The 263,738-nt window shown below is 45.9% G+C and overlaps 9 protein-coding genes across 16 annotated transcripts; 5 read left to right on the forward strand and 4 right to left on the reverse strand.

Moving 5' to 3' along the window:
* Positions 1 to 5,488: 5,488 nt before the first annotated feature.
* On the forward strand, positions 5,489 to 22,739 carry LOC134557334 (myosin-1B). The gene is made up of 38 exons (XM_063410262.1): positions 5,489 to 5,902; positions 5,990 to 6,133; positions 6,225 to 6,381; positions 6,703 to 6,730; positions 6,829 to 6,943; positions 7,023 to 7,115; positions 7,214 to 7,277; positions 7,361 to 7,459; positions 7,560 to 7,663; positions 7,750 to 7,888; positions 8,822 to 8,940; positions 9,041 to 9,190; positions 9,809 to 9,979; positions 10,389 to 10,698; positions 11,323 to 11,399; positions 11,691 to 11,778; positions 11,865 to 11,982; positions 12,799 to 12,922; positions 13,002 to 13,138; positions 13,880 to 14,135; positions 14,958 to 15,200; positions 15,302 to 15,478; positions 15,564 to 15,709; positions 15,796 to 15,886; positions 15,970 to 16,359; positions 17,073 to 17,199; positions 17,750 to 17,868; positions 18,189 to 18,385; positions 18,785 to 18,968; positions 19,055 to 19,220; positions 19,392 to 19,516; positions 19,688 to 19,996; positions 20,098 to 20,301; positions 21,165 to 21,290; positions 21,385 to 21,555; positions 21,645 to 21,749; positions 22,016 to 22,111; positions 22,321 to 22,739. The coding sequence occupies exons 1-38, from the start codon at positions 5,699 to 5,701 to the stop codon at positions 22,471 to 22,473; spliced, it is 5,826 nt and encodes a 1,941-aa protein (XP_063266332.1). The 5' UTR covers positions 5,489 to 5,698; the 3' UTR covers positions 22,474 to 22,739.
* Positions 22,740 to 30,701: 7,962 nt separating this feature from the next.
* On the forward strand, positions 30,702 to 57,057 carry LOC134557332 (myosin-13). 7 transcript variants are annotated; one of them, XM_063410258.1, is made up of 39 exons: positions 30,702 to 30,905; positions 31,001 to 31,144; positions 31,236 to 31,392; positions 31,927 to 31,954; positions 32,038 to 32,138; positions 32,778 to 32,785; positions 35,007 to 35,099; positions 35,196 to 35,259; positions 35,350 to 35,448; positions 35,545 to 35,648; positions 35,916 to 36,054; positions 36,450 to 36,568; positions 36,669 to 36,818; positions 36,897 to 37,067; positions 37,400 to 37,709; positions 38,701 to 38,786; positions 39,323 to 39,410; positions 40,088 to 40,205; positions 41,538 to 41,661; positions 42,507 to 42,643; positions 42,960 to 43,215; positions 43,797 to 44,039; positions 44,703 to 44,879; positions 45,488 to 45,633; positions 45,720 to 45,810; positions 46,543 to 46,932; positions 47,022 to 47,148; positions 47,560 to 47,678; positions 48,242 to 48,438; positions 49,288 to 49,471; positions 50,313 to 50,478; positions 51,258 to 51,382; positions 53,223 to 53,531; positions 53,622 to 53,825; positions 54,060 to 54,185; positions 55,303 to 55,473; positions 56,007 to 56,111; positions 56,191 to 56,286; positions 56,675 to 57,057. In XM_063410258.1, the coding sequence occupies exons 1-39, from the start codon at positions 30,702 to 30,704 to the stop codon at positions 56,921 to 56,923; spliced, it is 5,925 nt and encodes a 1,974-aa protein (XP_063266328.1). In that variant the 3' UTR covers positions 56,924 to 57,057. The 7 variants fall into 7 exon arrangements, with proteins under 7 accessions (XP_063266328.1, XP_063266330.1, XP_063266323.1 ...); XM_063410260.1 differs by lacking the exon at positions 32,778 to 32,785 and adding an exon at positions 34,395 to 34,429 and having other exon boundaries at positions 32,038 to 32,111; positions 37,400 to 37,697; XM_063410253.1 differs by lacking the exon at positions 32,778 to 32,785 and having other exon boundaries at positions 30,702 to 30,923; positions 32,038 to 32,149; positions 37,400 to 37,697.
* Positions 57,058 to 68,696: 11,639 nt separating this feature from the next.
* GAS7 (growth arrest specific 7) lies at positions 68,697 to 145,564 on the forward strand. 2 transcript variants are annotated; one of them, XM_063410147.1, is made up of 14 exons: positions 68,697 to 69,009; positions 95,726 to 95,849; positions 106,787 to 106,858; positions 108,409 to 108,494; positions 111,829 to 111,882; positions 120,301 to 120,390; positions 121,679 to 121,794; positions 127,409 to 127,483; positions 130,067 to 130,145; positions 131,254 to 131,382; positions 133,361 to 133,484; positions 135,201 to 135,280; positions 136,563 to 136,661; positions 137,345 to 145,564. In XM_063410147.1, exons 1-14 carry the CDS (start codon positions 68,827 to 68,829, stop codon positions 137,456 to 137,458), a joined length of 1,425 nt encoding a protein of 474 aa, XP_063266217.1. In that variant the 5' UTR covers positions 68,697 to 68,826; the 3' UTR covers positions 137,459 to 145,564. The 2 variants fall into 2 exon arrangements, with proteins under 2 accessions (XP_063266217.1, XP_063266218.1); XM_063410148.1 differs by having other exon boundaries at positions 95,729 to 95,849.
* Positions 140,067 to 174,397, reverse strand: GLP2R (glucagon like peptide 2 receptor). The gene is made up of 13 exons (XM_063410146.1): positions 173,833 to 174,397; positions 167,792 to 167,900; positions 166,254 to 166,358; positions 164,366 to 164,487; positions 162,299 to 162,405; positions 161,546 to 161,702; positions 160,893 to 161,052; positions 160,385 to 160,445; positions 159,162 to 159,231; positions 158,621 to 158,709; positions 157,839 to 157,977; positions 153,887 to 153,928; positions 140,067 to 153,038 (listed from the first exon to the last, which is right to left on the reverse strand). Exons 1-13 carry the CDS (start codon positions 173,935 to 173,937, stop codon positions 152,721 to 152,723), a joined length of 1,584 nt encoding a protein of 527 aa, XP_063266216.1. The 5' UTR covers positions 173,938 to 174,397; the 3' UTR covers positions 140,067 to 152,720.
* A 1,570-nt stretch (positions 174,398 to 175,967) lies between these two features.
* LOC134556745 (germ cell-specific gene 1-like protein) lies at positions 175,968 to 184,086 on the forward strand. Its single transcript, XM_063409025.1, has 5 exons — positions 175,968 to 176,668; positions 178,257 to 178,304; positions 180,807 to 180,959; positions 182,791 to 182,902; positions 183,696 to 184,086. Exons 1-5 carry the CDS (start codon positions 176,359 to 176,361, stop codon positions 183,949 to 183,951), a joined length of 879 nt encoding a protein of 292 aa, XP_063265095.1. The 5' UTR covers positions 175,968 to 176,358; the 3' UTR covers positions 183,952 to 184,086.
* Positions 184,087 to 184,223: 137 nt separating this feature from the next.
* On the reverse strand, positions 184,224 to 198,601 carry DHRS7C (dehydrogenase/reductase 7C). Its single transcript, XM_063409023.1, has 7 exons — positions 194,849 to 198,601; positions 194,125 to 194,280; positions 191,357 to 191,469; positions 189,731 to 189,941; positions 189,354 to 189,446; positions 188,321 to 188,476; positions 184,224 to 187,837 (listed from the first exon to the last, which is right to left on the reverse strand). Exons 2-7 carry the CDS (start codon positions 194,276 to 194,278, stop codon positions 187,629 to 187,631), a joined length of 936 nt encoding a protein of 311 aa, XP_063265093.1. The 5' UTR covers positions 194,279 to 194,280; positions 194,849 to 198,601; the 3' UTR covers positions 184,224 to 187,628.
* Positions 198,602 to 198,745: 144 nt separating this feature from the next.
* Positions 198,746 to 200,756, forward strand: BLOC1S3 (biogenesis of lysosomal organelles complex 1 subunit 3). The gene is made up of 2 exons (XM_063409024.1): positions 198,746 to 198,844; positions 199,458 to 200,756. Exons 1-2 carry the CDS (start codon positions 198,773 to 198,775, stop codon positions 199,923 to 199,925), a joined length of 540 nt encoding a protein of 179 aa, XP_063265094.1. The 5' UTR covers positions 198,746 to 198,772; the 3' UTR covers positions 199,926 to 200,756.
* Positions 200,757 to 201,020: 264 nt separating this feature from the next.
* On the reverse strand, positions 201,021 to 204,186 carry CCDC61 (coiled-coil domain containing 61). Its single transcript, XM_063409022.1, has 14 exons — positions 204,109 to 204,186; positions 203,256 to 203,416; positions 203,092 to 203,174; positions 202,840 to 202,997; positions 202,639 to 202,767; positions 202,474 to 202,549; positions 202,310 to 202,392; positions 202,110 to 202,222; positions 201,936 to 202,014; positions 201,764 to 201,828; positions 201,594 to 201,672; positions 201,460 to 201,523; positions 201,302 to 201,368; positions 201,021 to 201,214 (listed from the first exon to the last, which is right to left on the reverse strand). Exons 1-14 carry the CDS (start codon positions 204,126 to 204,128, stop codon positions 201,117 to 201,119), a joined length of 1,275 nt encoding a protein of 424 aa, XP_063265092.1. The 5' UTR covers positions 204,129 to 204,186; the 3' UTR covers positions 201,021 to 201,116.
* Positions 204,187 to 205,490: 1,304 nt separating this feature from the next.
* LOC134556890 (ADP-ribosylhydrolase ARH1-like) lies at positions 205,491 to 208,463 on the reverse strand. The gene is made up of 6 exons (XM_063409327.1): positions 208,246 to 208,463; positions 207,437 to 207,535; positions 207,260 to 207,365; positions 206,637 to 206,716; positions 206,383 to 206,566; positions 205,491 to 205,870 (listed from the first exon to the last, which is right to left on the reverse strand). Exons 1-6 carry the CDS (start codon positions 208,436 to 208,438, stop codon positions 205,498 to 205,500), a joined length of 1,035 nt encoding a protein of 344 aa, XP_063265397.1. The 5' UTR covers positions 208,439 to 208,463; the 3' UTR covers positions 205,491 to 205,497.
* Between the last annotated feature and the right edge of the window lie 55,275 nt (positions 208,464 to 263,738).

Raw genomic sequence — 263,738 nt, forward strand, 5'->3', positions numbered from 1 at the left:
CACCCATAAACGCCAGCCATGAGCTAGTTTAAAGCTCTTCCAATGGTTTATCCATCTTTTCTAGGAATTTCAACAGTTTCCTTTCTCCTTTCAATAGTTTTTCAACCTCTGTCACCCCATGCTTTGCCCTGACATCTCCCAGCCAGCACCTTCTGAGACTGGCTGCAACCTCTTCATCCAGGCACAAGGATGAGAAAGGGAGCAGGGGGTGAGCCTGTTAGAGACAGGCAGTGAAGAAAAATATTGTGGCATGATTTTTATTTAGTCCTTTTGTCTACTGATAAAGCACTGATGATGGCAGATTTTCCCTGAAAGTATCAGGGAATTGACAGAGACCCAGACAACTTCTAGAACATAGCTAAAATGGGAAATAATTTATTTTATTCTCTATATATTTTTTTTATTTTTCAGGAATGTATCCTAAGTTAGTCTTTATGCCCCTTCAGGTTGCAATAATTTGTTTAGTGAGCATCCACCACAATCAGTTGTAATTGCTTTCCAGCCGGTGTTTATCAGGGATTACAGTTTATCACTGTTAGCTGCTTGGAAAGCTGTGTCGTTAGCCCAAAGTGAACACACTGTAAAGGTGAAGTATGAACAGGATATATTAAAAAGGAGAAATTTTTATTTGGATAGTTTCTGCCATTATGCTCAATAAGCAAAGTTTGCCCTTTTTAAGTGCCTTAAGGATTTTGTTTTTGAAGAAGCCTTTTAACAGGTCTGAGAGCTGGCTGAAGAGGCTGCTCAGGGCTCTCACTTCCCTGCAGGCTCGCTAGAAGGATTTATAGATTCCTCTGCTCAAACAACTGCTGTCTCCCCTTCTCAAGCAGCAATACAGCAATTCTGGCTTCAATAACTGTTGCCAGTGTAAATGCACTCAGAATGACCAAAGAGGCAAAATCAGCACAAGCTGCGCACGAAGAGAGAGAAATTTCAGTGAAGGATAGAGGTTCAATACTAGATTTGTTACATGTGTGGGTGAGATTCAATTCCAAACTCAAATACCTATTTTTAGTCATCTTCATGCCCAAATGAATCTGTAGGTGAGTGAGCTGAATGTCTGAGCTGCCGTTGTAGGCAACACTATTAGAGTCAAGAAGATGTTTCAGCTCAGCATAAGGTAGACAACTACATCAGGACAACAGATTCATTTTCCAGTCCCTATGAGCTCAAGCTCCCACACTGGTAGGGCGTTGACTGGGAATAGAAAGGCAAATAAAGAAAAGGAAAAATAGAAGCAAAAATAAATCAAGCAATATGTTACAGGTTGTGGAAGTTTTCAATTTCATGTGATTTTGAAAAATCCTTTCAAAGCCTGCCTCCTTTTGAGTCTTCAAAGACCTTTATGGATTATTCTTTATCTAGCTGAAAAAAATCTTGCAAATCAAGGCTTTTAGGCAACTATTAGCTTTATGTCAGTATTACATATGATTGTGGGAAAATCATGAGTTATTTTGTTTTGGTTTTTTTCCTTCTTTTTTTTTTTTTCTTTGTAGCCAGTTTTAGTCCAGGTCAAAAAATGCATGCACCAGAAAAATAAGACAACCTAGAGAGTCCTTGAAATACCTGAAACTAACCCTGAATTCCAGTTCCCACACAATATAGTTGCATTAAAGACATGAAAGAAGTGCGGCTTTATGTTGAGATGAAGGTTTAGCTGTTAGGGCTAAAGCAAAGGCCTCAGTCTTATCTTTAGCGGGAATTTATTCCAAACATGAAACTGATGTCTGTCAATCTCCTTCCCACACCGAGGATTACAGTGCCATCACAGAGATGCAGACAGCTGAGAGAAGAGGAGGAAGGAATTACCTCACTTTCTTATCCAGACCTCTGAGTAGGAGATTCTAAGAGAGACAAGAGCACAACTGGTACTGTAATTGGGGAGGCAAAATGCTGTGGGACCAGGTGAAGCTGCTCAGATGTGACTCACTTCAGATTTCCTTGTTTGTGGTGAGAACTGTGGTTTGGAAAGCAAAGACCAATACATGAAACAAACAAACAAACAAAAAAAGATCCCATAAAACCACAAAACCCAAAAACACAAACAAAAAATCCCATCAAACCAACCAACCAAAAATAAACCCACCATACTAAAATTAAAAAAAAAAACAAAACAAAACATCAAGCACCCCCAAACCCTGAACAAATCCAGAGCTATTGCATGGGGAGGAAATTGCTTCTCAGTAAAGTGAATGGTTCCACTGCTCTTTTTACCACTCTGATCCTTGTGAACATAGAACTTGTCCCCTCCTTAATCTGGGTGAGGAATATCCCAGAGATCAGAACAGTAGATTGGCATTTTACACAAACTATCATGAGGTTCAGATCCCTCTAAAAATAGTTGCCTATCTTCCAGAGCAGCATAGGGTATGATTGACTCTATTTTACAGGATGTAAATTTATTAAATCTTTCCTAGCACACTTATCTTGCAAAAGTAATGCTGAATGACTACCCCATGTTGAGACAGCTGCTGTCCCTCCTGATTCCAATGGAATATATGTCTTAAGTTCAGTACAACGTTTCCATAGTGCTGTTCATATGATCTTTGAAAACCTTCAGCTCCAAAAACAAGAATTTGATTCCTGTGCCTTATGTCTGGGACTTGACTCGATGACTTCAGGCTTTGAAGCTTTTAAGATTAAATCGTTCTGCTCTTTTATTGCTTCTTTTGTCCATGGTGACTTGTTATCCCACTGGAATCACATCCCTATTTACTTCACAGATTCATAGAATCAACTAGATTGGGAAAGACCTTTGAGATCAAGTCCAATTTGTCCTAACACCACCTTTTCAACTAAACCATGTCACTGAGTGCCACATCCAGTCTTTTCTTAAACACCTCCAGGGCCCTCCTTTATTGACATATCCTTCCTTATCACTACATTCAGACTCATTCCTCCCCCCTTCACTTACTTTGGCTTTGGACCATTCTAGTCCTTGGTCATTCTTATCCTCTCCTGATTCTTACTTCTGCAACTTCTGTTCCTTTTCAGATGCTTCCTCCTGCATTGGGATTTTTTTCCTCTAGCAATAACCCTGCCTCTCAGTAGGACCCCTCCTGCTTTTCCACACTGAGGACTCTGGGTGCTTGCAGCAGGCAGGAGCCTGTGCCTTCTCTCCATCCCTACATGTTTCCTATGAGACACACTGGCTCTTACTCTTCACTTTTTCTGTGTGAGTCAGCATCCGATGGATTACAGAACCAATGTTGCCCCTTTCATCCTTTAGCACACCCTCCCACTTCCCCCCCCTTCTCATGCTTTCTTGTCAAATTATTTATAGGACATTGATTCACAGACCTGTTATGTCTAATTATATCCATTCACTTCTAATATGAATCGCAATTCTGTTAGGAGTTAAGATTGCCAAAAATGTTTTGACCTAAGAAAGAGGAGGTGGTGGCTTCATATGCAGATCAGATCCTATAAAAGTACCCTGGGATCTGTGTGTCTTGTCCTTTCTCAGAAATCTCTAAGGTAAGAGTTTCAGGGCTTGGGACTAGGGAGGTCGGGAATGAAGGGAAACTGGCCCTGCATTCCACAAGTTCCAGTGCATTCCTACGGATGCTCACGTTCATTCAATGGGGATCTGCCAGTGTCAGCTGGGATTTTCAGTCTGCTTTCCAACCATCCATATGTTTTCAGTCTATAAATGTTGCCTGGGATGCAGGAGTAAGAAGTAAGCTACTAATTCTGGTTTTTAATACTGTCTGTCTTCCAATCTGCAACCCTTTGTCTCACAAAAGGTAAGATGATTTATTCACTTTTTCAGGACAGGTAGAGTTGCTATAAGGCAGGGCTTCTATGCAGGTATGCTGGAAATCCTGGAAGTCATTATATTTGTGTCCATTGTATGAATACAGTGTGAGAATTGGGCTGGATTGTTGATATTTTTCCTACAAGATTCTTAAAGAGCAGGATCTTTAAAGTACTGATAATTGTAGCATTGCCTATACTCTCCCCAGGAATCTCCAACAGACACCAGTTCTGGAGAAACTGTCCTGAGGGGAAATAAACCCACCAGAAAATATTTTCCAATTATTTGGGGTGGGTTTTTTGCATTTATGTCAAACATCAAGGGTCACCAGCACTTACTGTGAAGCAACAGGTAAAGAAATATGTATTTAAATAATGTTATGTTATTTTTTCACAGGGAAGCTTGAGGAATGTGGTTAGAATTTTGTGTATCAAAACATAAAAGTGCTAGAAACAAACACTTCAGTCTGAGCTTATAGGCTTGTTTCTGCCTCTGAAATTATTGCATAATTGTGACAAAATTATATAAGCAAATATTTGTAATCACAAGGAACTGAATAAAGGATGATACCTACTAAGATAACTGGAAGAAGAGAGACGGAACTGCAACTAAATTCAGTTTTAAATATTCACACAGGAAAATAAACTCTTCACATTTACTTTCTACAGTAAATTATATTAATTTTGTCAAATATTGTCACTAGAATATATCCCTCAAAATTAAAAAATGTCAGCAAACAATCCTGTAAGGAATATAACCAGCATGCTTTGAATCAGTGAAGGAGAGTTAAAATAGCATTGATTTCAGGAAATGTCAAACAAAAAAATCAGAAGAAAATAGTTTAATACTTTAAGAAGTCAATCTATTGACTCATTACATGCATATATTAATGTAGAATAATGTACTATATATATGACAGTTTTTGATAGTATCATAAAGATATATTGTGAGAAAAGCATCCAGTGTCTATAAAATAACACAATATACAATATAGGTATAAAGTACAAATATAAACTAATATACTATAATATATAATAACATAATAGATCTCCTGACATAGTATATGCTAAGATATATAAAATAGGAATCTTTTCCCTCTTAGGAATATTTAGTACTATTCTTGTTAGGAATCTTATAAGAAAATGTGAGACAATATAAGAAGTGTTAAAATTGCTGGTGAAAAACTGGGACCATTTTTCAACTTTATGTGATTATTTTGTGGGGTCTCATTTGAGTTATAACATATTAATCAAGTGGAAAAACATGTCGTTAGAGACAAAACCAGTCAGGAAATTGCATGCATTCATTTGAATTGATAATGCCAATTTGTGTAATGAAATTTGTCTTTGGCTAAGAAGGAAAAATTTTGTTGTTGTTGTTGTAAAGAATATTCTTCTTAGTATCTCATCTAAACTCCTCCTATTCCAGTTATGAGCCATTCTCCTTTGTTCTGTTGCTCCAGGCCCTTGTCTAAAGCTCCTCTTAAAGTCTCTTGGAACTCCTTTGGGTAAAGAAAGGTTGCTAGAAGGTTTCCTTGGAGTCTTCTCCAGACTGAACCACCCCAGCTCTCCCAACCTATTTCCAGAGTAGAGGGGCTTTATCCCTTGGAGCATCTCCATGGCCTCCTCTGGATTCACTTCAACAGCTCCATGTTCTTCCTCTGCGGGGAGCCCAAATACAAAAAGACAGAAAGGGATCTTCTGTAAATGCAGCTGTCCAGTAGGACTAAAGATCTGACCACACAAAAAAAATAATAATAGAAAAAGATTACAGAAGAGAACACTGAATCAGCAGAAAAAGAAAAGGCAATTCAGTTGATACCTAAAGAAGAGCAATCAAATAGGAGTGCTATGGGAGTGTTTCTTCCATAACACACTATTTTAGTGTATTCTCTATCCTCACAGATACTTGCTGCATTACGTGTGGTAAGCAGCAGCAGTCATGTCTACGGACGCCGAGATGGCCATCTTTGGGGAGGCAGCTCCTTGCCTCCGAAAGTCAGAGAAGGAGAGAATCGAGGCCCAGAACAAACCTTTTGATGCCAAGTCATCTGTCTTCGTGGTACATGCAAAGGAGTCCTATGTGAAGAGCACAATCCAGAGCAGGGAACCAGGAAAAATCACTGTCAAGACTGAAGGGGGAGAGGTGGGTAAAATACAAAGTTTACAAAGAGCAGTTCATTCCCACTCTGGCTCTTAACTGACACGCATGTACCTTCCTGCCCTCTGACAGACCCTGACCGTGAAGGAAGATCAAATCTTCTCCATGAACCCTCCCAAGTATGACAAAATCGAGGACATGGCCATGATGACCCACCTGCACGAACCCGCTGTGCTGTACAACCTCAAAGAGCGTTACGCAGCCTGGATGATCTACGTAAGTGGCAGCAGCAGCTTCCTCTGGGCAGCCTCAGGAGCTGCTGGGCCAGGCCCAGGGGAAGCCAACGTGCTGTGTCCCTTGCCCATAGACCTACTCGGGTCTCTTCTGCGTCACTGTCAACCCCTACAAGTGGCTGCCGGTGTACAACCCCGAGGTGGTGTTGGCCTACCGAGGCAAGAAGCGCCAGGAGGCCCCTCCACACATCTTCTCCATCTCTGACAACGCCTATCAGTTCATGCTGACTGGTGAGTGGCTCTCTCTGTCTCAGAGGCACTGGAGCATTCATTTCTCTCCAGGGATACTCTGTCTCAGCAATGGGAAGAGGCTTTTTCAAAGCTTTCTTGGTTCTGACACACACAGCTGTTGTGGTGTTTACTACCTTCATAGCATTGTTTCTACTGTTTTAAATGAAAGACCCCTCTGCACTCAGTGCTGAGCTTTGGAGGCTTGCTTGTTTAAGTCAAGCTGACATCAGGCCAAAGATTAAACTTAGTTAAATTAATGTGTTTCATTTTTTCTCTGTTGTTGACTGAGTTTTGAGTGCTGTGTTTCTGCCTTGTTCCCAGATCGGGAGAACCAGTCCATCCTGATCACGTACGTACACCCCCTGCGCGGGTCCCTGCGGGGCTGCCCGGTGCCAGGGGCCCTCCGGCCTGACCACGCTCCCTCTGCTCCTCCCTTGGCTTTGGCAGCGGAGAATCCGGGGCCGGGAAGACTGTGAACACCAAGCGTGTCATCCAGTACTTTGCAACAATTGCAGCCAGTGGGGACAAGAAGAAGGAGGAGCAAACCTCCGGCAAAATGCAGGTGAGGTCCCAGGGCCAGGAACCTGCAACTATTCTGTTTCTGGATGAGCTACATCATGACAGGAAGACTTCTCTTTTAGGGGACACTTGAGGATCAAATCATCAGTGCCAACCCACTGCTGGAGGCCTTTGGAAATGCCAAGACCGTGAGGAATGACAACTCCTCACGCTTTGTGAGTTGTTACTTGGGACAACTGTCAACACCAATTGGAATATTCTTGCTGTCCAGATGGGTAAAACAGGTCTTGATTGACTTTCGTGCTGCTTTCAGGGTAAATTCATCAGAATCCACTTTGGTGCCACAGGCAAACTGGCTTCTGCAGATATTGAAACATGTAAGACACCCTTCTGGCCTGATCCCCTTCCCTTCAGCCTTCCCCCCTTCTTGTACTTGACTCTGTCCTGCCATCCTTGCCAGATCTGCTGGAGAAGTCCAGAGTCACTTTCCAGCTCAAGGCGGAAAGGAGCTACCACATCTTTTATCAGATCATGTCCAACAGGAAGCCGGAGCTAATTGGTAGGGAAGATCACGAACTCCTCCAGGCAAAGGTCATGGAACAACATTGAATTCCTTTCCATGTGGATTGCATTTGGGTGGGTTTTGTCTTTCTCTCCAGAGATGCTGCTGATCACCACCAACCCCTATGACTACCTGTACGTGAGTCAAGGTGAGATCACAGTTCCCAGCATTAACGACCAGGAGGAGCTGATGGCCACTGATGTAAGTAGCAGAAGTTTTCTTGGGTGAAGTTTCATTTCTGTGACCTTTAACAGCTGGGGCACTCACCTTATCAACTCTTGTGTTAGAGTGCCATTGACATCCTGGGCTTCAGTGCTGATGAGAAAACAGCCATCTACAAGCTGACAGGGGCTGTCATGCACTATGGGAACCTGAAGTTCAAGCAGAAGCAACGAGAGGAGCAGGCAGAGCCTGATGGCACCGAAGGTACCAGCACAGCTCATCCCAGAGCACGGAAGAGAGTGAACACTCTCTTAGTTAAAGGCAGCATGTCAGGGTCAGAATGATTGACCCAGCCTGTGCATTTACCCTGTGCCAGTATTGTAAAATAGAAGGGGGTCCTAGCAAGAGTACTTCTCTGGAGGAACACAACTGAGTGGAAAACTGAAATTTTCTTCTTTTTTCATTTTTCTAGTTATGTGCCTTAAATGTCTTAAATTTCTTGTTGGAAATAACACATAAAATGAAAGCAGCTCAAAATTAGCATCTGTGTATAAATCTTATATAAAGAGGTTTGGCCTTCTCACATTGAAGAACTCTGTAAATAGTACTGGTGCTTGCTCTCAGCTTCACTGTGAGACAAGACAGGCAGAAAATTGGAAAGTGATGACAGAGTATATGCCGTGCTGTAGTGCTTTTATTTGTTAACCCAGCTGCAGATAAAATGAGAGCTGGGAAAGAATGTGTTTGATATTTATCCTTAGGGACAATATAGTCCAACTATGAAAGTTGCACAAGATATCCTATTCATACTTTTGACATTATACCTCACTAATCTACCTCTCTCTCTCCAATGACAGGAGAGTTTCACTGACTACAATTTTCAGTGCAGTGTACTTGAATACCAACCACTTTCCTATTCTGTTTATTCAGAAATTGTGACTGTTTGATCTTCCATTTTCATGGCCTTTGGTCCTTTTGTCTGTCTAGTCTCTTGCATACTTACTAAAAAGTATTGGAATAATATTTACCTTTATTAATCATATGGATTAAATCAGAAAATATTAGCAAGTCAAGAAAAGCCACAATATTTTAAAGGACATCGTATTGTATATGTGGCTTCTGTAGAAATCTGAAATACTCCAAGATCCTTTCACTGGAGAGCTAATATCTGATCCTGCTCTATGCTTGTTTCCTTAGTTGCTGACAAGGCTGCCTACCTGATGGGTCTGAACTCAGCAGACCTGCTCAAGGCCCTCTGCTACCCCCGAGTCAAGGTGGGGAATGAATACGTGACCAAGGGCCAAACTGTGCAGCAGGTAAGAGAAAAGTGATAATAGAAAACAAAATGTCTAGAATTGAAAATTTTGAATTTCCTCTACTGCTGCAGATGGGAACTTTCCTTTAACCTTTTCTTAGGTGTACAATTCAGTGGGTGCCCTGGCTAAGTCTGTGTTTGAGAAGATGTTCCTGTGGATGGTTGTTCGCATCAACCAACAGCTGGACACAAAGCAGCCCAGGCAGTACTTCATTGGTGTCCTGGACATTGCTGGCTTCGAGATCTTTGATGTGAGAGGAGAATCTTCATAAAGCTTTCGAGGAAATTGGAATAATGTGGGGTTGGAGTCTGCTTTATTTCAGTTATGGGTTATTTCTATTTATTGGATAATCCATGCCTTTCCTCTAGGAATGGTACCCTTCTGGTTCTCATTGCGTGTAATATCCCACAGGGTTGTTTTTATTTTTAGATGTTTTTTGTTACATGTAGACGTGAAAATTGAATTGAAAACTGTTGAACTGAAAACTGATAAATAATAGCAGAGAGGGCCTTTGAAGAATTTAAAATATTCATTTTTAAAGTAAGATTTTATTAATCAGGCTGAAGCCAGATTTTCTCTGAATGCTTGGGCATAGACAGGTAATGTACAAAAGCCAAACAAATGAAAAGCTGGACTTGGACTATGCTCTGAAGATCTATTCAGAGCTCAGAAATATGTTGTGACAGTGCCAGGGCCTAAAAGGTTAGCTATATTAGAGGATGGAATAAGCCAGTCACCTGTCCAGTTCCAGGACTAGAAATCCAAGATTCCAATCATGCAGAGCTTAGTGGGGTAAGAATAAAGCCTATTAGAAGATAGAAGGTGGTCCTGGGACTGAAATTCGCAAGTAAATCTTTGCCTTCGGCAGTTCAACAGCCTGGAGCAGCTGTGCATCAACTTCACCAATGAGAAACTGCAACAGTTCTTCAACCACCACATGTTCGTGCTGGAGCAGGAGGAGTACAAGAAGGAGGGCATTGAATGGGAGTTCATTGACTTTGGCATGGACCTGGCTGCCTGCATTGAGCTCATTGAGAAGGTTATTGGCCCCCACATACTTAAAAGTTTTTCATTTACTGATTTCACATTTCTTAAGAAAATTTCTGTCTCATTTTAAGGAAAAAGCATATGGGAAGTTTAAACTCTTCCTTATATCTGAATGCTACTACTTTTATTCACTTTGCTTTTCACTTTCACCAAACATGTAGAAAATTAATTTCTACATGGTAGATCTTTATTACATCACAACCCTGAATCTTATGGGGGAGCTTGTATTTGTATAACTGATGACATATCCACTAACAAAATGCCCTTTCTGGAAAAACTTAAGATTACACATACTGAGGAGGAAGTTTTGGTATAACTTTTATCTTCCATTCCTCTTTCTTACATACATTGCCTCTCTTTCTTCCTTCCACACTTTCTTCACATGTTGCTATTTCTCCCAGCCCATGGGCATCTTCTCCATCCTGGAAGAGGAGTGCATGTTCCCCAAGGCAACTGACACCTCTTTCAAGAACAAGCTCTATGACCAGCACCTGGGCAAGTCCAACAACTTCCAGAAGCCCAAGCCTGGCAAGGGCAAGGCTGAAGCTCACTTCTCCCTGGTGCACTACGCTGGAACAGTGGACTACAACATCACTGGCTGGCTGGAGAAGAACAAGGACCCTCTGAATGAAACTGTTGTGGGGTTGTACCAGAAATCATCCTTGAAGACCTTGGCCTTGCTCTTTGCATCTGCTGGTGGGGCAGAAGCAGGTGATTTCTTTGAAATCAGTTCCACTATAATTTACAGAAAAAGAAATTAAATTATTTTAATAATATTTTGCAATGATATTTACATCCCTAAAACTGAAAACCCAAAACCTCATCTACTTTCTGGATCTCAGTCTAATAAATGATATTACAACTCCCTAGAGACCTTAATGGAGCTGTAGGTCTTAGAACGAGACAGCTGCACCAGAGCATTAACCCAGTCTAGCTAAGAAACCAGATTTCTGCAATATGCGCCATTCTCAAATACTTCAGGGAATGCATTCAAATGCATCAACATGCTGTTAAATTTGTGCGTACCCTTAGATGTAAGGATACATAAACACTGCTTTTGGTATATTTACTAGCTAATTGTTTAGTTCCTCAAATATCTTTCTATGCAAAATACTATGTTTTATTTCCCAACTGCAATTTCTAAATTTCAGCTTGAAGTCATTAGATTTCCTTCTATTGCCATCTGAAAAATTCAAGTCTCTTTTTGTAACTTCAACCTCTGTCTAGACCATATTATTATTTTTGCTAGATTTTAGGAAGATGAACATACAAGGTTTTTCAGATTACATGTGCTTTTGTTGTTCACTTCTTTACATAAAATTCATTACATTTTAGAGAGCAGTGGTGGCGGTGGCAAGAAGGGTGCCAAGAAGAAGGGGTCTTCTTTCCAGACTGTCTCGGCTCTCTTCCGGGTATGTAGAATAATCATTCTAAACTTATCATATTAGGAAAAGGAAAACAGAAAATTCAGTTCAGAAAAGCCTTAGATTTATCTAAAATATTTTTGTGTTCAGAAAGAATAACATAATGTGCTTCTAGTAAAGAGGAATTCTTACTGACTCTTGGGAAGTATTCTTTCAGAACTGCCCAAAAGTTCTATAAAAAAAATTACTGATCATGGTTTTATTGTAGTGTTTTTATCTCCACTTAGTATTGAGATTTAGTGACACTTTTAAACCCAAGGCTTTGTTCTTGCTCCTAAGGAAAATTTAAACAAGCTGATGAGCAATTTGAGAAGCACACATCCCCATTTTGTGCGGTGCCTTATTCCTAATGAAACAAAAACACCTGGTAAGTTGTTGAAGTTCAGAGGTGTGATATAGCTGATCTTCTGTGTGCAGTAAAATGATATACAATTTCATTCTGTGATTTATTAGGTGCCATGGAGCACGAGCTGGTGCTGCACCAGCTGCGCTGTAACGGCGTGCTGGAAGGGATCAGGATTTGCAGGAAGGGGTTCCCCAGCAGAATCCTCTATGCTGACTTCAAACAGAGGTCAGATTACGTCATCACCCTCTACCATATCCACAAATGATCAATAATTTACATTTCCCAATTGTTTTAAGTACTGTGGAAGTTATGGGAGAGGTTCATTACACCTACCTTCAGGTATACAAAAGTCAATTGTCCAAGTGAGTCATCGAGGTTTTTTCTATAGCTATTGAGGAAAAAAAAGACATTTTCAAAGGGCTATTATTTATTCCTATTCTTGATTCATATTCTGGTATGAGATAAAGTATATTTTAACTAAATATCCAGAAGTGAAGTTGACTACCCTAGACTTAGGCACTTGGAGAACAAAGCAAGATGACTTTCACCTGCCAGCACAGGTATGTGAATAAGAACACAAAAAGATATTCTAGACTAACTTGTTCAAAAACCAAATACAATGAAACTATCTTGCTTCTTGTTCTACATCAGCTGGAAAATACTCAGATAGTATGTATTGCCACTGTTTAGGACTGAGATATGCTTCTCCCTGCCACATATTTTGTTCTTGCACATAAAGTTCTCATTTAGAAATTAGGCATTTAGATAACATGTTGTATGAATATACATCAGCGATTACCCACAGAAATCAATACCCATTCTGTGTCAAAAATCTTTGGACTAAGGGAAATGCAGAGTTTTCCCTAAAAATTTATTTACCCATGAGAGGGAAATTTCTATACAATGGAAGAGTTCAGATTTATTTACCCACCTTCCACTCTCGATCCCCCTTCAGAAAATCTTAACAATGACATTGATTGGTACAGGTTTGGTTGAGCTTTCAAGAATCTGACCTTCTCCATATGCTATTTCCTGCCACAGATACAAGGTGCTTAATGCCAGTGCCATCCCTGAGGGACAGTTCATCGATAGCAAGAAGGCTTCTGAGAAGCTCCTTGGGTCAATCGATGTGGATCACACCCAGTACAAATTTGGACACACCAAGGTATAAACCCCTCCATTCACTGCCTGCCTGGGCTTTGCTCTGCCTGGCAGTGATGTGCTGCAACATTCCTTCTCTCCAGGTGTTCTTCAAAGCTGGGCTGCTGGGACTCCTGGAGGAGATGAGGGATGAGAAGCTGGCACAGCTCATCACCCGCACCCAGGCCATGTGTAGGGGTTACCTGATGAGGGTGGAGTTCAAGAAAATGATGGAGAGGAGGTAGATATTTACTTGGCTTGCTGGGCTGATCCTTGTCAGATACTAATGAACAAATCTGAAAATGAGCTGATTCACAAAAAAATCTCATTTATTTCTCATTAATTCAATTTGTCGACATGGAAATATATCTTGAAAATAGATGAAGTACTATAAAATCCCAGCTTAGGGAAACAAATAATTTTTTTAATACTTTGTACTAACAATTGCTGAATTAATTAAATGGCTATATTATATGTATGTCCAGAAACTCGATATCTAGTCTAAGCTAATTATTTTAGGTCACTGCTAAATAAAATGAGAGAAAGAAATATTTCTGTCACAAGAGAAGTATCCTCTTTTCTTTGATAATTTTCATAAAAGTGACCAAGTCAGCTTACAGAAGTGTTCCTTTTCATTGGACATGAAAATGAACCAAACACCTGGATTCCAAAACTGTCCACATTGGTTGATACTCTACATAACACTAGAAAGTTTTCTGTGGAAATATGTATGTATGATATATAAAACATGATCTAAATATTATTAAGAAATATATATTGAATAATACATGATAAATATTTTTCACATAGAGATATACAGAACTATATATGTATACATATATAGTTCTGTATATGGATAACATATATATACAACTAAAAGTATCGTGTCAAACTTCATGTTATGTATATTAATATATTCTGTTAAATATGTTTTATACATTTTAGAATACGTACCAAAATATATTTTGTTATTACCTTTCAGGGAGTCCATCTTCTGCATCCAGTACAACGTTCGTTCATTCATGAATGTCAAACACTGGCCATGGATGAAGCTGTTCTTCAAGATCAAGCCCTTGCTGAAGAGTGCAGAGTCTGAGAAGGAGATGGCCAACATGAAAGAAGAGTTTGAGAAAACCAAGGAAGAGCTTGCAAAGTCTGAGGCAAAGCGGAAGGAACTGGAGGAGAAAATGGTGGCCTTAGTGCAGGAGAAAAATGACCTGCAGCTCCAAGTGCAGGCAGTGAGTATTGATAAAGATTTTGGCTTGTAGCATCCTATATAAAATTATCCCAAATGTCTCAGTAAAGACATTATCCCAAAATAGCAATTATTTTAAAAACATACATATTTTTTATAAAAAAGGAAGAAAAACCACATTGAATAACTAAGTTGAAATTTGCAAACAATAATACATATGCAATTAACTATTGAAGATGGTTCATTATAATTTTAAATCATGAGAGAAATAATCAATTTCCAGTCAGCAAAGAGTACGGTTTACAATATGTCATTTTAATCCTACACAGTAACTCACAGAAGAAATTAGAATCACAGAATAGTCTGAGTTGGAAGGGTCTCAGAAGGATCATGATGTCCAGCTCTTAAGTAAATGGCCCATACCAGGACTGAATCCCCAACCTTGGTGTTATTAGCAACATGCTCTTAGAAATGAAGCTGATTTCAGAGTCACTATCACATCTTTATAGAACGTCACATACTTTACAATTTTGATATGTTATGAACTGACCAAGTAAGGTTGTCTGGAGACCACATTAACACATTTTGTTTGGAGAATCCCAAGTGAATTCAGGTGGAGTAGGAAGGGCTGAGAGTGTCCGGTATTTCTGCAACATTTACTGCCTCTTCAAGAAAAACAGTGATGAAAGTTCATCACTTCCTTTTTCCCTGGAAAAAAGAATGTAGCAGCAATAATTTCCCTAAAACTGTATTTACAAGCAAGAATTTGGATTAATCTGATGGAATTTAGATGTCTACAGCCTAAAAGTACATCTCAACAAGCAGTCTCAGGTTAAAAACTGTTTTATTTAAATGAATCATGTAGGAAGCTGATGGTTTGGCTGATGCTGAGGAAAGGTGTGACCAGCTCATCAAAACCAAAATCCAGCTGGAAGCCAAAATCAAGGAGCTGACAGAGAGAGCAGAAGAAGAGGAAGAGATGAATGCTGAGCTGACAGCCAAGAAGAGGAAACTGGAGGATGAATGTTCAGAGCTGAAGAAAGATATTGATGACCTTGAGCTAACACTGGCCAAGGTGGAGAAGGAAAAACATGCCACCGAAAACAAGGTATGAGGCAGAACCTGTCAAAACCTCTCTGGAGAAGACTTGTCTTGTTATAAAGTTTTAAACACCATTTACTCTCTGTGCATGCTCATTTCTTCCTTAAGGTGAAAAACCTGACTGAGGAGATGGCAGCCCTGGACGAGACCATTGCCAAGCTGACTAAAGAGAAGAAGGCCCTCCAAGAGGCCCATCAGCAGACCCTGGATGACCTGCAGGCAGAGGAGGACAAAGTCAATACTCTGACCAAAGCCAAGACCAAGCTGGAACAGCAAGTGGATGATGTGAGCACACAGACATTGGGCAGGAAGGGGACAGGTATGGAGCCTGACGTGGCTGGTAGAGGCCTGATGGTGTTGTTGTGTTTAGCTGGAAGGGTCCCTGGAGCAAGAGAAGAAACTGCGCATGGACCTGGAGAGAGCCAAGAGGAAACTGGAAGGAGACCTGAAGCTGGCCCAGGACAGCATCATGGATTTGGAGAATGATAAGCAGCAGCTGGATGAGAAACTGAAGAAGTAAGTGTGGCCTGGGGCAGCTGAGTGCTGGGCTGCAGCACTTGTCTTTTTTCTTTGAGCTCTAACACGGTTCACTTGGCCCAAAGGAAAGACTTTGAGATCAGCCAGATCCAGAGCAAAACGGAGGATGAACAAGCCCTGGGCATGCAGCTTCAGAAGAAGATCAAGGAGCTGCAGGCAAGTCTCTGTTGCTTCCCCTGCCTTGCTCAGGCTCAGGCCTGAGGAGGGCACGGGTGTGAGGGGTCCCTGGTGTTGTGCAGGCCCGCATTGAGGAGCTGGAGGAGGAAATTGAGGCCGAGCGAACGTCTCGCGCCAAAGCAGAGAAGCATCGGGCTGACCTGTCCAGGGAGCTGGAGGAGATCAGCGAGCGCCTGGAAGAAGCAGGAGGGGCCACAGCAGCTCAGGTTGAGATGAACAAGAAGCGCGAGGCAGAGTTCCAGAAGATGCGGCGTGACCTGGAAGAGGCCACGCTGCAGCACGAAGCCACGGCTGCCGCCCTGCGCAAGAAGCACGCGGACAGCACGGCTGAGCTGGGCGAGCAGATCGACAACCTGCAACGCGTCAAGCAGAAGCTGGAGAAGGAGAAGAGTGAGCTCAAGATGGAGATTGATGACCTGGCCAGCAACATGGAGTCTGTCTCCAAAGCCAAGGTACATAAATATATTTTTAATTAATTCAAACATAATCAGGTATTTATATTTTAACAGAGAAATACTGGTTAGACATATTCAGAATAGATTATTGCACTTTGCAACTTGAATGTGTGTTTAAACATTTCAGTATTATTTAAATCATTTTTGTGGTTTTTTGGGTGAGAGATAAAAAACTTCACCTGTAACACCTAACCTACAGAACTCTCGGGTCCAATTGCTTGGTTCACTATATTACAAAATGAGAGGGAGTGACTCTATTGCTTTTTAGTTTCTTCTAAAATAGAAATGGCTCCTAGAATGTAAACTGCCCTTTCCTTTTGATTTCTATTTTTCTTTTCTTTATTACTTCAATAATATAATCTCTGAGAGACAACAGAATTTTAAATTAACTCTTCATTTTACAGGGTCCCATCATTCTTTTTGTCTATTGAAAAATAGATTCGTGAAAATTAATAAATTATAGAATAATAGAATGGTTTGGGCTTCAAGGAAGTTTAGAGATCAACTCATTTAATCTGCCCTGCAATGGGCAGGGAATATACAGCTGTTGTAACTGGGGACACAACTTCATACAAATATGTATCAGATATATAGATAGATAGATGAGAAATTTTGGCTTCTGAATCATTCTTCCTTCATAAGACTTCATATTCTCACAAATTATGAGTTGAACCACTAAACATCTTTCCTTCTGTTCCTCATGCAAACAGGCAAATCTGGAGAAGATGTGTCGCTCCCTAGAAGATCAGCTCAGTGAGATTAAGACAAAGGAGGAGGAACAGCAGCGCATAATTAATGACATAAGTGCTCAAAGAGCTCGGCTACAAACAGAATCTGGTAAGATGTTTGTGGTTTTAAGAGAATATTATATACTAGCTGGGTCCTTTTAAAAAAAATTAAAAGTCACCTGGAGTCTTGGAGGATTAAACATGAACTAAGTTAAACCTGAGCCAAAAATGTGGTTTTGTGATGAATGTGGCCAACAGAACCCCGTGATTATGCCGAGTTACATTAGGAGAAGCATTGCCAATGGGTTAGCAGAGAATGATCATTCCCCCTGCTGAGCACACATGAGGGCTCACCTGGATTGCTTGGCCTTGTTAAACCTCCTGAGATTCCCATGGGCCATAATCCCTCTGGACAGCACTGTAGTACTCATTCTGTAAACTCCAGGGTTAATGCAAACATAGATTAAGGCTGATTGGATTTTACAGACAGGTCACTTCTAGACTCTAAGAAATGTCGGTAGGTATCAGTGATCAGGAATCCATGAGAGAAGTAAAATTTTGTTTAACTCAAAATATTAATATATGGGCATTTATTATCAAGATTAATACTTTTACATAAGTCATAACAAGTTTTTTTTTACTCATCTGAACACTCCCAGGTGAATATTCACGCCAGGTAGATGAGAAAGATGCTCTGATTTCTCAGCTGTCAAGAGGCAAACAGGCTTTCACCCAACAGATTGAGGAACTCAAAAGGCATCTAGAGGAAGAGATAAAGGTAAGAAGGCACTCCAAATTGTGAGTTGTCCATGGGATTCTTTTTGTCTAGGAGGAGCTTTAGATACATATGAAATTACAGAATCAACAATATGAAAGGAGGGAAAAAAATACTTAGGTAATAGAGTGCAAGCCTTCCATAATAGTTTTATTACTCCTTCCCCACAGTCAGTATGTTAATGGTTTTACAGATACCCAGACCTTCCACTTTCATTCTGTAGCTTGCCATTAGTCATAGCAGAACCAGTGCCCATCAGCATTTCGGACAGGACATTTGCCAGGATATTTCCACTCATTGTCACATTGCTATTCTTCCCCAAGGCCAAGAATGCCCTGGCCCATGCCCTGCAGTCTGCTCGCCACGACTGTGACCTGCTAAGGGAACAATATGAGGAGGAGCAGGAGGCCAAGGGGGAGCTGCAGCGAGCCCTGTCCAAGGCCAACAGTGAAGTGGCCCAGTGGAGAACCAAATACGAGACGGACGCGATCCAGCGCACGGAGGAGCTCGAGGAGGCCAAGTACGTGGGGAAGCAGGGTGGCAAATGATGGGAGCAGACTGAAACTGGTCAAGGGAAACTGGAATCTCTGAGAGTGGGTTAAGACAAGAATGGGATGAAGGCAAGGACATACTTTATTAAAAAAGGGAAGAGAGGAAGTGAGAGAGAAAGAGTGGATTGGAAGGGAAAATATAAGCATTAGGGCCAGAAGTGCTAAGACAGGCCTAATAGGTGATAGAACATAGCAAATTCCATATTTGTGAAAAATGCCCTGCTAAGACAGGCCTAATAGGTGATAGAACATAGCAAATTCCATATTTGTGAAAAATGCCCTGTTCAAAACGCTTAAAGTGATCACCTGTCCTCTCATGGCAGTATAGAACTGATGCCCTTGCAAGCACTGTGCTTCTCTCCTCCCAGGAAGAAGCTGGCCCAGCGCCTGCAGGATGCAGAGGAACATGTTGAGGCTGTCAATGCCAAATGTGCCTCCCTGGAGAAGACAAAGCAGAGGCTGCAGAATGAAGTGGAGGACCTGATGATTGATGTGGAGAGATCCAATGCTGCCTGTGCTGCTCTGGATAAGAAGCAGAAGAACTTTGACAAGGTCCTTTGGCCTCCAGCACCAGCACTCCTGGCCAGAACAGGCCCCCATGATGGCCAAAGCCCAACTCACACCCCTTTTCTCTTCAGATCCTGGCAGAATGGAAGCAGAAGTACGAAGAAACACAGGCTGAGCTGGAGGCCTCCCAGAAGGAGTCACGCTCTCTCAGCACAGAGCTGTTCAAGATGAAGAATGCCTATGAGGAGTCCTTGGACCACCTGGAAACAATGAAGCGGGAGAACAAGAACTTGCAGCGTAAGTCCCTGGCCCTCTGCTCCTCATGGGCCTTTCTCACTATCAGCCATCATCACCATTCTTCATAGGTCTGTGCCTGCAGATCTGCAGAGATTCCTGTCACCTTGGTGGGACAGGACCCTTCCCATTCTGCTCTGTGCCTGACCATGCCATTGGTCTTTGTTCCCACAGAGGAGATTTCTGACCTCACAGAGCAGATTGCAGAGGGAGGAAAGGCAATTCATGAGCTGGAGAAAGTCAAGAAGCAGATTGAGCAGGAGAAATCTGAAATCCAGGCTGCTCTGGAGGAAGCTGAGGTACACAGTATTATTAATTGCTCTCTTACGTGTCTCGGATCTCTATCTTGTTTATCTCATTCCCAGAGAAAAGAGGAGAAAGGGTCTTATAAAAGTGGAGATATTATCTAAATATAGCACTCTGGTTCAACATCTGTCACATGAAAAGTATTCTTAATTTTTCTTGTCCAGGCCTCCCTGGAACATGAGGAAGGGAAGATCCTGCGCCTGCAGCTTGAGCTCAACCAAGTGAAGTCTGAGATTGACAGGAAGATAGCAGAGAAAGATGAGGAGATTGATCAGATGAAGAGAAACCACCAGCGAGTGGTAGACTCCATGCAGAGCACCCTGGATGCTGAGATCAGGAGCAGGAATGAAGCCCTGAGGCTGAAGAAGAAGATGGAGGGAGACCTGAATGAAATAGAAATCCAGCTGAGCCATGCCAACCGCCAGGCTGCAGAGGCACAGAAGAACCTGAGAAACACCCAGGGAGTGCTCAAGGTCTGTTAAACAGAAATTGCCTACAGAGAAATATCTTGTTTAGTTCTTTCAGCCCACAGGAGCTCTTCATCTGCTCATAATTTCCTTCAATGGTTCTACAGGACACCCAGATCCATTTGGATGATGCTGTCAGAGCACAGGAGGACCTGAAGGAGCAGGTGGCCATGGTGGAGCGCAGGGCAAACCTGCTGCAGGCTGAAGTTGAGGAGCTCCGGGCAGCCCTGGAGCAGACAGAGAGATCAAGGAAAGTGGCTGAGCAGGAATTAATGGATGCCAGTGAGAGAGTTCAGCTCCTGCACAGCCAGGTGAGGCCCTTTGGTGAGGAATGTTACTCTCGGTAACTGGGAGAACACTTTTATGCTTTATTCCAGGCACTGTTAGATGCTCAGCTTGGAGGAAGACAGTCCTCTTTTCTGGAGTAATAATCATGTTACTAAAAGAGATCTTTACTGAAAAAAATGTATGCACAGGTGGTTTTCACAGGCTGCATACAATGACACCCGTGCTTCCACCTCATTTGCATTCCCAGACACTTAATTCACAGGAAAGTGCTAAGTTATCTGAGCAGTCAGGGAATGGAACTATGAGACCACAGCAACATTCACTCCTTGTTGGCTGAAATGTAGCACTGAGGAATCCTCATGTAGTTTTTTAGTAGCAAGAAACTGGGGATGAACTAGCTCTGATTTAGTATTTATCAAGGAGAGTTTGACATGAGCTATGTGTCATAACAGCCATCAAGCAGTCAAGTGCTGAAATCTATGGAAAGTGACTAATTTGAAGTTACAAAACAATTCTGGAAGGGATTCATCCCATCAACATTCAAAATTTTCCTCCTTTTCGTTGTTGAGAGTGGATTACTCTTCCTTAATGCTGAGGAGGAGGCATTTCATTGAGTTTTCCCTTACTCTATTTTTATTACTTTCCTGTGCCAGCCTTGGTGGATGAGATGTGGCCCAGATTATGTTTCTGGGCACTTTTTCAAATTAATAAAATTAATTGTTGGAGGAAATAAAAGAAGAATTCCCCAGTGTCAAGAAATGTTACTAGAAAAAACCTCTGGTATTGATTATTCCCATAATGATGTCTTAAATTTTTGAAAATGCTGTAATGTTCTTGATTTCAAATAATGAACTTACAAAAATAAACCTCTGATGCTGCTCAACAGAACACCAGCCTGATCAACACCAAGAAGAAGCTGGAAACAGACATTGCCCAGATCCAGGGTGAAATGGAGGACACCATCCAGGAAGCCCGCAATGCTGAGGAGAAGGCCAAGAAGGCCATCACAGATGTGAGTTGGACACTCCTGCTGTTGCTGATGGTGAATGCACTCTCCCCAAAATATCTCCAGCCCCCAAATGCCTTTGCCCCTTTGCTCTGCTCAGGCGGCCATGATGGCAGAAGAGCTGAAGAAGGAGCAGGACACCAGTGCCCACCTGGAGAGGATGAAGAAGAACCTGGACCAGACGGTCAAGGACCTGCAGCACCGTCTGGATGAGGCCGAGCAGCTGGCACTGAAGGGAGGGAAGAAGCAGATCCAGAAGCTGGAGGCCAGGGTGTGTAGGGCTGGGGCTCTGTGTGAGTTGTGTCTGTGTCCCTGCAGAGACATTGTCAGGAGGCTGCAGGGATGGGCTTGTCCTTGCAGGTGCGGGAGCTGGAAGGGGAGGTGGATGCTGAGCAGAAGCGCAGCGCTGAAGCCGTGAAGGGAGTGCGCAAGTACGAGCGCAGGGTGAAGGAACTGACCTACCAGGTAAGGCAGGAATCTTCTTCATGTTGATAGACTCCTATTCCTGCAACACAAAATGTAGCCCTGAGGGATTTCTCCCTGTCCTGAGTCACACATACAAAAAAAAAAAAATGAAAGCACCAGAAGATTACTGTCTTTCTAGTCATGTTAACGATATCCACCTTATCACTTCTGTCTTACTAGGCAGTGATGTCAAATAGAAATGTTACTCTCTGTTTCATGTAGAGGAGGGTAAAAGAGATGCTTCTCTGTCTTGTCATTCTCTTTAGTCTGAAGAAGACAGGAAAAATGTTCTCAGGCTGCAGGATCTAGTGGACAAACTGCAAACTAAGGTGAAAGCTTACAAGAGACAAGCTGAGGAGGCTGTGAGTATCACTGTGCCCAGTCAGTCTTTATCCAGGTGGGAGTGGGATTCTGTGTTGATGTCTTCCCCTGTGAATCTCTGTTTGAACCCAGGCCAGCATTGTGGCAGTAGGTCTCTGCTTCGTTTGCCTTTCTTTATTTCATATTTCCACCTAACATTGTTACACTGGAATAGTTTTAAAACCTGTTTTATGTTCCTTTCTCTCTCCAGGAGGAGCTGTCCAATGTCAACCTGTCCAAGTTCCGCAAGATCCAGCACGAGCTGGAGGAGGCCGAGGAGCGGGCTGACATTGCAGAGTCACAGGTCAACAAGCTCCGAGCCAAGAGCAGGGAGATCGGCAAGAAGGCAGAGGGTGAAGAGTAAATGCCTCCAGTGCTGTAAAGTGACAGAATTGCTCAAAATGTGACATTCTGTCACTTGTATTTCATAGTCACTGCTTTGTCCTTCATTAATCTGTAGATGAGTAATGCCTACATAATAAAAATTGTAGAGCTTGTGCCATGTAAATAATGAGAACTTGAGTGTTGCGTTTTAATCATTACCCTGAGTTCTTCGGAGGTTTACATTTTTCCTTGCTTATTTTAAACTTATTTATTCAATTAAAAATCTTGCTTCAGGTATTTTTAAAGTGTTTCAGCCACTTTTAAGGTGATGTAATCAGACATCCAGCCCTTGGAGCATCTCCATGGCCTCCTCTGGGCTCTCTCCAGCAGCTCCAGGTCCCTCCTGTGCTGGGCCCCAGGGCTGGGGCAGCTCTGCAGGTGGGGTCTCACCTGAGCACAGGGGGAGAGAGGGAGAATCCCCCCCTTACCAGCTGCCCATGCTGGGGGCTCAGCCCAGAGCACAGGGGGTTTCTGGGTTCCAGTGCACATGGCCAGAGAACGTTGGACTTCTTGTCAACCAACACTCCCAAGTCCTTCTCCTCAGGGCTGCTGTTGATTCATTCCTCACCCAGCCTGTAGATGTGCCTGGGAAGGCAGTTTATGCATACATATAGATATATGTATGTATACATACACAAACATAATACATATTTATATATCATACACACACAGACATGTATGCATCCAAATCTCTATCTCTATCTCTATCTCTATCTCTATCTCTATCTCTATCTCTATCTCTATCTCTATCTCTATCTCTATCTCTATCTCTATCTCTATCTCTATATCTATATCTATATCTATATCTATCTACATCTATACATACTCTCATTCATATAATTTCCAAAGCTATGTTTTTGGAGCAGAGATCCAGTTACATGAAAATTTGTGTTATTCTTTCATCACTGATACATAATCAAGGTCAAAAGTGGTGGCTCTTTAGCATTCAATTTCGAGGCTTTGATAAATACTTTGCAGCTTTACAGGACAGCTTGTCCTGATTGGATTCCTAGCTGAGTGTCATGACATCTCCAAAAATGCTCCCACAGTCACATGTCAGACACCTGAGAAAAGATGTCTGTGGGATTGATTGAACATCTGTGAAAAGGATTGCGACTGAGTTCCTTTTGGAGAAAGAAAAAAGTTGACAAATCAGCGTGCAACTTTAGTACCACACAGATTGTCCTGTTTTTATGTATGCTGACTTGCTCAGACACCCTCTCATCTGCCAAGGAAATATTTAGGTTTTTGGTGTCCCACTTCCTACTTTTTATGATGTTTTTTTCCTACCTCTGAGTCAAGCAGATAATCTTTCTCTTTCTGGGAGTGTGTGGACTCCTAACCAGAGTACAGCCGTGCAATTCCCCCACAGGATGTACACACATGATCTGGGTAAATGTCTGGCTGGGAACACATCTGCAGTCTTGGCTGGACCTGAGGGTGTGGAGCTGTAGCAGTCATGTCACTCTCAGGTTAACTGAGCCAGCATGTTATATTGCCCCCCAAAATCCTGACCTTGCTGAATTGCTGTTACAAAATTATCCAGGAGTTCCTTCAAAATGCTTTAGTTGGGAAGGCAGGGGAGGTCGCTAAAAAGAGCAGGTGCAGAGTCTTGCCTGTTAAATGTGGAAGAAAAGGACAGTAGGGACTTTTCTGCTTATTTTGAAAACTAGAGAAGTATAGCATGTTTCACAAACATCACTCTTCCCTGTACTCATCCTGCCAGATATTTTCATAGCAAGGAAAGTATCAGTCCTTGCAGCAGCTGGCTTTAGCTGGGCTCTGCAGAGCTGCCTTGGAGAGCAGCTCTGGACTGGGTGACTCTTCAGGCAGGGTAAGGGGCCGTGACAAGAGCAGAGCCCTGGCACAAGCCCAGTGGACCCAGCTCTGCACCTGGCTGCTGGCAGGGCTGCAGGTGGAAGGTGAGGGTGACCTGGGCACTCAGAAGGCTGGAGAAGCAACCTTGCTGTGACAGAAGTTCACTCCTCCACACTGCATTTACTGCTGCTTTGAAACAGCTCCAGCAAAGCACAGTGTTGATGTCCCAGATACAGAATATATATTTTACAAAAAGCAGAGGAGTCCTTAGCAGCAGGCAAGGTCCTCCTGATGCCCTGGTAATCCCTACTGAGTACACGAGGGCTGTTTTATAACCTGCTGGCAGGCTCCTTGCAGAAGGACAGCAAGGGTATAGGGGACATTACTGAGTAGGGCTGGGAGGTTCATCAAGGACAAAGAGGATCCCAGGAGGGCCCTAATGCAGCACACACATAAATAGAGCTGCTGGACAGAGCTTCCCCCCAAGCTGCTCCTGGGATTTGCTTCAGATCCAGCCACTTTGGACACTCAGACTCCATCCCCAGGGACACTTTTGTGTCTTCAGCAGGATTATCAGCCTGTCCTTGTCCAGGATCACTTCTCAAACTATCTTAAATAACATCTCAGACACAGCTTCTTTAAGAAAGGTGATATACCTTCTCACATGGCTTATAGATATTCATTAAGACAGTACCATCTGCTTCTCCCACCTATCCACGTATCTTTGATTTTCCACTAGGTTTGTGCAATACTACTTCCCTTTACAAAGGCTCTTTTGCTCAATATGTTTATACTGTGTCCTCAAATTCTGATCATTATTAGCTTCTACTTTTTTCCTAGTATTGGCACTAGGTCTGGTGGGCCACCATTCCCTGAAATACTTTTCAAAAATTAGCAATTTACTAGACAACTTCCAGATCTCCAAAGGCAAGGCAGCTTTAGTAAGAGCTCACACATTACAGCCAATAGACCAGATGTTACATCTCCCTGCTTTTAGGGAAAACTTGGGTAAGCACCCTCTGGTCTTGGCCACTTGTAACTATTTGTGTTGCCTATTTGGCAACTGGCAGGATGTACAATCCTCATCATTTAATTAGATGAAAAATTCTGGCGTGGGAGTCAAGCCATTTTTATCTCAACACAGGTTTTTTCTGCTATTACTGGCTAAAATCCCAAATATGCAGCATAATTTGCTCTTGTGCAAGGAGACAGTACAGATATGAGGTTAGCTATAAGTGGGAGCAAACAACATTATATTTATTATTGCAATTGCTTCTGCCTCTACTTCTGTTTTTGCTACCAGAATGGCTTTAATAATAATAATAATAATAATAATAATAATAATAATAATAATAAAGTGGTTTGTTGGCCTCTTAATGGCAAGGTACAAATAATAGCCTGGTAATGACTTGTTTTCAGTTTGGTTGCCTCCAAGAGGGCATAAGGAAAATGAAGATCTGTCATTTAAGGTGAAATAGTTGTGCAGTTCACAGGGTAATAAATAGTTCTTGTCACTAATTTGCACAGAATATGGATTGCTGCCAACTTTGCAACTGCTGAAACAACCTGAAGATGTGATCATGCCCCTGGTTTATGCTGGGGGAAAAAAAAGGATAAATTTAGGATAGATCTCCCCTTTCCCCTAAAATATACAGTATATATCATTGACTATTTTGCAGTGTTCGGTAATTAGCTGAAAGATATCTTCAGTGCCCATGTTCCAGTATTATAACAGAAGCTTTTCTAGGCTGGGGGTAAGTGACAGCTGTGAAAAATAAAAGCTTGCAAATATATTTTTAGAAAGGAATCCCTCAAAGATTGTCATTAATTCTCTTTGGCCTTGGTGCAGTGTCAAACTCATGTTCAGTGATGCAGGAATGAGCATGAAATATCGTACATTTTTGAAAATTTAGGCTATCTTTCTCTTCCCTTTACATAAATTAATCTTTTTACTTTCATTAGAAAAGAGTATCATTTAAAGACAGGCTCAAAAGATCAAAGTGCATATTTTCAAACCTCAAAACATTTGTTTATTACATGCAGGAATATTTGCTGAGAACAAAAGTTTGTTTGAATGCATACATCTCTCTCTGTATATGTATTTTTTCTGTCAACACTGATCATTTGAGCCTGAAAGTCATCATGCCTAACCTGAGAAGAGCTACAGAAAAATTCTTGCTCTTTGTCCATGGAGTAGGAGACTGGACAAAAAAGCTTTCAATAAAACAGGACACCACCAAATTAAACTGTGGGGTTACCACAGCCATAAATCTCAGTGTCACATAGAAATGTGAGTTATGCACCTTGGGAATGGTGTCTCTTCCTTTCCTCCAAAACCAGTCCCCTAGAACTTTCCCCTAGAACCAGCCCCCTAAAACATAATTTAAATCACAGGGAACAGGCTTTATCCTCTGAATGAGCACTAATAATGTTTATCATGGAGTATCTTTGTGGTTTTCAGAGACCTGCATGAACAGTGAGGGATAAAATCCAAACTTAGAGAATTGCTAATGCAGATTAATGATCTTAAAGGCCAGGCAACTTTGCATCTGATGCAATGGAAGGCTCCTACATGGAGGCTAAATGCACAAAAAAATTACATTTTCAGAAGCTTTTTGAATTAATGGGGGACAATAAGTATTTGCCCCTCTTCTCCTTTCAGTCTTCCTGTTGTGCTGCAACAAGAGCAACACAATAACCTGTTAAGATGGAGTGATAAAAGCTCTGAAAGGTGATGGCATCAGGAACAAATATGTGCTGGAAGGCCCAGGGAAAGGAGGCTGGGTATGAAATATGAGAATAGCTATACTAGTTTAGACCAAAATGTCCCCAAAGTGTCAGATAGTTGCAGATACAGCAGCTTATCTGTCAGTGGCACCTAGTATGGAAACCTTGCTCCCCTGAACAGTTGTACTGGGCAAATTATCTCTTCATGAGCATCCACTGGAAAAACTGCTGAGTAACTGTCACAGGATCAAAGGTATTTAGTGCTAGAACAGGTGTGGTGTGTACCCTGAGTCTTGCCAGAAGCACAGGATAGAGGAAACAAACGCTCTGCCATCACAAAGAGCAAAGAATTCATTAGATAAACAAGTGAACAAATCTGTCAGGTTGTGCTTGGCATGCTATCTAACCTTTCAGCTCCCAAGACAGGCTGACATTTATGTATCACATAGTTTGACAAATCCAGAATTATGAGAAATCCTGAAGACATTTGTGATTGGCCAACTTTAGCAAATACAAGAATTCATAGAATTCCAGGAATAACAATTTACAGAAACATTTAAATTCACACCTACATATATATATATGCACTAAGTATTATGAGCAACAAAACAATAATCAAGATGGACAATAGACCAATCACATCAATATCTTATCTGTATCTGCATATACATTAATTATTATTATATACATGCAAAACTTACCTGGCACCTACCTAGTGTGTTTACCTGAATTGAATTAAAATGTGCTTTCCACAAATCTTCCCGTGACGTTTTCTGAGTCTTTACATGCAACACGTTTGGTTAATTGTTGTTTCATCTTAAATAAACTTCACAGGTTCAGTTTGCCTAACTAGAAGAGAAAATTTTTTCTTGGCTACAAGAGAAGTTTTTTTTTATTTGCCCAAAGGAGTCATTATTCCCCCATTCATACAACATGAAGTAAAGCAGATAGTGAGACCCCTGAGCTTTCTAGCTCCTCAGTGCCTTACTGGGATGCTCAAGGATATACCAACAGCCTTTCCCTGTCTTTGGACTTGTTCTTACAAGATAAGAGCCAATTGGATGATTACCAAGAAGGGACTTTTTTTTTTGGGAGCAGCACTGATGTCCACTTACCCAGGAACTTGGGAACCACCTAAGAAGATGCATAGATGCTCTAGAAGACTAAGAGAAGCAGCAAATACAGATCTGTCATCTAGAAAACGTCCCCCCCTCAGATTGCTCCTGAATTTATCCATTGCTCCATAATATCCTGTGTAAGGAGGGTACCCCAAAGCAAGATTTCCCACATCCTCTCAGCATCACCAGATTACAGTTTCTGCAGGACCTGAATTACTGTGACCCTCACAAGAGATGCTGAGAAATGCTGGAATTCTTCTTATATAGCAGCATGTGTAGACAAACAGGGAGGATAGGAGGGCATCCATTAATATTATATCCTTCAAGAAGTAGTTGTGCACAATTAGAAAAATCTCATCCTGCTGACTGAGGCAAACCCTTGCAGTGCACAGCCAAGTGTTGCCTTATTTGGCTTTATCAGAGCTGTCTTTGGGTTCCTCCATCCTCCATCCTGGCACAGATCAATGTGAAAAGGACAGGTCAGTGCAGCTGACTCCATACAGCCTTAAACCAATCCTGTCTCTGAGTAATTAGCAGAGAGATCAGAGCTACAACACGTTTACAACTAAAGAGTAAATTATTATTGACCAAAAATAGAGCGCTCGAGTGCTGTGTGGGCAGAAGGTAACGTATAAAGAGCTGCAGCTGAAGGCAACTCTGTGGTTTGCTACCTCAGCATCTCACGGTAAGTGCCACCCTCCTGCTTTGTGCTCTGACCATGGCATCTCCACAGCTCCCCAAAAAGGTGGAATATGAAGGGGCTTTTTCTTCCCATTCCCCACTTCTAACATTCCAGGTCATGCTTTACATGCAAAGTCAAGGTTGTACCACCCAAACCACTCCAATGTGGTGCACAAGCAGGAGAGTCATAGCATGCCAGCCCTGGGAAGGGCCTTCCACCAGCTTTGCTGCCTCCAAGTCCTGTGAAAGGCACAGCAAGATAACTCTGAAGGCAGCTGAGATTGACTGGGATTGTAGATGTAAATCAGCTATGTTTTTTTTCCTGGACTTTAGATTTGTTTCAAGCAGCTCACAGTAATGTGGGAAGGAACACAAGGCTCTCTGTGGAATTTTGCTCTAGGTCAGGAGCCTTAAGGCACTGTGTGCAGTTCAGCCATCTGCAGAGGATACACAGGGTGTAGGAATGTTTGATATGCTGGGGACAATGGACTGGCTTTGATGTAACTCTGTCCTTTCTTTAACCATTCCACACAGGTTCTGAAAACAGATTTCCTCGTGGGCTCTCTGAAGGTAGGGGTTTAACGAATAACACAAACCTTTGCTAATTGATCCTGAGCAATAAATAAAGCTCACCCAGACAATGGAAAGGGCAGGTGCAAAAAGACAGTAGAACCAGGATGACTGGAAAGGATATATGGTATTTTAATCAACATGAACAATAGTCACAATTCTTGGCAGGAATACTCCATGTATCAGGAAAGAAAAGTTACAGATACTCAGACTTAGTCAAGAGGGCATGATAGACAGAGACAATAATGGCTTTTTGTGGTGTAATCTTGAATTCTGGGATTTATAGATTGTTAAAATTCATCCCCTGACATCTGCATAGCTGCTGGAAGCCTGAGGTTGTGTTTAGAGAGGAGGTTCAAAGCAATATTCAAGTGTTAATTTCCTCTGAGGTAAAGTCTAGAAAATTATTTACTGACTTTGGGGTATCACACAGGCACTGAAACCCAAACAAAATTCTGAATGATCTTGTCTCCTGCCTGATAGGCAGATCTGTTCATGTCCAAAGAGCAACACTTACAGAGAACTTGTGTGCACCACTCCCTTCAAGGTTTCATATTCAAGCTATAATGGAGATCCTTTGAAATGTTATATCACATACATATTTACCTAAATACTATGTTATTTCACTAATACTATGTTCCTAATTATTATCTGTAATGTACAAGATATTCCTTTATCGGCCAATTTTGCAACATAACTGGAAAAGATGTTTTATATTTGGTTCATACAATAAGCAGGTTTGGCTTAAGACAGGTGATGACTGACATTCACAATTTGTTCCAGTGTATGGTATAGACAGAAATTAGTTGAATTCCCCTGCTTGGTATTAAAACATCAAAACCAGAGGGTGTTAAATATATCCCCACCTGGAAATCACATGTGAGAGCCTCTCTACATGACTCACAGAGCTTACTTCTGTCTAAATTTTTAGATGTCCAATGACATAATCTCAGTGGCTTTGTTCATGTGGCTTTGAGAAGGATGTGGCTGTGCAGCTCTGTGAATAGCAGGAGAAGATGGAGCAGGACCAGCTTTTGAAGACTTCTAGCTTGATATTCTCTCTGCCCTCACTTGGGCACATAGGCCTATTTAAAGGAGATGTCTTCAAATTCATCTACAAAAGGAACTTTCTTTCTTAGCACTTATTCAGTAGATAATTAAAACTGAGGCAGAAGTTAAGTGCCTGATTATTCCTCCTCTTCCCATTGAATATGACTACTGTCTGGATAAGTGTAAATTACAAATGCACAGACTTTCTGCAACTTTTCTGCATTCCTCCAGAGCAACTGCAGACATGAGCTCAGATGCAGAGATGGCAATCTTTGGAGAAGCTGCTCCCTATTTACGGAAGCCAGAGAAGGAGAGAATTGAAGCCCAGAATCGCCCATTTGATGCTAAGTCAGCCTGCTTTGTAGTAGATGACAAGCAAATGTATGTGAAAGGTACCATACAGAGCAAAGAAGGTGGCAAAGTCACCGTTAAAAAATATGATGACACAGTAAGTGATACCAGTGTTGCTCCTATGTGATCATCCAATTCAGGCAGTTCCCTGCTTTAGATTTCTCCTGTTTTACCCTTCTCTTTTTTTGCCAGACTGTGACTGTAAAGGATGACGAAGTCTTTCCCATGAACCCTCCCAAATTTGACAAAATCGAGGACATGGCCATGATGACCCACCTGCACGAACCCGCTGTGCTGTACAACCTCAAAGAGCGTTACGCAGCCTGGATGATCTACGTAAGTGGCAGCAGCAGCCTCCTCTGGGCAGCTTCAGGAGCTGCTGGGCCAGGCCCAGGGGAAGCCAACGTGCTGTGTCCCTTCTCCACAGACCTACTCGGGTCTCTTCTGCGTCACTGTCAACCCCTACAAGTGGCTGCCGGTGTACAACCCCGAGGTGGTGACTGGCTACCGAGGCAAGAAGCGCCAGGAGGCCCCTCCACACATCTTCTCCATCTCTGACAACGCCTATCAGTTCATGCTGACTGGTGAGCTACTTGGCAGGAGTGGAAAACCCTGATATATGTAGGGCTGGCTATTTGGTCAAGGAATTTTAGGTTCTGCTCAGTGGCCCCACAGTCCTACAGCACAACGCAAGGTCAGACCGTGAAAATCTTGATGGACTCTGGGCTATTGGATAATGAAGGAAAAGCAGTGGCTGGCTGTATGGCTTTGTGCTCTCTCTCCTTACCAAAGAAATGGTAAAGGAGAAACACAGCAAATAATCTGATTATAATTAAACAGTATTTAAGACAAGGTCTATATATAAAAGAAAAAAAATAATAAGTGGGAAGCCTTGTGAAGAATCACTGCTTGAAGTTAAATTTTGGGCTGCTTCATTCCTGTCTGTACAAAAAAAGTCCAGATTCATGCTAAAGTGTATTAGTGCATCATTCATCTTATCTTGTAAGAAAGTGATAAATACTGATAGAATGTTTCCCTTGAGGTCAGTTAGCTGTGTCTGAGCAACTGATGCCCTCCACATCTCATTTGAACAGCTCTTTCTGTAATTTTGTTTGCAGATCGTCACAACCAGTCAATCCTTATCACGTGAGTATGTTTTGGGATGAGTGACAAAGCTGACAGAAAAGTGATGATGTTTCCTGTAATAATTAATACTTTTGTTTCGACAGCGGAGAATCCGGTGCAGGGAAGACTGTGAACACAAAGCGTGTCATCCAGTACTTTGCAACAATTGCAGTCACTGGTGAGAAGAAGAAAGATCCACAGCCCGGCAAAATGCAGGTATGACATCAGCTCCCCCTTCTTGCTCACACTGTACCTGCTGAGGAGGAAGGACCAATGTGTATTTTGGGGCTGCAGGACTATCTAAAGGCAGAAAGTACTGTGCAGCTGAGAAGACAGGATGCACAACCCTAGCACATCTATGCTCACCTAGCCTGATGCCCAGCCTCAGATCTGCTGAACTCTCACTTATAAAACCATTTTGTCAGTGTAGGAAAGTCTCCATTTACACAGGGGAGTCTTTACCAGGGAGGGGAAGATAATGTTAGCAGCTTTCTTTGTGCTGGCTGTCCATTGATGTGCCTATTCATCAGTGCCCTGTGAGATCCACAGCACCTGAGTGCCTGCACATGAAAAGAGAGCAGTCAGTTCCCACTGGGGCTGTGCCATTCCCAGTCCTTGGCTCATTCCTGTTTTCAGGGGGAGTGCAGGAACTCTGGACTCCAGAATGGCTGTGCTGAAGTTAAGCATCGTTTCAATTGCATCAGGCAGTAGTTTCCACTGGCTGGTTTTTGTCTGTGGTCAACAGAAGAGCCCAGAGGGAGAGCATCAGAAAACGGCTCGAATTGGGACAGCTGGGACCACTTGCCTGACAATAAGAAAGTAACCTCAGAAAGGATCCTTGCAGAAAAGAAAGTGCATGCCTCGATGTCCCTTTGCTGAGCAGCACAGCTGTTGCAATCTGAGCCCACTGGTGCATTTGCAAGGCACAGGCTTCATTCCCCATCACAGAGCAAGCAACAAACACCCTGGTGGCACAAGTGTGTGCCACCACAGCCTGTGAGATGCTCATAAAAGCGTGTGACATGTGTCAGCATGTTATTTGAGTACCCAAGGGCATAGTGGAGCTTAAGGAGATTCCAAGGCTGAATATTCTTTCACTCAGAGGCAGGTGTCTGTGATTGATGGGTTGTTATGGCCAAGTTCATCACAGGCACTCTTTCCATCAGCACCATGTTAGAATCTCCTGGACTCAGCTTTCATCAGCTGCTCACCATGCCAGGACTGATCTCAGAAAAGCTTCAAGACAGCTGAGACATGTAAAGACCATGTGTAATAGAAGGAAAATCACCTGGCTCTCAGACTAACAATAATCTGTTCTGCCCTCTCCTGAGTATTCACAGAATACTGTATTTTTTTAACATTCCCATCTCCATGACAATAGTATGTTCCTCTTTATAAAAACGTTAAATAAAACAGGTTATGGTTCTGTATAGCCCAGCATTCACTGGCAGATACAAACTGAAATCAGATGCCAGGCAATGGTCCAGGAATAAGGGAAGTGTGTAACAGGATTTCCCCAAAACCTGGTCTCAGCCTCCAGCACTTTGTCACCCAGCCCGTAGACAGGACTCCAGAATGAACTTGTGTAAAGAATTGTCATTTTTCCCACACTGTTATCTAGGTAGAGTGCTCCTGTTTCAGTTCCCTGGTTACAGCTGTGCAATCAAAAGAGGCTTGGTGTTGGTGTAGTCAGCTGCACTGGCACATCTCCTCTCCTCTCCTCTCCTCTCCTCTCCTCTCCTCTCCTCTCCTCTCCTCTCCTCTCCTCTCCTCTCCTCTCCTCTCCTCTCCTCTCCTCTCCTCTCCTCTCCTCTCCTCTCCTCTCCTCTCCTCTCCTCTCCTCTCCTCTCCTCTCCTCTCCTCTCCTCTCCTCTCCTCTCCTCTCCTCTCCTCTCCTCTCCTCTCCTCTCCTCTCCTCTCCTCTCCTCTCCTCTCCTCTCCTCTCCTCTCCTCTCCTCTCCTCTCCTCTCCTCATACATGTGAAAAGCCATTATTCTAGGGATTTAGGCTATTTTATTTTTAAAAAAGATAAAGAGCTTTCTATGCTACTGCCTTGCTTTAATTTTAGAGGTCCTTCTTCACGGCGGGCTGACAAAAGCTGATTTAAACCTGCTGTGCCACCTGCAGACAGCGCTGGGAACAGCAGTGCCTCTCCCCTGCACTGAGCCTTGGTGCACTGACATGCAGAAACCAAAACAGTGCCTCTCACCTCTCATCTGAGATAAACCAATTTATCTTTTTTTTTTTTTTTTTTTTTTTCCTTATTCTTGGTTTTCCATCTGTCTTGGAAACTATCCCTGGCAACATTTTTATGCCCTGATTATATTGACTTTGCTAGAAGTCACAGTTGTGCCTCTGTTTCCTGGATCTCACTGAAACAGAGAGACATACTGCCACAGAAGCTTTTTTTACTTTTACAAAACTTTACATGTTGATTATTCCTTCTACAGTGATGCAGCAGGAAAGAAAAAAAAAAAAAAAAAGGGAAATCGAAGAGTCTCTGTTCTGTGCTTATCTAAGTTTTTAGTGTGGTATTTGAGTGTCAGGCTTTGTCCATGTGCCAGTCTTCAAAGCATGTCAAGAGCTGTATTCCTGCATCCTGACAGGCTGCTGTTGTTTGATTGCAACTGCAAAATTTTACATTCTCCCTTGGTGTGTGTTTCCTACCAAAGTCTGTATTTGTCATGGGCTCAAGCAACCTTCAAAAATTTTTCCAGAATTCTCAAATTTTCTTTAGCTGTCCAGACTTTTGTGAACAGGAATGCAGAAACACCTCTCATCAGGTTTCAAATGCAGTGAACTGAACTCCACTGCAGTGACTTTGTATGTGATATCCAACATGTGGTATCAGACACAAGGGGCAAGCAAAACACAGATCTGTCTTTCAGCACTCTTCCCTTTGAAACCAATGGCAATATCCACGAGTGTTGGCTGATAAGTGATTAAGAAGTCTATTAATTTTCAGGTTTAAATCACGTGTGATATGTAAAAATTATCTGTAATATCCCTTTTGCAATGTTTTTTATTTACTAAGTAGCAAAGTGATACAGAAACTTTTTTTTTTTGTGACTAGGGAACTCTGGAGGATCAGATCATCCAGGCCAACCCACTGCTGGAGGCTTTTGGCAATGCTAAGACTGTGAGGAATGACAACTCCTCACGCTTTGTGAGTTCACTTCAGATTTGTTGGAATGAAGACATTTAATGCAAGCCTCATTCACTGATTGTCATAACCCATGGTTTGATCTGCACTGCTCGATAGGGGAAATTCATCCGGATTCACTTTGGACCCACTGGCAAGCTGGCCTCTGCAGATATCGAAACCTGTGAGTTGGAGCAAGTCAGAGCAAGCAGAATTTATATGTTTGCATCCTCAAATTTATCAGGAAACAAACAGCAGCTCTCTTTTATGTTAGATCTCCTGGAGAAGTCCAGAGTCACTTTTCAGCTGTCTAGCGAAAGGAGCTATCATATTTTTTACCAGATAATGTCCAATAAGAAGCCGGAGCTCATTGGTGAGTGCCAGCAGTGCTGGGTTTGGCTCAGTGAGTGCTTTCTCTTCCCGCTGTGACCTGCCCCAGTGCCACTAAAGGTGACCCACACACCTGCAGATCTCCTCCTTATCTCCACCAACCCCTATGACTTCCTCTACGTGAGCCAAGGAGAAGTCACGGTTGCCAGCATTGATGACAGCGAGGAGCTGCTGGCGACAGATGTGAGTAGAGCAGAGCAGAGCAGCCCTGCAGCCAGTCCAGCTGCAGCCAGGGGGGTCTGGCCAGCCAGGCCCAGCACTGGGCTCTGCTGCCTGGTGCCATGGGACTGGGATGGTGCTGGACACACTGGGATGGTGCTGGACATACTGGAATGGTGCTGGACACACCGGGATGGTGCTGGACACACTCAGCACAGGCAGGGCAGGAACCCCACCTGCCCCCTGTGCTTCAGCCTTGGTGCTTTCCCCACCTGCCTGTTGCCTCTGCAGAATGCCGTGGACATCCTGGGCTTCAGCCCTGATGAGAAGGTGGGGATATACAAGCTGACAGGGGCTGTCATGCACTATGGGAACATGAAATTCAAGCAGAAGCAGCGGGAGGAGCAGGCGGAGCCCGACGGCACGGAAGGTAGGGCTGATTGCAGAGCTTGCTTGACCTAGCAACCCCACCCCACAGAGTGCCCAACTCTTGGAAACCATTTTCCTTTCCAGAAACTAATTTTTATTAAAGATTGTTTCAAGTTTCACAAAGTCAGTGATTTAATTTATTCTCTACAAGGAAACAGAAAGACATAAACTTAAGCATTGCTGCAGCCCTTCAGGCACTGACACAGGATTGTGTTGCAGCTGAGACATTGCCTTTGCAGCAAGGGGAATATTCTCCATAAGACTGGAAAGCAGCTTCTCTTGATAATAGATGCATTTGAGTTGTGTAAAAGTAGGCTCCTTGTAACAGAAACATCCCAGAGGACCAGGAAACTTTCCTTTGTCTGTACTGAACTTGTTTGCTGTTTCTGATCCTAGTGGCTGACAAGGCTGGCTACCTGATGGGTCTGAATTCTGCTGATTTGCTCAAGGCTTTATGCTATCCCAGGGTGAAAGTTGGGAATGAATATGTCACTAAAGGACAAAATGTCCAACAGGTACATAAGCAGTTCATCAGCTTTTCAAGTTCTTCAGAGTGTTCTTTCAACTTCAAAACTAACTCAACATTTTTTACTGCCATGGCTGTGCTTCTTACAGGTGTACAATTCCGTGGGTGCCTTGGCTAAATCAGTCTATGAGAAGATGTTCCTGTGGATGGTTGTTCGCATCAACCAACAGCTGGATACAAAACAGCCCAGACAGCACTTCATTGGTGTCCTGGACATTGCTGGCTTTGAGATCTTTGATGTGAGTTACTGTAGGTATGCCTGACCACTGAGAGCTGCTTGAAACTAACTGGCATTTTTTGGTGTTTTGAATTTGTAGTTCAACAGCCTGGAGCAGCTGTGCATCAATTTCACCAATGAGAAACTGCAACAGTTCTTCAACCACCACATGTTCGTGCTGGAGCAGGAGGAGTACAAGAAGGAGGGCATTGAATGGGAGTTCATTGACTTTGGCATGGACCTGGCTGCCTGCATTGAGCTCATTGAGAAGGTGGAAAAAATGTTTTCATTGTAGGAGGGCACATTTCTTTTATGATCTTTTTTTTTTAGTTCAGTCCTTCTTGATAAATGATGCATTACTGTTGAATTACACTCTCACATCAAAATAGACAGCTTGTAAAACCAAAGCTTTTCTAACAACAGGCTGTTACTGCACAACAGTGGTTTCCTGAACAAAGTGGCTGGGGTGGAAGGGAGAATGCCTATACAATGTTAAATTGATGACTTCAACAACTGCCTTTAAACAATGAGGTGAACAGTGAGGTGCAGTAATGGATCCCCTCCCCACCACTTACTTTCTTTATGTATTCATATTCCTCCCAGCCCATGGGCATCTTCTCCATCCTGGAAGAGGAGTGCATGTTCCCCAAGGCAACTGACACCTCTTTCAAGAACAAGCTCTATGACCAGCACCTGGGCAAGTGCAGCAGCTTCCAGAAGCCCAAGCCTGGCAAGGGCAAGGCTGAAGCTCACTTCTCCCTGGTGCACTATGCTGGAACAGTGGATTACAACATCTCTGGCTGGCTTGACAAGAACAAGGACCCTCTGAATGAAACAGTTGTGGGGTTGTACCAGAAATCATCCCTGAAGCTGCTGTCCTTCCTTTTCTCTAACTATGCTGGTGCAGAAGCAGGTAAGTGCTTTCTTAGTGATGATCAATAAGGCAAAAATCAACTAAAGCCTCCTTCTGCCTCTCCTCTCAGTGCTATGCTCAAGGCTACCAGCCTCTAAGGTGACCTTGTTCTTGTGTGCATCCAGATGTGCCAAAACTAAGACAACAACAAGCAAAACTGTTGGAAACACCAGATTTATGTGCTGCAGAGAAGTAAAGCACAGCAAGTCCAAACCCAGGTGTCAGGAGGTGTATGTTTCCTGACTGTGTGTGAATCACCTGCATGTTACTCAGCCACTAGACAGGGGCCAAATAAATGTGCAAAGTGCAAGCATTTTAGTCTTTGTAGACAGAGTTTTGTTTCTTGAGGGGAATTGGAAGAACTAAAAGGAGACCATGGAGAGATCTCATATCCAGCTGAGCAGTCCTGGTGTTGTGACAGAAAGAGAGACAGAGAATAAATTTAGGAGTCATCTATGTCTCAATTTAATTGGCTTCACAGTATAGCAACTATAGAAAGACACTGAGCTGCTTGGACTTGTAATCCTGAGACTAAAATTTGCTTCCTGCCATAATTCGGAATAGAACTGTATACTTCACCTGGAATATTAGATTAGTAGATTTTTCTATAGAAGACTTCCCTGCACTGATAAATGGATGCCTGGTGCTGAGTCACATTTTTGAGGTCTTTCACCTAATTAAAAAAAAAAAAAATATTAAGTGGGGGTTTGTGTAATACTGAAAGCAGTGTGTGACCAGTAGCACAGAGTACACTCTTAGGAAACTTGGGTCAGACCACACTGTTCCATACCAGCAACCTAAATCTTACATTTGAGATCAAATATCCCACACGCTGATCAACAACTACCTAGCAGCAGTTCACTAAATTCTCAGGGAGCAGTGTGTCAGTATTTAAAATGAAGTATTTTATTGGTCCATAGCCAAAGGAAGATGAGGTCTACAAAATGTACTGCATATTCTAACTGTTCACCCCCCACCTACTTCTTCCAAGGTGACAGTGCTGGTGGTGGTGGTGGTGGCAAGAAGGGTGCTAAGAAGAAGGGGGGCTCTTTCCAGACAGTGTCTGCTGTGTTCAGGGTATGTGAATTTCTTTTTACATGAGCCATGCTTCCATGAAATGGTCTGAGGGCTGGGAACATCTATCCTATAAAATACCCAAGAGAATTGGGGTTGCTCAGCCAGGGGAAGAGAAGATTCCAGGCACACCTTATTCTGTTCTTTCAGTATATAAAAGGGGGCTTATCAGAAAGACAAAAAAAACCTTTTTACCAGGGCCTGTAGTGACAGGACAAAAGGCAATGATTTTAAGCTGGAAGAGGGTAGATTTAATCAGATATAAGAAAAAATACTTTTCAAACTGAGGGTGGGGAGGCCCTGGCACAGAGTACCCAGAGAAGCTGTGGTTGCCCCATCCCTGGAAGTGTTCATGGCCAGGTTGGATGGGACATGGAGCAACCTTGGCAGTGGAAGTGGGGCAGGGATGCTGGGCTTGATGACCTTTGAATGCCTCTTCCAAACCAAACCATTCTGTGATTCTATAACTCCCTGAATTTAAATAAGAATGCAAAAGCTTTGTAGCTTGAAGCTGAAACCTTTGTTTCATTCCATCACAGGAAAACCTGAACAAGCTGATGACTAACCTGAGAAGCACCCACCCTCACTTTGTGCGTTGCCTGATTCCTAACGAGACCAAGACACCTGGTAAGTCCACCCTGACAGTCTGAGGACGTGGGACTGACAGGAATTGGCCTGTTAAGCTTCCACACCAACTTCCCAAACAGCTCCTTCTGCCTGTGGAGTCCTTTTGGGGGTTGGCCTGCAAGACAGTGACAAGGGAAACTTTTGTGTTGCCTACTGTGACTGAAACAATTTGAGCATTACATGGTCCACAACAGTTACCCATCTTTGCTCAGTGTGTGTAGAGAACTGAGCATGTTAAAGATGGGTTTGATTACAGCTGAATAAAATTGTCTGTTGTGGGTAACAGCTTTAGAAAATCCCTTGTCTGGATGGTACTACACTGCACTGTGCCACCTTTGCCTACATCCAGTGAGGAGGCTGATGCTGTTGAAGATTTTTCAGCTGGTCTCCTAAAGCACCATCCAGCCAATTTTTTTAAGAAATATAGCCAGATGCCTTTTCATAAGCACTGCTAGCCCTTGCATTCTTAGTAAAGCTCACTGATGCAACTCTCCACAACTTATATGAGTTGAAGGATTGTTCTGTCTGCACTTTCTGCATCTTAAATCAAGAGCTGCTTGAACTAAAAAAAAAAAAAAAAAAAAAAAAAAAAAAAAAGGAGGTAATTCTGAAATGCTAATAGATATGAAGATTCCTTGGAATAAAAACTAACTCATGATGGATGTACTTTGTTTAAGGTGCAATGGACCATTACCTGGTGATGCATCAGCTGCGGTGCAATGGGGTTCTAGAAGGCATCAGGATTTGTAGGAAGGGGTTTCCAAGCAGGATCCTTTATGCAGATTTTAAGCAAAGGTAGGTGCTCAGTTATTACCCACTGGCTGATAGGGAAAGGCCTCAGGTGACACCACAGGGAGACACCTTCCCAGTCAGACCAGATTAGTGGCACTGGAGGGAACCAAGTCATCCATACTGTTTTGGGGTCACTCCAGTGATTCCCTCCTGACCAGAGCAGAGATTTCTCAATACATCAGAACCAGCACAAGTTCTAAACTGAGGCCAATGCCCGATGATTCAAGGAGATGTAAAATGCAGTGTAATGTGTAAGGTGCCATTATAGACTACTCTCTGAAGTTTTCCAGAGTATAAAGTCAACCCACATGAGCCTCCTCACAGTGCTCTGCCTCTGCACCTTGTGCCTTGTTTTCTTCATCTTTGAAATGGAACAACTAAGCTGGTTCATGTGGGCTCTGTTGCCATAGAGTGCTAAATCAGAACTGTCTGTTGTTACAGTTAAGTGTAGCATCTTCCATGCTGCACTGGTGTGAAAAGGACCCAAGATCTCTCTGACAATGTCCTGCAACCTGATGTTCAGTAAGGGATTAGCTAGTCTCAATTGTCAAATTTTAATCTGAAGTGACAGATGAAGGAATCCATCCATAATGGCCATGGTCCATAACCACAAAGTGGTTTATGAATGATAATGGAAGCCAAAAATAGAGAATACACTCACTGCACTATTATCACTGTTGTGATTTTACATATTCTTTTTCAAGGTAGACTTGAGAATAGGAGGTGGTCCAGTGTACAGTCACATATCCACACTGATGTACCTGAAGGAACCTCCTTGGAAGGATTAGAGGGTCCTGTACAATGACATAGGATTACCTTAATCATTTAGCTACCTTGAAAGATGCTAAGACTGCTGTTAGCACTTCCACATTAATACCATGTTATTTTCAGTCCACTTAGGCATTCAGTGGGACAACTTGTAGAGACAGAGCTGTGCAAGGTCTGAATTCCCTTTGGAATATAGCTGATCTTTGTCAGTAGTTTTAATTAATCATCAACTCTAATTTGAGTGACATTCCTCTGCTAAATGAAACAAGCTGAGAAGAGGTTGAAATGTTCTATGTTCTTCCTAATTCCTGCAGAGACTCTCGAGTATGTGCCATAGTTTTGTATGTAACAGCACACTGTGTTGTTACACAACCAACAGATTCCTCTAAGGAGTAGATGTGCCTCCTTTTCATCACGTTTTGTTCAACCAGACAACATTGTCTAGATGTCAGATGACATATTCAGCTGCTTTCAGACAGCTCAGTGTTCCTATATTTCGTGATATACAATGGATCCTATTTTCCTCATCCTCTTTGCAACCAGTTCTTGCAACCTGTCTCACCACAGGTACAAGATCCTTAATGCCTCAGCCATCCCAGAAGGACAATTCATTGACAGCAAAAAGGCTTCAGAAAAGCTTCTGTCCTCCATTGATGTTGACCACAACCAATATAAATTTGGCCACACCAAGGTAAAGTCCTTGTGGAAGAGTAGGTATAATTAAGCAAAATATTTTGTTTGTTGAAAGTATTTCTTGCCTACTAAATCAGCCCTCATGATGATTATAAACAGAGTACACCACTAGCAAGAAGGAGTGCAGACAATTTGTGTGGTTCTCGTGTGAGGGGCAGCAGCACTGCCAGCCCTGGGAACACCATACTGCCTGAACAACCCAGCATAGCTGCAACTAGATTTTCTGCTTCTTCTTTCTCATGGCCAGTCAAACATATTTATATCAGTGTAGGTTAGATGGGCTCAGACAAGTTTGGGCAGTTCAACTCTTCAGGGGATTTAAGTACACAAAGTCTGTCTTCCATACCCAAAGTAGTGTTAGGTGAGACACTGTTCTTTGTTCAGCACAACCCAGTCAGTGCTATCACTGGACACAAACCCATTGCCTACATTACTGAACAGAATCATAGAATCACTGCATGGTTTGGGTTGGAAGGGACCTTAAAGATAATCTGGTTCCAACCACTCTGTCCTGGGCAGGGACACTTTCTATTATCCCAGGTTGCTCCAAGCCCTATCCTGCCTGGCCTGGGACACTTCCAGAGATGAGCTGAATTTTGCATAAACTACACTGGAGCAGACATCAAATAACACTGCAACAACATGATTAGATCATAAAAGAGTGACTTCTCATGAATCACAGGAATACTGAGGATTTGAATACTGACAGAAAATTTCTCTAGATCCCAAACCTTTCCCCTGCAAGGCATTTTCCTTAAACTACCTTGTACTACTCCACATCTGCTGTCAAAGGCCATGTATCTGCCTAAGCCTCAGGCTGTTTGACCCTTTTTTGTGTTCCAGGTGTTCTTCAAGGCAGGTCTCCTGGGACTTCTAGAAGAGATGAGAGATGAGAAGCTTGTGAGCCTCATCACTCGTACACAAGCCATGTGCAGAGGGTACCTCATGAGAACTGAATTTAAAAAGATGAATGAAAGAAGGTAATGTGAGAAAATACCAGCAACTGTACTGTGTCAGACCAAAGGTGCAGCAATGCAATATATTGTCTCAGGCAAAAAGCTGTCCTTGGGAAAGAACCTTAGAAATTATTGGGGAACAAATCAATTCAAGCTACTGAACCAGCCATGCTGCAGTAAGGGCCTCAAAATGACTCTTTAATAAAAGCAAGGGAGATGAGGGAAGCAAGTCTCATGCAAAAATTCTTGGGGTAAATGCTGATGCTGTGTGGCAAATAATCAGAATATGTTTCTAGCTCAAGTCTCACCACCCTCACAAACTGGTTTCATGTGTTTTCAGAGAATCTATTTATATCATCCAGTACAACATTCGTGCATTCATGAATGTCAAACACTGGCCATGGATGAAGCTGTACTTCAAGATCAAGCCCTTGCTGAAGAGTGCAGAGTCTGAGAAGGAGATGGCCAACATGAAGGAAGAGTTTGAGAAAACCAAGGAAGAGCTTGCAAAGTCTGAGGCAAAGAGGAAGGAACTGGAGGAGAAAATGGTGACCCTGTTGCAAGAGAAAAATGACCTGCAGCTCCAGGTTCAGTCTGTGAGTAACTCCATGTTCAAATTCACCCCACTTCCTCTTACTCTGCTGCCCTTTTTCTCCTCTTTTCCATTGTCCTCTATAAAGAGGCATGTAATGGGGGCAAAGCCTCTATTGCCTTGAGTCTGGTCTTGCAAGACCTAGCAAGGTGCAAAGCACCAAACATTGACACCAGTACGAATACAGGAAGCTCCAAGGCTATCACCACTGGAAGAATCAGACATTCCACAGTGTATATACAACGTGCTCCTCACAGTGGTCTGATTCTGGATGAAATATATTCCACATAATATGGAGCCAGGGCAGGGGTGTTTTCTGTCAGAGGCAGAACTGAAACTGTGGAAAGTGCTTTTCTCTGGAATACTGCTGAAAAGAGACTGAAATTGTACCTGTCAGGTTCTAAAAGGTAATAGAATATTACATAGCCAAGAGCAGTGTGGTGCAAGTGGACTTGTCACTTGTTGTCATGTGCAGTCAAATCACTTAGTTTCAAAGAAACTTGTATTGTTTCACTCACCAAGGGTATTAACTGTCCTTTGTCATTTTTATGATAAATATAATGCACCTTCAATGTGTTCTGATAGGAGAGTGAAAATCTAGCTGATGCTGAAGAGAGATGTGAAGGACTCATTAAAAGTAAAATCCAGCTAGAAGCTAAAATTAAAGAACTAAATGAAAGACTGGAGGATGAGGAGGAGACAAATGCTGAACTGACAGCCAAGAAGAGGAAACTTGAAGATGAGTGCTCGGAGCTGAAGAAAGATATTGATGATCTTGAAATGACTCTGGCCAAAGTGGAAAAGGAGAAGCATGCAACAGAGAATAAGGTGACAGAGGAATCAGGGAATTATTTTTCCCCAGACAGTGCTCCCATACAGCCTCTCAGTTTTGTAAAAATATGGAACCACTTATAAATTCTATGAATAGAAGTGAGATGTGTCCAATGCATAGGAGAGAGGTATTTTCACTTAATCAATCAGCTGACAGAATTTTTTCTATTAAGGTTCTTTGTCATGTTATCATGGGTTTTTTGTCACTTTTAGGGAAAACAACATATTTTTGGTGATGCTTAACACTTGATCCTCTCTTTATAAAGAACCTGATTTGCTGAGAAATTACAGCTGTTTTCATAGCAAATATAGGCAGGAGAGACATTCCTTGAGCAAGAGCAACTCAGAGGGCTTTTGTAAATCCCAATGGGAAAAACTTTCAGAGGCAAGTGAAGATCTAGCACATTTCACTATCAAATTTAGCAGGATAGGGGTGGGGATCAAAAACAACTAAAGCAAGAATTCCTACCATTGCAGAACCAGAGAGAGGAGACTCTCAGGCATGATCTATGCTGCTGCCCTCATTGCAATCCATATAAACATTCTGCAGAGAGCACTTGGAATGCATCCATGCAAGGTTTTGAGAGGATGCAGTCACTGTGTTCTCAGTCTGCCATTTCCAAGGTGTCCCCTCATGGAGTGGATGCTGCTGTCTGACAGGTAAAGAACCTCACTGAAGAGATGGCAGCTCTGGATGAAAATATTTCTAAGCTCACCAAGGAGAAGAAGGCCCTCCAGGAAGCCCACCAGCAGACCCTGGATGACTTGCAAGTTGAGGAAGACAAAGTCAGCACCCTCACCAAAGCCAAGACCAAACTGGAGCAGCAAGTGGATGATGTAAGTAGAAATTTTTGTGTGTGTATAACATAGACACTGTGACAGATCACAGTAGACTAGAAATCTGTAGTTTGGAGTATAAGCAACACCTAAAGCAGACAAGCCAGCTCTAATAATTTCAGCCAATAAACCACTGGTAATTGATAGGAAATTGTGGGATTTAGCACATCTTTCATGTTTGTCACAGGATATTTCAGCACTATAAACTTTTGTGATCTGATTTAACCCATCAGCTGAAGCAGGAGACCTGTGACTGTTTGAATGTGGCTGCAGAGTTATTTGTGTGTTCATATACTCCAGGAAGTTATAAATACTGGGAATTTCTGTATATTTAGCAGTCTATATGCTAGGAACTGCAGCTATTGGAAAAAATTTAATTTCCATTTTTTCAAAAACTGGTATTTCAACTGTGCCAAGCTGTAGACAGCTCAATGTCTGAAAATAAATCACCATGCAGCTCTGGTCTCTCAGTGAGAATGCAGCTCAGTGGAGATCCCCTGATTATTTTCTCTAGCCAACAATTTCCAACTTAGTTAGGTTTTAAAATCAAGAATAGTTACTTTCAAAGTATAATTTATGTATTTCAAAGTATGTTTTATGTGTTTTAGCTTGAAGGATCTCTGGAACAAGAGAAGAAGCTGCGAATGGACCTTGAGAGAGCAAAGAGAAAACTGGAGGGTGATCTGAAAATGTCTCAGGATTCCATCATGGATCTGGAAAATGATAAGCAACAAATGGATGAAAGACTAAAAAAGTATTACACTGACTTCTTATGCTCTGAATTATGAAATCCATGTTTTATCTTAACCATATTGAATTTGCCTTCTTGTTCTTTAACAGAAAGGATTTTGAAATTAGCACGTTGCAAACTAAAATTGAAGATGAGCAGGCTCAAAGTTCTCAGCTGCAAAAGAAAATTAAGGAGATTCAGGTAAAGTCTATCAGTTATTAATAATTCTAGTGGCAAGCACAAATTTCTTAGAATTAATAGGTGTTTCTTCTTAGTCCATTCTACAAAAATATTTTCTCTCACATGAAGAAAACCTTTAATATGGGACTCTGGGTACTACTCCCATCTCAAGGCACTTTTACAGAAACTCTGGCCTCTAATCTTACATGACTATGTAGGAAATTTCTTACGTGAACATTGTGGCAGACTTTGAAAATGCCACAGATGTGCAGCCACTGAGAATCACTTTTCTAGGAAAACAATAGAATGTGACTTAATATGTCATGATCAGGACAAAGTTCACTTTCTAAATGCAGAACCAGGAAGACAGCTCTCTTCATTGCTATTGTCCCATGATTGTTCAAGCTGAAATTTCTTCCATCCTATTTGCCGATGGAGAAAGGACACTGCTTTGTTCTGGCCTGACTTCTAGGAAATTTCTAAGAAATTCACATTCCTCTACATTTTCCCTCTTTTTATTCAGGAAAGTGAAATTCTAAAGCCTTCACAAAATAATAAATCCTTTCTGAGCAGATTTTACATTCACTGTTGTTCCAAAACTGAATATTACTTGCCCTAGGACATAATACAGTGAAACTTCTAGTGATGCTTCTCTTCCTATGCTTGCATTAATGGACGTGAATGTTTGCTCTTTATTTCTCAGTGATGATTTTAAATCTGTCCATTTGTCTTTCAACCAATTAACTCTTATAGGCTCGGATAGAGGAACTGGAGGAAGAAATCGAGGCCGAACGTGCAATCCGTGCCAAGTCTGAGAAACAGAGAGTCGACCTGTCCAGGGAGCTGGAGGAGATCAGCGAGCGCCTGGAAGAAGCAGGAGGGGCCACAGCAGCTCAGGTTGAGATGAACAAGAAGCGCGAGGCAGAGTTCCAGAAGATGCGGCGTGACCTGGAAGAGGCCACGCTGCAGCACGAAGCCACGGCTGCCGCCCTGCGCAAGAAGCACGCGGACAGCACGGCTGAGCTGGGCGAGCAGATCGACAACCTGCAACGCGTCAAGCAGAAGCTGGAGAAGGAGAAGAGTGAGCTCAAGATGGAGATTGATGACCTGGCCAGCAACATGGAGTCTGTCTCCAAAGCCAAGGTTGCTGCACGGGGAGAAATATTTCTCATTGGCACTGTTCTTCTGAACAGCTAGATGAACTGAGGGGTTTGTTTGCTGTCTCTTCACAGAGCAATCTGGAAAAAATGTGTCGGGCTCTTGAGGACCAGTTCAGTGAAGTCAGAGCCAAAGATGATGAACATGTGCGGCTAATTAATGATCTGAACACTCAGAAAACACGCCTGCAGACTGAGAATGGTACGTCTCATGATGAAATGTAATACTCCAGTGTCAGGACCTTAAATACACTGCTCAATGTCTGTGTGTTTTGTAACACATTCATCACTTGGGGATCTGAACAAAACTCAGAATGTAGAATCTCCTCCTGGTGGCAGTCATGGAAAGCTGCCCAAGGAAACACAAAACCAAACCAGAAGGAGTACTGTCAGTCAAAATGAACGTGTGAGTTTGTGGTCAGTTCATCTTTCCTTGATGCCAGCACAGCATTTCTCTTCAACGGCTTTTCCTATCAGTGGGAATACACTTACTACTCTCGCTTCAATTTACCACCTTATATCTTGTAATCCCTTTCCATGGGGCTAGCTGCTCTCATTCATTTGTTTTATGTCTTGTATATCTGTCTAAAAAAAATCAACTTTTTCTTGTTAGGTGAGCTTACTCGGCAACTGGAGGAGAAGGAGTCCTTGATTTCTCAGTTAACTCGAGGCAAACATACTTTCACTCAGCAGACTGAGGAGCTGAAGAGACAACTAGAGGAAGAAAATAAGGTGACTCACTTTCATTTGGAACAACAAATTTTAAAATAAATCAATGCGCTAAAAAAAAAAAAAAGAGATTTCTCCTCAGAGAAGAGACATCAGAATAGCAAAAATTTTGTAATTTTCCTTGGAATACAACACAGAGAGGAGACATTAAAAGTTAAATACACAAGACAGTTTAAGCCCTTCTCATCATGCATTCTGAAGACCAAAAACACGAGAGAAGTGAAGGAAAGCAATGCTGTGCCCATAGGCAAAGCAAGAGAAGGAAATAGAGCAGGAGTGCTTGCACCTTGTCTGTTGGTGGATTTATTTTGCCTCTGCCTGAAACACCTGGTGCCGATGTGTTTGGGAGGTGTTATCCCAGACAAGATGGGCAAGCACCTGACCCTGTTTAACAACATCAAGCCTGAAACACAGAATCCCTAACATTACTCATTTTGCTCCTTACGTTTCTCTAGCAACTGCAGCACACGGACAGGGAGAGATGAATATTTTTATCAGGCCACAGGGAAAATATCCAGGCACAAATTACTCGTGTTCTGACAACTTGTTTAATTTTAACTACCAAGGCCAAGAATGCCCTGGCCCATGCCCTGCAGTCTGCTCGCCACGACTGTGACCTGCTGAGGGAACAATATGAGGAGGAGCAGGAGGCCAAGGGGGAGCTGCAGCGAGCCCTGTCCAAGGCCAACAGTGAAGTGGCCCAGTGGAGAACCAAATACGAGACGGACGCGATTCAGCGCACGGAGGAGCTCGAGGAGGCCAAGTATGTGGGGAAAGTGAGGAAGGCTAGCAGAGATTAAGACCAGAAGTTCTTGGAGAGCACTGTGACATTGTCAGGAAGAAGTCAGTGTTCTGCCTGGGGTTGGGGCAAAAGGAGAATAGCAACTGAATTCTGTAATGCATGTGGTGTGGGAGAAAAAATCATCAAATGTGTAGAGGACAGGGACTGGCAGAGGGACATAATATAATGTGTAGAGAAATGGAAGAGGAACATGGACCACAGGCTGTGAAATGGCCAAACATGCTCTTGAGAAAAGCATCACAGAACTGAATTATTTGCTGTGAGCTGCACTTACCCATGAACTTGTAAGACATCCTGTTTTGGAAAGCCCATCAATCACAGGCCACAAGTGGAAGGATGGCTTGGAGCAAGTAGAAGGATATTTAAGCATACTGAGTGAAGAACTGAAGGAAACCAGAATATGTCTGTAGTGGTAATATGCAAAGCAGTGTGCTTTTTAATGTATTAGAAGCGAAAAGGGGAGTGAGTAAATGTTTGAAGGAGAAGAAGGGGTAGAGGCTTAGGGGTGTCTACGTAACGATTTCCAGTGCATTATAGTTAATTATAGTAGTTGAAAGAGCACATTCTTTACAGTGTCACTATTGAAACCATATTTTGGGCCCCTCTCCACACTGGTACAGTTCATATTTGGGTGCATACTCTCCCAGCCTATGCACCACTTCAGAGGGCTGTGCCACTCCAGGCTCCTGGCACCACAGCATTACATATTGCTCTCTCTGCCCATCTTCCCCATTCCAAGCTCCTTCCACGTCCATTTTCTGAGACAGTCAGAATATTCTTTTTCTCAGTGCTGAATGTCCCATCCTGCAGGAAGAAGCTGGCCCAGCGCCTGCAGGAGTCAGAGGAGCAGATTGAGGCTGTCAATGCAAAGTGTGCTTCCCTGGAGAAGACCAAGCAGAAGCTGCAGGGGGAAGTGGATGACCTCATGATTGACGTGGAGAGGTCACACGCAGTCTGTGCAGCATTTGATAAAAAGCAGAGGAATTTTGACAAGGTTTGTTCAAAAGACCATGCCAGATCTAATCATTAGATATTTGATAGGACCAGACAAATTCTGAAATTATCAAAGTTCTGCACTCACAGTAAAATAATTGCATTTTACCCAAAGCAAAGTTATGGTAAGGACCCCACAATGGGACCTATGGTAAAGTCACTGTGTAAGGTGACCACACCAAATAATAAAGCAGTTTTCTGATAATTTTTAAAGGCATAAAGTCTTCACAAGGGAGACTGGTCCAGCAGACTTAGTAGTCACATGCAAGCTAATAAGCCCTGGTGCTGGTCTGCCAGCCTAACCTTGGGGTTATGCAGAGTGTCAGACTCATGTAAAGTTCCAGCCTTCACTGCCCTTACTAAGATTTAAAAGAACCTGCACTGTTGGACCAAGTGCTGCTGCACAGTCTTGGCCTACCCTTGTGTGAGTGAAGAGACTGTGCTAAAAAGGGATCTTACAGGTGCATGGTATCAAACTGAGGAGAGAATTCATAGAGAATGGCCTTCCCTGGTGGGCTTAGTTCAGGATCACTGGCTCCTGCAACACTCTCAAGACTCACACATCCTTATTCAGACCAACCACATTATGTTTGGGCTGGTGTACTGGAAGCAAACTCCTTCCTGACAGCTTGGGGCATGCACTAGTGTTGGTTGAAGAGACACATTTAGGTAGATCCCACCAAAACAACCAGAGTATGCATCACAGGGAGTTGATTGTCACAGGAAGAGAACAGCCCAAAGGAAAAGAGAGTTAAGATAAGCCAGGCCTCTTGGGTTTTTGTCACATAAAGGTGCAGAGGTGGAGTGGTTCAGAATGGGTCATTCTTATCCTGTCCCTCCAGATCCTGGCTGAATGGAAGCAGAAGTACCAGGAGAGCCAGACTGAGCTGGAGGCTGCCCAGAAGGAGTCTCGCTCCCTCAGCACCGAGATCTTCCGGATGAAGAACGCCTACGAGGAAATGCTCGACCAGGCTGAGACTGTCAGAAGGGAGAACAAGAACCTCCAGCGTAAGTTCACGTGTCTGCCAGCTTAGATTCACTCTGAGCCCTCAGATGCTTCCACATTTTTGGACTACCAGAGCTCTACCTCTTCCCAGGGTTCTGTTCTTTATGATTTTCTAACAAAGGTGGTGACTTTCTGCCCTGTTCAGCTGATTATAAAGTCACCTGCAAGCACACACTTTCATCTCTACAGCATCCTGCTTCCTCAGGATGTTCCCCCTTCTTCACATCATCATCATCCTATGCATGGATAAGGACCAAGTTAACTGAATAGACAGAAATTATGATGATACTCAGTTTTTCCAGATTGCTTCAGTCATTGCCACTAGAAAAAATTGGAGGGCTGTTTTCTTTCTCCTTATGATTGGAGGATCATGCAGCTGTAGCACAATGGATTGGCATTTAATAAGCAAATTAATAATAGAAAGGAAATACAACTCAGATCCTTTTTGTGAACTGAATGATCATTGGGGATTATCTAAGCATAAAGAAATCACTTAAACATGACTGTCTCTGGAGATGTCATTTCACTACCCAGAGGAAGTTGACATAATTTTCTGAGCTCACTCCAGTTGGTCCCTCTCATTTTCAAATTGCACACTGAACTGGGATGTGCAGGTTATCAGAAATGAAGATTGCATACAAGACAAGATGTATTATTTCTTCTCACTGTTACCTCCCATTACACCAGAGTCTCTTTTGTCACTCCCATTGCCAAGGAGCACTTGCAGGTGCCACTGATCACACTGCCTGAGAGGAGCTGAGTATGTGTTTTCTGGTTGCAGAGGAAATTTCTGATCTGACTGAACAGATTGCTGAGTCTGGAAAAGCAAATCATGGGCTGGAGAAAGCAAAGAAGCAAATCGAACAAGAAAAGTGTGACCTACAAGCAGCATTAGAAGAGGCAGAGGCAAGTGTCCTCAATCAGGGGCTTGTTTTTAGTGAAATCAAGAATAGAGAAAATTTGGGTATATATTCTATATTCCTGCTTATTCTGAAACTGTCCAAAAAGTGCAGTAAGACTGCACAGACAGACCAAAAAGTGCAAGGACTGCTCCCCTGCCATACCCATGTGGCATTCCTTGCACAAAACCCCCCCAGTCCCAGTCTAAAATTGAGCTCAATTTACACCATCTGTTTCAATTTGCTCCCATGGAAGGCTGAAGAAAAGTCACTAGCACTTCAAAACTCTGACAGTTCTGTTTTCTAGTCAAATTAAGAAAGGATGTTTCCAGAGAAGGTCAAATCCATTCTCAAAAGTTTTCCCAATGTCACCTCCTGCTCAGAGCAAGCTGAATGCTGAAGAGAATTGAGGCAATATTTCTTCAGTTCCACCACTTTGAGTGAACAGGAGTCAGTAACATGTTCAAAGAGGAGCTGGTTCACAGGACACAGGTTCTGATGAACATGAAGAGGTTGCTGGGGATCTGCTGAATCTTACAATTCCATGATTTCTGTCTTCCTTACACTGTTTGGCTACCCCTCAGGTCTCCATTACTTTAAATCTTACATTTTTTGCCATGCCAGTTTGTAGCTCCTTTAGTTCCCTCTTTTCTGGGTTCTGCCTTCTGTTCTGTATCTTCCCTGACTGCCTCTTGGAAAAAATTTTATTACTTCTGTATAACCACATCTGATTGTCCACAAAGCATCTTTGTGAGCACTTCATGAGCTGCCCATGATATACCTAGAGCATACCTCAAACACAGAGACAAAGAATTAACTTAGCTTGTACAGGATCCCTACAAGTCTTTAGTCAACTTCCTCGTCAAAGAAAGGACAATTTTGAACTTACATTAGGTTGCTCAAAGCCTGGTTGGTTTTTATAATTTTCAAGGATGGAGGTTTCAGAGAATTGCTGGACAGTCTTTTCCAGTGCAACATCATTCTCAGGGTAAAACATTTTTATCCCTGTATGCAGTCAGGGTTTCCCTTGTGTTGACTTTTGATAGACCTTTTGTCTTTTTGTTGTCCACCACCAAGAAGAGCCTCACTTTATTTTCTCTTTAACTCCTCTTAGGTAGAAAAAGAAGTGTTAAACAATTGGTACATCTCTAGATCTCACTACATGGGTGGGCAGTAGGAGCAAGAGTTGCTGTGGTCATGCAATCAACTTACTCTAATTTATGCATCTAAATGTCATCAGTCTAATCCTGAATTAGTCACCGCAGGCTCATTCTAGAATCCAAAAGGAGAATCAGGGATCTCTGGAAAATACATTCTTAAAAGGGATGAACTGTTTTATGCTCTGCATGTGCTTATTTCTGTCCACTGGATGTAAAGACCCAGCTTCAGGCTTTTCATTGCTACTACAGCTGAAGGTGGATGACAGCAGAGGGAACAAAATGAGTACCAGAGGGAAAGGTGGTGTGAAAGGGCAACTGCCCATGCAGTCACTGGGGTGGGACAAAGCAGAAATCAGCGTGGAGATGCAAGAGAAGGCAAGCTGCTTCTGAGCAGGAGGCTTGGCTGTCCTATTTTGTATTTCCACATGGTCTGTTGTCCCTCCAGTGTCACCACAGCCTTCAGTGCCCAGACCTTGTGGTATCTGAGGCATTTTCCTAAGGAATATTATTCCTAAATTACCATTTAATAGCAGTCAGCTTTTTCAGTGCTTGGTCTTCTCCAAAGGTGCACAGTAAGGCAAATACACCTGCCCTCCCAGCTGCAAAGGGTCGCATTTCTGCAGGGTGTCCATTGTTTCCCAGCAATGGACACTACAGACACAAATCATAATATTTCAACCCTGACAGGGCTCTTTAGAGCACGAAGAGGGGAAAATCTTACGTGTTCAGCTGGAGCTGAACCAGGTGAAGTCAGACGTTGACAGAAGGACTGCAGAGAAAGATGAGGAAATTCAGCAACTGAAGAGGAATCACCAGAGGGTTTTAGAGTCTATGCAAACCATGCTGGATGCCGAGGTCAGAAGCAGAAATGATGCTTTGAGGCTGAAGAAGAAGATGGAAGGAGACCTGAATGACATGGAAATCCAGCTGAGCCATGCCAACTGCCAGGTAGCAGAGACACAGAAGCACCTCAAGGCTGTGCAAGGGCAGCTCAAGGTAGGGACCACAAGGCTACTGCCCCGTGGGTCTTTGCCATTCCCTCTGCTTGCTTCTGGGCCTCACAAAAGGTGCTTTCACCCTTTTAAGGATTCCCAGCTCCATTTAGATGATGCCCTGAGAGAGAATGATGACCTGAAGGAGCAGCTGGCTATAGTGGAGCGCAGGAACAGCCTGATGACAACAGAAATGGAGGAGATGAGAGCTGCCATGGAGCAGACGGAGAGAGCCCGCAGGGTTTCTGAGCAGGAGCTGACGGATGCCAGCGAGAGAGTGCAGCTGCTCCACTCACAGGTATTTGGCATCCTCTGGCACAGGAGGTCACTACAGGCATGGGGGAGTGGCACAAACAGGGTGGGAATGGCACAAACAGGGTGGGAATGGCACAAACAGGGTGGGAATGGCACAAACAGGGTGGGAGTGGCACAAACAGGGTGGGAATGGCACAAACGGGGTGGGAGTGGCACAAACAGGGTGGGAATGGCACAAACGGGGTGGGAATGACCCATCTGCTGGCTGCCCCAACAGAACACAAGCCTCATCAACACCAAGAAGAGACTGGAAGTGGACATAACTCATTTGCAGACTGAAGTTGAGGACAGCATTCAGGAAGCCAGGAATGCAGAGGAGAAAGCAAAGAAAGCAATCACAGACGTGAGTCCTCCTGCTCGCCTCCCTCCCCTTCTGTACTACCACAGTCACTTTCACACTTTAGAAAGGCAGCAATCAGATGGAGGAGAAGTAATTCTTCAGCAGAAAATATCTGTGACACACAATCCCTCCCACGTGGGCCTCAAGCAGCCATTGCCCTGCTTCTTGTCGCAGAAGACCCTTCAGAAAGGGTCCCCATGTCCTGCTAGCTGTCTGTATTGAACAGGTATTTTCTCTCCCCTTCTCCACACCCCTTCACTTCTGCTTCCATAGTAAATGTAATAGGCAGGATAGAACAGATGGTGGCAAAATTGTAATAGAAAAAGAGTAATTGGAAACAACAGCCTGTCTAGACACAGCACAGAAAAGCAGAAATTAAGACTAATATCACACATAATTCTATACAAATGCTAGACATGCAAAAAGAAAAGGAGAGAATATAAATGTTCATTTAAATGAGGCTACAGATTCCATATTATCACAAGTAACAATACCTGGGACCATCTAGGAAAGGTATAGGAAAATTAGACAGAAAATGGTGACATTATTGCATTGAGTCCTGGTGCACCAGTGTTTGGTCCTGACTGCCCAGCAGCAGCAGTGCTGCAGGATCCCTGAGCTCTCTGCTCTGCCACCTTGGTGACAGCTGTCTATCTATCCCAGCTTCTGGGGACCTCAGCAGGCACAAGATTTTCAGTGCACTTTGAGGCACTCAGGGTCATCTCATTGGCAAAACTGCTTAGAAGTCTGACTCTTTGGCAAATTTCAGCATCAAATAGTCAAAATCACCAGCGAGCGCAGAGATACCGGGTGCTAGCTGGTAATACTTCAAGATACTTCAATTTTGACTGACTTAAAAATCAGAACTTTGGTACCAAGCCATTTTCACGCCTTGATTATTTTTTTCTTTGTATCTACCCTGTCTGTTCTCTGAGGTGAAGCAGTTTTAGAAATAAGGATTTTGAGAACAGTGATCCTGTTTATATGACAGAGCCTTAGCACAACCACAGGCACTGAGAGTGTGCAGAGTCACTCCCCAGTGTGAAGCTGGGCATTGCTCCCAGGCCCCCAGAACTGCTGGGATGGGGATATTTGTAACATAAATGTGCACCACAACCAGGCAGCCATGATGGCAGAAGAGCTGAAGAAGGAGCAGGACACCAGTGCCCACCTGGAGAGGATGAAGAAGAACCTGGAACAGACAGTGAAGGACCTGCAGCTTCGTTTGGATGAGGCTGAGCAGCTGGCACTGAAGGGAGGGAAGAAGCAACTGCAGAAGCTGGAGGCCAGGGTATGGTGAAGACTTGGGTAGTTTAAGGTGAAGTTTTTGACTGGGCCCTTGGTTGCTGGAACCTCTTGGGAGGGTGAATACAGGGAGAGCCCCAGGTATTCCCAACAGGTTTTATGATGCCTGTGGAAGCTGGACAAGTGGAAAGGGAATAATAGACAGCAACCAGGTTTCCATGCTGTCCCTAAACAGTATTTGCCACTGCCACTCTCAAAGATAAGAAATGAAAGACAAAAAATGAAACAGATTTTTCCCATTTACCAGGTGAACATTCATAGAACCCTCCCTCCCCTGTTTCATTTTCCTCTTCTCTGACAGATTTAAGCCTAATTTTGACTACAAATGCTCTAGGTAAGCACAGCTAAGTTCCTTTTATAAACAGCTACGGATTCATACACTATGTCATCACCACCATAGCATGGTGAGCATATTTTAGACCCAAGAAGCAGCTGCAGGACACTGCCCTGCTCTGCCACTTTCCCTGCAGCAGGACCAGCAGCCATTCTTGCCATCTCCACCCTGATTCTGTGTTTCAGATTAATGAGCTAGAAAATGAGCTTCACTCTGAGCAGAAACGAGGCATAGAATCCCTGAAAGGGGCTCGCAAGTACGAACGGAGGCTGAAGGAGCTCACTTACCAGGTATTGCAAGTCCTCTGCCCTCCTACATGGATCACCTCAGTTTATCTGCTGAGGCTGACTCGATTTTCACTTCCTACAGTCTGAAGAAGATAAGAAGAATATTCTTCGGCTCCAGGACCTGGTGGACAAGCTGCAGTTAAAAGTGAAAGCGTACAAGAAACAGGCTGAGGAAGCTGTGAGTGGAGGGCTCTCCCCAGTGGGGCCTGGGTGGAGATTTCTGAAAAGTGGGCTCCCTAGACCACTACAATAATTGAATACTGAGTTTGACAGGGCAGCTAAGGCCACTCCCTTTGGAGATTCCTTATTATGGCTCACAACAGAGCAGACATAGCTGTAGTTATCCTGGATCTGGTGCACTTTTGGAGCCACACAAGCCAATTTTCCCACCTGGAACTGAGTGGGGTAACTGTTCAGCCCCCCAGAGTGCTCATGCTGTGGAAGGTACTAGATACAAACACACGGAGCACAGGGCTGTACTGTGAGGCAGCAGAGGTGATGTCACCGTGGCAGATGCCCGTGGTGACAGGGCAATGCCACTTGTGCCACTGCTGTCTGGCTTTCAGGAGGAGCAGGCAAACATCAACCTGTCGCGGTGCCGCAAGGCGCAGCACGAGCTGGAGGAGGCCAAGGAGAGGGCTGACATCGCCGAGGGGCAGGTGAACAAGCTGAGAGCCAAGAGCCGCGACATGGAGGGCCAGGTGAGCTGGGGGCTGCACAGAGAGACCCCTCCTGGGCAGGTGGTGTCACAAAGGTCACTGCCCAAACAGCCACAGATGCATTCCTCCAACTCTTTCACTGGGGTGTCCTCATAAAGAAAGGCCAGAGATTGTCATTTACTCCAAACCAGTCCTTTTGGTGCCTCACAGCAGTCAGACTAAATACAATCAACCCTAAGAATCCAGGTCTTTCAGCACAATTGGGAGATATTACTTCTTCATTATAAAATGGCAGAACAAATGCAATAGCCACAGACCTGAAACCAGACCACAAATAACTCAGTTGCTCCAATGCCCTCTACATTATCTTCCTTTTTCTGTAGAAATCAGAGAAATGAGGTTCCTGACCCCAGCTGCAGCAGGCTCCCTCCTGATAAAGACTTCTGTGTATCCAGCAGATATCCATTATTTTCTTCAAGTAACCCGGTGTGCTGTGTGTAACTGATATATTTAGCCAACCTTGAGGTGAAGCTGTGAGAAATTTTATTTATATATATATTTATATATATATATAAAATAAACCTGGGTGATGTTTTAGTGACTACATGGACTGTGTTGCTTCACTATGAGATTGACAAGTGTCTGTCTGTGTCTGTCTGTGTGTCTGTGTATCTGTGTGTGTCCGTGTGGCCCTGTGTGTCTGTGTGTCCGTGTCTGTCTGTCCATGTCTGCCTGTGTCTCTGTGTCCGTGCCAGTATCTGTCTGTTCCTGTCTGTGTGTCCGTGCCTGTCTCTCAGTCTCTGTCTGTCCGTGTCTGTCCATCTGTCTGTGCCTGTCTCTGTCTCTCTCTGTGTCTGTGTCCGTGTGTCCGTGCCTCTCAATCTTTGTCCATGTCCGTCTGTCTGTGTCAGTCTGTTCGTGTCTGTGTCCCTGTGTCCGCCTGTCCATGTCTGTCTCTCAGTCTTTCTGTCCATTTGTCTGTCTGCGTCTCTCAGTCTCTCTGTTTGTGTCTCTGTCTGTATGTGTGTGTGTCCTTCTGTCCGTGTGTCCATGAGTCCCTGTGTCCGTGAGTCCGTGTGTCCCTGTGTCCCTGTGTCCCTGTGTCCGTGTGTCCGTGTGTCCCTGTGTCCGTGTGTCCCTGTGTGTCCGTGTGTCCGTGTGTCCCTCTGTCTGTGTGTCCCTGTGTCCGTGTGTCCGTGTGTCCGTGTGTCCCTCTGTCCCTGTGTCCCTGTGTCCGTGTGTCCCTGTGTCCCTGTGTCCGTGTGTCCGTGTGTCCCTGTGTCCGTGTGTCCGTGTGTCCCTGTGTCCGTGTGTCCGTGTGTCCCTGTGTCCCTGTGTCCCTCTGTCCGTGTGTCCGTGTGTCCCTGTGTCCGTGTGTCCCTGTGTCCCTCTGTCCGTGTGTCCGTGTGTCCCTGTGTCCGTGTGTCCGTGTCCCGCTGTCGCTCCGGGCTGTCGGGGGCGCTGCCAGGCGCAGCTGCGCCGCGAGGGGGCGCTGTGGCAGCGCCGGCCCGCGGGGGATGCGGGGTCCGGGGGGTGCGGAGGGCGGGGAGGCGGGGAAAAGGGGTACAGGGGTACAGGGGTACAGGGGAACAGGGGGTACAGGGGGTACAGGGGAAAAGGGGGTACAGGGGTACGGGGGAACAGGGGTACAGGGGTACAGGGGAACAGGGGGTACAGGGGAACAGGGGTTACAGGGGAAAAGGGGGTACAGGGGTACAGGGGGTACAGGGGGTACAGGGGGTACAGGGGGTACACGGGGTACAGGGGTACAGGGGGTACAGGGGTACAGGAAGTACAGGGAGTACAGGGGGTACAGGGGGTACAGGGGGTACAGGGGTACAGGGGTTACAGGGAGTACAGGGAGTACAGGGGGTACAGGGGTACAGGGGGAACAGGGGGTACAGGGGGTACAGGAGGTACACAGGGTACAGGGGGGTACAGGGGTACAGGGGGTACAGGGGTACAGGGGAACAGAGGGTACAGGGGAACAGAGGGTACAGGGGGTACAGGGGGTACAGGGGGTACAGGGGAACAGGGGGTACAGGGGGTACAGGGGGTACAGGGGAACAGGGGGTACAGGGGGTACAGGGGGTACAGGGGGTACAGGGTTTTTGCGGAGGATGCGGGGAATACAGGGGGTACAGGGGGTACAGGAAGTACAGGGAGTACAGGGGGTACAGGGGTACAGGGGGTACAGGGGGTTCAGGGGTGCAGGGGGTACAGGGGGTACAGGAGGTACAGGGGTACAGGGGATACAGGGGGTACAGGGGGTACAGGGGGTACAGGGGTACAGGGGGTACAGGGTGTTCAGGGGTACAGGGGGTTCAGGGGTACAGGGGGTACAGGGGGAACAGGGATACAGGGGGTACAGGGGTACAGGGGGTACAGGGGTTTCAGGGATACAGGTGTACAGGGGTGCGGGTGTGTGCGGGGTGAGGGGGAGGCAAGGTGTGCTTTGTGCAGGGTGTGGGATGTGTGGGATGTGCGGGGGCCGTGTGTCCCCCACACGCCGTTGCTGAGCTGCTCCTGGCTGTCCCAGAGAGGACACTGTTGGGAGCACGCTGTCAGCTCCAGGGGCTCACTGCGGTGTCTCTGGAAACTCCTGCGCTGGGACAGGGGATTCCACGCTGGATCCTCCCCGCTGCAGGCTGGTGTGCCAAGGCACAGGCACAGGGAGTGCTGGATCCTGTGCTCATGCTGGGCTGTGCTGTATGGCTGTGCTCAGCCGGGTGGCCCCAGTGACAGCCAGTGGCTCTGGCTGCTCTCCTCACCCCCAGTTTTGTCTCGAGGCACCAGTGCCATCACACCACACCTGCTGGTCACCCCAGCCAAGGCTTCTGCCTCCTCCCAAGCACATCCAGCACTCTGTGTCCCTTCCTCCTATGTCATTCCTTTCTCCTCTTCTGTGTACTTACCTGCTTAAATTGCTCCCATCCGTTGTGTTCCATTTAGGTTTCTGTCATCTTCATCCTGTGATTTATACCCTGTCATCACAGCTGGCTGTTACCCATCCTCCTGACTGGCCATTCATCCTCCTGTTCACATTTGGGCTTCTTTCTGCCAGTCAAAACTCCCTGGCATGTTGTCTGCTGACAGTGCTCTGCCATCAAGCAACGCTCTGTCTGTCCAGCTGACAAAAACCATCTCCTTGTTTCATTGCCCAGCCCCGTGGCTACCTGCCATCCCTGGCTCTGGCCCGGGCAGTGGTCAGGGATGGGTGTGGGCAGCCTGGCCACAAACCCTGCAGCCTGTGCCTGCAGCAGGGGCAGGTCCTGCCCACACCCCTGCATGACTCGGTGCAGTTCTCAGTGCACAGCTGTGCACACCAGCACTGCGTCTGCCCCGGCCAACAAACAGTGCTGTGATAAGCACAGGGCTGGCTGACAAATCAGTACATCAGCAGGGTTTATCCTTTTGTTAAACACAAACCTATTTGTTCAGAAAGGAAGAGAAAACTGAACGAGTGAGAAACAGCTCCTGCAGGGGAGTTTAGTTCTGCAGGAGTGTTCTTGGGGCTATTTTTTGCTCTGTTATGATGATGACTGAAAACATATTTATAAAGCTGAAAGAATAGCCTTTGCCTGAATAATGCTTTGCATTCCCAGAAGCTTCCTGATGTGCTTTGTAGTTGTCATGAGACCTACAGAGCCCTCTGATAATAACATTTTTGAGGCACACTTTTTGAGGCTTGTCCCTCAAAATGTGTGGAAAGCTGGAGGGAAGTTGAAATGAGATAACTGCTAGGTTTATAAAATAAACTTTATTTCTTTAAGAACAAGTAATGTACTATTTTCCATTTAGTCAAACCAGAAGTAACATGAAATATAAATATCTCCTCTACTAGGAAATAAAAAAGGACAAGACTCTTTATTTTAGAACAGTAACAAAGTAGCTGATTAAGAGAGACGGAGCTGTGTCCTATCTCAGTGTATCTGGAGGATAATTCTTGCTAGTTTTCCTATCTGCAAAGGAGGATTTTTAATCAAAAGGAGGATTAAAATGCTGATTTAAAACCACACCATGCACACACAGAGCTCATCCCCTCTAGGCATGGTGCCTGCTCCTCCTTTGAGGTCCTGGGGGAATGGATAGAAGTGGGATTCATTCCAGTGGCCTACAAGATTCTCTTTCAAGCCTGTAGGAAAAGGGTAATTTGTGCTGAGAGTTTACAGCCCCTTTGCTTAAGTCTGTGACTGACATCAGAACTTTCTGCAGAAACTCAGATTTCTCAGGTTGAAATGTTGCTGCTATGTGCCACTGTTGATCTGTACTTCTATCAGCATCACACTCAGCACAAGAGGACTCAGGGTCTGACCCTTTTCAATCCCGTGATAAATTTGGTCTACTTCACCTCATATATTTGTTCTGTGAAAAATACAACCTCTTCATTTTTTCAGCCTGGGACACCACATATAAAAGCAGACTGGGGACTGACTACAGTGCAGCTCTGCAGTAAAGGCCTTGGGATTCTCGTGGAAAACAAGCTGGACCTGTGTCAGCAGTACCCCCCTGCAGCAGCAACACCCACCAGTCATGGGATTGCATTAGCAAGTGGTCAGCAAGTGCAGGGATGTGGTCATCCCCTTCTGACTGGCTCTGGTGAGGCTGCATCTGCAATACCCTGTGCAGCTTTTAAACACACTCACCCCATTGTTTGGGAGATGCTGACACGCTGGAGAGGCTCCAGCACAGCCCCAGGATCAGCAGGAGCGTGTGCTGTGGGAGGAGATGAGGTGGGAATTTGGTTGGTTTGGCCTGCAGAAGGGAAGGCTGGGGGATCTCATTGCAGAGGTGCTGCTGCAAAGGGGGGATAAGAATTCCAATGCATCCAAGCTTTTCCTGCAAGGGCACAGTGAAAGGACAAGAGGCAATGGTCTCATGTTGCCAGCCTGCAAAATCCTTCCTCAACAAAGGGAGCAACTCACCATGAGAGTCCTGCAGCCTTGGGACAGGCTGCCCAGGGAGGCTGGAGAATCTCCATCCTTGGAGTTTCCAGGATAAATGTGGACAAGACCCTGGAGTGACTTTATCCAGCTTTGAAGTTAGCCCTGCTTGGAGCAGGAGATGGGATTTCAATGCACATTTTTCACTGGCTCAGCTGAACTCACTATTCCAGCAGGAAGGAAGTTGCATTCTGTGGTTTGAGAACTGATCAATTCACTGGAAAGGTCAAGAAGCACAGACCTGCTACCTAGAGAAATTTCAAAATCTGAGAATAAAATTTCTAATTAAATTCTGGTCTAATTGAAAAATAGTGTTTGTTGTATATTTTTGTATGTATGGCTTACATATCTGGAATTTTCTTATGATTACATTATGAGGATATGTCACCATTTGTTTTAAACTTTCTTGATCATCTTAATCTTTGTTCCTCAGACAGTTTCCTTTCTGGGTCACTGTAATATAAGAACCCTGCAACCTTTTCTTTCTACAGTGTTGGACAAGGTGCCACAAACTAGAACCTTCCCCACTGGTCAGAGAAGCACTTGATCTTCAGAAACTCTTCCTTCTGCATTCATTCTGGCTACAGGAGACTGCCTGATAAAATCCTCTGGGTATTTTCCTCCTTTCAGCTGAGTACCCCAACCTCACTAGATATTTGAAGTGAACATTGTTGTGATTTTTTGATACCAATATAGATCCCTGCCCCAGACAGTCCCCACAGCCTTCACTGAGTTTTGGGCAGCTCCAGGTCCAGGTGAAGCTTGCAGGAGGTCAGGAATAGTGACAGAGAGAGTTTGCTGCCAACCTGCTGTTTGTAAATACCAGCAACAGCAAATTTTAAAGATTAAACCTGTCAAGGGAAAACTATTGCTGAGTTTTTCCAAGAATTCACGGGATTGGATTCTCATCTTCAATACTCCTCAGGATGAACATAGTTCTTGCCTAATTCTTCGAGACTTTCCTGTATGAGTCATTGTTCATGGCAGAATAGCAGCTTTATACACAGATGGTTGTAGAACAGAGGCACCATTGAGAGGCAAACACTGAGACATCTATGTCCTGCAGATACAGGCACACACACACACAGATCAACAGCTTCATCCACAGAAAGCACTCACTCCTGCTCAGTGTGTTCAGGCAGAATCTCCACTCCTTCATGACACAAGAAATCCCCGATGGAATTCAAGTAATGGGCAATTCATGGTGAAGAGGAAAGCTTAGTGTCAGGGAAATATCAATGTCCAAGCTAGCACACCCAGAGGGAGTTTGGCCAGAGGGCTGCCTAGCTGGATTGTTCTCCTTAGCTGGCCAGAAGCCTAGTTCTCCATGGGCTCAAAAGAGAAGATCAGATGCTCTGGGATCCAGCAAGCTGTTGCAGATTATCTAGCAAGCCCAAATCCTACCAAAAGACTGATACTAAGCCAGAGAGAAGGACATTTGAAGGAAAGTTTTGGTGCTTTCATCAGAGTCCTCTTGGGATGTTTTTCTGTTTTTCCAGTGCCTCTCCACGTAATCTTGGACAAGTCCCTTAAGACCCTTAAGTAGGTTCATGCCCACATCTCCATGTGCAGGGAAATTTCAGAGTCATGGTTCAGGTTTGGACTCCAGTGCAGCTCTTAGGGGATAAAGGTCACTGTGGGTGGGTTGAGCCTATGATTGTGGGCCAGCACAATCCTCAGACGAAACAGGCAAGGGACAGATTCCAAAACACCATGCCTGCACTGGAAACCCTTCCTACAGAATGTTATGCATGCCAAGAGTTTGCATGGGCTCAAAAAAACAACTAGCCTCAATAATGGAAATGAATGTGGAATGATGTGATACCACCTCTAACTGGGGAAGACATGAGCTATCATCTGTTGGAAATGAGGAGGATGGACATGAGCTGTCGTCTGTTGGAAATGAGGAGGGTGTTTTCAGAAATGTCTCTCTCTACCTGTCCTTTTCCCTAGACTTCTGCTGTAAGACATTGCTGGTGACAAGATAATAAGCCAGTCAGATCCAGAGCTATTTGTCTTATGCTGTTGTCTACCACTTAGAAGCTGAGATCCAGGTAGTCACAGTTTATTGTTATTAATACTGCAATTACATGATTTATAGATAACGCCTTTCTTCCTTTCAGTGACTTTTCCCTTTAGCATGAAATAGCTAAACATTCAATAAACCCAAAAACATTAAACATTTAATGACCTAGTATTTATAGAGCTGGAGGAAGAGAGGATAAGGCTACAACAATATCTGCTTCAACAAATATAAATGCTTAGGAATCACTGAGGTGGTCTAAAATGAAGCCTATCCTCTCCTGGTGAGCACACTGACCACCATGAAATGCCCTGGATGCCCTGAATATTTAGTTTGCAGCAAGAGAAATAGCAGCAACACAAAAAGAGGGAAACATTTGAAATTCTGCATCCATCTAATTGGAGCACACGGCTGAGACTGAGGCTTTTCGGGGCCCCAAGAAGTGAGAGGTGAACACTGAACTGCTGGAGAGAAGGTTTGGCATCACTCTTTCAAACAGGGGTTTGTGACAACTGGCTGCTGCTGACACCTAACTCTGAGGCAAAGTGTCAGAGTTATTAGTCACATTTCTAGGACCAATTACTGCCTGTCATGCAACAGGGTGGGGCCTGGCCTGCCTCTCAGTAGGAAATAATGTTGACTGGAAATAGGCTGATGTTATCGGAACAGTTTGTTATTCTCAGCCTGCTTCCAAGAAAGGAAGTGAATGGAAGCAGTCATCTCTCCAGGTGAATTATCCTGGCAGAAAAATCCAGTTTATTCTCATGTGAATCACCACAAGCTGTTTGTTCATGTAATATCACTGTCCATTTATAGACAGAGAATACGTTTGTTTATGTCTGACTCTAAAATAGTAGATACAGCTCTGGGCACTGCTAAGACAAGGATGACTAAACCTGCCCTGGAACATTAAAAAGTTTTACTACAACCACAGCCAGGCAGAGCACTGCATATCTGAATTCATTTTCAGGGTTGATCTTGTACAAGGGGACTTCTAAGGTCAGCAGTGCCATCTGAAAAACTTCTAAAAGCAGAAATCAAAGGTAAAGCCAAGCTGCATCCTTTGGTGCTTTTTTAGAAATTCGTGTTTGAATCACATATTTGATCAGATGAACATGACTCACAAATCTGAGTCCTCTGCTTGGAATGTTTGAAGTCCTGGATGCCTCAATTTCCAAGCGTGATGCTCAAGAATATCTGGTCTAGGAAATTCATTCTCTGTGAGTTGCTGACCAAAAAGAGACTGTAGACCAGATGAAGTTTTGTTCTGAGCTCCTGGATCTGTTCTGGTATTTTGGCTGTTTAAAGCACTGAGAATGGCCCCTTCCACTAAAAACTTTTAAGCATTTTAACAACTGAAAGTTTCTTCTGTGTACACGCTCACAACATTTACTCTCCAAAACGGAATTAATTTCTGCTAGTCACTCAGATATCAAATGTCATTTAAAGATCTACTGCTATATGTGGTTTCTTTTTAGCCTCTTTCCTTCCTGGTTCCTGGCCTCAGGAGATGTGGTGCTGCTGTCTCTTGAAAGCAGGTATGGCCAGTCAATTATTCATGTGAATCTCCAAACCATCACAGTTATAAAGCTCTCCCCCACACCTGTGCTAACCCATTCCCATTGTGAACTCTGCAGAATCTGTTCAGAGAAGGCAGCTGGAGTCATTTAGATCTTCCTCACAGGCTAGACAGATTGTCAAATACTGCCTTGAACAAAAAAATTATTGACCACGTTGTTCCTGCAGCTGTCAGGTGTGAACCTTCTTCTGGTACTCCCAAGATGTTCTTAGGTCCCTCTTCAGGAAATCTGCACATCTGTACAGGACTTGTTGTAGTGGTGTAATTTTAAGGCCCCAAAACAAGCTGTGAAATCATGGAATGAGTTCTCTCTCTGACTGGATGACCACAGTGGAGGCTTTCAGCAGCATTATATGAAGTTGGCTCTTTCTCATTCACAGACAGCATTTTTTAACATTAAGATTTGTTAAAAAGTTATTTGGCCAGGTGTTAGGTCTTCACCCTAGGCTCTTTGGTGGCAGACAGGAAGAAAAAGGTCCTTTCAAGATCCCTAACACTAACACAGAATATGTGCATGTGATACTGATTTAGAACTGGTTTCTCATTGCTAAGTGGAATACCCTGCTAGAACAGATGGCAGAGTGAGCACGACAGTTGTGATGGCTCAGGAAATAAATTCAGGCAGATCTTACAGCCAGAGGGACGGGTTTGAACGTTCAGTCAGACCTGCTGTGCACTGCCCAGGGAACACCTGCATGCAGCTGGGATGCTTCAGCTGGGCTGGAACAGATGGTAGGAACAGAGGCTGAGACTGAAAGCTGACCAGTTCATCCCAGTGCCTGGTACCCCTGAAGTGGCAAATCTGCATGTTTCTGGATGGCTTCTGTACCTCATCAAAACTCTGGCTCTGATATGCTAGATAAAAAACGATGCTCAGAAATAATTTTCTATGTTCAGAAATCCTTTTCCTCACACACCAAGCTTGTCCCTCTTTAACATCCCTCACAATACAGACATTACATGATACAGAAGCGAGCACAGGTCCAACCAAACCTTTGGAAAGAGCTGCTCTCTGTTCAGGAAGCAAAGCCATCCTGCAAGCTGAGGAGGAGGACTGAACATAGCTCAAAAGAAACCAACCTGGTCATTATCTGCAAAATGAAATGAGGACTATTTATGGAACTGTTCAAGAGATATTTACCTCCAGTGATTAAAAGGCATCCTCTGACAGGAATAGAGCCCTTCTGCTTACAGACTGGATATTTGTACACAAGCCAAAGGCAAGCCATAGTAACAGGTTTAGAAAGAAAATTTAAAATAGAAATTAGGCAAGTGTTTACATTTGGGCTTGCCTGCTAAAAAGCTGAAGTTTGTAGTTGCTTCAGGAAGGAGACAACCCTAGGACTGAAACCCTGCTATAGGCTTTGCCATCAAGAGAGGTCATGAAAACAAAAACAGGAGCCTGCAAAAATATTAGAAAGGGAGATAGTGAGAAAAAACTAGTTGGAAGTAGAGGAAAAAAAAATCAGACAATAAACCAAAGAAAATATTGAAGCATTCTGTCAACATCAAACATTAAAAAAGCAATACTTAAAACAAAATTAATTATTTTACGTGAATGCTCAAAACTATGTGGATCTAAGTTGCAACATAGCAAAGTTGGGTTTGTATATTCTGAAGAAAAATTTAGGATTTTGTTTTGATTTCAGTTCTTGCCATCTATAAATGGCATTGTTAGAGAACACTGCTGATAGATGTACCTGGATGTGTGCCATGATATCAGGGCTGTGGGGTTTTGCCAAGCAAGGCACAGCTGGTGTGATAATACCACATAATGGATCATAGATCAGTAGTTATCAGCTTAAATACTTATCAAAAGGGGGTGATTTTAAGCAATTTATCACAATTCAGAGAATCAAAAAATAGAACTCTGGAAAAAGGCTGAAAATTGCTGAAAGAATCCTAATAAAAAATCCCGAAGAGCTCCAATCAGTGCTGTCTAAATGAAGGACAGCTGTATTGAAAGTCACCTTCTGAAAGGTCTAGGAGAAAGGCTACAAACTGGAGTGTCACACACGTGCAATCACACACGAGCTACAGTCAGACACACATGAAGCAAGGTGTGTACTGGGCAAGTGCTGCAGAGACACATCCACTTGAGGATGTGCCACTTCACACTTGCTTAAGTGTGTCACATAATGTTTTTCAGGCAAAATGGATCTCACTCCTTTGGTTGTGTGTAACAAATGCACACACACACACACAGAGTGAGTGTCCCAGAGATCAGAGATGTCTCACACTCAGGCAGACACAATTCTCCCCAAACACACACACAGTGTCTCAGACACTACACACAGGGTCATACATGCAGGGTGTTAGACATGGACAGTGCTTCATCCACCACCTCACAGACACACAGGTGACAAACACACAGTGCCACACACGCTTCAGGCACACTCGGTGTCTCACCTGGCCCTTTCACCGACACACACGGGTGTCCTGCTGTCACAAACATGGTGACTCTTGTACACACGGCTGCCTCTCACAGACCTACACGTGGGCATCACTAACACACCCACGGGGTGACAGCGTCTGTCCCTCACACACAGACAGACACACACACAGAGGGGTGTGGAGCACAGAGTCCCTCAGAACAGTGTCTGTCACACACAGACACACAAAAGGGTGTGGAGCACGCAGAGCACACAGAGTCCCTTGGAACACTGCCTGTCACATACAGACACACAGAGGGACGTGGAGCACAGTCCCTCGGAACGGTGCCTGTCACACTCACAGGAATGTGGAGGACAGAGTCTCTCGGAACGGTGCCTGTCACACTCACAGGGATGTGGAGGACAGTCTCTCGGAACGGTGCCGGTCACACACAAAGAGGAATGTGGAGCACAATCCCTCGGAACGGTGTCTGTCACACACAGAGGGTGTGGAGCACAGTCCCACCACACAGAACGGTGCCGGTCACACACAGACCACTGTGGAACACAGAGTCCCTCGGAACGGTGCCTGTCACACTCACAGAGGGTGTGGAGCACAGTCCCTCGGAGCGGTGCCGGTCACACACAGAGGGATGTGGAGCACAATCCCTCGGAACGGTGTCTGTCACACACATAGAGGAATGTGGAGCACAATCCCTCGGAACGGTGCCTGTCACAACACAGAGGGATGTGGAGCACACAGAGCACACAGAGTCCCTCGGAACGGTGCCTGTCACACACAGCCACACGCGGTGCTGCTCCCCGTGCCCTCGCCCCCACGCTGTCCCCCCGCCTCGCCCCGCAGGGTCACTCACACCGCTCCCTCTCGCTGTCCCGCCGCCACCAGCGCCTCCCGCACCGCCTCTCCTCCCGCCTCCCCCTCCGCCGCTCTCCCCCTCCTCCCAGCACTCCTCCTCCTCCTCCTCCCTCGCCCGTCCCGCCCTCCCGCCCCACCCCGAGCCGGCGGTGCCCGTGGGCGCCGGGCGCCGGGGCTGCTCGGCTGCCGCTGCCCGCGCTGCCCGCGCCTGGCGCCCGCCGGGCCTGGAGCGGGGCCCCGAGGCCGGGCGGGACATCCGGGAGGGATGTCGGGGACCCGCTGCCAGGCGCTGTACCCCTTCTCCGGGGAGCGGCACCGGCAGGGGCTGCGCTTCGCGGCGGGCGAGCTGATCACGGTGCTGCAGGTGCCAGACGGCGGCTGGTGGGAAGGGCAGAAGGAGGACGGGCTGCGAGGCTGGTTCCCGGCCAGCTACGTCCAGCTGCTGGAGGTAGGGCCGGGGCCGGGAGGGGGCCGGGAGGGGCCGGCCCGGGGATGTCCCGCGGGGCACCGGCGGTCCCGGGGGCACACGGGGTCATCGCGGTGCTGCTCTTGGATTCCCCCTCGGCACCGCTGTGCCTCTGCCCCGGGCAGGTGTCCCGGCACCCCGGGATGAGGCTGCGGGGCGCTGTAAGAATCCGCTTGGTCCGCCGCGCTCCGGCAGCCGGAGCGTTTTGTGCTTGTGGCTGTAGCCATGGAGAGGCAGCGCTCAGGTGGGTGACGAGCTGCGGGCTGCTGCGGGCGCTCGGGTTTTCACGGTCGCTGAAGAGCAGCAGAAGGCAGTGGCTGGGGTGATGCAGCCCCTGTCAGTCACTCACGAGGGTCAGATGCTGGGCAAGTTCCTCTCCATCCTCTCTCCCTCACCTGCTCCCACTCCTTCTCCGTTTCTTTCACTGAACATGTCGTGGCGTTATGTTGTGGAAGAGGTAATTCAGTATAGAATCATGGAATCACAGAATGGGTTGGGTTGGAAGGGACCTTAAAGATCATCCCATTACACACACTCTGCCATGGGCAGGGACACTTCCACTAGACCAGGTTGCTCCAAGTCCCATCCAGCCTGGCTTTGAACACTGGCAGGGTTGGAGAAGGCACAGGTTTCCTAGGCATCCTATGCCATGGCCTCACCACCTTCACAAAGGCAAATTTCTTCGTAACATCTAATCTAAACCTTCTTCAGCCTGAAGCCATTCCCCCTTCACTCCATGCCCCTGTCCAAAGTCACTCCCCAGTGCCTGTAGTTACTGATGAGTTCTCCCTGGAGCTGTTTCTTCTCTCCATCTGCTGCAGCAGTTCCCCAGCCAGCTGCAGACACCTCACTGCCATACCTGAGGCGTAGCTCAGGGAGCCCCAGCAGGGTTAACCCTGGTTGTGCAGACCCAATGGCCATGGACTTCCTGTCAGGATACTGAAAAGTTCTGTCAGCTTCAGTCATTTTCAGAGCCCTGACAGCTGGGGTAACAGTTGGATTCCCACCTCAGGACTGCTTGTGCCTGAACGTGTTTACGGCTTTCAGTCCACACAAACAAGACAGCATGTGAGGGTAAAAAATATGCCCACAAAGAGTGCCTTCACAATCTCTGCATGTGAATTCTGAAACATCTTGTGCACTAAAGCAAGGACTTGGTGTGACCCCATCAGTCCTCTCCTCGCTGGCCACGCTCTGTTGTCATTTGGAGCTCACACCGAGGCTGTGGGCATGGCAGTGGTGTCCAGGAGCATCTCCCTGTGCTGACTGGGCTGGAGCCATCTGCAGCCTTCCTCAGGTCAGCTTCTGCTTGTCCCCCAGGTTCCCAAGGGGAATCTGCAGCTTTGGCCAGCCTGCTTTACTTATTTGCAAGGCAGGCAGTGCCCATCCCATTGGTTTTCCATGTGCACATCCCAGGGAATCCAGAGAGGCAAGAAGCAGAGTCCTGAGCAAAACCTGCCCACCAGCTGCACGTAGAGCAATCTGTGCAAGAGATTCTGTTCAAAAGGATGTTTTGCCCACAGATCTGGCACTGCCTTTTTGTTTCTCTTGTCCAATTTTAAAAATCTATGATGTTTCCATTGACTTCCTGGTTCTTATTATTTTTCCTGGAAAGACAGGAAAGTAGAAGCAAGAGTTGCTCACACAGTGCTACAAGAGCGAGGCCACGGACTTTCCCGTGCAACTGATGCACTTGGGGTTTATTTTGTTAGTTTCAGAATGTGGGAGTCCTGTTGTTTGTCAGTTTTGCCACCTACAAGATCGTTTGTTGAGATACGTGAATGTTTGTGGTTTAGCAAATTGCTAAATGTTTACACATCTAGGAATTTAGGAATTGTTTGAGGAAAAATGTATCATGAGATGTGAAACATTCTGCTCAGCAAAGGCAGCGGGGAATTGTTTCAAAGTATCATAAGTTTGCTTTTCTGTCATCTCCTTCTCAGAAATTCCTCTTTCCCTGCTTGAGTCAGAGCAAGTTGCACCATGCTCAGCTCAGTGCCCACAGCCCCACAGATGTGCATTTTTGACCCTTGGCTCATGTACCACTGACAGCTTTGATGGAGACCACTTGTCCACATGGCCTGGCCCCCTTTCACTTGGGCAAACCTTCAGAAAGAAGGCAAGAAAAATGGCAAGGGCTGAGTGTGTTCACTCTGGCATGTTTTCCTTTTCTCCAGAGATGGTACCTAATAAAAATACATCAAATGAGAGCTAATTAACCAAATCCATGGGATCACAGGTGCTTGGCGCACATCACAGGAGATGTGTGAGAAGGAAGCTCAGTGTGTGTCTGTCTCTCATGGCTCTGTTCAGGTGGCTTTCCCACCTCTACAGGTAGCTTATCCCTTGTGTGCAGGTAACGAACTTGCTCAGGAACCTGATCTAACTGAAAGACACCACAACAGAAATACTCTCCTCTGTTGTCTGAGCGGAGTTCCTGCCCAGTCACATTGACATTGGAGCTGATGTCAGGGAGGTGCTCACAGTGCATGTCCAGATGGGGCCATGGACATAAATCTCCTTTCTGTACCATGGGCTTTGGGTGGCCCTGGCCCTGCAGCTCCCAGTAAGGTTCAGTGCTCTGTCCTCAGCTGGACCTGACCACACAGTGTTGTTTAAAGAGGAAGATTTTACTGTCTCCCTCTGTCCTGCCCTCATTTCCCTGTGCCCAGTTTACCCCAACAACTACTTGTGTTCTCTCTGGAGCCTGAAGGAGAGCTGGCTGCATTTTCTGCCACAGCAGTGGCTGAACGTGCCTCATGCATTGCCTGCTTCCAGAGCACACACCCTTTCTTCTCTCAGCAAGGGCCATCAGTGCCTGGGAGGTACCAGAAGGAGGTGGCCTTCTCCTGAAGCCTTTGTGACTGGAACCCTGCTCTGTGTTTAGACAGGAAGGCTGGATTTTCTCATTTACAGAGCTTCACATTCACCAACCCTGGGATCTCCTCTGACCAGTTCGAAAGTCTGTGCTGAGTTTGGTCCTGAGCTGAAAGAGGGAAGTGAGAAAGGTGTGAAGAACAGCAGAGAGGGGAAGCTCTCCCACCCCTGAGTGGTGGTTGAGCAGCCATTCTGTGGTGTGCTGGTTCCTGAGGGATAAAGGAGGAGGAAAAGTGACTGTTCCTGATAGTGTCCTTGACTTGGGAAGAACCTGCTGCACCTGGGTCTCCTCACAGGCAGCCAGGCTGTGGAGCTGCCTGCACTGCTCATCCAGATGGCTCCAGATGGCTTCTCCAGGAGTGAGGACAGGGCAGGGTCTCCCATTTTGTGTGCCCTCACACTGTGGTGGAGTTGGGCAGCTCCGAGAAAACCATGAACGTGGCTTCCTTCATGGAAGTGACAGAGATGGGTGTCCCTGAGGGATTGTTCCCTTTGCTACCTTCTATATTCTTTTGTTAGCAAAAATGTGTCTTCATTCATCACAGAAGTTCAAGGAAAGGATCAAAAATGTGGTAAATGTGGGGCAAGAGAGACACAGAGAGGTAAAGATATAAAGACATTTGACATCATTTTGTTTATTGTTCCTGTGGCTGCTGCAAGCCTGGAGTGGAAGGTTAGAGGAAAACGGTGATGGCTGGAGGTTGCTGCTCAAGGCAGTGATGGAAGCAGTGAGAGCTGGAGGAGGACTGGAGCAGCTCATGGTAGGGACAAACCAGAAATGGCATGTCTCTGTGAGCTCTGGGGAGGATCCTGCTGGCAGAGAGCAAAGGTGGTAGCATAAACCAAAAATCTATCAAAAACAGATAGCAAAGGGAGAAAGGGAGGGTATTGGCTTTGTGGTGGGGTTCCAGATGGATTTCCCGGGGCTGGGCTGGTTGGGAGCAGTTGAAGAGGCTGCTGTGGTTTTAATCACAGAATCACTGGGTTGGAAAGGACCTTTGGAGATCAGCTAGTCTGGCTTGCCTGGCTGTGTCTGCCAGGTTTTCAGTGTGTGCAGGGGTGGACAATGTTCACCCGACAACTGTTCTGGACAATGTATTCCAGTGTTTAGCCACCCTCACACTTTTTTGTTGTGTCCTTTAAAGGGATTTTCTGTGTTTTAATTTGTGCCCATTGTACCTCATCCTTTTGCTAGGTATCACTGAGAACAGTCTATATTTTTTTTCTGTCTCCCCTAGATTTTTATTCACATTTATAACATCCCTCACAAGCCTTCTTGTCTTGATGCTGAACAGTCCCACCTCTTTCATCCTTTCTTTGTATGTCAAATACTCCAGTCCCTTAATCATCCTCATGGCCCATTGCTGGGCTCTCTCTTGTGTGTCCTTGTCTTCCTTATGTTGGAAAACCAAGTACAGGTTCTTACATTGCTGTAGATATTAGGTTAATGGAAAAATGGTCCCTAAGCAGTATTTCCTGAGCATGAGAATCCATGGACACTGTAGGAATCCTGAAGACTGCTGTCAGATCCATTTGTTTTCTCTTTGGCTGAGCTTGGTCTGTGAGCAAGCAGCACCCTTCTGCAGGCTGAAGGGCTTGGGGAAGGAGGATGTTGTTGCTTGGTATCCATATCCTATTGCACAGATACCATCAGCTTCAACCCTCACCCCTCCTCTGGTGATTAATAGCTATGGCAGCTGTGAGACCTGAAAGTCAGGGATTTTCTGGCCCTTTCCTCCCTCCTGTGTGCTTTATATTTTTTGCCTGACCTTTTGACCCTTGAGCAGGGTCCTACAGGACCCCTTGGTACCAGATTGTCCCAGCCCCAGGTTAAGCAATGGGCTTTCCCAGGCTGGAGCAAGAGGGAATGTGTGCAGGTGCAGGTGAGGAGGTGGTGGAGTCTAGAGCCAGTGGAGGCTGGGGTGTGATACACTGAGGGATTTCTCAACTGCTCATGTTTCTTATCCCGAGGCTGGCTGCCTCCTCACCCCAGCTGCATCAGGATGCTTGGAATGATAATGTGTGTAGAAAGACCTTTACTGCTCCAGATGTAAGAGCAACCTGGCACAAGGCTCAGGTGCTCCAGTTTGTGACAGTCTTTATGGTGCAGGGCAGCATAGATGTGGAGAAAGTATGTGTGCGTATTCCATGCTTTGCATGAGACCCTCTGGAGAAACCTCTGTTGCGTCTGCTTTCTCTAGACAAGTGATTTTTGGAGTGTTGGAGAGATGTATCATTCAGTCACACTTGCAAGTGGTTTCTCTGAAAACCTATTTTTGGGCCTCGATTTTTGTATTTGTAGTTAACTAGAAATCACTTATATAAGCAGCAGCAGCAGCAACATATGCAAATTTGCTGGAAATTGTCAGCACTTTTTATAGCTTCAGTCATCCCACAGATGTAAGTCTCTGTACGAAGCACAGCGTGTGCTTCCAGAATGGATGGAGGTGGCTCTGGAATCTGACTGAGCGGGCTGGACTGAGTAGGACTTGGAGCTGCCACTGATCTTATCTGCACTCCACAGCTTGATTTACCAGAACTGTGAGGCACTTGGGAAGGAAGGAATGTGCTTCTCCCTGGTACAGGCTTCACCTGCAGCTGTCTGACAGAGCTGTGCAATACCCAGTGGGTAACTCACCTCACCTAAACCAACCTGGGGCAGGTGGAGATGTGCAAACAGCTGCAGGAGGCATGGCATGGCATGGCATGGCACAGACTGCTTCCTTTGTGGTGCCTGGGGAGTCATAGAGAAAAAGGATGAAAGGAATACAGAGAAATTAAAATGCCTGTTATTTATTTTCTAATGACAGAGAATGTAGAGGGTTTCTGTGCCAAATTACTCTCTGCCATCATGGGGGCTGTATGATGTGTGTGATATATATTAAAAGGGAGGATGTGGTAGTACCTGTGGCAACAGAGCTTTTCCTGATGCACGAAGGAAAATAAAGTTGTGTGTGCACCTGGTTGGCTGTGGGTACCTGAGCCCTGAGCTATTTGTACAGTCCTTATCTCCTGCATGCAACAATGGTGCTTTGCTTTCTCAGAAGATTCTTCTACATCCTTGCTGTTCGTTTTCTCTCTCTTGTTCCTCCACCTCCCCACTCAAAAACCAGCTTAACATAAAATTCGTGAAGAGCCACAAGAACTGAGGGGATGTGTGATGATCTCAGGCACAGATGTGACTGCTGCCACTGCTTTTTTCCAAGGATATTCTGTGGAGCAAGTAATGCTCCAATCTGTACTCTTGGGTGCTGGGGAATGAATCTGGTCTTTAATCTGGTGTGGTAAGGCTGTGGGTGCTGAACCCAGAGAGTGGCTGGCATCACTGCCAGGCTGGGACCAGTATTCCTATCTCCTGCCCAGGAGTGCTTGTGACACCATCCTGAGTGTTCTGGCCATTCTGCTGCCCCTGGGAGGTGGTGCTGGGGCAGCAACCACAGCTGAAGTGGGGATGGCATTTCCCCTGGTGTGGAGGGTTTGTTTTCATTCTCTTGGTGCAGAGATGGGTTCCTAATGAAGGCAGAGGGAGAGCTCTGCGTGGCTGTAGATGGAACCTGCTGTGGGTGTTGCCTCAGGGAAAAGGTGAAGTTTCCAAAGTTCAGTGCTCACGGGTGCTGAGGCTGGTCTGCTCTGCATGATTCAACAGCAAACTTGTCCAAAGTGAGATGTTCATGAGAGGAGTGACAATGAGAATCCTGTGGTATTGCCTTGTGGTTTAGTTTCACACTGTCTTTTTCCTCTCTCTGACTCTCTGTAACTGTATTTTTTAGAGTTGAAACTTGTGATCATCTGACCACTGATATTTCTGGCAAATGTGAATGAAATCAAATATAAAAGGGTGAGGAAATTATGTTTTGCTGCCAGAAAATTGCTCTTTAATCAAGGTTCTGAGGGAATTTGAAGCCCCAGGAGAATATGAAGGGGATGTGATTCTGCAGTTCACAATCCCTGTTATCCATCTAGTGATAATTGTCTCGCACAGTTGAAGTTACAGATAAAATGTAAAAACTGAATAGTATCTTAAATAGCTAAAAATGGTGAAGGGAAGGGTCTTGCAGACAGCTGTGGCACTTTTTGTGAGCTCTTCTGTCCCCTGCACAAGTTGGGGTGTTGCAGAACCTGGACTCAAAGCTGCTGCTTCTGTAGCAGGTGAAAACAGTCCCACTGTTGGCCTTACAAAAATTGCACAGGACAGAATTTTTAAAGATGTTTTCCCTTTATCTTTACCTAAAAGATAAAAAAGTGCCATGGAAGGCTTAAACTGGAGTATCTCTTATGGCCTGTGGATTACAAAAAGAGTCTAAAATCAGTCTCCCTGCAGATGTCTGCCTTCTAGATGTACAAGATTAAATGAGTTGCTGCGCACCTGCAATTTAAGGGTGGCTATAGAACAACCATGAAAAATGTGGATCACTTAAAAACTCACTTGAAGATTGCTTCATTCCCTAAACAATTTCCGGCTCATTCTGTGCTCTGAATGGGGCACGTGTCCTGTAGGAAAATACAAGAGTGATTTCTGCAGCAGTAAACATGGGGAACTCAAGTCTCACTTTCCAGCTTGGGTGCAAAAATGCACCTTCAGTGCCTTGAGTGTTGTGCCACAAACACCAATGCTGAATGTACCACACTTTATACTGAATGTAGTTTAAAAAGACACAGTAGGAATAATGAGAAGATGCCACATACTTATTTTCTAAAAACAAAACTTAGCTTTGGTGTCCAAAATGGAAAATTTGGCTCTGTAACCAAGACCAGAAAATTCTGGCAGCTTCGATGGAATTGGTTTTTTTACTTATTTGACTTTTACTTGTGGGATAATAAATGGCCAGGTAGAATTAGCTGGTCATTTAACTAAGCAGATTAAACCTGTGTTTTATTCTCCATGACTCATTATTTTCCATGGTTGCTTATGCTCTTGAAGCACATTATTATCAGTAATGTGCCCCAACGCTCATTATCAGAATCTGAAGTGTCTGAGTGTGTTCTCAGGACTTGCTTTTGTTATTTTGCTGACTGCTGACACCAATTGCTATCCCAAAGATAGGACATTGTCTGTTTTGGAGAAGGCCCACAATAACAGCAGCAGGTAGTATCTCACTATGGAAATGTTTGGGTCTGTTGTAGTTGTTTTCACTGTGGCCATGCCACAGCTCAGGGCAGCAGGAGTTTCTCATTTTGCATGTGTTCATCCTGTTTCCCCCGTCGGGAGCAAAGGGAGCCAGCCACTACTAACTTGTGTCTTGGAGTGTTTGACATAAGGCACTGATATTTCTGTCTCTGATTTCTGACAGGGAGCACTCACTCTGGGCAGCTTTCTCAGCATCCAGCACTTCTGGACTGTGCCTTGCTGAAGCCTCCCAAAATCTGGGGCTGGGGTGCAGTGGCTGCTCCCTGTGTGCTCATTTCCAGGAACCTTCACAGCTCTGCCTTTGCAGACAGGGACAGAGGACCTGGGCAAACCTGAAAGTAGCATCATGGAATTGATGGTCCCCATGCTGTGCTTTGCACACTGTCATCAGTTCACGTCACTTCAAAGTGTCATTTGCCATATTTATTTACCTGTCACACTCCCTTTTATTGGTATGAGCCCTTGAGTATGAAGAACAGTGTGAAAACGGGGCCAACAGTTTGCTCAGACACTGTTTTCCAAGTTTTGTGCTTCAGCTAGTGTTTGTCTTGAAAAATTTAAGTGTGCTTTAGCATATTTGGAATTTTTTATGTCACTCCACTGTGTGGAACATTACCTGTCGAGAGGAGCTGCTGTGCTGGATTGGTGTGTGGCAGGGCTGTTGACAGGTTTGCCCTGTACCTGCAGAGCAGGTGAACAGGCTGAGTCTCTGTAGCACACAGTTAGGCATGGGAGAGCCCCTTGCATACCTGCACAAGTGCACTTGTGACTGAGAGGGAGAGCAGGCTGCACATTTTCCTGGGATAAAGATGCCCCTCCCTGCCGTGGGGCCTTCTCTGTACCTGCTGTGGTGACTGCCCTGGGGGGCAATCCTTTTACAGGCATATGGAATAGCAGAGAAAGCTTTTTGCTTGTACTAGTAATCCAGTTTTCCACATCACGCTATCAAAATAGCTTTTGTACTAGCCTAGTACATCTGTGGTTTGCTTTTTTGCTGGCACATTCCAGAAAGGGGTGCCATGGGTTACTCAGGAGCTGCCACTCTGCATTTTGTAGAGGATATCTGGCAGCGGAACAGGCCAGTGTCTTTTAACATCCACTTTTGTCAGCATTTGTGAGCAGTCCCCTCTGTACTCAGTCATCAGCATGAGGCACTTTGGAATTAATTTAGGCTGACTGACAGATGACTCTGGTCACTAATCTTTGAGCTCCTCAACAGGTGCAGATGCAAAGGTTGAAAATCTTTCTTTGACATTGTTTGAGACCTGTCTGGCATTTTTCCTACATTCGTGGTTGGTAAGAGCAGACTGTGCAGACTGTTCTTGAGCCACAGATATTCCCACTGTGATGCTGGCAGCAAAAGCACCGTGGTCTTCCAGTGTTTGTTTGAGCACTGAGTTTGTTTACTGCACAGATCTCTCAGGGCTTTCCCAGCTCTGTGGCACTTGGAATAGCCTCTGCTGCTGCAGTCCCCAGGAACAAAACCTTTCCAACTTTAACTCCTTTGCTGGCTATCCATTCATGTGCCCATATCCATCAGTTCTTTGCCTCTCTTTGCACAGTGGGAAAACCCCTCAATAAAAGGTAATTAGAAGTAATAAGTCTTGGGAAGACCTGGGGTTTTGTATTGTAAAATGGATGAGACCAAGGCCCATAAGGAAGGTGTGTGATGTTGTACAGAGTGCTCCACTGAGATATTTTGTGATTTTCAGCAAAGCAGGGACACAGCAGATGTGAAAGCTGCAGAGGATTTGCCCTGCCCAGCCTTGCCAAAGCAGGGGCAAGCTGCAAGGCGCTAGCCCATCACAGAGAGAGAAAGCAGGAGGCCCTCTGGGCTGGAAATGAAGCCTGGAATAATCAAGCTGTCCCATAAGTACTGAATTTTCATCATTGAAATGCCTTCTCACTCTCAGCAAGTCTAGCAGTGAGTAAAAGGGAGAAAGGTGTGAGAGTGGGGAAGGGTCAGAGGCACAACATTAGAAGTCTCAAGCTGTTCATTTACCTTCCCAAACTTGCCCCAATGTTTTACTTGGAATCACAATAAAAACTTCCTTGAAATCTGCTAGCTCAGGGTTAAATGTCATTGTTTGCTGCTGCAGTGTCCTTCCTGGCAGTTCAGCACTGCTTGTGGCTCCTGTTCACCTCCTCACACCCTCCCACCAGGGACAGGCCAAGCAGCTCTGAGGCTGCCTGAGAAAAATGCAGCAGTGGAATGGGGAGCATGGAAGGGGTTAACGTGAAACAGCTCCCTGGGCTGCTAAAAGACCAGCTTTTGTGAGAGTCTGAGGGAGGGAGCAAGGATCTTTGAGCTTGACACTGTTTGGGACATGAAAAGTACAACAGGATTTCAGTTATTGCCTCCATATGTAATACTTTGCATTTATTCCTAGTGTGTTTTGTTTCCTGTGTTGTTGCCTGTTCCTTGAAGACTCACCAGAGCTCACGTAAACAATCGTGTATGACCTGAACATATTTACAACACAATTCTCACTTTCCTGAACTGTCTGAGGAGTGACTGGCATCATCACTCCTCAGACACATAACCAGACCTTTGATTTAAGGAAGACTTTTTGCTTCTGCTCTTTGCCTTCTGGCTTATCTATTTCTTATTTTATATAGTAGTTTTTTCACTCCTTGTCTTCTTCTTTTCTCCTGGACGTTCTCACAGAAAGGAGTTTATGCTTTCACCAGCATACCTATGATAGTTGGTCTAAGAGCGGGTATCAGCACTCCCAAGAGTACCACAATGGCTACAGCATTGCTATTGAGTTTATTCTGTCATTCTGCTTAGTTTTACTGTGGTCATCTATAAACACTTTCAGAACATTCTTTTAAATTGGCTGCCTGGACCTGCTTTGTCTTCCTGATCCTTTCTAGTTCACTTATTTAGCCCTTTGTTCATGTTTCCAAAATGAAACGCTGCAGTTGCCGTGTGCTGAAATGTTCCTCCTTGAGCCGTTGCCACAAAACCACAAAGCCAGACCTACAGTGACAAGCTAGGGCAGTCCAGGAGCAGTTCCAGTTGCTACAGAAGTGAAATTTGGTCATAGAAGAGGCAGAGCTGGCAAGCTTTTGGCAGCGGGGTAGATGGAATAATTGGTACAGAGGAGTTTGGAGGAGAAAAATGGAGATGAGGAGTGACAGAGTTTGCAAGGGGTGACAGAGAATGAAGAATTAACAGAGTTTGGATTTGATACAGAAATGGCAAAGTGCCATGTAGAAATTGCACAGAAGAGGAATTGTATTTCCAAGGGGTGAGCAAATGCTTAACTCAGAAAGGAACAGACAGAAACTGGTTTGATAGATGTAGTTTGTTTTGTAGTCCTGGAGAACCGTGTGCAGAATTCAGTTTAAAAATGCTGCTGAAGGCTGTGTGTGCAGCACACAGCTGAGCAGTTCCAGCCCTGCCCATGTAATGAGCTGCCTGAGCAGCAGATTAGCTTCTACTGTGCCAGCTGCTGTATAATAGGACTAATTCATTACCCAAGGCCAAGTAATCACTCTCAATAGCAAGATTTAGAAGAGAGCCTATGACCTGTCTCTTGCGCTGCAGACTGCTGATGATCAGTGATAACTGAGACCAAATGAAGACTGGGAATTACTTCAGTTTGTTAGGGAATGAAGAATAGGACTTCAGGTATTTCCAAAACCAAATAATGTTTAAATCATCTTTTGGAAAATAATTTTGCGACGAACCTGAGGCAGCAAACCCCTGTGCAGAGTTCCTCTGAGCTGCACTGACTCCCCACTCCAGCTCCCTCTTCTGCTCTTGACCAGCACCATTTACTAAGGCTGAATATGAATCTTTGGTGAGGGACAAAGCTTTCCCTCAGTGCTTGCCAGAAACATAATCGTGAGCCAGAAACATAATTCATCTCTGGGATGGGACTGTGGCAAATTCTGCTGTGCAATTGCTGGCAGTGCCGGGGAGGAGGTTTTGCTGGTGTAAATCCCTGTTGCCAGCACGTTGTGGTGGCTGTGGCCAGTGCTCTGTGCTGCCTGCTGTGCCCCAAGCAGGATGCTGCCTGCTCTGGGACAGGGCATCTTCCAGCGTGTCTCTGATTCCCTCCTTGGGAATCCTGTCAGTTTGGAGGTGGGACTGCCACACCTCAGAGGTGGGACCCTGCTGGGGTAGGAGAGGAGGTCTGCTGGCCACAGTGGAGCCCCACATTGGAGACAGGGAACCCACAGATGGAGACCACCAACCACAAGCAGCATGTGAAAAGGGAAAGGAGCTGAGAACTGCTGAATGCTTCAACTCTGGCTGCATTTTTTACTCAGTTAGGTCAGAGAGCTTGATCACAGGGCTCCACCCAGTGATGCTCAGCAAGGTTTTCATACCACAGTCTTATAAGCTTGCACACAGTGATTTTGGTGATGGAATGAAGCTGGCTGCACTGAACAAAGCAGCTTTTTGCTGGGCAAGATGTGAATCTCTGGACATGCCTCTTTTGTGATCCTAGAATCAGAAATACACGAGCAGGAATGGCTGTAGTCCCTGTGTTAGCACTGCTTAGTGCTCTGTGTATGTGTCCCTGATGTATGCTATGGTGTAAGAGCTGCAGGGCTGAACCCACTCCTCCCTTCTGCTGCCTCCTGCAGCAGGAGCTGCACTGCCCTGGGGTCAGAGCTGTGCCCTGGCAGCCTGTGAAGAGCCACTCAGAAGCTACAGCCCATTTCCAGCCCAGAGTCAGGCCCTGGAACAAACAAATCCCAAGCTGAGCAGCTCAGACTTCTGCTCTTCTCTTAGCTCTGAGGAGTCACACTTTAACCACTGTGCACCTTCATCCTCTCGGGCACACCCCACCTTTGTAAGAGTCAAAATCATCCTGAGCCATCAGTCCTTGAAAATAGCAATGATTGTGGCTGCTGGGCTTTGTTCTGTGTGAGGGAGGTCTTGGGGCTGCTCCTTGCAGTGTCTCTCAGTGGTACCTGCTTGGGGTGCACAGCTGTAACCCCCACAGAAATGCAGCATTAGCAGCATCAGACAGCTGCCACGAGGGGCTCTGCCTGCCAGGGATGGCACCACTCTGTTTTTAGGTCGTGGCTTGTCATTGTCTCTCTGTTTGGGTGACATGCAGCTCAAAGGGCAGACGCCCACCAGCTTTTTATGGCTTGAGATGCAGTGCAGCTAAAATCCTTCAACATACTTTTTCCTTCTATTTACTGATTTTAATAAATAAGGTTACAGCTTGGCTTTTGATAGCCTGTCCCCCTAAGATGTCTCATTCTGCTCTGTGGAGAGCAACAATTGTTCCTCTTTATTACATAATGTATAACTCCCTCAGTTACCTTATCAGAATATTCCTAAGGAGTACAATTGAATTACTGTTCATCAGAATATAGGACACAATTTTTTCCTCTCTTGTAAGATTTTTCTTTTATTTATGATGTTGCCTTCCTTGACAACTTCCACTTTTTTTTCTCAAGGTGAGAAATTTATTTATAACTAAATAAAATATATGCATTAATAAATTTATGAATTCTTCATTGTTGTTCATTTCCCCCTCTCTCTGCTAGGCTGCAGCTCCAGCAGTAGTAAGGCAATATCTTCAGCTAAAGATATGAAGATATACCACCCCAGAAAAGAGCAGGCCAGATCTGAAAGCTATTCCTGTAACACTAATTTTGATCTCAGCCCTGTTTCCTGTCCAAAGACTTTTCTCTTTCAGTGGAGATCATGAAATGTTACATTCACTACTTCTGTTCAGAGCATGCTGAGAAAATATCTTTCAGCTCCAGAGGTTCCCTCTCTCAGGAGCCCAGCCCGAGGAACAACAACCACAAGTTACTGTGTAGTTTCAGTTCTCTATATTTTTAAATAATATAATTCTGAAGAAAATAATAAACTGAAGTATGCTGCCAGTATGTAGCAGAGTGTGATTAGTTAGGCACAATATTCAATGTGTTTAAGCATGCAAGACAACTACTAGAGTGAGGCTAAACCCAAGATAACCTCTCAGATTTCCACCCAAATGAAGCAGGTTTTATTTTTCTTCCCATGGTGAGAACCCGCAGCTGTGCAAAATTCACCAAAAAAATTCCTTCTGTAATCCTACCATCTTTTTCCCCTTAATCCAATCAATTACAGAAACCTGGAATGAACTGCACAGAGCTGCTGCAGCAAGAGCAGCACTGCCCTGCTGACCCCTCTGAAGTGCCAGTGAGGGTGGGGAGGCAGACACTGCTCTGTGGGGGCTGCAAGGAGAGCAGTGTGTGTACAGATGCCACAGGCACAGCCACCCTGCACATCCTGGGCTGCTGGGAAGCTTTGACTGTTCCAGTTCAGCAGCAGGCACAGAAATATCTAGAGTTGTGTGAAGGATGATTGGGCTGCGACAGGTCTTTACCTGGCAGGTAAAGGTCTTTATGTGGCATCACTGGAGACTGAGCTGCTCTGGGCTCCCCTTAAACCCTCTTGTGCCTCCTTGACCCCATCTGCACTCAGCAGCAGCCCTGTGAAGCCCCTCTTGAACCTCCCTCCATGCACTGCTCCAGCTCTCAGCACTGGTGTTTTCCTGGGGTAGCTTCTGTGTGGTGTGAGCTCCCAAGGCCACCGAGCACCAGAACCTGTTCAGAGTGGATGCTGAGGGTGGGCAGAGGGGCCAGACCCTGCTGTCACCTCAGTGCCTGCCCTGTTCCCCTGTGGCTGCAGCAGGCTGTCTCCAGGAATGCTGAATGTGTCCCATGTTTCTCTGGATGGGGGCTGGAACAGTTTGAGCACATGGGGGAAAGGTGTTAGAGATGGCACCAGAGCCAGACCTCAGCCTGGTCACTGACATGTGGTGTGCTACTCTAGCAGGTCCTCTCCACCTCCTGACAGAGCTGTCCAGCCCTTGTGTACAGATGATGCAAGAGATGCTGATTTCTCCAGAGGAGATGAGTGCTGGTTTGTGGCTGGCAGGAGCTGCCCAGAGCTCACCAGTGGAAAACTCCTGGGATGGGCTGGGCGAGGGCTCCTCCTGGCAGCCTCGGTGCCTGATGGGGGCTGTGTGTGTTTTTGGTGTCCAGTGGCTCACTTACAGTCTGCAGGAGAGGATTCATCAGCCTCCTGTGCCAGGTGAGCAGCTCAAGGGCAGAAACGGATAGATGTGGCTGCAGGTTCTTCTTCTCTGCATGGAAGAAGCACCACATACTTCCTCAGGGAGCTGCTGTGCTGTGACCATCCTGCTGGCCCATTAGAAATGCCAGCACAGGGTGCCCAGGGGGATGGCAGGTTTCTCATAAACTTCAAGGATTGTTTGTGCTGTAGTGTTCCAGATTTAACGGGTGAGAAGCCTTGGGACAGGAACTTCTCAGTCCTGCAAACAGTGAAGAACAAGTTCATCCTCATTTCAAAAAGACAAAACACTCCAATTCTTTATAGCCAACTGAGGAAGAGAAACTCCTGCGGTCAGACTCTCCCAGTGCATTTTCAGATGTCCAGGCTGAAGGAGGTGGATTGTCTTTTTCTCCCTGCTGATCAGAGAGCTGTGAGCACCTGCTCAGCTGAGGTCTGCTCTCCTGAGTGGAGCCAAGAGGCTGGAGCAGCTCTGCCTGTGGATGTGCTCAAACAGGCTGTATGGCAATCCCCACGAGGAACTGCACTGAGATGTAGTTTTTGTGTCTTGCCAAGCTGTTCTCCTCTTGCTAAGTCAGAGAGCAGGAGCCTGAGGGTGTTGTTATCAATCTGCAGTTTGAATTCAGCATCTGTTCTGCATCGTCCTGCTTCTTTCCTGGGCATGAGGCCAAGGTTTGGTGTCCAGGAGGTGGGACCTGCCTGCAAAAGCAGGGCTGTGCTCAGCCTCCCCATTCCCTCCTCCACAAACAAGGCTGCTGCAGCAGAGCAGGGAGGTGCAAATATGATTTTTACAGCCCAGAAAGCAGCTCTTGGGTTTGAATTAAATTTTCCCAGAATTATTTTTCCCCACCTTGCATCTGTCTAAGCCCAGCCCAAGTGTTCAGGCAGCTGGGTGCAGACCACAGGTGTCACAGAGAGGTTCCCCAGGACTTCACTGGAAGTCTCAGAAGGGAAGTAGCACAAACAGTGAGGTGCCCTGAGCAGGGCAAGCTCCTGACAGAAGGCACCCTGTAGGAACTTGGTGCTCTGGGTAATATCAAGAGAGTGTTTCCATGACTCCTGGATTAGCTGTACCAAAAGCTGTGCCACAATACTTGTTTTTTCCTGCTCTTCACAGGGTAGCAACTTGTGATCTGGAAATTTATGACCATTTATTTTTATGTAAAGTCTAGATTAAAAATGGAATTCTACATTTTCATGGAGGTATATTACTTGATGGCATGTCCAAGACACTCCTCTTTCATTCATCATTAAATCACTTTTTTCTCTTTCTGTTCATTTTTTTTTCTAGATCTCTGGTTTTTACTCTTTTTTGGACTAGATTTTCCATGGATTCTCAAAGATTAGCAAATGCTCTGAGAATTATGAGCCAGTTCTTCAGAAGTCCATCAATCTCAGGGTTCTCCAACTTATTCTTTCCCTATTGCAGACTGAAGTCTTTGTTGTTGGTAGTAACTGTGACAGCCACTTGATGATTGAGGACTTAATTAATAAATGACATTTTGTTGAATATCCTGAACATGGTCATTCATGGGTAGCTCTCCTCTGCTGAGCTTCATCTGGTTCTTTTACTTGGTCTTCCTCTTAGCGTACATTTATAAAGTTTTTCCTGTTACTGTTAATGCTTTTCTGCTGATTTTATCTACTTTTGCGCCTACACTTCTGTACTTGTCATAGGAATAACTGGCAGCTTTTTTTAATTTAAGAGCCGTCTAAAAGGTTCATTCTCTTACATGCCTGGTGCCAAGCACAAAGGCTTCCCAGCCCCAATGCCTTCTGCTGTTTCCATATTACAATTATTCAAATTCAGTGATGCAGTAACAGGTAATTATATGCTGTAATGGACATAAAGGAGGAAGACGGATATCAAAATGCCCAATTCCATGAACAAGATTAACTTGCTAGGTGTAGAGCAATCAAACCAATATATTTTCTTGATCTGCTTTGAGAGTGGTTTGATGAATCTGGAGTATGCAGCGGGTCACAGTGTCTGGGCCATGTTGGAAAGGTTTCTTCTTGGCAGGATAGTCCCAGGGACTGAAGTGCCAGGCAGTTCTAAAATTGCCAGTTTATTCATCACCTTCTTTAAACCAGTGTTAGTGGGATAGGAGACTGACTGGGAAAACAGAGTGGTGGAGGGGACCCAGTGACATTCATTGTGTTCTTCTGAGGATTCTCAGTTACTGCACAAGGCAAATTAAAATTCATCAATAACTGTTCCCAGGGATTTCCCCTCTGCTGGCAGCCAGGCAGAGATACGTGTGTGGTCATGTCTGAGCAACCTCCAGAGTCACCCAGCCTGGTGGAGAAGGAGGATTTTCCTGAGTGACATCTCAGTCTTCTGTCAGGGTACAAAGGCAGCCCCACGTTGGCATACTTAGAGAAGGGATCCCTGGAAAAATGCAGTAATTGGTGTCAGTGAGCCTGGCAGGAGTCTGTGTCCCAGTGAGGGGCACCAAGCATCCTGCACTGCCCCCTTGTCCTTCCTGTGCCACCCTGTGCTGCCAGCAGGCATGGGCACATGGCCCTGCTCTCAGAGCAGCAGTGGCTGTCTGTCCATCTGCCTGTCTGTCTGCCTGGCTGCTGGTCTGCCTGTCTGTCTGTCTGGCCACAGCAGCAGGGTGAGCTGCAGCTCAGTGCAGGGGCTCCTACAGTGTTCCAAGTGCTCAGAATGGCTTTCCTTCCATGCCTCATTTTGTTGTTTGTTTGTTTGCTCGCTTATTAAGACTTGTAGCAGCAGCAAAAACAAAATTAAAAAAAAAAAACAGAGGTGGTGTGTGTGTGTGAGTGCATTGTGCTGCGGGGTTACAGGCACAACAGTCACATTCCCCACGCCTGAGAGAGATTACAAGGGAGGGCGCAGGAATGTGCATCTGGCAGCACTTTGTATCTTGGCCATTTCACTGCTTTCTCTGCATCTGAGGTTCCCAAAGTTTTGGTCATGGAGGGCCGTTTAATCCAGGGAACAGATCTCCTCTGCGGGGAAACGCCATTCAAGAAAAATTGAGGGTGTTTGTAAATAAAAGGTTGCTGCTTGAAAAAGTGGTAAGTGGGGATCTGCCCAGCCACAGCAACAGGAGGAAGCAGATTTCTTTTTGAAGCAGAGGAAAGTGTAGCTATAATATGCCAAAAGATTGCTTAAGGTCTGGAGCCAGGAACAGAATCTGAGCTAACTATTGCAATTTTGTTTTAATTTCATGGGTTTTGAGATAGTACTTACAATAAAATCATTCAGAAATGCAGATCATTAAACATAAGGTTCTCAGGCACCTTGTCCAACATTCTTCCTAAAGGAGAGAAGATTAGTTAAGCCTTTTAAAATTAGTTAAAGATAAATTTATGCCTTGTCCTTGGAAGTGTCCAGGGCCAAGTTGGACAGGGCTTGGAGCAGTCTGGTCTGGTGGAAGGTGTGCCTGCCCATGGCAGTGAGTTGGAATGGGATGAGCTTTAATGTCCCTTACAACTCAAAACATTCTGTGATTCTATGCTAAATACAGACAACTAACTGGGATTATTCATTGCACACTCTCAGAATGTCCTTTTATTAATGTCTCATGAGAAGGAAGATACGCTAGCTCTGAAGATCTGACAAGCTCTCCAGAAATTTAGAAAATTATCTACAATGCTTTTACTTGCTTTTCTAACTTATAGATACATCACTTGCTCCAAGATGTTTCTGTAAATACATGTTTTTGGCAGAGGACTGCAGCAAAGTTTGAGGTTGCTGTGCCTTAGCTCTGCTGTGCATGCTTGTGTGTGCATGTGGGAGGGAGTCTCTATATTTTAAGGGAGAGTTCCTTCCTTCTTGAAAGGACACTAATTATTAGTTGTTATCAAGTGATTTTATTGTGTCTGGGAAACTGCAGAACCCAGCAGTAGAATGGAGCTTGTTAAAACACTACTGATGTATGAGAAATGAGGCACATGAAGGAATGCCCTGGCACAGATGGGAAAAGGGATGCTGTAACTGCAATGTTTGGAATTGCATCCAACTGCTGGAGATGCAGAGGATGCTGCAGGAAAATAGCAGCACAGGTAAAAAGAGCATTCAGCTAGGCTGAGCTTCCTGCAGTGCACAGGCTGGAGGCCCCACATTAAAACATTTGGCATTATTCCCAGATGTTCCATTCCTCCAAACCCAGCTGCACTCACAGGCACAGGAATTCCAGAAGGCAGCCGTGCTGCCCAGCTCTTTGTTTGCCCTCAAGCCTGCCGAGGGTGACTTTTCCACCCCCTGTTTTCATGCCACAGCCCAGGGAGAGGGGTCAAACAACGAATTTTAGTCTTTGGGAAGTTTCTTTTGTTAACTGCTTCCAGTCACCCTTCCAGGGCAGAGCACCTGGAGCAAGCAGCATGCCCCCATCTCCCTGGCTGCCTCTGACAATCTCACTGGTGTGCCACACTCTGCAGGCACTCAGGGAGAGATTGGTCCCCACAGCAGGTCATTTCAAACTGGAGACAAGCAGCTGCCTTGCTCGGGGCTTGTGACTCTCTGTGCCTCTGAGGGTGACTCTGACAGTACAAGGTTTGCTCCACAATGGCCCTGTTGTCCCTGGGTGCCCAGAACAACACAGCCCTTCAGAGCACTTGGCCCTGGTGCTCTGCCTCCTACCAGATGCTGGTGTCAGAGACGGAGTGGCACATCCCTCCTGAGAGGAGTGAGGCTTGTAAAAAAACTTCTCTGCTCCAGCTTTCTCACAGCACAGTCTCAGGCATCCAATTTTGGGAAGAAAATTACTTAATAATTGAGTGGTACAGTGCTAGAAGCAGCTCTGGAGAGAGACCTCAAACAAAGGAATCCCTGGGCTTTTACAGCCCTACAATCCACCATTGCAGTGCTTATTTTGGGTCCAGGGTCTCTTGATGTTCTCTGGCTCCTACAGAGTCTCAGGGTGACCAAGCACCCTCTGCTCAGCCCTGCAGGGCCCTTGGTCAGGCAAAGGGTCAGTGTCCATTCCCAGCTGCTTGCCAGGGGCTCTGGCTGTCCCCCCACTCCTGACACAACCTGCAGGTCCCACCTGAGCTCCTCCTGGAGCACTGGGGGTTCCACAGGGAAGGGAGGAGGGCTCCTGCCTGCTCCTGGGCTGCCCTGGCACAGGACACATCCAGCCCAGGGCTCTTGGAGGGCTGGCATTTGCCTCATCCCCAGTCTTTCACCTTCTTCTTCCCATTCCTACCCTACCAAGCCATGGTATGCTAGCTCCTGCTTGGGGAAGCCTTAGTATCCAGGAGAGCCAGTGGCAGAGCTCTGGGTCTCCATTCCTAATGCCTGACCACCCTTTTGGTGAAGAATTTTTTCCTAATACCACGACAGTCTGTCTACATGACCCCTCTTTTGCCTTTCAAGGTGTGGAGGCTGCATACAGCAGTGCCAGCTCCTTGTGGCAGCCTGATGATGTGACAGCTCTTTTCCTGTCCAGTGTGGCCATCACCTGTCCATGCATGGCTCAGCTGGATACAGGAGAGGGGCTGCTCAAAGGGATTTGGACAGATTTGTCCATTAAGTGATTTGTTTGTTAGCACAGAAAGGAAGAACAACTGTGTGTTTTCCTGGGGGTTATCCCTGAGCTCCCTGTGGGTGCATTACGGTCACTGTGTTCTAGATGGGCTTTCTCAGAACAGACACGACTCCTGTCTGGCTGTCCGTGGTCCTTGGCACCTGGTGAGAGGGTGGTACTTCATTTCCCCCTTCTTGGTTGCTCCTTCAGTGCCAGATCTCTGATCCCCTGTCACAAAGTGCTGAATGCTGTCACCCCCGAGAGCACACAGAGAAGAGAGCACAGGAAAGGGAGCAGAGCTCAGGCAAGAGATGAGAAGGCTGACAGCTGGGCTGTCCTTTGCAGACTGCTCTCACCCTCCTGCTCACTTGCCACTGCCCAAATCCCTGCTGTCAAAGGCTTTTTATTGTCTATAACCAATCTCTTCAAATCAGGGCCCCCTCCCAATGCTCTTTCTCCACACTGAATCTCAACCCTGCCGTCTTTCCTATGCTTCCTACTTCTTAACACCTGCCTAGCTTCCCTCCTCAGCCAAACCCCACTGATTGCTATTGCCAAGCACTCCCTGAGCTGTTGCTTTTCCAGGGAGTGAGCATCGTCTGTGGCAGGATCTGGACCAGACCTGGTGCCAGAAGTCCCACACCACCCACCACAGGGGCCAGGCTCAGCTGCAGCTCAGTGCTGTGGCTTCTCCCAGTCTGGCACACGGCTCTGTGCACCAGGCACATGTTGGGAAGGAAGGGAGAGGGCTGAGCTGCACTGGAGTTACTCAGATTCTTCATTCTGATTTGACAGCCCCTGTTTTGAAGGGGTCAAGATAGGATTCACAGGTCAGAGCATTTCTCTTCCCACACATTTTGGTCTCTCACACAGCACCGAGGCAGAAAATATCACCCAGTCTGTCTCTCTGGGTCATGTATCCTTCAGAAACAGCTTGTTTTTTCCTCATTTATGGTACTGAAGGAGAAGAATATAGTAGTCCCAGAAGGCTCATTCTCTGCTAACACAGTGCTTTTCATGTATATTACATTAAAGCAAAGTCCTGGGCACATGCCTGTGCCACAGCCAGGGAGCTGGGTGGGTGAGAAGGGAAGCTTTTGGCAGCTGTGGATCTGGCTGGAGACCAGGCAGAGCTGGATGGGAAGCATGCACACTGTTCCAGAGCAAAATGAGACAGGAGAGGTGCAGAGGTATGGGAGAGCTGGCCACCCATTCCTCCTGGTCACAGCCACCAGCTGTGGGAAGGTGGCAGAGATGGCATCCAAGGAAACGACAGCTGCATGGAGATGCAGGAGTTATTTAGGAAGAAGAAAGTGTGAAGGAGAGTGGCGTGGCACAGAGAAATCTTATTAGCACAGGTAGATTTTTAAAACTGGGAAAAACGAGAGCTGCCAGGCTGAACTGGCATGTGGGTATGTGCTGGGCATCGATCAGCCCACAGCTTCAGCCTCAGCACTCTGGGATGCTCTAACTCAGCACAGGAAGGGGACTGTCCTCTTTGGGGACAAGGGCTGGTGGCACAGGAGGCTGGAGCCACAGCCAGGGCACAGGAATGGCACAGCAGGGCTGCAGGGCAGTGGCACGGGCAGGGCCACCCAGGGAGGGTGACTTGTCCCCAGCAGGATGTGCCATCCTATTCAGCCCGAGGGGAGCTGTGCTGGTTGCTGTGACAACCAGGACAGATCATATGACCCGTTCCACTTTCTATATATAAATCTGTTTCACACAGTGTATGTGACTCCATGGAAACCAAATGTTGAGCAAGAAAGATTGCATAAAAATGAACACAATACAGAATGATTCAAAGTACGAGGCAGAGAGAGGGCTGAGGGGTTGGTGGGTGCCCCAGGCCTTCTCCTGGGCATGGGCTGGTACAGGCATCAGCTGAAGCCAAACGCAGACCCTGCTGCTTTAACTGCACCACACAGCACCTTCCTGTACCTAAAGAGGCTCCAGGACAGCTAGAGAGGGACTTTGCACAAGGGCCTGCAGTGACAGAGAGCAGGTTTTGATAAGCTTTTAGGAAGACATTCTTCCCTGTGAGGGTGGAGAGACCCAGAGGTGCCCAGAGAAGCTGTGGTTACCTGGAAGTGTCCAAGGCCAGGCTGGATGGGGCTTGGAGCACCCTGGGATAGTGGGAGGTGTCCCTGCCCATGGCAGGGGGGTGGAATGAGATGAGCTTTGAGGTCCTTTCCAGCCCAAACCATTCTATGATTCTGTGGTTCTGCCTTTAGTGCACCATACCCTATGACACACACCTTTTCCAAGCTCAGTGGTCACACAAACTGCAGTTAGACAGAACAATAAGCTCAGTGCTGTCAGTGCAGAACAAGCCATTCCCCACAGGACACAGGCTGTTCTGGGGCAGATTCCTGCTGTGTCCTTGCATTGCTCCTTGCAGGGAATTTCCCCTCCATATTTTGCCCATTTTTCTGTCACCACTGATCCTCCAGTCCTGCAGGGCAGCTGCTTGTTTGGGCACTGTGGCCTTTCCTTGTGCTGCTGGCTCTGCAGGTGTGTCTGGACAGGTTGGCAGCAGCAGGTGAATGTGCTGATGCTGCCCCCCAGCCCTTTCCCACAGCCAGAGGCTCCTCTTCGTTTGCTCCAAGGCTGTGTGCTCTGCTGAAAAAGGATCATAAAATCATAAAAGAATTTAAATTGGAAGGGACTTCTCAAGGTCTCTGGTCAAACCCCTAGTTCAGAGTTAGATCAGGTTGCTAAAAGCCTGAACTTGTGGGTTGGGATTGTTTTGTTTTCCTGTCCCTGGGGTTTTGTGTTGTGAATTGCCCCTGGTCTGAGCTCTGCTGGAGCACTGTGCAAGCCCACACATCTTCAGGGAGCTCAGGCTTGTCGACACACAGATGTTTCCTCCCCAGGATCCCTCTTTGAAGGAGAATGGGGATTTCCTGCAGCTTGAAAATGGGAAGTCATTTTCCTCTATTGAGCAAGGCAGAACTTGCCTCAGAGTCATCATGGATTGAACTCATGTGTGTTACTCCCTGTTGCCTTACTTTGCTGCATAAAACCCTCTTTGGCTCTTTTTCCACTACTGGGACAGGATTGCAATGCCAAGGGCTTTTCCAAAGGAACAGAATGAGCTGGGCTGCTGCTAACTTGATCAAGAAGAGCAAGAAAGAAAAGAAAAAGAAAAAAGTCAGAAAGTGAGAGGAGGTGGAGTGGGAGAGGCACCCACCTGCCTCTCCCTGCTGGCTGTGCTGCCCTGTTCTGGCCCAGACAGACAGAAAACATCAGGGCTCCAACAGGCAGGCTCTGGCTGCTGCTCTTCTTCATGTGAAGCATCCAGGGTGTCTGACCCAGCTGTCCTTCTCTTCAGACATGCCTCTGGACCATCAGTGTATAGCAGCACACAGATGAAGCAGTATTTCCTGGTCAGGGTTGTGGTGCTGTGGGGTGGCTCTCTGGCCCACACAGGTTGTCCTCTTCATGACATGCCTGGTCCAGTGCCCATGGATGCAGGGGAATAAGCACAGAGAATGGTCAGGTTTGTGTGCTTTGACCTAAACAGCAAATCCCTCTGATTCTTGTCAGTGCTGGTGTCCTGGATTAGGTGAGTTAACCCCACAGATCTGTTCTTATTACACGTGCTTACCTTTGCCATCTCTCTGTCACGTGGTTTGGTGCTGAAGAGCTCCAGTGCCCTTGTGCATTTGCTGCTCATTTCTGTTTCCTCTCTGCTCTGCATTTATCAGGAGAATTCCATCCCTGTGTTTCTGCAGGCAGCAGAGAAAAACCATGGCTTGTCATGTAGAACAAGACCTGTTGAGTGGCTGGCTCTTGTGTGTTCCCCTGGAATTCTGATCCTAGGAAATCTCGTGGGAGAGAAGTGCTTGTGCTGCTGGATTTTAATGTTTTGTGAGACACTTTGATCCCTTTTCCAGGCATCAAATGCAGATGGAGGAGGATTGCACTGGGGTCACACGTTCACTCCTCACATTGTTCAGGCTTCCTGTTTCCTCCACCATGTGTTGCAGACATCCTTTCTGGGTCCAGATATGCCTGTCCACCACCACGGTGACAGCAGCTGGTGACACTTCCAGCAGGGACAGTGAGGGGAGTGGCCTGAACTTTTCTGAGCTCAAAAGTGCTGTGGGAGTTGGAAGGTTTAGAAAGCAGAAGGGACTGCAAGCCCAGCCTGAGCTGGGGCAGGGGTGTCAGGGTCCTGCCTTTTTCCCTTTATTGGAAAAGAGCAGAACTTCTAGAAAGAGGCACTTAATCTTCATGGAGGAACCACAAGAAGTGCACAGCTCCCTGGTAAGCCTTGATACTTATCCTCCTGATTGGCAGATTCATTTCAAGCTGAGCTTTTCTTCAGCTTCCAGTCCCTGCCTGCTGCTCTCTCCTTGCTGGTTTGCAATGCTCTCTACTAATAAGGAACCTCCTCTCCATGCAGACATTCTCTGTTGTGATTTACTGTTCTCAGAAACTATCCTAGCAATAATTCTCCTAAAACAGGAACAAGAAATCAAAGTAATAGTCCGATCTTGATGATCTAAGGAAAGGGTGCATCTACACATGGGTACCTCTAAACACTTTCTTTGTTCCATGTGGCTGGAACAGGGGGCCCTGGTGAGAGCTGGTGGGTTTGGGAGAGCTCTGAAGCCTTTCTGTGGGTGCTGTGCCAGATGTGGAGCTGATTCTCCTCCCTATCCCAGGGGTGGGAGGCAGGGAGTGGGTGGCTGTGTGGTGCTGAGTTGCTGGCTGGAGTTATACCACAATCCATGCATATAGAAGCAAACTGTTTCCTCGTTGTTTCCAAGACCTTCAGCATTTGGCAGTACTGAGATTTCCTCTTGATTGTCATTGATAGAGACCGCTGTGCTCACAGCACTTCTTGATTGGCAAAACCAGAAGCAAAGGTAGAAATATTAGTAACCAAAAAGTAGAATTAGCAACTGCAAAACATAATTTTTATACGCTTTTTGAAGCAATGCACATTTTGGCAGAACTACAGCTGAAACACTGGGTTAACTTTGCTTTTTATACTGTTTCCATCTAACATTTGCTGGTGTTTATTGTATACCCTCCACATCTGTCTCTTGGCATAGCCTTTAATGTGGAGCCGTTTCACTCACCTGTGAAAGACCTCTGCTTTTCCTGCTGTCCAGCAGAGAGACATGAAGCAACACTGAAAATGTGACTGGAAGGATGCTGGGGTGATTCAGGGCTTCCCTTAAGCAAACTGGGAATGTCTGTCCTTGCAGGGCACTGCTGCTGACTGTGCAGAGTGGAGGAATACCATGGGCCCTAAAGTGACCTGCTTGGCACATGGAATCACTGTAGGATCATAGTAAAAATAGGGGTAGTGGGAATCGAGGGACTTCAGTTCCAGAAGGGAAAGAAGGTGTTAGGTACAGAAATGGGGAGCGTACTGCAAAAATGTGTGAAATCTGGATCTTCTGAACCAGAACCCAAGGCTGGATTACCCTAGATTCCTCTTTATGAGGTTTTCATGCACAGTCTGGTGTACCTTTGTTATCCTCAAGGCCAGATATCCTTGAAGGGAATATGAGGGAACCAACCTGCTGCTGTATTCTTGTGGGTCTGGTACACTCCCACACTGCAGTTTACTTTTCTTCAGCGTGCTTTTGCAAACAGTAACAGAGAACCATTAATCCCGTGGTGGAGGAGCTGTCCCAGGATTTGTTCCTGTACCCCGTGCTATCCAGTGGAGCTTACTGGTTTTGTGGTTCAGGTGATGGTGCCCCTCTAAAACAAATTGTGACAGCACCTCCATGATCAGTGTTTTAACCCACTGCTATATCCATGGGAAGGTAAAGGAGGGCCAGATGCCTCTTTCTCAGACACTTGATCATTTCATGCTTGCATTTTACTGCTCAGCCAGAGTCATTTTCTTGGACAACTCCACGTGCTCCTGGGACATTAAACACAGAAGGGTTCACTTCTGTCCCAAAGGATGATTTCTTCAAGGCAGTGTTCCTTCATGTTCTGGATGAAGCTAGCACAGATGAAGGGAGAAATGGACTGAAATTCTTCGGGTTTATTGGAATCTCTAGAATGCCAAACCACATCATTTATTTCCAGCTGTGTGTGTGGTTAGACTTTACATTATCTAGATATTGACTTAATATGCTGTTTTTTCTTTTCTTTTCTCAGCAGAAACCCCGAAAGGCAACTCCTCAGCCAGGAGAAGACACCTTGAATGGCCACCTTCCCCCCGGCTGGCAGAGCTACATGTCACCCCAGGGCCGCAGGTACTACGTGAACACCTTCACAAATGGTAAGTGGGGGTGGCTTTCCAGTAAACATTTCACCATACCAGCACAGATCTGTGTCAGGAAATCATCTTGCTTGTTGATTTTGGTAACAAAAGTAGCTGCAGAGCCAAAGTAATTAATACGATCCTGACACCGTATGAAAGAAAATACAAGAAGACTTTGATCCTCTGTCATCTTAATTCTGACCATCAGAAGACATCTGAAACATTGAAAAAGACAGAGAATGTAAAGCAGAAATACCCCTGCCTTAAATGTTTTAGAATCTGAAAAGTTGTTAAAGATACAATTTGTCCACATTCACTATTTCCTTTACCTGGAGATATTTCTGTCTCTATATACACATACATGTAAAACAGTCTGATGGAACACCAGATATCACAAAAGCACCATTGGGGAAAACAGAAACAATGAATTGGTGAGACTCAGCTTGCCCATGGAGACAAGGAAAGGAAAACACATGTAATGGGACAACACAGACAAAGCTTTCAGTCTGCATTTGTGTGTTTTATTTGGTGTCATTTTGAGAACCAGACTTAACTCATGATCTTATCACCTGCTCAAGACCTGTCCAACTTGTACCACCTCTGCTTTACCTGAGCCTCTCTGTCGAGCTGCTCTTCTCATCGTGAGCTCACAGCAGCATTGCAAAACAGGGTCTTGTGACCAGCAAATCCACATTTCTTTAGCAAAAAGAATGCCAGAGTGAAGGGAGAGGACAGCGGGAGCCTTGTTCACAGGGAAGTTGCAGCCATCAGGAGTGACCTGTGGCATTCCTTTATCTCACTCAGAAAGGAGAGCCAGGGGCACCTCGTGGTCTGTTCAGGGGCTGATGTATTTTATTTCAGAACTTTTGGCCCAGAATTTTGCCAAGTCATTATTCACTGGAGTTTGATGCACTCGCATCTTATAGGACATTCCCTCCAGAAGGTGCATTTCCCTTTAACCCTGCCTCCATTTTCAAGCACAGTTTGCTTTGGCTGATGGGCAGCATCCCCTGCAGAGCTGGGGAGATCAGCAGGAGCTGGATACCCCATCCCCACTGCAGTTCAAATGTAGGGGAGGAGGAGATACTCAGTTCTGAGCCATCACTGTGATGGACCCACACTCACTGTCTGAGTAAAACCAGTAAGAAGCAGAGCATGTTTCTTTTGTGTTAAGAGCTCTTGTCACAGGGACCCTAATTCAGAAAGGTGAGGGACTGGGACTAAATATCTTCGTGTCAGGCAGATTTTTACTTCCCTCACAAAAGTTACAAGTAATATAACAAGGGCCAATTGCCATATCCTGCTTGGGAGCTCAGGCCAGAAATCAGGAGTTTTCTGATTCCTCTAGGAAGGGAGGATAACTTTGGCACAGGCTGACCAGGGAGGCAGGGGAATCTCTGTCCTTGGAAAATCTCAGAAACTGCCTGGACAGAGCTGTGGCTGATCTGTTGTTAGCAGTGATCCTGCTCAGAGTAGCTGGGCTGAAGGCTTCCAGAGGTCACTTCCAACCACTCTTTCTCAGGAGAATGCCCAAACCACCCATGGTTGTGCTCTCAACTATTGCAGTGTTGTGTGGTTCACAGAATAACAGCATGTAAGAGAGGGTAGAAGTGAGGTTTCTGTGTTCTGAGCCTTGCTTTAGGGATCACTTATTCAAGTTCTGTTTAGATGAGAATCTCTTCACCAGACTAATCCTAAGCCCAGCTGGCTTTGAAGTTAGGCTTGCTCTTTTTCCCATGCTGGATTCAAGAACCCTGCATTTCTGAGCCTCCCATTGTTCCATGGGGGCTGTAGCATTTTTTTGGATAACAGGAATCTCCTGCAGCATGTGCAGGGGCACCCTGACTACCCTCCAGCTTAGCTGGTGTTCCTGGCAAGCTCAGCTTATCTAACCTTATCTCAGTTACAATATGCTGCTGCCTCAAAGTCTCCTAGCTGCACTGAGACTGCAGCTGGGTGATATTGCTTGAGAGTGTTTTTGCTCTGGTTGGGCCATATTGCATGATCAGACTCAGATCTCAAAGGCCTGTGCTTCCTCCAAGTGGATTATGTGCCACAAAAGTGTCACCTGTGGTGCCATCTAGGCTCCAGACAATGCAGAATGCAACCTCCAGGCCTTTTGGCTGAAGTGTGTGGCGAAGCCTTACCCAGTCCTGGCATGAGCAGCTGTCTGGACACTACTTTGATTTAATCTGACTAATTAGCTTTGACCTCCGATCCCACAAAACCTGTAGTTCAGGACTATCCATAGGCTCATGATGGTCAAATTTCATGTTGCTACACTTTCTTCCTTGACTGTGCTGCAGAGCTGGACCTGCTGAGCTGTGCAGTCACCATGAAGTCACATTTGGCATGTGAGACTTGCTCCTAACGGTGGGACTGCATTTTGACACTCAGAATGTTTTCCCTGGGTTTGAGCCACAGGATAAGTCAAAGACAATCTGCTATAAGCCTTAAACCTGCAGTCCCCATCTTTCCTGTGGTGGAGCTGCATTGGCAGGGTGGTGTTTATTGCCAGTCCCACAGACTGGACAGCTCACTGCTGACTTGTCTGAACTGCTTATTTGTCCTGTCACTGCTGCAGCTGCTGCTGGGAGTGCCAAGATAAACACTGGCAATGTTTGTCACGAGGACACGGTGCTGGCACACATCTCTGTCACAGGGCTTCCTTGGCCTTCTGTCCTTGTTGGCGTCCTTAGCACCATTGTTCCAGCAGCAGGAGCCAGGTCTCTTCCCCATCAAGGTGTAGATGTGCTTCTAGGCTGCCCTCAGTTTACCATTTACCAGATGATGAAAGTACACTGAAGCATTTGGGAGAGGTGTCACTGTTTAATGCACGCACATGGGAACTCAGAGGTGAGGGGAAGACAGCTGGCCTTCAGTGGCTTTGACAGATCTCTCCAGCCTTCAGTGAACTATGTAATTAAAGGTCTCTTAATCATCGTTACCCACCCAGTTGATGCAAAACTCCTGGTGTGTAATGTCACAGCCATTTCTCAGACCTCCCAGGGACCAGGAATCTCCTTATGGAGAGGGGAGGGAGGGAGGGAGGGAGGGAGGAAGGAAGGAAGGAAGGAAGGAAGGAAGGAAGGAAGGAAGGAAGGAAGGAAGGAAGGAAGGAAGGAAGGAAGGAAGGAAGGAAGGAAGGAAGGAAGGAAGGAAGGAAGGAAGGAAGGAAGGAAGGAAGGAAGGAAGGAAGGAAGGAAGGAAGGAAGGAAGGAAGGAAGGAAGGAAGGAAGGAAGGAAGGAAGGAAGGAAGGAAGGAAGGACTTCACAGCATCCCACAGGATCCTTGGCTCTCCTCAGCTGGAGCCCTCCCAGCAGTTCCCTGGAGCTCTGCCTTGCCCATGTGCTGTGTGCACCAGGGGATCCTGTCCAGCTGCTTCCATCCAAGGCTGCTCCATCCCTGGATGCAGCTGCCGAATCCCTGATGACAGCATCCTGCTGCAGGGCCCCTCTGATCCCACTTTTGCAGGGTCCAGAGGGATACAGTCTTGACCTGCCACTAAATGCAGTTAATTGCTGGAGTGCTCCACTCTGGCTTCTCCTTCAGGGCTCTGGTGTTAGACAACAAATGCAGCACTACATTTCAGATTGAACAGCTCTCTGTGAGCTCTCTTGGAGCCTGGGGCACACAGATCCATGCTCCTTTCCTTTTGCACATGTCCCTGAGGCATTGCTATCCTGCAGCCTCCCTTTGGTTGCCTGTTCCATCTGAGATCTCTCATGCACGAGGTGGAATAGACTCACCCAGCAGCATGGTGAGCATGCTGTGGGAGCTCCAGGCACTGTGTTCACTGTCTGTTCATGTAAATGTTGTGTTTGGACATCCTCAGAGTGGCATGTCCTTCACTGCAGCACTCCAGCTGTCCTGGGTGCCCACCAGTTTCCTTGCCAGTCAGTGGGAGACATATCCCAGGGCAGAGAGAGGGGATTCATCCAGCTCAGGGCTGTGGCTGAGCCTTAGGTCGGGTACAGAGCATCCTCCTGCCCCACTCTGGAACCCTGCTGGCACCCACTGCCTTCTGAGGGGGAATGCTATCAAGAGCAGGCCTTCTTGGCAGGTCTGTGGCAGTTTTAGCAATTCCATCATTAAAAAGCTCTGGTGAGAGGAGGTATGGACTTTCTCATGGGGTGGGACTGTGGCTAAACATTTACCCAGCATCCAGGCAGGTCCAGGCAGGTGAGTAGGGGACCTGTGTGAAGGAAGGCAGCTCACTGATGGGAAAGCAGGTCTGAAAAGCAACAAAGGCATTCTGAAAGCTGACTAAAGGGAAAACAAAACAAAATTAAATCACAACCGGCTGCTGCAAAACTGTTTGCCAGCTCATCCTCAGAGCATGGTCATCAACAGCCCCTTGTCCAAGGGGAGTTTGTACTGAAGGGAATCCTGCAGTGATTTGCCCAGAATCCATTCTAGGCAGCATTTCCAGGGATGAATGGCATGTTGACATTGAGAGCACTTATTCAAACAATAACTTTTAAGTGGAGCTGGGAGAGAACACGGCGTTCTCTCCTGCCCAGAACAGGCTCAGAATTCACAATCACCCTGGAATAGGAGGATGCTGTTCAGTAAAGATGCATTTAAGATGAGAGATTTCATCAGAAATAATTAAGTGGCAACGACAGGCAATGGAACAGTTTACAGATGAAGACACTGGGGCTCTGGAGGATCTGAAGTTGAGTGAGAGCCAGCAGTGTTGTGCTAGTACAGACCAGCCAGCATTTTCCATTGTATAAATAGGAGTGTTGTCTGTGAGGCATGAAGTAAGCCTCCAACTTTACAAGGAAATTATAAAGCCTCAGCTGGAATATTTTATCTTGTTTGGACTCTTCACTTCAGGAAATATGTGAGTCAGTTGGATAAAGCCCAGAAGAGAGTAGCAAAATTGATGGAAGATGTGGAAAACATAGCCTGTGGGTAAATGCTGAGAGATTGAGGGTGTCTGCCCTTAGAAAGCAAAGATGTGGACAGGGTCATGTAAATAGGCTTAAAGTGCAGAAAATGCCATTAAGAAGAAGACTGTTTGCAATGCCTGTCATCACGAGATTTCAATTTCAATTTCAGTTTTCATCACTAGAACACATTTCAATTGCAACCAGGAAAACTAACCCTCCCAAGTTCTCTTGGAAGTGAAGCGTGGGAGTACAGGGTTGCCTGGGAGTCTGTGCCACTGGAGCAGGTTATGCAAAACCATGAAAATTCACATTGGCCTTGCTCTGGGATAGAGCAGGGACAGTATGACTTCCTGAAATCCCTGTCAGGCCTGGTTTTTATAGTCTGTAAAGCCTAAACTTTGAAGAAGGTCAGCAAGCTGAAGCTGTCCAAGCTTTGGTGTGGTGGAGCTCTGTGCTGCTCCCCAGATGAAATGTGTGTAGTCCTGTGCCCCCCTCCTAAAGGCAAGAGGTGTTTGGTGACCTGTCTGTTCAACACCTTGTCTTTCTGACCATGCCTGGTGATGCATTTTCTCTGCCTCAGAGCAGAAGCCTTTTTTTTGGGTTAATTGTTTTATTGCTCTTAGTGCTTGAGCTATTCAGAAGTGGTAACATCAGTATCCACTCACATTCCTGGGGAAGAGAAATGGGATTTTAGGGGCAAGTAACATCTTGATTCTTCTGAGCCTTCACAATACAGCAGATGCCTCCATTCTTGTGAGGCATTACTGTTATTGTCACCATTGTTTCCAGTGGTTAATGTCCTTCCACGCTGGGATTCTCTGCCTTTGTTGTACATCTTGACCCTGAGATGAGCTCAGAGCAGGGTGTTAATAATGCCAGGGTTGTGGGTTTGATCCCCATATGGGCCATTCACCTCAGAGTCTGACTCCATAATCCTTCTGGGGCCCTTCCAACTCAGACTATTTTATATTTCGTGATCTTATCTGACTGTAACAGTATTTCCACTGCGTGTTTTGTGTGGTCTAATTTTCATTATCTTTACAGGAAAAAAACACAAGGAATTTGTTCTTAACTTGAAATAAATAGACAGTGTTCTTATGTGAAAGAAAAATGTTAGGAAAATCAAGAATGAAGGAATTAGGGTGACCCTGGATAAAACAGATGTGCAGAGGTGACAACCAGCACATTCCTGTCTGTCTCCACTTGATATTCCACCAGATGAACACTCCACATTTATCATCCTTTGAAGCAGGTTCAATCCTGAAAGCACTGTAAGGGCCTCTGAGCTGTTACAACCTGCACAACAAAGCCCAAGACAGTTTCAGGGTACCCAAGGTTTTGTGAGCATGGCTTTGCTGCAGGAAGGGTGAGTCTGCACCAGTGACATTTCAGCTGGGTGCCTGGCATCTGCCTTGTGCAACATCTACACACATCCCTGCTTGCCATGTCCAAACACCAGAAAGAGTGCCCAGAATGCACAGCCACTACGTGGTTAACGAGTTACTCAGTGCCTGTAGGAGGGGTTTACAATTGTGTGTGGGTGGTAGATTCAGCAGGAAAATATTTCATTATGCTGAAGAAATTCTCTGATGGGCTGCAGCTGCAATACCTCTTGCATTAGTCAAACAATAGCACTCCAGCTACCTTGCCCATCATATCAAAGGTGACTTATGTACTTGTGACACCAGTGATTGTATGGCTTACTGCCACCTTGCTTTCACAGCTGAGGCCAACGTTATGAGGTGTGTTCTTATTTCCAGCCTTTTCTTATCTTTTATGCAAGGTCCTTCCCATTTACTAAACAGCATTTTATCTCCTGGAAAGCAGAACTTCTGCTTTTGCGTTATCTTGATCCTAATTAAGGTCCATATACTCTTATCATCACAGACATCATTAGTAAAGTGCCACCTGCAACAGGAAGTTCTGGGGCAGTCCTGAAATGTGTGGCTGAAAGTGGTCACATCCCTGAAAGGTCTCTGAGTTGAGGGGTTTTATTCATGCCTCACCAACTATGGTCACCTCCTACTCCAACTCATGAACTGCAGCTCAAAGAGTAAGTCATCTATGGAGACACCAAAGAGATGTCAAGCATTTTTATTACATGCTTTTTCTCATACAGTTAAAACGTTTCAGTGACAATTTCCCTCTCAGATTTCTGCAGAGTAAGCAGACCCAGAGGTCCATGGCTTGATCTGCCTCATTCTTGTAGTTTAGACAATGAAACTATGGAGCATTTAGCTCCAAAAATAGAACTACACATGACACCATGCTGAGGTACTAAATCCATTCCTGAATGGAACAGAAGCACATTCGGGAGGGATTGTGCTGGTACATAAAGCCCTGACGTTTGGCTGATGAGGTATGTTCGGACTGGAGAGCAGCTCCTTTGACCTCAGAGTGCTACTGGATTCATGGAAGAGGGACCAACAATTCATTCTTAGCTGCCACAGTGTGATCACAAAAATCATCAGGATATTCTCAGAAGCTGAGTTTCTTGACTAACACAACGTCCCAGAGTGTGTGGCTCTCTGACACATCATGTCATTTCTCATTCTGCCAAACAGAAGTGAACTTGCTTCCCCCAAACACCGCAGGTTTCCACTTTTCCTCTGGTAGGAAATGTTTCACCACTTCTGTGAAAACCCTCTCCGGTTCCGTTGGCCGGTAGAGCTTGGATCTTGTAACTGTTTTTTTCATTTTATTACGTCATTTCAGTTTTAACAAGTGGTTTTCTCCTGCCTTGCTGTTCACTAACTAAATTCCACAGAACCACGGAGTGGTTTGGATTGGAAGGGACCTTGTGCCAGCTCCCTGCAGGGGACACGTTCCACCAGACCAGATGGCTCCTAGCCCTGGCCTTGAGTGTCTCCCAGGGCTGTGAACAAAAAGAACTTCTTTTTCTTCACAGTCCTTCTTCACAGTCAGGAATTGTCTGCAATTGTCTGCTGGGTCATCTCTCTCCAAGAAACTACTGCTTATTCCTTCCCCACACTGCTTAAGTGGTCTAATTAACATGTGGCTGATAAGGGAGGACAGAACTTGTTAATGTTGGTCTGCCAGTGACAATTTGCACCCAGAGTACAAGGCTTTAGCTGGACTGGAACATCCTCTGCGGAAAACTGTGTGGGATATAAAATCTAGGCCAATATGGAATCTATTCCTAAAAGCCGTGATCACTGTTTTACCACAGGGTTACAATCAGACTTCTGATTTTCCAAGCACCCGGACTGAAGGCTCCGTGTGGCACTCCCAGGCAAGACTCTGCCTTTGCTGGGTCAGACAGTGCATCATCTCTCAACAAGCCTTCTCTGTGTCTCTGTAAAAAAAGTCATCCCCCCACTCACTTCTAATCCCCACTCTCACTTCTAATCATGACTAAGCTGCAGAGAAATTTATGTCACAGTCTTACCTTGGCAAACGTAGTTTCTTCCAGTAGATGGCATTCCAGCAGTGCAGTCCTGATCCAGATTAGTTCCTATCCCTACCTGAGCTGCCAGAATAATCCCTGCACAGAAGTGGACTTTTTTTGCCTCCTAATGCTCAAAATAAATGGAATTAAAACATTCTTGTTTATTTCCTACCCAATTAAAGATGTTTTTTCTATTTAATGGATTTTATGGCATTGATTTTTTTAAAAATTTTTCAGTGTGCTTAACTCCAAGGTCATTTTATTTTGGAAAATTTGTCAAGACACTGAATGTTTTGGATTAGATTCACAAATCTGCTAACCACTGGGCACTGCTCTTTGATGTGTGAATTTTCTGCCCTCAAGTTATGTGTCTGGGTCCTCTGTGCGACAGAGGGGAAGAATGAGGCACTGCACAGCATCTCCACAACAGCCAGCAGGCAGAGCACAGACCACTTACAAGGAGCAGCTGGTTATTTTCACAGAATCACAGAATATTCTGAGCTGGAAGGGGCCCACAAGGATCATCGAGTCCAACTCTTGAGTGAATGGCCCATACAGGGATCAAACCCACAGCCTGCATTTATTGGCACCATGCTCTGGTTAACTGAGTTACACCTCTTTAACCAATTAATTAAATTTTATATATATATTTTATATATATTATATAAATATATAAATTTTATATATATATATTTGGTAGGTTTTTAGGTGTATTCCTCTGTAGTGTGTCAAAAATGCAAAAATGCTTGAGACAGATATGCTTGTGTGAAACTCCCAAGCCAAATATGAAGGTAACTTGCTTTATTGCTAACATCAAAGTCAGTGCTGGCAAAGAAAACCTTGCTTCACTGACTGCACTGGGGCTCAGCATCAGTGGGCATCACATTCCCTTCTCACAGATCTCAACTCACATTATTAATTAATCAACAATCTAAAGTTTTTAAAAAAATCTGCAAGACATGTGGGTACTGTATTGTTTGCCTTTGCCTTACAGGAAATTTAAATTAATGTTATCTTTATTTAACCATGCACTTGTGAATTATAAACCAAGACAAGCTGACTCATAAAAGACAACTCTTTGCATTTGATTTTGCTTCTGTTTAGTTAAGACACTTCTCAGTGATTCTTTATTGACCTAACGTGCAATTTATTTACTTACTACCCAGTTCACAAAAACAGGCTAAAATTTAAATATTCCCCCGTGACTCAGCAAAGCTTCTAGTTCATCAGGTTTTGCACTTGGAGGGAAAGAAAAAGCTCAAAGTATTTTTCTTTGCAAGCAAAAGCATGCTGTGCCTTGGGGAGGGGGTGAGAGGGGAGGGATGGGGAGGGGCAGGATGTGCATCTCAGAGATATTACAGGTGTGGGGGTGGCATCTGATTCCAGATCTATAATCCTGAGTTCTTTCCTCAAAAAAGGAACCTAACACAACCCTTGAGGACATCTCTGTGCGTACATATACACATAGACATCTGTATGCATATAGATAAATATATGTGTATACATATGTGCACAAAGCTATATATAAAAATAGGCCTTTTATGGTTCTTGAAGCATGTTAACATCCTGCTTGGTGCCCAAATAAGCACTGACCCGGGAGAGGAGGCCTTATGTGCCCTGAGGGAGGTGCTCACTGCCAACCCTAAACTGTTGACCCTCATGGGCTCTTCTCCATTGCCACATGACCATGGTCATCCAGAATACTGACACAGATGCAGGATTTCAGGCTTTGGCAGAATTAGGTGGTTGTTGATTGGGATTTGGGAAACAGCAGTTTCAAATGAAGGAGCCAAAGTAGTCCTCAGACTTGCTTATTTTCTTATTTGATACCACCTGGCAATCAGTGTTGTTTGGTTGATTTGGAACTGACACCTGCATTCAAAAGGAATGGTTCCTTGGGCTTTCTAGCTGGACTGCTGTGGAAATTGCTGCTCTCACTCCACTGTCTTCTGTTCACAACTTCTAAAGAGTTTTGCACTTAAATCTTCTCTCTTCAGCATGTGGTCAAAAACAATTTTCCATTTGCTGAGAAAACGAGCAGCATGGTTAAACTACAGAGGCAACTGATGGGGGAAAGCAGCTGCAGGCTTTGGAGTGTCACACTTGGTGTGACAGACATTTGCATGTTCCAGCTGCTAAGTGACCTGATGGGAAAAAAAGGAAATTTTCCAGGGAAATTATTTTTTTTGGGGGAAAAGGGTGCTGTGGCTTGTATATATGTGAGTGAAGCCACATCTGTGAGTCACTCACAACTGCCTCTCATGGAGAGAGCAGGGGCAGAGGCACTGCCACTGCTTGGTGCCTGTCCCCAGGCTGAGGACTACGGCTGGCACACGGCAGTGCCCACGCTGGGCTGGACTGCAGAGCACCTGGAGAGGCAGTCCCAGAGCGTTCCCAGGCAGGGATCTGGAAGAACCAGTGATGCAGCTTCCAGCCTGCTCTGCCTCCACCCATCCCAGCTGGCAGCTGTAGCAGGAAGAGATGAGAGGAGAGAGGAAGTGCTGGGAGGTGCAGGCGTCTCCCTCACAGGGTGAGAACCTGTTCAGAGGACAGTGAGGGTCAGAGCCAGTGGTTTATGTGTAATAGTCATAGCTGTGGTATGTGCAGAAGCCTCCATCACCCTGACACTGGTGTTTCCCTTCCACAGAAACCACGTGGGAGCGGCCGAGCAGCGTGCCTGGCACTCCAAAGAGCCCTGTGTCACAGAAGAGCTCTGCAGGTACTGTTTGGTGCTGTTTGACTGCTGCACGGGGTGAATCTGCTTCTCTACTGTTCAGCAAAGCAAAGGAAAGTGCTGTGATATCGTGGGATAGAGACTTGATGTTCATATAGAACCATGGAATGGTTCAGGTTGGAGGGGACTTTAAAGATCATCTCACTCCACCTGCCATGGGCAGGAACCCTTCAACTATTCCAGGTTATGGAATATGCTCCAAGCCCTGTCCAGCCTGGCCTTGGACACTTCCAGGGATCCAGGGGCAGCCACAGCTTCTCTGGGCACCCTGTGCCAGGGCTTCCCCACCCTCACAGATTTTCTCTTAATCTCTGATCTCAGTCTATGCTCCCACAGCTTAAAGCCATTGTCCCTGCTCGTGTCACCCCAGACTCTTGCCCAATGTCCCTTTCTATCTCTGCTGTATCCCTGCTAGACACTGGAAGGGGCTCTAAGGCCTCCCCAGACCCTTCTCTTCTGCAGGCTACACAGTCATGAGAGTGTAGCACAGCAAACATGGTGGGGCTTTCCCTCCTGACACATCTTCTGGGCTATTATTTCCCTGCCAGCCCATCTGGGTGTCTGAAGTGTCCACCCAAGAGCTGGGGTGGCTCCTTCTGGGAGCACAGAGGCAAAAAGGGGCCCAACAAGCACCTCCTCAGTTCTGCTTTCTGACAGGGCAGGGAAATTAAAGAGCTGCAGATACACATGGGCTGGCTGATGCTCTTCCAAGCAGAGCATATGCACAGCAAAGAGTTTTAGCATGTGATGGCTACAGGGGTGACCATAGATATCATCTCTGTCTTGACTTGAGGTCACAGGGAAGCAAGTAACAGAGTTGGATGTTTAACTGTACTGAAAAGCTCTTGGGTTCTGCAGAATGACAAAGCAAAGAAAAAATTACTCTAGAATAAAGTGTTAAATGTAAAGGCCATTGCTGCCAGCTGACTGTAAATAAAGAAGGTTAGAGAGGATGTTTTCCTTAGGGATTTTTGAACTGATTTGCCTCCTTATTAGCAGGACTGAGTGGGTAATCTGTGTGAGGATTGTGCATTTCATTGTGACCAAAGGATGTATAATGTAGTTGAGTATCCTGTTTTAACACTACTTTGAGCATGATTCCTTGCTCAGTATATTAAAAAAAGGGCAATTTATAGTTCCATGCAGGAGCCATAAACATCTTGCAAGGCATGCTTGCCTTCTTGACATGAAAACTCAGCTCCCCTGGACCAGTACTTTTAATGGATGCCAGGTGCCCAGCAAGCCACTGTGTCACTCTCCTCCTCAGGTGAATGGGGCTGAAAACTACAACAAAAAGCCCATGGATTGGGATAGGGGCAGGGAGAGATCACTCATTATGGTCATGGGCAAAACAGACTCCACTCAGGAAATGTTGAATCTGTTGCCAATCAAATCACAGTAGGCTAATGAGAAGTACAACTAAGTCTTAAAACACTGTGATCTGTATATGCACATTCAGTTATGGGATTAGTTTTTGTGCAGTTTTTCATTTGCTATCAGCAGCAAGCCTGCTAACTCTCCCTCTGTTCTTACAGTGAATGGCTACTACATCTCTGGGTCCCCAGTACACCAGCTCGACTCGGGTCACATGAGCCTCCGAAAAACCAGTGGGGACCCCCAGGTAAGTTTTTGGGAAAAAGCCAAACGGCAGGATCCAAGAATAAATGGGTTTCTACTTAAGTAGTTTAGGAATTCACTCAGAACAAGAAGTCAAGAGGTCATTTTTTTTTTTAGAAACTCTCAGATCAGACAGATTTGTTGCATGTAGCATAGTCTTTGTGTCCAGCTAGTAAAACAGTAAAAAATGCCAAGATCCTTTGGATTCTTTTTTGTCCTATCACTCCTTTCTGAAAAATGCACCAGTCCACTTCAGTCACTATTAAGAACCCTATAAATGTTCCTGCCACTCCAGCCTGAACCCTGGGCTGTGTCCAGCACAGTCCTCTCTTTACACTTGCACATCCGCCCATGTCTGTATCTCATTGTATTTTCCTTCAGCTCCAGCTTTCCCTCCCAAAGACAGTATTCACAAAGAATTCATCCAGAGCTTTTTTCTCAATGACTTCATCCACTCTGGCCTGTCCTTTCACAGCCCCTCCTCAGAGCCTCACCCAGCACATCACCCTGAGTTAACCTTCAGGATGCTGACCCATGGACACTTGGCCTCCCTCGCCTTTGTCCAAATTTCCAATAAATATCTCTGCACTTCTGCTTGCAACACGTCATATCCCTGGGAAAGTCTTCCCCACAGGTCTGCAGATGCAGCACAGGGCCCTCTTCCAGCTCCTCCCAAGAAACTCTTTGCTCCCTGCCAAAACATCACCATAGGGCCATGTGACTGCCACAGCTGGTGGATCACACTCCAGTTGGGCTGTGCTTCCCCACCCAGTGGTCCCAGATCTGATTTTTCTGTTTCATTTCTGTATGGAAGTGGTGAATCCTTTTGCAGTGCTGAATACCCCTGGGGAAAAGCGTGTTTGATTGGTGTGCTGCTGCCACGTGGACCTGGCCTGTCTGGTGCTCTCAGTGGCTCTCTGACATTCTCTTTCTTGGTCTAAGTTTTGTGATGTCTGACAACTGTCCTGCTTTGCCTTGACCCTCTTCTCACATGCTGCCTCTTAAGTAGTTCCCTTCAGCCTTTCACTAGATCAGTATTCCTGGTTTACATTAGTGGCATTTCTCATGATACTGTCCAGCTCTTTGGATTCCCTGTTTCTTCCTCATCAAACATCTTGTACTAACTCCCTGTGCTGCTGTTTCTCTGAGCAATTTGCCTGGGGTGGAGACAGTGAGCACCTAAACTAGGTCAAAAGCATTTTAGAATCTTATGTAGTGCATTACCAGACACCCCTGTCCACACATTTACTGTGACTCCCTCAGAGAACCCAAATAAACTTGTAGGCTGTGACTTCCTTCAAAAAGGCCCTTGTGAATCCTTGTGCCAAAAAAAAATATACTAATTTCTCAAGGTATCTGACTCCCATGTTTTTGTAGTTGGCTTGGAACACAGATTAACTAACTGCAGAACTTCCTTTGTAGGAAGTCATTTGCCATCTTCTGTTTTTACAATGTTGAGTCTTACTTAAATTCACATCTGAGATACATGAGGAGTCATAGAGTTACAGAATGGTTTGGGTTGGGAGGGAAATTAAAGTCCATCTTGTTCCAACCCCTTGCCATGTGCAGGCACACCTTCCACTGTTCCAGGCTGCTCCAAACCCCATCCAACCTGGCCTTGGACACTTCCAGGGATCCAGGGGCAGCCACAGCTTCTGTGGGCAACTTGTGCCAGGGCCTGCCCACCCTCACAGGGAATGATTCCTTCCTACTATCCCATCTAACCCTGCCCTCTGTCAGTGGGAAGCCATTCCCCCTTTTTCTATCACTCCATCCCTTGTCCAAAATCTCTCTCCAGCTTTTTGTAGGCTGACTTCATGTACTGAAAGTTTCCACTAAGGTCTTCCTGGAGCCTTCTCTTCTCCAGGCTCTCTCAGCCTTTTAGTGCTATGCACTGCTTTGCTCAGCTGACTCAACCATCAGCCTGTCAGAAATCCCTTTCATGACTCTTCCTATTCCCTTCCTTGCCTCCATGATAATTTCTTTCTGCTGCTCCATTATTACAGGGTTTTTTCAAATTGAACTCCTGGCTTCATCCCTTTGAACCTGCTTTGAATTAGTTTTGAATCTCTAACTGACTGGTGATGGCATCAGTTCTCAGAACAGCTTGGGGAGCTGCTTTTCCTGGGAGCTGGGGCAGTTTTTGCAGAAGAGTCCTTAGTAAAGAAAGCATCTGACCATAAACTCGTGGTTGCAGGAAGCTGTTCTGCGTACCCTCAATGTGTCCTGGGCCATCCTAAGCTGCTCTGCTTTGACTGTCTCCTTGTCTGTCCCTGGCACGGGCTGTCTCCCACTGTGGAGCAGCTCCCAGGCTTTGGCCAGGATGCTTTCTTAGACCTGGGCAGCAGCCACCATGCAAACAAACGCTGGCAGGATCCCTCCAGCAAGCTCAGCCACATTTCTTGGAAACAGGTCAGGGGGTGGGGGGAAAAGCCACAACTGAAAACAACACGGAGCTATGCTGTGCTGGGCACGGGGCCAGACCTTGTTTATGGCTTCCTAGAGAGCAGCTGAATGCTGCCCGTTCAAGTTGTCACAAGTGCCACCAAGCGGACAGCAGAGCAGCCCTGGAATGCACGTGTGCGGTGCTAGGCACGATGCTGCTGCTGGCTGTCGAGTCCCAGGACGGGCAGCGGGTGCCCGGGCGGTGGGATTTGGGGCGGGAGTCCCTGGCACAGCCCAGTGATGATGCCAGGAGCGATTCACGTGCTGCAGATCAGCTGTCACAGCATCTGAGCCCCACCAGGGACCCTGCGACAGCGGCAGGGGCCACTGCCCGCCTGCGGGGACTGTGGAGCACATTTATGTCCCTGTCCCCAGGGGGATATGATGCCACCATTCCAGGCAGGTAGTGTTAGAGTCTAGGGCATCTCTTTGGTCGCTTTGGAGAGTCAAGGACCCAGTTGGGGGGGTCTGGCCCTGGACAGGGAACCCGAGAAGGTAGGACCTGTCTGACGGCAGGACACTGCCACCATCGCTGTCCTCAGCAGTGGATGTCACCATCCCCGTCCCCGTTCTCGTACCCAACAAAGTGCCACCCCGTGGGACACTCCTGTCCCCGTCCTCAGGGGGGTGTGACATCCCACGGCGTGGCACACTCTTCCCACCCCCGCCAGCGGGTGCCACCGTCCCGCGGCGCAACCAGCCCCGGCTCGGTGCGGCGGGGGCGAGAGAGGCGGAGCGGCGAGCCAGGGCCTCCCGCAGCTCCCCTCCCTCCATCCCTGCCTCCCGAGCCGAGCCGAGCCGAGCCGTGCCATGGGACCCGCCTCTCCCCGCCCCGCGCAGCCATGCTGGGCTCCGAGAGCGGCCGCGATGATGCGCTCCGCTTCCCTCCGCAGAGCCCGGGCTCCCCGGCGGCGCCGCGGCGGCAGAGCAAGGAGAGCAGCCTGACGGTGAGTGCGGGCAGCGGGCCGGGGACCGCGGGGGTTCCGTGCCGGATAATGGGGAACCGCGGGGGTTCCGTGCCGGGGAACCGCGGGGATCCTGTGCCGGAGAACCGCGGGGATTCCGCCCTGGGCACCGGGCAATGGGGAACCGCGGGGATTCCTCTCTGGGTACCGGGTAATGGGGCTGGAGAACCGCGGGGATTCCGCCCTGGGCACCGGGCAATGGGGCTGGGGAGCCGCGGGGATTCTGTGCTGGGCACCGGGCAATGGGGAACCGCGGGGGTCCTGTGCCGGAGAACCGCGGAGATTCTGCCCTGGGCACCGGGCAATGGGGAACCGCGGGGATTCCGTTCTGGGCACCGGGCAATGGGGAACCGCGGGAATTCCGTGCTGGACAATGGGGCAGGGGAACCGCGGGAATTCTGTGCTGGGCACCGGGCAATGGGGAACCGCGGGTATCCTGTGCCGGAGAACCGCGGAGATTCTGCCCTGGGCACCGGGCAATGGGGCTGGGGAGCCGCGGGGATTCCATGCCGGGCACCGGGCAATGGAGAACCGCGGGGATTCCGCGTTGGGTAATGGGGCTGGTGAACCGCGAGGATTCTGTGCTCGGAATTGGGTAGTAGGGCTGGGGAACCGCGGGGGTTCCGTGCCGGAGCATCCTGCCCGTGCCGGGGCGTCCTGCCCGTGCCAGAGCATCCTGCCCGTGCCGGGCCGTCCTGCCCGTGCCGGAGCATCCTGCCCGTGCCGGGCCGTCCTGCCCGTGCCGGAGCATCCTGCCCGTGCCGGGGCGTCCTGCCCGTGCCGGAGCATCCTGCCCGTGCCGGGCCGTCCTGCCCGTGCCGGGGCGTCCTGCCCGTGCCGGAGCGTCCTGCCCACGCGGTGTTTTGGTGTTTCCACGCCGGTAAAGCCACGGAGGGTTTGGGTTCTCTGCCCTGCGCTGGGTTTCCGTGGAATGGTGGTGGTTCCAGGATGAGCAGGAGGGAACGCGGTGCCTGATGAGGTGCCTCGCAGTGTGAACCAGGTGTCCTGAAAAAACTTCCTTATCTAATCATCTCCCCTGTATTGGGAGAAGTACTGAAGAGTTAGAGGAAGAAAGACAGAGCAGGATCTTTTTTTTTTTTTTTTTCCCAATCTATATTTGAGGTGTCAAGAAGGTTTCTTGTGCCTAAGTGTCCAAATAAAGATTTCTGGTGGAAAGTGTAGGCGAAGGATTTATATTTCAGTGTGAAATTAATCTTACATTTACTTTTAGTCTTTATAATTAAATATAACTGACTCCATGAGGACTTTATATAAGAACATGTAGTGACGGGACAGGGAATAGTGGTTTTAAATTGAAAGAAAGGAGATTTAAATTAGATAGTAGGAAGAAATTATTCCCCGTGAGAGTGCAGAGGCCCTGGTACAGGTACCCAGAGAAGCTGTGCCTTCCTCTGGATCCCTGGAAGTGTCCAAGGCCAGGCTGGACAGGTCTTGGAGCAACCTGGGATAGTGGAAAGTGTCCCTTCACATGGCAGGGGGGTGGAACAAGATGGGCTTTAATGTTCCTTCCAACCTAAACCATTCTGTGATTCTGTGTTATGAATGGAAATGTTCTCAGTTGTATGATGTATCTCAGTTTACAGACATTAATATGTTTTGTGTGCTTGGTGACCTCATCTGGAACACAATTAGCACTTATGGACTCTTCAGTGCAGGACAGATGATTAAAAACAGAAGGGAAATAAAAATAGATGAATGAAAGTGGCTAATAATAGGAAGTTTTATTTAAATGGAAATCAGAAGAAACAGACAGATAAATTAATTTTCAGCAATAAAGGACAGGCAATAGCCATGCTTGCAGCTGCAAGTATTGGCAGGGTACCAAGTCCCTGAGAACAAAAGGAATAATTTAATATTACAGATTCTTAATGTTACTATGAGGAGGAGATTGTTGTCTGCATTATCACATGCAGCCTGCAGATTTATTCATTAGTGGGCTGGGTTGCTGGTGGCAGAGACCAGGGTTCAAAGGAAGCACATAGAGGTGTCTCTGACTGAGATGTGGGTCAGCCACTGCCATACAGGGACAGTGTTCTGGGGCAGGAGGGGGAAATCTTCAACAATTTTTGAAAAAAAACCCACTTCAGTCAGTGATTTTAGTTATTAAAATTGGCGTTAGCAATGCTAGTACTGTTAGTTGGTGTATTGAGAGTGCAGTGTGCTTTGAAGCAAGTATAAATCTGTATGTTCAGACATTTTTGCAGATGTCTAGGTGAATCAGCTGTTCCAGGGCTGCAGTGGCTGGGGCAGCAGACAGGAGCAGCCCCTGCCTGCTCACTCTGCAGGGCTGAGGTAAATCATGGGCTGAACATCATGTCCAGAGGGACTAGACGTGGTCACACAGCAGGCTCGCACTGGGCTGCAGGAGCACAGGAGCAGGAGTGCTTGTTTTTCTGCAACCCCTGCTGCTTACAGGGTGAGGGCTCAGGCTGTTCTCTGAGGGTGGTTTTCCACATTTGCTGGCCCACGTGCCATCAGGTAACATCTGCAAAGCATGAAACTGTGTGTTATGTCAGGGTCACTGGGTGTGCATTTCTCCAGCAGAAGCCCAAAGCTTTCAAGTAGGATGAATCAGATAGACAAGAATAAGCTAATTTTAACAGCTGTTTGCTCCAAGCCATTGCCTCTATCAAGGCAGCATTGTGAAAAATAAATCTCATATGGAGTGTAAACTGTAAAACAGTGTAAGTGTTTTTGCTGTCTCCTAGGAGGTTCTGTTTGCTCAGTGCCACTCAAGCTGACGTGGGGATGTTCTGGTTAGCAGAGCTGCAGGGCATGTCCTTAGCTTGCTGTCAAATGCTTTTCCTTGGTCTGTAGCTGTGCTCAGGCAGAACCTCTTCTTGCAGAGGGGAATTCTCTAATTTCCTTCAAGGCTTTTGGTGCAGAAAACCTCCCTTCAAACTGAAATCCTGTGGCACAAAAGCTGCAGACATCAGGTGATGTCCAGCCAAGCTGGTGCTGCGTCATCGCCTTCAGCAGAGGAGTGGGAGCATCTTCTCAGGATGCATCTGCCTCCTCTGCATCCAAGTAGCATTAAGCAGCACAGCTTCTAGGAACCCTGAAGGCAGGTGGAGCTGGAGTATTTCCCATCTGTGTGCAACCAACAGGAATAATCTGGTGATTTCTTCTTGGTCAGTGAATGTTATCGACATGCTCGTCTGTCTTCTTTGGGAGAGAAGCTGGAATACTCCAGTTGGGTTTATCAGAGGCTGCTATGAAACTGCAGGTGTGCTCTGTGCTGGTTTTACAATGAGTTTCAAGGTGCTCTCACTGTTTTAAGGCTGGATGGTTTGCTGGCTGATTCCTGAAGCCTCTGGCCACAAGTTGTGTGTGAAAGCTGGAGATCATTTACAATAGGTGAAGGAGAGTTGAATGGAGAATGTACAGGGGAATATCACCTGAGGAACACAGCTGTGTCTTACTTGGAAGAGCAGGAAAGCTGCCTGATTAGAAGGTATATCTGAGTGTGGTTTTCTTTCTTAAAAATTCTCCAGTGCCTTGTTAGGATAGTGCAGGACTTGGAAAACGCTGGTGTTTGGATTGCATGTGCTGGACACGTCAATGAACACGTGCTGCAGATGGGAAGATGGGCAGCTTGTGCACAGGAACTTGGGATTTCCTGCTGCTGTGCTCTCCTGTGTCTGGCCCAGTGTGACACACACGGGGTTGTGCTGAGCACAGTGTGAGGCTGCACGTTCAGCACAGTTCCCCCTCTGCCCTGGGGCTGACTGTGTGGTACACACCATCAGAAAAGCCCTGATTTGGCAGGGCCTGAATAACCTCTGAACCTTTCTACAGATGGAGCAGGTGAAGAGGGCTCCTCCACACTTTTGGCAGAATCTTCCCTTTGAAATAGGAAGGAATCAATGGATTTGTTAACAGAGAGTACTTGAGTTGTCTGTTCTTCCCTTCTGTGGTACCATAGCTGCAGCATCACCCTACCAGAGCTAAAGCCAGGGCAAATTCATGGAGTTGAAGCTACTCAGACATAGCCTAGGCATTTCTGGGCTTCCCTGTTTGGAGGTCTTCTGAGGTCTTCTCCAGCCCTTGCATTTGGCTTTTTTACCTAAATAGTTCCCTTTGCCACATAAACTCACTTAGTGGAGTTGGATGTTGTACTTCTTGCATCTCAGCTGAAATTGTAAAGAAGATACTCCAGTGAAGCAATCTGGCACGTCTCTTCCGTATTTAAGGTGCTGTGAATGTGTAGAAATCAGAAAAATAATGTGCATTTTTAAGTTGAAGAAATAAGCAAAAATGTTGCCCTGCTTTAGTCGCTTTAGCACGGCACAGTGAGCTTGCCTGCTCTGTGCTCATTTATTTATGTTGTGTATGATGTAATAAACATGTAGTTGATTATCTAAGCTTTGATCAAATTATTCTTGTTTTATTCATGTTGCTTGGCAATGTCTCAGTTACTGGTGAGTGGTGGCAATGACTTCAAAGCCTGTAGAGTCTCTGAAATCCGGGAGGTTAATGTGCACATCCAACCCAACAAAGTTGATTGCTCCTGTGCAAATCCTGTGCATTCACCTGGCCCCTGGGTCTGTTCCTCTTCTGTCACCCTTTTGTGTCTCAGATGTAATTAAGAGTCACCTACAATGTAAACAGCTCATTTTGCCATGACTTCCAATGTACTCCTGGGAAATAGGAGCTGGAATATTCAGCTGTTAAGGGTATAATTGCATTTAGTACACAGGCAAAAGTATTTTAATCCACTGAATTTGGCACACAGCTTGTCAAGAGAAAAGCGTCAGTTTGTGATCCCTGTGTGTCCTCCACCAATCTTTGTTTGTCACGGTGTTTTTTTCCTTCTCTGACTCTGTACCTCCTGTCCTCTGTGATCCAGTGGCTCTCTGACAGGTTTTCTGGTGTCACTCGTGGCCAGTGGCAGCTGGAAAGACAAGCTGCTGTACTCTGGCAGGTTTGCTCAGCTCTTCCTTGGGGTTTTGCCCTGCTGGTGCCTTGTTATTAGTTTTGCTCTGTTGCAAGCTGACAACAACCATTATTTTGATGAAGAGGCTGCATAAGAACTTAATATCATGATGAGGCTGATTATCCCCTCAGCTGTCCCAGTGGAACTTGTGGGAATGCAATGCAGGTCATCACACCTTGTTTTCTCTTTGAGTTCCGTGATTCCATCATTATCTGAGAGACGTGTTTTAATTTGTTTTGTTTCTTACTGGCAATTACAGCTCTAATAGTCACCTTCTGCAAGCTTTCGTTAGGCCTTGCTGGCATTGTTAGGATATCCACACTGCCACAGGTTTGGATTTGGAGCTAGGCAGCTCTCAGGGATGTCAGCAGAGTGTGATCTCTCAAAATTAGTGAGAGCAGTGTGTTTGTGTCATTGTCCATGGGACTGATGAAGCTGATCAGTGCTGTCAAACACGGGGACATCAGCACAAGATACTTTGGCTGTCCTTAGCATCACTCAGCTTGTCAGGGTGACCAAGCTGGTGAAGCAGAGTGTTGTTTTGGGTTTTTTTTCAGCTTTCTTTGCTTTTAGAAGCAAGGAAAGGAGCATTTCAGAGGGAGAATTGGGAGGGGGGAATGCCATTCTGTCACATTGCTGCTGCTCAGTGCCAGCCTGGTGTTCCCCTCCTGCTGGGAGATCCTGAGAAGTTTTAGAAATACTAGGAAATACCAATCCAAGAGCTCTTGTTTAAGTGTGAGAAATCTGGGGTAATGAAAGGAAAGAAAGATCACAGGATTACCTATGTAGTCATATGTAATTTTTAGTACTATTGCTAGAGTTTTGAAAATTTTCATGTCCGCTGGTGGGACTTAGTGTAAAAAGCTGTGAGTTCTGTAAAATTCTGTTTACCATAATCCTTTTTTTATTATTATTTTTAAGATTGTAAAAGCTTCTGCGTTTTTGATTTTTTAATTCTGGCACCAATTCTCTTTTAAAAGTGACCCAGATGGCCTCATGACTCTTTCCAGACAATTCAGCATCATTTCCAGACAATTCGGTCTTCGGAGAAGTGAAGAATATTTTGATTTATTCCTAAAACTTTGAGAAACACGTGAATTAACCCTACTTTTATCACCTGCTGATGAGCATATTCACGGTTCACTTCCTGCTGCATTCCTGGAGTTCTGCCCACAGCAATGGAGCACAGTCTGCAGTCCAGCCCTGGCATTCCAGAGACTGTGGTTATTGCTTCAGGACATTGAGACTCACTGTCACATCCCTAATCAGCAGCTTCCAGCTGACACAGACTGAGTTTTTGTGAATCAGGCACTGCCTTTAGCAGGGAATGGGGATTTCCCATGCTGTTTCTCTTTGCAGATTTTTAGGCTGCAGGATACAACTCCTGTGTCCCCACTGCAGCCCCCCTCACTGTCCTGGTGCACAGTGCCACAATGGGATGATCCAGCTCAGGATATTCTATCTTTCTATGCTTCTGTGATGCCCAGACTTCTGCTAAAGGCTGCAGAATACACTTAGCAGCTGGTTAGAGCATGGCCATCCTGCTCTGAACCGAGCTGATGTCCTGTAACTCCTGGTGCATGACTCTTCTGATGGGGGACACAAGGGAACAGGGAAGGTGTCTGTGGTTGGGACCCTGTGGCCAGCCAAGGCTGGCACTGGTTGGAGGTGCCAGCTCTGGTTGGAGGTGCCAGCTCTGGTTGGAGGTGCTGGCTCTGCCTGGACATTCTGCCTGTGGCTGGAGGCTGGCACTGTCTGGAGGTGCTGGCTCTGGTTGGAGGTGCAGGGTGGAGGTGCTGGCTCTGGTTGGAGGTGCAGGGTGGAGATGCTGGCTCTGGTTGATGATGCAGAGTGGAGGTGCTGGCTCTGGTTGGAGGTGCAGGTTGGAGATGCTGGCTCTGGTTGGAGGTGCAGGGTGGAGATGCTGACTCTGGTTGGAGGTGCAGGGTGGAGGTTCTGGCTCTGGTTGGACGTGCAGGGTGGAGATGCTGACTCTGGTTGGAGGTGCAGGTTGGAGGTTCTGGCTCTGGTTGGAGGTGCAGGGTACCAGTGCATGGCCACTGCCTGCAGAGCCCAGATCTCTCACCTGCAGGTCAGTTTGAAGGGAGACGGAAATCAAGACGTGGTTTAGGATCTAGCTGAGGTGACAGCCAAAGACACCATGGTTACAGGCTCCTCAGCCTGCTGTGGGATGGACTGGCAAGCCCTGGGCAGAGTGATTTATGTGGAGCAAGCTCTTGCACTGTTACAGGAGAGCTGCTGAGCCCCCAGCCTGGGCAGAGGCAGCAGAACCAGCATGGGTTTGTAGGAGCAGCCTTGTGTCAGCTAAAGGTTTTGTCTGCTCTGCTCTGGCACGGTGTGTTTGGGCTGTGTCAGCACCCACATCCTTTCTGATCCTCTCTGAATAGCCCAAAGGCAGATTCACTGTGTGTCAGCCCTGCCTGTGGGTCTGCCTGTGCAGCTGTGCTAACCCTAGCCACAGATTTGTGTGTGGATTTCCTGTGAGCCCTAACTGATCCAAAACAAACCCCCACCCCCACACAGTTACATCTGTGTCTGCCATCCCCAATATCTGCTGATCCCTTGATTAATACTCACGTGCTCTTAGTGTTGCCATGGCCCTGAGAGGGACTGATTTTAGGGTGCCTGCCTGGCAGGGATTTGGGGTGAGCATTACAAACTGGCACTGAGCTCTGACTCTTGCTGGTGCTTCCTCTGAAAGGCTTGGCTGTGTCCAGGGTTGTTCTGCAGTAGCTGTGGTGCTCATTGCCCTCACTGTGCTGTTATCAGGCTGTATTGTTCCTCTGGGATAGTTTAATGAGCACTTGGATTTTTTATGCTGTTGTTTAATGACCGTGTGATGAGTCCTGTCTGACAGATCGCTGTGGCTTCTGCACACTGAAGGTTCACTGACTCCAGAGAGCCCCTGCTCCTTCTTACACAGAGCATCACTTCCACCTGAAAAGGTCTTAGAGATAGATTGAAGGGCTGTGCGCTGAAAAAATAATTCCTTTTTTTTGTCATCCTGTAGGAGACTGGCATAGCCAAGGGTGTTTTGCACCAGTAGTGCCTGCAGTGCTCTCTGTGCTCTCTGTGTTTCTGTGCTCAGGGTGTTCTCAGGGTGTTTCACATCAGGTTTTTTACCACAGTTTTTAGGGATCTGGGAGAACTCCCTGCGTGGTGCTTTCCAAATCCAGCAGGTTTTCCTCATGTGAAATGGATAGTTTATTTCCCCCTGAGCCTGCTTGCAGAGAGTACCATTCTGGGAATACTCAGCTGCTGTTTCCATGCAACAACCAATTTTTCTTCACTGGCATGCGTTCACTGCGGATTTTCTGATGGGAAGCACGTGGATATAACTTTTTATTTACATATTTCTCATTAACAGCTAAATTTCATTACTGTCTAACTCTCCATATTTTTTTGCCTTTTTTTTTTAACAGATCAACTGTGTGACTTTCCCCCACCCTGATGTAATGCCAGAGCAGCAGTTGCTGAAGCCTTCAGAGTGGAGCTACTGTGATTATTTCTGGGTAAGTAGGCAGCCAGCCACATGCCACGTGCAGCTCCAGAGCTTCCAAGAAAGTGGAATAAGCAGCTTGATTTGTGATAAAGGAGAATTTGGGCTGAGATACAATGTGTTCAGGGAGTACCAGGGGATGCCAGTGAAGATCTCCTGGAAACATCTGACCAGTCTGAGATGTGCCTGATCATCAGTGACATATTTGAAAATGGTCACATTATCACAAAATTTCTTCAGTTTCTTCCAGTCTTCTGATCCCAGTGAGCCCTAAATCATTAATGGTGTACAGACTGGGTTTTTTTGTGTGTGTCTTACAAAAGTTCCTGCCCTGTTTGGTCCTCCCTGTTCAAGCTCAGCCAGTGCTTGGCTCCGTGGGTTGGTCACATCTCGATTTCAATTAAATTCTACTTAAAGCTCTTTACTCTTGCAGACTTTTATCCTCCCTTAACTCTGCTCACAAGAATTTCCTCTTTGGCCTTGTCATGGTCTGCCCACAGCTCACTCTCCCTCTTCCATCACCTCCCCTTCTCCACTGTCTCAGCCTGCTGGTGCTGCAGGGCGTCCTGCCAGTCTCTTGCTTTGATTAATCTGGCATTTTCCTCTGGCTGGTTGTGTGGGGGATCTGCAGTGCTGAGGGAAATGTTCTCTGAGAATTCATTTGGTGGAAGAGGGTAAGAAATAAAATAGGGAGGCAGAGAGAAAAGAGGCAGCACAGAAACTGTGTTGGTTCTTGTAGCAACACTGAAGGCAGTGGAGGGAAGAGCTGTGTAAGAAACAGACAATGAGGAATGAGATGTGTAATCTGTGGGACAAGTTGCTGGTTTTACAGCAGATCTGTGCAGACTGGCTCTGTTTTCCTTAGCACAGATCAGAGCTGAATTTGGCAGTGTGTTAAAGGTCTTTCAGGGCTGTGTTCCCCCTGGAAGGAGCAGCACTGACCTGTCCTCTGCCCCAGCAGATTCCCGTGTGCTGCTCCAGGATTCCTGCCCCTTGGAGCTCACACTTACCCAGCTGTGAAGGGTCAGAAATGACTGCAAGGCTGCTGCTTTGGCCCCCACATCATCCTTTGCTGGCTAAAGATAATTATAAAGCTTCCCTTTTTAAATTAAAAAAAAAAAAAAAGGAGTAAGAGGAGCAGGAGAGTGTTGGGCTATTTCTTTGAGAGGAATTGAGGGGCTGTAGCCACCAGCTGCTCTCAAGGGAGGGTTCCTCAGGCCTGGGCAGCTGCTGCTGGGAGCCACATCTCTGTGGGTTTGACCTCCAAAGCTTTTTGTTGAACTTCCTTTTATTTCTTTCAGGCAGATAAGAAGGACTCACAAGGGAACAACACAGTGTCGGGATTTGAAATTCTTCTTCAAAAGCAACTTAAAGGGAAGCAAATGCAGAAAGAAATGGCAGAGTTTGTTCGAGAAAGGTAACTAGCACTTGGTTATCAAATATTTATTGCAAATATTTATTGATACTACTTAAATATGCTAAGGCTTAAACTGCATAAAAGGTATGCTACAAATTCTTAATGAACCTTCAATATTTCTTTAATGTCCATCCACACTTTCCAGACTTCTCCAGCTCTCACTTGTCTTTTGTTGTCACTCAGAGTTGTATTGCACAAAGTCTGTCTGTTTAGAGGGAAACAAGAGGGTTTTAAGCTCCAGATTCAAGAAAAAAGCATAAACAGGAGAGAAGCAGAGTGGATGTGATATTTAGAAGAGAAATATTTTGTCCGAAAAGTACAGAAGCAATTTGTTCACATGGAGCATGGGCACAGTTTTCTACAGGAAGATTTAAAAAGACATCACTTTGGACTTGAGCTTGGTGATAGGACCACAGGATGGTTTGGGGTGGAAGGGACATTAAAGATCATCTCATTCCAGCCTCTTGCCATCTGAATGTCTGTGGACACCTTCCACTGTCCCAGGCTGCTACAAGCCCCATCCAGCCTGGCCTTGGACACTTCCAGGGATGCATGAGCAGCCACAGCTTCTCTGGCACCCTGTACCACCCTCACAGGGAAGAATTTCTTCCCATTATCCCATCTAACTCTGCCAGGAGGAATCCAGTGTCCTGTCCTTCCATCCCTTGTCCCAAGTCCCACTGCAGCTCTCCTGGAGCCCCTTTAGGCACTGGCAGAGGCTTTGAGGTCTCCCCAGAGCCTTTTCTTCTCAGGGTGCCTTTCAGTCAGGCAGAACATGCAGACAGTTGCCTCATTTACAGTTTGTTTTGTTTCTCCCTCTCACCTTTTTTTTTTTTTCGTGCCAGGGATGTGGCAGCAGTGGGAAAATGCAAAGTGTCACAGACAATAATGGTGATCAGACACAGGGCCCAGCATTCACAGGAGGTTTCTGTAGCCTTTGACATGAGAAAGTCCAAGAGACAGTGGCAGTGTGACCAGAGGTAGAAGAAAGGACTACTTGGCACATTAAAAATACAATTGAGAAATAGGCTTGCTAAGGGAAAGGATGGGAAGGCAAGCAGAATGATGATAGGAAGGGAAAAGAGGGGGAAGCTGCTTCAAAGGAAGTAATACATAATGAAATTTGACAGAAATAAAAGCAGGATGCATTCAAGAGGAAGGGAAAGTTGGTGTGAAATTAGAGAGAGCAAGGAGAGCAGCTCTGACACTGTGGGGAGGCGAGTCTGTCCTCAGCAGAGGGAGAAGCAGGCATGCCAGAGAGGAAAGAAAAGATCCACTGTGTGCTAGAAACAAAAAAAAGGTTGGGAATTGAGTGTGAAGAGGGTCTGGATGGGAGTTACAGAAAGATTATTACATTTTCCATCTGTTTATAATAAAAGATCAGGGTTGTTGTGTGTGGAAAAGGAGGAGGATGGTGCTGAGCTGGAGGGGTCATTCATGGAAACAGAGCTCAGGCTGTCAGGGGAATCTCTGTGTTCCCAGCTAAGAGGGCTGAAGGTTTTCATGATGACCATTGGGCGCCTTGGGGAACACAAGACCACATTTAACTGAGAATTTTCATGTCCAGAAAAATTCTCTTTGTGTGATCAGCCTGCTGGAGGTGAGATTCAGGCAGCTATGAAAAACAGCCCTTCAATAAGAAGCTGGTATAAGACATGATAATCAGATTTCTTCATCAAATATCCAACAAGAGAGAAGCTAATTGAAATTTAGTTTACCAAGCAGATGCTTTTGCAGGAGCTTCTTGTATAAAGTGATCTCAGACTGAGCAATTACATGTTCATTCAGTTCTCGTTAACAGAGTTATAAAAGTCAAATAGACTTTGACTTTTAAGAAGACACCTCAAGAAAGGGAGTAAAGTAATTAATGAATATAATGAACTGAAAAATCCAGCAAGTTGATGTGAAAGAAGGCATTACTTTAAATCAAAAGTGAAAATAAGGTCCAGCATTTGCATTCAGGGAAGGACTCCAAAACAGCCAGAAAAATCAGCAGGCTGCCCTGGGAATCACCAGGTGTAAGTAGAAGTGTTTCCATTAGCAAAGGAACAGTGTGGTATTCACTTTTTGATTAGCCAGTGCTATGTTTAGGAAATGTAAGGTAAATAACAGATTATTTAGCTTCTGCCATTCTCAGCAGATCCATGTGGGCACCTTTCACTCTTTGTCTGCAGCAATTTGTGGAAGATTTCTGCAGTCTCTGCACTACAGGAAAAGTAATTATGCTTCTGCTGTCTGATAACTTCATTGTTCCCTCCTAATGTGGAGGACCAGTGAAAAAAGACTCACAGTCAGTCTTCCCACAGTGAGCTGTCTGTCAGATATCCTCTACCACCTTTTCTCCCTGTTCCCCCTGTTGTCTTAATCTATTTAGTTTCTTCTTGCATGGCAGTCACATCAAATCATCTTTGCCTCCCTTTGCAGCTCTCTAGTTTTTCTTCATCCACCATAATATGTCATGACTGAAATTATTTGAGTGTGGGCACACAAAGTACTTTTTCTTTCATAAGCAAAAAATGTAAAAGGGAACAGGAAAATAAACATCCAAAGATCAAGTAGGACTAGTAAAGTCAGAACAGTATGGGTCAAAATGCACTTCAAATCTGTAATGCTTCTGACTATATAGGGAGTGAAATCCTCAAAGTTTTCAAACAAATGAGTGGAAACAAGAACTTGAAACTTCTTTTTTTTTTTGTTGGGAGGGTGAAATTACAGCCAAACAGCCACGTGGATGTCTGAAAATGGACTCAGGAGTTCTGGCATGTTTGTGTTTCACAGTCACCACAATCCAGAGTTTGCAGTGTTTATATCAGGCAGGGTCACGAGGCAGATTTTTCCCCTCTTTGAGGTTTATCTTGGTTTTTAGCCCCATTTGGCTATGGATGTTAACAGGGGTAGAATAATTTATTTCTCATATTTGGGGTTCTTCACTATAACCATTTCACCTTTTTATTTTTATCTTTTATTGACATTCCTCCCTGCCAGGCAGTCTGCCCTTTTAGTAGTGCCATCCATTTACAGTACAGGTAATAGTTCAAATCCCTGAAAAAAATCTTGGAGCTTGGGCCAAAGTTGGAAGCAGTGAGGAGCTCTTCCATCAAAGCCAGAGGCTTTGCTTGCCTGCTGCTGCATTTAGGACAGGCACTGATGGCACCAGGCATAGGGTGTCTTGTGTGTGCTTGTGAAATCATGAGAATCACGGAATGGTTTGGGTTGGAAAGGACCTGAAAGCTCATCCAGTTTCACCCTTCCCAGTGCCAGGGACACCTTCCACTAGACCAAACTGATCCAAGCCCTGTCCAGCCTGGCCCTGGACACTGCCAGGGATCCAGGGGCAGCCACAGCTGCTCTGGGCACCCTGTGCCAGGGCCTCACCTCCCTCACAGGGAAGAATTTCTTCCTGATACCTAATCTAAACCTGCTATCTTCTCTTCTGAAGACTTGAGGCCTTGCTTCTGTCCTGCTACATTCAATAATTCCCCAGCTTCAGCAGTAGCAGGGAAGAACTTGACAGGATTTTAAATTCGCTGTTTTCACAGCAGACCTTTTTGGTGGAACATGGTCAGCTACTCCTCTGTCAATGACAAAGGATTGAGCTGCATGGGCAGCTCAGAGCAGTCAGCAGACTGTTGCACCTTTGAACATCCATCATCCACAGAAAATCACTCAAAGGCATCCTAGAGACAAAATTCAGTTCACAATGAAGGCTCTAGACTGGAACTGTGGCTGGGAACTGAGCCCAAAGCAATGAGCCTTAGCTCTGGGGAGAGACATTTGCACCTTTATTACTTTTGACCTGTTCTCTTTGCAGTCCACAGAAATTGTCACTTCTGAGACAAGGTTAGTCTCATCCTGAAGTGGGTCTTTAAAGTGCATTAGGTGAAATGTGCCTGGATAAATCCTGTTCATAGGGAGATCCCAGTGCAGTGTAGCCTTTGATGCCTGTGTTTGTTGGTCTTGTTGGAGCAGGCGTGGGGAGCTGGCTGGTTTTGTCCTCATGGGAGGGGGAAGAACAGGACCCCCATCTCCTGGGTAAGGTCTGCAGTTCTGTGTCACACCAGGCTGGGTGTCATCTCGGGCCTCAGCCAGCTGCATCCCAATCAACTGCTGAAAGGGACATCCCAATCAATGGCTTTGCTGTGGAGCTGTCAGCTGTGGCACCCAGACCTGCTCCCTCCCCTGAGCTGCTGTGAGCATAAGGACAGCGTGGCATTTCCCCTCCCACACCACCCACCAGGATATTTTCAGCAGCCCAGAGCATCAGATCCCTCTCTATCAGCTCTCTCAGGGAACCCCTTTAGCTCAAATGTGCCCTGCAAAAGTCCACCTGCTCAACAAGCTCCTGCAAAAGGGCATGCCAGAAATACCCCACCCTCTGAGTCTTTGTGGACAGACACTTCAGAGCAGGTTTTGGCCCAGAATCAGGAGTTTTTCTGTCTGGGGGCCACACAGCTCTCTCAGAAATGTTCTGTCGAGCGAGCTGGGTTGAAAACCAGCAAACAGACAGCTGCTTGCTGTGCCTGGGAGCTTGTGCACCTTGCAATTGTCTCCCTGGCAGCAGAACTCAGAGAAGATGGTTTCAGGCATGATGCCCATCACCTCTGCACCAGCAGCTGCTCATCCCTCCCTGCTGGGCTGTCAGCACTTGTCCCCTCACTCCACAGCTGCTCCTCCTCCCTGCAGCCATCCCCACAGCAGCTGGGTGCCAACACCTTCCCTCCTGTGCTCCCTGGCCTCTGGCAAGCTCAGCTCCTGGTCCTGGTGCTGTGAGAGGATGAGGACAAGGACAGAGCAGTGAGGGGGGTGAGTGAGAGGAAGGGGTGCACCCGCCACATGCTGGTGACAGAAGCTGCTGCCACATCTCTGCAGTGCTTTGGCACCCTTAACAGAGAGCAGGAATCATTACTGCTTCCTTATTGTCTGTCAGCAATTTTATTAACTTTTAAACCCTTATTTTACTAAAAATCATTGGTGAAAATGTGGCTGTTGAGGAACCACTTCCTGAACAAATAAACTTGTGGTCCCCTTTCATCATTATCAACTGTATATTTCCCTTTGAGCAATTCCTTTGTTTGGTTTACAAATGTCTACTTTCCCCAGCTTTCCCAGTAATGTGACAGTGTACCAAGGTCTTCATTGATGTCTAGGAATATTAGATTTGGTGTCCCTAAGAGAGGAGCACTTCAGCCCCCCAAATCTCATCCGGATTTTTCCTGGCTCGACGCATTCCTTCATTTTTGCCTCAAGGATGTGCAGCCTCACATTTCACAGCAGACTTAACCACGTGCTTCTGGTTTTGCAGACAGCCTGTGTTGCACAGCAGAAACACTCTGTCCTTGTTATTTGCTCTGCAGAACTGTAGCTTCTTCAGCTAATTTTGTCTCACATGCCGTCCTGCATGTAGCCCTGCTCTTGCCTCTGCATTTTTAGCATATGGGGGGAGAGGACTGCTCATCAAACTGGTGCTGCCAAGCCCTGGAGACTGAAAGGAAAATTCCTGTGGCAAAATCTGTTAAAATGCAGAGAATTTCTTCAAATTATGTGTGTGGGTTTCTGCCTTAAAGCTTACTTACTGCTGTCTTTTTATTTTCTCTCTGTGTGTATGTGAGTGTAGGATAAAGATTGAGGAGGAATATGCTAAGAACCTGTCCAAACTGTCTCAGAATTCCTTGGCTGCTCAGGAAGAAGGGTAAGTGTGTCTCTGTGACTTTCACAGAAGACGAATTTTAATATAAAAGGCATTTCTCCCACGCAGGTACATGCAATTTTCCCCAGCTCCCTCCCGTTGAGTAGAGGTTTATTTAGATTACCACCCTGGGCATACTGGGGAAGATGGAATTGCTTCAGGGTTGTTTGGGGTTTTTTTTTAGGTTGTTAATGAGAAGTTTTTTAGGAATATGTGTATAAAATGTTACCTCTCCAATCAGGTTTATGTGCTATCCTTGTTTAGCCAGGACTAGTTCCTTCCAGGATTAGCATGTATGTGTACTAAACTGCTTTGAAAATGGAAGAATATATAGAATATATATATATATATATATGTATACTACTGAGAGTAGACGTGTAAGGTCAATGCTGGTACAATCAGTGCAGCACAGACAAGGGGGAGGTTAAAGAAGTCTCTTCCCATCAGGGTTCTGGCCCTTGAAGAAAAGCAGCAGACTGCTTCTTATTTCCAACATTTTCACACTTGGGAAGTTATTAAGCAGACATAAGCTGTGCAATTCAGAGTGAGTTGCAGTTCTTCACCGTTGTTGAAGGATCAGAACTTGGTAGCTCTGTCTGCTTCACCACAAACCCTCTAGGCACTGAAAGGCAAAGTTGGAAATGTCTTCAGCTTAGCTTTGACACGGTGTTTCTGCCAGCACTGAAGCTGCATGAGGGGTTTTGCTCAGCTTCCAGGAGGCAAGGACAGAAATGGCAAGAGGGTAACTGGGCTGTGACTGCACTGAGCACCTGCAGTGACAGTGGTTTCTGTCCTCCTTTCTCCTGAGGGGTGGATGCTCACCTGATCCTAGCAAAGCTAAACCCACCATCTTCAACATTTTCCTTCCAGTTTCTCCTACTCCAAATAGGAGAAGGAGGGAATGGCTGAAAAAATGAAGGGAAAGGAAACTAGGGCAGAGTAGGTGAAAAGAGAGGGAATGAGCACTGAAGCCTAAGAAATGAAGTAGGGAACTGGAAAGGGCATGGTGCAGAGAGCATGGAGCTGAAAGCACTGTGCAGTGCTGCTCTTCCTGCATCAGATAACAGGGCTGGTGAGAACTGGACAGTGGGGGAGGGCCTCAGGGAAGGAGAAATATTGGGAGCACTTCTGTAGGTGTATCTGAGTTGTTCAGCTGATGAACACCATATTTGAGGACTCAAGTCCTTGCAGCAGCATCAGAGGTGACAGATCATTAGTTTGAGATTGCAGATGACAGGTGATTTTTTTTCAAGCTATCAGGAACAGTCAAATCTCATTATCCTTGAAAAGAGGATAGGGAAGAGATAGAAGGAGCCAGGAACTGTAGACCACTCAGCTTTATTTAACCTTTGCAAAGTGGTAGAATAAACCCTCAGACTTTCACTTAGGGGAAAGCTAAGGTGATGAGCAATTGTTGTATATGCATAGAGAACAATGCCAAGCCAACCTAAATTCCATCAGTGATGGAGTAAGAGAGTAGGTCAGGCATCACAGCTCTTAATTTAGTATTGCTTTTTTGTGATGGGAGATTCTCGTAGGCAGACAAGAGAAATGGTGGCCTAAATAAAGCCTAATGTGCCAAAAACTAGGTAGGAAAAACCCACTGCTTACAAAAACTCAACTGCAGAATGTAGCTGTGGAATGAGATCCCAAAGGGTTTGTCCTAAGTCCAGGGGGTTTTAAAATGTTTTTGTAATGAACAACCTGTGATAGAAGAAATGATGGATTTACTGTAATGTGACAGAGTTAGGAGGGTTGGTATGTGTAATTTGAAGAAAAGGTTGCAATTCAGAATTCTCATGTTAGAATGGAAAAAATTAACTGAAAAAAATTAAGATGCATTTTAATGAGGACAAAGCAGTGGGTTTTATACTTTCACAGGATGTGAAAGATACAGTTACATAACAGTTTGTGGGAGAGGGATCTGGCTATAGTGAATCACAAGCTTATTCATCAACAACTTCATGCTGTTGTCTAAAAAGGCAATCACATTGAAATATGTAGAAGAAAGAGTGTCTGATACAAAATAATCTGTTACCAGTTTAGCCCCTGGAGTTGTACTGTACTGAGGACAGTGTAGTTTGGTTATGATGCTTTAGGAGGAATCTAGGCTGTCGTGGAGGGTCTGGAGGAGTGTGCCTCAGCTGCCAAGCTGTCTTGGGAATTATCTGAAAGAAAAAGACAATTGAGAAATTTTCAAGTGCTGAAAAGCTTCTCCAAGGCTTTTCACCTGACGTGAAAGTCTGTTCTCTGAAGTAGGGTGTAAAGTAGAAGAGGCAGTGGAAGAACTGCATTGGTGGAAACTTTGTTATGGTAAAGATAAGATACTGAGGGATCTTGCTTATAGAGGAAGTGGAAATCTGTAAGTGAAGATTGTCATTAACTTTGTTTTCAAAGATCTCTGCAAACAATGCCAACACAATTCTGCCTTGGTCACAAAGGTTGGTTTTTTTCTCAGGTTTCTGTTACCCTTTTCCATGATTTTGCTGATCAGGATGTGGTGTGAAGTGTTGTGCCAGATCTGTCTGGCAGATCCCACGAGGAAGGGTGGGGAAAAAATTGATCATTGTCCCTCTCTCCTTTCAGCACACTGGGAGAAGCTTGGGCTCAGCTCAAGAAGAGTTTAGCTGATGAAGCAGAGGTTCATCTCAAATTTTCTTCAAAGGTAAATGGTTCTTTCTTTTCCAAAGATTTTTGCCCTGAATTGGTGGGCCTCTCCCTTCAGTGCATGTTAGTGGGGGAAATACACATGCAAGTAGTACAAATCTAGAAGAATTAATAAGTTGGTGAACACTGAAATTCTGTCCAATCTTCCTCCCAAAATCAGTTTATTTAGTCCACCTGATGAGTAAATTAAAATACATCTAGACTTAGTTTTTCATGAAAAAGAAGTAAAACTGATTCTAGATGTTGTTCACCTGACCTCTGTGTTCCAGCCAGGAAATTTAACTAGTGCTTATACACTTTACTTCTGCAAAGGAAGAAATGAAAAGTAGTATTTGGCTTCTCAACAAGAATCTACTTCACCTGTCTGGAAGGAAGAGAAACAGAATTTGGCTTTTTTTGTATTATTAGCCTCTCTCAAAAGTGTGGTGGGAACATCACGTTATTTTTGGGTTTTATCTCAAGTGATGCCCGAGGAGATTTCTCTTACAAATTATTTATCTGGGCTTTTTCCACCACATGTGACATGCTCTTGAGTCCTGTTACATTCTGTTAACCTCTGTGGGTGTTGAAGTTCAATACAGTGGCAGATATCTCAGCACAACAGCCATGTTCTGGAGGAAAATTACAGCCCTGCACCATTTGTAAGCAATTCAGCAGAGGTTACTCAGGCAACCAGCTGCTGCCTTGGTAACCCACTGCTCTGCCTTAAACTTCGACATCAGGGCTGTAATTAGTGAAATACTTTTTGCTCCCCATTGTCCTCCTGTATTGTTTTCCAAAAAGAAAAAAATGCACCCTGGAGTGATGTGTGTGTGTGTAGGCAGGCCAGGTAGAGAGGGGCTTTTCCATTATTTTACTTCTCCTTAAACTCTGCACAGAAATTCCTGTAGCATCCTTCAAATCCTTCCCACTGTTTGTGTGCAGAGAACATGAGGATGTGGCACTTTAGGGGCAGGGTTTAGTGGTGGACCTGTCAGCCCTGGGGTAACAATGGGACTTGATGATATTGGAGGGTTTTTTCCAGTGATTCTGTGGTTCTGTAAAGAGCCAGGAATTACTGCCTGGCTCCTCATTACTGCCATTTCTTCCTTTGTGTTTGCTGCCAGCTTCAGAGCGAGGTAGAGAAACCTCTGCTCAACTTCAGAGAGAACTTCAAGAAGGACATGAAGAAGTGTGACCACCACATCGCGGACCTGCGGAAGCACCTGGCCAGCCGCTACACAGCCGTGGAAAAGGTGGGAGCAGGGAGCAACCCGAGGCTTTCTGAGACACTGCTGGTTTGAGCACAGAAGCAGCTGCCCCATGAAGAGTTTCTGTTCTGTCACAAAGGACCACAGCTGTCCTGCTGAGGGTTTTCACTGTCAGCCAGCCCTGGGCGTAGTTTGGTGTTTAGCTGAGGTCTGGGAAGTGAGGGGCAAACATCTTAGTGCTGAAGTGGCTTTTTGGTTCATCCTCCCCCCTTTCCCAGCTTGGGGCAATAAATTTCTAATCCATTTGATGCAAATCAATCTTAATCGTGTGCATCTATTGTTCTCAAAATTTACAACACCCTGCCTTAGAATGGCAGCAGGGCCAGGGCAAGAGCTCACCTGGCTCAGTGGCCAAAAGCAGATGGCTCAGGAGGGCAGCTGGACCCTGGTCTGGCAAAATCCCAAACCCTTCACAAGAAACATCCTCACTGAAAAAATCCAACCAGCAGCAGCACCCAGTAATGGGCTGATGTAACACAAACCAGGAGGTAGCTGAGGTTGTGTTGCAGGGAGTCAGACCCACAAAATATCATCTCCCAGCAGCAGTGGCAGAAATGGGGATGCTCATGCCTCGGCTGCCAAGTTGTATCCTCATGAGGTTTGCTTTTGGGTGTAAATTGGAAGGAAAACACCATTCCCAGTCATCCGTGGAGCTGTTTGTGCTTTCATTAAAGCTCAGCAGGAGTTCCCCAAGAGACAGAGCTCTTGCAGGATACACAAGGTCGTTAGGCTGAGGAATGCATTTTTCTGCAAAACACAAAGTTCTTCACACTCCTATCTCTGAAGCAACTCAGTTATATCGGGAAGAATGAATTAGAAATAACCTTGGGAAGAAGGAAGGAGAGCAGGGAATAAAGGAAGAAGGAATAAGTGCTGTGACTGCAGTGGAGCAGTTGGCCCCTCATGGATTGCTCTCCTGCAGCTCCCTCTTGAGACCTGCAGGACCCAGAGCTGCACATGGAAAAAATTCCAGGAATGCAACAATAACTTTCAGGCTGGTGTGACTGTAGAAAACTGCAAGGTGCTAAGAAAATACAGTCATGCCAATTTAGTTTGAAACACTACTACGGTATAAAGAACAAATCCATGCAAAACAAGAGAAATGGTGGTCTAAATAAAGCCTAATGTGCCAAAAACTAGGTAGGAAAAACCCACTGCTTAGAAAAACTCAACTACAGAAAGTAACTGTTGAATGACATCCCCAAAGGGTTTGTCCTAAGTCCAGGAGGCTTTAAAATGTTTTTGTAATGATTTTAATATATTTATCAGCCTGCATAAAACAATGTTTATTTGTTAACGTACTTTACTATTTTACCTGTATAATATGTATTTGTACTGATAAATCAGGTTTTAACAGCTTGAAGAACTTCTAAGTAAAGTAGTTCAAGTCATCAGTTGTAACCAGACCTCAGGTTCATGATTTCTACTGTTGGCATGAACCTGAATAAGTTTTTCTGAATTAAGTTCCTGTTGTTAGTCTGTGATAGGTGTATGTTGAGTCCAGAACATACTTAGACTTAAATTTTATAAGATACTTGAAATTATTTCAATTATTCAAATCCTAAGAAAAGTGAATGGAAGAGGTATCTTGGTTATGATGCTGTTTTTGAAAGAGGCTCCAGCTCTCTTGTCTTCCAGAAATAATGGGAGAGCTGTTAAGAAACAGAAGAGCCTGATGATGCCATTAGTCCTTTGCCTTTCTAACAATCTGTGAAGAGTTCAGATGCGTTTGTGATTTGTTGGTGGTGACTCCTCTGTGGTCGTAGGACACTTCTATGAACTCCACTCCACTTTTCTGAACTCCACTCTTGTGTTGTAAGAACCTAAATCCTTGTTAGGACCTACTTTCATGCAAAATTGCTGACTTCTTGCTGGGAAGGACTTGTGTGGAGTCCTAGATGGCTGAAAGCAGCTGCCAGTTCTTTTTCTCTGTAACCACTGACTCCTCTTTACTTACTCCAAGGCCCGGAAAGCCTTGACAGAGAGGCAGAAGGATCTGGAGATGAAAACACAGCAGCTAGAGGTGAAACTCAGCAACAAGACAGAAGAGGAGATCAAGAAGGCCAGAAGGAAGTCCACCCAGGCAGGTGAGTGCCCATCAGCCCACGGTGAGAGCAAGGTGGGATGCACCTGCCCATCCATCCACGTGGTTCTTGCTTTTTAATATTTTAGCCACAAAGTGAACCATGCTACAAATCTGTGTGCTGTTAAATCCTCAGAAGAAACAAGCCTAGTTTTCCCAGCTTGTATGTCACAAATTATTGGTAACTGAGGTGAGAACAACAAAATCAGGGTGAATCATCTTTCTGTTTCATGAAGTGTCCTTAGATTACTGAATGTTTGTGGAACTTCCAAAGTCAGATTCAGACAAGCTTAGCTGAGGGTGTTTCTTCCATAAATCATAGTTCCTTCCTTGGTTCTTTCTTAAATCACACTCACCCACAACTTTGTGGGTGCCTATTACACTTACTATAACTGTCTTTTTTCTTTGAAAGTGATTTTTTTCATTTTTCTGCTGCTACTCAGTGACTAAAATAATTTCTTTTCTAGGAATACTGAGGATAGTAGTGTGTGCTGTACTGTGCTGAGGATACAGCCACTTGCTGTGACCTGGGCATATTTCACATATTTTACAGAGGCTCAAGCCACATCTTCAGGATCCATCAGGAACTTTTTTGAAATCTGCAAAGCTGATACCTGCAGCTCAGTTAATACCTTTGCTGAAAATAAAATTTTAGCTAGGGCTTCCATGTTTCATCCCTTCAACAAGGGCTATTCCTTGGCAGAGTGGTCCTTTAGAGTTCTGGGGGTTTTAAAACTTCAGGACAGGTGTCTGGATTTTAAGGAGACTGGGAAGAGCCACTGGCAGTGTGACCATGTGTACAGGCAATAATTTGAGGAGAAAGAAAAGTTGTGATTTAACAGCAGGAGGCTCCTTAAGAGATGTTCTTTATTCACCTGAAAATTCACAGTCTCTCTTTGTTCCTTGGGTCCTTAGAAGTTGTTTATAATTGATTTTTATTGAACAAGCAAGGAAGAGCTGAAGATCAGAGAGGGAAAGAGAATTTGAGCCTCATTTAAAGAACAAAGAGAATTTCCTGGCTGGAAAGCAGCAATTTCTGAGAATTGTTTTCCAGATTTTCCACCTGCCTTTCCCCCTGTGTCAGTGCAGAGTCCTGCAGCAAAGGCAAAAATGGAAAGAGCTGCAGCTTCCTGTGTTACTGTCCTGATGACAGAAGGAGCTGGAGCTCAGCTGGAATCTGACATGTCCAGAGGCTGGAGAGTGCATGAGGCTGCAGATCAGCATCCTTTCATCCCACAGCTGGGGCCTGATCCCTTCATCCCACAGCTGGGACCTGATGCATCTCTCCCCTTTGAGACAGAGACCTCTTAGACTGCAGTCTCACCTACAGAGAGCAGTTCCATAACTCACCATTGTTGATTCCCTATTTTAATCACTTTATTTTTCAAATATGACTTTAATCTATGGCGCTTTTTTTAACTTGAAGTAACTTGCCTTTTTATATTTCTGTGTATTTTGTAAAATACTGCTTTAAATGCTTATATTTTTCTTTCAGAATCTTGTCTTTCCCCCCATTCATTCTCACCCCAATCGCCTGCTTTTTTGCCATCCATCAAATGCATGCATTTAGCTGAAATGTTGGTCCATGTAACAAACACCGTGTAGCAGAACTCCTCTGAGCTCCATCCTCAAATCCTTGGGGTCTACAAACCCTGTCCTACACTTTCCTTCTGATCTCTGGCTAGAAAAGCCTGATGTGTTGCTGTCTTGACTCTTTCAGGGGATGACCTGATGCGCTGTGTGGATCTTTACAATCAAGCCCAGTCCAAGTGGTTTGAGGAGATGGTGACCACCACTCTGGTATGTAACATCTAAAATTGCCCTTGCAAAAGTGTCATGGCCTGCAGTATTCATCATTCACTGGTAGTTCAGTGCAAAGCAGTGGGGAAAATGGGGTGATAAATCTCACATTGTGTTTCCCATTCTCAGTCCTATAAAACCCTCACCTTTAGGGGAAAGAAGAAATAATTGTTTCTTTGCAGAAGGCATTAAACCAGTTCAGGGCTGCTTTGGGGCCATAACACTCAAATCGTCCTTAGCAAGGATGAAGTAACACACAAGAAAAACACAGAAAAACACACAATAAATCAGCAAATCCGTTTATACATTAATGACTTCTATTCCACGATTTCACAATTTTCTTTGAAGTCTCCCCAGAGCCATCTCCTCTGCAGACTTAACAGCCCCAGTTGCCTCAGCCTGGCTTGCTGCAAGCTGCCTTGGAGCAGCTCCATGGCTGCTCCAAGTCCTCTGGAGTTAATCCAGAAGCTGCACATCCTTCTGGTGCTGCCAGCCCCAGAGCTGCTGCAGTGCTCCAGGTGGGATCTCAGCAGAGCCTCCCCTAAGGCTTCCCCTCCAGACTCTTTACTATCTTTGTGGCCCTGCTTTGGACACTTAAAAGCTTCATGTATTTTTTTCTTAATATTGTGGTGCCCAAAACTGCACTGAATCCAGTGTATTCAGTCCAGAAGGACTAAATGCAGATTTTTGGGTATAATATCAGAATCCTGAAGAAGAAGGAGGCAGAAAATATCAGGAGGGAAGACCGAAATCACCTGCCTTTCCAACCAGAGTGTTGCTGGGTTCTGCTTACTGCCAGCTGAGCAAGGTGGGAGCTTGTCCTAGCTCATCACCTGGTGAGCTGTGCTCTGACAGGTGTCTGGTTGGAAAGAGGGGCGTGAGCCATCCACCCCAATGTGCTTTCTGCTGCCCCAGGGAATCACTGTCATTTCTGTAATTCCTTTAGCTAGCAATAAAGCACACACAGCTTCTTGCAGGAAACAGATTCCCTCTTGCTTTGCAGCATCTCTGAAGGCAGTGGCTCCACTCTCTGCCTCGGTTCTCTCAGTTTTGGAGCCTTTTGGAAAGGTTTGACCTCTTTTCTGTTGCTGGGCTCAGGCTGAGGTGACTACTGTTGCTTGCTATCTCTTATTCTTTGCAGAGCAGAGGAATGTGCAGCCACAGAGCCCAGCTCCAAAGCATGACCCTGGGGCAGTATCACACTTACTGGCAGCCTTTTGTGTTACCATCCCTTCTCTGGGCCTCTAAGTAAAAATATGGACTTGTTTTTCTCCATGTGCAGGAGCTTGAGAGGTTAGAAGTTGAAAGGGTGGAGATGATTCGGCAGCATCTGTGCCAGTACACGCAGCTGCGGCACGAGACAGACATGTTCAACCAAAGTGTAAGTGTGCTTTTTGTTTGCTCTCTGTGGTCTCCACTGCCCTCCAGCTGAGCAGAAGGGGCCTCCTGACCTGGTCTGACTGGCTTTTGTCAGAGGATATGGGAGCAGTGTCTGCAGGCAGCAGTGCTGTGGTGCATCCCTGCAGCCGTGCTCCTCCAGGACTCTCTGATCACATTTCTGTGATCACTGCTGGATCACAGCTCTTTCCTGGGGGAGACACAACCAGCTGGAGTACATTTGGCCAGCACAAGCCATTAGTAGCTCTCCCAGCATGATGCACTACTCCTTAAGGTCTTCTGTTTGTGCAAGGAAGATGCTGACTTGTTTCACAGTGGGAAAAGGGAGTATATATATATTTTTTCATTATCAAAAACTGGCCATTTATCAAATATTAAAATGGAGGGATGCATGCTGACCAAGTACAGTTGTGTTTGGTGTAAGGTGCAGATTGCAGGACATGAGTCTGCCTGGCTGCTGCTTTTTCCTGTTAAGTCTCCCTCTTCTCTGCTTACCACAAGCTGCATGTCCAGACCTGTCTTGTCCATCCAGCCCCGTGTACGTGCAGCTCTCACTTGTGTGCAGATGCAGTGTAGGCATGCCCACAGCTGCTCTGCATGTCAGAGCAATCACTCTCTGCTTGAAGTGTGCCCTTGACATTTGGATTCTTGTTTTCTTCCTTTCAGACAGTAGAACTTGTGGATCAGCTGCTTCGGAAAGTGGATCCTGCCAAAGACAGGGAACTGTGGGTAAAAGAACACAAAACTGGAGATATCCGACCTGTGGACATGGAAATATAGACTGATCTATAGTTGGATATGACGAATCCACTGAATTTAGCAGGCTAACGTTTGTTTTTAAGGGTCAAAAGAGCATAGGGAAAAGGTTGTTTCACTACCAGACAGACACCTTGTAATTTATGCCTGTATGGGCTATCTCTGTTCCATTTAGTCATTACAATGGTCCTCGTTGTGCTAAGCCTTAAGCACCAGACATTCCAGGGTGAAAAAAACAGATGTGTGCTTCCCACCAGAGGTTCCCAATTGCACGCAGCTTCCAGGAGAAATCTGCTTCCTGGCACAGAAAGTGCTCTGTTCTTCAGTGACTTTGTGCTCCACCCCTTGCATGACTTTCTCTATCCAGTATGTTAGAACAACCACGCAGAGAGCCTCTGGCCAGCAGGGAGATCACTGAATATGATGCAGGAGGCAAGGAAGTGCTGATCATGAATCCCAGGTCTATCACTGACTGCTCTCATGGCCATAGGCAAGTCAATTAACTTTCCTGGCTCCCCCATTTATAAAATCTGTGGATCTTGCAGCGGTGTTGTGTGAATACGATGCTTTCATATAACACTTCCAGCATGGCAGTGAAGTGATGGCCCTTCTCCCAAAATCTATGGAGAAGATTCCTGTTCTTCCTGTTTTATACTCCCTCTCTCAGGGATACATAAACCCATTTTCATGATTTCTGTTGTCGGCCAGTCGATAAGTTTGAAAGTGTTACCATCACAATTTTTTATCAGGAAAGACTTGGTTGTACTATACCTACCTCATTAGCTGTCAGAGTGCCCTCAACGACAGAAGGAGGTCATATTCCAAGGAATAAATGAGATGTTTAAAATCTTTCCTGCTCATGCAAGGTGTTTTTCCACAGAATCTCCTTAAAGATAGTCCTCTAATAGTCTACTTGGGATTCAGGGTTAAATTTCCTTTGTTTGTTTCTTCAGGTGAATATCACAGACTTTAGGTATTTTAATTACTGGGTTTGTCCCGCTAAATTTTGGCTTTTATCTTTTTGGAGCCTGATTTTCAAAGGTGCCATGAATATGTGATGCTAGATTGCATTCAGTGTAGCTGTAGGTGCCCAGTACTTCTGTACCATCAGAGTCTTAACCTGAGGTTTTTTTCTATGTTACCCTTATTGCAAACCACCAAAAATTCAACACTGCTCTAAGCAAATAGTGTTATGTAGTTTGGAGACTGGTTTTGAAAAGGTATTTATTTTCTTCTGCTGTTATTCTGATTAAGTATTCACTGTTGCTGTTACTATATTTTTTTCAGCATGTCATGCAATGCAAAGATTCTTCAGATTCTTGCTTTAGATCCAGGAAAAATCTTGATTCTCACCACTGTGGCCTTTACTGAGTGTTTACTGTGGTCTTAGCTACAATATCCCAAACCATACTAATTCATTTGATCCACAGTTTTGCTCCATTTTATCTCACTGTTGCTGTGTTTTTCTCCCCAGCCCCAGAACTGCATCCTTCTTTTGTTCTAGTGCTATTCTAGGCTTTTGTTCAGCATCCTCTGAATGCTGTGAATAGATCCTTGGGAATCAATATCCCTCTTTACAAATACAAACTGAGACACAGCAAAGTCTTACCTGAAGCATGTTTATAACATTGCTGCAGTGGTTATTTTTCTGGTTTATTATTTCCAATCAAATTCTCTTGTGTTTTTCTATTGCTCCTTTTTTTCAGCCATCTCTTTACTCATACAGCTTCATTCCTGTCTTGCAGATGCCTTCACAACCCACTCCTCTGCTGCTTCATTAACCTTTATAAACCTTTAGCATCCTTTGCATGTTGGCAGTTGCAGTGTCACGACTGCTGCAGGCTCAGGATTGCTCCTGGTGGGACATTCCCTGTGCTGCACTTCCCCTGCTCAGCTGGGAATTCGGAGCACAGTTTTATTCTTGGTGTTGGAAGGCTCCCTGTGACATGAGCCTCACCTGAGTTCCTGCACAGACCCTGCAACACCAGTTGAAGTGTTTGGTTTGCTTGAGTGTCCTTGAGCTTAGAGAGAGCCTCCCTGGAATTCTCTTCTCCTTCCCTTCTTCCCTCAGGCAGGGCAGTTGATGATCTCTCCTTTTCAGTCTTTCTACTGATTAACTCACTGTCTTACTCATTTTTGGCCATTTCAGTGTAGACTTCTCCTAACTCTTACCTTGCACTTCAGAGGACAGGCACTTTCTTATTTTTTAAGCCACAAATGCAGGTTGGACTTTCAAAACTTCAGTGGCCAAAATAACCTGAATAGGTGAAAGCTGCATTTCAGGCTGCCCCTGTTCTAGGCTGTATTGTAAATTGAAATGAGCAATCTTGACAATGCCTCAGCACATTCTTGTTTTGATTGCAAAACAAACCTAGTTGTGCACTTTATACCATATTCTCCTTAATAAATACCTGAAATACTCTGTTAGCAATTAGTCTTTATTTTTCCTCTTTCTTTAAAGAAGTTTATTACTTTATCTATTTTGGACTGGATATACTGTCCATTAGCACAGGTTTCTCTGGACACTGTAATGTGTTTTGGTTCCTCTGCTAAGGTCTATTTATGCTGCTCTAAATGCGTAGTTGGCGGGTTTTTTGTTGTTTTTATTTGTTTGGGGTGTTTTTTGTTGGGATTTTTTTTTTACTTTTGGTTTTATTTCCAGAGATATTTCCTGCTACTAGTTCTTGGTCCATTTGAAATGTTTCAGGGATGTGAGTTGCCCAGAGCAGTAATTCTCTTGGTGGAGTCTGTATCTCTTTTCCCCTTCAGTAACCAGAGGAGAGCACAGGTACCTGGCTGTTGATTTTTCCCAGCCCCAGGAGACTCTGGGTTCTGTCCCCACAGGAGAGATGCTTCATCCACAACACCTCCACCTGTATTCAGTGCAAGTTTTGCTGTTGCTTGTAAAGAGTTTTCAACTCATTTCTTTCAAAAGATAGATGGATTCCTCCTTGATATAGCACTGCAGATCAGGGTTACCTGGCTCATCCCCTTCTTTGACTGATGGATTTTGGATAGGGTGATGTCTTACAGGTCAGAGCATGCTGGAGTTCTCTTGCTTCTAACAGGCAGCATCTTCAAGGAGGGTAATGGCACTTTTAAAGGAGATCAAAGGTAACTTTGGGACTTGGAACATTGCTCTGTTTGTCTTCCACTGAGTTTCAAAAACGCAGTGGAACCCAGTCTGTCTTCATGCTCATCCCAAACAGCTGCTTCTCCAGAGCAGGATCAAACTTGGTGTTTTGTTAGAATACTGTCATGGGTGGATGCTGCATGATGCTGCTGCAGTGTGACTGATTAATGGAGTCCCAAAGTCTCTTACCTCCAGCACTGGGCTGAGGCATCATCTCATCTCATCTGGCAGCTCACACGCCTGCTGTGAGTTTGTGCTGGTTTAGTAACTCTGGGGATCAGATTGGCAGGGTTATCTCCCATCTCTGTATTATCTCCCATCTCTGTATGCTCTGAGCTCACAGAGCAGGTCAGTTCTCAATTAACACTTTTGCTTTCACTGGTAGAGGTAGAACAAGGGGGAATTTTCCTCTGGCTTAGCAGGGAGCTCTGCTTGCCCAGTTCTGTTAAGACACCCGTGTTTTGGGAGTGCTGCCACACCTGTGAGCTGCCTCCTGGTCTGGCAATGCTGTCACACACTTGTCCTGTGCTGGAGGGCTCTCTGGCCATCTCCATTTCAGCCAGAGCCTTTTGGCCCTTCTCTTAGCAAAAAGGCTCCCTGAATTCCATGGCTTCACATCTGCTGGGTGTCCTGACCCCCAACAGTGCCAGAGCTGGTGAGGTGCTTGCCATACAGAATGAGAACTTTTTATTCATCATCCAGACCTTCCTGCCTGTGTCTTCAAAGCACAGTTGAAAATCTTTCTCTCTAAGGTATTCTTTCAGCTTATTTCCTATCAGAACTCATTGTGGATCCAGTGCTGTTGGCTGATTCCTGTTGGAGTTGATGAGCTGAAAGCAGTCAGTCCTTTACCACATGGGCCAAGTTCACTTTTCTCCCATTAGCAGCAAGATTCCAGTTTCTTTCTTAGAGCAATATTCCAAAATGGCCTAATTCTGAGTTTGCCAACTCGCTCCAGATTCAGCCATCTCTGTAACTCACACTTGTTCGTCACTTCTATGTGTTGAACATCTTCTGAAAGACTTTGGTTGCTCCCTTACAGGGACCTTAGTTCATAATTGGACACTGGAATTGTAGAATATAGCTTTAATTTTATATTTTCTTTAATTTTAAAATACTGTAACAGCAGTGAAAATGATACAGAAATCCCTGTTATGTTTCTAGACCCCCTTTCCCCCTGTGCAGCCCCTTCTGAGCTGCTGGGGGGCAGCTGTGCTCCCCCATTATTGCACAGGTAAACACTGAAATCAAACTTCCTTGAGTGCCTGACAGGCAGCATGCAAACTTGTGCACTGCTTCTTTTTCCCTTTATGCAGATTTTTTTGTTTATTTGCTTGGTTTAGTTTGGATATTTTTCCCCTAATAGGAATTTTCTGTGAAGCAGTCACAGGAAATTTCTATATGCTTAGAAGTCTTAGTTTCTCAGGCTTTGTTAGAAATTTCTAGAATTCTCCCTGGTTTTAATGTCATTATTTAAATATTGGCTGCAAGTTAGGCTTGTTATAGAGAAATTGGCATGCCTCACTTGTTCCTTGGAAGTGCTCAGCACTCAGAGATTTCTTGGAATACAACAGGGAGCTGAGAGATAAGACTCTTTGAAAATCAGGCTAACAAACAGAAATGCACAAGCCTCTTTTTTCCTTCCTTGTACTCAAGTACATGGATAAAGCAAATATTAAGAAATGAGAAATAATTAAGGTGTAGTTGCTCTCTGTGCAGCTCCAGGAGTGTTCCTGTGTGAGGCTGCAGTCAGAACACACCTCTGGAGTATGGAGCCACAGGTGATGGAGCTGTAAAAACTCAAATCCATGGTTCAGTGACAAAGGGGCTCTGCCCATCTCATTCTTCAGTCACACACAGGGAGAGAAAGGGCACTGCTTAGCCAGGTGGGTCCTTCACTACCAAGCACCTTAAGAAATCCAGACAAGCACTTTGAAGGTCCCCCTGGAATGAGTAGATGTGACTTCTTGATGTGATTATTTGATGTTTCCTTCTGAGCTGAAAACAGATTTACTGTTTCACAGTATCTGGTGTGCTGTTGCCCACTGGTGCAGCCTGCTGTGTCTGTTCCCAGAGATGGCAGCAGACTCCCGTGTCCTGAGGGCAGGCCTGGCCACCCTGACATTCCTCTCATTTGGCAATTACGTCTTCAAAAGACAGTGTTAAAAAGGCAGTTTTCAAAATAATGAGCTTTTCAGTTCCCAGACCTCTCTGGAAAGCCTGCGGGCTTTTTGCTGCGCAGTGTGTGTTGAAAGAGGAGAGTGGCGTGGCAGAGGCTGCTGAGGCACTGGCTCTGCTGTGTGGACATTGCTCCCACCCTCTGCCAGGGATGGGAGCAGCCCTCAGGCATCCTGTGTGCACCAGAGGAGCCTGCTGGCCACCTCTGCCTTCTCCAGGTGGGCACGAGTCACAGGTAAATCCAGATAAGAGCACACACATCAGGCAGGAGGGTCCTTCCCTCATCTCTCAGACCCTGAGGGGTGCTGCTGATGATGAATAAGGCACCCATCACCCTCCAGTCCTGCTCAGCACTGAAAATCAGTGCTGGGAGGTGTCTGCTGCTCGATGAGAGCTCCCACCTCACACCTGGCTGCACCCACAGAGGACCAGCAGGTGCCAGTGCTGCCCTGGCACTGCAGAAGGGGCTCTGGCATTTGGCTGCCCAAATATTCCCCAGCTCCAGGGGCCTGGGGCACACAGCCCTGCTGTTGCACAGTGGGAATGAAGTCTTTCCTGGCAGCACATCCTGGTCTTTTCCTGAGAAGTGTTGTTGTAAGAATAACACCCGTTTGCTTTGTCTTACAGTAGATTTTATTCATATGAGTGGTGCATCTTTCAACTCTTTACTTTTCTCGCTCTGTTGTTAATGTAGTCAGCCCTTCATCAGTGAAATACAACACCTTTCAGGACCTTTAATTTTGAAATTTCATAGAACATATCTGTCACTTCAATGTGCTGACCAAACTTCATGCTTTTGGGTGTTTTCTGAGAGTTTGAAGAATTTCTTTGCAGATATTATTTTGGGTTTTATTTTGAAATTTTTTATCAGCCAGCAGGTTTGGAAGTGTAATAATTTCTTTTTGTGGTAGCCACAGTTTCTTTTTCCTTCCTGGATGTTTTTTCTGAAGGGACCAACACATAGCACAATTCAATTTAAATTTCTAATCCCATGCATTCCTCAAGGCAGAAACCTTTTGTGCCTAATGATGCATCTGAGTCTAAGAACTGTACATGGATAAAATCTTTCAGAGACCAATTAAAAAAAAAAAGTCTTAGATTAACCACAAAGTAATCACAGAATAAAAATCACATATAGATTTGAGACATTCAAATTTAATTCCCTCAACTTACATTAAGTTGAACTATTTCAGGTGTGTCGTAAGAGACAAACTCAGTGGATATTCAGAACAAAAGCTTTCCAGCTGCTCTATCCAGGTTCAGTGAGTGGACAGGACTATAATTTTGAATATATCAGGACTATAATTTTGAATATATGCAGTCTTTTAGGGCTACTGATTTAACAGGTTAACTGAGTAATGGCTTGTATCACAACCCTATTAAAATTCTGCTAGTAGATCCCCTTGAAGTGCCTCTTTAAACAGTATCTGCTACAAGCATGTGAAAAATACACAGATTCACCCCACAAATTGCCAAACCTCAGGAGCAGCCACTGTGCACTGATCTGTGCAGGATTCTCAGCCCCTTCCTTGCTCTGACTGTGCACACTTTTAGGACACCCCCATCTCCAGCAGACCTGCCTTTGGCTCTGCTAAATTGCTGTCCAGATCAGGAATCTTAAGTTCTCAATGCTGAAAATGAAATAGAAAAAAATAAACTTTAAAGCAACTGCACTGAAGCTAATCTTTGGACCCATCCTTGGTCTCAGTAGAATAGGCAAGAAATTCTGCATAAAAGTAGTATGCAGTGATAATTTTGCATAAAAGAGTTGTTACACTTTATTGCATAAAATTAATAATAATTAATAATAAGAATAAAAGCCCAAAACTTTTTTTTTTTACAGCAATTGGGGAGAGGAAATGTTCTGGTCCTGGAACTCAAAAGCTGAATATGATTTCAGGGAATCTCACATCTGCTAACATAATAATCAAAGTTGTGTTAATCCCAGAATTTGGGAATGGTTGACCTGAAATCCCTTGTTCCTCTGGAGTTTTTTGATGAAATGGCTGAGATTATCAGAACAGCCTAAGGAATTTGGATGTCCCTACTCTTTTAGGTCAAAAGCACTCTTTAGGGACAGCACCCTCTATCCATTATGAAAACAGCAGGTACTAGTGTTGGACAAAAATATTTTCTTCTCCCTGGATGATTTCCTTGTTTTCTGCAATACAAGACAGTGTGAGAATTCCACTGGGCAGTTCTGCAGACACTGTAGCAGCAGGGATTCACAGGTAGGCCAGATTACCAGTCACACACTAAACCAGACTTTTCTACCAAAATAAAGTTGCTTATTTGGTCCTTTTTTTTGTGTAAGGTTTCCTAAATACTTCTAAATTTCTAGGAAAGTTGTCTTTTGCCAGTACTAACGACTTGTTCTTAAAGATGCTTAACCAAAATTTTATAACTTCCCCTAAATTTTGGCTGACTAGACCCCTTAAATAGTTTATTGATCATACAGCCTCTGTCTGGGTTACTAGTAAATCTTGGATCATTGTGGAAATTATGGGATGGCTTTTGTTCCCTAAGGACAGATGAAGGAATCACTTACTGAACTTAAGTTGAATGAAGAAAAGATTTAAGGGGCAGATCTTCAGCTCGGGTAAACTGGCAGGGTTCAGTGGAAGCTACTTGATGTCAGCTGTGGATCTTGTCCTTCAGTGTTGAAGGCATTTCCTATATGTAATTTTTCTGTCTTACTGTAAAACAATTTCATATGGTTAAACTGTATTTTCCTATATTGTTCTGCAAGTTTATATACACCATAGTGCTCATCTCATCTCCTGTAAAATAAACTGTACAGAGACACATTGAGCATGGAATTGTCTTTACCCAGTTGCTTTTTCTTCTCCCACACTTTGCAAGGTGCAGTTTGATCCAAGACATTCTGTGGGGTGCCACATACACATGGACTTTGTTGATTTTAGCTTAAGGCAGCTTGAATTTGCAGCCACATCACTGTAATCTTTTTTTGTTTGGCCTTTTCAGATCTTCCCATGATATTCACATTTGTAGGGTCCCTACAGTTTTTATTTTCAATCTGTTGGGGTTTTTTTCTGGAAATCAATTTAAGAAACACGTGTGGTTAAGTGGTTCTTGAGCAAACAAGCTGACCATGAGCAGCCTGAGAGCAGCTGCCATGGAATGGGTGTGTTTTCATCTTTTAAGTGATCTGGATCTCTTCCCCACCCAGGCTCTCCTTTACTTTCAAGCTTCACTTGCAGCTTGAAGCTCAGGTGGAAGCACTGCTATAAAACCTTTTTAATGAATTTTCTCCGTCAATATTTGAGTTAACTGCATGCTGACAGGTTTTCTGACAGAGTCAACATCAGGCCTGCCAAAATCCTGCTCAACACCTGCCTGTGGAAGGGGGATCAGAGCAGGAGAAGGATTTGTTTTGTGTCCCTGCTGTGTGCAGAGCTGAGTGACCCTGAGTGTGAGCTCAGAGCTGCACCCCTGGGCAGCACAGAGTCTGAAATACATGAAAGATAAAACTTAAGGCATCACCTGGGAGTCAAAGTTCTGCAGAACACGAGCCCCCCTTCCAGCAGGGTGTGACTCTTGGAGACAGCACATCCATGCATCTCATAAACCTCTGTGGAGATTATTTCTAAGAAGTTTTCCAGTTTTGAACTCACGTAAGAATTGTTTTCTGCATCCCCCTGCACTCTGTGCTTGTGCAGGGAGGTGGGAAGTGGTGGCAGAGCTGTGCACAGTCTTCTTGGAAAGGAGCAGACCCTGAAGGTAAAACACTGAAAAAGTTCCAGGTGAAAGCTCAGTTTTCACAGCAATGTCTTTGCACCTTGTCCAAAATTACCTAAATCTGTTAAAAAAAATCTCAGAGCTCTGATCCAGATTCTGATGCATGGTGCAGAGCAGCTGGTGAATACCCTCCACATGCTGTGGCACATTTAGCTGCAACCTGACAGCAGAAAGCACCTCCTGTTGTAGAGCACTTTGAGCTGACCTTGGAACCCAGGTTGGGGAGATACTGAATGAGCCATTTGCTGTGCTGCTGTCATGCCAGTGCCCAGAAAAACATCACAGTGAGAGGACCAGGCATTGGCAGTGGCAGGGTGGCATCTTTGCAGTCTGCAATATTTAGATGCAGAGCTCACGAGGTCTAACACCATTCTGCACAGGAATATCTGTGCTAGACTTCTGCCGCCCTAATAATTTAAAAATGAGCTTGGATTCTGCAATGTAATTAAGCCTTTGGCTTCTGAGGTCCATCCAAGAAGAAAAGCAGGACATAACTGCACCTACAACGTACCTGAGACACCCACAAATGTCTCAGGCCAGAACTTAAAGCAGTGCTCCTGGACCCATGGGCCAGCCCTAAGGCAGGTAAGTCCTGTTGGGGCTCTTGGGGGCCCTGAAAATGATCTGTTGGATCTCTTTTCATCTGTGTTGGCCACTGGACACACAAAGAGACAACTCTGCCTTGCAGGGCTTAGGATGGACAGACAGCCTGCAGAAGGTGACAGATGTTCATGATGATTTGCAGTGTTCATGGAAGGATGCACATGAGGCCATTGAAATAGGAGTAGACGTGGCTACTGCTGTGAGTCAATTGAAAAAGTTAAACTTACTCTATGTGGTGGGTGGGCTGAAAGTGTTTTTAAGCCTTCAGAAGTCAATGACCTGTGTTCTGCATGAGGCCCTTAGAAGTAAAGCTGTGTGTAAAGTAAAAGTGCAAAGTCAAAGCAGTTGGTGTAACTCAGTTCTTGTAATCTTTCCTGGTTTTCTGCACTACCACCATTTCTGTCGTGTGGTTTCAGTGAGCACAGTGGCAATTTCTGAACTGATGGTCAGATGGCCCAGGGAATTCTATTTGCACAGCTTACTTTGACCTAACCTCACACACAAGGAAAGTTTCAGCAGTCATGATCCTCTAGCTTGACTTAAAACACAGAAATACTCATGTTCTGTTTCATCCTTGGGGAAGTTACTGTCTTGGTCCTTATACAAATGAAAACAAATTGCAAACATGCACTGGTGAAGTATTTATTGTAGGGACAAACAATCCAACCTCAGTGGTCTGTGCTGCAGGCTGTTTGCACTGTTGTTTTCAAAAGTCCCTGAAAACAGAGGATGAAAACCTTCGGCTCAGATTTGATTCTGACTTCCTGTTTTATCAAGTACAAAACCAAACACTCAAGTCTCTCAGAGCTACAGCAGGAGTTACAATCTTTATTTACAGAGCTATGATTTTTTTTTCCCTTTTAGACTTAGCAAATGCTTTAAGACTGTTTCATTTGTCTCTGGTTCTTTGCTCAAAGAGACTGGGACTGGTTTTTTGTAGCAGCTGCTCGGGTGTCTTTAAGCTGAGTTCAGCAGCCAGCTTTGCTCTCAGGCTCCTGGGGCTCTTCCCACTGCCCTTCCACTTTCTGAAATTCTGTGTAAAAGGGAGGAAGGCTGGATGGCACTGTGGTGGGATGTGGAAATGTGGGGGTTGAGTCCAGACACCCTCCCAGCACTGCTCAGGGTTCTTTCCTGTTGGCTCACACTCATGGGAGTGCCTGTAAACTGTGTGCAGCTGCGTGTTCAAGTGCACTGAACAGCCTGGTGCTTGCAGCCACCACAGGCAGATGTGTGCTCAGTGCCTTTCTGACCTTTGTTGCTTTTCCTCTGTTGCTGAAACCAATCCATTTCTTACCTCCCAGGTCTGTGAAAAGTAAAACTCTGGATTAGGCCAGATGTTCATATAGCCGAGTGTCCTGGCATGGCAGTGACTAGTGAGCACCAGTTTCATGGGGAAGGGTGGGAGGAGAAAGCTGGGACATGAATTATGTGGAATACATTGTGATTCAACCCTAAATTACACTTTGATCCCCTGCTCAGGGCCCTTCCCCAGCAGTCTCAGTGCTGGAGTTAAACAGCACGGGACAGATTTTTTGCCTCCCTACAGATAGACAGATGGACAGTTTAATCAGTGATTGATAATTGATCTCCTGTGATATATTTCTCAAATAAAGTCCAATATATCCACCCATTTCCTTTCCTGAAAGGCAAAGGAGAAAAGAAAAAGCTGAAGAATTCTGCCTAGTGCCTTTCTGCTGGTTTTGTTCCTTTCCTTAGTTCTTCCAGGTGGTGTTTTGCATCCTCTTTGCTCAGCCAATGTGATGAATGTGATGCCCAAGGAAACAGCCTTTGAGGCCTGGGTATGTGGCAGCTGAACTTTAATTTCCTGGAGCTAATTGCAATGATGAAGCTCAAAAGCAGCTGCTTCTCCCTGTAGTTGTGTGTGGCTCCAAGGAATGACTGCAGAGATATCTAAACACGAGATGACATTTAGCACAGCAGAGAGTTTGTGAGATTTGAAATGGCAGGTGGAAAAAAAATAGTTAAAAACCCAGAAGGGTGGTTGCTATGGAAGTTGGGGAAGATGATGTCAGCAAAATAACATCGTGAAGAATTTTACAGATCACAAAATTTTCCTTAATGGAACCTCAGGCTGATGGGAAAAGGGAAGAAAATGCCAGAATCAAATGAAAAGAAGTGAAAGGAAGGACCACTATTATCAATTCCAAGGCATAACTGACAGATCTTTCCAGAATGGAATGTTTGTGCTTTACTGTCTGAGCCTTTGAGGCACAGACCCTGGCATGTAGAAGCAATATATTTAACAAAGAATGTAAGTACACATAAATAATTAGCATACAGTTGACATCTCTGGCTGTAGGAGGAGCCACTGTGTCTGGAAGGTTGTGCTCTAGGTGTAGTAAAACATAAAAGATTAATAGCCTGTGTCACAACAGATTATTGAGATGGAATAAACCTTATTTGTACATATCAGATCAGTTCTCACACCACATCCCATGGCAAAGCTTTTCTGAACCCCACAGGCTATTCTGGGCTTGGAATACTTTTTTTTTCTTTCTTTCTTTCTTTTTCTATTTTTTCCTTTTTTTTTTTTTTTTTTTTTTTTTTTTTTTTTTTTTTTTAATTTCTTTTTTTCCCCCTCTTATGCAAGTTTGGACAGAAAGCAAAATCCTTGGCAAAGCTGTGCAGTCAGGTTTGGGTGTGGGTTGTCTCTGGTGTCCTGAGGCTTCACAGACCCCCTTGTTTTACTGCATGGATTGACTCAGCAGGGTCCAGACTCCCAGGACTGTGGGGAGCCTTTATCTCCCACCAGGCTTTCTCATAAGGCAGTGGAAATCTGGGGACTAAAGGTGAGATTTGATAAAGAGAAAAGACCTCTTTTCTCTTGTTACCAGCTCTGCACAAGCAGAAACCCCTGGGGGGAATGATAAACTTTCTGTTGCCTGATAATTAGTCAGTGTGCAGATTAGATAAATAATTGACATTAAATGCCACTTGCAAACAAACACCAGCTGAGGTCAGGCTGTCTCCTCCACTCTTTGGTCAGAACAAATCCTGTTTCTTGTCCTCCCCATGTTCCTGTGTGTCCAGGCTGTGCACTTGTGGCATCCCAGGTGGATTTATCAGCTCCCCAGGCTTCAGTGTCCCTCAGGGGCTCCACAGAGGGTGGAAAGAAAATCCCAGGAGGATTCCTGACCTTCAGGTCCCCAGAAGGATATTCAGCTATTCCTGACTCTGACTAACCTATGTGAATTGGGAAGTTCGCTGCCGCTTTCTAGAAATATTTGGAAATTAGGAGCTTGAAATAATTCTGTAAAATAAATAATGCTGTATTCTTGCTGTTGTCTACTTAGAAAGGCGCTTTCTGAAGGAATCCATGTGATGGTTGTTTTTGTCTGGATCAGACCTCAGGCCAACAGGGCCTGCTTATATAACAAGAGTTGATTTTTATAAACTGAAAAGAGGCAAAAAACCCAAACACAGAGAGGAGAAAATGCAGCTAGAGGGACTGCTGGTCAAAACACAGAAAACTGGTTTCTTGACCACATGAAAATCTTTAAAATGCAATAAAAAAGTAAACTATTTCACTGAGATGCCATAAAATCTTATGATTTCAATGTTTTTAACACTTAGGAAAAACACATTCTAAACCACTTCAATCTCTTTAATATCTTAAATAATGGCTCTAGAAGAAATCAATCTCTTTAAAGACACAATGTGGGCACGTTTGGTGTCTGGTGTTTCCAGTGGCTGCTGAAGAAATCCATTGCAGTAAAATTCTATAAAAGCAGAATTCACATTCTAGTAAAATAACCTTTAAAAGCTGCAGATATATTATTTTAAAATGGATCAAACATTTACAGTTTATTAATATATTACTGAAATATACAACTTTGTATTGATTAAATAGGTTAACACAGAGCTGTAAAAGAAATACTTTTTTAAAGTGCCAGAAATATGTTCTTGAGCTAGTGCTAATCAAGGAATTGATCTGTTCTTTGCAATAAAAGAGTATAAATGCCACAGGCTGCATGGCTAAACCTTTGTAGCCTGATAAATAATCATAAAAAATATTGATAAGTTATATAAGCTGGATCATAGAATATTAACAAACTTGATTGCATTTCATAGGTCTCTATGAATGAGTTTGGATGAGTTTGGATGTGAGAAATGAAACTTTACCATGGCTCTTGTTAAATGGAGGAAGAAGAATTTCACAATACTCTTGTGGTGCTGTCACAATCCCATGTCTTTATCCATTTTGGGTTCCCTGGGAGGAAGGTGGAGGCAGCACTTCCCACTGAGCTGTTTTGTCTTTAAGGACACGTAAGGAAAACCAGAAGTCACAGTGGCTTGTGTCACATAAAAATTAAAATAAATTAAAATAAGGTAACAAAAATTGTATCAGAACATTTCATTTGAGCACATTCCGTGGAAGTATTTTGGGTTTTCATCTCATAATGACATTTCCAGCACTAAACTTTAGGTGAAGATGCTCAAAAATGCAAGCAAAAGCTGCTTCTTCTTCTTGAATTATATATATATATATCTGTTTGGTCTGGTTTGTTTAAAATCAGGGTGGTTTTCTTGAGATGGGGTATGATTTCAGTCTGTGAAGAAAGGAGTTTTCCACACACATCTCTCTATTTGTGAACCACTCCTATGAAAAAGAAAAGCTAAGAACTTCTCATGACGTGACTCAAAGCCAGTCACGGATGAAGCTGACAAAATGTGTCTCCAGAGCCTCCCATTTCCAGAGTTCATCCAGCTTCCTTGTGCACCTCACAAAACCAGAAATGCCAGCTCAAAGCTCAAATGCTCCATCCAGAAGAGCTCTTCTACTCCTCCACATGGGTCTGCAACATCCAGAACAGCAACGTTTATCTCAGACCAGGAAAAGCAGAACACCTGGGCTGCCAACTGCTCCAGCACTGCCCATCCTGAGCTCTGGGCAGATGAGAGGTCTGTCCCAACACTGGCAGGTGCTGTCCCATGGGGACAGTGTCACCATGAGATTTTCCTGGTTTGCTGAGCGTTCATGTTAAAGTAGAAGTGTGAACCTTCTCACGCTCTTTCACGTAAACAGCAGATTGCGTTTTATAAACATCGATATTGTTTTCACTTTCCTTTCTGAAACAGACAGGGTTGTCTGTCAGTCCCTTTGACCAGCGTGGTTGAGAGGTGGGAATTACTCTGTACAACTTCCTGAAGGGTGTTTGTAGCCAGGTGGGGTTGGCCTCTTTCACCAGGCAGCACTGACAGAACGAGAGGACACGGCCTCAAGCTGCGTCAAGGGAAATACAGGTTGGACATTAGGAAAAGGTTTTCCACAGAATAAGTGATAAAGTACTGGAATGGTCTGCCTGGGGAGGTGGTGGAGTCACCATCCCTGGATGTGTTTAAACAAAGATTGGATGTGGCACTCAGTGCCATGGTTTAGGTGAGGTCAGGGAACAGGTTGGACTCGATGATCTTGAAGGTGTCCTCCAACCTTGTGATACTCTGATACTGTGACACCACCCTCCAATCCATGGTCACCTTTCAACAAATATATAATAGCAAGTAACAAACAAAGGGAGAGGTTTTTCTCCGCTGCTGCTGCTCTCCCAAATTCCAAGCCCGTGTGTTGAGCGAACAGCGACATGAGGCTCCCTAGATCTCGCTCTCCTCAAAGACCTCCTCGGTGGTCTCCCCGGTGGTCACCTCTCCCTCGCTGCTGTCGGACATGCTCATCTGGGGGGGCCCTGCCTGCGCCCCCGTCCTCTGCCTGCCCAGCACCCGCTGCAGCTGCAGCTCCCAGGGGCTGCTCACCCGCAGGCACAGGCGCTGCTGGCTGCTCGGGGGGTGCTTCTTCCGCTTCTGAGAACACTTCCTCAGGTATTTGATGTTCTCCCCGAGGAAGCAGAGCTTGCAGCCAAAGGGATCTGCCAGCAGGAAACGCGACCACTGCTTCTGCAGCTCTGCTTTCACCTGAGGGGAGAGAAGAGGCACTGGGATTGATGCCTTAAGTTTTATCTCTCATGTATTTCACACTCTGTGCTGCCCAGGGTGCAGCTCTGAGCTCACACTCAGGGTCACTCAGGTCTCTTCACAGAGCAGGGACACAAAACAAATCCTTTCCCTGCTGCACACCAAGGACAACTTTCAGCCCAAAAGCACAAACAAGGGTGGCTGGAGGGAGGAACAAGAAGGATGGGACCTCCCAGCCTGGAGCTGGAATTGGACAATTAAACCTCAATATGCAAATGGACCAAAACTTATAAAAATGTAGGACCTTGTGACCTGTTATCCCTTTTGTGACCATTTTGGGTCCACCTTGGGTGAGGCCCTGGCCAGGCTCTTGTCCTGCCCAAGGTGTACCCTAAAGGCCTTTCAATAAATCTCTAATTTATTCTCTAGCTCTGTCCAGTCTGTTCCAGGTCAGCCTTCCCAAGGCATCAGAGACCACTCTGCAGTTCACTGACACAAATACTAGTTGTAAAATGAGAGGAGCTGCCAAGTTTTGAGCTTCCTGCCCCTTTGGGGTTTACCTTCCACCTGCTGCTTGTAGGGTAGGAACAGATTTGTTTGCTAAATCGATCTGAAGAGTCCAACCTCTTCACCCCAACTTAGGAAAGTTTTTCCTCTGCAAATCTGTGTGTGCGTGTGTTAATTTATTTCTCTAGGACTAAATCCTGGCAATTGACATGGAAAGTTCTTCAACTGAATTGATTGAAGAAATAAATAGCAGAAAAAATATGGAGAAATAAGACATTTCAGCTGACTCCCCTGTTCACAGCCTGAAAACTGAAAATTTCTCTCCCAGCATTGTGTCTTACCTCTCCATTAGCAAAGCAATAGAGAACTGCTACCAAGAAACCCTGTAAGAGAAAGGGAGTGAGAGGAAAAACGTCAGTGTGCAGGAAATACCTGAAGCTATAATTTAAAAGTGACATTAGCGTTAAAGCCATAAATATAAACAGTGTTGCTTAATGTTCAAAAAGGAAACTAGTTGCCTGCATTTATTTATGAAGTAAATAATTAATTATGAATATATTAAATAATTATGAATTATGAATAATTAATTAAATACCCAGTCAGTTGTTTTTGTGCAGTTTCTTGGCAAGTGCAGGGCACATTTTGTGCACATGCTGAAGAACAGATTATAAAACCCAGTTTTATCTTCATTTTGCTACCATGTTTCTTTTCCAAACTATTGCTGTTGTACTGTGACTGCTGCTATTTCCAAATGTGGTAACATTTTAAAAATGCAACTTGGTTTCTCATGTTATCTATATGCTTGTTTGTGAATGATTCTACTAAGATCTCATTTGGATTATTTTTACAAATTATTTCTATATTAAATGATTAGTGTTAGTTCAAAGCTCAGCTATATTGAGTGTTATGGCCATTTGGAATTGCTGTTTTCCATTTGAAACTGATTTAGATAAACACCTTAAAAAATCCTACAGAAACAATTTGTTTTAAACCAACTCCAAAATTATTATTTCCATTTGCCTCTCTCTGTCTGCGTTTGATCTCAGGCTAAAGCAGCTTACAGGCTGCATCTCAGCCTCACAGATATGCAGATTTATTCCCACTGCCTCAGGAAATGCCCTTTTTTGGAGTGTCTAAAGGCATCTGTGACACAAGTTCTGATTAGGAGAATAAATACTCTGAGTCCCAAGTCAATATTTCTATCACAGCTACAAAGGTGCAATTCAGTTGACAGCATTTAATTGTTCTCACTCATATTTTTCCAGAAATGCTTCTGCTTTGCCTAGACAAAAATTTAAATAAGAAATTCACATACACATAAGCTTCAACATTTTTCATTGTACCTAGAATTAACCAATAGCATTCTGAGCCTGCTGTTAATTTTCGTGCAGTCCTGAATTATTTAGAGTCATTAATTCCTTAAGCATATGTGCAGTTTATCTACCACACCAGTGGGAATGGGGACAGGAGAAACAGAAAACAGAATTGCTTTCTCCAAGTATTTTATTTCTCTCATTTTCCATGCTTCACCTGGATTATGGTAGGAAGATATAGTTAATCAGAGTTAATAACAGGTGAAATTAAGTAAAACTTGTAACTTAATAATTACATCACATAAATATATAATGTAGTATTATCTAATATTTAAATTTTTTATATATATTTGATTAAATACAAATTTACTAGCTTAAAAGGCAACTTTTTATGCAGAACTTCTCCCTGCTCCTGGAGGCAGGTCTCTTTTTTTGGGGGGGTGGAAAGTTCATGACTCTGCTGGGTGATTTGGGGGTTGTTTTGTTATGGGTGTGAACACTAAATTTGGCCTCACAGGCACCACAAACAGGAACAAGATTTAAACTGCACTCCTGAGCCTGCCAAGCCTGGTGATCGCCACTGAGGGAAAGGCAGAGACTGCCCAGGCCAGGAGCTGCCTCTGTGAACCTCCCTGGGCCAATTTCAGCTTGCAAACACCTCTGGGAATCTCATTTGCTGCTGCAGGACCAGAGCATGCAGTGCCAGAAGGGTAAAATCACACCAGAAGATGGAAAACTTGGCTGATTATTTGTATTTGATGCTCACTTTATATCCTGGTTTCTTTAATGCTTGCTCCTTGTTCTCCCAGTAAAGTGATTTTCACACTTAGAAACCTTTCCAGTGTGTGGGGACTTCTCAAACACTCGTTTTCAGAATTGCCCCAGTGTGAGTGAAAAGGGAGAATCAGAAATTCAGGAGGAATGTTCATGAGCAGAAACATCAATAGGAAAGGACAGATGCACAGCTAATCCTCACAGTTGTTCTTCAGTTCTACTGACAATTGCAATGTGATAAATTACTCATCAAAAAGCTGGGTTCTCTCCACCAGAAACCAGTGGCTTTTCCTGAGGGTAACAATTTCCATGCACAATTTCCATGCCAAGATGTTTAGATTGCTCCATTTCCTCAAGCAAAGCAGCATCATACCTACAGCAGAACTCCTATTTAGAATTTAATTTTGTGCTCCTTGAAAATGTTTGAGTTAAACCTTCAGCTGAGATCCCAGGGATAATTGTTTTTCTTTAACAAAACAGTTTAACTGCCTTTTAAAACTACTGAGAAGATTTACAGACTAAACAAATGTAATTGTGTACAGTTTATGTGCTTTTTGGCTAATCCCTTCATAAATAATGCTGCAGCTAAAAAAGAGAATCTGCAATAAACACTGGCTAAGATCTCTGGGTATTTTTTAATGGAGCTTTGCTTCTAAAGCATGACATGCTGCCAAGCACATGCATGTTTCTCTAAAAGGAATGAAGTTTGTGTTCTTTAGCAAAGATGAGTAAGCTGGTTTATATATCAGATTACTTTGTACAAGCCAGTAAATAAAATCTTCACTTAAAATGATTCTGTGCTTTTAAAATAACATCCAGGCACTGCAGCCTCTCCAAGTAAGGAGATGTCTAACCAAGGAACTCGTACTCCAACATTAAGATGCCTTCCAACCCAAATAATTCTGTGATTTTGTGAACACCATGTCAGCGGGCTCCTTGTGCTTGTGACTCTCCAGGAATTCTCTGCTGTCACTCAGGATGTTTCTCCCCTCAAGCTGTGGTGGAAATTTTTAAGTATAGCCTCAATAACAGTGTCAAAACACTGGTGCAGGCAGTGCACAGCACGGGTGCATATATGCAAAGGTTAAAACCCAGAATCATCATGAATTTTAGGGAAAAGTGCAGCAGTGCTCAGATGCCTTCATGCCTCAGGCTGCAGAGCAGGGCAGCTCTGTCAGGGCAGTGAATCAATGAGGAGCAGCCACTTGGAGCCAGAGAGATTACTCTAAAAAAGAGGTTTTGCTGCAAATAAAAATCTGGAAATTGCTGCCCTGTTGCCCCGGGAGGATCAAGGCAGGAAGATGTGGGTAAAGCACAGCTTTCCTGAGCAGGATCATTGGTACCATCTCCAAAATTCATGACTCAGCAGGGCTGCAGCACTGAAGGCAGAGGCAGCAGCAGTGCTCTGTGCCAGTGTGCAGCTCCTGCCCTGGCAAACTGCAGAGCAAACACTTGCAGGGAGGCACAGCCTGTGCCTGAGTGTCACCACTGAGCCCCAGTGACAACCCACTGTGGAATCTGGAATCTAGAACTGTTTATTGGAGTGTGCCTCCTTCACTGCAGCTGTGAGGGCACAGAGCCACATCACACTCCCTGCCCCACCTCAGGATTTTGCCTACTCACACCAGGCTAAGTCAGGGGGCCTGAAGAGCAGCCAAGTGCCTGAAGATCTCTAAAACACTCCTGACTCTGTGGGTGAGAAATTCTTTTCCATCTCCAGATGCTGGTGCATTTTTCTGTTCCATCTGTGTCAGGGGTCTGACAAATTTTCTCCTAAAACTCACTAAAAATTGATGCACTTTTGTGAGAGTACACCTAGGAGTCCACAGGGTCATTCTGCAGATACGGTGAACAAACATCCTTTAGAAAAACGGAGCCTAAACTTTGGATGAGACAGAGATTCTCATGGTTATGATTTTGGCTGGGAGTGTTTTAAATGGACCAATTTAATCCTGTTTTCAAGGGTCTGTGGTGAGCTGTTACCTATTACCAGAGGACACCTTTGTCTCTGAAAATGTCAGACTCCTTTTTTTGGTATTTGGGACTATCATATTTGAATATGCAGTTTGTGAGTGTTTTATCTTGTTCCTGCAACAGTAACAGGTTGGGCAATAATATTAAATCAGAATTCACCGTAACTGTGGTGAGCAGGAAATGCACATGGATCTGTGAACCCTAAAAACAATTCTTACAAAACAGCACTTACATGAAATGAGCTCATTGTCAGCTGAATGAAAAGCCTGATATGTCTTGAAAGTCCTTCCACCTGTTCATCAGTGATGAAGGTAAACACAAATTCGTGGATCCCCAGCAATGGAATCAGCACAAGTGTAGATCTTGCCAATCTTAAAAAGAAAATATATGATTATTATATTTTTTAAAGTCCTTGTTGCCAAAAAATCAAAAACTCAGAGACAAAGAAATCATTCCAAAAACATCCCCTCAATATTCTGATTTTGAATGATAGTAGCAGTTTTGTGATTTTGAGAATAATATATGCATAAATCTGTGGAAAGTCTAGTTAAAAGTCATGTGTAAATGAAATGTTTTGCATGGCACATCCTGGCCAGAATAAAGTAATGCCTGATTCTTTATCAGGCTACAAGCACAGTGCTAGAGGGTTTTTCTTTTTCTTCCCAAATTTCAGTGAAAAATGTGTCACAGCAGCAGAGGTCACAGGTGTGAGAGGAGGTACCTGAGAGCAGAGATCTCACTGCACTGAACAGCCCCCAAAATTCAGCACACAGGTGCTGACCTGCCTTTGCCTCTCAGACAGGGAAATGCTCTTTTCCTATTCTGAATATCATTCCAAATATTCTAAATATCCCTCTAAATATTCTGAATATCCATTCTGAATATATCTATTTCCCATATTCTGGATATCTGTTACACCTGGAGGTGGTAGGGACATCTTTAGGGGCAACTGACAAGTTCTTGTGACAAATTTTTTAAAAATGGGCCAGGACTTCTGTGCCATTTGTTCCATACCTGTATTTGTAGTCATGAAAGGTCATTTGCTGAGCTTTTAGCTTGGAAATCAGCATTCTGAGAATTTTTAAGAAGATGACAAAATTAACCTTAAAGGAAAATATGATATGGTTTACTTACAGCAAATGTTATGACACTAAACAATTAACTACTAAATAAATGTATAATTGACATTAAACATGTACAAAACCTGCCACCAAGTAACTGGAATGCAGCTGGGATGAGGCTGGAATACAAGCAGGTTATTATCACATATTAATCATGCAAAGTTGAGTAACTTAGCATTGCCTTATTCAGCCTGACATAAAATTTGATACATGATCTTCCAGTACAAAATTACATTTCAATTTTTTAATACAGATCCCTACTTCCTCATTTTTTTAAAAAAAAACTTTATCCTTTCTGTCACTTTATGTGTCCCTTGATATTTCTGTGGCAGGAAACTGTATCTTATTTGTTCCAAAGTTTTCAAGGATAAAAATGGCACTAATTACAGAGACCAAGGAGGGGAATAAAAAAATACAGGTTATATAATTCTTACTGCAATGGAAAACAACATTGGTCCTCGGATGATCCACCAGATCCCCATGTGTTCATTTGTTCCCCAGCACCTGGAGAATAATTTAAAGTGTAATTATTTTCATAGGGAAAAAAGAAGAATATAGAAATAGTTAGAAAAACATAACTTGTATATGTATTTCTAAAGGAACTTGGTGAAGTTCAGCTTTTTTAGGTGTCCCCCAAAAGAAATGAAATAAAAATAGGAAGAGTTTCACCAACAACTCTGAAGATCTTTCCACATGAATGTTGCAAAAGGTTTCCTTAGACCATAAACTTCAGAATTATCTGGCAAACTCAGTCTTTGAATCCACAAAACATGGCACCAAACCCTCAGCATGGAATTGATCCTGCTTAAATTATCTGTCTGAAACTGGAGACTGGAAATGAGTAAACTGGGAGTTGTGACCATGATTCTTGAGCTGCTAAAAAATATGCATGCTGTTTCCTTGAAGCTGTCTCTTTTTCTCCTGCTTTAACCTTCTGATTTATCCTGTTTCTTTCTGCTAATTAGCCAGAGGTTCTGCAGGATCTTGGCTTGTCATTTACAATTTATATGACATCTGACTCCGTAAGACACCAATTATGGTTTGGATGTTGCTCATTATCCATGCTGGCATTGCAAATAAAATCCCCTGGAAACCACAAGAAGTAAGAGGAGAACAAAAGATTCCACACATAAACCACAAAGTTCATGTGATGCCACCAACAACTGAAGACCAGAAATTGGTGCTTGCTAGTGCCTGTCCCTGTCCCTGATGCCCTCACCGAATATCAGCTCTCAGTGTCAGCAGGTTTTGTCATGAGCCTCCATTACAATTTACTTTTTTTCCTTAAAAAGTGGCAGTGAATACGAATTAAACTCAAAGTGTCTCCAAGGAAAGCACTGGTCTCCTTACTGCCAGGATGCTCTCCATGAAGACAATTTGCTTCATGTAAATGGATGAACATTTTAGGAACAGTGAAAGTTCATTCTATCCCTTGCTAAATGCACAAGTAAATCCTAAAAACAAAAATTCCTAGAAGTTTTTTAATGTAAAAGTACTAAAGGGAACCTTGAAAATGTCACAAGTGTTACATTTTTTTAATAGATGCTGTATAATCTGATAATATTCTGGTCAGTTCTTGTGTCAAGTACTGCCAAGGGCTTTCAGACAAGCAAACAGAAAGTCAGGATCCCAAAGAACATTTTATTTAATAACCTACCCAGTGTTCTCCAGTTTGGATCTGCTTATTCCCCAAGGGCCCACAAACAGGATTGGAACAACTGAAAAGGAAAGAAGAGAAATAGAAATGAGTCTATTCCAGCCAAGCTTGTAGAAGTGTGTGGTGCAAAGATTTGTGCTTTTCAGTTTTCTGTTTAGAAAATTGCTATAGAGGTGACCTATTACAAAGGGAGGAAATGAAGTTGCTGCTAGTACCATAATATTCAGTGATGACAACATACAGCCCAATATAAAGAAATTTCTTCTTGTTCTTCCCACCAGGCATCTGTTTCCTTATGAAACATTTCCCTGATTTCCTGTATCTGCAGCTCGAGCTGAGCTGCAGCCAAGGTACCACTGCTGACACATCTCCATTTACAATTGCTGGCTTCAAAACTAATGAATAAAACAGAATTCAGGTTTTTTTCTTTTTTCTTCTTTACAAAATATCCTCCACTGACTTGGCAAAGGACCACACAATCAGTGCTTGGAACCAGCTCTGGACTTACCCCATCCTATCACAATGTATGTCTGCAGCAGTCTTCTTTCAGAGAGAACCACAGTTATCAGTAATGTGTGCAGATAAATTCCTTCCACCAATAGCCAGAAGTAATTTGCCCCAACAAAGTAATGCATGAAAAACTGGGCAGTCCTGCAAATGATTACAATCTGTAGGAATGAGAGACCAGGAGTCATTGTGAATAGAAATATCATGATCTGCAGGTGAGAGCTTTTTCTGATGAGCTGTTAAAATAAAAGTCATCATTAACCCCTTGCAGATAATTTTCCTTGTTTTCATGGGCAAACTCCATTCCTATAACAACATACAAGAATAATTTATTCACAGTGGCCACAAATGAGATGATGTAAGTAAGTGCCAAATAAATGCAGAGATTTCTTTCTAAAGGCTGCAAGGTGTGAGTTGTTTTGCTTGAGTGGCTGTTTCTAAATATCACAATTAATATGTTTTTTCTAGTAATTTGAAATAAATCTCTTACAATCAGGATTTTATCTTGATTACCCAACTTTTCTCAACAAAATTTCAGCATCCAAAGCTCAACTTACAAACATCTCAACGCCTGATGCTGCAGGGCAAACTTCCAAAACTTGTTGTAACCACTAGAAGCACACATTTACTATTAGCTATGAGCTAACACATTACCTCTGGACTGAGGTATAAGATCCATCCAGTTTCATCATTTGGTCTTTTTGAGTAAATATTGTAGTAGACAGAATCTTTTATAAGAACTGCTGCAGCACGCAAGATAAAGGATGCAAATAAATTCATATGGATGTAGTTTCTTGTGCAGTGAAGCTTTCTGTGGGAGAAAAAAATAATGAAATAATGTATGAAATCTTCTGGGATATATCTAATTCACAGAAAAAAATATTAAAACCCGACAAAGACCCAGCAAAATGACTGTTGTGTTCATATTGTTGCCATTGATGGATTCTGATTGGAAATTGCATTTGTATTGCTCCTTAGAAAAATACAAGTTATTTATATGGAATCAACATAATTGTTTGGGTTGGAAAGGATTTTAAGGCCCATCTCATTCTATCCCCCCTGCCATGGGCAGGGACACTTTCCACTGGATCAGGTTTTTCCATCCAACCTGGCCATAAAATCTTCCAGGAATGGGGCACTTTCTCTGGATGACCTGTGCCGGGGCCTCACAGTGAAGAATTTCTGCCTAATATCTAATCTAAATCTACCATCTTCATCTTAAATCCATTCCCCCTTTTCCTATCACTCCATGCCCTTGTCCAAAGCTCATCCCCAGCTTTTTTGAGCCCCTTCAAGAACTGAAAGGCTGAAAGGTACTGGAAATGAAAAAATAACTTCCATTTCATAAAAAGAAGAATATGAGTGTAGGGCTCTGTACATTTAAAATACATGTAAATTTATACTAACCTGAGTAAAGAAAGTATAAGCAGAGCTAATACCAGAGAGATGAGAGAAAAGTAATATCCTATAGTGTACAACAGCTGTAATGTGGTGAGTAGTTTATGTTCTTCTTCCTGGGAACAAAGAAGAAAAATATGTTATGTGGGCAGGGGGACAGAGCAGAAACACAGCTCAGAAACCTTGGGGATCCCCTTTTTTGAGTTTCCAGGAGCCAGGGCAGGATCCTGATCCCTGCTGTCTGCACTGCCTTTTGGAATCCGTGTTTGACAAAGACCCTCACACCCAGAGGTTCTTTTCAAATCCAAAGGCAGTCCCAGATTATCCCCAGGTTCCTCCTGCACAAACACCACTTCTAGTCCAAATCACAGCTGATCCTTGCCACGATTCTGTGCACCAAGTGGATCCTGGTGGGTTAAGAGCTGCAGAGACAACTCACTGGACCTGCACACACGAGAATGTGACACAATCTGCACAGTCTGGAGAGTCAGCCCTGTCCAGAGCTATTGAAACAGCCTGACTTCTGTCTTGAGCTCAAAGGAAAAAAAAATTGAATTAGAGCTGTCTTGAGTGTCTTTGGAGGACAAATAAAACCTCAGAGGAGGAAGGGAACTGCTCACACTTTCACAGATTATCACAGAACATCCTGAGTTGAAAGGCACCCACAAGGATTGTTGAACTCCAGCTCCTAGCCCTGAACAAATTTCCTTTCAATTTGCCTAATTTAACATTTATTTTTCGTAACTTTTTTCTATTTTACCTGCTCATATCTACCTCTCACCTATTCAACCTTCTAGCCCAAATAAAGCATCTCTGAAGAGGGAAAGACATCCAGGATATGTGGCTTTCATAATCCATATTTGGCCTACAGAGCTTTTCTTGGAACCTGTGTCTTTTCCTCTGTGAGTTTGCTGTTTTTCTTGTTCTGCTACTCAGCACCAGGGACTTCAGCACTGTCCTCCTGCCAGCAGTTTTCTCTAATACTCTCTTGAAGGGCATGGCTCTTCACCCTGCTCCATGGAAACCTCCCAGCAGGTAAAAACCTTGCAAAAATCTCAAATTATCATCTTGGCTTTGTCGATTTTGCAAGACCAAAGCACATGAAACCAAGCTGATTTCTCTGATGTGTGAAGATAGTGGCTCTGGGTTATTTCCAACAACTTGGGGAGGTTACAATTAAATAAAACAAGCAGGTACAAGCCCACATTTAGTGTTGTTAGGAAAGCTGGTTAAAGCTTTCAAAGAAATTGTCTGTTGTCACACAAGATGAAGTAACATGCCTTGCAGAAACAAATATGATATTCAGAATGGTCAACAAACCTTGGAAAACACTCAGAACTTATGAATATTTATTACAGTTGCATAAATAAACTGAAAGTTTGGAAATTCTTCTCCTTACTATATAAAGAGCTTAGTAAAAATGTAGTAATACACAGAGATACTAAACTAAAAATGTTTTGTAACTATTAAGTAAAGCAGTGTTACTTGATAAAGTAAGAAACAGCACTCTGTCACAATTAAAAAGTAAGAAATTGTGGTCATAGTTCTTACCTAAGAGACCTAATTCTGACATCTGAGCTGAAGTCCATGGCAAAATAAGTTTGGCTGACAAAGTTCAGCCCCTGGCCTGATGTGATAGGAGAAATACAGGAAGGATGGCATCGGATGAGGGTAACTCCTCCAGTCTCTGACCAGCTAACTTTGAAACAACCAATTAACAGCTCATTAAATGCTGAAAGGCTCAGGAGGAAAGTTGTCTGACTTTGACAGACTAACGTGATTTGGGGAGATGCTGGGATGCCTGACAGGTTGCAGTGCTTTTCTATTTTATTAGGAGAAAATCAGCATGTGAACACTGGACTCTGAAGAGAAAATAACTTGTGGCATCTAAAGCAGGAATCCCCTTCTTTAATATTTTCTCTTCTGCTTCTTATAAATAAAATAACAGCTTTCTCTTTGGTAATTTAAATGAAATCTGAAGATACTTTGCAGGTATTAAATGGAAATGTTTTGTCAGTTACTTCAGAAAGGATTAAGAAGATTAAAGTTTTCAACTGTAATATAAAATATACTTACATTTTTTTGGAAATGATTTTTCTCAGAACATTCTGAGCTATCTCGCCAAATGTCTGTGGAATTTTCCTTTGTTTGCCAAATCCCTTCATCCAAGCAGACTCTGTATACATGTCCTACACTTCCTGAAAGTAAACAGTTTTAGTTTGAAAGGTCAAAATAGAGATTTCATTTTTCATTCACGTTTGAAAGATTTCTGCCTTACACCTCCACAATACACTCTGCACCACCCATACTCAAAAAAGGAGTAAAACTCACTTTTCTTCTGTTTTTGTCAATATTTTTTTTATATTTACATAGGAAAAAGTAGGAATAGAATCCAGCAGAAATAAATTTCCCGAATGTACCTGTTTTTTACAAGAAAACCCACACAGTACATCCAGAAGAGAAGCCTACACCTCACTTCATTCATTATTCCTCATGAAGCTCGTGCATGGGTAATTCACTGGCCAGAAGTGCACAAGGATTTGATTAGGGAATGATCTCTCTCTGTGACACTGATTTTGCAGTCTGGTATTTCATTTCTGTGCTCTGGGGCTCCTTCAGCAGGGGTGGGGTGAACTGATGAAATTCTCTTGGTTTCCACTGAATTGTACCAATTTATATTAATTAGGAATTTGCCCATAGCATCAGAGGAATGCTGTGGGGACCCTGGTTGATGTTTGTTTGGTGTTGTCCTCAACAGCTGCCATCCATTTATTTCTAATCAGAACTGAGCTTTTCCAATCATTTTGGAGTTGAACATGTTCAAGGGTGGTAGCAACAACCAGAATATTTTGTTTTGCTCAGCTCAGAGCTGAGAGAATTGCTTTGGGAGCAGTTTGTGGTGATGGAGCAGGAGCTCTTTATGAATACTAGACTGGGAAAAACCTTGAAATGTGATCAGAAATCTTGCTTTTGTAGAAATTCAGACCAAAAAAAGCCTCCGTTTCATGGAGGCAAAATGCTTTTGTTTATTATGAAGAACTGGATTTGTTCTAAATGGATGGCAGAAGGCGTTGGGGAGTTTAGATGGAAACTTGGTGTCTTACTGCTTATTAGCATAAAAAAGGATAAATTATATTAAAGAACAAACCATGTGTGGTTTGTGCTGGAGAAATCTGTGATAAGCAGCTGGTAGCAGTCTCCCATAAATCAAAGAACTCGGGCAGAACTGGTCCCATCAAGTGGAATTAGAAAAGCAGCTCAGAAAGACATTTTAGCAGGATTCAGAAAGACATTTTAGCAGGATTCAGAAAGACATTTTAACAGGATTCAGAAAGGCATTTTAACAGGATTCAGAAAGGCATTTTAGCAGGATTCAGAAAGACATTTTAGCAGGATTCAGAAATGCTGCTCTGTGCTGATAGCAGTGCCCTTCCATTCCTTTATGGGAATCTTCTTTGGTCTCTGACACTTTTGCTCCTGAAGGTGTTTTTTCACCCTTTCCTGAGAGCTGCATTCCCTGCAGGAAAGGCTGCTTGGGAGGCTGCTTTGTTCCCCACACCACTGGCTGTGGTGGCTGTTCCCCACTGCAGGGCTGACTGCTGGAGCTCCACTGGCTCTTCCAGTGTCCTGGAATCCTCTCTGGGGTCAGTGGGGACCCACAAGTTGAGGCTCAGGAGCTGAACCCTGAATCTCTTATTACCAATAAAGCCCTGGCAGGGTGGCTACATGACCTGGCAAATGTTTTCAGCAGACAAGACAGAGCTGTGGCAAGCCCAGATGGAGAAAAAGAGAGATTAAACATCAAAAATGATTTTGTGCCTCAGTTCAGAAGTGGTAGAAAGGAGTGAGACTCTTTGTGCCTCATCCACTCCAGAGGACGCTGGGGCAGGAGGGACAAGCAGCAGCTTTCCTTCAGCTGAACTCCTGGCACAAACTCCAAGACAAGTTCCCACTTTCACATTACCATTTTCCAGCCATGGCAAGTATGAAGGACAAGGAACAGAGACATTTCCTGGGCGTGAGTAAGGCCAGCAAACAAACTGATCAAATGTCCCATTGCAATGTACTCCTGGGGAGAGAAACAAATAAAAGTTTTACAAAAAGTTGTCCAGACAATGGACAGTCATGAAAACCATTTTGTACTGTTCCAGGCAACCTGCAAGCTACTTCAGAGCAACAAGATATTGCAGATAAATGTTGTGTATTCCCCGTGCAATGCTCCATGCACTGCACAGAAACAAGAGGTGCCTTCTTCCCTGAGTCCATGCACCACCTGAAGGCTTCACTCTCTCCACAATGAGATCAATTCATTGCTTAAAATCACAAGGAAACTGAGGTCAGACCTCACCAGGGCTTGCAGATTCCTTTTGAGGGACAGCACAGGGACAGCTCCCATCTCTGCTCTGTGACAGTGACAGAAGCCACGGGGTGGCTGGAGCTGTGCCAGGGGAGGTTTGGGGTGGGTATCAGGGAAAGGTTCTTCCCCCAGAGGGTGCTGGCACTGCCCAGGCTCCCCAGGGAATGGGAATGAGAGCTCCAGGAGCGTTTGCACAGTGCCCCAGGGATGCCCAGAGTGGGATTGCTGTGTCTGTGCAGGGCCAGGAGCTGCACTGGGTGATCCTTGTGGATCCTTCCAGCTCAGGGTGTTCTCTGAGTCTGTGATTTTATGACTGTATGATCTTGGGGCCGCTGTGGTCCAAATGCAACAGCCAGATCCCAGACATGTTATCCCTACCTGGTTTTGGAAAAAGGCAGATATTCCACCTTTCCCAGCCCTGTGACACCAGTTCTCAGCTCACACCACCTCTGTCAGCTTCTCACAGTGACTCCTTCTAGTCTTTGGGCAATATCTCTTATTCCCAGAGATATTTCCAGAGGTTGTATCTCTGGTAATCTCTCAGAGTAACTCAGTTTTAATCTGCACAGTCATCACATCACTCTGCAGTGTCTGTCCTGTTCCATGGCCTTTCCAAGCCAGCACACCTTATCTCAGAGTTTGCACACAGATGCACAAGACTGTGTGAGCCTTCTGTCAGGATCTGAGAATCCCCTACAAACCCATTTCCCACACACAGATTCATTTTTCATCTTTCCTCGAACAGCAGCCACCTCTCTCCTAGCCACACCTTGGACTTCTCCAACTCCTCAAACCAAAACCATGCCATCCTTCCCAGCAGACAGACACCCAGCTGAGCAGAGTTCATACATTTGGGAGTGAAATAAGGATGGATTGTGAAGTCCCCCTTTTGCAAAGAGCAGAAAACTTTGAGCACCCAATCAAAGGAGGGAGGCAGGAATTCAGGAGGAGAAACTGTAGGTGTGCTGCTCTTCATCTAAGCACCCAAAAGCCACAGACAGGAGAATAAACAAGAGACTTTAGGCTAATATTTGTGTCAGGTGAATTGTTCTACATTTAGAACTTGGGAACAGACATACAGCAAGACAATATTTGCATATTCATCAGCATTACTCAATAAATTTCCTCACTGTTTAATTCCTTACCACTATCTACAGATGATTCCTGCAGCATTTTCAAGCATTCCTGTTTATATTTGTTCCATCCAGTAGTGGTTTTTTCCAGCAGAGAACCTTTGGCCTGGGAGTGAAAATACTGTACACAAGAAAAAAATCAGTTAGAGACTTTTTGTCCTCAGTGACAAGTTTCTTTCCATTTTAAGGAATTCTAGTCTGAGCACAGAATAGAGGAGAGGAGAATGGAGGAATGGTAGGGAAAAAAGGTCTAAAGGGCTTCTTGGTTTTAGAATATTTTTAAAGACAATCAAGCATATCTTATTGAGTAGTACAGGAAAAAAAAAAAGAATAAAACAGTACTGAATAAGCATTAATAAGCAATGCTATTTAGCTACTAACACCTTTCCTCTGGTGCATTCTGTACTGCCCAGCATTTCACAGACCACTTATTTTACCAGCAGCATCAACTGTGCCATAGACATCTTTCTATTCCTCTTTTTATTTTTTTTTAAGAAACACCTTTGTAAATTTTAGTTTTGCTTGCCCATTTACACCGTGTTGTCCTTTTTGCCTCAGTAGGGCACTGTTTGACTTTCTTCTTGTGTCCATAGGTGAGAAGAGTCTTTGCCACATAATTATATAAATATTTATATAGAGATATAATTTAATATATTATGATGTATGTTATATAATTATATTATAGTATATAATATAAAATCATTATATAAATAAAAGAGATTTCCCACATAATAAAATGACAAACTCTCCTTATCATGCAACATGCACTGCAGAGGTCTTTATGAGGGCCATAGCTGGTAATTGTTGTTTAGGGAAAAAAATTGGCTAAAACCAGAAGAATTAAATGCAAAACCACTTGGAGATTTGGGTGAAGAAATGCCTTGTTAGGAGCAAAGCAGTTCAGAAAGGATAATGTGAGATGCTGCTTCCAGCTCAGTGTTAGCATGATGGCTTTATCATTATTTATCCATAGAAAAGAACCATCCTAGGTACTGTCTGTGCAATAAATGCCCTGGCCTCCTGAATCCAGGGCTTTGAGAGGCCAGAGCAGTCAAAGATTGCTGTTACTAGAAGTCACCAAAAATTAAAAATTCATTACTGGTTGAAAATGTTACCGATTCTAACGAGCAAATTTTGGAGAGCAAACAGAATGTACGTTTTCTAAACAATCTTTTAACTAAAAGATGCCTTTCAGCTCTCCAGGAAAAGTAATTTTCTTTTTGTCTGGACCACACCCTTTCTTTGAAACTGCCTTTAACACTTGTGGTTGTCCTGACGTTGTTCTGAACATGGTAATGTGCCAAGAGCTGAGATATATAACGAGAGCAATAAATGGCTGTGAACTTCACCTTTATTCCTTTAAAACTACAGTTTGATTTTATTTTAATGAAGCAAATCGTATTTATTTACTTTTAAAACAGGAACAGTGTTACATCTATATAAATTTATATATATATAAAATATATATAAAGCTATATATAATATAACATATTATACAAGCTAGCTCTTATGCAGGGTCACTGTTTCATGCGTGTTTTTGCTGTGTAAAATGTTGCCTGCTCAATACTCTGCTTTCAGTCTCCCAGCTAACTTTCCAGACACTCTAAGCTTGAAAGGCTGCAATCATTCTCCCGTGGATGGGCTCGCAAGATAAGGGGAGAATATTTACAGCAGCCATGAGAAAGGAATGCATGTTTCCAAAATAAAAAAAAAAATTAAAAAAAAGAAAGGCATCTTGACATTTCCCTCCTGCAGGCCTCAGAACCCTGGGAGCCAGGGGAGGTTCTTGAGGCGCTGGCGGGTCAGTGAACCTCTCCTGAAGAGCAGAGACGCGGAGATGACGCACTCGCAGGCAGGACTGCTGGGCTGAAGGGAGAACACTCCAGTTTGTGGTAAACAAACACCTTAAACGGCCCAGGAAACAGAGAGGAAACCTCTGCAGCAGTGGCTACCTGGCAGCTCCTTTGGTGTCACTCCTGGATTTGGGGTTGATGCGCGGTCATGGAGGAGTTCACTCAATGAGAGTGAGGGGCAGGCTAGGCCTGAATGACAGTTCCACATCACTTCCCGGTGGAATTGTCCATTACTCAGATCTGCAGGCACGAGCACTGTCAGAAGAACCCAGCTCTACAGAGATGGGGCAGCTGAGAGGTGTTTTTAAAGGTTTTATTCCATTATCAATCTCGTAGAAAGATGAGACACAGGAGATGTAAAACTCAACATCATTCTATCAGAAGCCAAGCTATTTCCTTGTTACAATACTTCTAACACCAATCACATTTTACCCCACATGGTCTTGCTACAGTGCATCTTTCAGTTCTAATTCTCAAAAATATCTGGTCTGTTTGCAAGGCCATCATTTGAAAATTGTTTCCAGTTCAGTTTCCCTCTCTACAATGTCTGTCCTGTTCCATGGCCTTTTTAAGGCAGCACACCTTATCTAAGAGTTTGCACACAGATGTACAAGGCCATGTGAGCTTTCAGTCTTTGAGAATCCTCTACAAATCCATTTCTCACAGATCACATAGCCAATACCTGGTCACTATTGATGTAAACACTTCACAAGCCCCCAACAATCCCACCCTGTCCATCCCTGAGAGCTTTGTCCAAACACTCCTGGAGCTCCGGCAGCCTTGGGGCCATGCCCATTCCCTGGGCAGCCTGTGATACCTTAAGTTTTATCTTTCATGTATTTCAGACTCTGTGCTGCCCAGGGGTGCAGCTCTGAGCTCACACTCAGGGTCACTCAGCTCTGCACACAGCAGGGACACAAAACAAATCCTTCTCCTGCTGCACACCAAGGACAACTTTCAGCCCCAAAAGCACAAACAAGGGTGGGCTGGAGGGAGGAACAAGAAGGATGGGACCTCACAGCCTGGAGCTGGAATTGGACAATTCAACCCCAATATGCAAATGAACCAAAATTTATAGAAGTGTGAGACCTCGTGACCATTTGTCCATTTTGTGCCCATTTTGGGTCCACCTTGGGTGTAGCCCTGGCCAGGCTCTTGTCCTGCCCAAGGTGTACCTAAAGGCCTTTTAATAAATCTCTGCTTTATTCTCCAGCTCTGTCCAGTCTCTGTTCCAGCCCAGCCTTCCCAAGGCATCACCTGGGCAGTGCTCAAACACCCTCTGGGTGAAAAAAACCTTTTCCTGATATTCAACCTAAACCTCCCCCAACTCAGGGTCAAGCCATTCCCCTTGGGACCTGGGTCACAAGAATGAGAATTTTGCATGATACTCCTAAGCTGCCCCGAGAAGGCAAACCAAGTAGGCTGGGAGTAAGGCACCAGCCTTTAGAGGGAAGGGGAAATGAAGGAAGACGTGACAACCTGCCTGTGATCATGATTATTTTGTTGTTAAGTGCCAAGCTGCAGGTTATTTGTGGTCAGTCCTGGCCTGTTTGCTTTATCCATAAGATATGAGTGCCCATGTCTTCACGTTGAGGTGATGTCTGCTGACTCACTAGTGGCATGACTCGTTCTGTTTCAAAGGATGGTAAAGCAATGGCCTTGGCTATTGGAGTGTTTTCTGGAATAATCGATGGAGACCAAAACTCATGTTGATATTCCGTGTCAGTTTAAGTGAAAAGGAGTCAACAAAAGCCAGAGGCAGGCTTGCCTCTGTGTCCTGACATCCGTGTCCCCATGGTTCTTCAGAGAGGGGCACAGGGTCTCTCAGGAAGGGGGGGTCTCCAGCCTGGGTCAATATGAGCAGCACAGAAATCACTGCTGCAGTTGTGGAGGCTTTTTCTGCTTTTGTGGTGTCGGAGGAGGCCCAGTCACAGAACAACAGATTTACACAATGGTTTGGGTTGGAAGGGACCCAAAGACAAGAAAGATTTTGTTCCAAACCCCTGCAATGGGCAGGGACACCTTCCACTATCCCAGTTTGCTCCAAGCCCCATCCAACCCATCCTTGAGCACTTCCAGGGATGGGGTCTGGCTGTTTTCTAAGAAGACCCAACAAATACCCCTCTGCATCTGACACAGGTTGTGGTCACAAATCTCAAATTCTATAATAATTTAAATTTTGGTGCAAATTCCGTGGTAGGAATACAAACTTTCAGGGAAATTTCCCATGATCTCAGCCAGTGGAAACACTCAGCTTTCGATCTGTGGAGTATTTCAGTTGCCATTCAGCCACTGCTCTTAAATAGGACTTGTGACTCGGGGAAATTAAACCCCAGTGCCCCAGAAGCTCAGAAAGCTCAGAAAGCTCTTTTGCCCTACACTGGACATCATTTCAGGTTGTCTGAAGTTTTTTTGGTAAAAAAGAAAAGGAGTGGCCTCAGCCCGCCAGCCTGGCCCCTGCTTGCACTGAAGTTCACCCACGAGGAAATTTAATCAAAATTCCTTGGAAGTGTCCGGCCATTTATTTAGATTGCACCAAGAAGACACTTTAGAAATTTGTTGGATTCAGAAGAAAATATTGCCTGAAGCTTTCATTTAGGAAATGAATTAATTTGGTTGCAGATCAGTTTAATTTAAGTTTTTCGTAATTGACCATGGTACAGTCAGAATTTCCCCCTTTTAATTTTTTATACGAAGTTAGCAGTGAAATGAAATGTTGCTGTTTATTCAGACTATGCTCTTATGGACAGAAAAAAGCCCCTTCAATTTAGGCATAAACTAAAAATAAAAGCTGAAAAATATTTATTCATTCTTTCAGCCATGATCTGGATTTAGTTTGATGGATATTTTTTCCTATCTATAAAGGGTTTTGCTAGAAAATACAGATACAGTGATTTATGCCTGTTACTCCTTTAAAAGTTTCTTTCTTATGAAATAAAATATAATGAAATAAAGCACAGATTTCTTTAAGCAAGTTGCAAGAACCACTATGACAAATTAATTCACTGCGATTAGTCTAGGAAAGTTTTGATCTCACAGAAGTATTTGGGAGATTTTCTGTTAGAATTGATGGAATTAATCCTTTGGCTGAGGTGTCTCACAAATCTAAGAGTTGTTTCAGTTCTATAAACAGAAGTGCTTAGCAAAGAAGCTCTAGATTTGAATTATACGAAAATATTAGGAATATTTTCTAAAAAAAAATACATATATATTTGTCTCCTGGTAATATTTTCTTTATAAAAATGTTAGAAACACAGATATGGGCTTTACAGCGCATACAGCTGCAAACCCAGGTTCTTAGAAACCAAATAAAATGGAGATTATTTCATAGAAATACCTTTTTACTTCCAGTTTATTGAATTGATGCCCATATACTTCATAGAAATGTACCCTAAATATATGTGTGAACTTTACTCAGTTAAATTGAAATTTACCAAATATCAATAATTGTTTTAAAACTTTATTCATATCAAGACTGAAATTAATAAATAAATAAGAATTACTAAACACCTACATGAAAATTTCCTTGAAGGGAATTACACTGAGATATTTTCTTATTAAATACCTAAACCCCTTCAAATTATAAGGTGAGAAGTAAGAATTTTGTAAAGATTTAGGTAAAAAAAAAATATAAATAAAATGGTTTAGTGCATCTCTACAAGAAATAAAGGCAGAAAATCTCATACAGATTTATTTGCTTTCTGTATGAAGGTGAGGTGCAGAATGAAATCAGATTTCATAAACTGGAGAGTCAATGCTCACAAGTCAGAGGCTAAAAAGTGGCACCAGAAACAAATCAAAGTTGGATTTAGAACACAGAAAAAAACCAGTAGAAAATAAACCTGATTCATGACAGTATTTTCATCTGGTAGGGAAACTGAAAAACAAATGTAATTCAATACCGATCAATACTGGTATGAAAACTGATTGTGTAAATGGTTGTAAACATAATTTATTCACTGTATAAATGAAGATTAATAGAATAAAACTGTAATAAATGACCTAGCCAGAGAGAGTTCTAACACAAAACTCTACATCTTTGCAGCCATTCTTTCTCATGACTAATTAGTAACAAAATTAAATTGTTGTGTTGGCAGAATTTTCGGTACAAACATGCTGTTTAATGTTAAAATTAAAATTAAAGTTAAAATGCTACATGCTAGGAAATAGATTCTATTATTAATTATTGAATTGTCTTACCTGTTTCACAAGAAATAATATCATGATAGAGCTGGCAGAGGTTGGAGGTAGCCTGGACCAGAGTCCCATGCTGGAATAGAGGGCAAAAGGTGTCCCCATGTCCATTTGAATATATTTATCCCAAATATGCTGCTATTTCACTCTGTAGATCAATTATATATATGTATTAAAAAAAAAAAAAAGAATAGAAGTAAAAAATTCTTATTTTATGAATGCCACTGTTCCATGAATCTTCTTTCCAAATAAGTGAGGAAGTCTCCTGAAGTGTTTGGCTTTGCTCAACTCCAACTACGTTTTGATTTTTCTGATTAAAGGCAGAGAGAGCTTAGTCTAAACTTCACAGCAACTCTGCTTACTGGAGCTCGTCCATTAGCCAATAAGAAGTCAGAAAACTCTTCAAACATTAAAGGGCTGATCCTGTTCCTTGAAGCTCCACAGGAATTTTGCCAGCGATTTTTCCAGAATGCAATCCAGCCCCACAAAAACACATATATAGATATTTATACACACCTCATGAAAGCAATAAAGGACACCTCAGAACACAGGAAAACTTTGTGTAAGAAGCTTGCTGACTCCAGTTGTCAGAAAGCAGCTCAGTAAAAGTTTGTGCTTTTTGGGTTTGATTTTTTGGTCTTGTGCTTTTTCGATCGTATTTTGTCAAACGCGCACGGCCAGCGCAGGATCAGGGAGAATCTAAATGTGAAGAAAAAAATATGTTAGCAGCAGTTTAGTTTTACTACAATGCTTGTGATGTTCAGTGTTGTCTTCAAAGCTTCAGTTCCAGGGTGGGTTGTGGCTGTCTTGGTGTTACCTGCACATATTTGGTTTACACATCTCAACTTCCTCCCAGCAAAAATCACTGCATAAATCACTTTGCTTGAAGGAAGTTCCAGAAAACCAATTTGCTCCTCTCTTATTTTCTTCCCTTTTTCACAGTTTAGGCAGAATTAACTGATAAACACTCATGCAATCCATTTCTCCTATGAAACAGAGCATTGAAAAATTGGTTTGAAAGTTGTGGGACCAGCATTGCTGGGGCATGAGCAAAAAACTGTCTCTGTGAAACACCTCAGACTCAGACTGGGTGAAGCTGTCATCCAGAAGGTATCAATGGTTTCACAGGCCTCAAAATATATTTAATTACAGCCATATGCAGATTACTCACAGGAATAGAAACACAGATAAGGGTTTAATCCTCGGAAGGATTCCCCTCCCTTCCTCCCTCCTGTTCTCACAAGTGAAAATGCAGTGAGACAAAGGTGTAGAAAATATAACCCCTGGTTCGAGCTACAGCTCGAGGTTTTTGGGTTTTGGTTTTCGGGTTGTGAGATTTGCTCTGCCTTTGTAGACCAGACCTGCTTGCTCTTGCACTCTGCTGCTGGCCAGCTCTGCAAGCTGTCTTTCATAACAGCCCAGAGCAGGCTTTTATCCTGTTCTCCTGGAGTTTCACGCTGGAACTCATCTGCTTCTCCAGCTCTGGCATCTTCAGGTAGAGAGTTGTCTTGAAAATCCAAATTATTTTCATTAGAAGATACCATTTGACTTCAGTGTCTGTCCTGTGGAACCATTCTCCCCCAAGGCACATGGGTTTTTTTGACTTTACAGTTGTAAAATGAAGCAGTGAATTACTAACACCCCAGCTACTTTTGGTTCTTTGTATAACTTACTTGCATCACCAAACAGGCAGAAAAAACAATATATATATAACATGTCAAGGAGGGAAATATTTCTTAGGTGAAGGAAAAAGAAATGCTGTTTCACAGAGCGAGAAGATACACATATAAAATAAGGATAACTCAGCATTTTCTCCAATGTTTTACCTCAGTTGGGGAAAACTTGTGTTACATGTTCATGGAGGCAGACTGCACAGTGCCCAGGAAACCATCAAGAGCAAAGTCAGGTAATTTATGATTTTTATTTGTCACTGATAAAACTTTGAACAGAGGCAGTCACCTTTCTAGTGCTGCATGCTGTAAAATGCTGTAGCTGACCCACCAGTTTTAGCTCCTTTCAAGGGTTTCTTTTTACAGTGAGAGTCACAACTGTATTCAATTTAAACAGTGCTCAGTGTTACAGGAGCATTTGGAACTGTGAGATTTTGTTTATTCCTTAGCTGAGGAATAGAGAGATTCCATCAGTCTGACTCCACCTCTGATCAAGGTAAACAGGCTTTTTTTTTGTATAAATCAAACTTTAGCGATTGCACACTGGGGCACTCCCAATGCTTCTGTGTTCTGTGGTTGATTCATGGGGCAGATTATCATTTATTGTCACACTTTCTCATGTTTCTTGCACAATCCATTGCTGCCAAGCAACACTGTCCTTTATTCCTAATCTCCCCTGCCACATGACTGCTGGCCATGCCCAGATCCCCGCTCTCTGTCTTAAAACTCCTAAGCCAGCACAATTTCCTGAGAGGGATGAGGAATGGGATGGTGAGAGCAGGCAGGTGCTCTGCCAGGCAGACACAGACGATTAAATCCTCAAAAGGGAGCTTCTAGAACAATCTCTGGTGCACTCTGGAAGATGCCAGCCTCCATGCCAGAGGCAGACGGGCGGCACAGAGCCTCAGCAGCGTTTTCCCTGAGTTTCCTCTCTTTGGTCTTCTCCATCACGGCGTTCAGCAGCAGCTACTGGTGCGAGGGCACCAGGAAAGTGGCCAAACCCTTCTGCAAAGGGGACAGCAAAGGGGACCTGTGCATCCGCTTCAACAGCCCCGAGGGCAACAGCAGCCAGGCTGTGCAGTACATCTGGGAGACCGGGGATGACAAGTTCGTGGAGAAAAAGTTTCACGCTGGCATCTGGTACTCCTGTGAAGAAATGATAAATGAGGAAGGTGAGTGAACCCGTGGAAATTTGAATGATAAAATAATCACAGTTCTTCATATTTATTTGGTGTTCACATTCATCTCTGCTTCACTGTTATGGGGTTTGTGTCCTTAAGAAGTTGCTGCTCTCTGGTAAAGGGGACCTTGGAGGGTACTGTCCAATCAATTCCTATAAAATTCCTAATAAATTCTGCAAAGGACATTAGCGTGACAAGTTGTGCTTTTGATTCAGCTGACAGGTCGTGGTACAAATGAAGATTATTTAGTTTTTATTTTACTCGCCATAACAGCAAGTTAAATGACTTTAACAGGAAAGCATTTAGTTTTTCCAGTGTTTTTTATTCCATTAGTGAAAAATGAACACACTTGCTTTAAATGATTCCTTCTGATCCCCTATGGCAATATAAAGAAACTCAAACTGATTTTTTTTTTTTTTTAATTTAATCATTCACACTAATATATCTGTGGGATCTAAATTAGGTCCTGGATTTCCTCTTGAGCACAAGCATTTCTACTTTCTTACTGTGATCTCACCTTGCATAAATCAAAGCAGAAAAGGATTATTTTCATCCTGCTAAAACATGATATGGAGACCTACTAGCCATAAGTGGTGGCACTTGATTTGGTCTCACCCTGCACATGTAAATATTATTAGAATGAATTAGCTTGCCATTAGAGAAACTTTCTAGTTAATTTTTGGATTTTTGTGTAAGGGAATTGCTGCTTCAAGAATTCAAGCATTTCTTCTAAAACCAGATCAGTTTTTTCCCTGTATTGTCCTGCTCAGTTTACAAGCAACAGCTAGAACAGAACTTCAGAGAAATCAAAGCAGCTGTCACCTATGCTATAAAATGCAAATATTTTTGCAGTCACCCATCCTGAAGGTCCACTTCTACCAGAAGTTCTTGCAAGTTATGGAGTTTTAAGGGGTAAATGTCAAAGATCAGAGGAAACTACCTGTCCAAAAGACACATTTTATCCATGCCATGGGTACCAGGGCTGTGTGATTTGGGCATCTGCTGTGGAAGTTCGTGTGTGGAAGCTTGGTGCAGTCAGGAGCTGGAAAAAAAACACCCAGGATGTTCAGATCAGAGCAGAATTAATTCCGAGAGCTTTGTTCACAGCATCTGCGTGGGGGTCAGGAGGTCACATGGCTCTGAAAATCAAAGCTTACAGGAAGAAATTGGAATGAAGCTTAGAGGGAATTTGTGTGAGCAGCAGCCTTGCTGCTGTAAGGAGAGCAGCTCTGCCCTAACAGCAGGATTGCACCCAGGCTGCCAGTTCTGCAAGGGAATTTTAATATCCTGGCTTCCACAGCTAGCACCTCATGGAAATCGAGTCACAGCCTTTCTCAAAGTCTTCCAGGCTCTGGTTCTACATTGAAATAGTCTGTGAGGGCTCTCTAGTTAAGCCCAGGAGAAGGTTGATGTTCCAGGCTCTCTGTGTACATTAAAATCAGCTTTTCCTCATCATCTCACTTTCTTCTTAACTGATAGGTTTTGCATTTTCTTCTTTCTATTAATCTATTTCTTTAGATCATTACAGAATACAAAACCATCCTGATTTTGATTTAATCTTTTTTTTTTTTTTTTTTAGGTGAGAAATGTAGAAGCTTTATCAGTCTGACTCCGGCTTCTGATCGAGGTAGATATGCAAATTTTTTGTCTGTAGTAAAAACTTTCCTGATCACACTCACCAATCTAAGTATTCTGCATTAAATTAATTCTGCATTAAATTAATAAATTAAATTAATTAATTTAATGCAATAACCCCAAAGAGGTTTTTTTGTCCTTTATTTAGTTTTCAGACTTCAAAATGAAGGTCATATGACTTGTAATATCAATCTATTGATTGGTGTTTCAGAAGACACACCACTTGAATATGAATGGCTTTTGAAATTTGAATATGGGTACTGGAAGTAAAAAGTTGTATATTTTTACCTTCTCTCTCCTCATACCTCCACATTTGCAGCCAGGAATTCTGTGGCAGAGTGTGAACATCCACCCAGGAGGTTTGGACACTGAGGGGATTGAGGGAGATGTGCTGTGCACCAAACCAGCCTTGGTGGAATCTGAATCCCCTCCCTGTGCCTTGCTCAGAGCTGTGAGGAGACATTTCCACCCCCTTCTTTCAGAGAAGGACTCATGTTCCTATGAAAAATTCCTGCAGATGCTGCTGGGAGCCTTCCTCTTGCTGATCCCCTAGATGGAATTAGTAAAAACCTACATGAAAATTTAATTGAAGTAAATTACACTGAGATATTTTCTCACTAATGCCTAAACCCCTTCCAAATTATAAGGTAAGAAGTGAGTGTTTAGAATTTCATAAAGATTAAGGTAAAAAATTAAAATGATCCCCTTCTGACTGATGAAAACATCAGTACACCACTGATCTGATCAGACCAATCGCTTTATAAGTGGCTGATCCAGAAAAATACCCCAAAACCTGCTCTTTCCAACATGCTGGGACTGGAGTATTATCTTGGATGTGCAATTTCAGACCCTTGGAGAAGGAGAAATACTCAGTCTCTGAAGGCAAATCTTCCTTTTACCTGCTGCAGCTTGTCACAGTGCCTTAACAGCATAACAGAATTTTGTAGTATGAGAAAAAGGTATAAATGAGATGTGGGTGTAGCCACACAGAAATGAGGGGTGTTTTTGGGCCCTGCCTTGAGAGTTCCTCACGAGGACAGCTGCTGATGGACACAGAGCTGGAACTAGCTCTGAACAGCATCAGCAAATGTCACAGGCACTGCAGGCTGGGTGGAGACACCCAAGAAGCATCTAGGAGCCTAAAAGCCAGAAATTACTGCCTGGGCAGTGAAATCCTGAGTGGAGAGAGGCTCGTGCCCTGCACAGAAGGGGTTTGTGTTCTGCACAAACTTATTTTTTTATGCCTGTGGTTGTTGTGTGATCCAAAGCCAGGGTGCAGCAGGCTCAGCCTTCCCCAGTTCCTCACCCTGGGTCTCACACCCCTGTTCAGTGCACTTCTTCTCAAAGCTCACTGAGCAGAAATTCTGGGATGCAAACTCTCCCAGCTGGAGCAGCCAGAACTGTTGGGCAATGCAACATCTGGAGCTCCGAAGGAAAATCATGATTTTTTTACAGAGACAGATTTTCTGGAGAAGCAAACCACATCCAAGAACACCCACACATGGCCTGGCCCAAGAATTTAATGTCTAAATGGCCCATGAACCAGAGGAGTCTCACAGACATTGTCAGGGCCAGCATTTGGGGTTATACACCACACAAACGTTGTCTCCTGCCCTAGGTGGTGTCTGGTAAAAAAGGAAATGTCTCAGCAGTGTTTCAATTCTCAAGTTATGGTTGTTTGTGTAATTCTTCAGCTGAAGTCACTGCTTGAATCTACAACCAGGTGTCTCAGGACATTTGTTTTTTAAAAAGTTTGGGGATGATCATTTGCCACACCTTGCTACAGCAAATTTGGATACAAGGCCTCCTGGCCCTGGCTGTGGGACATGGGCATGCTAAAGGTCAAAGGGCAGACTGAGAGACTTCAATGGGAGGATTAACTTCTTGCATAACATGTAATTACCAGATCTCCAAAAAGAGAGGAATTAGCAGATAACTGGAGAAATGAATCTCAGTGAAACCTGGAGGCTGTCTGGGCTCATGAAGGCTTCTCTGTGAAAAAAAAAAACAAACCAAGATCCTGTTTGGTTGAAAGTTAAGCCTGTGGGGAAGATTTTGCTGTATGACTCGACCCACAGGCAGTGTAGGTGTGAGCGTGGCCTCCAGGGTGTCAGCTGGCTCTGCTGCTCCTCTCTGCACTCACAACCATGACATCAACTGTTCCTCTTTTTTATTAACTTTGCTTCTTTTTATATTAACTTTGCTTCATGGTGATTTTAGGGTAGGGTATTTATTGAGTGTAAAACCACCCTGTCCCACCTTGCACTGTAAACTTCTAAGTGTGTAGCAAAGGAACATGCAACTGCTTTTCCAATAATTATAATTTTGGGTGTCCATTGGCACTGAAGCCTTCCACAGATGTTCTCATCCTCACAGCATCCTCACGGCCTTTGTGCTGCTGTTTGATTTCCTATGAACAGTACAAACAAAGAAGGAAATGGTGAAAATACAAGATGATTACTGATAATATCAATGCTGTTGGTTTGTTTTCCAGGGGTTTTGTGGTTGTCTATTGTAGCTGAGCTTCTCTACGTGGTTTTGCTCCTGACTGGGAACATCCTCATGTCAGTAGAAATCTGCTACTACAGCTCTGTCATCGATGGGCTGAAGATCAATGCCTTCTCTGCAGTGGTCACCGTGCTGGCAGGTACAGTTAAAGCATCTCCTCTAACATCCTTCCATCTGAAAATTAATAACACCCTCCAAGTTTCAAAACTGTTGCAATGCCTACTGAGATTCTAGCAATACAAAGTGAAGCAAAATTTTCTGGGGGAAATATTATTTTCAATTAATTATTTCTTAATGTGGTCTATTTTGAATTTTATATTTGTGGCTTTTGCTGTCTTTGACTTAATTGTTTTAATTTGATCATTTTTCATTGAACTGTCAGGTTGGCTGCCAAAGACTGAAAAGTAACATCCTCCTCCCAGTAGCTTGATTTTTTATTTCCAACATGCCAAGTATAAAATTAGCACTAGCAAAACCCAAGTAGCACTTTTAAGAGGGAGTAGAATCTGCTTGGGTAATTGCTAATAGAGAATTGTCGTTAAAATTTTCTTCCATTTTCTGCACATTGTTGCATAATAATCCAGTGCTGCTTAATCTTAGGATTTCAGGCAAATTCAGTTTGGAAGAATTATCCCTAGTTCAGTCTGAGAATCTGGTCTGAATTGTCTATTTATAGTTTGTTGAGCAGGAGGAGGTTGAACCAGAGATTTTTGAAGGCACCTGAAAGATTCAATCTCTATCACAGAATTCTTTCTGAGGAATGTTGTACTAAAGCAATTACAGTTAATTTATTTACTCAAATTTCTTGTGGAGCACATGCCACTCTGCTTCATGTGTTCACGACTGTTCAGGGTTCTAAGTGATTTAAACTTGGTGATAGCATCTTTTATGACACTTAATTGCAAGTCAGACAGCTGGCAGATGGCAAAAAATTAATCTCAGGGTTGCATTTCTCTGTCAATTTTTTCAGCTTTTATCTTGATCCTAATGTTTCTGGATTTAGTGTTCATGCATTTGTACCTTCTCTTATGAATTAAAGGTATTTTGTTATACTTTTTCCTCTTAACATAATTATATATTTAGTTCATTCACCAGTCTCTGTTTTGGGGTAAATGAATGAAGTTCATTAAACATCTGATCATGATAATGGGGAAGAAACAGAGCAGAAATGATTCTTTTTTCTTTGCAGTTAACTTTAATCCATGTGAAGATGGCCCTTTCAGCTCCCTGTAGTCCAGGGTGCAATCCCCTGCCTTTCCTGCCTGTGGTTGGATTATCTCCTTTCTTTTTAAATTACTTCCCTGAAAGATGTCCCAGCAATTAAAAACCTCTACTATCACCAGTTCCATTAATTGCTCAAAAAAGGCCAAATTTCTCCTGTATCTGACCAATCCTCATGATCCACTGTCATGTCTGTTTTCAAAGAAAGAGATGTGATCTTTATTGAACTCCTTAGGCAGTTTTGGCAACTATTAGCAGCTTTCCCCTCTCCCAATAATCATGAATATTCATTTTTATTAATGTTCTTTTTTGGTTTGGGCCTGTACAGTATTAAGCAGACCTAGACAGGAAGCAGCAAGTTTATCCTGGACATTCTGTTTACTTCCACGAGTAAAATTTCTTGAAATACTAAAAAAGGGAAGAACATTTGTCCTAACTGTTAAATTTATGTACTAATTATTTGTAGGTATAAACCAAATCTAGTTGCCTTAGTCTGTAATGAAGTTTCTTGTACAAGTGTACTCTTGATTCTGACCAATGCAAATTAAATTATTCAATATCAGCCTCTTCCATAACCTAGATTTTCAGCACTTTCTAATAAGTGTTTGTCCATTCTTTCATTCACCCTCATAACTGATAAATCTGGCTGCATTTACAGCAGTGGGAGAGGGCTGTGAAAATCAACAACCATGAAGAATAATGCCCTCAATTTGCATTTTCTAATGTTATTATAACATTGTATTTTTTAGGTCTTCTGGGCATGGTTGCTCACATGATGTACACCACTGTATTTCAGATGACTGTAAATCTTGGTCCTGAAGACTGGAGACCTCACACATGGGATTATGGCTGGTCCTATGGGTACTAACTGGTTTATATTTGGTTCTTCCATTACATTTCAGTCACTTCACCCTGTGTTCAAGGAATAATATCTCATTTAGAAGCCATGGTTTTATCTTATTTCACTTCTGAGGATGCTGTTCAGTTACCAGGTGTCATTCTTGTAAATCAGTTGTCTTACATTATTGCCCAGAATGTACAGGTTTGCCAAGTTTGTATTTGCCATCCCTCATTTAGTGCTGCCTCCTTAGGGGGTCACTTTTAGCATTTCAGAATTGAGGCCCTTTTCCCTCTACTCATGCCATGCATTTTCTCAGGAATGCATTTCAATGCTCTGAAGCTGCTTTACCCAGCTATTTAATAGTGCCTTCTCTGTTCTTTTTAACACTTTTTAAAAGTGTTTAAATGTGAGGGAAACTCACATTTTTTTCAGTTTCCCCTGTGAGATTTATACTCTTAATAACTGCACCTTTTAACTTTTGATGCATTCCTTATCTTTTTATAAAACGCCTTTCTGATATTAAGCTCTAAGCTTAATAGAGAAGTAAAGCTTAAATAGAGCTTAAATAGAGAAATTGGAGGTAGGGTTTTGTTAAAAAGGTATGTAGATATTACAAATATGTAGAGGTGAACTCTACAAATCAGGTCTGTAAATGGTCATTAACCAAGAGTGTTTCTTCCTCACCCAGCTTGTTCATCTTTCCCTTATACACACCAACACAATCACACATAAGCAGTGTTTTCAAAAATAAAATTGAAGCACTTGAGTATGAAAATGTCCTGCTAATTTCTGACAATTTTTCTTCGTTTGTAGCCTTGCATGGACTTCCTTCGCTTGCTGTATGGCTGCAGCTGTCACCACCATCAACAAATACACAAAAACCATCTTGGAATTCAAGCACAAGAGGAGAAAACTGGAAAGGAGCTTCAGGATTCAATACAAGTTTCCTGAGCACACGGCTCCAGAGAAAGTTTGCAACGTGTACGTGAACTCCTTCCAGAACACGGCGGACGACCCCGCGCACGCGCTGAGGAGCCTGCGCCACCTGGCCACCATTTCAGTCCTGTGAAGCTGGTCCACGCCTCGAAGCATCCTGTAAATTGTGACACTAGATCCAAAAGAAACCAGTGTTCATGAATAAAATGTATCCGTGTGTAGTATTATTTATTTTTCTTAATAAAGAGATTATATTTCCGTGGATGCTTCGAGGAAGTCTTGGTGTTGGAGAAGAAGATTTGGGGGTCTCAGTTCAGATAACAACAGTGACACAGGTTCCCCACAGGTCTGGTTTTTAAGCAGTGTCTAATGGTGATAGAGAGTATGTGAGTTCATTAGAATTTTGGAGCATCGCTCCACCCTGATCCTTTATTAAAAGACTGCAAAAAATCCCATCCTAAAACCAAAACCCCAAAGAGGGGCAGCAAGTAAGGCACGTGGTGCATGGTTTGAATAAGTTTTTGTTATGAAAGATAAAGTCTTTCCAAGAATATCTGTGGACCTCAGTTCAAGAGTTTCACTATAAGCACAGTGGATTTGCTGTGAAAGGAAGGCTGGCAAAGGGAACAGGCTTTCAGTGTAGACACTTCCTTAAAATAAGAAGGCGAACTGAAATCTGGAAGATTCATGAGAAGGCAAACTGAAATCTGAAAACACGTGGTTGTGAAATCTGAAAAATACAGCACCTATGGAATTCTGCAGGAATCATTCTGGCAACAGAGTCGGAAAGAACCAAAATTTGATTTATACATTTATACATGAAGAATCTATATAATCACATTAAAGATGGGGAGGTGGAAATGATTGCAATCATCACAGATGAGAAACATGAGGATCCACTCTGAGGATCAACATGGAGCTTCCTCATGGAACTGAGCCATGTGCCTGCTCTGTTGGACACCAGCTTTTCTTCATTGTTGGGTGAATACTCCTGTTATTGAGCCCCTTGGGAAACACACTGGTGAACTCTGGGTGGCAGAGGTCTTGCCCAGTGTCCTGAGCAGCTCTGGGCTTTGGAAAAATCCCTGTGTATCTTTATTCAGGCAATAAATACAGTTTGAGCTCGTTTTGCCAGCAGGATCCGTAACAGGTCAGGTTATGGCCAGTGATAAGGTGGTGCTGATAACAGAGAAGCATCATTAAGCCAGAATAAAACCACTGAAGGAGAGTTTTTGTGTGTGTATTGAATATATTCAAGAAGTGAGGTTTCCTTTCCCCATTGGCAACCCGTCCCAATGTTCACTGCTGCAATTGTATAAAAACTGTTTCCTAATATCAAATCAGAATGTCTTATGTTCATGTCCATTACCTTTTTTCCTTCTGCTGTTCATATTTGAGAAGAATCTGGCTCCATATTCCCTACACCGTCCTACTAGGTGGCTGCAGATAGCAGTAAGATTTTCTCTTTAATCTTTAGAAAATTTTGTCTTTATCCTTGCCGGTGCTCTGAAACTGCCACCTTCAGTTCAGCAGGGGAACAAAGCAGTTGCTGGAGAGTTTGGTGCCCACTCTGTTAGGAGCAGTCTCAATCCCTTGACCAAAACACAAGATCTTGATTCCTTTCCCTTGTTTCACTCATTTCTTTGTGATGGATATATTTCTAACACCTTCACTGACAGAGGAATCATTCCTGATTCCATCTGACTTTCTGCTTTTGGTCAACCCTAGCTCTTTTTACAATAGATCTTTACCCATCTCATGTTGTTCCTGGGTGTCACAGAAGAATTTCCGCCTCATCCAGGACCATACTTGGTTGATGCCTACAAGTCCATTCAAGAAGCTGTATGTCTTCTGTTGGACAGCTGGTAAATAAACTCACCTGATAAAATGCAAGATTCCTTATCCCTACTTGTAAGCCACAATTTCATATTCCGGCCCTTATTTTAACTTTTGACACCCAGTAAGTCCTGAGACCACATTATTTGAAAGCAGAGGAAAAACACCAGCAGCATTCTTATTCTGATTCATTAGATCAAGTCAATTTTGATGAATATGGCATCTCAGTAAATCTCAGAGACCTGTGGCACAAGTACACAGATCTCCAGCAGTCCAGGTTAGCACTGGAAGGTAATGAGAGACATAGGCACCTCTGGCATGCAATTCCTGCTCTCCTGAACTCATCTTAATATTTCTTTTTCTTATCATAATATTTTTGTGTGCAACACATATCCACAGGTGAGTGAAGCAGAGATCAACAAATGAAATACAAAACTTCAGATTAAATAACAGATTTCCCCAGAGGGAAAAAATATTGCAGCTGAAATAGCAGTGAAGAAACCTCATCTTCAAGATGAGAAAAAGCCACTGAATTAGAGAAAAGTGTGACCCATTTAAAAGGTCATCTAATCCTTCCTTTATTCTAGGCAGGATAAACTAAAGCTACATTGCTTTTTTACAGATGTTTCATTAATCTCTTCTCTAAAGCTTCCGAAGACAGGCATTTGAAAATTTCTGTGGCAATTTATCCTTTGTGCTTAACTATTCTTAGTAGGAAGTGCTGTCCCTGTAAATCTCCCTTGCAGTAATTTTAGCACATTGTCCTGCTCCAGCAGAAATGGGGAACAGTTCAGTCCTACCTTCTCTGCCTTTTAGGAATTTGAAAATCATTAAGATACAACTTTCTTCTGCTTTCTAGATAGAAATCCATCTGTTTTTTAAAGCTTTCTTGATAGGACACAGGTGTTGTTTTACCTCTTTCACTCTCACTGCCTTCTGCTTTAGCTCCTTGGATGCTCACTGTTTTGAAGTGAAATTGTGTGAGGAATTTCTGCTGATCTCTAGAAAGCGCAAAATGAAGCAGAAGGAATTTTCAGCTTATTTTAACATATAACCCACTTGTTTTTACAGCAAAGAAGGACAATAATAGAAATCATAGAAGTCACAGAATAGTTTGGGTTGGAAGGGACCTTAAAGAGCATCTAAGTCATTCCAAGCCCCTGCCATGGGCAGGGACAATTTCCACTGTCCCAGGGTGCTCCAAGCCCTGTCCAGCCTGGCCTTGGACACTTCCAGGGATCCAGGGGCAGACACAAACAACATTAACTAATGTTTAGCTGGGATGTCCTGTTTGCCTGATCCTTTTCTGATTAAATTATGCTTATTCTACATCTTGCTCTTATGGAAATGTGGAGGGCTTGGCTGTTGCTGAGGTACAGAAACAAACACAGCTGAGATCACAGCAAGTGCTGTGATTTTTCTGAAGGAGTACAGCTCTGCTGAGGTTTGAAGGAACAGAATTCTGCTGAGGACAGAGAACATTTTGAACAAGTGATGGTTTGACTTCCCAGTTAAGGCACTTACACTACAACAAAACCCCAGTGCCACAACAGAAACCAGATGGAGCCCCAGAGGTGCTGCAGGAACTGACCCCCTCATCCCAGGGGTGAACACCTCCCTGAGTCAGATTTCTTGAAGCCAAAGCAACTCAGTGAGAGACACAGGAGAAGGTTCCTGTCCCTGCAAGATGACACACATGCCTTTGCCCTCAGAATTCATGTTTGGTGATTCTGCTGATGAGTGAGGTATGTAAGTGAGCTGGTGCTGGAAGTTAAATGAGCAATGGGATTTGTTTGGTTCCAATGGCACGTGGTCATAATCCCTAAAACAGAAGAGTAGAAGCTTTATAAATGAGTGTGTGTGTCAGTGATGTAGTGTTATTCTACACATAGCAAACAGCACCAGTCACTGATATTCAAAACAGAAACCTTTTTTTTTTCCCAGGTCAAAAGCAAGGAAAAAAAAAGAACAAAATCAATTTTCCTCTTCTGTCTTCAGCTTTTCCCTAATCCCTGAGGCAACAATGGCAAAAAACAGCTCGGGGAAGAATGTCCTGATGTACACTGCTGCTCTGGGGATGGGGTTGGCCATGAGCACCTCCTGCTTCTTCCTGCTCACTGTGGCCAGGACCTCCTCTGCCACCTCCACAGGGTGCACACCGTAGGACACCTTCCTGAAAAAGACTAAATGAGAGAGGAGTGAGAGATACAGACAGGTAGACAAGCAGGCAGATAGTCTGAGGGAATGCTGTTGAGAAGATACACAACTAGGGAATCAGGCAAAACAGTTTTATTTCTGTGCACTTCCAATCCCCTCCCCACTCCATTCTCCTCATCAGTATGTGGCCAAGATCTTTTTACAATTGAGGGAAAGTCCCTAAGAGAAGGAGCAACCTGAGTGCAGTGGGGAATTGTCCCTTAGGACCTTTCATGCTCTCCTCCCCCTCCATTCGTGATGCCCTGATGTATTTATTTTCTCACATAACATTGCCTCATTCCACGCTCCTTCTCTTTTCACCAGGCTAATATCACCTCTCCAACATCTCTTTTCTTTTGCTCCTCATGCCTGTTCATCCTTTCTACCATTTCCATCATTTTTCTTTTTTTTTCCCCTGGAAAAGCCTCCCTCCTGCTTTATGAGCCTCATCTTCATCCACCCAAACTTACATTTCCAAATAGATGCCTCCCAGTTGCCTGGTGCTGGCTGGCGATGGTATGAGCAGATGAAGGTTGGACTCACAGTGCTGACAGAAATATCAAATTCTTCCATTTCAGCTCTAAGACAATCAAAGAAGCCTACAGCAGCATGTTTGGAAGCAGCATCTGAAAGGAGAAAGCACATATGCATCTTGAGATAAAGGATTGCATGGGTAACGAAGCACCAATGTTTGGGAAAATTAGCATGGGATGATTAACCAAAACACAAAAGAGCTATTTCACCCAGTAAAATTATCATATGACATATTCAAAACAAGCAGAAAGAAATTATCTGCACTGGACAATTGTGCATGCAGTCTCTTGGACGTGTCAAACAGCACGTGTCTGCATTTCCCAGTCAGAAACAGCCCATCCTGGGTTAGCAAATAACAATTCTGTTATCTCCACAGTTCAGAAATGTCTTTGGTGGATGGAACTGTCCCTGAGAGGAGCCCTAACACCTTCTGCTCCTGCAGTTTGTAACACATCCATAAACCTCTCATCACAATTCAGAACAGCCTCTATTCTTTGGGAGTTCTGGATGAAAGACCTCAAAAATTTTCTGGAAAGCCAAGCAGAAAGCAATTCCTACATCTCCTTTTAAACACCCCCACCTAAATACATTATTGCTTCACAAAGGAGTAGCTCTTATCTACTCATATTTTATATTTACACACTATTTTTCATGAAGGTTTCTATCTATATGCACAAGTATAGATCAGATATAGACTTTAATTATACAATATATGTTTTGATATCTATATTTAAAATTTGCTGTCACATTTTTCTATCATCCTATTCTCAAGTCCCCTAGGCACCAGTTACATTCCAAATGTAGCATTTTAAGTATTTCTAATTGAATTCCAATTAAAAATAAATCAGCCTAATACTGTATAATACCAAATTTGGATGTTAATTAGCAGTTTTAAAAACCTATGATGATTGTCATGGACTCCTCACAACTTATGCATTAGAATTTATGTTTTTGCAATGTATAACTTACAAGCTGCACGAAATGGAATTCCTATTTTCCCTTGGATGCTATTAATGAGAACAATTTGGCCAGTTCTTCTTGAGATCATGTTAGGAAGAATGGCTGCAAAAAGAGAAATAGAAGAAAGAGACTCATAAGTAAAAGAGCTGAGTGTATTTAGTGAAAAAGGAGAGACAGCTGAAGTGTAAATGGCACAAACTCAATGAAGGTTGTCTCAATAATGCAAGTAAAAGTATCACAAAATCCAATAGCTGGAAATTGTCTCCTAGGCTTCACCTGAATTCTACATGCAGAGTTGGTTGCAGTATTAACCCATTTAATTGTCAATGTGCTTTAAGTTGTAACAGCAAAAAAAAAAAAAAAAAAGAAAGAAAAAATTAAAATACCTTTGGTTAATGTTATAGGTCCAAAATAGTTGGCATCCATTATCTTTTTATCAAGTTCCAGTGAAATGCTCTGCACTGCTCCCTTCACCTTCATACTGGCATTGTTGATCAGGATATCCACACAGCCATAGCAGTTCAGGATTTCCTTGGCTACATCTCGAATGCAGCTGATGTCTGTGATGTCCAGAAGTATCAGCTTTGGTGCATATGTCTGATGAGCAAGAGACTCATTTCAACGGCACTTCTTATGTACAAACTCTATTTCCATTTCCATTTCTATTTCTGTTTGGATTTTATTCCCCTTACTGGATTACCTAGACAACATGATGCAGAACCCTTAGTCATACTTAATACTTTTTCCTAGTTGAATCTGTGCGAGCTAACATGAAGACACCACTTTTGTGGTTATTTATGCAGACGAATGAGGCCCACTGCAAAAAAAATACACAAATATTTGTAGGTCTGATGAGCAATGACTGCAAAAATTTATGTGGTGGCTTTGGGAACACCTGTGCCCTGGAAGGAGCCAACTGTGTGTTGGTCACAGAAGGGAATCACTGCCATGAGCCTCAAGAAACACCTGCCAAAGAGCTGGAGCTCTTTGGGGCAGTCCTGCATGTCCATGCCAGTATTCTGTTTTTATTCCAAATCCCTTCCACCTGGGACTTTTTTCCCCAGATAGTGAAGCTCAAAATTAATTTGATCTTTAGACCTATCTCCCACTCCTTGAGCACACTAATCCTGTGAAAAGCTGATGGCATTTCCTGTCATTAAATGAAGCATATGGATCCCTCTCATCTAAATTATCAGGCAAATTCCTCTGCTGAGGATTTCTAGCTGGGTGCCTTGTTCAGAACACAGGAGCACTGAGATGTTTTACAGGATCAGCTCCAGAGAGCAGGATTTTGGCATCACGCTCTAAAGACCTTCAGAGGTGTTTTCTTTCTCTGTCTCTGTGTCTGCTGTCATTACCTGGGTGACCAAAGCCAGCACTGATGGCAAATCACGTTTATTGTACATTGATTTACTGGATCTAAAATTGCCTTCTGTCCCTCAGTGGAGCTGATGGGAGACATCTCTTGTCCCACGTGCAAGAACTGTGAACCTTGAGGGTTTTGTCAGTGTGAAAAGTGGGAATGGTTGGCATTGTAGAGCTCTATTGGCAGAAACGTGGCATGCCCTGTGTCATGATTTAGAATCCCAAACAAAGCACAGAGCCATTGAATTTGTAGTTGCAGTGGGGCAAGAAGAAAATAGTCCCCATCCTCCTATTCTTAGGGAGGAATGTAGAAGAGAATTTTTGAGAGAATCAAAAGAGATTCAAATTTGCAGAGCTGAACGCAAACAAAATAATTTAGTGCCTTGTATTTGGTTGATTCCAGAACAAAACTGGGAAAAAAACAAAAAATGCAATGCTATTTGAACTTTAAACTAGGCTTTAGGGCTTCTCTTACTAAACTTGCATTTCTACCTCATGTCTGTGTAGATTTATGTGTTTTAGTTTTTTTTGAAGGTTCCAATTCAATACTCCCATTTCTGGGCACTCCTGGGCCTGTGTGGATTTGGCCCAGGGGCATTCACACCCCAACACCTGAGCAAGGTTTATCCCAGGCTGGGAATACCTACCGTGCTGGGGTCTGTCACACTAATTAAGGCATCATACAAAGCTTCCAACTTTTCCCATGTCCTGCCACACAACACAAGCCTTGCTCCTCCTGCATGAAACACACGAGAACATTCTAGGAGAGAAATACATAAAAAAATAATAATTACAATAGTGGCAAATTGATTTTGTTTATTTTGCTGGAAATGGGGTGCTGGTTTTGCTAAGAGTGTTGAATCTATGCTTTACAATTCATTAATTTTGAAATAATATGAGCAAAAAAGAAAGCATTGACTTGTGATAGTACATAGGTGAGACATAAATTAAGTTTAATGTAATAGGATAATGCATAGTTAATGGTACAGCACAATGGCATTGTTCAGTAATGGGATTTAATAAAAAAGTAATTAAGGAAATAAATATGTCAGTTAATGGATGCCTGCTTTTATTTTTCTCAGAATAAATTCTTGCAGATAGACCTGAAGGTGCAGCTGATGATGTGCCCCAAACCTGAGGTCTGCTCTGGGTGCAGCCAGAGGGTCAATTGGCAGTGGGTTGGTTTTTTGTGCTCGTATGACTGAAAATCAAGAGTTATTCCTCCTGATTGGGTCATTCTTTGAAAAAGCTCTCAGCCTTGGAGCCCTCCTGTTTGGTTCCTAATTAAATCTCTGGGGCAGGCACATGCTTAATCAGCATGGGAACAAAAGGAGCGTGGTCTCCCAATGCCTTGCCAGCCTGTTTGGTTTGTCTCAGCTGCTGTGGCCTTTGCTGAACGGGTTGCTGTCCCCCAAGAAACAAATTTCCTTCATATTTCAATACCCACAGGAAATCCAGGCTAATCTACCCATTATAAATGTCTTAAATTACCATGTTAGACTCTTAATATCTGTATGGAAGTCTTAATGGACCCACCCTTGTAGTTTTGCAAACCTGTGCAGCTGGAAGCTTTTATTTAAGCAATCTTTTCCTTTATTTACACCAGTAATTTTATGAATGCCCTCTATTTTATTTTCTTTTTTTTCCCAGCATAGAAGGATTTTTAATTTAATGCCAGAACAATTATAGCAGTATTTTCCCTATAAACAACAGTCAAGGAAATCTTGTAAAAAAAAAAAGAGAAAAAATCTTCTATATGAACAGCAATAAAGGTGAAAAAGGAAAACCAATGATGTTCTCCTCTAGAACTTCCCTGCACTTTTCTGAGTTACAGCACTCAGAAGAAACAGGAACTAGGTTTCAATAACAACCACAAACCACTGAAAACATCTTCAATCATCATAGATTTGTTTCTCTTTTTTAACTTTGATGAATGTCGCCTTTAGTCCAGAAATTCTGGCATGTAGGAAAAGAATTTGGCTGTTTCCTTAGAGCCCACATCCACAGCAGCTGGCCACACAGCTGGTATTTTAAAGCTTTGAATGAATGGCCATCACATATGCTTGAGTGGAAAGTTGATTTTGCATTATTTGGAGTCATTCAAGCCTGCAAATAACATCCTGGTGTCAGCCTATGGGATACTGGTCACAGGTATATTTAGGATAATAAAATAAAAGAGCTTGGAGTGACCTCATTTTTCATCTACATAAAAACGAGTGTGGGAGCACCACACATAAACAATTGCCTTTCCAGCCTCAAGAGACAGGTAACAGCTAGCCATAGGGGGAAAAAAAGTAAAAATGAAAAAAGAAAAAAGAAGTAGAAATGCTAATAAGGAAACTGATGTTAGGAAAATATTTCCCAGGGGTCATGCAGTGCTGGAGAAAGCTGGCTCATCTTTGTGACCTCCTCTGGACTAGAGATGCTAAGTGGCTGGCAACCCAGGCCATCAGCTGTTTAAATAGATAAATTCTTACATACCCTTGATGCCTTAAGAGTTTTGCTTTTCTATTTTTCAGATCCTGTACTGCATTAGTGCCTAACTCTGAACTCCATGTAAAGTGTTATCTTCACATTTTGGTCAGACAGAACAATTCCTCTGGGCCTGGAACTCAAAGACACCCTGCAGCCTCAGGCACTGAAAAGCATAAACAAAAGTGAAGTGGGAGCAAACTGGGGGAAGCAAACTGGGGGAATACGACTTTATTACCTGGAGCTGTAATTGGAAGATTAACCCCTGCTATGTAAATGGACCACACTTATAATTGTCTGAAAAATTCATGACCATGGGTGTAGCCTCTGGGAGGCTTCTGACTGCCCAAAGTGCATCTGTTGAAGGCCTTTAATAAACACCCACTTTATTATTTTAACTCTGTCTAGCCTCTGTTCTGGGTACCACCTTCCTTGTCCTCTGCTAGGCAGCCCTGGAAGCCTTCAAGGGATGTAATTGGGGTGATGGAGAGGGAAGAGCTGCACACGGGGACAGAGGGGTGAGCATTGCTGTTCACAAGAAGCAGGAGCTGCTGAAGTCTCCAGGGGCTGAAAAGGAGCATGTAAAGGGTAAGGTGACACCTGTTTGTGCAGCTACCCTGCACTGACAGCCTGTGTAATGAGATCTTACAGTAGCAACACGCTAAAAATAGTCCTCAGTGTTTCTTGTAAAATCTCTCGTTCTACTGAAATAAATAAATACAAAGCTCCGCAGCTCCTGCTGGTTTACCAATAGTTCCCGTGGCTGAGGCTAAAAATATGCACTTAAAAATCATAGGTTTTGTTTATAAATATATTTATTAACTTCTGCTTCATCCAGCCAGTTCTGAATACATCCAAGGCAACATGTACATGTTTATCACGCAGAGGGTCCCCCTCTGGCTGCTTCTGTTCTCTGACACTGAGAAGAAATGAGACAACTCACCCTTGCCTAGTCCAGAGATGGCATCCGTGATCACCACTACCTTGTTCTGCACCGCTGACTTGGACAGCAGCCACCTGACTGACTGGTAAATATAAATAATTCCACTGATCCCTAAGAGAAGCAATGGTAGAGCAAGTACAGAAAGGATACCCATGGCTGTGGGAAACAAAAGACCACATGAGAGTAGAGCAGTCACTATACACACTCTAATTTTTTAATCATTCCTACAGTAATCACAGTACACATTCATGATTTTTCAGTTATTCCTACAGTAATCACATACACACTCATTATTTTTCAGTTATTCCCATCTAAAACCCATTGTTTTCTTATCTAGAAAATCCAGTGGTCAGCATGCCAAAGCAGCAACTTGAAGTAGTAGAAAGGTTCTTTTCCAGTCAATGGTGTAATGTTGGTTTTTAATAAACAGGGTAATATTATTTCTTTGTCTGTTTTTTCTCATTTTTGTATGGTCTAGGCAAAATTGGATTCCTTTTATGCAAAGTTACTGTATTTTGGCAAGACCATAATAAATATATATATGTATAAATGTATGTATATCCTATTATGCCTTGAGGCAAAACATCAGATAAACACTGAACTTTTAATTACACTGCTATTATTAGAAAACAGAGGAAAAAGCTTTTAATCCAAATTTCAGATAAAACTCACAACAGAAATCTTTTCTGTTGCAAAAGACAGAGAAAATACAATCATCACTTACCATGGCTATGAGGACTCCAGATACAGACAGAGCATTCTATTGTATTTTTGCAAACCTTTGCATGAAGGGTTTAATTCAGATCCTTTAGCACTTTCCCAGAGCATTTGTGGAGCTGCTTGCCCTGAATGAGGGTGGCTATGTATGGCCTGGTGACAGAGGCACTGCCAGAGTAAATTTAGCCTGCCCAGTGTGATCTGCATGCCTGAGCTATCCACCCCAGCAGGCTGGGCAGGCACAGAAAAGCTCAGCACAGTATCAATCCACCTGTACAAAGAAACACCTCTGCTTCTGCCTCGTGTTCCCTTCCAGTTGCTGATGATGTCTCAGTTTCTTGTGCTTTGTCTCCAAGTGATTTTACACATCAAAATATTTGTGTAAATGCCATAATAGGCCTTCAAAACCAAGCACAAAGAAGTTGCCTCTTGGAATAATCCCTGTTCAGCAACAGGAGTGATGTATGAATGTGTCAGCGAAAGGTCTCTGAGCAGGCTGGCTGGGGAGTTGTTGCTTTTTTATCTTCTTTTTGCCGGAGCTGGGATTAAATGCTCGAGACTTTATTTCGTGTTTGGACTCAGATGTTTATTAATTCTTATCTATAGTACAGTCCCAAAACCCGTGAGTTCTACAGCAATTCAAGCTAACAAACTAAAAATGGAGCCGTATCTCCCTATCTACAAGGCCTTTTAAGTACAAACTGTCCAATTAAGAAATGACACCTAAGTTATTTTTACTTTTAACCCAATACCCAACCACCCATGGCCTGCAATGCAGACTTTTCTACCCAATTACAAAATACCACCCAGACCCATGAAGAAGGTGAAAAAGAAGGACTCAGCCTCCACCCTAAACCCCCACCTTGCTTTATATATATTACTATATTCTAAAACCTTAGTTTTCCACCCTGTGATGTTACACACTTCTTTTCAAACTCCACACCCACAATCCCAGTGCTCTCACTCAATTTTGGGAGCCTTCTCCACAGCCTCAGGTCAATGCAGTGTTTGCTTGGGGGTCAGTGCCTGGCAGCACAGAAAATCTGGAATTCTCAGAGCCCAGGGTTCCAACAGGGAGTCAGTGCAGCACACAGAGCTGAAACTGAAAGCTGAGGTTGCCTGCCAAAGAGCCCACGGTTTAAGATTTCCAAACCACACAATTCTATAATGTGTCAACGTGTGAAACACTGCATGCATTTCTAGCTAAAACAGCCATGGGTGACAGACAGGAGTAAATATCTGCTTTTCAATGCAAAATGGCCACAGTGTCCTGTAATGTAAATCAGTTTCTGCAAGTGAATGTAAAAACATTGAGTCATGCCAGGCCACCTGCAGCAACAGAGAGGAAATCCAATTTTCCATCATTCCTAAAGCCCCAGCTATCTTCTCTTACTTTTAAAGCATCAGCTTTAATAAACAAATGAGCAGTTCCCTATCAGCAGCTGAGCCAGTTTGTTCCTTTTATGGAACATGATGTGTTGTTTGTTTAATTCATTCAGGGTTCTGGAAACATTTTTCCTGGAAAGTTGAAACATTAAAAAAAAAAAAGAAAGAAAAAAAAAAAAAGCACACACTAGAGATTGAGGACTTATATGAGTTCCAAGTGATTTGTTTCCAAATGAAGCAGAATAAAGGTATAAGAAATGTAAAAAAAGCAAGACCAGGAAAAAGTCAATTGAAAGAACTAGATAGCCCACAGTGTGTAAGACTGTAAAGATAAAATGCTATCATGTCCATTATTATAATGAAAAATTTTAAAGGAAAACTGCCACAGTAATCTGGGAAAATACAGATATACAGTGACAAAACAGCCAAATCTTGTGAAGCACAGAAATCTCAGTCTAGTGAAATACCAGAGAAATGCATTATGCACTGCCACCTTCAGAGCATTATTGGGAACACCAGAGGAACAAGGATATTTTAAAATTGTTCTAGAGGGCAGCTCCCATAAAAAGGGTAAATTATCTACAGAGGAACTTGAACAGAAGTGAGGTTTTCTCCCTCCCTCAGCTGGCTCTGAAAGTCTCCAAATCCTGAGCTCCAGGAACTGCCCCAGATGAGGCCAGAGGTGAACAGTGTGTGTCCAAATCTGAAACCTGATGGAGATCCAGGGCTTATCTCCTTGTAGTCCTCAACCCAGGTGGCTGTTTGAGAGCATCAGCGTGCACTTGCAAAAAAAATCTGCGTTACTGACACTTCACATTGTTCAGAAGTGCTGCACATGGCATGGGATGGATGTTCCTTGATGATTTCTTTGTGGGGCAGGGCTAAAGGTGCTGGGCTGGGGGGATGCAGGGTGCTGTTAGTTAGGGGCTCACGAGGTGAGGCTGCTGTGGGATTTGGGGTGCCTGGTGTGAAAAACAAAGTTTAGTTTTTAGAATTTTAAAAGATTTAATAAGGGGATAAAAATGGACAATGTCCAGCACTGGGGTGTTTCTGGCTACTGGCTGAAAAAACCACACAGTCAGTTTTAGAACAATGTTCTCTAGATACTGTTACATTACTGGGGTACATACATATTCATGAGTTTATGCATTATTCATTGTTTGTTTTGATGTTACAGGAACTCTTTTGTTTGGTTTTAACCCCTGACTTGTCTGCATGGCATCCTGTAGCTTAGGTCAATATACTGTATTTCTTCTTGTGGCTTCATCCTGTGGTTTCACACTCCCTGATAACAAAGAGTCAATAAAGTCTTCTCCTAATTATTTTCTTGGTGATCTGGTTCTTGTCACTTATTTCTTGGAGAGGTTAGAAAAACAACAGGATGGAACTAATTGTTTTTGCACCACTCCTTGAGCTAAAGGCATTTTTAACATCCCATATTTTGCTAAGGCCTACAATAAATTCATCACAACACTATTTATATAAGCTGTACTTAAACTGATAAGATTATTTTAACCAGCAGTTAGAAGGACTTATAAATTGTACCATATCAAAATACTTGTGATTAATAACAGCCTGCCAAAGCTGATACATAAATGTGAAATTATATTGTCATTTATAACACTGGGAGCCCAGGGCTGGGTGCCAGAGAGGTGCCCCTGGGTGCAGGTGCAGCAGCAGCTGGGGGATGTTCTCCTGCACATCCACACCAGGCTGAGCTGATGCACAACCCCCAGACGTGGCACATCACCAGAGCCATGCCCTTCCAGCACAGAAAGCCTCCCCAAGTGGGCCTGGTCCACAATCATTCTTGGTGCCTCTCCTGGGTCTGGTCCTGGCCTTGTTCCCAGCCCCAGTGCTGGGTCTGGATGTGTTCTCTGTGTTGGTCCTGACTGTGGTGTCCTGTGGTCTCTGTCCCAGTCCCAGCTGTTATCCTGTCCTGGTTCTGGTTCTGGTCCCAGCTGTTGTCCCAGTCTTAGTCCTGGTCTATGTTTACCTCCATGGTGCTGCTCCTAGTCCTAAAGATGGTTCTGGTCTGGACCCTGGTCCCAGTCCTGGTTCTGATTCTTATACGATACAAGGGGCCTTATAGATATGAGGGGGCTCTGCACCGTGCCCCAGAGCCCCAGATCCCCCCAGATCTCTGCAGCCTCGGTGCCCTGCAGGCCTCACGGCCCCTGTGGGTTCCCGGAGGCCCTGCCTGGCCCAGTTCGGAGGTGACGATGCCATGTGGGACCGTGCCAGAGGAGTCACAGCAGCCCAGGCGGGTGGCATTGGTCAGGGCCCCCGTCACTGAAGGCCACCGGACTGGTCACACAGCGCTGGCCCTCAGTGCAGCCGCTGGCGGGCTCGGGTCGCCTCCCACTGCCGTGGGCTCTTCTCAGCTTACAAATCCCTGCAGCCCTGCTGGGTTCCTCACACAGCGGGCACTGAAGCGGCCTCTACCAGCCATCAGCTCCGGTCGGCTGCCGCGTGTTTCGGGACAGTTTCCCGGGTATCTCAGCCATCAGTTCTCCACTCAAACCCGCGGCAGCCCCCGCCCGCCATGCTGAGCGCGGCACTTCCGGGCGGTCACGTGGGCAGCGCGTCATGTGACCCGCGGCGCCGCGGGCAGGAGGTGCGGGCGGGCCCGGGACGGGGAGCGGGATCGGAGACCCAGGGCGGGGAACGGGGGAACCCAGGGTGGGGATCGGGAGGGACAGCGGGGCGAGGGGACCCCGGGTGGGGAACGGGGGAACCCAGGGTGGGGATCGGGGGAACCCAGGGTGGGGAACGGGGGAACCCAGGGTGGGGAACGGGGGAACCCAGGGTGGGGATCGGGGGAACCCAGGGTGGGGAACGGGGGAACCCAGGGTGGGGATCGGGGGAACCCAGGGCGGGGATCGGGGGACCCCGGGTGGGGAACGGGGGAACCCAGGGTGGGGAACGGGAGGGACAGCGGGGCGGGGATCGGGGGGACCCCGGGTGGGGAACGGGGGAACCCAGGGTGGGGATCGGGGGGACCCCGGTGTGGGAATTTGAGACCGCAGTGTTGGGATCGAGGGGACCCCGGAGTGGGTTCGGGGGTTACTGCCGCGGCCGTGGGGCTGCGGGAGCCCCCGGGATCGCTGGGGGTCCGCGCGGGTTAGAGCGGTCTGAGCACAGGGGGATGGGGGAGATTCCGCAGGGATGAGCCCGGATCGCCCCGCCCCGGGTGCTGCCCTCCTGACGCTGCCCGTGTCCCCCTCCAGGTCATGGCCGCCCCCCGGGTGGTGCCGGGCGAAGCCTCCGAGAGCGACTCGGAGCCAGAGCTGCTGGTGGCGACAACAGCGGAGACCCCCGGAGCAGGGCTGAAGGTGCCGGGCGAAGCCTCCGAGACCGAAGAGGAGGAGGAGGAGGAGCCGAGGCCGAAGACGCCGCCGGTGCTGGCGGAGGAGCCGGCGGCCGTTTGGGGGGCCGGCCCCTCGCTGCTGCAGCAGCGGCTGCTGGAGGGGACGGGGCGGCTGCGGGGGGCGGTGGGCAGCGCCCTTCGGCAGAGCTACGGCAGCGCCGCCCGGAGCCTGGGCGGGCTGGGGGGAGCCCTGGGCCGGGCGCAGGTGACCGCCGCCGCTGCCGCCCACTGCCTGCGCCTGGCCCGCCGCGATCTGCGCGCCGTGGCCGACACCATCGACATCGTCACAGCCTGCCACCTCCTGCCCGACATCCGCGGGCAGCTCTGACCGGCACAGCCTGCCACCTCCTGCCCGACATCCGCGGGCAGCTCTGAGCGGCACAGCCTGCCACCTCCTGCCCGACATCCGCGGGCAGCTCTGAGCGGCACAGCCTGCCACCTCCTGCCCGACATCCGCGGGCAGCTCTGAGCGGCACAGCCTGCCACCTCCTGCCCGACATCCGCGGGCAGCTCTGAGCGGCACAGCCTGCCACCTCCTGCCCGACATCCGCGGGCAGCTCTGAGCGGCACAGCCTGCCACCTCCTGCCCGACATCCGCGGGCAGCTCTGAGCGGCACAGCCTGCCACCTCCTGCCCGACATCCGCGGCCAGCTCTGACCGGCACAGCCTGCCACCTCCTGCCCGACATCCGCGGCCAGCTCTGACTGTTCACCATCCCCTCCACGGCTGTCACCAGCGGTGGCACCAACACCTGGCAGACACCTGTGGACAGCTGCCAGCATCACTGCTGTCCTCGGCATCGCCGGCACCGCATGTGCCAGGGCAGGGTCATCACCAGCAGCGTCATCAGTGCAGCATCCTGCCCAGGCTGGAGGTGTGGTGGCATCCAGTCCTGTTTGCAGCACCCCATGCTGACCCTGAAGGCTGTTTCACCATGGTGGCATTGTCACCACTGCAGCCACAGTGACACCGAACAGTGGCTTTGGCACAGAGGCCTGGTGCCACAGGACCTGCATGCTCTGGTGACATCACTGCTGGGCCCCTGGCCAGGGGTCACCATCCCTGAACTGCAGCCTGGTGCTGGCTTGTCACCACTGGCCCCAACTGCCACTGTTTTATGTGACATGGAACTGAATAAAGCCGTGGTGTGTCACAGCCATAGTGGGGAGCTTGGCCAGTGCTCTGAGGACAGTAGTGTTACAGCAGGGGGGACAGGGACAGAGTAGGGTGACATGGGTATGGTGCCACATTGCAGTGGCCTTTGAGTTCGCTGATAGCCCAGGGGACAAGACTGGTGGCCTGGGCTGTATCTCATTCCCCAGGGACTGGTACTGTCACCCTCTTGTGATGTCCCTGGTGCTCCCAGCACTGTGTCCCTCCCAGGGCACACTGCCCCTGCTCCCATCCCAAGAAGGACACACTCTGGGGCCACACAAGGGTTTATTTGGGGGACACTTGTACCACACCACCACTGTCACCCCCAGAGGACACTGGGAGAGGGTGTGTGTCCTGGAGGGGGTCACATGCAGGTGTTCAGGCTGTCCATGTACTCCTGCAGAGCCTGCAGCCGGGCATCGATCTCCGCCAGTTCAGCTGAGGGCTCCTTGGAGCGGTTCTCTGGGGAGGCCAGGGCAGGAAAAAAGGGTTAACAAAGGCCTGGATTGGAGTATCCCTCAAACATCTAGGGGCTCAGAGGGGCCTCACCTTTACCAGAGCGCTTGCCACCAGTCCTGCACACTGGCAGCTTGTGGCTGGCAGCTGGGCGAGGCACCTGGGGGGGAGGTTGGGGGTCACCAGTGAGCTCCTGGTCACCCTGCTTTGGGATGGAGGAATGGGGGAACCCCAAAGGGACAGCCACTCACCATAGAGGGACCATTGAAGGATGAGGTGCTCAGGGGTCTCCGTGTACGGGTCACTCTCCTGTCCCTGCCCAAGGTGAAGGGGTTAAAGGGTGCTAGAAGGGATGCCCAAGCATCCTGCCCAGCCCCAGCATTACCTGCAGGGCACGGGCTCGGGGCGCTCACTGGCTTTGCTGCCAGGGCTCCCTCCCAGGCGCCAGCTCCGGGAGCTTTCAGCTGCAGGGAGAAATGGGGATGGGGGCAGTTAAGGAAGGAGCCCCAGCAGGCTGTGGGTGCACCCCCAGCGCTCTTCATGTTCCCTACTCACCAGACGAGCTGCGCCTGTGGCTCCTCGCTGGGCTGGTGCTGCCAGAGGCCACTCCATGCCGCTGGCTGCACCCAAGGGAGATGGTGGTAAGGGGGAACACGGGGCTGAAGGAGGGAGGAGACCCCCCAAGTACCAGGGAGGGATGGTGACAAGCTCAGTCACCACTGCTTACTTTCTGAGCTCAGCTTCCTTCTGCCGGCGCTGGCGGGCCCTGACATAGGCAGTGGGGTCGAAGCGTGGCTGACGGGAGCCTGGCAGGGGGAAGCAGAGGAGGGGGTCAGGGTGAGGAGGGAGTGAGCCATGTCCTGTCTCCACTCCTGGGTGTGTGTCCCCAAGTGTCCCATACCTGCAGGTGACAGGGACTTCGGCGAGGGGCGGCCCCGGCTGCTCCTGTGGCTCTCCAGGGACGCTGAGCGTTGCTCCTGGGGGCATGGGGCCGGGCTGGCAGATTTCTGGCGGCTGCCAAAAGGACCAGTACCATCAGGGGGGACAGGGCGACACCCCATGGTCACAAAGGTCCTTCTGCAGGGTTCACCCCAGCCTCACCCCCTCCTGTAGGAGGCCAGTTCAGCAGTCAGGTTCTTCACCCGCAGCTGCAGCCTCTGCTCTGACGACTTTGCCTGGGTCAGCTGTGAGGGGGAGAAAAGGTTCACTGTGCATCTGGCAGCCCTTGTCCCTACCATGGGCAGCTCCCACCCCTCCCAGCCCACCTCTGCAGCCAGCTGCCGGTACTCGCGCTGGTGCCGGGCCTCTGCTGCCCGCTTCTCCTCCAGCGCCTGCCACAGCCTGGGGGAGATGGCAGGGGGTGGTCTGGGGGTTCCTTCCTGTGAGACAGGGACCCCCAAACCCTTCCGGATGTCACCGGCGCCACTCACGCGTCCCGCAGGCGTTGGGTCTCCTCCAGGCGCCGGGCCCGGAGCTGTGCCAGCTGCTCCTGCAGCTCCCGCACCAGGGCCACGAGGTCCGGCCGCCCCGCGTAGGGCAGTGGCAGCGGGTAATGGATCCTAGAGGGGAGCACGTGGGGAGGTGAGGCTGGAGTCACTCCCCTGTGACCCCTGCCTGGCGTCCCCTGTCACCTGTCGAACTCCACGGAGTAGACGAGGATGAGGTAGCGCTTGCTGTTGAGGGGGGATGAGGTGGAAGGGGGAGGCCGGGTGACTGCCCCCACTTTGCGGCTGTGCAGGGTCTCCAGGTCGGTGTAGGTGAGGAGCTCCAGGCTGACAGAGTCACTACTCTGTAGAAAGTTTAAAAGCAGGAGGGCTCAGTGGGACACACACCTCACCTCAGGTACCCCCAAAACGCCATGTGGGGGAGCAGCACGGCCACACCTGCGTCAGAGCCGACTCCAGCATGCTGCAGAAAATGCCAAACTGCTTGAAATTCCCCGTTTTGCGCGTCAGGTCCTCGATGACTGCGAGAAGGGGGTGGCATTTCGATCAGTGGCTGTAGTGGGAGATCCCCTCAGCACCCCCAGGCTCCCTCCGACACTCACAGGCGGCATCGAACTCGCCCCTCCACAGGTCGGCGGTGCCGTGAGCCTCCACCTCCACCCGCAGCGTGGAGCGGGCCACGGTCACCCGCACCGTGTGCGCCCCGGGCCGGAAGGTGCACTCGGCCTGCAGGTAACGCGGCTCCCCCATGGAGCGAGGGGCTCTGCGGGCAGACACGGGCACCCCGGAGTACCGAGGAACCCCGGAGTACCGAGGACACCCCGGAGTACCGAGGGCACCCCGGAGCACCGAGGGACCCCAGGAGTACCGAGGGAACCCCGGAGTACCGAGGGCACCCCGGAGTACCGAGGAACCCCGGAGCACCGAGGGCACCTGAGAGTACCGAGGGCACCCGGGAGTACCGAGGGAACCCGGGAGTACCGAGGACACCCAAGAGTACCGAGGGCACCCCAGGAGTACTGAGGGCACCCCCGGGAGTACCGAGGGAACCTCGGAGTACCGCGGGCACCCCGGAGCACCGAGGGCACCCCCGGGACGCGGAAGGGGCAGTTGCAGGGCTCGGGACAGGCGAGCTGCGGTGGGTTCTGGGCTGGTGAGTGCACAGCGGTAGCAGAATTGATGGGCACTGACGGGATACGGATGGGAGGCCACAACACCACGAGTGGTGACCAGGAAGGGCCTTAGAGCTTTTGTTGACTTGGGCTCTGCTGGGGGCGGGCTCAGTTTGAAGGGGTGGAGAGAATACAGAGGAGGAACAAGGGGAGAGCCATGGGCTTGGGCCTGCTGCCTGGGGAGCAGCGGGGATCCCAGGGCTTCGGGGGCCTGTTCTGGGGCTACCGAGGGAAGGGAACTGAGGGTGGCCCGGACCCGCGGTTATGCTCAGGCGACAGATACCGGGAGCGACCCTGCCGCATCGGAGGAGGCTCACCGCCCGCCGCGATCCCCGGCGCCTCAGCCGCGCGCCGTCCCGCCCCGCCCACCCCACCTCATTGGCTGGCCGTACCACACCCCGCCCCAACTAATTGGTTGGCAGCACCACACCCCCCCTGCCTCATTGGCTGGCCGCACATCATTCCGTTGCTCATTGGCTGTCGGAGCCGCCCGTCATCTCAAGTCATTAGTCACTCTGCGCTGCCCGCCTGTCTCCTGCTGCCATTGGTTGTCAGGCAGAGCCCGCCTCCCAGTTCCACTGTTCCATTGGTTAATGTAGCCGTCACTCATTTTCGGGGATGAGGGGAGCCACGCCTGCAGTGGCAGGCCCCGCCCCTTCCCGTGCTTCCTGAGGCCCCGCCCACTATCGATCATGGCCGCGTCCCGCTGGGATGTGGGACCCGGAACCGGGCGGGTTACTGGGCCTGGGGAAAGAGGTTCGGGCTGGATGTGGGAGGAGAACAGAGCTGGAGGCAGTGGAGAAGGGCACCGACAGATTGCAGAGCAACTGAACCTCGAACCTCTTTTTATTAACCAGTGAGAGACTGGGGGAAATCTGGAGGACGCCCCTAGAGGCCGCAGGACTCCACTGGAGGACAAGGTTTCCCCCTGAAATGGAAGCGGCAGCTCCAAGGCTCCAGATCCTCCCTCAGAACCTTGCAGGAGGTCGGTCCCCACAAAATGTGGGGTAGGAGAGCAAACAGAGCACCCTCAGCACACCCCTGACCTGCCCCTGGAGTTCCAGCAGCCCTTCTCAGGCAGGACTGTGTCCATGGGTCTGTGCAGTGGGTGACACTGATGGCATTGTGAGTACCCCAGATCAAACCTGGGGCCTTCAAAATGACACTCCGGGCCCTCTAAATGAGTCTTTGATCTTTTACTTTATTCTAATAAAGATCTCTCTTTATGTCATGGGGCATTTCCCCTGTGGTGTCTCAGATTTTTTGAGGATGAAGCCTCCTGTTCATCCTAATTTCCCTTTCTCTTTCCCCATTGGCTGGAGGTACTTGGGAGGTACAGACTTCCTGGAATGCCTAAGATTCTCTTAAAACCTAAGATTCCCCTTTAATGTATAACCCCCCTTCTCATTTTTAATTCTTAGTGAATTTGTGTGTTTTCCCCATTGTTTCTTTCATCTTTCAATATCCAATTTCATTTATCAACAAACGTACAGTTTGCTTGCAAAGGCAAATACCTTCCATTCATCAATCAGTGGAATCCTTCCCGTTGTTTCTTTTATCTCTCAGCGCCAGTTTTATCTAGCAGCTGGTTTGTAAAGACAATCGGTCGTTCCTCTCGATGGTCTCTGCTGTGCCCTGGGAGCTCTCCGCGGAGAGGGACAGCGAGGGTCACTCACCGTGCCCCCCATGCCAGGGCGTGGAGCCGGCGGGCAGCGTCGCTGAGCCGCCCGCGGTGCTCCAGGCGGGCGTGCAGCCCCGGCGGGACGGCGGCCAGCCCGCCCCGCAGCCCCCAGCAGCCGGCAGCGATGGTGCCCGTGGAATCGCTGTCCCCGCCGTGCAGCACCGCCCTGCCACACAGCTCGTCCCAGCTGCCGCCAGCTGCCAGCAGCGCCTCCAGGGCCACCATGGGCGCGTCGTGGCCGCTGCGCCCTGGCCACCCCTCCAGTGCCCAGCCGAGGTACTCCGTGTCCCGCTCGGCCGGGGATGGCAGGGACGGCACCCGCGGCGGGCCGCGCCCTTCCAGGAGCCCGCGGGAGTCCAGGTACCTGCAGAGACGTGGGGACACTGAGGTTATTGGGGACACTGAGGTTACTGGGGACATTGGTGTCACCAGATAATGGGGTAACCAGTGACACTGGGGGTCACTGGGCTGTGGCTCTCCAGCAGATAGCTGTGGGGACACTGGGGACAATGAGGAAACCTGGGGGATATCAAGGCATTGGATGCAGTGGGGACACCCACCCACACACCAAGAAAACCCATTGCCCCAGGAACGCTAGGGACACAGGTCACAGTTCCTGAGGATGGCATCTCTGGCAGAGACATGAGGGACTCTGGGTGCAGCAGGGACAGGATGGGCACTGCCAGCCCTGTGGACAGACTGGGCACTGGGGTCAGCAGTGGCACCAGTGACACCACTGCGATGCACTGCCGGGACTGGCAGAGAGCCTGGCTGGCACCAGTGGCACTAATGGACCCCTGAGCCCTTCTCAGTATCCTTCCTAGCCCCACCCTGTGCTCCCAGTGTCCCCCCAGAACCCTCACAGTGCCCCCTCACCGGTGCCACGCCTCCCCAAAGAATGGCCAGGCAGCAGCATTGTCCTCCACGGCCACCCCGGTGCCCTCCACGTATTCCCATGCCAGGGGCAGGACTCGCAGCAGCTCAGCTCCCCAGCGCTCTGGGGGTTCACCCCGAGCCCCCAGGGCCCCAAAGAGGGCCACCGCCAGTGCTCCGAGGTACCCTGTGGGGACAGGGGCGTTAGGGGGGTTCTGCTATCCCCTCCTGCCCTCCCCTGCCAGTCTGGTGCTCACCAGTGGGGTGGTGGTGGGTCATGCGCCCACTCTCGATGCTCACCCGGATCAGGGTCGGCAGCTCCCAGGCGTGCGGGTACCTGCACTGGCAGCAGACCAGCCCCCACTCCCCTGCTCCTGTATTTCCAGCCTCATCCCCATTCCCATACCAGCACCATTGTCCCTGCTGTGCCCTCTCCCCTAGCCCTGTCACTTCCATGTCCCACTCTCAGCTGCTCTGTGACCTGTGTCCCTCTTCCCTATTGCTGTCCCCATGTTCTCTGTCCCCAGCCTCCCAGCTCCAGCACCACATGTCCCCAAGCCTTGGACCTTATCCTCTTCAGCTCCACCAACCCCATGTCCCCACCCCATGTCCCCATTCCTCTCCCTCTGACATCCTCCTGTCCTTCTTACGCCACTCCCATCCCTTCAATGTCCTCACGCCCCCAGCTCTGACACTCCCTTATCCCCTTCCCATGTCCCCTCTGTCCATCCCCGTGTCCCTGTCTCCCCCATTCCACCCATTCTGACAGCCCCACATCCCTGTCCCCATCCCCCTAGCTCTGATAGCTACGTCCCTGTCCCCAGGTGTCCCCGGGTGTCCCCAGGTGTCCCCGGGTGTCCCACAGTGTCCCCGTGCCCACCTGAGGCCGATGGCCAGGCTGCGCATGGCGGCCCCGCAGCCGGTGCCGCGGGGGTTGAAGGGGATGCGATAGCCCTCGGGCTCCCCTGGCCGCAGCTGGGAGGTGCCTGGCAGGACACGGGGCTGTGAGGCTCCCTGAGCCCCCCTGCCTCCCCCCGGACCCTCGGGCCCTGCTCACCTAGGATGCTGCTGGGTCCGGGCTTGCGTCCCTCCATGTCCCCCATGGCGGCCACATAGCGGCGAGCCAGCTCCTGCAGGAGGGGTTCCCCCTCCAGGCCTGTGCAGGGCAGGAAGATCTACCTAAGTTACCCAGGATGGCAGGGAGAGACCCCATGCACCCCCAAAAGTGAAAGGGGAGAAGAAGACCCCCATTGCACCACCCCCAAAAATGTGGGGAAAGGGAACACTGCCCTACAGACCCCCAAAACTGGAGGGGAAGCAGGTCAAGTTTTGTGGAGAAATGGGGAATCCTCCTGAGCACTGCAAGCTGAGTGAGAAAGGGGTACCCTGCCAGGTTCCCAAAGTGGGAGGGGGAAATGTCCCCGTCTCCAGCACCCAGTATGGGAGGAAAGGGCACATAAATGAAGAAGAACACACAGACACAGACTCACAGTCCCCACGCCACGCCCACCCAGAGGAAACGAGCATACACATCTCCCCAAGCCTCCCTGGAAACCCCTTAAAGGTGTGAGGGAGTGGAATGAAGATGCCCCAAAGCCCCCTCCAGAGCTGGACAAGGCCCCCCCTAATTTCCTCTCAGCAATCCTCCAGTTTGAGTCAGGGCTGTGATGGGACCTCCCTGACACATCCCAGCCTGTAGGGGGATACCCAGCCGCACCCCCTGACACAAACACGCAGCCCAAGGAGCAGAATGGGGACCCCCCACCCCCTTGGGGACATACCGAGGACACCCCCCTCCAGTGCCAGCCTGGGGTACAACAGGCACCCCAACACCAGGGCCAGTGGGGTGTCACAGAGTCCCCTCACCTGTGGCCAGCCCCTCGGCGGTGGCAAGGTGCAGGACGGTGTCATCGCTGACGGGCCACTCGGGGGGCTCCAGGCTGATGGCTGCCAGCCCCCCCAGCTGGGCCAGCTCGGCGTGGATCTGGGGGCCCGAGGTGCAGTACTCCCAGCGGCCCCCCCGGTAGCCCAGCGCGTCGCCCACCCCGCTCAGCACCATGGCAGCCTCGTAGCTTTCCACCGAGGGCACCCTGCGGGCACAGAGGGTTCAGGGGGTGCCAGCGGCGGGGGAAGCCCCTGGGATTGTGGTGCACTCACGTCTCCTCCATGGTGGAGCAGCTGGGGATGCCTGTCAGGCTCAGGGCATGGGGCCAGCGCTGGCTGGGGGCCCTTAAGGGGACCAGAACACCCTGGGGATGTGGGGTACAGGGCTGCTGCCCCCACAGCCCGGGGATGTGGGGTACAGGGCTGCTGCCCCCACAGCCCGGGGATGTGGGGTACAGGGCTGCTGCCCCCACAGCCACAGGGAGATAGCAGGGAGGGATTCCAGGGGCATCCTGCGTGGGGGAGGCAGAGGGAAAGAGAGGCGCCAGGGGCCCAAAAGAGCATCTCTTTTTAGAGGCAAAGTTTTAAACCGTGGCAACAAAACCTAACTTCAGGGTTCAAACTTTCTGTTTTCAAAGCTCAGTTTTTAGGGCCCCAAACTCTCTTTTTAAGACTCAAACCTTTTTTTTGGGGGGTCCAAAGCCATCTTTTGCCACTCAAGGTTTCCACTGGAGTGCCTAAAGCCTTCTAGTCAGCACCAAGTCTTCACTTTTTGGGACCAGAGACGTTCACCTTCATTGCAGGGTTCACAAGGTCATTTGTAGCATCTCACCTATTAATTTTTTCATACCTAAAGCCTCCATTTTAGGGCCAAAATCCTAATTTTTGTGCTCTCAACCTCTCTTATATTAGCTGTTGCTTTTTTTAGGGCACAGGGCTTCATCTTTTGGGTCCAAACTCTAATTTATTGGAGACAAATCCTGCCTGGTCTACAAATCTACATTAGGATGATCCTAAACCTCATGTTTCCTTCACAAGGTCTTCTTTCTGTCCTCTTTATCAGCTCCTTTTAGGCTACAAAGTCTCATTTTAGTGTCCAAAAATGTTTCAGTTCACAACTTCTCTTTTTGTGAGTTCCAAGCAGAGTTTTTCCTCTCCAAAGCCTTCTTTTCAGGCGGTTTGGCTCTTTTCCCAGTTAAAACAACACAAAACAAAGCCAAAAAAACAACCAGACCCCTGTTCTTTCTTGCTTGGTCACACTCTACGGAATTAAACTGCCACCTCAGGCAGGGTTTGGTTCTGAAGGCAAGTTTAGTGTTTGAATCATAACCTCCAGGCTGATAATCACGAAATAACAGAATTCTGAATAACAGGTGAAACCAGGAGGGGCACGGAAAGGAAGCATGAATATCAAAGCAGAGCAGGAATTTGGCTCAGCACAGTGCTAGCCCGCCTCTGCAGGACTGTCTCCTTCAATGCCCTTTCCTTTTGTAATAATCAGAATGTTTGAGACAAAACACACTTAGATCTGGTCCTCCACAGGCCAACAAGAGGTTTTAATTCTGGCTTTGGCTTTTCTGCCTGTTGATTCCAATCAGGTGGGGTTTTGTTTGCTTCAGATGCTGTGCTGCTGCATTATCCAGGCTGCATTTGTCTGACATGCATCTCTGGGGTGCTCAGACCTCCTCACTGCCTGGTAGGAGCTTGTGATCTCTACAATCTGGCTCCAGAGACCGTAGTCCTGCCATGAGGATCTGCCCAGCTCTCTCTGGACGGGCACGGTTTGCACCCAAGCAAGGCTTGGTGCAGGCGCCTGCTGGCAGATCCTGCTGGAGAGCCCCAGAGCTGTGGCATTCCTGGGAGCACAGTCAAGGCCTAAAGGACTGGTTCTCTTCTTCCTCCTCCCTGTTAAATTGCTGTAGCTGGTGCTGTTGATGATCCAGCTGCAGAGATCACTGCTCCACTGTGGGGATCTGCTCCTGGCTCTCTCCCTGGCACAGTTCCTCTGACTGTGCATCACCTTGATCCTGCCAGGCAGGCTCTGTGGTACTGCAGAATCTGCCTGCTGCTGGCTGGCCCCTCCCTGGCCCAGGGTGGAATGGGCATGTGGTGCTGCTGGTGAGGAAGACGTTGTTTCTCTCATTTTCAAATCTGAGCACCTGGAGGAAACAAAGAGTTATCTCTGCTTCAGGCATTCCTTGTAGGCTCCTCTGGGATTCAGTCATTCTCTTGGAGCAACAGAGAGAAGACTACACCAAGGTCACCAGTGTCTTGGTCCAAGACCTTGGTCTTGGTCGCTGGTTTAACCAGTGTTAAACCACAAGTTTAACTATGGTCTTCTCACTAGATCTGTCACCGTCAGAGCGAGTCCTCATCTTTTTACCCTCTAAGGCCCCCACAGAATCCTAGAATCAGGATGAAAGAAATCTCCGAATTCCAACCCCCATGCCATGGGCAGGGACAGCTTCTACTGTCCCAGGCTGCTCCAAGCCCTGTCCAGCCTGACCTTGAACACTTCCAGGGATCCAGGGGCAGCCACAGCTGCTCTGGGCACCCTGTGCCAAGGCCTCACCAGCCTCAAAGGGAAGAATTTCTTCCTAATATCTAATCTAAATCTTCCCTCTTTCACTTTGAAATCATTTCCCCCTGCTCCATCACTACACTCCCTGGCAGGGAGTCCCTCCCCATCTTTCCTAGGGGCTCCCTTTAAGGCCTCTGCTCTACACAAGCCAGCTTCAGAGAGCACACAAGGGGCAGTTTACAAGGGCAGCACCCTACAGCCCAGCAGGGAAAGAGGAGTGGGGTAGTTCAGAAGTGACAGCATTGAAGGATGCAGGAAGGAATTGTCTCCTGTGGCAGAAACACTCAGGAGGATGAGAAGACAAACAGCTAAGACAAGATAAGGAAATGTTTTCTGACCACATGATCCTGGTTGTTACCTGGCATAAAACAGCAAGTAGGCTTCCTGCCCTAGAACTGTGTGGATGTCACAATTATCCACAGACTCATCATCCATCTTGTACCACAGCCCATTGCTGGCCTGCAAAGAAAGGGGTCCTGTTCTGGAGAGGAGCAGCAGGGTTTCTCCACAACACCAAAGGCAGAAAACTGCCAAAGCAGGAGTGCACAAAAACAAATCCAATCGAGCCCCGAAGGAGACCTTCTCCCCCAAAACCTTGGCTGCCAATAACACTGCTGGGAAAGTTTGTCTTTCCCAAAACACATTTCTCCCTGTCAGGAGGGAAGGTAAATTGCTCTTTACCTTTGTGTAGCACAAAAAGTGTCCTTCAAGACAGGAGTCCCCACTGTGAACCACGATGGCATACAAGGAGCAGAGGAGGGGTCCTCCAGCTGTGTCAGACATGTATGGCCGGAGATCCAAGTACTCAGGATACTCCACAAACTGCAGAGAGACCAAGAGGGCTCAGAAATGATCCTCAGCCACCACATTAAATAGCCCTTCAGCATGTAATGGCTTGGGTGGCAGGAAACTGTTCTCAGCCAAAGAGTCCAGGATAGTCTTTTCATGGGAATTGTCGTCTCCCCAGAAGAGAACACAAAAATCTCAACATGAGCATCTCGTGACAGAGATTTTGGGGAATTTTCTGGTTTAAAAAATCACACTCCACTTGCACACACACCTTGCTGATCTTTGTGCCCGTCCTTGGGTCAGCCCTTTCCAGACACAGCGTGAGGACTCTGGGTGCGTGATGGACTGTGACCTTCTTGGAGGCAGCAGCTTTCTTCTTACACCTTAAAACCAAGCACAGAGCCAAGTGCTGAAATGCTCCTGATCTTCCCCCAAGAAAGCCAGGCAACCTTTCCCCAGTCTCACACATCCTTGTGCAATGTTGAGGTTATTAAGAGGCATATTTAAAAATTTGTGTCTTGTTATTGTGCATTAAACCTCCTTGAGAAGATGACTTCTGCTCAGTCATGCAGCCCTCACACAGGATGTGGTGTTACCATGTCGTGGGGAATCATCTTACTTGCTACATCTGAAGCACTCTTTCTGATCCAGCTGTTTGGGTGTCACACAATCCTCCAGAACTGTGATGAGGGATGAGGCTGCCTGGAGGAGTGGGAAAAGAGCTGCAAGAAATGCTCTCACCCAAACACTTCCAGGAGCTGACAAGAAGACCCAGGCAGCTGATGCTGAGCAGACCCAGCATTGCCCCAGAGGGAGGTGTGATGCTGAACATTTCCTTCATGTCCCAGGGGCTCCCAGAGTCATCAAGAGCTCCCTCTGTGTTGCCACCACTCAGTTCAGCTACCAAGGGCATGCAGGGGTGTCAGCAGTGAAAACTGATCCTACCTGTGAGCCTGGGAGCCAGGTGGGTATTGAGGAAGGGCAAAGGGAAGGAGTAGGAGAGGATGTCAAGGGTGCAGAGGGGCAATGATTGCTAGTCCAGCCCAAAGTCAGCACCATGGGGACACCACGCCATGGCCTCTGCAGGAGGACACTGAGGACACCGTGCTTTCCCTTCCCACTCACCCCGAGCTCCCTTGTGCTCACAGTACAGGTTTTTAAGACAAGTGCTTTGGTTCTGGGAAACTACAGGGGCCTTGGGATGTCTTGAAGCTCTGTTGCAAACCTCTTACTCTGATATCCAAAGAGACATCCAGGAAGGCCTTGTAGGAATCGACAACTGCTTGGCAGCTCAAGCACGTGACTGGAAGGAAAATCAAAATGCTGAGTGAAGTTAATTGACCGTGCTGGTTTATGCTCATGGGTTCTCCTATGCCAGCCATCACAGGACCAGCTGCTTGCCACAGGCAGAGGGGCACAGACAAGCCAAGTAAAGCAGCAGTTGTGGAAACACACCTCTAGATTTCATGAAGCCCCGAAATATTTGATGGACGATGGTAGTTTCTTGCAAAGAGACGCCCAAGCTGGAAATAAATGACAAGGCAGAGAGTTACCTCCTCTGAGGGTTTAAGGTCTGGACATCAGTTTTCCTTGATGGGAGCACATCAAGGAGTCCAATGTGTTTGGGAAGTTTGAAACTTGCAATTTGCTTGTGCTTACTGGCAGCGTCCGCTCAGACAAGCTCTGTGCATGGCACTGAGAGTACAGCGCAAGAACTCGTAGGCGTTTTCCTGCCTGCCATATTCAAACTCTTCTCCTATGACTGAGAAAGAATTTAGTAGCTCTCCCCTAGAAGGAGGGAAGACAAAGACCTGTCGGACCACCTGAAATAACTTACATTTGAGGTCCCTGAGGACAGCTCCAGGCAGGATGGCGCTGGCTGAGGAGCACAGGACCTTCCTGACGTGTGCTTCCATGGTGCACATCATGCAGAAGCCTTGCTGCTGGCCTGAAGAGGGAAGGAGGGAGGGAGCAAGGAAGGGAGGGATAGAAGCTTCTCAGGGTAACAAAACATCTCGGTTTCTTGGGAGACCCAATGGAGATCTTGAAGTTCTAAGAACAGTCTCCACTTCTTTACTCCCAAATTGCCAGTGTTCCAACAAGCCCAGGACATTTTAGTGCACAGAAAACATACTTCAGAGGGAGGCTAAACTGGCAGAAGTGTTCTGTGCAATAGGCCAAGAGAGTTCAGGGGTAGAAACTTGGGGCTACAAAGAGGTGTTCTGCTGAAGGTGAGTGCACCTTGGTAGGACAAGCATCAGCTTATCATCTTTGAGCTGATGCTCAAAGAACATAAGCTCATGGGGCTGACAAAGAAGGGCTGCTGTTCTCCTAAAGCTGATTCCAGGTTCTGGGGATCCTTGGGATTTGCAAGATGTTCCTAAAAGTACTCACAGGACTGGCTGTGCTCGTAAGAGAGCAGGTAGCTGGCCAGAGGGGGTGTGTATGTCAGGCACTGCAGGATAACATTGATGTAGCAGGTATTGCCCAGGTTGAAGAGTCCTGCTCCAGGTCTCTGTCTTTGCTGCCAGTCCGTGCCAATCTTTTCTGGGAGGAAAATCCTTTGTGGCAGAGCCACTGCCTCGACAATGTCTGCAGGGAAAGGAGGTTTGAAAAGACATGAGAAAATGTTGCTACTTAAAGCCATATTAAAATGTTGATTTTGTCCAGGAGCACCAAGGACAACAGCTCTAGTCACCAACTCAGAAACATCGGGGAAAGCCTAACGCTGGTGACATCTGCTGGTAGGGAAGCAGTTTTGGAAAGGTGTCTGTTCCCCTGTGTGCTCTGCCAAAAGCCCAATAATCCAACTCTGATTTCTGGGCCTCAGGCCACCTTCCTTTCCCTCTACAGTCTTGTATTTCCAGGACTCACAGGAGCTGTTCCACCTTGCAGCCATCACTCCTCTCGGGAACAGAGGGAGAAATCTTTGAATGACAAAGCTTCAGAAAGATCTCCTCAAAAAAGATCAGGTCAGCACCAATCCCATCACTTGAAGGGAAAGGAAATAGTTGTAGCTCAACAAAATTATTTTGAAACCCCAAACATGTCTCACAAAGCACCTTCAGCTATCAAAAAAGTTTTGGTGGTACTTGTAGCTGTTGACAAGGATGAAGAAGTCTTGGAAAAAGGCAGGCCCACAGTGGAAGGAGCCTAGATATCCTGAAGGCGAGCTCAGCCCAGCTAGCCTTCAGTGGCTCACTCCTCAGGATGCCCAACATCGGGCAGGTGAGATCACAATTGCTGGACCAGGGCCATATCTCTGCCCCTTTGTGACATGAGGCCACGTGGGGTCATGTCAGGCCGCAGAACCCCACGGCTGTCACAGCCCGGACACCTCTCCCAGCTGGAAGTCCCTGGAGCAGGTGCTGTGGACAAATTGCTGTTTGTCTGTCAGCAGAGCTCCTGCCTCTTCCAGGAGCTCCAGCAGCCAGAGAAGTTAAAGGCTGACGAGGACTGTGAATGAGCCTGCTCACAGTTTTGTCAGGTATTGGACTGCTGGAGGTTTCTATTCCACTCTTCGCAGCTTCTTCCAGGCTTTTAAGTCCCTAAAAGCCTCTTTTTCAGAGGAAAAGCCTTCTGCTGTGGCAGTGAAACCTCCTTCCAGGGCACAAAACCTAACTCCAAGGCCCTCGTTTTCATTTCCAAAGGCCCATTTTCAATTCTTGCAGACCCAGTTTGAAGATTCAAAGTCCCTTTTAGAGGGTCCAAAGCCCTCTTTTACAGCTCAAAGCTTTCACTAGAATGTCTAAAGCATCAAAGTGTTGTTTCTTGAGTCCAGAGAGGAACCAGTAGCTTCACTTCAAATTTGTAGATGGGCTCTGCGAGAGTGAAAAAATTTCTTAGCACAGATTAATTCAGGTTGCCTTTTGGGTGCAGCACAAATAAGAGTTTGTACTTAGAAGGGGAAGATCTGTGAAAACTTTCAGTCCTGACACAGCTGATTTGAGAGCAGGGACATTTGCAGCTTGGCTCTGAGCTTGGGGTAATTTTGAGCTGGGCTCGGAGCGTTTCCTTATTTTGCAAGTTGGCAGCGCTGTCGTGGGGTTGTTTTGATGAGCTCTGACAGTGCCCAGGAAAAGCCTGGCACAGCTCCTCTGTCCCAGCCCCACTGGTGTGGGAGCAGCCCGTGGGAGAGCTCCTTTGTGGACCCTGGCTCCTGGAGGCTGGAAAGAACATGATCCTGGGAAGGAAGATGAATTATCTCGCTGCTGGTCCTGCACTTTTCAGGCTGCGAAGGAAAAGCGAATTCCAGCCCTGCCTCTTTCTTCTCGAGCATCTCGGGTGGGACCAGCTGTCGGACGGTCCTAGCTTTGTAACGGGACTCTGTGAGGCTGAAAACGCACAAAGAAAAGACAGAAAAGGACAGAAAAAATAGCTTGGCTTTGTGCTGGGCGCTGTCAGAGCTCATGGGATCAGCCACACGATAGCGCTGCCGGCTCGCGAAAGGAGGAGCGCACCGAGATCCGCAGCGCCCGACCGAGCCGGGAGCGCCCTGCTCTCAAATAACCTCTGTCGGGACAGAAAGCTTTCTCCGACATTCCCCTCCTAAGAACAAACTGTTACTTCCAACACGCCCAAAGGGTGTAACACAGCGTGAATTTCTTTGCGCCAAGAAGCGTTTTCACTCTGGCGGAGTCTGTCTGCAAACTTGAAAACATCCGGCAAAAACAGCTCACCAAAGTGCCAGCTGGGAAAGCTTCAACTTCAGCTGCACCCATCGAACTGCCCTGGTGTCTTCACTTTCCTTGCCAGCGCTGTGTCCTGTCATAACCCCTCAGTCTCGCCGAGTCAGGGTTCAGCACCAGGCACTGCTCACACACTGAAGGTACCAAAAGCAGCCTGGAGTTTGCATTCCCACCGTGCACAGTTCAGCAGGTCTGGCCCCTAGGGCTGCCCGCTAGGAAAAGCAGTTAAATTCACCAAGGGCCACCCAATTTGTGGAATAAAAATTGGTTTCTCTGCCGAAGAGAGGAACTGTAAGCCCATCTCAAAAGAAATGGGATCCCCTCCTCCAAAATAGAAAACGTCTGGGGACTGATGCCATGGAAAGATGACAGAACACTGTGACTGGGCATCACCCGCCCTGGTGGGCCAGGCAGGGCCAGGAAGGGACAATAAAAGGCCAGGGAAGAAAGGGCCAGGCAAGGCAAGGCAGGGAATGGCTACACAAGGCCATGCAAGGCAAGAGACAGGCAGGCAAGGCAAGGCAAGGACACAGAGGGGTCAGAACAGCAAGGGAACACAAAGAAGAGGAAGGCAAGGCAAAGAAGAGGAAGGCAAGGCAAGGAAGAGGAAGGCAAGGCAAGGAAGAGGAAGGCAAGGCAAGGAAGAGGAAGGTAAGGCAAAGAAGAGAAAGACAAGGCATTGCAAGGCAGGGGAGGAAAGGAGCAGGCAGGTGAAGGCAGGGGATGTGTTTGAAAGGCAGCACAAAGGAAGGGAATGCGTAGACAGGCCAGGGAAGACAAGGGGTGGCTGTGCAAGGCAAGGGAATTGAGAGTTAGGCAAGGAAATGAGAGTCAGGAGGAGCAGGCAGGGCAAGGCAAGATGAGGGAGGAAAGAAGCGGGCAGGTAAAGGTGAGGGATGGGTATAAAAGGCAATACTAAGCCAGATGTGTAGACAAGGCAAGACAAAGTAGGGTTAGGGTTCATTTTGGGATTATGGAAGGTTTTGGGCTAGGATTATGTGAGGTTTACTGTTGTGGTTTGGTTTAGGTAAGTTTAGGCTCAGGCTTTGGGTTAGCATGAGTGTTATGATTATGGTTAGAGTTAGATTAATGTTTAGGATAAAGTTTAGTGTCAGGTCTGGAGTTAAGTTTAGTTTTATGCTCTCAGTTCTGGTGAACTGAGGTATTATGGCTGGAAAACAAAAACTAAACTCAAAATTGTAGCAATCACCTTGGGTGGGAAGAATAGGAAGAGCTGTGTGGGTGAGCCAGCTCATTAATTAACTGGTTCCCTCATTAGCCTCAGGGGGGTCTGGGACTGCCATTTGCAATGTGTACACAGAAATAAAGGGCCACTTGGAGCAAATGCCTGTGGCACACTGGTGGCTGGAGCTGGTGCCACACAGGAGCAGCTGCTCTGGCAGCAGCTGGTGAGTGGGGTGTCAGCTGAAACCCGGGCTGGGGACAACCTCTGCAGGGGTGACCTCCCACACAGGACCTCTCCATGGCTTCCAACCCAGGGGGGTTAGGTTTAGTGGGTTAGGGTTACATTTGTGCAAGGATTAGGGTTATGGTCAGGGTTAAATGAGGGTTAGGATTAGATTTATAGAAGGGTTTGTGTTGTGTTTAGGGATAGGGTTAAGTTTAGGATTTTGGTTATGTAAGGTTAGGGTTAAGTTTATACAAGGGCTAGGGCTAGGTATGAGGTTTTAGTTACATATTGATGATATAGTGATTAGGTTTATGGATTATTAATGGTTATTTTTTTGTATTATGTAAGGCTGGGTGTTATGGTTAGTGTTGGGATTAATGTTTTTTTACATTCCAAGTTAGGGTTATGGTTATCCTCTTCTACCCTTGAGGGTAGCCCTTGAGTCAGAGCTCCCAAATTTGGGTGAAAATACAGGGTGGACATGCACCCATGCTGGCCAGGGCTTCTTCCCCTCTGCAGGACTGATCTCCAACCAGCCTCTGGAGCTCTTTTGGATTTTCTCACATGGCTTAAAGCATTTTTTGGATAACGTGGGGCTGGTTGGAGTTCAGCCTATCATCAGCAAGTGCTAAACAGCAGCAGAACATCCTGGGTCAGGGAGTGAGGAGGGCTCAGGCTGCAGAATGAGGAGCAGGCGCTGTGCTGCCTCTTGCCTTCCCCTCAGCAAATATTTATGCTTCAAGCTTCCTCGCTTAAAGGCCTAATTGGAGTCTAGGTGAGCTGGCACACTAGAAGGGAGCCTAATAGAGACATTGCAGTGCTATTAGCACAGATGGTTGTCATATGTATGCAAATGAGGAGCAAATTGAATTTGGTGTCCCCTCTCACCAGCTGTCCTATCAGCTCTGGCTCCTGCAGCAGCAAAAGGCACTGCCACCGCTCTGCTAATCTGTCATCGCAGATTAATTACAACTAACACATTAATCTTCATTTGTTTCCCCATACAAAGGAAGTATCCTGTTCTTTCAAGTACACTCTGATGGGATGGGGTGCTCCAACCTGGGAAAAGAAAAAAGAAAGGGAAGGAGGGCCAGCCAGCTTCATTAGTGCCAGCCCCGGGGGCTGCGGCTGCTGCAGCCTTAGAGGGGCTTTCGTGCTCCTTCTGGCAAGCCAGACCCCAGTGGGGCACCGGGAGCCTCAGCCACCTGCCGGGAGCTCCTGGGACCTACACTTTGCTCCGGGAGCCTTCCTGGGACACGTTTCTGTGCTTGGCTTTGTGCTGAAGTGACAGTGTCCCTCCTTCCCCAAGCTGGCAGCTTCCGAGGGGGTGGCTGGCGTTGGCACAGGCGATTGCTGCTCCCCACCAAGGCTGCAATGGGTGCTGAGCCCTGCAGGATGCTGCAGCCCTTCAGGCTGTGGCACTTTTACTGCTGCCTTGGGTGGGAGGAGAGCGACTTGCTTCAGTCTCACCACTAATTTTGACATTTTGATGAAAAGCAAAATCAGTCTTTCTGGGTTTTTTGGGGGGTTTTGTTTTGTTTTCCCCAAGTGAAAATATTGCAGCTGCAGACATTTTACAGGCTCCTGGGGTTAGCAGCCACCGTGTTTTTGGGTAGAAGTCTAGGCTCTAACTTTTTTTTCACCCCCCAGTTTTCTGGTATTTATCGGAATAACCCACGGCTCTCTTCAGCTCTCCATTGGCTCGGTGTTTGGACTGCTGTCTGCTCCACGTGTGGTCTCTGATGCTGTGATCTGAAGTGTCCTGATGACAAATGTTAACCATGTCTATTTAATCAGTTGTGGAAGCCCAAATCCCGGTATCCCATGGGCTGGAGAGATGCTAAAGGAGCTGAGGTGAACAACTTCCAGCCTGCTAGAGACAGCAGGAGCTCTCTTACAGGCAGCAGCAACAGACAAACAAGCACTTTCAACCATCCTGGGGGTGTTTTCACGTGTGCTTTTGATCCTAAAACCTATTCCCCTTGCTGGGCTGCTCTACCCCACCACTGTCCAGGATTCACCATTCCCTTGGAGTGCCTCTGCCAGTGACCCACTGCAGAGCAATTCCCAGACAAGAAAACCCAGGAAAGTGGAGTTGATTTGTGGGAGTGGGTCAGGAGCTTGTCAGGGATAACCTCGACTGAAGTGTGATCATTCCTAACCTGGCATAACCAACAACAGGGATTCAAAGACACAGCACAGTCACCCTTTCCATGGAACCTCTGATGCCTTAAGTTTTATCTTTCCTGTATTTCAGACTCTGTGCTGCCCAGGGGTGCAGCTCTGAGCTCACACTCAGGGTCACTCAGCTCTGCACACAGCAGGGACACAAAACAAATCCTTCTCCTGCTGCACACCAAGGACAACTTTCAGCCCCAAAAGCACAAACAAGGGTGGGCTGGAGGGAGGAACAAGAAGGATGGGACCTCACAGCCTGGAGCTGGAATTGGACAATTAAACCCCAAGATGCAAATGGACCAAAACTTATCAAAGTGTGAGACCTCGTGACCGTTTGTCCATTTTGGGTGGCCCTGCATGTATTGGAAAAAGGAGGAAAGGCACAGAGCACACTTCAGTGTGTTCAGAGGCGCCCTGTGCACACAGTTGCAGCAGCTTTTTGGAGCTGAAGTTTGCAGTGCTCTGCTAATAAACTTAACTGGCATTTGCATTTCTTTAGAGATGGGGTTTAACTTCAAATTTCTACTGCTTTTCAGAGAAGCTGTGCATTCTCAGATGGATGGCTTCTGTTGTTGAAACCTGGGGTCAGTGCAAAGACAACTGCAGAGCTGTGCTCCAGGACCTCTGCCACAAGCAGCCGTGCCCTGTGCCTTTGATCAGGTCTGATCAGTGAGACAAGAGCCCTCAGACCTGTCAGGCAGCTTTAAACTCCTGCTCCTGACGTGCCTGTCTGCCACTGACAGCCCCAGTGCCCAGGCTCAGACTGGTGACTCAGTTTCCTGCAGATGACTCATGATGGGATTATCGTCCTGCACCCACAGCAGGACAACTGGAACCACATCCTTAATGAAACAAGTGTTTGGCATGCTTGCTTCTGCCAGGCTGAGCTCTTTATCTGTGCAGAGTCCTCCAGCTGACAGAGTGTTGCTGCCTTGTGTGGTAGCAGAAATTCAAGCAGAAATCAAAGGGGCAGCAGGGATGCCCTTGAACAGCCAAAATGGATGTTTCCAGCAAACTCTTTGCACAACAAATTGCACTTCTGGCTGATGTGGCTGCTGCAAGGAGTCACATTTTCCTGCTCCATGAGAAGTGCTTCCCTCCGTCACACAGAGTGTTTTCTCTGCTTGAGGAAACTCAGATATTCCTTCTGTCTGACAGGGTTTGAAGCTGTCTGAAGTTGGGAGTGTTTCTATTAACTGCAGGCTTCATACCCAGCTCTTAATTCATGCTGGGCTGGCAGGATGCGTGGGGGGAGTGCCTGGCATGAGGGCAGCACTTGGGGTGTCCCTGAAATTTGTGTACTTTGGCTGGAGCTTGCTTGTGGGCAGAAGGGCTTCTGGGGTGTGAGGCTTAAAAGGGTCTTTGAGTAGTTGTGCTCAACACTCTATAAGGGTTATGTTAAAGTGTCCCTTTTTTTTTTTGTCAAATATGTGTCTAGACAGCAAATTCGTAGTCGTGGCCGAAATGTTTCCCTCCTGGCCTCATAAAAACATACCATCACCTTTAAAACATCATGCTCCTGTAGAAAAATTTGCTGTTCTGGAGTTACAAGGGGCACTTGAGCATCCCTGCAAGTGGAAAAAAAGAAGAAGAAAAGAATCATGTCTGGTTTTCATGAGAGGTTTTGGGCAGCACATGGGGCATCATCACATTTCCCAGAGGCACATCTTGGTTGTTCTTTGCAATTGTTCGTATTTTATATGAGTGTATTCCTCCCATTCCAGGTACCCAAGTACTGTCCACGTTCAAAAGGGTGATTTAGTGCTGGCATCTTTTGTAGATCAGGAGTACCTGCTTCTCCCTAAAAGTAACAAACCAAGCTTTCAGCAGCAATTCTGGGAGTGAAATGACCATTAAGGACTGCACCTAAATATTATCAAACATTCTAATCCAACATCCTTCTGGATCCAGAGCTCCAGAAAAACCAGATTTCTCCCCTCTACTCCTCTCCCTGCTGCAGGGGCCTCACCATGGCAGGAGGAGCCGGTTCACCCTCAGCACCTCCTCTGGTTTGCATAGGCAAAGAAATGCAAAGCACATCCCAGGAAGGCGACAATGCCTTGGTGCCACCCCCGGCTTTCCAGGGTGTAAAAGATGATCATGGGAGAGGTGCAGGGATGACAGGCAGCTCTTTTCCAAAATGCTGTTTATTGCAGCAGTCCTGGCCTGTGAGTATACAGAACCCAGCCTAAAGCTGCCAGCTCCAGCCTATAGGCAAGCCTGAAGGCACCTTGGTTCTGGTTACAATGCATTAAATAGTTTTCTTTACTAAACATCTTAATACATAAAAACCAATCAGCATCACACACAATACCTCTACGTTTACCTATAGCCTATCACAACTAATATCATGACCATATTATGGTTAGTACAATCCAATCACCTCAAGTTAGTATGTTACAATTTAAACTTAAAGTTGTTTTGCAGTGGAAATTTCTTAGACTTTTTATCTACTTGGTAAAAACATCTTTTTGTTCGCCTAGGGTTTTCCTGAAATTTATCTTTACTTGGTGAAAACATCTTTTTGTTTGTGGTCAACATATCCTTTGTTCTAGTCATAAAACCTCCTTCTAACTCGACTTAACCTTTGCCTTCTTAGTTGTCCAGTAACCACTGGCTCAGCAATTTTAACTTTGGACATCTTTTATTCTTCTATATCTAAACTTGCTTCCATCTCTATTTCACTTACAGGATCCACATTCAGAGGGCCTTATGCTGAGCGTTCATATCTGTAAAACTTTCCTGTTCAACTTTCATCTTCCCCAACACGGGTGACAAGGTTATTACAGCTCCCCGCCTTTGTCCCTGAGGATGGGCACCACTTTGCATTCCAGGGTGATCCTTCCTGCCTGGAATTTATTGGGATGCAAACGAACAATGCAGGTTGTGCTGAGGATAAACAAAACTCTTATTTTGGATCCAGCTCCGCCTGTGCCCCTGTGTGCTGGGAAATGAGCGGTGCAGGGAATGGGGACAGCTGGAAATTCAAGGCTTGTCAGTGACCCCCAGCAGGGTCTGGATGCCGCCCAAATCTCTGCTAATTGGCCCCGGGAGACCCCCATTTGCTGCACCCTCATCAGTTTTCTGAGCCTGAAGGGGGGAAAAATCCCTGGGTGGAGAGAGAGGGGGTAGCACTTTGTGTTCATGTTCGAATAGCGCAGGTTTGGGGACCAGCGAGCACCTCCTGAACCTCCAGAAGTTCTGGATGCTGACACATCCCAGTTTGCTCCAGCACAGACAAAAGGATGGGACTCATCCCCAGGGCTGAGTTTTCCAGGCAGAGCTGGAGATGGGGAGCAGGTGGGAGGAATTGTCACGGCCTGGGCTATTTTTGAGTGAGTAATAAAGAAAAAAGATTGAGACTGGGGGCTTCCATGCTGTTGCATGACAATGAAGTGCCAGCCCCAAGGTGGGTGAGCTGGCCTGGAAGTCTGGGCTGGCAGGAAATGAAATCCATCACTCCTGAGCAGGCTGAGCCCATCCCAGTTTGCCACAGGCTCTGCCAGCAGCTCTGAGACAGCAGGGAAAGGTTTTCCCTGGATTTAGCTCCCACTCCAGACTCTGGAGCCACCCTCAGCCAGAACAGCAGTTTTGAGCTGATGAATGTTGGCTTTAAAAAAGTCTTCTCTTCTTCCTGTGAACGATTTGATTCGTGCCCCTGTGCCACTGCCCTGGCACCACCTCTCCTTCCTCTCTGGTGCCTGATGAGGTTATGGCTGACTTCTCCTGTGGGGTTTGTGTCAGCAGGGTCCATCTCTGCATTGTTTGTTTATTTTCTACCAGTTTGTAGCTTATCAAAACCTCACCAGCAAAAGCAACTCCACTTACAGCAAATATTGGAGACGGGGTCTGTGCAAACTGCTGACTTTTCATTTCATGGGTCCATCCACCCTCTGCCCAAGATAAGATTCATTCTGAGTTTATCTTAATTCATTTCCTGCAAGAAAACTTAAATATATATATATTAAAGGTTTGTATTTTTGTTTTTGTTGGTTTGTTTGGGGGTTTTTTGTTTGTTTGTGTTTTGGGGGAGTGAGTCAGGAAAATATTTTGTCTCAGCATGCTGTATTTGATTCTTTCTATTTCTTCCTTTTTCATTTTTAAACACGAGTATCTTTTGAAACAGAGCATGGATTCCAAATGAAATGTAAGAAAGTTTTCCTTGAAAATACCGAGGAAAATGTGTTTTGATATTTTCCATTTTGGCATCTTCCAGAGGAATAAACCAAAATTTCCATTTTGTATGTCCCATTTTTCTTCCTGATTTTCTTGCCAAATAACCCAATTAATTTAATGTGAGTTTGCTATTAGTTTCGGTCAATTATAATTCAATTTTTTTTTTTTAAGAAATGCTTTCCTTTGAAAACAGAGTAAGGAGGAGGAAATGATGCTTGTGGCAGAGCAGGATTTTGAGTATCGCCTTCTGACAGCACAGAACAGTTTATGGAAAGTGGAAACTGGAGTTGTAAATATGAAAAAAACTTTTCATCTCTAACCAGGCAACAGTTTCTCTCAGGCAAATCACAGAGATCTTACCAAGACCCCAGGAAGTAGCTGGAAATGTTCCCACACCATAAATACACTTGACATCTGCCATTGAACAGTCTGTTGTGTGAAATGGAGCCAAATTGGATGAATTGTGTATCTGTTTTCTACTTTGCAATGCTCTGTGTTCACTTGCTACATTCTTCTAGGCTTTAAATAATTTTTTTTTTGTATCTTTTCTCCAACTGGTGCTCAGGTGACCTTGGCTCCAAGGAAAGGGGCTGCTGCCACCCAGGCTGTGGTGGGGAGTTTTGGATGCTGCCAAACTTTGGGGTTTCTTCACCAAAGCCTTGTGGCACCTTCTGTGCCCTGGAGGGGAAGTTGGGTATGTGGCTCCTTACTTCTCCAGGGAAATGTAAAAGGATGTCACAGAACCTCCTCTCACACTTCAAACTCGAGGTTTAATGGTCTTTCAAGTGTCTATTGTTTTCTGGCTTGTCCTCTTTGTGCTCAGCACCTGGCACGTAGAAAATGTGCTTGGAAGGACAAATAAATCACTCTGATCATCCTGATGGTCACAATAAATCACACAGGCCACAGGAATTGCTCCCAAAGGCCCTGTGGGAGCTGGGTGTCAGGTTTTGTTTAGGTTTTGGTGCTTTACACCGGGAGCTGATGCCAGTGGGTCAGGCTGGGATGGAGCCAGAAGCTCAGGGTGGGCCCATCAGCTCTGCCCTTGCTGCCCCAGCAGGTGTGGGGTGGGTGGTGGGGACATGATGTGTGAAACCAGCCAGCTTGGGCTTTCCTACCTTTAATGAGGGCAGAAGCTAAATAAATGGACTAAATAACAGAGCAGAGTTGCTTTCCCAAGTCACTGAGAACTGTGAAGCAGAGGAAGAAAAGGTAAATTTAAATCTCATGCTATTTTTGGGAAACTGATAAGACAAGATTTCCATTTGGCTCTTTTCTTTTGATCCTGTTCTGCTTGGGATTTTTTTGTTCAACCTGACTAGAAACCTATTATTTTGTTTAAATGAAAGATGATCCTGATACCTGGCTGAGGAAGCCATTGCAAAACAAACTTGCCAGCTTGCAAAAGAGAGTTGCAACACTGGCAAAGAACAGCTAAAGTTTAAAAATCCTCCTCATCTAATAGCCCCAAGCTGTTATTAAGCACGCACAGGTAAGAGAGAAAGCCATCCACAGCTCTCCCTTCTAAAGTGACTCATGACTAGAAATGCTTTTACCATCAAAAGTTTTAATTTCAGCAATTCCTTCTTTGTGCACAGAAGCCTCACTGAACATGGTCAGCTGCCTGTCCTGTTGGACTTGTTTGCTACAGACCTGTGCCTTGCTGGGACAATTTTGGGAAGTGTTGGCTCAAAGCATCAAGGTTTGATCTCCGTGGAGATGTGGGAAAGAGGAGCCACAGAGGAGTGGTGTGGCAGCAGGATCAAGTCTGGCTGAAAGGCAGCAGAGGATAAATGGAAACACTTGACTCCCCTGCTCTGTGTTTCCTAGGAGCATTTTCTTTTAATTGAGTGGGCCATTGTTTGCTGAGCATAACCTCTTGCTTCCCTTTGTAAGTGTGCTACCCCCTTTAATTAAGAGGGATGAAAAGGGGATATTCCATCTTGCAGAGGGGCAGGAAGGGGTGCAGCTGAGGCTGCTCTCTCCCATGCAGCTCTGCACAGCTTGGCACACCCAGCTGCAGCATTCACACTCACTGGGCAGCATCAGAGGGGGTGGGCACTTAAAATAGCCCAAGGATGGCTGTTCTAGAGTCATGGAGTGGTTTGGGTTAGAAAGAACCTTAAAGATCATCTTGTTCCAGCCTCCTGCCATGGGCAGGGACACCTTGCTCTAGACCAGGTCCTTCAGGCTGGGCTGCAGGAGCTTGGGTTGGGTCAAAGCCTGGCTCTGGGATGCAGAATGACCCTTTGTGTGGGTGCAGAGCTGTGGAGAAAGCCAGCCCTGGGCTGAGCATCCGCTGGTGGCTGTGGGCTGCAAGTGGGGACAGTCAGTGGCTGCCTGGCTGAGATGACTGGCAAAAAGATGGTTCTGAAAAGCAAAAGCATGAGGCAATACAAGCTTTAATACCTTATTGAGGAAGGTGCTGCCCGTGATGTACTGAAATTGATGCCTAATGATTTTTGGGTTTTTTACTTTTATGTATTCTCTGTATCCTTTGCACATATATTTGGAGCTCTGTAGTCTATTACTGCATTTGTAGCTGGCTTTCCCAGTACTTTTCCCTGCCCTTAAAGGTAGAAAGACAAAACACATTCCAAAGCTCCTATTCTATCTTGGCTCTCCCTGGGAACCAAGGCCAAAAACAGCTCTTTTGAGACACATTTTCATCAGCAAAGTACAGTCCCATCTGAGGGGGGAAGGCTTTAGAAAGGGCTTGAACTGGAGGGGAATTGCATCACTATTTGTGCTTTTTTTCAATTATGTTAATTTCCTAAACTTATAAAACTATATTCACCCCTTTGGTGGGAGGAGGCTTTTGTGGACATTTTCTATATCTGCCCCTGGAGACCTCCAATAGAGACCAGGCTTTAGATTATCTCAAATATTAATATTATCTCCCATACTATTATCTCCCAAGTGTGTGTTGTTTCATTCTGGGGTTTGTTAGGGCATTGGTGATGCCTTCAGTTTTATCTTCCCTGTATTTCAGACTCTGTGCTGCCCAGGGTGCAGCTCTGAGCTCACAGTCAGGGTCACTCAGCTCTGCACACAGCAGGGACACAAAACAAATCCTTCTCCTGCTGCACACCAAGGACAACTTTCAGCCCAAAAGCACAAACAAGGGTGGGCTGGAGGGAGGAACAAGAAGGATGGGACCTCACAGCCTGGAGCTGGAATTGGACAATTAAACCCCAAAATGCAAATGGACCAAAACTTACCAAAGTGTGAGACCTTGTGACCGTTTGTCCATTTTGTGCCCATTTTGGGTCCACCTTGGGTGTAGCTCTGGCCAGGCTCTTGTCCTGCCCAAGGTGTGTCCTTTAAGGCCTTTCAATAAATCTCTACTTTATTCTCTAGCTCTGTCCAGTCTCTGTTCCAGGTCAGCCTGCCCAAGGCATCCCAAGGATGACCCCTGAGCAGTGCACCTGCATCAAGGGGTGCCCGAGGATGTGGAACAACACCAAACAAAGGCATTTGAGCCCTTCAGACCCATTTGAACCCATTTGAACCCATTTGCAGTGCTGTGCACTGAAGGGTTAAACTGCCTGTGTCACCGAGGTTTCTGCAGGCCCTGGCTTCTTGGAGGATTGATGTGTTTGGCACACGCACACCTCCCTGCAGATAGTGCACAGGCACAGGGAGCTGCTTTGTGTGCCTGCGTGTGCGCCGTGGGCTGAGGTCACCTCTGTGCTGAGGGTGAACATATGGTTTATGTATTTCAGAGCAGGGAGATGGAGATTGAAGCTTGACGTGTGCTGCACGGGGGTGAAACCATTTCAGAGCTCAGGGTCTGGGCTGTTGGCTCTCCAGACCATGAAAGAAAAGGGGAGGTTCATTAAAGTGGGTATTACCATGTGTCATCTGTGTTGTTCACCCTCAGATTTTTCCTTCATGCCATGGTCAGAATCTGGCAGAATTGCAGGCAAAATCTGGCAGGGAAGGGGTCAAACCCCTTGCTCGGGGTCTCCTTTGAGCCATGCTTGTATTAAACCTTAAAAACCCAAACACAAGCACCATGATGAATGCTGAGCCAGTGGCTTCCCACCCCTTCCAGTGGGATCCCTTCCCCTTCACAGGAGCTGAGGGGAGAGGAGCCCTGCAGGGAAAGGGATGAGAGGATAGTTGGGGTCTGGTTCTGGTTCAGTTCCTACTGCTCTAAAGACCAAGTCCAGAAACTAAAGTTAGGATTCCTATTGTGATGAATGGACTTTACACCTGATTTTGATTTAACTTCAAACCAATTCTCAGGACAGGAGGTAATATGGACTTCATAGAACATGCAGGACATTTTCACTAGTATTGATGGGTAACATGCCCAATTCACTCATTTGAATCTTTGAAAATCACATCTAGATATTTAAGAATACCCAGACCTGGAAAGGAGCTTTTTTATTTCCTCTTGGCCCATTCTTGCTATATTGCAGAAATCATGGAGGAGATTCATGTGGAAAAGTCTGACAGTCTACAGGTACAATATTTTTGCTATCCCAGACTCTCTGAGGATTGCAGTAGGTCTTCAAGACAGTACCAGACACTGCTTTTGCCTTTGTGTTTTTCATTAACTCTCTGATGGCCTTTCAAAGGGAAGAAACACACTGAATATGGGCTGTGCAAATGCACTCTTTTCCATCTGGAGAGAGGAAGTGATATTTTTTAATGCGTGTGATTAGTCTGCACTAATCTGTTTGTTTGCCTGTTCTCTTTTTATTTTCCCTTCCCCAAAATGAAATTTTTTTTTGGTTTTGCTGCAGCCTGAAACACAACCTTTTGTTTCCATGCCTCAGTAATTGAAGGTTTACGTTATTGCTGCCACAGCCTTTTTCCCGACATTAAATCAGTGATTAATGCTGTGTTGCTGGGATGTTAGCAGGTTTGAGCTCTGGTCTGTAGGAGACCTTGTGGTCCTTCCTCCTTGCATGGGCTGTTCCAGGATGCACTCAGCTGGAAAGGGAGCATAAGGCAGATTCTCCAGCCCGGTGGTCAGGGTGTGCTTTTGGGAACCAGAATCGCTCCGTTCCAGCCCCTGCTCCAATGAACCTGACTTTGAAATGCTAACAATGAAGGCAGCTTTATTAATACTGCCAGCTCAAGGCATTTGGAAATCATGTGCCAATCTTCTGAATGTTGAGATAGGGGAAAATACAGCTGAATCTTTGGCTAGTTTTTATTTCCCTTTTGGTTTGTTGCTTTTGAGGGACAAGTTTTCAAGCTTATAACCATGACCAGGGCTAGGAAAAGCTGTGTGCATAAACCCTTCCCCTCCCTTCACAGTAATCCCCTTGGAGGGAGTTTTTCCTCCTTGTTTTATTTTATCAGCTCCTCTGTACCCCTCAGCAGAGGAAACAACCTTTGAGTGAAGAGACTGCAAACTCCAGGGAAAAAGAACCATCTCCTCCCAAAATCCTCGCCTCCAAAGGGGATATTCATACCCCTCTTTTACACTGGTGCTAAGTTCAACTCACCAATGTTAAAAGGAATAACCTTGAGGTGCCTTGTAGCACTATTCCAGACTGAAATGATTTCTCACCTTTTGTTTGACCAGATTTGCTCCCAGCAACCTCGCTGGAGCATCATCAGGTTATTTTTCCTGTTTTCTCTCTGTATATCAATATTGAATCAACAACTTGCCATTAAACAAGCAGGTCCCTGTTGATCTAGAATTTAAATTTCAGCCTTAACCCGTTGCTTGGAAAGATTCAGTGACATTCTCAATAAAAAAAGTCTTCAGTGAAGATGATGAAAAGGTATCAGAGCCTGCAGGGTTACAGGGAAGCCCAAGGAGATGATTTGGGGAAAAATGCCTCACTCCTCATTTCTGCCAATAATTTTAGAGAAGTGGGGTATCAGAGGCAGTTCAGTGAGCATTTTTAAAATTTGTAAACAAAATAATCAGCCTTTCCAAAAGTGACAGGGCATCTCCATTTGTTTAGAAAGGATGTGTGAAATGCAAGGAGCCTCCCTTTTGCAACTTGTGGCGCCAAAATAATGAGGTGAACTGGGTTAGAAGAGGGAAGTGGTTAATAATAATCTTGCTTTTAAATTTGAAGAAGTCCTTAAAGAATTCCTATGTCCACATTCCTATCACCAAATGCCCTAGTGATGGTTTCAAGCTATCTGCAGTTCAAAACATAACCTGCTCTGACATGGTCCCAAGAGGGATCAACGTAATTTGTTCTTATTCTGAGTTACTATGCATAACAGGGTCATGTTCCAGCAGTGAGAGGCATGACTGCCATTTCAGAAAATAATTCCCTTTTCCTGCACTGAATATTTCAGTCTTTGCAGGCTCAAAAGACGTGGAGAAAATGAAAGAGTCTTTAAGCAGCAGCCCCATGCTCACCTCTGCCTTCCTGCAATCCCAGTTGTAACCCTCACAGTGTTCCACTGTTATTCCTCACATGGATATTTTAAAGATTGGTCATGCCCATTAATACCTTTGTTCCAGCCCATGTCTTGCTGAATGGTGTGATATGATACAAACCACGATTCATAAAAGTTTCTTGGAAGTGGCTCAAGGGAGATTTGGTGTTTTCAAACAGCTTTTTGAAATGTTAATGGCTGTTTGAGAGCAGTGGTGAGCAATTTCAGCTGGGGATGATTCAGTTGAGGAGGTTTTGAAGCAGGTTTGTAGGAGTCAGAGAGACTCAGAGAAAATAGGAAAAGTGGTATTTTGCTTAAACAGTTTGGAGTAGGAATTGCTGCTTCTTTAGAAGAAAAAATATTCCACTACATTAAAAACCACTTTAAAAATCAGGAGCCTTTCTTGAGACCAGAAATTTCCCAAAGTTGCATGCTGGTACAAGAGCAGGGTGGGAGCAGTGGCTGGAGGTGCTCCAGCTTTCCCCTTTGATAGAGGGAAGGATTCCATGGTGCTCCTGCTGCCTTCAGGACTCCCATCATGGGCTCTTGATAGAAAAGAGGGGTTTTATTTCTATTTTCCTACCCTGCTTGATCCAGCTGCTTGTGCTGATCCTGGCTTGCACTGGAGTCCAGATCCCTGCACAGGCACCAGCTGGAAAGGTTGAATTCCTTCTGCTGGGGAGGATTCTCACTCAAGACCTTGGGCAAGTCACCTCATCTGTGCAATGGGGATAATCATGTTTCCTGTCAGACAATTGCACAGTTAGGCACACTAAGACCATAAAACTGAGTAGAGGGATCTGTAAAACCAGACCTATACAGAATAGTGACTTATATAGAATAATAGATCTGTAGGAATAACATTCCTGAGCCTGGTTAACTTTGTGTATTCTCAAGTGCTTTGCCTTAACCAGCAGCTTAACTCAAGCTAGCTCACAAAACACATCTCCATGTCCTAATCCAGAGAAAGGGTTCTGAGTGGGAAAGCCAATTCCTTCATTTCAGCCTGAAAAGGATTGTCTGATTCAGAAAAACCAACAGGAACTGGCTGTGTGGTTGTAAATGACCTTTCAAATGGCAATGTGGCCTTGGCTTTTCCTTCCTCACCACCACTGAAATGTATCTGGAAAAAAAGAAACTTAAGTCATCTTGTGATAAATTTGTAGCTTATTGAGGTTGCACTTGCAGCTCCAGTCCTGAGAACAAGCTGGCAATTAAGAGGAGGCTCTGGCATGTTAGAGAGATGCTGTCTTGATTTCTGCCTTTTATTCTTTGGTAAATTCTCTGTATTCTTTGCACATACATTTGTAGCTTTGTAGTCTAATATTGCACCTTAGCTTCAGTATTGTCCTAGGCAGAAAGACAAAACAAATTCCAGGACCCCTATCCCATCTTGGTTCTCCTTAGGAACCAAGGTTGAGACCAGCTCTTCCAGACATGTTTTTTATAAACAGAGCTTAATCCTCATCTGAGGAAGGTGGATTTAGAAGGTGCTAGAGATGGGGGGATTGCTTCATCTGGCATGCTTCTAATTGGGGATTATTGTCAGATATGCTAATTTGCAGAATCTGTAAAATTGTATACATGTTACGTGGGGTGTGCATCTTCAGCATTTCCCACCTGATGAAACGTGCACCTAAGGGCCCTCATATAAAGAATTTTAACACCTGGTTCATTACCCGTGGAACAATCCTTCCCAGAAGGAAATCCTGCAGCAAGGACCTTATGAGTGGCCAAAACCCAGCTGTGAACTTTTCCAAGGCCACTGGTGTGTAAATAACGCATTGGAAAAGCTCAGTTTGGAGCCTGGAGAGTCATGGATGTTCCTCAAGGCCAGAAAGCAAAGAGAGGCAAGGTTGGGGCACAGTTTATTTCACAGAACTGGGAAGTCTGGGCTGTATTTACCCAGCTGGAAGCAGGCTTCACTTCTATTTATGCCTGGGTTTTGCCTCAGGTGCATACTCTCCCATTAGGTTTAAGTGGTTGGAAAAGGCCAAATACGTCTGAGGTCACTTTTGGCTAATTAATATGGCAACAAGTGCTGATTAATTAGTTTGGGCCTGAAATTAGCTGAGATAATTTTTTTTTTTTTGCAATGGTGTAGGCCATAGATTTATGAGCACTTCTTCTCCAAGACAAACAATACTCTGAAAATGCTGGGTTTGGGGTGCATTCACCCTGAAAATAACTACCTGGATTTCTCAGAACTTCAACAGAAACTATTTTATTTCATTTAAATGCATGTTTTAATTTATTTTTACCTGACGGAAAATCTTCCCACATGCAGCATCTAGTGACAATTACTTGCCTTATCATGATCCACTCAGGAGAGACTGATAAGAGACTGAGCCAGCCCAGCTACACCCACAGCAAGGACTTTGTGAGTTTGTCATCTCTTCCAAAAATGAGACGTTTTATTATTTCATATTAATCAGTTTTTATGCTTGTGGATACCTTGCTTGTTAAATAAATAAGGGGTTGTTGTAGTTTAAATTTTGGGGGGTCCCACAAAGGGTTTTTTTTCCACTTTTCTCCAAGGAAGTCTTTCCTCAAACCAGTTGAGGGAGGGGACACTTGAATTTGTTATTCTGGAGGGAGCCCATTCCGAGGTTTTTTGCCAAATTTGCCCTAAACTGGGACAGCATGAATTGGCTTTGCAGCCTGTTCATGTCCTTGCTGCACCACTCTCCTGTGCTGCTAAGTGCTGCCTCATGTCACACCCCAGAGGGAAGGAGTGACACGGATCTTCAGACTCCAGATCCTTGTCTGAAGTGTTTTGTTGGGAACTAACACAGACCAGAGTGCTCTGCTTGGATTTCCCTTGCTGTGTGATTGCTCCAGTCTCCAGGTTGTGCTTTATAATCCTGTTATCCCAGAGCTGCTTCAGAACATCTTGTCCCACAAGTCTCTTTCCAACTCATGTTTTTTGCAGCTTGACAAATTTTTCTTCGCCACTTTCCCCACAACACCTTTTCCCTTTTTGTGATTTCTGAGCTCTCTGAGCTGCTTTTACATGAAACCACAAGCAAATCCTTCCCAAGCCTTCATCAACCATTCTGCTGCTTCTGCTCTATTTCCTGGGAAGTTTGAGCTGCTTTTCTCACTAAGTATATTGTCCAAGTGTTTAACAGCACCTACTTCTCAGCTGCACACTTGAAGGAAACCCTTAAATTTCAGTGTCTCTCCTCACTGTCCTGTTGCATGCCAAGATAGTCTGAAAAAAATGGTTGTATGAAATTGACTGTTTGCATTATTGGAACCCAAACTGGCCTGTGCAGCTTAGCAGGGGCTAATGGACTCAACTGGGCATTTATTTTCCTTCATTCAGTTGTGAAAAGGGTTTTCCAGAGAGCAATTCACTCCAAATGGTTTAGGTCTGGATGAAAGAAACATTTTTTGAAAAGTGCTTATTTCTCTTCAGCTTCTGCTCTTTCCAGCCTTCTGGGACTTAAAAATTCAGTGTAATGTTCAAACACTGGCACCTCTGTTTGATGTGTTCCTGGACATCATGAGCTGCACTTTGAACAGTGATGTTAGTGGTGATAACATCTTGCTAAGTCTTAATTAAGACTAGGCAAGATAGCAACGATGCCTTTAGGCTGATCACAAGCTGATCTGATCAGCTGGTAATATAAATTTATTCTGATCAGATCACAAGCTCAGGCTTTTGAGGGGGAGTGGAAAGCTGTATTACCATTTCTTCCCTGGTTATGCCATGCAAACTTCAGTGTCAAATCATCAGCACATCCATCTTCATTTGGCATTTGCAGCTGGTCATGTAAAGTTTTTAAACCCTTGCTGGCTCTTTAAACCCTGCTGCTCTTGATTGGCATTTTTCAGTGGAAAGTCCTTCAGAGGCCTCTGAGCTCCACACCTTGCGAGTAAGACGTAGCAGAAATAACAGATTGCTGCATGTTTTGCTTGGTTTGTGGTTAATGCACTGTGGAACTGGGAAATTAAGGAGACCTATAAATAGCAGGTCTTATATGTACACCTGAGCCTGCTGAGCACTGGACCACCTGCAAGGAAACCAGAGCTGGAGCTGAGCACCTCCAGCCCCTCTGGCTGTGAGCAGGGCAGAGCAGCCAGCCCTCCCTCCCTCAGTGTGAGGAGAAAGAGCTGAGTGTGCCCTCCATGGGCAGCAGGAGCTGGTGGGGCTGCAGCTGCTGGCAACACCTCCCAGCCAGGAGGAGAATTCACAGAATTCACAGAATCACTGGGTTGGAAGAGACCTTCAGGATCATCCAGTCCAACCCAGCCCTAACACCTCAACTAAACCATGGCACCAGTGCCACATCCAGTCTTTAAACACACCCAGGGATGGTGACTCCACCACTCTCCCAAGCAGACCATTCCAATACTTTATCACTCTCCATGGCTGTGGTCACTCCCCATCACTCTGTAGCAAAGGGGAGAAGGGAAGAGGAGCTTTGATAGAAGGTGAAAGCCAGAGATCAGTGTGTCAGACAGAAGGAGCAAGTTGACTTTACAGGCAAGGAGGAAGAGGGAGTGTAAAGGAGTGTGAGAACACTCAGCAGCTGGTGCTCAGGGCTCTGGGGCTCAGCCATGTGGTGTGCTGTGGCTGCATGGAGGTGCATGGACTCCAGCAGCACCCATCACAGGGTGTGCTCTGCTGGCCCCACCAGCCCAGGGTTCGCTTTCTTCTGCTTCCATCTGGACAGAAAATCACTGAAATGCTGTTTGGATGGAGATGGGATGGGGAGAGGCAGGTGGCAGATCATTGCAGCATAGTGTACAGAGGTTTTGGTTCATGAGGAGGTGCAGGCTCCGGGTGAAACTTCCTCTGGATCACCTCTTTCATGGCAGCTCCCTGCTAGGAGGGCTGAGCTTCTCTTTGCATGTTTCCCCCTCCAACTCAGCCAATTGGTTTTGCAGCACTGGTGGGAGCAGCAGACCTGTAGCACGAATGGTCTGGCCCAGTCTGGAGCAGATGATGGCCCAGGAGTGGGGAGGAGACATCCACACACAGAGAGGAAAGCTCATGAGCTTCATCCTCTAAAGAATCCAGGGTGAAGAGACATGGAGGGAAAATCTAAAGCTTTGTGAAGCAGAGCTCAGTGGTGGCTGTGGTAACGCTGCTTCAGTGGAGTGAGCACATCATATTGCATATTTACATGTTCAAATCAGTCCCAACCTCTCTGCCTTCCCCACATGTAGATCCCATCAATAGCAGCTTTATGCAGGCAGGAACAGAACCTGGGGACTGGAGCACCAACACGGTGTCAGGGGAAGTTAGTACAAATTGCTCCATCGGCTGGACATGAAAGCAAGGAGTGATATCACTCTTAAAATAAGAAACCTAATGTAATGTGCTTTAATAGCTGAATAATTGCCGTGAGCAAAGAAAGAGGCTTTTGTGAGGGAGGATCAGGGAGAGCCAGGAGTGAGTGCTCATGACATCACAGGAGTGCACAAGAGGAACTTTATTCTCACAGCTCCACAAGCACGGCTCGCCGAGCTGCCAGCCCCAGATAACTCGGTGGGAGACTTTAGAGAAGAGTTAATAAAATGATTGATTTACAGCTGGAAAAAATTAGAGCCTGAAAACTGGCAGGCTGACATTGTTTGAAAGATGTACTAGAAACCTCCCCCACCTTTTTTTCTTTCTTTTTTTTGAGAAGAAGGTCGTTTGCACCTAAATTTGGAGCTTGCAGCACTTGAACTGGTATTTTAGGGGACTCACTGTCAGTTACCCTTCATGGGAAACGGTTGTCAAACTATTATCACCTTAATTTAGCTATGTAAAAATAGGTCTTAAAAGTCTGTACCTTCTTATGGGAAGAAATGGGTTTCAAATATTTTATTTTAATTTACCAGCTGTGGATCAGACCCAAAACCTTTATGCAACTCATGCATTTCTTATTGCTGGGTTTGAGTGCAGTGTGTTTTCTTTACTTGTTAGGAAAAACTGTCAACTTTGTCTCAACTCTGTATATATTTTTATGGTGGTTTACAAGCACAAGGCAAACTAAGGGTCCTTTCACAACTTTTGGAGCTGGTCCATCATTTTTTTTTTTTTTAAGAATTTACTTTGTAAAAAATACTTCTTAAGATTGAAACACATGATTTACTGTTGATAGAAGCAAAATCCTGGGGACACTGCATTGTGTATTTGCAGAGAAATATCTTATTTTTTGTTGTTAAAAGAAATTTCTCAGGCATGATGGTAGAGGCAGCTCCAGGAGCCGTTTGCTCCCCAGTGTCTGCAGCAAAAGGCAAAGGCATCCATAAAAAGTAGATGTGGAGAGGCAGCACTTTTATGCTTTCAATCTTTAACCACTCATTTAAAACCAGATTTTTATTTTTGGTGTCAATGTGTTTGAGCCATCAGTTATACAGCTAATAAGGCACAAGTCTGGCTTTCAGAAATCTTTCATGGGCTTCCAAAGACGTAACAAAACTTGCTTCAGACTGGATTTGACTCAGACTAGACGTGGAAAAAAACACCTTCACAGATGCCTGTGTGAGCTGAGGGTAATCATGTGAGATGCAATGAACAGAAATCAGGAGGACATGGTGTTTATTGCAGAGGAAGAGAAAAGAAAAGAAAATAAGGCCAAACATCAGCAATATACACTTAGAGGCAACCACAAACACAGTGACATTATGTCCAAAGCTTGTCTCTGTTATTGAAGCCACTTAAGAAAGACAGTGTCTGCAGAAGAGCAACAGGACTGATGAACTTTAGTCTCCTCCAGCAAAAAATGTAGACTCTGTGTTGGCTTTTGCATGAGACAATCACCAAGTTGTTTGTATTTTCAGAGAAGAATAGAAAGGACCAAGGTAAACTAGAGAGGAAAAGCAGCTGAAGAGTTTAAAAAAATTCTGGTGTTTGAATCTAATGGACTTTGAAGCCAGATGAGTTTTACCAAGACCTAATATCTTTATTTAAGATGTATTTAGATCTTATCTTCATCAGACAAAATCATTGGTACATTGACAGTCTGTTATCAAAACTTTTGGAGTCTTGTCAAGTAAATCTACTTAAGGAGTTGTGCTCTGTGCTAAAAACCTCCTAAACAACTCAACAGCTCTCCCACACTAAAAATAGCCCTCAGTTTTACCTGAATGTATGCTGACATGTCAAATTAATTTCATTTCCTCCTCGGGAATGAGAGCCAAGTGATGGCTTTTGAATCAGGAGGGGTTTGACAGCCTTTGGATTGATGCTGTCCTGATTTAGGGCAGTGCTGTCTGGAGGAAAGCACCAAGTGAGAGACGTGATTTCAGTACACACTTGGCTGAGAACACCTCATGAGAACAAAAATGAGTTTAGCAAGCCATGCAGCTGATTAGGAGCCCAACAATGTAACATTCAGTGAGAAATGTAAAAAGGGGCATTTTAGAAGAACATGAATGCACAAGCACCACATCAAAACTAATTGACTGAGAAATGGTCCAGCGTAAAAATAGATCACAAGTTAAACATGGGCCAAAATCGTGGTGTAATGCAAATTCTCACTCAAATCTCACTCAGGGATGTATGAAGATAACCTCTTTGCTTCCCTGGTGTGTTTGGGGCCTTCACGCTGCAGGAAGAAGAGCCCATCAGCACTGCTGGAGGAGTTGGGTGCCTGAACTTCTTCCCTTTCTCTGGAAAACTCCTAGAAAAAGTTCATGGTGAGGTTTGCCACCAGGGACATTTCCTGGGCAGCAGGGAGGAGGTGTGGGGGGCTGGTCCTGGCTCTGCCCAGGAGGTCCCAGCAAGGACTGGGAAGTGCCACCACTTGATGATTTTGTGATCCTAGGATTCTTCATCTGGAGCATTTTCATGATACCAATTCATTTTTAGTGCAAATGTTTGTACCTTTGTCATAATGTTGTTTCTTATCAAATATTTTCTAACCGTAATGAAAGCTTTTCTTCCTTTTTATACTGCTGGGCTGTTAGTGTTTCCCATTTCTGGGGAAGTGAGGTGCAATGATTAGCAGAGCAGGCAGTCAGGCAATCCTTTAAAATGCCAGACTGATCTTTTTTCTTTAAATTAAACCCCCAGCTGAAAGAGAAACTAGCAGCTCAGGGGTGCAAGCCATAGGAAGATTATTGTTAAGGAGAGAAGAACAGGATAAAATGTGTAGCTTTTGAAAAGTCCTTTCTGTAATGACACAGTTCTCTCTGTTTGCAGATGACAGAATAAATTAAAAATATTTCTGCCAGTCTAAAGATCCTGACTGGGGAAGCCAGGGTTGCCTAATGGACTGGAATATCATCTCTACGTTTTCAATTTCCTCCATTTTACCCAAATCATTCACTTCAATAATTAAGACATAATGAACTGAACAGTTTTCCCCTTTGTACCCAACCCTCTCTGGACAGAGATTCAAAACAATAATTTAAAGCAAAAAGGAATCCTGTCTGCAGAACATGCCTGCAGATAATGGGAATATCCTTCACTTTCCCTCTCCTGGGGTTTTTCCTGGCTGCCCCTCTGGCAGCTGCCATTCCTGGGGATGCTGTTAGGGGCCATCCTCCTTCAGGGTGATCCATCCAGACCCACATTCCTCACACAGATACAGCCTCCTGCCTAGAAAATGGGTTTATGTCCATCCACAAAGGCAACCTCATTGATTAGGCAGAAGGAAAAATGGGCTAATCTTAATTACAGTACTTCTTAAACTTTCCTTGACCTCTCCCTGATGCCGTCACCTCTCGGATCCACTCCCTTGCCCAGTCTGTGACAAGGATCAGGGAAAGGCAGGGCTACCCTTGGCCAAGAAATTGTGCAGAAAAGGGGATTTTCCACAAAATCTGTATTTTTCAAAACCCGGTGTGAAAACAGTATGAGCACTGACCAGTTCATGCAGGAAAACACTCCCAAACCTTCACATTCACGTGCAGCTGCAGGGATTCACACTGCCTAGGTGGAGGCATTTCCCTGGGCATCCCAAGGCCATGGGTGTGACCTTCACCCCTGGCCCCAGCAGGGAACTCAGTGGTTTTCCAGTGAGTTTTTCCAGCAGCTCTCCTGGCCCATGACCAGCACCTTTCAAACATCTCATAGACAAGGCCTGGGCTTTCCCAGAATCAGGATTTTTAAAAGTGGTTTGTGTAACAGAAGTGTCAATCGAGACAGGTCAACGTTTGGTATATTTTAAGGGAGCAAAATTCTTTCTGCTTTTTTTCCTTAAATCCACCCAATGCCCATTGCCTTCCCTCGTCACAGTCTGCTGCCTCTGACCATCAGGGGCATAAATAAATTAGTTATGATATTTTCCAAGCAGTAAACTTTGTTCTTTGAAAAAAAAAAAATGAAGGAAAAAAAAAAAGAAAAAAGAAACAGCAGTATCTAAGAGCTTTCCATGCTGGAGTCTGGAAGCTTTTCAGAGCCATGAAGTATTTATTTTCAGTTTTTGTTGGGTTTTTTTTTCTTCCATTAGGTCTCAATTCTCAATATTTTATAAGAAGTTAAATTATCCAGGAGAACTGACTTTTCATTTTGGGGGAAAATAAAAATCCCAAAAGGCATTTGCCTAATTAGAAAATGACCATCAAGCACAGAGTGCAAAGAGCATTTTGGATGGAGAGAACTGAGCACAGAAGGAATCGAGCACGGACTTAAAAAAATCAGAACTGTTTGTTTTTCCTTCAAAGAGGATCAGTTTTAAGAACTGCAGTTAATTTAGACTCCTTTATATTTCACCCCAAAAGCAAAGCAGAGCTTTTTTATTCTTTCCTTTCAATACCACTTCCTACTCTGAGCCCTGTTTGCTGGACCAAGCCCCTCGTGGCTCCCCACGTGCCTTCATCCCACCACAGCATTTCTCTGCCCTGTGCACATTCAGCCCAGGGCAAGTAAGAATTTGAGGGCCCAAATTTAATCCCTGTAATCCCAGGACTGTCTATTCAGACCTTGCAGCCCCCAAAATATTATTTTTGTATAATGTTTAAGCTCAGAAAGCTTTGTCAGTGCCAGAGCACCAAGTCTGGGGAGCTCCAGGTCTCGTGGCTGGGGCTGAAGGGAGAGGGAGAGGGGCTGAGAGGATGGGGATGTGTTTTGTCAGAGTGAAGCCACCATAAAACAGGTAAAACACCAGTTCTAGGTCTTCTCATGCAACAAATCAGTTTGGCTGGAGCACGCTGTGGTCTGCCTTGGCACGAGTAAAACTCGTGGGCAAACAACAGAAATTTCCACCCCAGGAAGAGGGAAGGAATAATGGCCGAGATGTGGAGTACAGGGGGATGTCTTGGGCAGGCTGACCTGGAACAGAGACTGGACAGAGCTGGAGAATAAAGTAGAGATTTATTGAAAGGCCTTTAGGGTACACCTTGGGCAGGACAAGAGCCTGGCCAGGGCTACACCCAAGGTGGACACAAAATGGGCACAAAATGGACAAACGGTCACGAGGTCTCACACTTTGATAAGCTTTGGTCCATTTGCATCTTGGGGTTTAATTGTCCAATTACAGCTTCAGATTATGAAGTCACATCCTTCTTTTCTCCCTTCAGCCCACCCTTGTTTGTGCTTTTGGGCTGAAAGTTGTCCTTGGTGTGCAGCAGGAAAAGGATTTGTTTTGTGTCCCTGCTGCGTGCAGAGCTGAGTGACCCTGACTGTGAGCTCAGAGCTGCACCCCTGGGCAGCACAGAGTCTGAAACACATGAAAGATAAAACCTAAGGCATCAAGGGGACACCAGTGAGTGGGAACAGGTGGCCCTTGGGCACCCATCCCAATAGTCCTTGGTGGGAACATGCAGATTTCTATCAGTTCACTCTAGACTGAACACTGTCAGGGGAAACCCAACCTTGGCTTATTTCAGACCTTGTCTAAGCACAAAAAAATTTCTCCCCTGACCCACTTCTGTGTCAGAACCAGCTGGCCTCTCTGACATATCCAAGGCATCCCAGTGTCACGAGATGTCACAATTGTCCTCACAGAGCTTCGTGCCTGCCCCGTTGCCGTGCAGGGGCTGAGAGCTGCAGCCCTCACGTGGTATGGGGCTGTGGCAGGGCAGCACGGGGGGGTTGGAATTTGCCATAACTTTTCTCATTAATTACATTCAAAAGTTATTAATTATGAACTCACTTGTCGACGTTCAGCTGTTTTTACTGTCCAGGAGGCAAAGCTGGGTTGGACACAAAGAGCTGGAGGTTTGTGCTTCCCTCTGATGAACCAGCCACCTTCTCTCAACACCATCTCCATCTCAACCCCTCTTTGTCCCCCAGATCAGGAAAGAATTTGCATTATTCCTCTGAAAGCGTTAATTGAGGGGAGAACAAACGGAGTTCCAGGCAATTTGAAGAAGCCTCATTACTGCCTGAGGGCTTGTTTTGAATCAATGTCCATCAAAACAACAATTGCACTGCCCTGGCCCAACACCAAGACTGTGCTGGGAGGGCTGGGACAGGGAGAGACGGGGTTTTGTTCTCCAGGAGACAGTTGTGCACCTCTAATGATGACCATTGCAGCCAGCTCCTGGCTGATTGCTGCACAGTCCAGTGCATCCTTTCCAGCATTAAACCCTTATTATCCAGCAGCAGGGTGAGGTCCAGGGCCCGGGACACGCCGGCCTCCGCCCCTGCAGTGGCTCCCAGACAATGTCACACTTCTCTGCCTGGAGACCACCCGCAGCAGGAGGTGCCACTTGCAATTAGGATGGGGTTTTTCTGCTTTGCCTGGCTTTTTCCCAGCTGGAGGAGAGCTCCAGCCTGGGCCGGGGTGAGCTGTGAATGCTTTGCAGAGGTTCCAAGGGGATGAAGTACCTTCTGCTTCTCTGCACTGGGAGGGGGCACAGGGAAGGCTGCACAGGTTTTCAGCTGGGCTCTGCAACAGCTCCTGGAGCTTTTTTCATTTTTCTCTTTCTCCTTCCTTCTCTCCTTGCCCTTTGGCCCAAATTCCCATCCTCAGTCACTTTTCAGTTCACTGGATGGGATGAGCTCCTCTATCTCCAGGTGTGCAAGGTGTCTAAGGAAGGTACAAAAGTCAATGTGGAAACACAGGAGTCCAAGACAGGGTTAAGAGTGTTCCTGCCTCTCTCCATTACCCTTATGGACATCAGCCCATCATCTTCCTTTCTCCACAACTCACTGCCTTAAGCTGCTGCATTATCCTGAATTGCCTGGTAACTCTTGAATGGGTCAGAAAGATGTAAGGGATGGAAAGAGAAGAGTTTTTTCCAGCAGCATCCAAGGCTGCAGAGATTTTGTTTTCAGCCCATCTGTGCTCTCTGGGTGAGCAGTATAAGGGCTATAGGCAGGATAAGGGTAAGCTGAATAAGCTGCCCACTGGGCCAGCAGACTTCTCCCCTGATGCTGGACAAGCTCTGTGGGATGATCACAGAATTCAGACAGACCTTAGGGACATCCTGTTAGGGGTAAGGTTAATCCTTTACCAGCTTGCTTTGTGTTTGCTCTGTAACTGGTGCTGAAATACCAGTGTGGCAGAAAAGGAGCTGGGCTGAGCCTGCTTTGGATAAAACCTTTGGATGCCTGAGCTGTACATGTGCAGCTCATCACCACCACGGTCCTCCTGCAAGTGCCCAGCTGATTCAAAGTGCTCCTCATACAACCCAATAGTAACTGTTTTCTCTAAACATTTACAAGCAACAAAATGTGCCTGTGTACACCCAGCAGAGAGCCAAAGAGGAAAACGGCAGCTGCTCCCCGCATTCCTGCTGCAGCTTGTGTATATTCCAGTGCTTTTTAAAGCATCTATTTACATTTTCAATTCTGGATACCTCTTCACTTCCTGAGAAGACTTGGCCAACTGCAGGCCTGGTGCAAAGAGGGTGCATTGCCCTGGCACAGCCTCACTCCTCTCTGCCAGGCAGGGCTGACCTGGGGGCTTTTTCCATGACACACACGTGGACCTCCTGCTTTGCCTGTGACACCGTGATGATTCTTGCCTTTTTCTTTGATGTGTTCTTTGCACGTATATTTGTGGCTTTGTAGTCTGTTATTGTAGCCAAGCTTCAGTGTTTTCCTAGACAGAAAGACAAAACACATTCCAGAGCCCCTATCCTATCTTGGTTCTCCTTAGAAGCCAAGGTTGAGACCAGCTCTTCCAGACATATTTTTTTATAAACAACATTTAGTCCTCATCTGAGGGAGAAAGATTTAGAAGGTACTGGAAGTGGGGGATGACTTTACTGAGTGTGTTCCTAATTGGGGTTTATTGTCAGATATGATAATTTGCAAAATCTCTAAAAATTGCATACATATTGCACATCTTCAGTGTTTTCTGCCTGACAAATTATGCATCTAAGGATCCCTACATAAAGGTAACCCCTTTTATCACCCTAACTGCATCTGGCTCATAATTCTAGGACCAGCAAAAAAGTCATCACTTGTCCTCATGAAAAAAGGCACTGGCACTTGGCAGCCTTACTGAAGTGTCCAGGCTGTGCTCTGTGCTGGGCTGGCACCACCTGAGGTCCCTGGGACCTCCCCAGCTCTTGCCCCAGCAGGCAGGGCTGGTGCTGAGGGAATATTGCAGGGAATGTTGAGGGAAGTGGGGCCTCTCAAGGCTGGGAAAGACCCTGGACATCCCAGTGTCACCTGCAACACTGCAGCTCCTCTGCTTTCAAACTGCAGCACTGCCACTCCCAGGAGGGAGTCACTCACTGAGAGTCCTTCAGAGCTGGGTAAGTTGTGTTGGCTCCACAATGAGCATCAGCCCATCACAAAGGGATGCAGGAAACAGCCTGGCTTTCTGCTCAGCAGGAGCTGTGGTTCTCTCCAGCTCCTTCTGGGGGAAGAAATGAAGCTACCAAAGGCTGGGAGGAGAGAAAGTGCCATGCAGCCCATGCTGGGCTCTGGGAAGCTGTGTTTTTATCAGACAGCATGCGGTAATTTCAGTCTTTCCCTCCTTAATGATGTCTCAGAGCAGCACAATTCCCATCTCATCCCCTACAGATGAGAATGTTCTCTTATTGCCCAGAGAAGCAATTCTGCCAGGAGAGCAAAAGGACAGGCAGTTGTGTGTGTCCTCCCAGAGGCTGCACACCTCCAGGATTAGTGTGGGGGCATTCCCAGGATGGGGGTCTGCAGCCATCTCCCTCCCCTGGCATCAGGTGAGCCTTATGAAAGCTGTAAAGTACCAAAATGGGTGTTTCTGACGGGAAGGCAGCATGGCAGGGCCCCAGCTCTGGAAAAGGGCTGTTGGGTGGGCCAGCCAGGGTTCTGTTGACCAGAGAGCTCCCAGAGCATCAGCCCAGAGCAGCAGCATCCCCAGGAATATCCCAAAGGCACAGCCCTTGCTGGAGCAGGGACAAAGTGCCAAGGGACAGACGGACAGACGGACAGCTGCCAGCTCTCAGGGGGGTTTGATGGGAAATCCTCCCGAGTTCTGACCCACACTGCTGTGTCATGCCAAGGATTAAATTCCTTCTGAAAGGCAAACCTGAAGCTCGTGGGTGTGGGTTACAAGTGCTGTCTGCAGGGTTAACACTTTGCTCATCACAAAATATAAAATAGGTGAGGCTGCTGAGGCTGTTTTTGGAATCTTGGGGCTTTCTGATTTCTGCTAACAACATGCCTTGGAGCTGCAGGTAATTGAGGCCAGAGGAAGAGGAAAAGGGCACTCTGGGGTTATATCTGATATCTCCCCTTCTTTCCCTTCTCTTTTCCCTGCCTTTGCATTGAGGAGATCCTCAAAGCAAAAGATATACATTTATATTTGTTTCATTCCAGGTGTTTTTTCCTTTGGATGGAAAAATAAAAAAGCCTTTTCATACAGCGAGACACAAATGATCTTATATATTAAACAAAATTATATTAAACTGACTATTTAAGGCCAAACCCATCCAGGGGGGATTTTCAGAGCATTGCCCAAGGTGCAGAAGGGAACTGAAATATCCTGTGCAATGTGATAAAATATCCTACAGCTCCTTCTGCAGGGCAGGATCCCATAAACCCAGGTGTTCCCCTGGTACAACACAGGGACCTCCTTCCCTCCCCCAAGCTGCCTCCCATTCCCTTTAATTATCTGGTGCACCACAGCAGGTATCTTGCACGGTTGGTCACCTTTAATGGCTGCTCAACAGGAGAGATTTAATTAAATTAGCAAGTTCAAAAACAAACGTGGAAATGAAGAGAAAATAGGCCTGGCATGTTAAACATAAAAAACGCCATCATTTAATGTCACAGTGACATTAACAAATGATGTTCACTACTAATTTTCCGAATGACCAGCTCTGATATCTGATGGAGATGCAGGGAATTCCAGTAATTCTCTTTTAATCATTTCCCTTTACATGATGGAAGATGGGAACTGCTCACCAGTAACACGGTGCTGGGCCCAAGAGGAGAGGCAATTCCTTATGGAAGGTGAGTTCAGGTTTTGTCTTGGTGCAGCATCAATGAGAGCAGAGACAGAGGGAGAGCAAAGTGCAGCAGTGTTTTAATCAGAGGTTTGCATTCCCAGGCTCAGGCTGATCCGCTTTGTTTCCGTGTGGCAGCACCTCCAGAGAGGACATAAAGACCTGAGTGGTGCAAAGCACTGCAATTCCAGAGCAGTTAACAGCAAGAGAACATAAAGCTGCGTTGCTTTTTGCTTTAGCCTCCCCTTGAAGATCCATATTCTTGTGCCTACGTGAATCTCTGATGAATTCCTGAAAGCCCTGGGTTTATTTATATTTCTGTGCCGCTCATTCCTGTTGGCTCGTCCCCTGTTCACTGCCACCATCTGCTTTCACCTCTGTGAGCTGTGCTGCGCTTCCCATCTTGGACTCTGCTTTCACTCCCAGATTTCATAAATAAACCTGACAAAAAAATAGATGTCTTAAGTTTTAGCTTTCATGTTTTTCACATTCTGTGCTGCCTAGGTGTGTGGCTCTGAGCTCACAGTCAGGATCACTCAGCTCTGCACACAGCAGGGACACAAAACAAATCCTTTCCCTGCTGCACACCAAGGACAACTTTCAGCCCCAAAAGCACAAACAAGGGCGGCTGGAGGGAGGAACAAGAGGGATGGAACCTCACAGCCTGGAGCTGTAACTGGACTATTAAACTCCAAGATACAAATGGACCCAAACTTATCAAAGTGTGAGACCTCGTGACTGTTCGTCCATTTTGTGCCCATTTTGGGTCCACCTTGGGTGTAGCCCTGGTCAGGCTCTTGTCCTGCCCAAGGTGTATCCTGGAGGCCTTTCAATAAATCTCTACTTTATTCTCCAGCTCTGTCCAGTCTCTGTTCCAGGTCAGCCTTCCCAAGGCATCCAAAAGGCAATGGGAGCTGACACTGACTGCAAGGTCTTGCTCCACCAGTGTTTGATGAGGAGGAGCTTTGCACTCCTGTAGCAGCTTTATTTTCTCCTTGCTCACCCTTCAGAGCAGCTGTCCCTTGGTGTTTTTCCTTCTGCACAGTGTTGGTGGCTGATTCAGGGGCCACAGAGGTGTTTGCTCCTGTAGGCAGGTGTGCTCTGGGGATCACACGTGTGTGCTTGTGTGGGACGTGACAGGACACGCTGTGCCACAGCCTGAGTGCAGAACTGCTGGGTTTGCCTGGCCCTGTGTGGGGATTTTCTGCTTTTTCTTACTGCTGTGGGGGTTGGATAACACCTGCCCAGAAGGACACAGGCACCAAATGGTGGGAGATGGCTCTGCCTGTCCTGTGATCCTCATTCTGCATCCCAGCACTGGCCACTCTGCTCAGGCAGGGATGACTTTCAGACACTGCTGATGGTTGTAAGAGGCCTTGTCCTCCGGAGTCCTACACCTCTAAAAAAGGCAACCTCAGCTCCAAAGAGTTTGCAGTAATACCCACCAGTGCCTTCCCACGGTGGTTATAGACAATTAACCCTGCAGCAGGTAATTCATTAGTGCATGGAGCATCCCAAGCCAGAGACAGCAAGGGCAGGCACAGCAGTGATGCACTGCTGAGACTGGAAACAGCACTGCAGGCACACGGGGTGGCTTTTTCCTCTTGTTTCCCTGTGGTGTGTGGGAAATCCAGGCACATAAAATTCTCAAAACCTTCTGCATGCAGGCCCAAACATAGCAATGAATACAGGGTTTGACTGGAGACCTTGGAAAAGGCTTCCAGATTTAGACACCAAAAGCAAGAATTTGGGTTTGTAGTACAGACAGAGGTATGTTAAACTAGGTAGTGGAAAGTTTTAAAGCTTTAAAGTGTAGATGTAGAACTAGTGTAGAACTGAAATAGTGAAAAGTTTTGAGGTGTAGCAAGTACATTTGTGTGTCATGTGTTTGGTTAAGAAGGTCCCCATTGGCAAGAGGTGTGATACAAATTAATTAGCTATTGGTGTGAAAGTAGAAACAATCTTTGTGGCAGTAGTGTAGGGCTAATAAACCTTTAAAACACCTTGTGACCAGTGATCTTGGGACCACTGACCAGGGACTACTGACCTCTAACTTATGCTGTGAGGATGTTCTCACTCCTTTATGAGAGTGTAGAAGAGCAATAAATCATGCCTGAAAACGTCTCTCAGTGGTCCCATCTCTCTTGCACAATCCTGGTAGCTGTGTGTGCCATAGAACCACAGAACCTCTGGGTTTGGATGGGACCTTTAAGGGCCATGGGCAGGGACACCTTCAAATAGACCAGCTCAATCACAGCCCCATCCACTGAAAGTTTCCAGCAGTGGGACTCATTGCTGGAAATTAAAGCACTTTTCTGCCACCCCGTTGTGCCTCAGGAGATCTCCACAGGGCACAGGAGCTGCTGGCAGAGTGAGGAGCACAGCCCCAGCTGTGGGGGCCAGGCTGGTTGCACCATTTATTTTGATGTTCAGCCCCTTCCTTGCAGATGTGCAGGGGCTCTCTGGACGTCCCCAGCACACAGGAGGGATCTCCTGTCCTGACAGTGTCAGTGTTGCACCCTGGCAATCTGAGGAGTGGCACAGTTAATGGGGAGGGTTAACTTTTCTTAAATTCCTGGAGATGGACAAATGTATTTCAAACATTCTGTTTCAGCTGAGCTAAGAGGAGAAACCAACGCCAAGGCGTTGACTGAAATCAGTGGTGATTTCTGTCTGTCCTGCACAACGTGTTCAGCTCTGACACAGGAAACTGCCATTGCAAAAACCTCCCAGCCCTTTTGTGCAAGGCTTGGCAGTGGATTTCCCCAAAGCCCAGGTGCACACAGATTTTGGGAGAGGGTGAGGGGTGCCAAGGACACTCCTGCTGCTGTAGCGACCTCTGGGCAGCTGAAAGGTTGTTAACACAAAATGTGAGACAGACACAGCATAACCCAAAGGGCTTTGGGGTGTGATAAAAACCATTCTGTGCTCTTCAGCAAGCCTGGCTGATGGGCTCACTCCATGTGCACCAGGCAGGTATCTCTGTTCTGTGTCAGGGAAACTGAGGCACCACCCTGTCTGCACAGCACACACCTCCATGGAGCTTGGAGACCCCACAGGTAACACCCCCCAGATTATTCAAAATGAAAAGAACACAGTTAAACTCTCTGCCTCTTTAAAGGATAGCCTCTGTTGTCTACCCAGGGCTGACAGGAAGCAGGGGCAGGGGCACTTTGCACCCTTTGTCAGGACTCAGGGACATCCCAGACAAGCCCAGAAGTTCCCAAAAAGTCCATTCCCAAGTGGTCACCTCTCCATGTTCCCATGGAGAAGATGATGAGCTCTTGGCTGCCCTGGGTTTGCTAGGAGGATGCTCCAGGTCTGTGCCATCAGGATACTTAATTTATGAAATTAATATAAGAAAAGCCCAGCTCAGGCCTGCAACAGAGCCCTGGTGCTGCTCACAGCTGGGGCAGCTGCTGCTCAAAGCCTCAGTTTGATTTAGTTTAGGTTTCAAAGGCAGCATATAAACATTCCCAGTGAAGGCACTTCTTCCGAGGGGCTCGGCCAAGTGGGGTTTCCTTCCTCGTGTTTATGGGAAAGCATTTTGTTTAGACAGAAAAGCAAATAAGCAAATCCCCACATTCCTCTCTGGCACATCTCAGCCAGCCTCTGGGATGGAGATTTAGCACAAACTCGAGGGAAATTTGCATTGATAGTCCCTTATTAACCCCCTGGCTGTGTGTCTGTGGGGCAGAGGCACCACAGCCTGGTTCAGGTGCTGGAGGAGGGTGGGAAACTCCTCTGGTGATGCAGCCTGCAAACCAAGAGTTACCCTGGGGTGCTTTACAGCAGAAAATGCCTCTTTTAAGGACTCTTCTTGCCCATGACTCAAACCCACAGCTTGTCTACAGCCCAGAAAGGTTAGAAAAGCTGATATTGCTTGCACTGTGTCCTCAAGGACTCAGAAATAAGAAAGAGTTCCCAATTCTGCCCTTCAGGGCAGGTTGAAAATTCACCTCTACATGAACACCAGAAAAAAAAAAAAATATTTACACCCAATTTGTACCACTCAAAATAGGCTTTAAGTGAGAATTAATTGGTATCTATACCTCTGAGCAGGGTGAATTTCCCCTGGGCCTGAATAAGTTCTGCCTAAGCCTTTTGTGGAGCTATTATTTCTTTCATTAAAGGGGTAGAAGAAGGGATGAAAATCTCCACTGAGAACAGCTGGCTAATTTTTGCTCTTTATTTATAACAACTCAGGTCAATGTCTGATTTCTGGCAAGCAGAGCCCCAACATCTGCAGGAGGAGAGGCCTCTGCCCCCTCCAGCTTGCTGGAATTTTCCAGCTAATGGGAGATCTTTCCCCAGTTAATGATTTGAGGTAGGGATGGGGTGACCAGGTCCATTTTTTGGGGAGTAGCTGGATGTCACATGGCAAGTGATGGAGGGAAAACCCAACCTCATGCAGAGGTGGACTCCACAGTCATGCTCCAAGGAGCCAGGCTTGCTTTTTGGGTCTGCTTTAGGGAGCAGGAGCCTCCTAATCTCACGTCAGCCTTGTTCAGTTTGCTCCCTGATTTGTGGGACTGGTATAAGGGAAGGGTCTGATGTCACTCCCATGTCCCCAGTGACCTACAAAGATCTGCCATCAGTCCAAAAACACTGATATCATGGTCTTCTCAGCAGAAAATTGCCAAGAGCTTTGTGCAGCAGGTCAGTAAAGCTGTTTATTCCACATCTGGGGAATACAAGGTCCAGTTCTAAGGGGTTTCTCCAGCTCATCCATTCAGCACCCCCATTGCCTTCTTAAGGGCTGGTCCTTCACCTCCCTACCCCTTAGGATTTGACTCCAAATGCTTCCAAAAGTCGTTTTGTAGCTGCTCAGTTGCATCAGCATGACACAAGACAGTTGGGATGCACCCAGGGAACCTGCAGAGCACTGACTGCAGCTCCACTGATATTCACAGGGCTGGCACTGGGGGTGAAGGGGAGGAACAAAAGCACCAGGACCGACCTCTCCTTTAATTGTGATCAAGGTGAAACCCCAGAAAGAGGTATGGGAAGGCCTGAAATTAGTGAAAATCAGTCTGAGAGACTCACTGGAGCAGTGATCTGGCAGCTTTCACCTCTAAACCCCAAACCCTCCCTCCACCCTCAAAGCTGAACCCCAAAACAAAGGGAGCCAGCTCCTGACAGGGGACATGCTGGGCATCCACGGGAAGGAGGCATTGCAGGGGTTAAGGCTCCTGGCAGCATTTCAGTGGTACGACGCAATAAAATATTTTATGACATTTTTACGATATTGTGCAACGGGATTTCGAAACCTCAAAAGAAAACACTGCAGTCAAAGCGAGATGCAGCTGAGCCCAGCAGGTGAGGGTTTATCTCTTCCCCCTCCCTCCACCCTTGCTGCAGGCAGCAGCACTTGCTGCCCACGCCAGGGGCCAGCGCAGCCTCCCTGGGCTCCCCAGCACATCTGTGTGCGTGCCACATGCCTCCACAGTGAGCACATCCCACAAACAGCCCCAATAAACACCCGGGCCAGGCTGTGCCTAAACATTACAGCATATTAAACACCCCTCATCCCCACCCACGGCCTCGGAATTGGGGTAGGAATAACATCTCCTCTTGGCACGGGATTGCTCTGCTGGTGTTGTCCGTGGGGTTGTCTCTGAGGCAGAGATCAGAGGGCTGTGTGAGCATTTCCCCAGACACAGGACATGGGGGTGGCTCAGGAGCACAGGGCTGTTCTGGTGATCCTCAGTCAGAAATGATGCTCCAGAAATGATGCTCCCCTTTGAACATGCTGGACTGCAGCTCCAAGGTGAATTTGAGCAGGACTGTTTGTGGTTCTTGGGTATCAGAGAACACTCCTTACAATTTTCAGGTTCTTTAAACCCCAAAGCTGGGTGGTGGAAAAAAGACCTCTTTATCTCCCCCAAGTAAGATCTTCCTTCCCCATTGCAGCCCTTCTGGTAACAACGTGGGGCAGGAATGTACTTTTACAGCTGAGGCAGCAAGGAAGTTCTTCTGTAATCGCTTTATTCCAGGAACTGGCACTCCAAGAAAAATCCCAAACAGCACAAAGCTTGGCATAAAATCGAACAAATTGGCAACACTACATTCAGAGTGAGGCAAGCTAAGAAAAGCCTAATCCAATCTTATGCTTTAGAGGAACAGCATCGTGGCACCAGATTGCCTGGGGTGGCTGGGAAAGAAAGGCTTGTCCCAGCATGGGATGTGTCCAGGCTCTCTGCAGAGCAGGGACACATTCACAGAGGAAACCCCAGCGTTTGAACCTCTGCAGGCAGAGACATCTCCTGCCATGGCTGATTTGTCTGATCAAACAGAGCAAATCCCTCACTCTGATCCTGCTGATGGCTCTAAATTGCTTTAACCATTGTGAAATGAGCCACACAATGCGTTTTCAATGTAAGCAATTTTCTTTTTCCTCCCTAGCAGCTCTTTGGCCTGACTTCAGCAGGAGGTTCAGCTCCCTTGGAAGGCTGCTGAGGAACTGGTGTGTGTGAAGACTCACCTGAACTGCTTGTACTCTTTTGTTTCCTCCTCTGGATTACTAAAATGTCTTTTATTACATCTCTCTGCCCAGAGGTTCCTTGCTGTGGGTGCTGCACACTCATATGAAGGCACCTTTAAAAAAAAAGGAAACGAGAAATCCTTGGCTTGGAGGGAAGAGAATGTTTTTACAAGTGCTAGGAAGGTGTGAGGGGAAGTTTTGTCTTCTTTGAAGCAGCTGTGACCCCACTGCTGAGCTTGTTCACACTCACCATGAGGAATCACAGCTGATGCCCCTTCCAGCTCGTGTAGTCCCAGTGAAAAGTGCAAAATTTTCCCTTTTGCCTGTGGGTTTATCCAAGTTCCCCCAGCACCTCGCAGTGTCCAGCACTGTGGATAGAGCCCAAGCTGGCCTGTCATTGCTCCTAGTGCAGCTAACAAGCAATTTGCAAATTTCCTTATGGAGTTATTCTGAGAATGAGAAGTTCCTTTAACACAACAATCTATTCTGAGGGTAAAAAACAAATACACCTGTAATAAAAAGGAATCTGTCCCATGATAATCAGTAAAGAAAATATGTAAAAAGTCCAAGAATAGATAGATTTGATGGACAAGTAAAATATCTTTTACTAATCAATAGAATAATTAACAAGAAAGCTATTAACCAATTAGAAGTGGCCCTCAAGGTTTGTAAAAACTGTATAAAGGCATGCTGCCATAATAAAGAGCCTTCTGAAGGTTTTTACCATGTCACTCTGTGTGCCATCACCATCCCTACAACATCACCTTTCCTTTCAACATGAGGCTTTGGATGCCCAGCTTGGGCTCCCAAAAAAGATCACCTTGATCAATTCTTCCTTCAAGGATCCTTGCAAAGCACCTGCTGGTGGCAGCAGCTTTCCTGGGGGAGCTGAGGCTGTGCCTGGACCCCTCTCTGGGCACCCTGGCTTCCAGGCCAGCTGCTGTCCATGGCATCAGAACCTGGATTGCATCAATTCGAGTGACATTGCCCAACTGAAACCCTCCTCCCTCAGGGAGGCTCAGTTTAATTGGCTGTGGTTGTTAATATTGTATTATTGGCAGCCAGATGGTCCAGAGACAGGCAGTTTTCATACATTTTACTGATATCCTTCACTGGAAAATGATTTCCACTTATCTTTCATCCTCGTGTGCTTCAGCTGGAACAAAGTGTTAACAGCAGCACCCTCCACCACGAGCAAAGCCACCACGAGGAGGTGTCTGGCTGGCAAACAGATGTGAGGAGGTGTCTGTGCTGGCTTCAATTAAAACAGCTCCATGGAATGGCTGGGGGAGCAGGAAGAGGTGCTGGGTCCTTCCTGCCAAGCCTGGAAAACACCTGCAGTGGTACTGCTGGAAAGGCTTTACTCCTTGGTCTTTTTGTTTCTCTGTTCCTGACTTTTGGACTTTTCCTTTCTCACTCCAAGTGGTGGGTGCTCAAAACACAAAGCCCCCAGGAGCATTGCCAAAAACTTTCCAGATGAAGCCTGCAAACACAGGGAGATGGGTTCTGCACAAGTTTCTGAGCCCACCAAAGTCTAAAGTTCATGGGAAGTTTAGGTTAGACACCAGGAAAAAAATTCTTCACTGAAAAGCAGTTGGGACTGGAATCATCTGCCCAGGGAGGTGGTGGAGTCACCATTCCTGGACATGTTTAAAAAGACTGGACAGGCACTCAGTGTCATGGTTCAGTTGATGAGGAGGTGTTGGGTCGTAGGTTGGACTTGATGATCTCAAAGGGCTTTTCCAACCTGGTTCATTGTGTGACAGTCCTGGGTAGAAAAGTGAGAGGTTTTCAGGGAGGTTTTTGCCAAGAGGCTCCCAGAGGAGATTCAGTCCTAGGAACAGCCAGATGGGCACCTCTCCACAGTCACTTCACTTGATCCTAGTTCTGCCACTGTCCATTACCTCCTACCCCTGAGATGCAAATGATGGTTGAGATAAACAGAAAGAAAATCCTGGGCTTTATACTGCCAGAGGACATTGCCATGGATGGCTCTGAGTGCCCTGGGTGTGCAGGGCTGCCCTCACTAGAGGTCTCCAGAGCTGTTCTCAGTCCTGGCTCTGACTCCAACCTACCTGGTGGCCCTTGGCCTGTCCCTGCAGTGCCACTGACACCTCAGCCCCACCTCATCCACCTCCATCATCCCGGGTTCTGCAGGGACTGCAGGAAAACATCTCCCAAGGCGTGGTGGTGATAGGGTTAACTGAGGACAAGCCACCACCTCCCTCAGAGCCCCACCAGCACATCCCCTCTGTCATGAATTCCCCTCCCAAAGAGAATTGCTGCTGGCAGCTCCAGCGTGACCCCGGAGGAGGTTTGAGGGTGGGCTGGAGGCTGGAGGGGTGTGCATGAGGTGTCAGGAGAATGAGCTGCACTCAGACCCTGCCATCACATAAATGTAATGACTGTGCTGCTCCTGTGCCAGCTGCAGCTTCAGCCCAGCCTCTGTTCCTCCTCACAGGGGGAAGGGTGTATTTTGGGGTGTATTTGTATTTTGCAAAATTTTGTATTTTGCAAATTGCAAATTGCTCAGTGCAGGCAGTAGAGGGAGGCCAGGACAGTGAATGGTTATTTAGGTACCTTGGGTAAGTGCTTAGAACAAGGTGAGCTGAATCCTCTCTGGGTGATAGCTCTCAGGCCACCATGATGACATTCTGGGGACACTGGATGCTTCAAGGCACTTTGTGATTTGCTGTGGAGGCTTTCACTCCATGGCCAGTAGGATGATTTGTCTGAGCTCTGTACAGGGGTCCTGTCTTCCCCACAGCCCTCTCAGCTCAGCTGTGCAGTTCCAGACCCAGCTCCAGCTCCCACAGTCACAGGGTCCAACCACCCCCTGCCCTTTCCCAGGCCACCATCCATGGGAGCATGGGGAACATATTTGTGCCACCAGCATAACTCCTGGCACAAAAACTTTAGTGCTTGGCCATAATATTTCCCTGTTTTACCCAAGCCTCAGGTACCTGATCCTTCCAATATTTGCCTCTTGGATAAAGTTTCCCCTCCTCCTAGGGCCATCTGATGAAGAGGACCAGTACAAAGCAAGTTTCTGTGAAAGAAACCAGCCCCAGGTTCAGTTGAAACCTTGACAAACTCAGTGCTGCTTGCTTAGCCCCAGACACCTCATCCTGGGTGATGCTTCTCACATGTCTGGACCAGCCCAGGGCCAGGCAGCAGCTGGGACCTGCTCGAGGATGGAGCATCTGAGCCCTGCTTTGTTTTATTTTCCTGCTGACCCACCAGCGAGTGCTCCTGTGCTGCTGCCACCACCAGCATGTGCTCCCCAGGTCAGCCCCTCACCGGGAACATCACCAGCAAAACAGCAAACAGATGTCATCCAGGATCATTCATAAATATTTTATGGCAGCCTGTGAGCCCTTTGGTGAAAGACAGAGACCTCAGCCCTGCTCCAAGCTAATTACTGAATGCCGACAAATGCTTCTAATTGGGTCGGTGGCAGCGACAATGTTATTGACAGCAACAGAGAGAGCAGCCTGCTGGTGTTTATTTGCCTTGCTGTGGATACCCGTGGTAATAAAACGTAAATTGAGGGTGATGCATAAGAATTGGTGGAGAGCTTCTGTTCTGTCTTCTTGAATTAACACAGAAACCTGAGGGAAGAGGGAGAGGTGAGGGGATGTGGGGAAGCTGCTGAGAGGACACAGGCAGGGACAGAGTCACTTTGCATTTGGTGTTTTCGGCCAGTTGAACCCAAGCAGGAGCCATGGAGTGAGGAAAGGGATATTTTCCAGGAGTCCAACCCATTTGCTGTCAGACTGACCATCCTGAAAACACCACACTACACATGGACACTGCAAACAGGGCGTTTTCCAAAGAGTCCTGCTGCAATCAGAGCAAAACCCCATTTTCTCAACTCTTTCCCAGTGACAGAGATGTCAGCAAACAGGAGATATGAAATGAAGGGGGAGAGGGTGCAGGACTCGAAGAGGCTTCTGTTGCTGGGCTGCCATGTATTTGCCACACACCACTCGTTCCTCAGAGGCTGCAGCGCTGTCCCCATGTCACCAGGGATGATGTGACACTTGATTTGTTGCTGTTTCCAGAGCATGTTGAGGTCTTTGTTTGAAAGGAGCTTTTATTAAACTTCCTGCGTGCTAAGAACTGCCTGGAACTAATAAACAGGCTTTAAGGAAAGTGACTTGGGGACATGACAGGAGCTCGGTCCTGTGTGCTCTTGGGTGTGTATGTGTGTGTGTACAAGTGCCTGTAGCTCACAAATTCTCTCGAGGGCCCCCTCCTTTTGGAAGCAAAAGACTGCCACAAGAACATAAGTCCTGAAATGGCAATGTTTTATATGCAAGCATTAATCCCCTCTTCAAGCAGCCCATTTATTAAAGCTCGGCGAGTTTCGTTTTTGAAGCCGGTTCCTCAAGATGTCATTATCCTCCTGCTGCAGCAGATTAGCGGATTGCTGGGAGGATGCAATTTGAGCTCAATTAATTCTGCTTCAAGTCCCAGTTCAGTGTTGCTAAATAGCTCTCAAGCCCTCTCATCAGGCTCTCCAGCACTCCACTGCCTCAGGAATGCTGCCTTGGGACTGGGTTTCCACCCCATGCCAGGCTCTGGTCCTGTTTGCACCATCACTCCCTCTTTTCTAGAGGACTTCTGCAGGATTCTTTTGCTTAGTTACTCAACTTTGTGTCCAAGGAGCAAACACTGAGCTGGTCTTGCAAAACAGCAGCCTCAGCATTTGTTTTTTCTTTTTTTTTTGTTTTTTGGTATCACTTCCCTTAAGTCAGTTAAACTCTTGGCTCAGTCATGTCCGTGTCTGCTTGGATACAGTGCTGGGAGGGAATGGCAGAGCTAAGCAGATAAACTATAAAGCAGTGAAATAAAAATAAAAGTAGTCACTTCACGAGCAGGGTTTGGATTGTTTTTTTATTCCTTGGGTAAGACTTTACTTGACTGACATAAGTAGGATTAAACAAGAGCATTGACTTAACCTGCCGTGCCCAGAGCCTGTGAATCCTCCTCACTTGTGAGGTTGGGTTTGTGTGAGTAGAAATTGGGGTGACGACTGTGTAAATCACAGCTCATTCTTTCAGGCAGGAATTGTCATTTCTTTATATGTCTTTGCTGTAAAACTGGGCCTGGAGCCAGGACTAACCAGTTATTAGTCTTGACCTAGCTTACAAACAGGTATCAAGTCCATTTCCTTCGCTCCTGTCCTTCCTCTCTCCTCCTTCCTTGCTCTCCCTCTTGTGCTCACAAATACACACTGCACATCCTCTCTCGTGCTTCCAGCCAGCATCCCTTACAATCACCCCACTTCATTTATTTGTTTAATATGAATTCAGGCCTTAACAGGGTATTCAGCAGCCTCCCAGTCTGACCTATCTATTTTCACTGGATGCTGGAGAGAGGAGAGTTTGGGTACCAGAATGCCATGTAAAGCCTCACCATCAGCATGAATGTGGAGTAGGTGACTCTTGTAGCTGCTTTATTTTTGAACAGGCAGGATTTCTGCAATGCAGGCCATCTGAAGGGGAAAGAACTGGGGCAGGTGGGGGGGATGGAGCTGTTTTCAGACATGCAGTGTACAGGGTGATTGCAGCAGTTGTGCAGAGAGAGGTAAAGACCCACGGCAGCTGCAGACCCACCACCCTCAGCCTCTTCTCTCCAAATGCCCAAAGTGCAACGTGACACACCCAGAGTGGTAAAACACTGGCACTGCTTGCCTGGAGAAACAGTGGCTGCCCCATGGCTGGAAGAGTCCAAGGCCAGGTTGGGCTTGGAGCAACCTGGTCTAAAGGAAGGTGTCCCTGACCTTGGCAGGGGGTGGCACTGGATGATCTTTAAAAGTTCTCTTTCAACTCAAACTATTCTGTGACTGTATAAACTCTGAATTGTTGATGGGACCACACAGCCCAAACAATAACAGTTCTTGCCTTGAGCTCAAGGGCACCAGTTGAAATGCCTGTGTTGCTCTCTTCTTCCTTGCAGTCTTCTGGATGTCTCAGGGCTTTGCTTCTCTGCTGCCACACACCTGCCCGTGTCCTGTGGCACCACAAAATCCTGTGGCAGGCACAAAGATGCAGATGCTGACACTTCCATGCCCTGAGCTCGATGCTGTCATTGGTGACTGTGCCCACAAACCTTTGGAGCTGGCAATGTTTTGCACACGAGCCAAGGACTGTGATTAACAAGATTAGAGATCAGAACTCTTCACGCACAGGGTGGTCAGGCTCTGGAACAGGCTGCTCATGGCAGTAGTCACAACACCATGCCTGACAGAGTTCAAAAGTATTTGGACAACAATCTCAGGCACATGCTGTGTCCTGCACAGGGCCAGGAGTTGGATTTGATGGTCCCTTCCAACTCAGCGTTTTCTGTGACTGTTCAAGACACTGGCATTGCAGACGAGCCTTTCTGAACACATCTCTGCAGTGAAAGGCAGAAAATGCAGCTCAGTGAGAAAGTCAGCTTCAAAGGGATTCCCCTGGCACATTCCAGACCTTTAGCCCATCAGACAGCAGCCTGAAAAAATACTTGGTCCCTGAAGGTCAGCACATGTCACAGCTGAGGAGTGAAGGGCACAGCTGAGTGCTGTGGCACCGGCCACAGGTGCCACAAACCAGAAGCCTCCCAAAACACCTCTGCTGCCTCAGTGTCCTCTCTTTTCACTCCCCTTTGTGCCTGAGGTGGGACAGACAGCCTTGTCCTTGTCCCTCCTGCACACCCACACCTGCCAGTGAGACCCTGGCTGTGGAGCAGAGGGCAGCAGGGCTGGTGGCAGTGGGACCCTGATCCCTGTGAGGGACAGGGTGACCCTGGCAGAGAGGACACTGCCTTCGTGGTGGGTGTCTGGGTGCCATGGACCTGCTGTCCTGGGCCTTGAGAGGACCACAGCCAAGAACAGTCTGCACTCACTGAGCCCTGGCTGTGATGCTTTAAGTTTTATCTCTCATGTGTTTCAGACCCTGTGCTGCCCAGGCTGCAGCTCTGAGCTCACACTCAGGGTCACTCAGCTCTGCACACAGCACGGACACAAAACAAATCCTTCTCCTGCTGCACACCAAGAACAACTTTCAGCCCCAAAAGCACAAACAAGGGTGGGCTGGAGGGAGGAACAAGAAGGATGGGACCTCACAGCCTGGAGCTGGAATTGGACAATTAAACCCCAATATGCAAATGAGCCAAAACTTATCAAAGTGTGAGACCTCGTGACCATTTGTCCACTTTGTGACCATTTTGGGTCCACCTTGGGTGTAGCCCTGGCCAGGCTCTTGTCCTGCCCAAGGTGTATCCTAGAGGCCTTTCAACAAATCTCTAGTTTGTTCTCCAGCTCTATCCAGTCTCTGTTCTAGGTCAGGCTTCCCAAGGCATCAGCTGTGACAGGGAGCTGACCTGCACCCTGTGCTGTCCCCTCTCACTTGCACAGCCAGTAGCTCTGGCCAGAGGATGGCCACAGCCATCCTCTCTTCTGGAATTTTATCTTTCCCTTCATCAACCTTGTGTAGTCAGTGTCAATTGCCAATTCCCTGTCCTGCACCTTGCAGTTGAGCACACGTGAGGATTGCTTGGCATTCCCAGGGCTGTCCTTCAGACACGGGATGTTAAATTGGGAGTGCTCACAGGGACGTGCTCCCACTCCCCACGGATCTGCTCTGACCCTCTTGTTGCACTGTGCCCTGTGGAGGTGACATCCAAGCAGGAAATCTGCACCACCCTTGTCCTGCAGCCCATCCTTGGTGGGTCTGTGCTGGGTTGGGCAGCCCTGCCTGATGGCAGGAAAGCAGAGCCTGTGCTCCATCCCCTCTGCTCTGCTGGTGGAGACACTTCAGGGGTGTGGGGACACCCCTCCCTGCTGCCAGCACCCCTGAACTGGCAGGGACTGGGGCTCTGCTCTGTTCACTGCCTGCCCCAGGGCATCACCAGGGCTGCTGGGGCTGGGCTGCAGGGGAGGGCAGAGCTGGGGCAGCAGCACAGGACCAGTCCCTCAGCTGCTCTTTGTTCTATCCTTGGAGTACAAAGGGGATAAACAAGGCTGAGGTGGGCACAGAGTGGGCTCAGCCAGGCCAGCTGCACCCAGGCCACCCTGGTGGGGTGAATTACCACACAGCTCATGGCACACGGTGTCCTGTGGGGCTCTGCTGCCCCTCTGCAGCCCAGCCCAGCCCCTCTCCACGCCTCTGATCAGCCCCCTCTGCCTGCAAGGTGCTTGCCATGGGCTGGTTTGTGGCCATCGACTGAAGGGGATGGATCAATACACAATCTGTCTGGCCTTTGTGGCTGGGAATCCTTCGAAAAAAACAGTTAAATGCTTGGACAGGCCCAGAGGAGGATGTTGCAGCTGGGGTTCATGACCCTGGCAGATGCCTGCTCCTGTGAGGCCACCCTGCCTCTCCCACACAACCCCACGGGGTGATTCCCACTCCTGGGAAGGACTGGAGGGCACAGGTGGGGCTGGGATGCCAGCACAGGGATATCAGCTTACCATCCTCAGGCAACACAGCCCCGTGGACAGCCCCAGCAGCTTCCACCTGGAATAAAACCTTCATTTTGCAGTGTAATCCCAACCTCAGGCCTTTCAGATGCACCCAGGAGAGATGAGAGAACCAAACCATCCAACATCCTCCATGCCAGGGCTGCTTGGAGGTCAGAACCACAGCCTCTGATCCGAGAGGCTCTGTGATCCTCGATGCTTTTAAAATGTTTCTTTACAGGTTAATTTTCCTAGGACAGCTCTGTGGCTTGGAAAATCCATAAGAGCATCCACTAAACCAGGAGGTGAATGGCACAGATGGGTTTCAGCTTCCTGCTGGAATTTCCAAGACATTTTGGTCAGCTTCTTTTGATAGCTTAAATCTTTCAGCCATTCAGTCATCCTGCAGCTGATAATGCCCAGCCTGAGTGGAAAGAGAAGAAGCAGCTTCCAAAAATTTCAGCTCTGTCTCACTGTCAGCTCAGGGGCAAAGGCAGGAGCTGAAGAGAGTCAGAGAAAGGGCAGGGTGTGGGATACAGGGGAAAAGCAGGTGGGGAGGAAGATGCTTTTGGCAAGGAGAAAAAGGGCAGAATAATAGAAATTTTTCCATGGTTATTTGTTTGCTTGTTTTTTCAAATGGGAACTCCCTGTGAAACATAAGCATACTCCTCAAGGGTCTTTCCCAGGGGCACCAATATTCCTGGAGGTGCTCTGCCATTAAAATGACCCATGATTGATCTACTAAACAAAACACAGCCTTGCCCCAAGCCCTGCAGGTGCACCAACCTTCCCCTCATGATGCTGATGCTGGAAAAGCAGAACACCACCAAATCCCATTAAACAGGAGGTCCCAAAGGCTTGGCCCAGGAGTGAGGATCAGCTGCACAACACCACCCAGAAGGAAAAATTACCTGGTATACCTCTAGAGTGATTAGATCCCCGAAAGAAGGTGATTTCCTACTGCTGTGGGGCTGTCTGTTTTGTGCAGAGCTCAGACATCTGACAGAAGCCTGAGGGGCCAGTGGTGGCCAGCTCTGCCCCCATTGCTGGCCAGCGAGCTGTGCTCATTGGAACACTGGCCATGATTCTCATGCAAATGGCCGGGCTGCCAGAACAGATGTGAAACGTTTGTTTCTGTTCTTGCTGGCTCGTGAAGAAATAATGCAACTGGAATGGGGTTAAAAAGGGGGCCAAGCAGGGTGTGGGGGAGAAAGTTTATAACAATGGCTCTCCCTTGGTGGCCCAAAGTGGTGGAGTTTATGTCAGGCTGTGCCAAATTCCTATCTCTAAGTGAATTGGACCAGCCCAGTGAGCTTTGAGGTAGGGGCAATACACAAATATTATAAATATAGGGAAGTGTAGAAGCTGTGTCATGTCCAGCGTGGAGGCATCAATCACCCCCTCCCCATCCTCAGTTTATAAAGTGGTTTTTGATGGTGCTCAGGCAGTTTACTCCAGCTGTGTGGACGGGCTGGAAAAGCTGACTGCATGCCCCAAGTATGTCGTGTCTGCTCTTGGGGAGCAGCAGTGAGGAGGTGCCCCGGCAGGTTTTGTTGATCTTAGCAGTCAGAAAGAAGTAAAAACCCCTTGAGGCAAAGAGACAGGCAACTGGAAAGCACAGCTGGCCTGGTGGCACGGGGTGCCATCACCTCCCTCTGCACTGCACTGCTCAGTGCCTGGGATGGGCAAACCAGGCTGGCAGGAGGGAAAACCCCAGGGTGACTCAGTGTGTGATGATGCTCCCTCTCCTCTGAGACAGTCTTCATCATGACTCTGGAGCTGTAGTTGCTGGGATGCCCATTCAGAGGTGTGTTTGAAATGAGTGTGAGGCTCTTTTTCCGGGAACATCCACGCAGAGAAAGCCTTGAAGAAACAGAGCCCTCAGTGAGAACCTGCCTGACGTGCAGACGCTCAGAGCTCACACAGTGCAGCCATGTGGGTGTCCCCCACAGCAAAACACACACCCACACACCTCTGTCTGTGCTCCTGAGGGCATTGGAACACAAATATTTACACACAGACAGGAGCATCCCTTGGCAGCACACACACGGGATCCTGAGCTTCACTTTTCCCGTCTGTGTTTATGTGGATACCTCGGAGCTGGCACACAAACTCAGCCAGTGAAGGGGAACCTCAAAGCTGTTTTCCCACCCTCAGGAGTGCCTGAGCCCTCCCACCATACTTCTGCAGGTCCTCTGACAGCTCCCAAGAGGGAGAGAAGGGCTCCTGGGTAAATGTGGAGGCCAGGAAGGGAATAGAGACAGTGGGAAGGGGAAGCCTGATGATTGGGTTTGGGGCAAAGAGGGCACATCTAATTAGGGCATGCAAGCGACACAAGAGGACACAGCCTCAAGCTGTGCCAAGGGAAATACAGGTTGGATGTTAGGAAAAAGCTTTTCATAGAAAAGGTGATAAAGTACTGGAATGATCTGCCTGGGGAGGTGGTGGAGTCACCATCCCTGGATGTGTTTAAACAAAGACTGGATGTGGCACTGGTGCCATGGTTTAGTTGAGGTGTTGGGGCTGGGTTGGACTTGATGATCTTGGAGGTCTCTTCCAACCTGGTCATTCTGTGAATCTGCAGTTCTGTGAATTCTGGGAATTCTGTGAATTCTGGGCATGCCTGTGTCCCGTGCAGCACTGAAGATGATGTTTGGAAACAGCCGAGCTGACGGCTGCTGGTGCAGCTCAGTAATTACACACTCGGCGCAGTGCTGAACATGCAAATTAGCTAAATTAACACCGCCGGGGTGCTGTGTCCCCAAGCTGACAAATGCTCAGTCCTGGGACTGCCTCCTGCACCTGGGACACGCTGGAATTGTCTCTCAGGGTCACGAGTTGCACCTTGCTGTGGCTGTGTGCAGACCCATCCCAGCGGGGCTCACGCACGCCAGAGGGATGAGGACACTGCCAAACACACAGCAGGGCAGTTCTCCCCTCCCTGGGGGTTTTTAGGTGTGTTTAGCATGGCCCTTGCCACTGTTGAGCCGTGCTCAGCCTCAGTGAGCTCTCCAGGTGTGACCTCTCCCTCTGCTGAAGCCCAGCCAGGGCTGGCAGTGGCCTCTGGCATCACCCCACAGGCT

Source organism: Prinia subflava, chromosome 12 (genome assembly GCF_021018805.1).
Source record: "Prinia subflava isolate CZ2003 ecotype Zambia chromosome 12, Cam_Psub_1.2, whole genome shotgun sequence".
Classification (NCBI taxonomy): Eukaryota; Metazoa; Chordata; class Aves; order Passeriformes; family Cisticolidae; genus Prinia; species Prinia subflava.

What these genes read in the sequence shown, in the direction of transcription:
- LOC134556745 (XM_063409025.1), top strand. Translation starts at nt 176,359, where the DNA reads ATGCCAGCCTCCATGCCAGAGGCAGACGGGCGGCACAGAGCCTCAGCA. An exon ending in AGAAATGATAAATGAGGAAG is followed by an intron (nt 176,669 to 178,256) that starts GTGAGTGAACCC and finishes TTTTTTTTTTAG; the next exon opens with GTGAGAAATGTAGAAGCTTT. An exon ending in GACTCCGGCTTCTGATCGAG is followed by an intron (nt 178,305 to 180,806) that starts GTAGATATGCAA and finishes TTTGTTTTCCAG; the next exon opens with GGGTTTTGTGGTTGTCTATT.
- GLP2R (XM_063410146.1), bottom strand. Translation starts at nt 173,937, where the DNA reads ATGGACATGGGGACACCTTTTGCCCTCTATTCCAGCATGGGACTCTGG. An exon ending in CTTATACTTTCTTTACTCAG is followed by an intron (nt 161,703 to 162,298) that starts GTTAGTATAAAT and finishes TTTCTCCCACAG; the next exon opens with AAAGCTTCACTGCACAAGAA. An exon ending in TCTTATACCTCAGTCCAGAG is followed by an intron (nt 161,053 to 161,545) that starts GTAATGTGTTAG and finishes TCATTCCTACAG; the next exon opens with ATTGTAATCATTTGCAGGAC.
- LOC134557332 (XM_063410253.1), top strand. Translation starts at nt 30,702, where the DNA reads ATGAGCTCAGATGCAGAGATGGCAATCTTTGGAGAAGCTGCTCCCTAT. An exon ending in GCATTGAGCTCATTGAGAAG is followed by an intron (nt 37,068 to 37,399) that starts GTGGAAAAAATG and finishes TATTCCTCCCAG; the next exon opens with CCCATGGGCATCTTCTCCAT. An exon ending in AGCATGCAACAGAGAATAAG is followed by an intron (nt 44,040 to 44,702) that starts GTGACAGAGGAA and finishes GCTGTCTGACAG; the next exon opens with GTAAAGAACCTCACTGAAGA.
- LOC134556890 (XM_063409327.1), bottom strand. Translation starts at nt 208,438, where the DNA reads ATGGTGCTGAGCGGGGTGGGCGACGCGCTGGGCTACCGGGGGGGCCGC. An exon ending in CGCCGAGGGGCTGGCCACAG is followed by an intron (nt 207,536 to 208,245) that starts GTGAGGGGACTC and finishes TGCCCTGCACAG; the next exon opens with GCCTGGAGGGGGAACCCCTC. An exon ending in GACCCACCACCACCCCACTG is followed by an intron (nt 206,567 to 206,636) that starts GTGAGCACCAGA and finishes CTGTCCCCACAG; the next exon opens with GGTACCTCGGAGCACTGGCG.
- LOC134557334 (XM_063410262.1), top strand. Translation starts at nt 5,699, where the DNA reads ATGTCTACGGACGCCGAGATGGCCATCTTTGGGGAGGCAGCTCCTTGC. An exon ending in AACCAGTCCATCCTGATCAC is followed by an intron (nt 6,731 to 6,828) that starts GTACGTACACCC and finishes TGGCTTTGGCAG; the next exon opens with CGGAGAATCCGGGGCCGGGA. An exon ending in AGCAGAAGAACTTTGACAAG is followed by an intron (nt 18,969 to 19,054) that starts GTCCTTTGGCCT and finishes TTTTCTCTTCAG; the next exon opens with ATCCTGGCAGAATGGAAGCA.
- DHRS7C (XM_063409023.1), bottom strand. Translation starts at nt 194,278, where the DNA reads ATGGGTATCCTTTCTGTACTTGCTCTACCATTGCTTCTCTTAGGGATC. An exon ending in GTGTGACAGACCCCAGCACG is followed by an intron (nt 189,942 to 191,356) that starts GTAGGTATTCCC and finishes CTTGCTCATCAG; the next exon opens with ACATATGCACCAAAGCTGAT. An exon ending in GGAGGCATCTATTTGGAAAT is followed by an intron (nt 187,838 to 188,320) that starts GTAAGTTTGGGT and finishes TCTCTCATTTAG; the next exon opens with TCTTTTTCAGGAAGGTGTCC.
- CCDC61 (XM_063409022.1), bottom strand. Translation starts at nt 204,128, where the DNA reads ATGCGGCAGGGTCGCTCCCG. An exon ending in ATGCGGCAGGGTCGCTCCCG is followed by an intron (nt 203,417 to 204,108) that starts GTATCTGTCGCC and finishes GTCTGCCCGCAG; the next exon opens with AGCCCCTCGCTCCATGGGGG. An exon ending in CCCGAGCCCGTGCCCTGCAG is followed by an intron (nt 201,524 to 201,593) that starts GTAATGCTGGGG and finishes CACCTTGGGCAG; the next exon opens with GGACAGGAGAGTGACCCGTA.
- BLOC1S3 (XM_063409024.1), top strand. Translation starts at nt 198,773, where the DNA reads ATGCTGAGCGCGGCACTTCCGGGCGGTCACGTGGGCAGCGCGTCATGT. An exon ending in CGCGGCGCCGCGGGCAGGAG is followed by an intron (nt 198,845 to 199,457) that starts GTGCGGGCGGGC and finishes GTCCCCCTCCAG; the next exon opens with GTCATGGCCGCCCCCCGGGT.
- GAS7 (XM_063410147.1), top strand. Translation starts at nt 68,827, where the DNA reads ATGTCGGGGACCCGCTGCCAGGCGCTGTACCCCTTCTCCGGGGAGCGG. An exon ending in GTCACAGAAGAGCTCTGCAG is followed by an intron (nt 106,859 to 108,408) that starts GTACTGTTTGGT and finishes CTGTTCTTACAG; the next exon opens with TGAATGGCTACTACATCTCT. An exon ending in AGATGGTGACCACCACTCTG is followed by an intron (nt 135,281 to 136,562) that starts GTATGTAACATC and finishes CTCCATGTGCAG; the next exon opens with GAGCTTGAGAGGTTAGAAGT.